The sequence below is a fragment of the Hoplias malabaricus genome, chromosome X2, assembly GCF_029633855.1.
Source record: "Hoplias malabaricus isolate fHopMal1 chromosome X2, fHopMal1.hap1, whole genome shotgun sequence".
NCBI classification, from domain to species: Eukaryota; Metazoa; Chordata; class Actinopteri; order Characiformes; family Erythrinidae; genus Hoplias; species Hoplias malabaricus.
Genome location: NC_089819.1, coordinates 38,242,252 through 38,530,609, shown reverse-complemented (window position 1 = coordinate 38,530,609; position 288,358 = coordinate 38,242,252). Strand labels below are relative to the sequence as shown.

Sequence of the window (288,358 nt, the reverse complement as noted above, 5' to 3'; positions counted from 1 at the left end):
CTTCATCACTCCAGAGTCCCACAGTCCACAGCTAAGGCGGTTTATATCCTTCAAGCAAATGTTTGGGATTGGGTAATTTAAATTTAATCTTATGTGCAGCTGTTCAGGAGTGTCCCATATAGTTAAGGTAGGCTTTATAAGTTCTGTGTTTAAAATATGCACACATAAACACGTAAAATAACATACTTCACATATTATAAGTGTTGTCTACAAACATTTTGGAAAGATTGGCAAAATGAATTATTAGCCACAAATTTTATGTACAGTATAACTAGTTTTGTATGACTAGTTGTGTTTTAAAGACATTTTTAAATTTCTTTTGTCTAGGAACATAAAATAATCCGTATATATTACCTGTAAGTAGTAGTACTCAGTTCAAATTGTTCACAAGAATCGTAGGAAAGAAAATGAGACCTTTTGCACAGTCCTGCATTATTTATGGACAAAGAACAGGGAAATTCCTGCTAATAGCTACATGTTCGTACCAGTATGCTGTACCACAGCTGCAGCCTTAGATTAATATTAAGCCTGAATTACCTCATTATTGGTGAATGTGAATCCTGGAGACAAACATTAACTCCTTTTTCATATTCAGTAGCTAGAGAACCTTTTTACAGAACAGCTATAGCCTCATTCTGCTAAAGCTAACATTTAAACTAGCCTTGGGTTCTAGACGCTCTATTCTCAGGTTCTAGAATCTTGAACTAAGCTATAGTTAAAGAAAAAGTGTAGAAAGATAAAAATATAAATAATAAATAAAATTAAAATAGATAACATAAACAATAATAGGAAACAGAAATGTAAATAAATTGAACTGAAACAGAAATTAAATTATTTTGAAAATTGACCTCATATTAATGAACCTGCTGATTAAGTGGTTTGGTATTAATATAAGTATGCCCCTCATCATAAATGCAAATATATTAGCCATAGGAGGTTTTTAACTGCAACACTTCTGCTGCCTCTCAGCAAACAGTTGGGCAGGCGGCCAGTCCCAAAGATATGAGATATCAGACAGGATACGCTCGTGCCAAATCAAGCTGAACGGGCGTGTCTTTGTCAGAAAAGCGAGATTTTGCTCTGGCTTGAGACTAATCCTGGATTATAAAGTGCATATCTCCAAATATGTTTGAAATATGACCTTCATGTCGCCACAACTTGCCAAGAAATGAAATGAAAAGAGAGAGATAAAAGACACTGGTTTGTCCTTAAACCCCTAAAGCCCAGCTCAAGGCAACTGCTCCTACAGTGAAGCTCATCAAAGACCTGTAGCCTTAAATCAAAGCAGTTTCTAAGTTGGACCACGTATCTCCAGGATTCAGACAGCTTTGCTGTCACGTGTCATAAATTTGTCGGTTATGAGATTCTTAAGATTGCAGTCCACAACAATAGTTACCAATATTGCTGCACATGTTAAATGATTTGTGATACTTACATTAACTAGCTGCTATATGAGAAACTGCATACCACCACACAATGGCCACTTTATTAGAATCCCCTGAATATCTGCTGACTTGCCTCTATCTGTAGCTAATTGGAGAAACTAGAGAGGTGTTTCTAGCAGTAAGGGTCCATAATTAAACTTCATTATTGTGTTGCTGCCACCTCCAGGGTGGGCACCCAATGATTCCGGGTAGACTCTGGACCCACTGCGACCCTGAACTGGATAAGCGGTTACAGATTATGAATGAAGGAATAAATATTGTGGTGCTATTATTGCCATTTATATCAGCTGACCTTTTTCATTGCGGTCAAATTAGGATGACCATGTCCCTACAGAAACAGGAGCTGAAAGAGTGTGTGTAACAGTGGAAAAAGACATTACTTTGCTATTTCAGTATCTCCAGATAATGAAGTCTGTTTTTTTTTTTTAAACACTACGTAAATATTTGAGAGTGGAAATGACTGTGGTGCATGGCATTGTTCCTGTATGTAGACATATGACTGTGTGTATGTGTGTGGAAATATCATCAGTGATTCCACTTTATTAGCATGTAAGTGACTAATAGTGTCATTTAGACACTATATTCTTTTTTTATTTGGGGGGTCAATTTCCAAAATAATGTGATCAAGACATCAAAGCTGTATTTTATGTCCTTTTCAAAACATTAGTCAGTGGGAATCTGTTAGCTGATGTGATAGACTAGTTTGTGTTCTCCAGGTGTGTTGAGCAGTTTAGTGATGTGAGCATATATTTAAAACAGTCTTTGGAGCTTCCACAACTATGTTTTAGTTCTTCACCCCCTAAACAGCACAATATCCACAAAGGAAGTTGTGTGCATGATATGGTTTGTGAACACCTCATCTCAAAATTATTGGATGTTGCAAGTTGTGTGTCCAAAATGCAAACCTCCTAAAAAAGCTGAAGTCACATATAAGCTGACAGGATGTGTGCAATACTTTACTATTTCAGTATCTCAGTAATGAAATCCATTTTTTAAGCATTACATAATTATTTGAGAGTGGAAATGACAATGGTGCAGTGTTATTCCTGTATGTAGATGTATGAAGGTATGTGTGTGAGTGTGGAAATATCATCAGAGATTCCACTTAATAAGTATGTATGTGACAAATAATGTAGAGGAGTGTAATAGATGAGGGGAGGTTTGTTGTAATAACCACAAAGATGTAATAATCTAATTTTTCTTCATCCAGACTATACCACAAAGTGTTTTGTTTCATCAGTCCACAGAACAGAATCTCAAAACATGGTTTTGAGCATATTGGAGTCGACTTCTCTCACACATTTGGGTCAGCAGAAGTGTGCAGTTTAGAGTTTGGGGTAATTTAATAATTCAATAATTCTGAGATTGCAGTGAAGAAATAAAAGTGACATTTTGTGTTGAACTTGGAGAAATAGCTCATTATATTAGTGTTGTTGAGCTATTAAATTGCTTGTTTGATTAGTTTATTGCCATTAGCTCAAATTTTCAAAATGTTTGCAATAGAGGTTGAATAATTATATTTGCAACTGTAGCAGTTGTTTTCATTTCATTTACATTTATGCATTTGGCATACGCTTTTATCCAAAGCGACTTACAAAAGAGGATCTAACATTCAAACTACAGCACAAATTATACAAAATACCTTACATTAAGTGCAATATTCCAGGAAGTAATAAGTGCATTAAAGAAAGACATTCAGTGCAAAAGTTACTCTCGGAAGAGCTGGGTTTTCAAGGATTTCTTGAATGCGAAATATGATAGCTTGATTCCTTTTTTTATTCTACAGCTCCTGAAGACCACTAGCAATCCGCTTGTTAAGTCGTGACGTTTCGACGTTGTGAAACGTCACATCCGGGTCCAAACTGCTCCTCAGTATGGCGAAGTTGGTGATTTTGCAGCTAGATTTACCACCAAATCTATTGAGTTTCGGTACTAATCTTCTTATAGTAGATTATCGCCAGTAGCATGACTCGCTACAAAACAACTGTTCTGACCGTGAGGGGGAGAAACGGCTCTCTCCGCGGCTCCTGTGCTCCCAGAGACGGAGCAGCGCAGTCAATCCTCATGGTAGCTCAAACACGAGAATGAGCTGTTAATGTATAAATTGTGCAGCGAAAGACACACATTTGCTTCTGTTTACCTTTAATTTAGGCCTTTTTCTGAAGTCCTGAACAGAGATTTCAGAATTGATTGAGACATTCAACACACACTCAAAGAGTAAACCCACATCTTGTGAATGTATGATACGGGACCTTGTGAGCGATTGGACCCGGAAACGGCGAAACGTCACGCGTGGCGTCACATTCAAGAAGCAGATAGAAGAGCTTGCTTGGCTGTCTGGATACCACAGAAACCTGATTGGCCAAGTTTCCATTCAGTGTTCCAAGATACTAACTCTTATTCCTTGTTAAACTGTAGCAGTGATGGTTTGCTACTATTGAATTTTCATCATCATCATTTTCTTCTCCGCTTCTCCATTTCAGGGTCGCGGTTATTGAATTTTTACTTAAGAAAATGTTTAACTAGTTTAGCAATTTTTAGTCAATTAATATACCTCCCAAGTACTAAACCAAGTAACTGATCTGTCCTGTGTTGTTTCTGGCAGATCACCACAGCCTTTATTTGGTTCTGGGTGCATGCTGAGACGGAAACTTAACTTAACTTAAGTCCAGCATCAACACCATTTAAAGACATAATGCTACTAAAAGGAAGAGGAAAAAAAATCATCAATACAATTTCCTGTTTTCCTCTCGAATGGGTTGATGGTTCCCTTAAGACCTGATAACACACACACACTAACTCAAACAATCTCTCACGCAGCTGGAAACATTAGGCTTAGGAGGAAGTAACAGCAATGTTAACACTAATAAAGTAAACATGCTAATATACCTCAAGTGTACAAACCCCTTATCTGTGTCATCTGTCTTCTCACCTCTGGTTCATCCATCCATCCAGTCATCCCTCCATCATATCATACATTAACAACTATTCATATCCGCTAACACTGTCTGGTGTTGTGTTTTAGTTACTGAGTCCACGCAAGCAGCTGCTACACTCTAGCACAATGTGCTGCTTGTATATTTAGCCACTGTGTTCATTTCCTCTTCTGTTGACTTGGGAAAATACAAACAATGCAATCCAACAACCCACCCTCCACAACAGCACCACCTTCAGCACTAACCGCCCTAACAGACCCCCCCTCCCCACACACACACCCTGACCTCATCCCACCAGAGCCTGTGCCTCCCGTCCACCTCCTAAGGTTTTGCTTTGAGAATGAAAGCTAAGGCTGATTCACAGAGTCTGCCACTTTTCCATTGTTTTCCCTAGCCAGAAAATTCCCAACCAGCTCCTGTACCTACTCCCTTGTTCAATGTCATTAGACATAATCATTGCTCCCTTGAAATCTCCCCAAAAAAGCAACCTGGCATCACACCAAAAACGCTTCTAAAGTATATAGAACAGTTTACCCAAGTAAAACATCATTAATCTCAAATATTCTACTTGATCTCCTACTGTTTCCATAAGAATTATTGTGATCTCCGATAAGTTAACTTGCTAGGATTTGCTAGAAATGCTGGGAATGCTTAAAGATTACTGTTCATTTTAATGATGGTAAAGAACTTCATTATTTCTTTTTGCCAGGCCTACGAAAATAAATTCAGTGTAATATAGGAGATGAATGCTAATACATTTTTTGGAAACCTTTTAATTCACAATATTTGTTAGCCAAACATTAACTCTTTATCAGTGATCATAGCTTCACGTTTGGACAAATGCTCTATAGGGGATATAGCAATGTATATGTGTAAATTACTTGATATTCCATGTAAGAAATTATATATTCAAATATACAGCAACATTATAAAAACTCCCTTTGTCAAACAGCATTTACTGAGTACATAGACACCAAAGAAATTAGTGATGGAGGCTGGAGCAATGAACTACTGCCTCAGAGACCAGACCTTAACATCTCTGAATGTGTTTAGGATTATTTGGATTGTAAGAATCAATATATGCAATGTGGTCAAAATATCCATGAAAAAACTTTTTGAAATTGAGAAGCTATAATCAAGGCAAGGTGCTGACATTGTACTAAGAAATGTGATTTCTTTCTGCTTTGGTTCTTTAGCTTAAGTATTGATGGCTTGTAGTTTCTGGCTGTATTGAATTGAAACTATATAAATTGTGGTCTCTGAATTTTGCAGATAATTGTAGGATTGATACTGTTACATGCACTCTGTTTTCAAAGTATAATATAATATCATCATTTATAACACTACATTAATCATACATAAACTTGTTATAGGTTTTAAGCCTACATAAGCATCTGTAAAGTTTTATTCCAGCACTTCAGTTCTTAAAGTCTTTACAGTGAAACTGGCTGAAACAAGCTTTACAGATTGTGCCAGGTGTCACTGAAAGCAAATGAAAGCAGTAATTTTTAAAATTTTACCAGTAAGGGTGTCAAATGAATGTTTTAATTCCCAAATTATTCCCAGACCTTTCAGTCAACCACAGCATGTTTTTCCCTGCCCGAGGTTTACTGAAAAATTCCATGAGAAATTCAGATTCCTCCACTCACCTCAAGACACTGGAAGGGAGGAGGGAGGAGAGAGCAAGGGATGAGAACTTCAGACAGATGAGCAGAGAGAGAGATGAGCCTTATAAGTAAGGAGGAATTTTGGCAGGCTGGTGGGACGAGGGTGGAGGATGAGGAGAGTTGTGGGTAATTGTCTTTATCAATCCAATCAGACAGCCAGACAGTCTTTAATTTACACCAGTAGCTCAAGACACATGATCTCCTCTGTCTCTCTTTCTGTTTCTCTTCAAATTGTTAGCTGTGGATGTCCTTCTTCTTTCTGTCTCAGTGCCTTTCAAATCATCAGGGATTGGTCAGCCAGCAGTTGCAAAGACTGGGACTACGAGCAGTTTCATGAAAACGATATATTCATTCATTCATTCATTCATCCTCCATAGCTGCTTTATGCTGTTCGGGGTTGTGGTGGGTCCGAAGCCCATCCAGAATAACTGGGCACAAGGCAGGAATACATCCTAGACAGCCCATCCCAGTGCACCTGTGGACACTTCTTCATGGCCAATCCATCATTTTTGTTTGTTTGATTTTTGTTTAGGAAGAACACACTAAACGTATCACAAACAGTCATTCAGTGTGGGGTTCAAACCCAAGAACCCTCTTAAATTTCAAAGTCCATGCAAAAAGTTTTAATTCCAAGTAATTTTGGAGCATTTACTATTGGTTCGTTCATCATGAAATGTTCACATAGTATAAAGGACAGTTGCTGTGTTCAAATGTTGTAGTAAACAAAAAAAATGGAGATACATAATTTTTTTGGACAGCAATGTTATACACAACACATTACAAAAACATTCACTGCGTAGGTTGGAAATATTATGTGAATGTCTAGTGCCATCTGGAATCAAGTGGAGATAAGAACTAAAGAAAAAAAAACATTTCTAGAAAACACAAAGAATAACTATAATTTGTTAATTCAACAGACATTTATTTTACAGACAATAAGAAAAATAAAAATGTTTCATTATTTTCAGTGACAAACAAATTCTGTTTGTCAAACATACACAAATTTATAACCTGATGCCTGCAACACACTTAAAAAAAGAAAAAAAAAAAAAAGAAAAAAGTAACTAAGACTGAAAATAAATGGCCAATGGTGGAAAACCCCACTGATTGTGTAATACCATCAAGCCTTTAGGTGGGATTTTTTGAGAGACCTTCATGATGGACATAGCCACATGGGCTCCGGAGTACACTGAACAATCACTATCACTTAGCACAGTTCGCAGCTGCATCAAGAAATGCATCTTGAAACGTGTTATGCAAAGAAGAAGCCGTATATTAATTTTGTGCAGAAATGCTGGAGAGTTCTCTGGGCCTGACAATGGAAATGTGTTCTGTGGTGAGATGTGTCCATGCATACAATTAGTATTTTCTGTTACTATTAACTATTAAAAACTATAATTAAATTGGTGATATGATCTAAAGATAAACATGCCCCTGTCCTAGCATTCACAAAATATATCTATGAAACTAATGCTCACTGGTATTAAAAAGCACATCACTGGAAACTGCATACAACCATGAAACACTTTTCTGATCTACAGGTTAATCAAGGTATTCTCCTGGTTATAATATATGGCTGATCTGAAGCAGTTTTGTTACAAAGAAAGTTCCAAATTTCCTCTTAGATCTTGTGCAGGCCTGAGTCTGTTACTGGAAGTACTTGCTTGAGGTTATTGCTGCCAAAGGTTTGAACACATTAAATTGTTCACTTATTTATAGCACTGATGTTTCATTAGTGTGAAAAACGAAGACAAAACATTAGGTGATTTAAACAAAGTTTATTTTATGTTCTAGCTTACATACTGTTTATTTTTGTGTGTTTTTGTCTTTCATTCTCTCTCTCTCTCTCTCTCTCTCTCTCTCTCTCTCCTCTCTCCCTCTCTCTCACACACACACAAACACACACACAAGCACAAGCACAAGCACACAGTCTCTCACAAGCAACTGGCAGCTTAGACACTAACAGAAATGCATTTAGACTGAACGCACTTCAGACATTACCAGCCGCCACCTCAACTGCGTACACACAGCCACACACACATGCAAATTCAAATACATAAGGTCAGGGGTCTGGTGCATTTTTTGATTACATCTTTACATCTCTGTACATGTTGAAACACAGTTAAACTGTTAACTTTGTGTAGCTAGGTGTGGAGCTAGAGCTAATAACAGAAATCATGATCTAACTGTGTTGGCTGAATTAATGTAGGAGATAATTACAGTTTTATTCCATTGCGTATAAAAAAAAGAACTATGCACACTTGAAGTTCATGTATCAACAACATGACTCTAAACTGCTAAGCTTCAAGCACAATTCCATTTATTTTCACTGAAATATCACAAGAAATCACAGTACAAATCTCTAAAAACACACTGCTTTATTTAGGAATCTTTGGTCACCTGGAAACACTGGCCTTCAAAAATCAACTTCCTGATTCCCAATTAGTCTCACTCATGTTGCAACTGTATAAATTCAACTGAGAGAAGACTCATTTGTAGGAGTATAAAAGAGGCAGAATGTAATCTGTTTCATGCATTTTGCAATAAATACATTTCTTTTGTGACCTTTTTGTATCCGCCCTTTTTTTTCTTGTGGTGTTTCTCATTGTTTTGCTACATACTACTTAAAATGCGTCACATTTGTGTTACATATACAGGTAGTATTGTAAATGCTGTTTTGGGACAAAGAACCCTATACTTCATCAAAATGAGACAACAATAGATTTTCCACACAGTCATATGCATTTGAATATGTATCATGGCCTCATTAAGCAAATCATACATATAGACGTTTGATGGTAGTGTTATGAATGTCTCATATCAGTGTATATTTGATGCTCTGTAAGAGTTAATAACTTTGGCTGACTCATGGCATTGGACATGGTAACCTTAAGTTCATGTGCAAATACTAATTTTGTTTCAGAGTTTTCTATGGATATTGAACAAGTGAGCATGGGTGCCCAAAATGTGTGCAGCTTACAGTAACTAAATTCAGTGATTATAAGAGGTGTCTAAAAACATTTGGACATATGTAATATTATATATGCACATGGGTGAAGATGGTGCCAATGAGGCAGTTTGCAATAATACAGTAATACACTATTAAAGGGAATGTCTACGATTGTGGTGATACACAGTTCACTCTGTTTGTTTACATCCAGAAGCTCTGCATCTTTTAAGGTATGTGTAAAGGGGGAAAATGACTTTTGTTAGTACAGTTTTTATCATTGTGTGAATTATCAATAAGCATGGATTTGCTTGAAACAATGTCACCTAGAAATAAGTCTCAGCCATAGACCTTTGGCCCAGAAGTTGTCAGAGTTTGACACTGTCAGTGCCTGAAGTTGTCCTCACTGTCAGGATTTTGCCAGTTGCATTCAGATTGGCTCTTTGCCTCATTCTACACATCATGCCAAAATAGCAGACTTGTGATATGTCCTTTTGCATGTCAGCCAAATTTCTTTTCCTGCAGTAGTAGACAGTTCATGGCCAAGTAAAATGATGAAAGGTACCAGAATCTCCCCAGAGAGTCTGGCAATGCAAGACAATGCATAAACACATTAGGCTGGTTTCAGGCATGCATACAGAATGGAGAGCAGCAAATGGTACGGAAACATCTTCTGAATTTTATAAAATGTGAATTTTATCACACTTGTTAATGTTGCCTTTAAGGCATTATATTACAGTATTTCTGCAGTACAGTACAGCTGCAGGTGATCATTCTCGGGTTAAGGTCACGCCCGTCTTTCACAACAACGTCTGTCATGTCAATCATTCATCGCATGCGGATATGAAAGGTCAGCAGCTTCATAAATAGCCCCCCGGAGACACTCAAATGCCCATGTCACATCCTGCTTCCAGAAAAGTGTGTGTATGAAATGTGTGTGTGTGTGTATGTGTTGCAACTACTGCCGCCTAATGACCCCTGACCTCCGGTGGAACATGTGATGTGTGATCCCTCGGAAAGGCAAGTGTGCGCCCTTAAACCTGATACAGAAGCAGAGAGAGAACCAAGGCAGAATACTAAAACAACTGCAGCTTTCTTGCTGAGTACATGGAATTTAGGGCCATTCAGAAAAAGTGAAATGCCATATGTTTAGATTTATATTGAATAAATGTAGTACTGTCCAATACTGAAAATTCTTCATGATTTTAATCAAAAAATGCATGTAAAAATTCTGAATATGTTTCCTCACAATTGGCAAGCTCTCCAGTCTGTTTGGACACTCAAAATCAGTTTATTGTGTTTACGAATCCCTAGTGTCCATAAACGAATATAAAAACAAAGGGGCTCAGGCCGATATGCTATGCTTTCTCTCTGTCTGCTCATGGCAGAGAAATAGCAAAGAGCCCTCCAAACTTTGATAATCATGAAAAGGTATGAGGATATTGCTTATTCCTGCTCCATAAGTGGTTAATATTGATTTATTTTTGATGTAGATGGAACTGACACTAAATTTGGAAAAGCAAGTTATTTGTAATTTGAGTTACAAATAAGTTTCTTTGATAATTCAAACAATGCATAAAACTTACAGACAAGTTAAACTTAAACAGGTACAAATCAGTTGTTTTTCTTTACAAACACACCATTCCACATTTAAACATGCGGAGCTTCTGAACATAACCAAACCAGAGATAACTACAGTTCCCAGGAATTGTAGACATTGCCTTTAAGTGTAATATATGTAAAAGATTGGAAAGAAAAAAGCACTACCCTATTAAGTGAAAACAACAAGATGATAAACCAATAAGTATGTACATGATCAGAGATACAGAGATATTTTTTATAACACAATCCTGACAGATCATGTGACACTTGATTGCACACAGATGGATTTTATTTCACTAAGCTTCTGAAGGTAATTGGTTACACCAGAACTTTTTAGGGGCTTAATAGCAAAGGAGGTGAATACATATGCACATGTACGGAAGCAAATCTGTCTCATCAGACTTTGAAATATTACCACCTTTGAATTATGTATCTGAATTTTTTTTGCACTGAAATTATGCATCTGAATATAATTGCTCTTGAATAGAACTCGTGAATTTTCAAGAACACATTTTCACTGTTATTATTCAAGTTAATAAATTCAGATGAAAAAATTCAAGCTCAAAAAAATTCAAACAATATATTTCGAAGTTGCTCAAATTCGGTAGACGAAATTCAGATACCGAAATACGAGTTACAAAAAATTCAAAGTACACATCCGGGACACCAAGGATAAGCAATCAATTCATTAGGATTTTCTTTTTCACCTTAAATGCTGCACTCGTTGCATTCTGTCGCCGCTAGATGGCGAAACACAACTTCCATACCGTGGAAATACTACATGTTTAGCTTCCTTCAGTAGATATTATCTCTTTATTTTCAAAGTGTCTCAAAAATCTGAAAGGCTCACTGAAGACACAATATAACAGACTATTGATATTCTTAAGATGAAGAAATTTTACTGTGGAAATTTTTGTAATGGCCCTGCGCTTGTTGTTGTAATGACACAAACTCGCTAACCATGCTGAAACAGGTTAAACTGCCATGTATCTGTCTTTAGATCAGATCAATTAAATGAACTATATTATATAAGACATATTAAAATACATACATGATAACATTTTCTGACCAGATAAATATCAGAGAAATTAAGTCCAAGCATCCAGTCAGGTTCAGAGAAATATTTTGAGCTCCAGTACGTCATGCGGTGCCAGAAATAACACTGGAGTGTATCACAAGTGACTTAAGAGCGTTATGTAATTTGAGTTGTTTTTAAGTGTGTGTGTGAGGATATAGGCATGCAGTTAGCATGTTGCTAATTGGTAGGGTCCTAGTTTCTCTTGTGTGTTAGCCAAAACAGACCTGTATCTACAGTGTCTACCTCACAAAACAAACACGTTTTAATGACTTTCCGCATTCAGGAAAAATGGTTATAAGCAGATTTTACAGCCATATAATATCAGCTTGCCAACATGACATGGAGACATATGGAGGACAACTCTTAACAGAAAAGAAAAAAAAATTGAAAAAGGGGTAAAACAAACAAAAAAAAAAATCAGCAAATATAGCAAACCCCAGAGCTCCTACGCAACGAGATCAGATGGGAAAAACAAAAGAGACTTTAGCATAAATCTTCTGCTGCTCATATGTGTCTCTTGAGATAAAGATCTCAGGTATCTCCTCTTGAGTTTTAGTGGAGATCTCAGAAAAAGTCACAAACTCTGCTCAGATTTGCCAAATGAACTAAACCCTACTCTGTCTTTTATCTATGTTTCTCTCTTGTGTCTCATGTCTTTATGTCTACAAAGCAACATAAGTGCAATAAATTTTTGCTCTGGGACACTTTCACAGATCCTCAGTCTCTATCCAGCACTCATGTATTTAGTGCTGTTTGCCTCATGTCTTGTTCTTTCACTACTTGCATCTGTACTTAACACTATTCCCTAAACAATACAGTATTTGTTATACAAAGTATTTATGCAGCATTTACACTGTATATTGTCGGTGTCCAATTAAAACATGTATCTCCCAAAATAGTAACTTTACAGTAGAAAGAAAAAGCCTTAACTTTCAATGAAAGTCAATTTAAAAAGATTTAATTTCGGAGTGTTTTTATTGGTCCATTTAATATGAAATTTTCACAGTATGAAGAACAGCTGCTGTGTTCAAATGATGTAGAAAACTATAAATCCACAAAAATGGAGATACATGTTTTTAATTGGACAGTGACAATATGTTATTATAGATAATGTAGAAATAAAAGGTATATGAGTAGGTTACACGCATTTACTACACCAATTTATAGAAGAGACTTTATCATCTGCAGATCTTGATGTCCATGGGGCTCCTGGAAAAAGTCTTCTGTGGATACGGAGGGAGAAGTTAATTGTCTGTGCAAAAAACAAACATATTATTACATTTCATATTATCATGACATAATATTATTATGAGAGAGCAGTATAGGGGTGGCACGGCGGCGCAGCAGGTAGTGTTGCAGTCACACAGCTCCAGGGGCCTGGAGGTTGTGGGTTCGATTCCCGCTCCGGGTGACTGTCTGTGAGGAGTTGGTGTGTTCTCCCCGTGTCCGCATGGGTTTCTTCCGGGTGCTCCGATTTCCTCCCACAGTCCAGGTGGATTGGCGACTCAAAAGTGTCCGTAGGTGTGAGTGAATGTGTGTGTGTGTTTGTGTTGCCCTGTGAAGGACTGGCGCCCCCTCCAGGGTGTGATTCCAGGTAGGCTCTGGACCCACCGTAACCCTGAATTGGATAAGCGGTTACAGATAATGAATGAATGAGAGTAGTATAGTAGTATAATTATGAGAACTTAAGTCATAAATAAGTGGAATTATGTTAATAGCTGCACAGTAAAATAATATTTAAAAAATGTTTTTGACTTATGTACAGACACTAGGCCAAAACAATACCCTGTCACCGAATGATACCTCATCTCCATGGTTTCTGGGGACAAGACATTCATTTAGACGTACACCTAGGCTAACCCTAAACTTTAATCTTCCTCTACATTTTCCCTAAACTTATCCTAATGTTACACTTGCACTGCACTTACACTAGACTTCAAATCTTATTACTGTATTTAAGTTTTGGGGACATGATATCCCCCCCCCCCCTTATTTAGTCCCCACAAGACAAGACAAGTCCTATGTGAGTGTGTAAACAGAACTTGGTCTCCACAGTATGTTCTGGATCTGGATCTGGATCTCCCTCAAACACACTCACACACACACTCCCTTCTTAAGAATAATTGTCCTAATATGGAAACCATTGCCCAACCTCGAAGGGGCGGGAAGAGAAAGAGAGAGAGATAGGAACAGAGAGAGAGAGAGAGAGAGAGAGAGAGAGAGATTTGGTAGTGTCTCCTGTCAGTACTGACAGAGAACATTTCTCTCAGAGAAAGACAGAGAGGGAGACTAAAGCACATGAACTTGGAGCTGCTAAAGGATCACATTATTGTTTCTAATATTTTTGTTGTCAGTATTAACATTGATATTCGTCGTTCTCAGAGGAGGAGGACTGTTGTTTGGACCTGTGGATAAAGCTTGTTTCATTGGGGAACCACGCGGTTATGCTGCGTGCAGGGGTGCAGCGTGGATGTGGCGTTGGCCCCGCGTGAATGTGAAGCGGAGGAGCCTCGCGTCTCTGGAGTAAAGTTTGTGGTCGTGTGTTGTCCTTTCCTCTCGCGGACGCCGCTGAAGAGAGCAAGACACTCAGCGGGCGCGCCCTCAATGCGCAGCCGCTCGCGTCATCTCGAGGCCGGGCGGCAACATGAGCACTCGCGCGGCGTGTGCGAGCTCGCGGTGGGGTTTGCTGCTGCTTCTGCTGCTGCTCGCGACGTGTCTGCGGTTCGGAGGGGCAGAGGTAAGGAGCACTTCACACCAGCACGTGCTGTTCGTATCTCTCTCTTTTTGTCATTATCATTATCACTCTCTCTCTCTACCCATTCTTTCTGGTTGTTTTCTCACATATTTATATTTCTTTAGGTTTATGTTTACCTATGCTGTCTGCTTCTCTCCATCTTTGCTGTTTCTCTTCTCTCACAGTTCTCTCCTAGCACGTGAAGTTTTCCTTTTCCTCTTTATGTCTTATTTCTCTTTGTCTTTTATCTCATACTCTGCAAGTCTTATTCTTTTCTAATTTCTGATTTCATTGTGATATCTGGTGTTTCTAACTTTTTTTTAGTCTGATTTGTATTTCTCTATTCTTCAGCTGCTTATTTCCCTTTTTTCATCTCATTCCTATTTCCACGTCTGTTTTTTTATCATTGTATAACTGTTTCCCTTGCTCGGTTACTTTTTGTCATTTATTTATTTGTCATTTCTCTTTTTGTCTCTATTTTTATTGCCTTTTTATCTTTCTTTTAGTCCTCTCTCACTCTGATTTTTTTCTCTTTTTCATAACCTAATATCTTTCACACTACCCTGTTTCCCTTACTTTCCCCTTTCGTCATCACTCTCATCTCTTTATGTCTCACCTTCATTCATCTTCTCTCTGTTCTTTCTCCTATACTCTTCTCTCCTTCTTCTCCCTCTTCACACTCTCTCTCACCTGAGCTTGGGTGATGGTCAAATTGAGCAGTGGCCACTGTACAGTCGTTAAGATCACAGCACTGATCTCTCCGCTGTAGCATCTGTGAGAATAGAAAGAAGACAGTGTGTGTGTGTGACGTCTGCCTCTAAAAGCTCTGCACAGAAAATCATGACATTAAAGGGTTGCATACTTTATGTATTGCATACATATGTATGGCGGAGGGATACATACAGGGTGATATATGCCAAAAATAGTCCCCCCCCCAAAAAAAACGCATGCTTTCAGATTTCTCCTATTTTTCCCATTAATATCATCATTTCTTATAACATTCTTTTGAAATTCACTGGTGGTTGTGGAGAGTAAATAAAATGAAACATTTGTGTTGTGGACATGGAGTTGTCCGGTTACCATCACTATCACTGTAAAGGTATTTAAAAAAAAACTTGTGGAATCACCCTTTAAAACCTTCTGGCCTTATATGACGGATCTCTGATACATACATGAGATGAAGGCACACACACACACACACATTAACATCTATGCAGATGCATACCCCCACACCTATGCCCACATGTACACTACATATCCAAATGTTTGTGGACACTTGTTCACCTAAGGTTTCTTATTTAATTTAATTTTCTACTTCCACTTTGCTGAAGTAAGAGCCTTTGCTCTTTTAGAAAGGTTTCACTAGATAGTTAAACATTGCTGTGAGTACTTGATTGCAACCATGAAAGTATTCATGAGGTCCAGTACTGATGTCGGGTGACTAGCTCTCGATCGCATATGATCTCAAATAGAACCATCTCTCCATAGAACATAGTTACACATCCACACAGCCCAAAACTGGGGGGCGTTGGGGGCATGCTTATTTTCACTCTAGCCCATGCTTAGCATTGAGCATGTTGATCTCAGGCTCATGTGCAGCTGCATATAAGGGTATATGAGGTATATTATGAATTTGGAATGGTGTTTTTGATTGTGATGTATGTAATTTAAATCTGTGTTGTTTGTATAGGTGGTGTGTAAGGTATTGTACTTGTAATAGAGCCATTGTGGGATGCAAGACAAATTTCAGAGAATTCTGACAATAAAAGTGTATTGTATTGTATATCATTATAGAACTGAACATCTGAATACTCTATCCACTTTGAATACACTTTCATTTAGCTGTGTTGGGTGATCATATGACAACAAACTGTGGGACATATAGCGTAGATACAGTCACATGCACAAAAATACAGACACACACACATGCACACACAGAGTATGTGCACATACTCTACTAAGAACTAAATCCCTCACTGATGGTTTTCTTTTAATCCTTCTGCTTCACATTCACCATTACGTCACCGCTGCACAGGCAGAGTACCAATTCTACTGCTATTCTTACTTTGTATTCCCAATATTTTTCCCCATTCTGAGCCTAAAAAGGCTATCAGACAGAGTGCTGGGAGAATGCTTTGTAATGCTCGAGTGCAACAGAAGGCCTCAGTTAGCGTTATATAAGGGAAAAGATAATCTCCACGCGATTTGAAAGATGTACGGACAGCGGCTCAATCGCATAAGATGATTTGGATTTCATTCTCTCCGAGGTTTTGCGTGTGTCACAGCTTGCCGGCACCAAATGAGTGAATCATGAAGCGGGGAAGCCAATCAGAGCGGGCCTGCAGGGGTCAAAGGGTCAGATTGAGCTCAAAGCACTCAAAACCTTAACTTGGGCACTGACCGACTTATACTATTTCCGCTTACCTCAAGTGTACACTGTATGGCCAAATGTATTTGGATAACTGCTCATCCAATATTTCTTCTCATGTGAAGTGTGTTAATATGCATTTTGTCTCCCCTTTGCCTGTAGTCTGGGCTACAAGTCAACAGACTATATTGTAAGGATTTTATGTTGAATTTGATGATGAATTAATGCTGAGCGATATGACTACAAATCAATATCACAATAAATTGAACATTTTACCTCAATTGAATAACCATTTTTTGTTTTTGGCCCTCATAGTTCACAGACAATACTGTGCTGTAAAAATACTCAAATATTAAGGCTGGTTCCTGAAACTATTTATTTATTTATTTATTGGCAGTAATTATATTTGACTTTTTATGTTATTTTTTGGCTTCACCAAAGTCAAAACATGTCCAAGCAAGGAAACTGCATTTTATTTGGTAGAAGCTGCTCAAGTTGCTTGGTTGGTTGTGGTGTTTATGTTCTCTTCCATGTTGCTCCGTGTGGCAGAATCACGTGACTAAATGTGGGTGGTATAATTTTAAGGAGACAGGTCATGAACACACAGTGGGGGGCATAGTAACAGAATTAACAAAAAAGTTTGAACAGAATTAAAAGACAAATAAATATAGTTTATATAGGCAAGATTATGTAGATTAGAAGTTGGTAATTGCCAAGCCCTTATGTTGAATGTAACACCTGCTTGTTCAACTCACCTCAAGCTCCATTACTCTGGAGAACACAGTTCCACTGCTTCACAGCTCGAATATGGGTAGTGGTGTGACAGATCACAAAACCCATAGTTCAGATTGATTCACAGGTTTGGATCACCAAAAAAGAAGAAAAGGGAATAAATATAAAACTGTAGTTTTATTTAAACAGAGGTTTATAAAAACACTTGCATATCCCCATGGTAAATATTGTTTTAGATCATTAGTGTACCAGTTTGGTTTATTTATCCTTTTTGTCTGTGCTAATATTAAAAGGTACTGGTATGAACAGGTGCAATGTTACTTAGCACCGCAAGGTTTTGAGTTTAAACCTCATCATTCAGCAGATAATTCAGCTCAACTGACCTGCAGTTTTAATATCTGTGTCCTTCCAATGGGTTTTGTAATTGCACCCCCAGTCTTCTTATTTAATCTCTCTCTCTCTCTCTCTCTCTCTCTCTCTCTCTCTCTCTCTCTCTCTCTCTCTCTCTCTTTAAAATGAAATGTAGATTGAGTGGATTGTGAAACTTTAAGAAACATTAAGCACTACATGGACCAAGAACCTTAATTTCCCACCGTATTTCAATGGTAATAATCAACCAAGGCACTTTGCACTGCAGCAACTATGCTAATATGAGTAAAGGAAGCTAACACAGATATTAATTTAAAACCATCCTCAAAATGTGTCAGCTTCAAACTTGCTTATGAAAGTTACGATAATTATGTCAAATTGTTAAGTAATTGGATTTTGAATATGGATGTTATGATACTCCATAATACACCTTTATCTACAAAAGTGGCCTAATGTACCTAATATTGTGAAAAAAGCAGCTGAAATATACAGTGTAGCACATTTGTAGAATTTGCAAAAATCACCTTTTGTCAGCATCAGAAAGATCAAATATGATATGAATTTACAAAATAACTATTATAACTAATAACATATTTACTCTAGTACATGCTTAGGTAAACATGGAAAGATTTGCATTTTTAGTACTTCAGCATTTTTTTCTTCTACTCGGTTAAATTAGTGAGTAAAGTCATGTGTTTCAGTCATTTCCACTTTAGTATACTGTATTAATTCACTCATTCATTCATTCATTCATTCATTCATATTCTCCAAATTGGGACTTGCCAGACAAACCTTCTAGATTCTTACTGATGGCTTCAGTGATATCTGAGAAGGGAAAATTGCTGGATCGATCCCCATGACTGAAAATTATGGGGTGGAGGGAGTGAAGGAACAGTGCTGTCCTCCTCTCTCAATCAGGCATCTAACCCATGACTGCTCCCTGGGCAGCAGCACTAGATATGTGTCCCATATTGACATGTACGGTCACAGACGAATTAAATGCAGAAGACGCATATTGTTGTACATTGTATAATGATAAAAAAACTAAAAAGTATTTATCTTATGTTTCATAAACTCACCTGACATGACCCAAAAAGCTCCCACCAAACCTGTCCCTACCGTTCTGACTGCTGAATTTTAACAAACAAACCTTACATAAAGCAGCTTCAAAGCAAACCCAACCTATTTCTCAACTCCCTTTATTTAGTTACATCAATCTATCCATCATCCACCTGCCTATTTATGTGACATGGCAACTATACATGTGTGTGTCTGTGTCACCTGTATTCATCTGTGCCAAGATTTGGATACAGTATTTCTTTATGTCTGTGCTCAGCACTCTGGCACTGTGCCAAGGTGGGTCAAATATGTGTGTGCGTGTGCAGTAATTCAGGTCCATAATTATAGCCCGCACTCGCTCACCTCTCTTTCTCTGCACACTGTTAGCATTCCTGTGGCAGCTCTATCCCAAATTTCAGTTGGGCATTAGGGCAAGGCCTATGGGGGCTGTTCTAATCCAATACTTCGGGTGAGACACCCACCTAACCAAAATTTCTTCTTGACATTTTGATATACTGGATGATTGTGTGTGTGTGTGTACACAATGGTGCCAGTTTTATCACTTTTCACTACTGCATCCATTAGGGCTGTGCCATATTGTATCGTGTGCAATAATATCGCTAAATTCTTTTCAAATGATAAAAAAATCAATATCATGATTATCGTGATATTCTGACCTGTTTACGGAATTACACCATGCAGTTACACGTTACACAGCGTACATTTATTACTTGAGTCATTTCGGCACAGCGACAGGTATGGTGGAAATTTGCTCTGCTTTCAAATATTTGCTCTAAAATAAGAATGACTTCAGTGGTGTTTAGAGGGTTTGGATATATCAATATTATATAAAATTTTTATACAATGTCAAAATTTTAGTCAGAATCAGAATATTTGAAATTGTTACATTTGTCCTAAAATAAAATGTTATTAAATATAATTTGAATATTAAATATTATTAATTGAATATAACTGAATATCAATAGTGTGTTCTTGCAATTAATACAATTATTATTATTATTATTTTTATTGTTATTGCCAAAATACCTTGAAATATCATGATTTTATTTTAGGGCCAAATCACCCACCCCTAGCATCCATCATAAATATTTTAAACATGACCTCACTTGCCTCTCTTTGAATATTTACACCTGGCTATTATTAATCTGAACTCACTCATCAGTGAACACTAGTCCTAGCTCTAGTTCTACATTAGCAGTAGTTCAAAACATGCAAATTGCTAAATATCTATTTTCCTGTCATCAGAATTTTATAGATACATTATAATCTCATTATCATGTTTCTATATATGCAGTGGCAAAAAGATTACAACAAAATGTATTGCTGTTCATTTACAAAGACTTGTTTCCAGTTGTTGTAAAATCTCAAATACATTCAGTGATGTAGAGTTCTGGGCAGGAGTGCTTTTCTTTTGTGTCTTATTGCTTTTTTCAGTTAGGGTTTACACATGCTTTCAGATCCATAGCACTGTGTCCTTTTTTTCATTTCTAAAATGAGAATGAAGCTTAAGCTTTAAGAAAGATGCAAGTGCTGTTTATCTGTTCCAATATCTGTTTTTGTCATTTTGGACAGTCTCCAGGTCTTTAGTGATAGCTAGGAATCCCACTTTTTTTATCTTAACTCTAGTATATTTAATCTGTCATTGATCAGTTATTGTCTTTAAATGTCCACTTTGTTTATGCAGGATGAATTAGTCATTCATTCATTGTTTGTAATTGCTTATCCAGTTCAGGGTTGCAGTGGGTGCCTAGCCTTCCTGTAATTATATGGATTACCCTATAGCTAAATTTAATGGCTACACAGTACTTGTTGTGCATATGCACATGCAAAGAAGCATTGTATACAAAGAGAAATAATAATAAATAAATAATACTGATCTGGTTCAGCCCTTTTTAGTGTGCATATGTCTCAGAGTGCATGAATGGCTAAAGGCTTTTTACCCTCCCAATGACTGATTATGTGTTGACCAGACAGTGTAAATACATTAAACGGCAATAAAGAATTGTGTTGAGTCACTAAGTAGGTTCATAATAGTGTGCATTAATGGACTGAATGTGGTTTCATATATATATATATATATATATATATATATATATATATATATATATATATATATATATATATATATATATACATATATACATACATATATATATGTATATATGTATGTATGTGTGTGTGTAGAGAGAGAGAGAGAGGTGACTGGGTGACTCAGAGAGTGAGCGCTGTTTAACTGGGTCACACACTGTAAAAGTTCAAACAGGTGTGTGCACAGTGGCACTGACCACACACACACACACACAAACACACGCGCACATACTTTGTATGCACATGCTCACTCTGAGGCACATGTGTATGCCCATGCACGTACACACACATACACACAAACAAAAATAAGTTCAGTATTTAAGAGGAACCCATTTTGAAATTTAGATTTTGTTTTTTTAATTGGGTATTATGTCAAACGGTCAGCAAAGTTTAAATAAAAATACACAAATATGATAACTCTCTCCTCAAACATTAACAAAACATGATCCTCAGAGTTCTCTGAGAACGGTGTGGGCGTGGTCCAATTCTAATGACTGTGCATGACTGACAGCTCTCTATCACTGGAGAACAGAATTCTGTTTACATTACCATGGCAACACACAGCCTTGAGACAGAGCAGTTGCAGGTTTTTTTCTGGGTCTTTACTCTGAACTGCAGCTGGCGTTTTACAAAAGATACACAATAAAATGGCCATTATACAGCCATTCATGTACAATGAATGTACTACGAACATCTTTTGTCTTTTATGTGTCTTTGGTGTGGTTTCACGTGATTATTTTATTAAAATAAATTTACGACCAGGATGCCTTCTAGAGTGTCTCCGAATTAGTGCTTCCCCCTGCTGCTACTGTGCTGTATTGCCAACCAAGTGGATTTGCCTTCCCCACTGCTACTCTGCTCTACACACCGGTCCAGTGCAGATGCATCTCCAATGCTACTCTTTATACACGCAGATGGAGTGTTGCTGCTGTCTCTGCTGTATTCAGATTTCAGCTCGTTCTGTATTGTCTTGTGTTCTGTTTGCTCTGTGTAGGTCTTTCATTCCTCCCCATAGCTGGATAACTAGCTCATTCATTAATGGCTCCTAAGCTTTAGTCACCAGTCCCTTTGACTGAGAGAGGAGGCTGTGGTAGCCTTGTGATTGGTCAGGGTAATAGTGACATAAGCATTACCCAATTTTAGTACTGCCCATTCAACATCGAGAGGAGAGCGGTACTGGTCATCAGTAGGATAGATTTATCATATTTCTGTTGTGTGTTTTTTATTCAAACTTTGCTGAACATTTCACATAACACCCAAGTTTAGCATTACACAGAAAATAATAATAATAATAATTTTTAAAATTAGTTCATCGGGGGCTTTAAGAATCTTAACCAGTCACATACATGCCATTTTTGGACCTGAGCCAAACAGGTTCAACCGATATTGTTTGAAACTAGAAAAACGAACATGTTAGGGCTACATGAACATTTTATATAATTTCAATTAAGGCGCAGCAGGTAGTGTCGCAGTTTGATTCCCGCTCTGGGTGACTGTGAGGAGTTTGGTGTGTTCTCCCCGTGTCCGTGTGGGTTTCCTCCCACAGTCCAAAAACACACATTGGTAGGTGGATTGGCGACTCAAAAAGTGTCCGTAGGTTTGGGCTTTGGGCTTTGCGCCCAATGATTCCAGGTAGGCTCTGGACTCACCGTGACCCTGAATTGGTTAAGCGGTTACAGATAATGAATGAATGAATTTATGGCTTTTGTCTAATTCCACAAATGCCCCCGTAAAATGTAGTAAAACACCTTTGTAAAGGACAACAACCGTGGCAGTAATATTTAGTCTTCTATTTGTTGTGTGTTCCCATGTTTTATTATTATTATTATTTTTTTTTATGTCACATCAGTAGATTTTTTTTTTTTTTACGTATAATGATGAATGTCCAGCTCTTGCTGAAGTTTTTTGTCAGGCATCAATCCAATGAGCAATTGAACCTCAAAAGAATATGCCATAATTTTACAAGCAGCCTTGCGTCAGATAAAAACCAATTGATCTCTGCTGTAGCTTGGAAAGTTTACAGAGTTTATCCTGGAGGTCTGTATTTCATGGTGACTGACAAGTTTCTTTGACCAATCAGTACTCTGCAAGGTTCATTCATCACATTTAGTCCCTAACCTGCTCGCTTGGAACAGCTAGCAAGCAAAACCTAAAAATAAATACCAATTTCATGCACCAGGTAACAGATTTGCTGAGGGAAAAATCTCCATTTTTGACCATTTTAAGTTTGCTACATCATTTGAATACAGCAGCTGTCTTTCACATTGTGTGTAAATTTCATCATGAATGGACCAAAATTACAAAAAAATGTTTTGTTTTTTTTTATTGACGTTTATTGAAAGTTAAGGTTTTTTTCTTCTCCTATAAAGTTATTTTTTGGAGATGCATATTTTTCTTCAGACAGCAGTGATATGTTTTTACAGCGTATTTACATTTTCTTAAAATTAAGTAGAGTATGTGTGTATTACAAAACTTGTTAGTGACTCTGTGTATGTGTGTGTGTGGATTTGTTCAAGTAGAAAGGCAGATGGGAGAGTCTTTATTTATCCTTCTGGTTGATTCCCTTCTTTAATAAGCCACATTACTCACTATCACTGTGTAGTTTTGAGATAATAAACCAAGTGTGTGTGCATGCCCACCAGGTATATATCTCATAATGAGGACTGAAAGTTACATTAACATCGTGGGGATATCTTTTTTTTTTTTTTTTTTTGGGATCATTAAACCCACAGTGTAAATTTAAGGTGAAGATGTGTAGGGTAGGGTTAGGGTTACCCCAACTAAACTTACCCCAACATAAAGTGTTATCAAAATCCTATGTGTCATTATAAGTAGTATTGTGGTTATTAGGATAAGGAATACGGTAAGTGTTCAAAAATTTATTTGGAGTCCTGACAATTATATAAAAACCAGATTTTGTGTGTGCGGTACTTTAATATTTGTCCACATGGCCTGGTCACCATCATGTGATGAGCTCACATGCTTAGCAACTGCCCAAACAAGCAATACAAACACACAGAGTCTATATCAGTGCAGGAATAAAATAGTGCAATTCTGTGCATCAATATACAGGCCAAATTATTTTTGGCAATTATTAAATTTCTTCTGAAATGAAAGGTGTTATTCAGGAGTCTTTTACTCTCTGCTACAACAACAGCTTCTGCATTTCTGGGAAAGTTTTACTGTGAGGATTTGATGGCATTCAGCTATGGGAATGTTACTGAGGTCAGATACTGACTGGATATTGGCTGAGTAGTTCTGGGTCACATATACCTTTCTAACTAAAGATACTGGATGGGTCACCATCGCTCCAGAGTTCCAAAACACCATAGCCCAATGTTTGGGGGCACACTTTGTTTTGAACATGATGACTATAAATACATAGCAACTAATTCAGGATTATAAGAGGCTTACAGAACTTTTATCAAGGACAAATGACAAAGTGAATGGGATACATGTCTGGATAATAAATTACACAAAGCGAATCCCATTATTGGAAGAAAACCGCAGACCTACCTTGAAAACCACTGGGACCAAGCATGATGCCGTATTGGACACGGCAGATTAACTTGTATGTATCTAGTAAAGTTAGAAGCAGCCCCATATTGTGCAACATGCCAAACTCGGCTTACAATAAAAACATTTAATGTTGGACTGTGTTGATTTTGGCCACGATCCTAACTGCAAAGTCCATAACAGAATTATTCAACAATACGAAAGCATCGGCGCTCCTAACATTTCCGTCAGTGACGAAACTTAAGCATTAAATATGACGAACTTAAATTCATGGCAGCCTCAATGACCCTAAAATAAAACTGTATTATTAAAACCAATTACATCTTGCTACCTTTCTTGCCATGAACGTGGCTCTAACTAACTAATTAACAGGCTTACAGACAACTTATGTTCAGTAAACTGTTAGAAGTATGCTGAATCTCACACACACTGTCAGAGAGCCACCTGTTTCTTTCTCTCTGCTCTTCAATAGGCCCATGTTTGTTAATGCTGAAAACAGGTTGATGATACAGCAGCTCAAATACACAGGTGTATCTCAGTTCAAAAAGAACATTTAAAACATTTACACCCCCTGAGGTTATTTCCTTCCATTGTCCTATTTATTTATCGCTCTCTGTCTCTCATTATTTTCTCACTCATCGTTTTCTCATTTTTTTTCTTTCTCTCTTCATCTCTCACTTTCCTTCTCTTTCCTCTCTGTTTTCTCTTTCATTTTCCCCATGTCTTACATTTTCTCCCTTTGAGTTCTCTACTTACCCCTTGTGGTCTCTTCATTCTCTTTTCACTCTCATTTTTCTTTAATGTTTTTGCCCTTTTTCCTTAATCTCTCTCTCTCTCCCCTTTACTTTCTCACTGTTTCCTTAGTTCTTTGCTCTGTCTGTTCATTCGTTCCCTTTTTATGCTCCTTCTTCAGTCTACTTCTCCCCAATTGCTGTCTCTCTACATTTATATTTGTCTTGTGATTTCAGTTAGTTACGTGTAATTGATTTGAACATATTTTGTCATATATGGGATATATTCATATGGGTGTAATTCACTTTAACAAAAAAACAAAAACTCACTCTCTCTCTTTCACTCTCAGGACGAGGCTCTCCCTCTGTCTCTGGTTGACCTGGTGATGAATAGTCCCATCTCCTCGATGCAGGACCTACAGAGGCTGCTGGACGTTGATTCCGTAGGTAAAGCTGATCCCTTAAAGCACTTCATGTATATGCAATGCATGCTGGGTATTGTAGTAAGAGAACAAACATTGTGTCTCAGTTCCCAGTGAGCTGACAGTATAGGCAGTGTTTATGTCAATACATTGTTACAAATGTAATTTAATAATTATTTTGGTAAAATCTGGTTTTTATAGTTTTTTTCTAGACCAAGGCTCTTTATGGATTAGCATGCTATCTAGCACCAGTTCTTCTTCACTTTATGAAATAGCCATTAGACTGGCACATAGTGGCCTGGTTATATCAGTGCTTCAAAACTCAACCTATTTTAAAGATGGCCACCCTTCATGTGCGGGTCCCACTCAGAGGAGCTTAACTAGTTCTTTCAGGGACTATAAAGCAGTTTGATTCTCCATCTGATGTCAGGTGCACTTGGGAAATTAATCATTGTCATGTATGTTGGTTTCTACTACTTGGTGGTGAATATAATTTACTGTAGCTAGACATTATTAGTTTTCCATTTGGAAACCCTGCCGACCTACACAGCATGGTATAGACAGCCAGACAAATCACCAGGTATTAAGACACAGTGAATGATTAAAAAGCCCCTTTGGCTGAAAGTATTTATAAAAGTGAAGACCACTGATTAAACACCATAATGGTGGGAGACAGAGAATTGAGGAGGGAGTGGGTGTGACAAGGAATGGCTTTGTGCTTGGTATGCTCTTTGTGTGTGTGTGAGAGTGTGAGTGGGGGGGGGTGGTAATATTTACATGGAAAGCCGATGTGTAGCTACAGACTTGGACAATGGTGCTGACCTTGAGCCTACTCCTGCTTTTGGTTTACTGAAGGGACTCGCGCTTATACACACACAAGGCCATGCTATTGTTTTCCAGCTGCAGGAGAGAGAGAGAGAGAGAGAGAGACCTGCCTCTCTTCTATACAACAATGATTGTTGTAACCATATTTATCGGAGGATGTAGGGAGTCTCCTCTTTTGTGGCCACATACTCATGACATCAGTGTAGTTGAACAATTTTGAGTGAATTAGCTAAATATGGGGCAAAACACTTAATTTATCCATTTTCCAGTCAAAACAACCATTAAGTACAAGATATTTCAGAGGAGGTTAAAATATAAGATAATCCACTTACGTAAGGAAGGGTGAAAGGAAAATGAATAGAAGAGAAAATGGGACTCTTAACAGCAATGCAAAACCAGGTATCATTTATAAAGGAACACTAAGGTCTTCACTGACCTGTAATAGGAAGTATAAAGCCTCTGTTATGGGTTCAATACTGCAGAAACTTCACTATGTAACTTTTGCAGGATGGCAGGAAACCATCCCTCTCCCTCCCCCCACCGCCTTATTTTCACGCGCAACTGTAGGGGGAGCCCAGGAATACCAAATCTTCCTTTAAACAGCACTCAGATCTCAAAGAGAGGAGAAGTCAGCTCCTAATCTCGCTTCAGATATGAACAGCTGTTGGTGTCCTTACTTCCACTGTGAGAAAAACTATTCAAAACTATGGGCTGAAAGAATGTGAAACTAGAGAGAATCCCAAACTAGATAAAAATGAAGAGGCAAAGAAGCTGCTGGTGTATTAGAACAATGTACTGGCCTCCCCAGAGCCCAGACCTCAGCAGTCCTGAATGTGTTTAGCCCCTTTCACCTATGCACACTAACTCAGAAATGTTCCCAAGAAGAGCTGTATGTGTGAATGCAAACACCCGCAACATTCTTCATGGACTTTATCCCGCCAGCCACCTAGTAAAGACTTGGTGTAATGTCTGAGTCAGTGCATATGAGCATGGAGCTACTAATTCTCCTACACACTCTGCACAGGTAGACTGCAGATTTGGAAGAGTTGACAGTCAAAACAAAAAAAGGAAGCCTTTGTAAGGGTAAAGAATTATACTATATTATTTAGGCTTCTGTTACATCTTCCCTACTGTGAGAAATGAATAACTAAATGGCCCCTTTAACTGGAAATGTGATAAATAAAATGAGGTGTTTTGGACAGAACTGTATATATGCAGCCACTCCCCTTTGGAACATTAACACAGATGACTCATGACCTCAGTGTCTAGACTGATGTCAAATATCTCATCTGGGCTCTCTCTCACACACACATACACATAAGCACATGCCTATAGACTTATTTTATTGTCATATCTCAGTCTTTGTTTGTATCGCCGGCTGTCTGGAGACTTATGCCCCCGACAAAATAGCAGCAATTGTAAGAACAACACAGTTTCCTTTGTGTGCTGTTGAACAATGAGCCTAAAAAAAGCCTGAGACCCAGCAGGCCCATGTTCACGCTGTTAAACTCCTACATCACTACAGTTCTGAAACCATTCAAAAGATTATTAGTTCATGTTAAGTGATCCAGACTATTTTATTCAAGGAGCAGATAATTGGGTTCACATTAATTGATAGTGATAATTCATTCATTTTTTTACAACTGCTTCATCCTGATGTAAGTCGCAGTAGGTCCAGAGCTGACCTATAATCTTTGGGTGTAACGTAGGAACACACCCTGCTTGGGGCGCCACTCAATTCAAAACACCAAGTTCACATTAAGTGATCCAGATAATTAAGTTCAAATTAAATTGTCCAGATAACTCCACTAACATTATGTTGTCCAGATGATTCCATTAAAGAGATCCAGATGATTCAGTTCTTATGATTCATAAGTCCAAAGTTAGCGATCAAATGATGATTCAGTTGATATGATCTAGATGATTCTTCTTGAATGAAATGATGCTAGTAATACTGCTTATGCTTTTGAAATTTATTCAGATGATTCATTGCAAATGATTCAGATGTTTCAGTTGAAATAAAAAGATCCACAAGATTCTGATCCAAATCATGATTCAGTTCTCTTCTAAATTTCTGTGCAAACTCTAAGATCCTGTAAAAAGCAGTGATCTCTTTGAAAGTTAATCCTTAGCCTGTAAGAGTATACTGTTCACTCAGGTGGTTGGGTAGAAGCAGCCATGCTATTGGTCAATATGAAGGCTATTTAGAGCTGGGAGAATCCTTCGCATAGCTGAGTATAATAGTCACTTCAGTGCCAAATAGGATTGTCAAACATGAGTTCAAAATTTGATTACAATGTAATATTTTCTGTGTAACAGGTGTCTAAATATATATTTTTATCGTTTTACAGAAGAGGAGGAAGAAGAGGTCCATTCTAATGGAACACACAAACGCCTTCCCCGAAGCCTTGGTGAGTGCACATGCACACACAAACACACATGGTCTTCTCTCTTTTTCTCTCTCCCTTATCTGTTTCTTATTAGCTCTTTCAGTCTCTTTCTCTCTCGCCTTTTCTCATTCTCCCTCTCCATTCTATCCTTCTGTCCAATTTTCTCTCTCTCTCTCTCTCTGTGTAGGACTGTCTGCTGGTGTGTCTGGTGTGTTAAGTTTTGTCTGCTGCTTCTGTGTCTCTGTGGCAGTATCCAGTCTAGACATTTGTCCTTACAACACCTCCTCAACTCCTTAACATACCCACACACACCCATTTGAACCTCTCGGCACATCCACTTTACTCCCTCTCACACACACTCCATGCCCTCTTGTGTACACATACTCTGATAGAGTGGAGTGCGTGTCTGTCCAGTCTGTCTCTGACCTCCAGCTCTAACTCAGAGCAGTGAGACTGTACAGTAAACAAATGTCTGGACAGAGACACAAAGAATATGTGATTCTCTGTGTTTCTGACATTTTTGTTTGCCTATTTTATATAATGTGATATTATATATATATATATATATATATATATATATATATATATATATATATATATATATATATAAAGGCAGTCTACTAGATTTTGGAACAAACACAGACACGGTGTGTGTGTGTTCCTCCACCTATTTCTGAATTTGTCTGTATATGAATATGTAGCATCACCAACCAATCATCATGCCCCTCCCTCTCTCTCTCTCTTTTCAGCTGGTGTGCAGGTAGCTCAGCAGGCGATGTGTAAAGTTCGGACAGAAGTGATGGAGGTGACCCGTGCTATGCTTGACCGACGCAATGCCAACTTCCTGCTGTGGCCACTGTGCGTGGAGGTGCAGCGTTGTTCTGGCTGCTGCAACACACGTACGCTGCAGTGTGTCCCCGTCGCTGTGAAAACACGTCACTTACAGGTACACACAGGCTACATTTTAGAAACATCTACCTTGTTCTTTTACTCAATGGCCACTTTATTAAATATTGACTGTGTTTTCTCAATCACTTCCAGATGACTAAGATACAGTTTATCAACAGACAGCCTGTCTATGAGAAGGTGATCATTCCTGTGGAAGATCATGTCAGCTGCAGCTGTCAATCACATGCCTCGGCCCATGTCCCCCAGGCCAAGGCCACACCCCCTCCCCCTCCACCCAGACTTCCCCCCAAATCCGTGCCACCAAAGACCCAATCGAAAGAGGAGCTACATCGCCATGATGACCTCAAGCAGAACCAGAGGTTCCACCTGGATGAGCCAGAGACTCAGGAAGCACAGTGGCAATCCAAATACACACTCTCACATAAACAGGGAGCACCCGCACGCACACTCACACATACACAGGGTTACAGACCCAGCCCAGTGCAACACACGCTCACACACACTCCGGCTGGGCCGTCGTATGTGAGTGTGGAGGACGTTATCACGAGGAAAACTACACTGGGAGTCTCTCACCTGTTGAGTGATACAACTCAACACTTTACACTCCAAGAGGAGGTCAAAGACCCCCACACTCAGCAGGATGGTGTAAAAGACCACCACACATTGCCTGAGGAGCTTCCAGAACACCGCATACATCTGGGCAGTGGTGATGATCAAGTAAAAGTTCAGCATCAACCAACGGAACATCACCGTCATCATCATCATCATCATCATCATCAGCTTCATGACAAGGCAACATCACCTCAACCACGTCACAAGCCCATTCACGATTCCAGCCAATCAGAAGTTACTCTTCACCACAGCAGCCAACTGGAAGCTCCCATTCTCAGCTACAGTCATGTGGAGGTTATTGGTCAATCTAGTGGACAAACAGAGCTGCCTGATCATCATTCTGGCCAATCAGCAACACCCAGCTTTCACCGAAGCCAATCAGAGACACCTAATCAGAGACATCACCACAGCCAATCAGATCGCTCAGAACATCATCTGGATGGGATGGAAAGGGAAATATATCATCATCATCATCAACATCATATTCCTCACCTTCATGTAACACAAGCAACCACTCTGCATCAGAGCAGCACAGCAAAAGCAGGTAAATGGGGCATTGCAGTCTCTGGGTTTGTAGAGTAGTTAGTTTTCTCCTCCTAGTGTGTTGGGCTCCAATGCCATTGTGTTGGCAGCAGTTTAAAAAGAAGGGGTGGAGCTCAGATTTTGAATGAAACCTGTGCTGCTGTCACACTCCCAGCTGTGTAGCACTGTGTGATTTGGAGCAGGGGGAGCAATTGCCTGTTGCTTTAAAAAACATTTTTCTCTTGTAACAAATCTATTTGATTGGAAGAGAAAACTGGCTGAAAATCAGGAGTTAAAATTAGCTCTGGTTTTGAGTAAGAAACAAGTAAGTTTGTTCTTATTATTTTATAAGTAGTGTAACATCTGCGTCCTGTTTCCCATATCACCAGCAGCATATAAATTAACAGGTCAAGGATTGGATATTTATTTAGACCATTGCTTTAATAATTTGTTCAATCTCTCTCTCTCTCTCTCTCTCTCTCTCTCTGCGCTTTTCTCATTAGTGATGGATGCACCCCCAGCCACTGTTCCTGTGCCTCAGACTCCCCCTCCAACTGTTCTCCAGCGGAGACGACGAAGGAAGCACCGACGGAGAATGAGCAAATCGGCCATGAGAGCCATGATCATGTAAGAGAAACAATAGTCTAGCTCCATCACAGTTAGTGTAGATATATGCATTGTGGTTATGACATCACAACCATGCATCATCATCATCTATATGACTTCCCATTCAGCTTAAAGCAGTTCACCTGCACACGCTTCCAAGTAGTCATCATGGTTGTGATTTACTAACCTTGAACACATTCATATACTACCATCCTTTTGAGACAGCAATTAGGCCTTCCTGTTTTTGTTGAAGTTATGGGGGGTGTTGTTCCTGCAGAGAGTCTGTAGCAGAGTTGAAGATGTTTAGTCTTACGTTGTAGCTAATTACAATTTATTTTTAGTAATTCTGGCATATGTAAAGCATTTATTCTGGCACTATATGAAGCATTTAAGTTATCAATATATTTTCATTGCAGCTTTATTTGTTTTAAGGGAGAATATTTAGTGATCAGCTTTGTAACAACTTGTTCTGCTTTCCTCTGTCCTCCAGGGTAATGTCCTAAAAGAACCAGCTGCTTACCTTAGCAGAGCAGAAAGCCAGAGAGGCCGGACACAGGGTGGACAGGACATCAGCCCAACACACTGGAAATATCTTTCACAATAACTGGAAACGTCTTTGATCTTTGCCAAATAAGCATGGACTGACTACATTTCCCAGCTGCCTGTTCGGCCGATTGCCCAAGAGAACTGTGGTGGCTGGAAGATTTCTTGAGAGCTTAGTGGACATGAAAGGAACTCTTGGGACAGTCCACCAAATAATCAGACAAGAGAGCTAAATAATAAGACCTAACTATAATCCCAATGGGCATAGAATCCTATCCCATCAGACAACTGCCAAACAGTGAGCAATACTGACTTTAGCTGCTGGTGTGCCATCCGGTCCTTACTCTCTCAGCTGTTTAGGGGAATTAACAAAGTCCAGATCGGACTATAAGCTGCCAAACAAGCCAGATGCACATGGACATTATAGAGAAATGGAAATGTTTGCATTTGGAATACGAATCATGGATGCTACTGGAAGATGATAAGGACTCACTGAGTGAAAAAAAAAACAGTGGCTTTTCCTGGGAATGTCAAATATTACAGGCTCATCTCAAACCCAACACAACATTCTGCCAAGTAGCACTTCACGGAAAGTGGCATCTTCCTTGGACCACTTCCGAGGCTGCAGTCAAGTTCTTGGAGAAAATGAATATGCAGCCTTAACTCTGTTGCGGTGTCTCAATGTGTAACAGTTCTGTAACACTGGAATACTGTTAATGTAAGTTAAGAAAAAAAAGGCGAATGCTGCTAACAGTGAGCGAAAAAGATAGCATCACTTGTAGTAACATAAATCACAAGGGAGGTAATAGATCACTTATTAAAAAAAATTAATGTGGAAATTTAAAAAAATTGTGTCTTCAATGAAAAGAAACAATAAATTAATTGTTTATCAATGCATGCAACTGGGGGCATGCAAGCTGCAAAAAAGGATTTCCCCACTGATTTCAAATATGCTTTTTCAAACATCAATGTGGTTTAGTTATGGGTTCATAATCCTTTCCCCAGTCATAGTGATAGGAGCCTGATCCTGTATGAGTAGAAGTGGACAGACCTTTTTAAGGACCTTGGTAGTACCAATGGTGCTAACCAGTAACAGTTCACTTCCTTTTGTTGTTAGCAGTGTTAGCATGTTTTATTGTGCCATGTGCTTCCAGTATACAATTAGCAACTCAACTAATGCCAAACATAGCATAAAAGGAAAATACTGCATGCCGGAAATACCATATCCATCAAAAAAGGACCCAAACCCAAAAGATACACAAATGTGTATAAATATGTTATCGCAGATTATTTATGGAGAATGTAAAAAACTGTGCAAAGTCACAATAAATGGCTTAAACTACTGATGCTACATTTGCTAGCAAGAAATTCTGTATTTAAACTACTGTCTGAATTGCTATGTAACACAATGTTTTACACTGTAAATGTTACAATTTTTTATTTTTATCTGCTATTTTTTTCTTAACTTATTTATAAAATGGTAGATAAACATCTGCTTTAAAGAGAAATTAAATGTTATTTCTTTTTGATGATAATTATTGTAATAATGTAATAATGCTATTTTAATATAAATATAAGAAGTAAGAGTCATGTCTCATTGGTTGATTTCAGTGAGAAATGTGTGTGTAGGACGTTTGGTCTGACCCACCCCCATACTTTCCTTTCACTTCCACTGTAAGGGTTTAGTGAATGTTGCATGGTTTTAAGGAGAGGAAACCAAGGAACCAAAACAGGATCTGAGTCGTCTAAACAACTTTGACGAAGTTAATTCAAGTCTTAATTCAGCTTTCATGTGTCTAGACCAACTCATCCTCTATAACTGTGGTTTGCAAGTTAATGCACTCGTTTTAGAGCCCTTAACAAACCTTTGTGATTCCTTTGGAATTTGTTAAAATTTTTATATTTAATTTTCAGTATAAATGTAAATGGAATATATTAATGATTAAAAACTTATTTGACCAGGTTCAGGCTTTCACCCTGTAAAAATATCAGACCACTATTCTAAAAGTGTGTGGGTGTGTGTGTGTGTGTGGTGTCCGGTGCTCTGTCCAGTTTGCTTGCCATGGGCCATCACCACGGTAACATCGCTGGACACGTACACAGTGGGAGATCAGGTGGTGAAACAGACACCAGAGAGATGGTCTGATAAAAAGACTGATGGAAAGAGAAAAAAAAGTGAAATATATAGAGAGCAGGCATGAGGTGAGTACAAGTAAACAGCAGAAAGGGTGGAAAGGATTAAAAATGAGGATAAGGAAAGACTGGGGATGAAGGTAACTAAAAGTAGAGAGTGAGTGGGAGGGCGAGAGGTGGAGATTGCTGAGTAGGGTGTAACATGTAGGGAGTGAGAGTGTGAAAGATTTAAGTGCAGGGTGACAAGTGGGGGGCTTGTAAGGGGGTCTCAGTCTTGAGTCTTCTTCAAAGGAGAATCCTTTAAGAAAAAAAAAAGCTCTCACCTAAAAGCTGACACAGAAAATATAAAACCATTTTAAATACCATACATAGCAGCTGTCTTTCTGACCAGTGATAAATGAGGTAATGGGGTAGTCAAGTCTGTAACTGTACACTTATATAATACAGTACTCTGCAAAATTCAGGGACCACTGGTTGGTTTTTTAATTTCCTGTCAAAACTGCCATTAAATGTGACAGTCATGATTTAATTAAAGAAAAACAAACAATTTTTATAAAATTCTGAGGAATGGTGTTTCCTCACTATTTGCTAGTCTACACACTGGAAACCGGTCTGTGTTAACGACACCCCAGTGTCTGTAAATGGCTAAAATAGTGTCTCGGTCTGGTATGCTAGGCTTTCTCTCTCTGCTTATGGGGAAGATATGCTCTATTCCATAGGTGGTTAATACTGACTTATTTTTACCGTTTTGGATTACATAAGTTGGAAATGACTCCAAAATGGGGAGACCGCCAACTGCATGGTAAAAACGGACCAAAAGTGTTACAAAACTAAAAAACCCAAGTTGCAAATGACAAGTTAAACCTCGGCCACATTTTATTTTTCCCCCCTTAAACACATTTTTCCACCTTAAAAGAACTTCTGAACAATCCCCACAATTGTAGCAAGTACAAGTCTTAGGTGATATTTCTGAGGAGATTATATCTAAGACATACTTATACAAAGAAGGGGAAAGTCGAAGTGAAACTGGAATTCCCCCAGAACCTGGAAGAGAATATGCAACTCTTAACAACTACAACCCTAATTCTAATGAAGTTGGGATGTTGTGTTAAACATTAATAAAAACAGAATACAATGATTTGCAAATCCATTTCAACCTATGTTCAATTGAATACACTACAAAGACAAGATATTTAATGTTCAAACGGTTAAACTTTATTGTTTTTTTTGCAAATATTCACTCATTTTGAATTTGAGGCCTGCAACACATTCCAAAACAGTTGGGGCAAAGGTAACAAAAGACTGGGAAAGTTGAGGAATGCCCAAAAATCATCTGTTTGGAACATTCCCCAGGTGAACAGTTTCATTGAAAACAAGTGAGTGTCATGATTCTGTATAAAGAGAGCCACCCAGAAGGGCTCAGTCGTTCTCAAGCAAGGATGGGGCGTAAGTGGTAAGCGGTAAGGCCGAAAACCAACATTGAATGCCCATGACTTTCGATCCCTCAGGCAGCACTGCATTAAAAACCAACATAATTCTGTAACAGATATTACCACATGGGCTCAGGAACACTTCAGAAATCATTGTCAGTGAACACAGTTCGTCCATACCATATATCAACAACACCCAGAAACGCCGCTGGCTTCTCTGGGCCCAAGTTCATCTGCGTTGGACTGATGCAAAGTGGAAAAGTGTCCTGTGGTCTGACAAGTCCACATTTCAGATTGTTTTTGGAAATCATGGACATCGTGTTCTCTGAGCCAAAGAAGAAAAGGACTGTCCAGATTGTTATTAAGTTCAAAAGCCAGCATCTCTGATGGTATGTGGGTGTGTGAGTGCCCATGGCATGGGTAACTTGCACATCTCTGAAGGCACCATTAATGCTGAAATGTACATACAGGTTTTGGAGCAACATATGCTGCCATCCAAGCAATGTCTTTTTCAGGGAAGTCACTGCTTATACATTTTATTCATTAAATTAAAAATGCTTGGGAACATGAGTTATATATGGCCTTTACAGATTTTTGGTGGGACAAAGTTATTCGCAAAGTGTGTTTAAGTATGTCATGTGCAAGATTTCACCTTATACAATTTAACGTATTAAATAGAGTCCATCAATCCAAAACTCAATTATCCAAATTATATCCTAATGTGGCTAAGTATAAATGTGACAAGTGTGGTACCTCAGCGTGTAATTTAAGCCACATGTATTTTTTCTGTCCTGCTTTACCAAAGTTTTGGTCTGACTATTTAGAGACCATGACAAAAGGTTTTAGATTTGGATATTAAAATGACTCCCTCTGTGGCAACATTTGGCTTTTCCACTGATTTACTGCTCACTGGCTCTCAATTGGATATTGGCATTCACATATATAAGAAAACTTAAATATATAAAACTTGAGGAAGCTTGATAATTGTTATTAATTGTTATCCATAATGCCGGACAGACCTGGCAGGCCCAAACGTGTGCTGAGGGTTTGCTGGGAACGTTTGGCAGAGGAACCTGTCAGAAAGATCTTGAACTCCCACATCCGGCAGAGCTTTGACTGCATCCCGGGGGAGGCTGGTGACATTGAGTCCGAGTGGGCCATGTTCTGGACCTCCATTGTTGAGGCGGCTGAGCGGAGCTGTGGCTGCAAGGTTGTCGGTGCCTGTCGGGGTGGCAATCCCCGCACTCGGTGGTGGACACCCCGGGTGAGGGGGGCTGTCAAGCTGAATAAAGAGTCCTATCAAGCCTGGTTGGCTCAGGGGACTCCGGAGGCAGCCGACAGGTACCGAGGAGCCAAGCGGCTTGCGGCCTCGACAGTCGCTGAGGCAAAAACTCGGGTGTGGGAGGAGCTCGGTGAAAACATGGAAAACGACTTTCGGTCGGCTCCAAGAAGTTTCTGGCAAACCGTCAGGCGACTCAGGAGCGGAAAGCAGTTTTCCACCAACACTGTATATGGTGGGGGTGGGGAAATGTTGACCTCGACTGGGGACGTCACCAGACGGTGGAAGGAATACTTCGAGGATCTTCTCAATCCCACCAGCACATCTTCCGCAGAGGAAGCAGAGCTTTGGAACCCGGGGGGTGGGGGGGTGGCTTGTCTATCACTGGGGCTGAAGTGGCCAAGGTGGTAGGGAAACTCCTTGGCGGTAGGGCCCCGGGGGTGGATGAGGTTCACCCCGGGTTCCTCAAGGCTCTGGATGTTGTGGGGCTGTCCTGGTTGACACGTCTTTGTAACATCGCGTGGACATTGGGGGCAGTGCCTCTGGACTGGCAGACTGGGATGGTGGTTCCCCTTTTTAAAAAGGGGGATCGGAGGGTGTGTTCCAGCTATAGGGGGATCACACTCCTCAGCCTCCCCGGTAAGGTCTATGCGGGGGTAATGGAGAAGAGAGTCCGATTGATAGTTGAACCTCGGATCTAGGAGGAACAATGCGGATTACGCCCTGGTCGTGGAACACAGGACCAGCTCTTTACCCTCGCTAGGATCCTGGAGGGTGCATGGGAGTTTGCTCAACCAGTCTACATGTGTTTTGTGGATCTGGAGAAGGCATTCGACCGTGTCCCTCGGGGTATTCTGTGGGGGGTGCTCAGGGAGTATGGGGTACTGGGCTCTTTGTTACGAGCTATCCAGTCCCTGTACAAACAGAGCAGGAGTCTGGTTCGTATGGCTGGCAGTAAGTTGGACTCCGTCAGGGCTGCCCGTTGTCACCGGTTCTGTTCGCAATTTTTATGGACAGAATTTCTCGGCGTAGCCGAGTGGTGGAGGGTGTCCGGTTTGGTGGTCTCAGGATTCCATGTCTGCTTTTTGCAGATGATGTGGTCTTGTTGGCTTCATCGAGCCGGGACCTCCAGCTCTTGCTGGACCAGTTTGCAGCCGAGTGTGAAGCGGTAGGGATGAGGATCAGCACCTCCAAGTCCGAGTCCATGGTACTCAGCCGGAAAAAGGTGGAGTGCTCTCTCCAGGTTGGAAGTGAGATCCTGCCTCAAGTGGAGGAGTTTAAATACCTCGGGGTCTTGTTACCACGAGTAAGGGAAAGATGGAGCGTGAGATTGACAGGCAGATCGGTGCAGCGTCAGCAGTAATGCGGGCTCTGTACCGGTCCGTTGTGGTGAAGAGAGAGCTGAGCAAAAAAGCAAAGCTCTCGATTTACCGTTCAATCTACGTCCCTACCCTCACCTATGGTCACGAGCTTTGGGTAGTGACTGAAAGAACGAGATCGCGGGTACAAGCGGCTGAAATGAGTTTTCTCCGCAGGATGTCTGGACTCTCCCTTAGAGACAGGGTTAGGAGCTCGGACATCCGGGAGAGACTCGGAGTGGAGCCGCTGCTCCTCCACGTCGAGAAGAGCCAGTTGAGGTGGTTCAGGCATCTGGTTCGGATGCCTCCTGGACGCCTTCCTGGAGAGGTGTTCCGGGCATGTCCAACGGGGAGGAGGCCCCGGGGCAGACCAAGAACACGCTGGAGAGACTATATGTCTCGACTGGCCTGGGAACGCCTTGGTATACCCCCGGAGGAGCTAGAGTCGGTGGCTGGGGAGAGGGAGGTCTGGGTTTCTTTGCTCCGACTGCTTCCCCCGCGACCCGGACCCGGATAAGTGGTGGATAATGGATGGATGGATGGATGTTATCCATAATATTTGTGTATATTAATTTGTCTTGTTTTATTTTAGCTTGCTGTTTTTGTTTTTGTCTTCTCAGTTAAAAAAAGTAAACACAGACTGAGAAACTAAAAAAAACAACACATGTTTTAAACATGTTTTTGTGATAACTCAAATAGTGAATAAAAACTTACAGACAACTTAAACCTCAGGCAGCAGCAGTTCCCTCAGTGACCCTGAACTGTACAAGTGGTAACAAACAATGAATGAATGAATAAAAAACAAAGGCTGGCACAATGGCGCAGCAGGTTGTGTTGCTGTCACACAGCTCCAGGTTCGCACCCTGCTCCAGGTGACTGTGAGGAGTTTCGGTGTGTTCTCCCCGGATTTCCTCTGGGTGCTCCGGTTTCCGTGGTCCAAAAACATACATTGGGAGGTGAATTAGCAACTCAAAAATTGTCCATAGGTGTGAGTCTGTGTCGCCTTGTGGGGGACTGAGACCCACCAAGATCCTGAACTGGATAAGTGGTTACAGACTGAAACCCAATGAATGAATGAATAAAAAATGAAAGAAGCTTCAAAAACAGGGGAAATAGACAATGAATGATAAACATTGTCTGCTTGAAGGAAATTCAACTGGAAGTTAATTAAATGAAGAGTGGCTACTCTATCTCTCCCCTATTTATGAGTTTTTGTGATGTAACTGTTAGAGGTGAACGGCTGGTTCCATGTACTATCACTGAACAATTCAGTTCCTCCAAAAGTGAGCATAGTCTACCAATCCTGCTCTCAATGGGTCTATTTACAATTTAATCTGTTAATTATATAGAATGTGGATTAATGAGTGGAGCTGTCCTTTAATACAATATTTCTGCAGTACTCTATTAACTGTATTACAGTACACTGTGTGACATTGTGGTTTGTTACTGCAGTGTTGGTGCGGCCCCCTCCAGCTGACCGCTGGAACACCCTCCAGCTGATCCTTTCACACCTGAGCTACAGCTGGCCCTCTGCAGTCTGCTGACCCGGGCACACACACACACATACACATCAGATGCTGTTATTAACAGAGGGAAAGTGCAAGAGAAAGAATGACAGAGAGAGAGAGAGAGAGAGAAACACAAGGTGACAGTGAGAAAAATTGAGATGACAGTTTGACGCTTGTTAAATGATTGAACACGAGGTGTGTGCGAGAGTCGTTGTATGTTTAGGCTTAGAGATGAGTTATAGATTGACAAAGACGACATGGCCCTTTTCGTTATCCCCTTCCATTCACGCTGGTCTGGTAAATCTAAACACAGTCCTGCGCCAAATTTAGCATCCCAATGCAAAGACACCTACTTAAAGAGGCAGTGCCAGTAACATTGTCTTGAGAATTATGGAAAATGTTGTGTGAGGGATCTCTGTGAATGTGTATATAGGCACCACAAGTCAAAAATTCTGAAGTAAAGGTGAACATTTTTAAGATATAAAATACAAAATCTTAAATTTAATCTTTTTTTATTTTGCCATGGTTTACATTTACATGTTTCCTGAATCAGATCATCCATAAATCAGTTTTACATGGTGATTTTTCAAGCTTCCTTTAGGCCTCAGAACTATGCAGGCTGGTTTGTTATTGTGCCTTTAAAATTCTTGTTTATGATTTTAATCCAATACACTATTTTATAGAATTCTGAGAATATTTCCTCACCGTTTACTAACTGTTTGACCTGTTTGCATGCTGGAAAAAGGTCCAGTGTTTGTACACAGCCCTGGTACTGTAAATGAGACCAATGTCTGTTTCTCAGATATGGCTGAGAAACCGAATCTGGAGGGTTTTAGACAATTAATAGAACTCCAAATGTTAAAACAACCAAAAAATGAGGATATTACTCTATTGCTCCATACGTGGGTTATACTTTTTGCTGTTTATGGATTACTTGTCTCCAAATGCAGGAGATGGCTAACTTCATGAAAATAAACACAGACCGGAGGTGCTACAAAATTAACAGATGAATTACAGATGAGATAGTGACACAGTCTAGGATGGGGCTGAAACAAACTTTGTAACTTCAGCTTGTTTGTTAGGGGCCCAGTAATGTTGATTGCGTATGTAAGCCAAAAATATCAGAATAAAAGTGGTCAGAAAATGACCATTGAGGGACTAGAGGTGTAAAAATGAAATGGCTTGAACATTGTCCTGCTGTAACTCCAGATCATTCTATGGCAACAGAAACAACCCAAATAAACAAAGTCTGCTGATGAGGTTGCTCTTTCACAACAGCATTTCAAAACACTTCCAGAAAGTCCAGGCCCTTTATTTAGAGCCCAGGGATCTGTTCCTCTTTTCTCCAGCCTGCTTCATGTCAGCCTTTAGCGGAGAAAGAACCATTCCTCGCATGGCGCTTGCTCCTCCTCTCCTTCCTCGGAAGAATGGAGGAAAGGGAGAAGCAGAGGAGAAGCTGTCCGAGCTCTTTTCACTTCTGCAAAGCTTCTTAGACCGAGAGGAAACACACATCCTTTGCATTCTGCCAACACAGTGAACAGGATACGTTTCAAACTCTCCCACTCCTCAGAGACAAATCAACCATCTTCTTGAACCTCATATTGTCCAGAGTGTTCAGCTCAGGTCTAGTCTGTTCAAACACACATCTTGGCAGATGTTCATCAGTTCATTTATTCATTCATCCATTCATTCATTGCCTGTAAACACATCTAGTTCAGAGTCGTGGTAGGTTCAGAGCATACCTGGAATCATTTGGCACAAGGCCGAAACACACCTTGGATAGGGCTCCAGGCCATTCACAGTTGTGGACACCTTTGAATAGATAATGCATGTGTGTTTTTGGAGTGTGGGAGGAAACCAGGCACGCAGAGGAAACACATGCAGACTCAGGGATGCATGCAGCCCCCACCTACCCAAAAAAAACACAAACTTTTTTTTTTTTAAACATGCATTGAATTTGATGCCAGAAACAAGTCTATTATAATCTATGCAGAATGTGGACAGGCTTTGTCTTACTTAAATAAACAAGGCCTTGCCTCAAAAAGACATCTAGATGGCAGCATGTTGCTCCAAAACCTGTATGTATCATTTAGCATTAACTGTGCCTTTACAAATGTGAAAGTCACCCATGCCATGTGCACAGATGGCTTTTGAGCCGTGTGCTTACAATAAGCCAAGGCTGTGTTTCCGTATATACGGTTTCTTCATTGAATCGTAGACTTACATTTGTGTATGCAGCAACAAACTGTTCACAGACAATCATTTTCTGATGTGTTCCTGATCCCATGCAATGATTTCCACAGCAGAAACCTGCCTGTTTTTAATTTCATTCCACTTTAGGCCTAAATATCAAAATCAGCCAGTGTTGGTTTTGGGCATTGTCCCTTACATATAGAGAGTTCCCTGGATTATTGCAGTTACTGAATGCTAGGTTGTAGGCTTATATTTGAAAGTGACAGCACAGGTTTTACACAAACAAGTAGAACCTTGAGGTGTCATTTATGAATGAATCACTCAATTTAGACTTTTTAGGAATTAATAATTTGGTTTTGATGGATATTAGCCAGGTTTGGGGTTGAATAAAAAAAAAATCTAGGCAGCACTGGATTCTGAGGACTTGCCTTCGTATTTGTACACATGCAAATGTAAAAACATTTGTTGAAAGTAATGGTTTCAGTAGACAGCAGTTCAGTTGGCTTTGTGTCACATTTCAAATTAGGGCTGCATAAATAAATGTTTTTTCCCAAGCAAGTACAAGCATGTGTATTTTTGTACTTGCCGATACCAATATTAACCTAGAATTAAGCAGTCAGGCGCATTGCCTACTAGTGTAGTTATTAATTAAAACGTTTTTGTTAAATTAAACACTTTATTGTTTATGGACACTGGAATTCTCATTTTTTTATTTAGCATTTTCCCACATTACACCACCAATAATATGAATTTCCCACTGGGATCAATAAAGTATCTGTCTATAAATTAGAAACATGAGCAACAAGCCCTGGATATGCATTTGTAGTTCTTCTATCTTAAGAGAGTTTCCGTTATACGGTAATGGCTGGGAATTTCATACTTGGGCTCTAACACAAAAAGGCGCCAAAGACCCTGGTTGTTGATGACCGTAAACTTTCGATCACAAGAACAATATACTGGGTAAGAGATAGAGCTGGGCGATATGGCCACAAATGTTATCACAATAAGTTTTTCTATATTTATTAATCTCAATATTTATCACAATATTAAAATGTTGCACATTATTCTAAAACTATAGACTGAATAAACCAAATGTTCACTATTATAAAATATAAAAAATTTTATTATCCAGACATAACCTATATAACCTATAGATATTATGCACTCAAATTCGCATGGTTGTGTTAACCGGAAACAATAATGAAGGTTTACTGAACGTGTGAAATAATTCCAGATTGCTGATATTTTGAGTTGTCTGCTTATTAGCGCAGCAACGTGCACTAGGCACAAGGTATCAGATGTTGATATAGGAGTCTTATTTGCGATTATGAGTATGAGTAAATGAACATGGTATCGGCACACATACATCTCTATTTCTAATTATATCAGCTGTTTATGTCTCGATACGGTCCCATTTTCACAGGACAGTAGCATTTGTTTATTTCAGTTGGGTTCCTGAGGTTGAACTTAGGATTTGGTTTAATGCCAAACTTTTGCTTGTGGTTGTGGTCAGAGTAAGGGTCAGGTTAAAGGTCACTTGTCTTGGTTGGAATTTGGGCAACTTTGGGTTTGAGTTAAAGTTTCTGCAAAGTTTCCTTTAAGACTCTGAAGTGTTCATGTAATACTAAAACAAAGAGTGAGAGTGGGATTGAGGGGAATATGAAAGTGTGACTGAGAGTGTGAACAATGTAAATGGTTTGGAATCCAGCATCTAAAGAGTGTGTGTGTGTGTATGAGAGAGAGAGTTTTAAGTTTGTTTTGTCTTTTGAAGTTATGCGCCACCATGCTTTCCTTAAAGCCATTAGAATGCTTTAGCGTATGTTAAATTGTTTAAAGAGTATGTTGTTTATTTGTTTGTTTGTGTGTGTGTGTGTGTGTGTGTGTGAGAGAGAGAGAGAGAAAGCGGAAGGACAATCCCAGTCAAACACGCACATGCATGTCAACAGACAGTTACTGGGAAGCGTGAGTGCTGTGTGGAGAAAGCATGAGAAAATGAGAAGTGTGAGATATATATGAAAGCATTATGAGGCCTGAGGGAGATCTGCTGAGATAGCAGGTGGACCTGTTTGTGTGTGTGTGAGTCAACAGTATTCAAATTTTGAATACTGTTGAGTATTCAACAGTATGAAATTTTTTTTTGCAACCCTCCCAACCCTAAATCAAAAACAAACATAAAAATCTCTGGTATGCAAGCCCTGTCAAGTAGAATGAACTGATAAAATAATATTACATTCGGAATACAAATATATATATATATATATATTTTTATTTTTTTTTACATCATTTGGACACTGCTCTTTACACTGAACATTTCATAATGGGTTAAACAATAGAAATGCTCCAAAGGTACTTGGGCCAAATACCTCTTTCACATAAAATTTTGTAGAAAGAGGTTTCTGCACAACAGTATGCTATGCTAATCAATTAATATACACAATATACATTTCCCACTTATTCGGCCCCAGAAAACAACAGTTCAAAGATTTTTTGCAGGCACAAAATTACAACGACATTCGTGTCCATGTTCTGTGTATGTAAACTTTCCGCTACATCTGTAAACACAGGGGCAAAAGTGCACAACTTGATTGTTGACAAGTCTGTGGGGTTGAAAATGCCAAAGCTACAGACACAAAGGATCAAACACAGAGTCTAAACCCGCAAACAAGACAAAACACATACTCTCATACACTCTCACACTCCCTGACCACAGAGCTGAGAGTCAGAAACGCATCCAGATAAAACTGGACAGATTCCACTGGGCTGGTGTTGAAGAAAATCTCAGAAAACGAACAGAGACAGACAGATAATATTTACCCTAAAGGACATTGTGTGCGAGAAAGAGAGAGTGAGAGAGAGAGAATGAGTGTGACTGAAAGAGAGAGAATTGTGAGAGTGGGTTAGAGTCTCCATTTACAAGTGCAAGTGTATTTGTGTGTGTGTGTGCATGTGTGTGTCTGTGTGAAAGTGCAGGTGGAGGATGCTGGTGTTACATCATGTGACTCAAAAAATTGAAATCTCCTATAAGTGAGTAGTTTAATAGTGGTGCAAGGCGGGAATAAACCCTGGAGGGGGCGCCAGTCCTTCACAGGGCAACACACACACTCACACATTCACTCACACCCTCACACCTACGGACACTTTTGAGTCGCCAATCCATCTAGCAACGTGGGTTTTTGGACTGTGGGAGGAAACTGGAGCACCCGGAGGAAACACACATGGACACGGGGAGAACACACCAACTCCTCACAGAAGAGTATTGTACATAATGTATTGCCACTGACCAATTACAAACATATATCCATCTTTGTAGATTTTTAGTTTACTACATTATTTAAACACAGCAGCTGTTCTTCAGGTTGCGTGAAAATTGCCTGATGAATAAACCAATAGAAATGCTCCAAAATTACTTGGAATAAAATCTTTTTACTCTGACTTCCATTGAAAGTTAAGTTTTTACCTCTATTGTAAAGTTACTATTTTGGAACATGATTTTCAATGGTCAATGATGCTATATTAGTTTAGGTGTAATGTTAAAAAAAAAAAAAAATTGGGCCACATAGACAGGTTTCAGAGTTTCAGAAAGAAAACAGTCCTGTCTCAGATCTCGTACAACATTAGGCGAAACTTACTACCTAAAACATCAGTTTAAGGCTGTTTTCACTTAGTATGTACAGGAAGTGATTTTTAGTGTCAGACACATTCACACAGCTGGAAATGTTGCATGTGCTGTAGGCGTGGGGTGGCGCCTGTGTTGTGGTGCCCGTGGGGCAAGGCATGGTGTTCTTTGGAACATTATTGAATGATTTACTGAATGTGTTTTACTTTGACAAAGAAGTATAGGCAGTGTTTTCTGCCATTGTCCAAAACAAAACATGCATCTCCATTTTTTTCAGACCTTAGAACAGAAGTATTAGCCTGTAATTCACTGGACTGTCGTATCTCTCTCTCCCTATATTCTCAGCATGTCTGAGAAACAGTATTGTTTTTTTTTTGTGAGTGTTTGTGGAGTTATAGTTTAACACACATGTTGCTAAGGTATGTTTGTGCTATCTAGTCAACTCTGGAGTTGTTTAGAATCTACACAACCGTGGCCGTGGGCCATTAGGTACCGGGCCGCACAGAACGAGTGATTTTTTCTTTTTTTTTAAATTGATTATCAGTCTAAATGTTGATGTTTTATTTTGAAAAGTGACTTCTGTGCGGAATGACGCACAGACGCATACATGCGTAACCCACGGACGGCGAAAGTATGGATCCGCAACCCATTTGTAAACAAACCTGGTGAATGGAGCCTGTCCGTGCTAGAAGAGGATCAACTGCTGGACATTGCAAATGACGGTGGCCTTAAAAGTATGTTTCAAACAACTACTGCGCCAGTGTTCTGGGTTAAAATCGAGGCAGAATAATCCTGAGATCGCCCAAAACGCATTGAAAGCCCTGCCTCCATTTCCAACCACCTATCTTTGTGAAGCAGGATTTTCTGCAGTGACCGCAACCAAAACGAAACTACGGAACAGACTGAATGTACGGAACACACTTTTTTCATTACCCCGAGATGGGACCGGATCGTTGCAGAGAAACAAGCTCAGGGCTCTCTCCAATTGACATTATTTTTATTTGATTGACGTGTTCACCCTTTTATAGAGAAATGACCAGTATTGTCACTTGAATCGAGTTTAGTTTTTTATTATAATTATTTCTTATTAGAAAGGATTTTCGTTCAAAAATAAATATTTTCGTTTACAGAGATGTTGTTGATTATTAATGTATGAACAAAAGGTTGTTTATTGTGTGTTGATGTTTGCATTTGACATAAAACAACTGCGGATGATTTATTATTAGATTAAGTCATTAACGATTATCATGTAGGCCTGAGCATATGAAGGCTGGTCCGTGAAAATATTGTCTTAGATGAAACCGGTCCGTGGTGCAAAAAAGGTTGGGGACCGCTGGTTTAGATGACACCTCCACACATTGAAAAGCATGAACCATGATGAGGATATGGCTTTATACCTGCTCCATAGGTAGATGAAATTGACTCTAAATTTGGGAGAGTGCTAACTGCATGAAAGTAAAAACACTGTAAGTGCTACAAAACATGTATTGATTGCCATTCTATCCTCAAAGCAAAGACGTATGATTAATAGCCATACATTTAGCAGAAATATTCGACAGACTGGTGTCCTGAAACTCCTGGTTTGGTCCTATAAGAGAGGCCCTGACATTAACAGTGGGAAAACAGTGCACATCAGCGCTGCCACGGAAACAATGACAACATGAGGAGAGATCGCTCATAGCAAAGTTACGCAAGAGCTCAGGTGCTACTGTTTAACAGTCTTATTTAACAATCTCACACACAGTAACAAAAACAGACACAGAATTTTGTATTTGTGAATTGTGGGGACATTCATTTTGTGGAGAAGTACCCTTAGCCTTCACAAAATATTGCTGTTCAATTAAAAAACAAATGCCTCTCCATTTTTGTGGATTTTTAGTTTACTACATCATCTGAACACAGCAGATGCCCATCACATTGTGGTAAAACACAGGATCCGGGAACCAGTGAAAGGGAAAAAGCAAATAAGTAAAAACAAGTAAAAAAAAAAAAAAAGGTAAATACTCACCAGTGAAGCCAGAATAAGATGTGCCAGGCATATCTGTTAATGGTTATATGGTAGGGAATAATATCTTCTTGTAAGTAACTTTGTTACCCCTTTGCCAGAATTGGGTTAGTCCAATTAAGAGAGGGGTGGGGCTAAGTTACTAAAAAGAAGGGGATTTTGCTGAGGTAGCCAGTGAATGTAGATGGGACCGTGGTATGGACAACTTGGGTCTGTCCTAACTTGCTGTTTTTAATTATTTTCTTTTCTTTCTTGGTACCGCTGTTATCTTGAGGTTTTCACATGTATCTTTTTTTAATTAAATTATCACGGAATAAGTTATTTTGAGTCCTGCCTGCTCCTTGCTGAGTGAACCCTCACTTCTTCAGCCGTGCCCTCCACACTTCAATCCAAACATCCTTCCACAAAGGATTTGTATATGAGAATAATGTCAGATTAAATGATGTATTATAAAGACTGTTCATGAGAACAGTGTGAACATTGTAAACGGTGTAAAAAACACCACAAGGATCAAGTACCACAGCAACTTTCTTGAGCCCCCCCCCCTCCCCCCATGTCACAGAGTATTCCATTTTGGCCATTTAACTCAGTTGTCTTATTTGTTCACTCTCATGTTTGCTCTGTTCTCTCACTGCTCTGGTTTTTGCCAGGTTCTTGTTCTCCATTCTCATTATGGTTGGCCTTGAGTTCTCTACTCCTTTTTGTCCAGTTCTGTCATTCCTCAGCTCTTGCCCGTCTGTCTCATTTTGTTTAGTTCTCTTATTTCTCCACACTTATAATGCATGTCTAATGCAGTTTAACCCCATCTTTGTATGTTCACATAAACCCGCATCAAGAGCCATGAGATATTCGTATGAGGGATAGGTAGAATTCTAGTCTTCTTCTTTTTCCTAGTAATTCCCTTTATTAGATATTAATTGGAGCAAAATCAAAGTGGCTATATTTTCTGACTGAGGTATCTGGTTTCACAGTTTGTGGGGTGGTTGCCTCTTCAGTGACACAAATGAATGTGCAAATGCACTATAAACATAATTTTTTCATAACATAACCCCATTTGTGTATCTGTGGATTTTGGAGAAGACAGATCATAGAGGAAAAGCAATGGAAAAAACATCAATGAGTCACTCACTGACTGCCAAGGAGAGATACATGGACCAAGTATACACAAATGTGTGTGTGTGTACTCTGATATTCTCAGAATGGGCCTAGTGTTTTCGACCCCTTGGAACAGGAAGTGGTACCTAGCGACTAGATGAAAACACAGGAAGCCCAAACTGCGTTCCTCACATTCCAGCATTGTCTTGATGCACGCACACACACACACTTCAGGAGACGGGTCGCCGCACACTCAAAAACACACAAGACAATAGTTGACACACACATTATAAAACATCACAAAATGTGAGTATCCACAGAAGTGTGTCCAGCACTAGCCCCAGAATCGTTTCACATTTAAAATGCCTACAAAGAGAAAATATTCAGGCCTGAAACACTAAATTAAACTAGATCCAGTTGAAGCCAAAGTGACCATGTAAAAATAATATATTTGAAATATATTTTGAAATATAACAACAACTCACTTGATCACAGGAATTCATTGAGACAACCCTGAAGTTCGTGTGAACTGAACAATTAAAATGTATTACTGTAGTTGTATTAACAGCTGGTTTTAATTTGCATTGACAAAGGTTTTGGTCAGGTCTACTAAAAAGAGTTTGGTCTGTTAACATGTCACGGTATTGATCTGATTGCCTTAAAACTATTAGTTGTACTAACTCAAAGCTTTTAGTTAACATCAAATACAGTCATTATTCTAAACAAGTTGAGCTGAAATGTACATAAGTGTCAAGTAAAAAAACACTGGCATGTACATTTATTTAAATGCAAAACAGCAGTCTGGAACATTTAAACATTAATGTGTGTCACGCCTTCGTCCTGTCAGTTTGTTGTCCCCGCCATGTGCTTTATTTGCACATGGCTCCGTTTTGTTTATGTTCGAGTCTCCGCCTTTGTTCCGCCTCCTCGTCCGTGTCATGTGTTACCCGTCCTCGTTATCTGTCCAGGTGTGTCTCGTTTGTCTCTGTATTTAAGCCCTATTGTGTCACGTCCTGTTTGTCGTACATTTTGATTCACATTCTCGTTTGTCATGTTTAGTCAGTCGTGTTTTCAAGTCTGTCCGTCTGTCTCCACAGTTTCTCCTTTCTCGTTTGTTTTGTCGTGTTCTCCGTGAGGTCCTGTCGTTTAGTGTTATTCTCCTTTTCGTTATATTCCAGTTCTCTGTCTTGTTGTTTAGCTTAATATGTCTAGGTTCATCTCTGTTTGTCTTGTTGCCGCTGTTTAATTAAAAGAACCCGTGTTTTAGCGAATGCGTCCGCCTTCCTCAATCCGCCCCTCGCTCCTGACAGAATGTACGACCCCCAGGACGCAGCTAACACAGCCGAAATATTGGACGAAATCCTTAAACAAGGGGAGAAATTACTGGCCAGAACGGTGGGTGATCAACCCGCTGTTTTACAGTCTGTTATGGGAGTTCCTGCCGAATTCGAAGGCGGTCCCAAGTGTGATGGATTTATTTTGCAGTGCAAACTTTATTTTCAGTTTTTAACCTGTCCTGCTCCTCCCGACCTGATCCAGGTCATGTTCCTTAAATCCCTCCTTAGAGGAGAAGCGTTGAAGTGGGCAGAGGAACTACTAAAAGAAAAAGCCTCAACCCTTACTGTTGACTCATTTTGTGAACTTCTAAAAAGACGATTCTCACAACCAGCTCCCGAGGACGTCTCTGCAGGAACCCCTGCTCCCGAGGACTACCCCCTCAGGTCCGGGGAAATTTTTGGGGGGGGGTTAAGGGCTGGTACTGTTGGCCTCGTCCCTCAAGACAAAGGAGATGAGGCTAACAGGGGCGCCTTCAGAAAGCCCCACAAGTGTGCGCCCACCAGACCTCCTAACCCTTCCACAGCTCCAGTCCTCGAGAGCGCGGCACCTCCAGCCGCGCCTATCTTCGTGAGCGCGGCGCCTCCAGCCGCGCCTGTCTTCGTGAACGCGGGGCCTCCTGCCGCGCCTGTCTTCGTGAGCGCGGCGCGCGCCTCTCCTGCCTCCGAGGACGACGTCGCTGCAGGTTCCCCTGCCTCCGAGGACGACGTCGCTGCAGGTTCCCCTGCCTCCGAGGACGACGTCGCTGCAGGTTCCCCTGCCTCCGAGGACGACGTCGCTGCAGGTTCCCCTGCCTCCGAGGACGACGTCGCTGCAGGTTCCCCTGCCTCCGAGGACGACGTCGCTGCAGGTTCCCCTGCCTCCGAGGACGACGTCGCTGCAGGTTCCCCTGCCTCCGAGGACGACGTCGCTGCAGGTTCCCCTGCCTCCGAGGACGACGTCGCTGCAGGTTCCCCTGCCTCCGAGGACGACGTCGCTGCAGGTTCCCCTGCCTCCGAGGACGACGTCGCTGCAGGTTCCCCTGCCTCCGAGGACGACGTCGCTGCAGGTTCCCCTGCCTCCGAGGACGACGTCGCTGCAGGTTCCCCTGCCTCCGAGGACGACGTCGCTGCAGGTTCCCCTGCCTCCGAGGACGACGTCGCTGCAGGTTCCCCTGCCTCCGAGGACGACGTCGCTGCAGGTTCCCCTGCCTCCGAGGACGACGTCGCTGCAGGTTCCCCTGTCTCGGTGATGGCGGCACCCGCCGCTCCAGTGTCTGTGATGGCGGCTCCCGCCGCTCCTGTCCCCGTGACTATGGCGGCTCCCGCCGCTCCTGTCCCCGTGACTATGGCGGCTCCCGCCGCTCCTGTCCCCGTGACTATGGCGGCTCCCGCCGCTCCTGTCCCCGTGACTATGGTGGCTACGGCCTCTCCTGTCCCCGTGACTGTGGCTACGGCCTCTCCTGTCCCCGTGACTGTGGCTACGGCCTCTCCTGTCCCCGTGACTGTGGCTACGGCCTCTCCTGTCCCCGTGACTGTGGCTACGGCCTCTCCTGTCCCCGTGACTGTGGCTACGGCCTCTCCTGTACCCGTGACTGTGGCTACGGCCTCTCCTGTACCCGTGACTGTGGCTACGGCCTCTCCTGTACCCGTGACTGTGGCTACGGCCGCTCCTGTCCCCGTGACTGTGGCTACGGCCTCCCCTGTCCATGTCCGTAGGTCGGCCCGAAGGACTTCAGGGCCGATCCCCAGAACTGTGCCCAGGCTGGTTCCTCAGACTGCCACACAGACATTAGCCAGTCCTGGGCACCCCCCTGTTACTTTGGTTCCATTGTCTGTCCCTGTCCTGGTTCCCGTCTCTGTCCTTGTCCCTGTACCCGTTTCTGCCTTTGTGTCTGTCCCGGTCCCTGTCACTGTGTTTGTGTCTGTCCCCCTGAATGTCTTGGTCCCTGTTCCCCTACCTAGTCCAGTCCAGTTTCCTGTGAGTCCTGTCCAGTTCCCTGTCAGCCCTGTCCAGTCTATGTTTCAACCCCCTGTCCAGTCTCAAGTCTCGTCTCCATTCCAGTCCCCTGTCCTGTCTCCTGCCCATGTCCAGTCTTTGGTCCCCAAACATGTCCAGTCCCCTGTTAGTCCTGTCCAGGCCCCATTTCAACCCTATGTCCCGTCTCCTGTCCAGTCCTTGTTTCAACCCTCTGTCTCGTCTCCTGTCCAGTCCACTGTCCCCAAACATGTCAAGTCACGGTATCCTTCCCGCGTTCAGTCACCTGTCCCGTCTCCTGTCCAGTCTCATGTCCAGTCCCCTGTTAGTCCTGTCCAGTCTCTGTTTCAGACCCCTGTCCAGTCTCATGTCCAGTCCCCTATTAGTCCTGTCCAGTCCCCGTTTCAACCCTCTGTCCTGTCTCATGTCCAGTCTCCGTATCCGTCTAGTGTCATGTCACCTGTCCTGTCTTCTGTCCAGTCACATACCCCTGTCCAGTCTAATGTTCCTATCCTGTCCAGTGTCTTGTCACCAGTCTCTGCTCCCGTCCAGTCCCAGCACCCGGTCCTGTCATCAGTCCCGTCTCCATTCCAGTCCCCTGTTCATGTCCAGTCTTCTGTCCCCAAATGTGTCCAGTTTCCGTATCCGTCCCACGTTCAGTCCCCTGTCTTGTCTCCAGTCCAGTCTCCCGTCAATTCCCATGTGTCCACTCCTGTCCTGTCCAGTCCGTTCTCGTCTCTTGTGGCCCCCCTTTGTCAGTCTCCTGTCATGTCCCATGTCCCGTCTAGTATATTCGGTCCTGTCGTGTCCCCAGCTCCTGTGTCTGTTCCCGTCCTGTCCTGAGTCCTGTCACCCGTTGGTTTGTTGTCCTGTCTTGTTTTCCGTGCCCTCTCCTGTGCCAGCTCCTGGGGGGTTTAGGAGTACGCGCCCAGGAGTTGCGCGTTCTTGGGGGGGGCATCTGTCACGCCTTCGTCCTGTCAGTTTGTTGTCCCCGCCATGTGCTTTATTTGCACATGGCTCCGTTTTGTTTATGTTCGAGTCTCCGCCTTTGTTCCGCCTCCTCGTCCGTGTCATGTGTTACCCGTCCTCGTTATCTGTCCAGGTGTGTCTCGTTTGTCTCTGTATTTAAGCCCTATTGTGTCACGTCCTGTTTGTCGTACATTTTGATTCACATTCTCGTTTGTCATGTTTAGTCAGTCGTGTTTTCAAGTCTGTCCGTCTGTCTCCACAGTTTCTCCTTTCTCGTTTGTTTTGTCGTGTTCTCCGTGAGGTCCTGTCGTTTAGTGTTATTCTCCTTTTCGTTATATTCCAGTTCTCTGTCTTGTTGTTTAGCTTAATATGTCTAGGTTCATCTCTGTTTGTCTTGTTGCCGCTGTTTAATTAAAAGAACCCGTGTTTTAGCGAATGCGTCCGCCTTCCTCAATCCGCCCCTCGCTCCTGACAATGTGCTTGTGCAAAAAACACCAAATTATTAGCATCATGTCCTCAAGTATATCCAAATGGTGTTAAAATATAGATAATCTCTTACGATACAGTACATAGACCAGATAAATTACATTTTAGCTGCAAAATACAAAATTAAAATGTATGCAAAATTTCAAATGTTAATAAAAAAAAAGATGCACACATGCTATTTTATACACCACTTGTACACCCATCTAATTTGTGTTCTGTTAGAATCTATTCATGTCAGAACTGTCAAGCTCTGTATTTGCACTGGAAATACACAGTTTGGTGCTTAGCAATGTTCAAACAGTTTCCATAGCAGTTTATTACTAGATTCGTGCATGTTACCCATCCAGAGCATGTGTCCCCACCAACATTCATTATCACCGCTTGGATGACCATAAATGTATACCTTAACTCCTCGAGAAAACTGATGTTCAAGGCTGAGATACATAAGCAGAGAAAATGCATGGGGGACATCTTTCAGGTCCTGAGGAATAATGTGCTCCTCCAAAATTAACGCTACATCAATCTTCTCCCTGAGAAGAAGGCTGGTAGATCTCCCTTCTGTTCCACCAGTCGATCCTTTTGATAATGTCCCTGTCATCTGTCAGCTAGGCAAAGAAGAGAGGCAATAATATTTTTCAAATTGAGTAGTACTACTTTGTTTTTGGCAATCATTCCCATATTGATACCAACTAATTGTAAAAAAAATGTAGAAGTTTAAAGATGTTTCTGTTTAATAGCATTTTGGGACATCTTTTCAGTTTTTAATAATGTTTTTTAAAAAAATCAATGAATATCAGATATTCCACCGGTGCAAAAGAGAAAAAAGCAAAACAGCATTCGGAAAGGAGTTAATCAAAAAGTCAAGTAAACAGATATCTCACAGATCTTGAATAATGAACAGGGCTTTGGTCAGAGAAAGTAAGGAAGGCCAAGAAGGATAAAAACAAACAAACAAACAAACAAATAACTTTGATTAGCTAGTTACAAAAAACTACTTTCAGAACACACAGGATTATAAACCAAGTAACCAGATTCCAAAATGAGAGAAGGACAACAAAAGCTTACACTGACATCAAGAGGCTGCAGGAATGTGTTGAGTGCCATGGTCTCTTGCATGATACAACCATCTGGGACCTCATTTATTAAGGGTGTGTACACACAAAAACAGGACTGAATGTGCGTAACATCTCACACAGAAACTGTGATTTATAAAGAAATACCCTGCGTAAAAATGAACATATATTTCAGCAAGGTTTGACCTATGCGTATGCATGAAACTTTACGAAGAGAGCACAAATTGGTGACATCATATGGTAAAACAGAATTGCAAGGATTGAACCAGCCTGTCTCCAGACCAGCTATTTTCCCCAGGACCACACCGGAGAGCATATAGCTGAAGCCATGTTGACTTAAATTGAGAAAAAAATGCTATGATGGATGGATGGGTGCTGGTAAGTAAAAAGGTTGTAGAATCACTTACTGACCACAAGATAATCTATCTAATAATCAATCTATCTAAGAGATAGCTGGCTTATTCATCTACCAACTGAAACGTAGTTAGATAAACTGTCAGCCTTATTAGAGTGTCTGTGCTTGTATTAGGCTGAGAGTGACAATAAGAGGACACCAGCTGAAAAAAAAACATGCATTTTAAACACATAAGTGTCTATGAAGTGTCTAATTGAAAAAATCTACAAATATAAATATCTATTTCACTCATTTGCTGGTGATTTTACCCAGGTAGTTTAACTAAAACAATTTTAGGTTATGTTACACAATACAGTTTACAAATGTAGTTAAATCGTATACATCCCTACTAAACAGATTAATGTAAATTTGCCTTTGCATGATTTTGTATAAAAATGAAAGTGGAAATGATTGTTATAAAAGGTTTTTATCTTGTGCGTTACAGGACATGGCATGGACGATGCCCGCATCACCAGGGCCATTTCTGTGTGCAAGAAAGTTGTCAGCAGCTTCTCCTACAGCTGGGGGAAGAGAAGAGAACTGGCTGAAGTGCAAATGCAGCTGAGCCTTCCAAGTCACCAGCACATCACAGAGACAACCACTCACTGGGGATCAAGGCTGCTAATGATAGAGAGGGTTCTGGAGCAGGAAAGAGCACTTTCTAAAGTCCTGTGTGTTGATGTAAAAAAAACAGGCCTCTTGTCCTTACCTGGCAGAACATAGAGGTGCTGGAGGCTGTTCATAAAGCTCTGAAGCCCCTTCAGGACTTCACTGATGCTATTTCAGGAGAAGAGTATGTGACCCTGTCCTATGTCAGATCTGTGCTACACTTGTTTAACACTAGTCTCCTGGCACCTGTAGAAGAGGATACTGAGCTGTGTAAATCCACCAAGACCAGCATCCACCAGTGACTTGTTGGACATCTCTTCTTTTGTGGATCCACGGTTCAAGGCTAAATACATCCTGAATGAAAGAATGGATTCACTAAAACACAGTCTTCTTGGAGGTGGAGTCTCTGCTCAGCTATCAGGGCAGATGTTTGTCTGAGCTGCCTGACCCAGCTGCGCTGGAGTCTGCAGACTGAGAAGAAGCAGTAGTGGTGCACACAGCTAAAAAGAAGAGATAACTGGCAAGCTTCTTCCAGCACAGCACAGCCACCAGCACCACTTTTACACAGAGGGGGGCAACAGAAAATGAACTTTCTAGCTATCTGTTGTCAGTTGGTGTGGAGAGTGATGCTGATTCTCTCAAATGGTGGAAGGAACATGAAGTTGCCTATCCAGCACTGAGCTGCCTGGCCAAGAAATATATTTGCGTGCCAGCCACCAGCTCCCCTTCTGAAAGAATTTTCAGTTGCAGTGGGAACATTGTCACCTGCCACAGGGCATCCTTGAAACCTGAGAGTTGACAGACTAGTTAGTTGCACAAAATCAAGATGTATAGTAGTTGGCCTGGCCTGTTTTTGTGTTCTCATTATACATTTATTGTTATTTGAGATTTGCCAAAGGATGTACTGACTGAAGGATGGGAAATTTTTTGTTTGTGAACATGTTTTGTTATTTGCACAAAGTACTAGATGTACAGGAGTACACACCAAATTTTGGTGAAGTACAACACAGTTGTACTCTAATGAATTATTCTCAAATTTGAAACGTACAGGTGTAGTGATTGGAAACTCTACAGTGCAGAATACCAAGAGTTTTGTACCATGTATTGACTGAAGTGCTGAATGAACTGCTGAGAGACATAAAACTGCAAAAAAATATATGCCTACTGTGTATGGTTCTTGAGGATTGTTCCTCAGACAAGTGCTTGCAAAAAAATGTACACAAAATGTGTCAAGAACTGAAAATTTTGTTCAAAGTATGTAATTAAAACCAGTTATGCTGTCTGTTGTCTACAGACTACATTGGGCATGGGAAAAGGGAACATTTGGGGTTCTACACTGAAGCACATGGCTTCTGCAGCCCATTCTTCAGACAAGTTTATGAAGATCTGTTTGTGGTAATAAATTACTGAGTGGATACATATACATTAGTAAGACTTGAAAAAAAAAATTTTCTTGTCTTCATTTGTACAAACTTTACAAATGTGACCAAACCACATTTTAAGTGTGCTGTTCTACATGACAGTAAGGAAATTCTATTAGATTTATTTGATATCCTTTGTGAATAATTGTCATCTGTATTTGGAATCTTTTTGGAAGAGATTTAAATACATATGCAAGTAGTATTAGTTAGCTTTTTTATATTTTATTATGATATTTAATAATTCATTGCGGTGGCACATTGGTGCAGCATTTTGGCATCTGAATTTGGCCTATCAAATTTGAGCAACTTCGAAATATGTTGGTTGAATTTTTTAAGCTTGATTTTTTTTAATCTGAATTCATTAACCTTGAACAATAACAGTGAAAACATGTTCTTGAAAATTCACGAGTTCAATTCAAGAGCAATTATATTCAGATGCATGATTGCAAAGCAAAATATTCAGAGGTGGAAATCTGAAGAATTCAGATGCATATTTTCAGTGCAAAAAAATTCAGTGCTACAAATTCAAAGGTGGTAATATTTCAAAATCTGATGAGACAGATTTGCTTCCATACTATAATTAATGCATCCTTTTAATTGCAAAATACTTTATAAAAATGAAATTTTTATAGAAATGAATAGAAATAGAAATGAATTCCCTCAAACATGTTTTGCGTTGTTGTTTTCCTGAAAGATTTATGGTTTAATTACATTGTACATATATGATGCACTAAGCTTTGTTTTCACATTGCCATTTCGCGAGCGCACTGAAGACATTTTACATTATTACCAGCAGCACCACCAGACTTATTCAAATTCACCAAATGAACATCCTCATCATCCGTTATATCAACACCGATAGATAAGAAGGCAAAAACGATGAGATTAAATAACATAAAAAATATACATAATACATTTTTAAACTTTTGTTAATATTATAAATACAATACAAGTTTAATATTTCTCCTCCTCTCCCCATGTTCTGCTGTGGCTCTTTTTTCCTTCTCTTCAGTTTATTTTAATCTTGTACTGTTTAATGAGTGGTGTGTCTCAATTTCCTGAAAGTCTGAACCATCCATTAAGTGTTTTTACACTACACACGACACGGACCGGTTCAGTTTAATCTAGACCAGGACAGCCTCTTTCGATCAGAGCAAACTTTTGTCCTTTGGTCCAGACCGTAGTCTGAATCACTTTTTACACCATGTTCGGACCAAACCTAAAATCCAAAAGCCCAGACAAATCAATACAGGTGTGAAAGAACCCCGAAAAGTTCATAAGTCTATGCATCAAACATTTATGATGGATCCGGATCTTCAGGTGTGTTGGCCTTTAAATAAACTGTGTGAAAAAAAACACGAAAGAAAACCTGTCCATACTGGCAAGGAAGGGCAGTGTGCAAATTCAGTGGGTGCACCACTTACAAGCTTCTAGTAGCTGAAAAGCCTCAAAAGAACTACAGTGAAATATTGGTAAAAGTGGAAGTGACAGGAAATATTCTCTACTCTCAAGAAGAATCCCATCGGAGGCACTACAAAAACTGGGCCAGGGAAACGTTAAAATCACAAGTTGGTGAATTTACACCCATGCATTTGCACACCAAGAAAATTGCACATGCTGATGAAGACAACATGACAGACATCCCATCACTTCAAACTCTTCAAAAGATTTCAAGTGAGGAAAAACTGGAAAAATCAACTCTTCCAGTTGCAGAGATCAGAGCACTCCTACAATCCAGCACTGGCTAGCCTGTTTGAGCAGAGATTTTTTCAACAGATTTAAGATAAAGTTGCAACCACAAAAAATGGAAATTGATTTCAGCTGGGCCATGATGCATGCTGTTACAAAGGTTTTTAACAGATGTAACATTCGAGACTACTTGAGAAGATGCTTCTTAGTTTGCCAGCAGAAAGAACAGTGCAATTTCACATTGATCCATATATACTCTGCTCACATGATGGAACTCTGTGAAGATTGCCAAAGTAAAGGCAAAAAAAAAAAAAAACAACTAAGGATCTGTTTCTCTACTCCTTTGGTCTTCTTTTAAATACAGCATCATTGACCAAAATCAAGTCTCTTTTGAGAAGCATTGTGTGTGTTTTTAGGGCAAAAAGGGAGACAAATACTTGCAAGAAGAGTTTTGTTGCTCTGAAGAAAGCCATTGACATCCAGTCAACACATTTGCTGTGTACTCATGAGGTGGACACTTGCTCAGATGGAGAATTGCATAAAGAATTTGAATTGGGGTAAAGAAAAGCTCGCCTTTTACTGATTTACTGGACAGCACATTTAATGATGCATGTGATGGCGATGACAAAACATGTTCTGAAAATTCTAATTTGTGCCCGGAACTGGTGGATTTGTTGGAACATTACATAAGCACCGTACGTCTTTGGTCAGGAGTGATGTTAAATGTGTTTCACAGAACACAGGATACAAATGCTCCAGTAGAAAATTGGTTCAGAACAACAAAATGAATTGTTCTAAGAAACCAGCTACACAGCAGACCAGGAAATTTTTTACAGGTAATGCACAAGTTTGTTGCAGGTAGAGTATGGGGGATGACACTGAGGAGTCATTGAAGAAGAAAAATGGAGGAAGAGATTGCAAAGTAAAAAGCTAAAACACTTCACTGCTCCACTGTCAAAAGCTGCAACGGAGACAAATAAAACTTGTTCTCCTTGGTCAGGGAAAGGCAAATTTGAGAATAAGACAATTCAGTTAACCAATACATGTACTGTGGACAACCTTTTATATGCCATCCAGTTGTCATTGAAAAAAAGTTCCCCAAATTGTAGAGGAATTTGACTCTGTAAAGAATGAAAGCAACTGGATTGACTGCCTACTTAAAGCCCAATGCTATTTCACAAACAAGCAGTGGACAGAAGGGAAGACTTTGTGGCTGAGTAACTTTTCAGGATTTCAAGGAAGGAAATACTGGGAGCTCCCTTCAGTTAAGGGGTGAAAACCTGCCTCAAGTGAAGGAGTTCAAGTATCTCAGGTTCTTGTTCACGAGTGATGGGAAGAGGGATAGTGTGATTGACCATAGGTTAATCTCACTGTTGTGGTGAAGAGAGAGCTGAGCTATAAAGCAAAGCTCTCAATTTACCGGTCAGTCTACATACCCACTCTCACTTATGGTCATGCGCTCTGGGTAATGACCAAAAGAACGAGATCACGGATACAAGTGGCCGAAATGAGCTTTCTCTGACAGGTTGCTGGGCGTACTCTCCGTGATCGGGTGAGGATCTCGGACTAGAGTCGCTGCTCCTTCGCGTTGAGAGGAGTCAGTTGAGGTGGTTCGGGCATCTGATGAGCATTCCTCCTGGACACCTGCCACTGGAGGTATACCAGGCATGTCCAACTGGAAGGAGGCCCCGGGGCAGACCCAGGACACGCTGGAGGGATAATATCTCCCAGCTGGCCTGGGAACGCCTTGGGATCCCCCAGGAGGAACTGGTGGATGTTGCGATGGACAGAGACGTCTGGGCTTCTTTGCTCACCCTGTTGCCACTGCGACCCTCAAGTGGAGAAGCGGAAAAGAAGATGATGATGATGATGATGATGAAATACTGGGATTGTTTTTTGTCAGAGGAGGATTTCATATCATGCCGTTTTGATTATCCTGCTCCTTTCAGATCTGTCCATTTCCATCACTGAGAAGAACATCAAATGTTCTTGAAGTTTCGTGAGTGCATTATACTCTGTATTTAAATTCTGCACTGCATTTTATTAATTAATTAAATGTATTTTAACTACAATAAATCTCTTTAAAATGCAATCGTTGTGACACAAAAAGTATGTGCAATTCTTTACCATAGGACATTCATTCATTAATTATCTGTAACCGCTTATCCAGTTCAGGGTCGTGGTGGGTCCAGAGCCTACCTGGAATCATTGGGCGCAAGGCAGGAATACACCCTTAACAGACACACTTTCACACTTATGGACAATTTTGAGTCGCCAATCCACCTATCAACGTGTGTTTTTGGACCGTGGGAGGAAACCGGCGCACCCGGAGGAAACCCACACGGACATGGGGGGAACACACCAACTCCTCACAGACAGTCACCCGGAGTGGGAATCGAACCCACAACCTCCAGATCCCTGGAGCTGTGTGACTGCGACACTACCTGCTGCACCACCGTGCTGCCAGTGCCATAGGACAACAATGTTTAAATTCTTCCTACATTACTCAGATTAAGTTAATATATTATATTCTTTATCCATAGGTATAATGATTTCACAGCACTGCAGAGTTCATTTGATTCCTGGGCAGAAGAGTCCCAAAGAGTGTGTGTGTGTGTGTTTTTTTTGTTTTGTTTTTTTGTTTTTGTATAATCATGCTGTAACAATAAATTAGTCAAATGTTTTTTTTTTTATTTTAGCAGCAGCTCTAATATATTTGTCATTGACTTCAAGAATTTTATCCCAGTGATTACTAAGTTATTACAAATCTGCTGAACTATTGAACAGAATGAACAGTGTAAGGGTGTGAGAACAACACATTGTAGGCGTTTCCCTCATGGCTTGCCATGTTTAATGGTTATCTCCATGGCAACAACTACATCAGGACCTTTGCCATCTGTGCTGAGTCCACTGTTTTTGCCATCATCATTAACAGTCTTAGAGAGAGGTCAGCTTTATTTTCTTTTACAATTGTGAAGATGATTTTGGTTTTAATTTAGAAAGGTATCAGCCTGCAGCAATTACATACTACCTCAGCAATAAGAGTCATTTCATTGGCTTTCATTTGCTTCATCAAGACGATTTGTGGTATTTTTATAACGGCACTGAAGAGTTGAAAGGACCTGGCCATGGCGAACAGAAAGCAACAACTTCAGTGGTGCAAGGAAAATTCTCCAATACCAGACAATTAAGCCATCTTTTAGTTTAAGTGTAATATTATAAGAGTTTTTTTTAATAAACCTTTACTTAAGTAAATCTGCAAATAATTAAAAATATGCAATTCCACAAAATATTGTTTCCTGCTGTACCCTGCATCATGCAGTGTGGTCTGATTAGTCCCAATTGTTTTGGGCTGATGAAAGGGTTTGTGTGCAGGGGTTATGATCTTGCAGTAATTTTCTGAGCAAAGTATGAACTGTTGTGCTAAACTGTGTATTTCTGCAGAAGCCTGTGGGAAGGCTTTGGTAAAGGTAAACTTTAAACTAAAGAATGCTTGTTTTCTGTCAGATTCAACAGGCTGATATGGAGAATCTGAAGACAACTGATGCAAACAAGGCCTTGTGTCAAGACCCAAACATGATATCATTTTTGTGTCTCTGTTTTGTAATTATTACTTTGTGATTTTTTGTGAAATTATGTCACCAAATTTCTAAGGGAACATATTTCTAAAGGTGCTATTGACATGAAATTCTCACCACAGATACATAAATTAAGTTATGTGTGGAGAAACTAGCCGTATGCATTGTTCAGGTGTGAATTTGGCCCATTCTTCCACACAAATACTCGAATCCTGGTGGTTCTGTGGGCTCCTTCTGTGAACTCTGAGCTTCAGTTAATTCGGTAGCTTTTCAGTTGGATTTAAGTCAGGTGAATGGCTGGGCTATTTTAGCTGCTTTATTTTCTTTCTCTGAAACCAATTGAGAGTTTCCTTGGCTATGTGTTTGGGATCATTGTCTTGCTGAATTTTCCACCTTCACCTGAATTCATCTTCATCATCCTGGTAGATGACATTTGTCAATTCATCCTTCCTTGAGTTATATGAAGCATGTCAATGCCATATGCTGGAAAACAGCCCTACGTCATAATGTTCCCAACTCCAAACTTCACTGTTGGTATGGTGATTTTGGGGTGATATGCAGTGACCTTTGACCTCCTAAAATGGTGTGTATTATGGCATCCAAAAATCTGACCAGACTATATTCTCACAGTATTTCACAGACTTGTCTAAATGTTGCTGAGCAAATTTTAAATGTGTTTCCACGTGATTTTTCAGCAATGGAGTCTTGTGAGATGAGCATGATACAGGCCATGGCGTCTGAGTACATTACTCACTGAATATCTTTGAAACAATAGTACCTGCTGATTCCAAGTTTTCTGTAGCTCTCCACAAGTGGTCCTTGGCTCTTCGACAATTCTTCTCATAATTCTTTTCACTCCTCTGTCTGAAATTTTGTGGGAAGCACCTGGTCGTGGCTGGTTTATAGTGAAATTATGTTCTTTCCACTTCCAGATTATGGCCCCAACAGTGCTCACTGGAACATTTAATAATTTAGAAATTCTTCTGTAACCAATGCCATCAGTATGTTTTGCAATAATAAGGTTACAGAGATCTTCAGAGAGCTTGTTGGTTTTTCCCATCATGAGATGTTTCTTCTGTGGCACCTTGGTAATGAGACACATTTGTATAGACCATCACTTGAACCAGCTGATTTTAATTTGCACTAAGTGGCAGGATTGCTTTCTAATTACTGATAGATTTCAGCTGGTGTCACTTTCCACACCTTTATGTGTTCAATACTTTTTCCCTATGTCATTTCTCATTATTCCACATAACTTAATTCATGGACATTTATGGTTTGATTTCTTTGCATGTGTGGACTGAACGTGTTGTTACCGATATCTAGTGAGAATTTCATGTCAATAGGATATTTAGGAATATGTTTACTTAGAAAATTAGTGTCCTTATTTCACCCGCTGTACTTCTGTGTTGGAGTGAATCCATAAAGATCCTAAAAGATAATATAATCAGTTTCAAATATACAACCCCAATTACAGAAAAGTTGACACTGTGCAAAATCTCAATACAAAAAAAAAAAAAAAATGCAATATGTGCAAAAAATTTATTTGCATTTCAATATGTAACTATTTCTTTCTCACTCCAGAACGTCAGCATTTATGAACCGATTTAAAAGGCAAAGAAGTGGTGCACTGAAAAGAAATCCCATTTCAAGGGAGAAGTTGCACCACGTCCATTGCTTAGTATGATCAGTGATGATGCAAAAGAAGCCCTACACAAATTTCAGTCACTGCCTGACGTAATAAGTGAAGAGGAAAAGGCTGAAAGGCGTGGGAACATTTTTTTTGAGAAATGAAGGATATGCATTTCTTCCTGGAACATGTAAGAAACAAAATGAATCTTAGAGTTTGTTGTAAACAAATTTAGATTACTACACCCAGACTCATTCTTGTTGTTTTGTGCACAATTGTTCAATATGCTATTTTCCAGTTAAAATTAAAGTGTTTTATTAAATTAAAGTCCATAAATCCATGTTTTCCTTACAGTGGGAGACTAGACCTGTGTTTTAGGATGTGTATTTTTGCTGACCCAAAGTGATTAAGGACCTAAAATTCCCTCCAGAATCTCAGCCTCACATTCAGTACAGTGCAGTAGATACTAATAGAATTGTCCGAGACCACAAATGTCGGGGAGATGATTGGTGTCGGATCTGCTCAGAGAGGCAGCTGCTTGCCTCAGTGAAATGGAGCAATGTATGATGCCACATCATTTCATGGGTCCAATCGCTTCTTTGGTGCTGTGTCATACATTCAGGCATACATCAATGTTATACATTCATAGACATGTGTTTACTGTTTGAATAAACCCGAATGTCTTAATTAATTTTGTGATCTCATTTCAGGAATTTAGAAAAAAATGAATAAATTAAACATAAGAGGAAGCAAATGTGTCTTTGGCAGCACATTTTACACATTCACAGCTCATTTTGATTTGTTTGAGCTGCCTTGCGGCTTGTGCTGCTCCATCTCTAGGAGCCGAAGTGCCCCACAGAGGAAGCTGTGTCTCCTTCTGCTCCATCTCTGGGAGCAGAGAATCCGTGTAGTGAGAGTAGTGTCTCCCTCAGCTCCATTTCTGGGATCAGAATAACCGCGGAGAGGGAGCTGTCTCTTTTGCACATGGTCAGTCCCAGTGTTCCATCAAGTTATGCTACGGGTATATTAAGGCCTCCATTACTATACTGCTGATGGAGCAAGACATGTACAGTTAATCTATGTCATTGGGCATCGAGTAACCAATAAGAATGTTTAGACTCTGTGACGCCATTGATGGACAGCCACCTTATTTTCATATAAGGGCAAAGAAAAATAGAAATAAATAAATCAGGAAATAAGTGAATGCAAAAAAAAAAAAGTTATAGATATAAATAAATAAATAAATAAATAAATAAAAGAACTAATACATAAAACAAAAACAAAAAATAAATGACAAAAAAGAATAATAATTAGGAAAGTAAACTAAATACACATGCAGGTAAACATTCATTCATTCATTGTCTGAAACCGCTTATCCAGTTCACTCGTGACTTTTTTCCACTGTATTAAGTTGCATATTCAGATGCAAACTATGCACTTTAACTCCCATCAGTAAGTTTACACACGGCTGACTTTTTATACTCTTTATATTTTGCACAGTTTTATGTTTAGTTTAGTATTTTTTTTTGACAATGTCTTTATATTTTATTGTATTTAATTTTATGTTATTCTATTCCTATTCATATTTCCTTTACTTCTGTATATGTTTTACATGTGCAGACAGTCATCAAAGCATTTCACTGCAAATTGTACTGTGTATAACTATGTATGTGACAAATAAAATTTAATTTGATTTGACATTGGTAAATCTAAATTGACCTGACAAAAGTAATTAAAATATTTTTTTATTTGTAAGATTTCTGAAAAGAAACTGCACTGGTAATTTATGACAGGATAAAATATTTCTACACAGATTTGTTTCTCAATCTCTTTTCAACTTTTTTTTTCAACATTTTCTGACTTGGTGTTGTATTTTTAATAAACAAATCTGTCCAAATCTGTCCAAATCTGGAGTTTTTTTAAACTTGTATTTTTAAAAACATCTGAATATTTTGAATATTATGAATGGCTGAATATTTGTCATATTTAATTGCATATATTATTGAATTAAACATATGTGAATGAAACAAATAAACAAACATTTTTTCTGTGAATATCTCATTTCAGTCTATATGACATCAAGTATACAAACTACTGAATCTTCATTCATTCATTCATTCATTATCTGTAACCGCTTATCCAGTTCAGGCTAAGGGTCCAGAGCCTACCTGGAATAATTGGGCGCAAGGCGGGAATACACCCTGGAGGGGGCGCCAGTCTTTCACAGGGCAACACACACACTCACACATTCACTCACACACACAGACACTTTTGAGTTGCCAATCCAACTACCAATGTGTGTTTTTGGATTGTGGGAGGAAACCGGAGCACCCAGAGGAAACCCATGCGGACACAGGGAGAACACACCAGTCACCCGGAGCGGGAAACCCACAACCTCCAGGCCCCTGGAGCTGTGTGACTGCAATACTACCTGCTGCGCCACCGTGCCGCCCACTACTGAATCTTTAAATCTCCTGTTTTGAAACCATGTATTTCCACATATTTCGAGAATATACTGTGATATAAATAGATTTAGATATGGTTGTTAATATATTACCATATATTTGACATTTTCTGTACTGTCAATATATATTTTTTTCCTATGAAGCGCACCTCAGAATTGGCTATTACTATTACTATTACTTTCTTAACCCCAATTAACATTGTGCTATTTAGTGAGACACTATTTAGTTCACCAAGTAGCACAAAGACACTTCCATTGTCTGTTGCTTAGTAACGTAGGAATGTGCAATGTATTTTCCCAGACAGTGTGCATATATTGTTCAACTGGCATAAAAAGTTTGGCACACCACTGGCTGTAGACCACTGCTGGTCCACCATGGGACCACTTAGATTCCTGTCCTGTACAGGATATAACTAAATTTTAATCTCCTAAAACAGATTTTAAATTCACAGAGATTTTATTCTGTAAAACAAACTAATACAAATATTACCAACAACTACGCGAGGTATAATAATGAGTATGCCTGATATAAAATGACTATTTTGAAAATGTTGACACTGTGCTGGATTATATAAAGAATAACAAAAGCCTAACAAAACCTAATGAATAAAAAAATCATAAATTGGACTGTTATTGGAAAAGTGCTAAAATGTGGCATTTTGTCTAAATTTAATCGTCAGTGGTCCACCCCGAAAACACTGTACAAAATGCCAGTGGACCTCCAACTTTGCCCTCAGTGGACAAACTGTGGTCCACCATCTCCTAGCTATTTGAGAAGCGTTTCGTTCACAAACTAGTCCCGCCCTCCCCTACTCAGTTTGGTTTGCTTGAGTGAGAAGGGGGAGTGGTGAAGTAGCCTAAAATCTTCGAATTGGACGGTCTGACTGTAGAGTTACCGTTATCTGTCGATAACCTTCTCTGTAAACATTTAATTGGTCAGTCTGCACATCAGTAGTCGTCCACTACCCTGCCCCCTGGAGAAGTGTCCTCTTTTTCACCATCTCAGATCTGGTCACCCTAAATTACATGCGCAAAGAGGGAGATTGCAAAGCCCTCAAAATCTCAAAATCACACTTGAAATCAACTTTTCAATACACTGAGAAAAATGGCCAGAGTGCATAAAAATGCCTTAAAATATAACAAGGATGAATTAAATCCAGTGGTGGACAGTAACAAAGTAAACGTAATTTGTGACTACACTGAAGTACTTTTTTGTGTATCTGTACTTTACTGAAGTATTTCCATTTTGTGTGACCTTTAACTTTGACTCCACTACATTTCAGAGTCAAATATCTTAATTTATACTCCACTACATTATGAAAATCTGGCTTTCCTTTTGGTTTATGCATGAAAAAATTGTAACGTGAATAAATCTCCCTGTGCCACACAAATCTCCATGTGACACACAGGCACCATTGCTAAGACACGAATGAACACAGTTGACACCCTAAATAGCTCAAATTATACTCTTATATATACTATATTCTATAGACAGCTTAAAGGAATACTATGCAGCATTTTTACCTTGAAATTACAGCTTCAAAATCATTGTGATATCTCACTGATCTGTAATAGGGAGAAAAGAGTTACTGTCTTTGCTGCTCTTGGCTCAGCAAAGCAGAAACTGCACTATGTATCTTTTGGAGGAGTGTAGCAACCCACCTCTTCCTTCCCCTTCCCGACCAATTTCAGTACAGTGCTGTAAAAGTTAATTGCACTAGGGGGAGCCCCAGGGGCAAAAAAAAAAAAAAAAAAAAAGCAAAACCTAGTGTTCCTAAATGTTTGAAAAAAAAAAAACTGTTCTGGTACAGAGAACACACTAAAGGCCAATTTATGCTTTTGCATTGACACAATGCTGAGCCTATGCTATAGTCTTTACAAGTGTCCTATACCATTGTGAAGGTTTATACTTGTCTGAATTTTATGGCATCTGTTTCACTCTGCACTCACTCTACACAACCAACCAATCTTCTTCAACCCTATGTAGTACACAATGTAGTGGTGTAGCGGTATTAGTTTTATGTTTAGATGTTTAAATGTTTAAAGTGCACTATTTAGGTAGTGTAGTGTTGAAGGGGTTAATGTTTCTGGACTTCTTGACTTGAGCAACTTGAACTTTCAGTTGTTTTGGTCTGCATATGTCTCTTTCTAGAGAAGTGCAACAGGCTGCACTGCCTACAGTATAGGAAGCATAAATTAGGCTTAATACACAGGAGACAATGACCTCTGTTGGTTTGGAGGGGCAAAACCTTGGTGTATGTGATAGCTGATATAACATCATTCATTGTATTTAATCTTTGGCCATTTTTGCTGTGTTCAGTGTCAGACTAATTAATGAGTTTCTATTAAAAGACTGGGGACCAAGAGTGACACTAGAGTCTTTTCACTTACAACGTGTTAAACATGAGTTTTGTTACAAAAATTATAATAGGACATTAGAGCCATAATACGTCATGGTACTTTTACTTTTGATATCTTCCAACCAGTAACTTGCAATAAAGTAAAGTAAATTGCAATAAACAGAACTGTGTCCTAAAAAATGCTGCACCAAACAGTACATTGCCCAAACTAGTAATAATTTATACTGGTCCAAATGAGTTAAACACAAAAAAAGAAGTGCCACAAGTAAAGTCATGGCCTAAAGTGTGATGGCACCACTAGTACAAGAAATCTTTGAACAGTAGAAAAGGTATTCATATGTAGAATATTTAAACATTTAGTTATTAAATTGTTGAACTTGCCCTTTGATGGACAGCTCCTGTACACGGTGTGTGTCTGCCTTGCGCCCAGTGATTCTGTGTAGGTTCTGGAACCAATACAACCCTGAGCAACACATGATAAAGCAGTTTCAGAAAAAAAAAATTATGAATGAATGAGCTCTTGAATTGTTTGAACAGTAAAAAGTTATATATTTCTAGAAACTAAATAAAATTAATAATTGACTAATCAAAACCCTCACCTGGACAAAAAAAAAACAAAAAACACAACACACAAAATACAACATAACTCTCAAACTAAAAACTGTCCTGATCATAACCCATTGTTCGAGGAATACTAGCCAAAACAGAACATTGGCCCATTCAAATGGTGGACCAGAATATCAGATCACAAAGTTCTACAGCTTATGACCACCACCACTTCAATAAGCAGCTCATACTAAAGCCCAGCAGGCTGCATGTATTGTGAAAGCAATAAAAGGTCAATACCACAGGGATGAGATAATGCATTGAGTTAATAACGAACATCCTCATTTAGTTCTCACTTTGCTGTCATTTCCCTCTTTCTGATGAAAACCACAGTGACTATGTACAGGTTTATTTTTAGGGGGTAAGGCACTTTTGTACTGTTTGCGTTGTTGTGAACAGCCCTCGATTGTGAATAACCCCTGACAAAATGTACAAACAAAAGCTGCAGATTCTCAGATTGTAAAAGATGAAAATTATAGTCTAATGCTGTTTTTCTCTTGTGGCGTACTTAGTGTTTCTTTGTCTCTTGCCTTATCTCTCTCATTCTCTTTACTCTCAGGTCATTTGGCTGATGTTATTATCTTAGAAAGTGTCTACTGTGGCATCTGCACAGTCAGCTGTGCTCCGTTATATGACCCACACCCCTCCCCTTCTGTCCTCTCTCTATTGCTCTCCCTCTCCCCCTAACTCTCCTTTCTCAGAGCTCAGTGCGCAATATTAAAATATAAACATGTTAGAATATCAATATACACTACATATGCTAAGGTTTGTAGACACTCCTTACAATAAACAAATTACTTACTCTTAAGTGCAGCTTGTATAATCGTACAAACATAGAAATATAATGGAATGCATTGGAAGAACTGCCCAAGAGCTAGAGGTCACCATGCTCAAAGCCAAGTGTTGAACCCTCAGTAATACCAACATCAGTACAAAAAACTCACTTATTCTTATGGGGCTGCTATCAAATCCTCACAGCAATGTTCCAGTATCTACTGTAATGCCTTCCCAGAAGAGTAGAAGCTGCAGCAAAGAGGATTAAAGTATTGGATAATGCCCTTGATTTCAGAACAACTGTTGAATGAGGAGGTGCCCACAAACCTGTGGTCGGATAATATTCTAATCTCCACCTAAATTCAGCAAATTCCATTACTTTTTCTCTTTACTCTTTACTTCTACCAGAGTACCCTTTATGACCTTAGAAAATTTGCTCTCCCTTTCTCGCTCCCTTCCCTCCCTTTCTCTCGCTCTCTAATTTACTGTGATAGCTCCATTAGAAGTGATGAAGTGATCATTAGCGCTGCGTCTAATCGCCTCTCTCCTGGACATAATGAATGTGTCTGGCTCTTTCTCTCTCACACACACACACACACAGACACACACACACACACACACACACACAAAATGGTCCCCATCCGTCTCTTTGTGGCTATATAAAGAGCCCTACTCTATCAACATATCCGCCAGAGAGTGAGTGAGAGAGAGCAGGGAAGAAAGAAAGAGGAAGAGAGATATTAATACTACATACACACACACTAACTTTAGCTCTGAGTGCTCAGGCCCTGACACTTTTTAAATAAAACTCCCCTATGGTCTTACAATGATCGTTATACTGGGGCTATACTCCACTGTCCGACACTTGGCACTGAGCATGGTCCAAAACTTAGATTTTCACATCTTCATTTTTAAAGAAATACTCATCCAAACTAAAAAAAAAAACGGCTGTATTATAATACAATATTATCATGCTGTCTTTACATCAAGTGTCAAGTGACATCAAAACACTACAAAGCATGAAAGTACTGAATTTAGATCTTAATAGTGCATTATGTATTTCCAGTACAACATTAGATATATTTATTTATATTTATTCGTATGTGGGAAACCAAAATCTGGTAGCTGCATGTTCATTGTAGTTTAATTACTTATGTAGTTCACTATATAGGGAGTGAGAAAGTATTTTAATCTCAGCCAGAGACTGGCATGCTGTGTGGCATCAGTGTTTTAGAAAACCTCAGTTTTTTTTTGCCCACACGAGAACAGTGATAACAGCATTTTCAAAAATCTCCAGCTTGGACAGTGTTTCCGGAAACCTCAGTCTTCAGTGACCTTATATGCCATTTTCATGTGGCCAAGAGGCCAAAAGACAGACAAAAAACAGTAATGTATATAATAATATAATGTAACAAAATGTATATGTTTGCTGTAGTTACAGAATACAGAAAGAGAGAGAGAGAGAGAGAGAGAGAGAGAGAGAGAGAGAGAGAGAGAGTGAGAAAGTGAGAGAGAGAAAGAGAAAAAAGCAATCTTGTTTCTGTCTACTCCATACTCTTCTTCCAAACCCTGATTATCAATACAGCCCATTGTGTGTGTTTGAGAGAGAGCGAGAAAGAGAGAGAGAGGGTATGTGAGCCAGAAAGGGAGAGAAAGAGCAGTACTGTGAAGCATGGAGTCAAGTGCTATGGCCTGTGCTCAAGAACGAGAAGATGAAAAGTGAGAAGAAAAGAATAGAAGTGGAAAAGATGAGGAAATGGTACTGTTTTGTGCACCCCTAGTTAAAAGGGTTAAAATAATTTACTAATTTTTGGATGACCAAACATTTGCACACAGCTTTATATGACATAAGTGTAAAGACATGTGGGGGATAGAGAAAAGGAAGAAAGATCGTTCCAAAATTAAGAGCACTGAGATGATAAATTATGAAAGAATAGATACATAGATGGAGTGTGTTGAGTGGCACACAGATGAAATGGAATGAGGTTTGGAAAAAGAAAGCGAGAGGGACACAGAGAGAGGAAGGTGAGGAGAGAAAGGTAATAAATCCTTGGAGTTTCACCATACACATCTGTTCCACAACACATCAGATGTGACAAGTGAAAAAAAAAGAGAGAGAGAGAGACATGTAAAAACATGTAATGTCCATGTGTTTGGATATTTCAAGTAACTTAAGAGTTTTGTGTATAGTAGAGTTGAGCAATGTGATAATTATAGTTTCATGATTAATTATATGATTATACACTTTTCTCAGAATATAATGGACATGGTCAGCACTTAAAGAACACAGACCAATCTATGCGTCTTATAACACTTTTGCACTCTTTGCATTGGGGGCCATAAAGTATCCCAAAGTGTAGCAGAATGAGGAGAAAAATAATGTAACATCACAGTAGAAAGAAAATCCTTCTCAAGTTTAATGGAATTCAATGTAAAAAGTTTAAAAATGTAAAATAAATAAATAAATAAATAAAATTTAAAATTCAATTATTTGATTCCAAGTAATTTTGGAGCATTTCTATTGGTTCATGAAAATTTCGCACAGTGTGAAGCACAGCTGCAGCATTCAAATGATGTAGTAAACTAAAAATGGAGATTCATGTTTTTAATTGGACAGCGATGATAATTTTCAGCTTCTGAAAAAAGGTCTGATATAATTCAGTGCTGGTCCTATCCCGAGAGAGCACCGGTTTGATCCCAGGTGATGCCTCAGCTGTCACAGCTGGCCTTGCTCCTAACCCACGACAGTCACCCAGACTGGGGTTCAAACATAAAAAAAAAACACCTCCTGCTAAACCACACTGATTTGGACAGTATGCACTGGTGTTGTCATGGAGATTAATAACACATATGTATGAGGCTTGGCGCAGGATCCAGCTCCAGGTGCGCAACAAGCAGAAAAAAAAATCTAGAGCATTGGGGTTTAACTCCCTGACGTGACACAGCTTATGCACACTACCCTGTGTATGTGAGTGTGTGTGTGTGTGTAGCACTTACAAATGCTGTAGCCTGAAAGGGAATCTGTCTCTTATCACTCTTTAGAGTGATAGAGACATATCTCTCTCTCACCATTTTGCTCTCGCATCTCTCAGATTCTCTCTTTCTCTCTCTCACTCTTTCTTATACCTCACTCTCTCTTTCTGAGGTTAAACGATGGCTCTAGTTGCTTCTTCACTTAATGAGTGAAGGAATACAATCCCACCCCCCCACCCCACAACACACACACACAGACACACACACACACACACACACACACACATTAGAGATGCTCTCAATATATTTTCTGTCATTCGAGTCATTTAAAGGCGAGACTCAAAAGTCTAAAGTCACTTTTTGAGTGACTTAAGTGCTACTCAAGTCCTTTGGTGTACAAACATAGGCACAGATACACAGAAATATATGCAGGTAAAACAGCTGTTCCTGTATATATATATATTCCCTTCAGAAAAGTTGTTACACTTTCTACAAATTCAATTAAAACTGAAATCTGAAATTTGTTAATTCACTTTCCAGGGATGCAGTACGGTGGCGCAGCAGGTAGTGTTGCAGTCACACAACTCCATGGACCTGGAGGGGTTCAAGTCCTGCTCTGGGTGACTGTCTGTGAGGAGTTGTGTTCTCCCCATGTCTGTGTGGGTTTCTTCCCACGGTCCTTAAAAACACATTGGTAGGTGGATTGGCAACTGAAAAATTGTCCATAGACATATTTACTTCTGGGTCACATCACCTTATCTTATTTATTTTAACCATTTGGGAACTGAAGATACTAATTGTTGTAGTTTTGAGAGAGGCATTTTTCCCCGTTCTTGCTGTATACAAGGCTTGAGCTGTTCCACATGTTCTGGTCACCGTTATCTGATTCTCCTCTTCATGATGCAACATATATTTTCAATAGGAGATGGGTCTGGACTGCAGACATGCACTCCTTGTCTACAATGCCATGCTGCTGCACAATGAGGCCTGACATCTTCCTGCTAATACAGACCTGGAGTTCCTGCAAAAAACATATCTTGACAGTAGAATAGGTCTCTCCAAAATGACAACATAATTCTTTGATCAGTGGTATCTTATACATATATGGATCACCCAGGCTGTGAGCACCTCATCTCAGATGCTAGTATGTCTCTGGATGATCTTTATCACTTTTGGCACATATAATCCAACATCTGTTATTCCCAGGAATAAACTGAAACGTGGACTTGTCTGACCATAGAACACATTTCCACTGTACACATTTCCACAGTAAATTAGAGAGCAAGAGAGAAAGGGAGGGAAGGGAGCGAGAAAGGAAGGGCAAATTTTCTAAGGTCATAAAGGGTACTCTGGTAGAAGTAAAGAGAAAAGGTAATGACTTTGCTGAATTTGGGTGGAGTCCATCTCAGATGAATCAGGGCCCATATATATTGAAACACAGAGAGAGAGAGAATACTATTCTCTCTCTCTCTCTCTCTCTCTCTCTCTATATATATATATATATATATATATATATATATATATATATATATATATATATATATATATATATATATATATATTTACATTTAGAGTAATTAGGCAAACACTTACTTATAGCATTATTATTTATATTTTACACTAATAACGTCAGCCCCCATTTTAAAGCTTAGTTTTGAGTAATATAATGTTGCACTGCCATCTAGTGAAGAACAGCAGGACTGCGACAAATTAGGGACTGGAACGGAATTGATACTTAAACAAGACATTTTAAATATATATATATATATATATATATATATAAATCCAGAAATATTGTATCTAATATGTATTTGGGGGAAATTTTATCAAAAAGCATACATTTTTATTTATATTTTTGGACGTGTTAAATATACAGTAAATATGTACTAAAATGAGTAGAATGTGCTTTTTGTAGAAGATATTGTTACTTATTGTCACTTAAAATCAATATAACAGGTCATTTGATCAGGGGTGTCTAAATTTTGCATATGACTGTGTACAAACAAGTCAACTGAAGAATTTAGAAAGCCGGGTTACAGTGTGCTCCCCCAAGTATTTACACCACTTTATTTTTTTTTTATTATTATTTTTATTTTATTTTTTAATTTCACAAAAGCCAGAAATGATCAAATAATTTCATTTTGGGCAGTCCATGTATCCACCACTCATTTCTACATCTTCCAGGCAAATGTCCAGCAAGTTGTCTTGAGGTGTATCGCCATTCGACCCAGGACTTTGCTGATACCCCTCAGAGCAAGGCTGAAGTACATCACGTGAGTCAGGGCTGAGGTGCATACATCTGCCATCACGAACTTGCGTAAGTCCATGGTGTACAGACAAACATGATGGAAACGTAGGGTAAGGGCCACTGTCTTTTTCCTGGTTCACTTCAATTAAATGGGGCAGTTCAGTTACACTGGCCTCCTCCTGAGACTCTTGCCAGTGTGGTGAAGGGCCGTCGGCAGTGGAGGGCGCTGTAACATCTTCATATTCACCCTCACTACAAGGTAATAGAAAAAAAGAAGTCACATTAAAGTAACATGTCCCCAACCGACAGTTAGTTCCCTACACTGTAAATAACTATCTACAGAACTGAAGATTTGAGGTTTGCTATTTAATTCATACAAAGAGTAAATTAAATAGAGAAAATTGAAGCTGCACAAAATTCAGGTTTAATGTAAATGGATACTGGATAAGCACAACTATTAGCTATGAAATGTGTTTGATGACTAAACTTATAAAAATAAAAAATACAGACATTAGATACCAAACCATGTCTTGGCTGATTGACCATATATACTGTATTTCAATATGGGCAGGTATGGCACCATGCCTCCAAAAGCTGTGGGGCAAAATTAATGCTCCTGAAATCTGGAATTATGTCCTTACAGCATGAGTAAGTAGTTTGAAACAATTTACTAGTAGATGCATGGTTTTGGACAGTAAATAAAATGGCTGTATTTATGCTGATTCCTATCATGACCACTGTGAAGAGATTAGAGTCTCAATGAACAATTGATTCTCAGTGACTGAATTCTGCAAGAATTTTGAAAAATCATTAGCATTGCCCTAAAATTATATAAGCCATTCAGATTTCAACCTGTAAACGGTTTCCTAGCAGCAGAAAGAAATGCTCCAGATCAGATATTTATTATTATTATTATTATTATTATATTATTATATACAAATATACCCTGCCCTAACATAAATCATGACATTAATTAGTGCTTCACATTTACAACATTTACCAGATTCAAGATAAGTGTGAGCTGCATCCAATGATCTGCACCTTAAAATTAAATCAAAATGTAACTGATTATGCCTCTGAGTCAGACTCGGCCGAGTCACATCTCTAGGTCAGTCCTGAGGGTGGCTCTGGAGCAGTTTGTCTTATCCTAATGACTTGATCCTAATGGGGTGACCACTTATCCCAAAAAGTGGTCACCCCATTACTTCTAAAAGTTATGGGTCAAATGCCTGCACGCACCTGTGGTTCCTGCAGAGCTGTGTAAATGGATACATTTTATTAAATTAAATGATTAAATTATAACACAAGCCTTTAGACTTCTAGCAACTCACAGTGTGTAAAGATTTAGCTGCTTAATGTCCCCCAGCACGCACACTTCACTCATGCAGGGATTGTCCACCTCTATGTGGGACGGCAGCCGTGAGCCATGAGCCTGCTGAGACAGAGCAAAGCCTTTAAAACTTACACAGGGTTGATCCTACTGATTTAATTAACACATTTTTAAACCTATTGTTTTATCCTGTCTTTTACCACATATTTACTCATTGCCAGTTCCACCCATTAGTTTGTTTTCCCACAAAAACATAATGCTTCCCACAAATACATAATACCCAAAATGGGTGAAGTGCACCACATTTCTTTAGACATACATGAAGCACCGCTGCTAAACTATGTCATTGCAGCTCCACACGCTTTCAGGAGAACACTAACTGCCGATCAGTTCTGTCAAGAGACAACAGTATTTGCTAGCATTGTGCTGAGTGATGGTGGGAGAACCATCTGTAGAGAGAGAGAGATGACCACCAAGAATTTATTTCAGCACTGTGTTTTAGAGTGGGGTTTGAGGGGGTTGGGTGCTTGAAAATATGCTTATTTGCAAAAGGTGGGGGCACTGTAGAAAATGGAGCCACTTGCTTAGACAGCCCCACACCCTCTAATTTTCAAGAAGAATGTGTGAAAGGTTTTGATTCAAATTCTCATGTTTTCTACAGTACTGAAAAGCCCAAGGCACCCCATGATTATAGACTTACATAATATTATTATATACAGTAACCCTGCATATAAATAACCACTCTAGGTTTTGTAAGCGTGTAGAAGTGTGAAAAAAGAAATGAGAGAAACTGACCTGGCAGACTGCCTTCAGCGCTTTACTCTGAAAAGGAGAGGGGAGAGAAACCTCCCACACTTTCACCTTCCTGAGAGAGAGAGGGAGAATAATTTACACTTCTCAGAGAAAAGCTATACTATATAACAGTAGGTCATGTTTAAAAAAATGAAACAACTTTAATTACCATGTCTTTGAAAACTAAAACACTTTCTTCACTTTACCCCCCAAAAAACCCCCCACACCCACAACTTATCACTTTAACAAACTCAAAGGGTTAAGCAACCATGTGCGTGTGGCTTGTGTGTGTGTAAATAGGTTTCAGTCCCCACAATATGATATAATCCTTGTACGTGCGATATATTTTCATCATGTTGTGAGTAATGTGATCTATTTATACACTCACATTTTTGTGACTTGTTTTCTTTATGGGGACAAAAAATCTTAATGTAAAATGTGTTAATGTTAGGGTTACACATAGGGATAATATGATTAGATTCATTCTCCACAAAATAAATGGAGGTTTATGTAATGTCCCTTGATACCATGGAAACATGGTATGTGTGTGTGTGTATTTGAGTGTTCCCATGTTCACCTGTGGAAGGTCAGAAGAGTGAAATATGTCAGAATCACTGTAATGGAAACACTCGCAGCCAGGAGGAAATACACACGGGATGCACCTGATGCAGGAGCTGCAAACACAGACACAAAACAAAACTTTATGGCTCTGGTTGGGTGAATTGTTGAATTGTATAGTTAATTGTATGGCTGTTTGAATTGTTTCCATCTTCCTTCTGTAAGTGTATGTAATTATAATCATACACAAGATAAGATGTAAACTATTCTATTTCAATCCATTAGAGCTTCACATAGGGCCCACCACACGCTCTTCCTGCCTGCAGCCACCAAAATTCCTGTTGAATCCAACACCCCAACACTAAGGTTGCTGTGGGCATTTATGGTCCAATCAGCAACCAGCTATCCTTAACAACTACGGTCACTCATTGAGCCCATGCCAGGAGTACCCAGCCAGCCACTGTATCACTAGCTCTTCACAGGGGGCATTAGGCAGGCACCTCCTCTCTATGGTGTTTCACTGAATTAAGCATACAACACCTCCAGAAGGCTCAACAGTGAAGTTTGGTGTCCAAGACCCACACCCCTCCAAGCCAGATTTACACTCCTACTTTACCCTTTACCATCAACAACCGTAAATCCACACTGACCTCCCTTGCCTAGCCCCACTGGCACCATTAATGCATACTCAGTGCCATCAGTTCCATTTCAACTTTACATGCTACATCACTAAAAATCCCAGTAGCACCTCTACAGTGCATTTCCATCTTCCATCTTTACTAGCGGATAGAATATGCTGCAGCGTGCCAACCCCTGTACATAATCCATAACTAGGGTCTTCACCTACCCACTGTCCAAGATTTTGCAGTCTTGCCAGGAAATCTTCCACTTCTCTAGATTCTCCCATCGAAGCCACTGGTCTTGTTTTGCCTGTGATGCCTCTGTTGCACGCCTTGCCTCCTCATCCTGCTCCCGAATAAAACTAGTCATCATTTGCCTTCTCTCTGGTGATGTGGCCTTACTAAAAGCTTTCCACAAATCACGTATTGTACTTGGCCAATCACATCTCTTAGTTCTAATGAGCCCCTGGCTACCTGCACGGCCACTTTCGAATTCCACTACTTTCTGGTTTTTGTGATTGGCATTGCTGCTTTTATCACTGCATCTTTTGATCCTGACAAAATCATCTCACGACTCAACTTTGCACATTTAAGTTCCTCAACTAAACTTGTGAGTGGTAACTCCAGTACCCCTCTCCCACACCATGCTACTTAAACACTGAGGCACCCTATCTATTAATGCTAATAACAGCCCTCATCAGTTCAACATTTAGTCCCACAATTTGTTCTGTATCGTTTAGCGCTGCACTATACCATCTACCTAGACTCTTCACTGGTCTCTCCAGTAGTGTAGGGATCATTCCTCCTTCCATCTGTCACATCCTGGCACTTTCTTGTTTGTTTTCCCCTTCCTTGTGGCTCTTTCTGTCTATCATTGTTCATATCTCCGCCCTTGTTCCACCCTAGCTCCACCTTGGTTCCGCCTCCTTGTCTTTGTCCTTCGTTATCTGTGTCAGGTGTTTCTTGTTAGTTCTTGTATTTAAGTCCTCTTCACTCACTTCCTGTTATCGGTCATTTGTGTTGTTATACTCGTTCGTATTGTATTGTTTCCTTCCTTCTCCCTGTAAAGTCGTGCCGTAGTCATTCCTACTCGTTTGTATTGTATTGTCATTGTAGTGTGCGTTTCTCTAGCCCGTTTCTCGTTTCTCGTTACTTGTTCGGTCTCCTGCCTGTTTCATGCCCCAGTCTTGTAGTGTTGTTGCCTGCTCTTTCCTAGGTTTCTATGTAATGTTATTTCGTGTTTCTCATCAAGTTCGTTTGTCTGTTTGATCTTTATTAAACTATCTGTGTTGTAGCGAGTGTGTCCGTCTCCGTAAGTCTACTCTTTACGTCCCCGTGACACCATCAAAAAAAATTCTTGTACATGTTTTCCTTTGACAATCGACATACTTCTAGACATTCTTGGTTTAACTTTCAGTCTAGACAACCTTAGATTATCATTTAACTCCCTTTCTTGCAATCAACAACCATCACCCTCCACAAAAACTCCATAAATATGCTGAGGTCCACCTATCCCTGAGCCTAAACCTAACTTTACATGTGAAAAAGTATGCAGAGCAACAGGTGAACTACAGTCTGTAATTTTAGAACTGCAAATTGCATCTGTATGGTGAGTCAATCTGAGGGCATGAGTGCAGAATTAAGAAGGTGGTTGATCTGTGTAATTAATATGTATTATATCTGTAGTAAATATATACACTGTATGATCATTGCATTAGGAACACCTACCTTGTATGTACACTTATTGTCCATACTGACCATACAGTAGAACTTTGTACTTCTACAATTAGAGTCTACAGAGAGTCTGTTGCTCTGCAAATGTTCTTATCCCAGTTTCACCTTGTTCTTAAGTGGTCAGGAACCCCAAAGGACCACCATAGAGCATGTATGATTTGGGTGGTGGATCATTTTTAGTGCCACAGTGACACTGACCTGGTGGTGTTGTGATGGTGTGCTTAGTGTTGGTATGAGTGGATCAGACACACCAGTGCTGCTAGAGTTTTTAAAGCCTTCGGTGTCTGAAGAAATAGTCCACCAAACAAAATATCCAGCAAACAGTGTCCTGTAGGCAGCATCCTGTGTCAATTGATGAAGGACGAAAATACAACCAACACCAACAGTGCAACATCTGATAAGCTACTCTCTCTGACTTTACATCTACAAGTTGGACAGACAGAGCAGGTGTGCCTAACAAAGAGGGCACCGTATTTAAAAACTCTAACAGCCCTGCTGTGTCTGATCTGTGAAATGGGGATAAGAAAGTATGCAGAGAAAAATGTGGACTACAGTTTGTGATTGTATAACTACAAAGTGCTATTTGTGTAGTTGTGTATTGTGTATTTTCAGGTTTTTGTGGATTTCAGCATGAAAAATGCTGAAAAAAATGGTTATGATTATCAAAAGTTTGCAAAACAATAGCGTACATATTTTTCCCCTGAATGTCACTGGATCTACTGAATCATAAGGTCAATATGGAATAGAATGACGTGGATATTAGTGTATGGCATTGAGTGGGATGATCTTGCTCTCACCAGTACGTGTTGTCCACTGAACAGGTTCAGACCAGTCTGAGGGATATCCAGTGTATCGAGCACCTCGACCTGAACGGGATGTTACGCTGCAGCGAACATGAGCCAAATAATGTGCTGGACAGAGCAGAGAACTCTCTGCCAGGACAAACAGACTAACTCCAGTCAGCAGATGCACAGTCTGTATATCCCCCTACAGTGAGAGAGAGAGAGAGAGAGAGAGAGAGAGAGAGAAAGCATAAAGACATACAGATAACTTTTCAGAAAGCTGAAATTAATGAAATAATGTGTGCAAACTTGAAAAACAAAATAAGTCACTGGAAGAAAAGTAACTAGTAAAAGTAAAGTAACTAGTGTAAAGTCTTCTCAAAACATTAAAGGCTGGTAGTGCAGAAAAGAATGAAAAACCCACTAATAATACCATTCATTTCAGAATAAATATTGAGAAGTTATTCACAAATTTGACAATAACATGTTTTGATTGGAATTTAACTTATTTGTCCATCAAATTTGTCAGAATCTTTCACAAACACCATGGAGACTGACACGTCCAGGCTATTACTCACAGGTGAGTCTGTGCTCCAGTATCGGAGTTCAGAGGTGATGGGTACAGTTCTATATTTGGGGAGAGTCCAGTTAAGAACCCAGTCCTGTCCAATTACTTCAACAGTTAAACCAACTGGAGCTACAGGCTCAACTAAAACATAGAGAGAGAGAGAGAGAGAGAGTGAATGACTACAAACAACATTAGTACTTATAATGATGACATGAATTAAAGGCAATGTCTGGGGGAAGTGCTGTTCTCTCTGGTTTGTTTATATTCAGAAGCTCTGTGTCTTTTAAGGTGGACCAGTATGTTTTTGTACGAGGCTGAAGTTTCACGTGTCTGTAAGATTTTATTCACTACTTGAATTACCACAGAAACTCATTTGTAACTTCAGTTGTTTCGTTTTGTAGTACTTTCAGTCTATGTTTACTTTCCTTTTTTACCATTAATTTTAAAAAACTTTTTCGCCTTATGTTAGGTTTGGAATAGTATTATTCATTCATTCATTCATTCATTACTGTAACCACTTATCCAGTTCAGGGTTGTGGTGGGTCCAGAGCCTACCTGGAAGCATTGGGCGTAAGGCAGGAATACACCCTGGAGGGGGCGTCAGTCCTTCACAGGGCAGAATAGTATTAAAATATTTGTAAATACAACCCCAATTCCAATGAAGTTGGGACGTTGTGTAAAACATAAATAAAATAGAGAATACAATGATTTGCAAATTCTTTTCAGCCAATATTCAACTGAATAAACTACAAAGGCAAGATATTTAATGTTCAGATGGATAAACATTATAGTTTTTTTGCAAATATTCACTCATTTTGAATTTGTAGCCTGCAACACATTCCTAAAGAGTTGGGACAGGGGTAACAAAAGACTGGGAAAGGTGAGGAATGCTCAAAAAACACCGGTTTTGAACATTCCACAGGTGAACAGGTTAATTGGAAACAGGTGAGAGTCATGAATGAGTGTAAAGGAAGATTTCCAAATTGTTTTTGGAAATAATGGACATTGTGTCCTCAGGGCCAAAGAGGAAAAGGACTGTCCGGATTGTTGTCAGCGTAAAGTTCATAAACCAGCATCTCTGATGGTACGGGCATGTGTGCCTACAGCATTGGTAACTTGCACATCTGTGAAGGCACCATTAATGCTGAAATGTACATACAGGTTCTGGAGCAGCATATGCTGCCATCTAAGCAACATCTTTTTCAGGGACGTCCCTGCTTGTTTCAACAAGACAATGCCAAGCCACATTCTGCATGTTACAACAGCTTGGCTTCGTAGTAAAAGAGTGCAAGTACTAAACTGGGCTGCCTGCAGTCATACCTGTCTCCCATTGAAAATGTGTGGCGCATTATGTTAAGTTGTACATCAAGCAAGAATGGATAAGAATTCCACCTAGAAGGCTTCAACAGTTAGTGTCCTCAGTTCCCAAACACTTACAGAGTGTTGTTAAAAGGAAAGGTGATGTAACACAGTGGTAACCATGCCGCTGTCCCAGCTCTTTTGGAACGTGTTGCAGGCCTCAAATTCCAAATGAGGGAATATTTGCCAAAAAACAATAAAGTTTATCAGTTTGAAGATTAAATATCTTGTCTTTGTAGTGTATTCAGTTGAATACAGGTTGAAAATTAGCAAATCATTGTATTCTGTTTTTATCTATGTTTTACACAATGTCCCAACTTCATTGGAATTGGGTTGTGCACCAAGTGCCCAATTTTTTGTAGACACCTCCTCATCCAAAAATATTTCCGCCTTGTTGTTGCATTAACAGGTTCTACTCTATTAGTGAGCCCAGGTACTGATAATGGACTATTTGTTCTGGAACCCAGAGTTACTAGATGGAGCTCTACAGTGTTCCACTACTTTGTAGCCCAATGCCAAGTGGCCTAATACCCATCTAGTCTAAGTGTAGCACTGGACGTTGTGCAGGCTCATGTGCAGCTGCTTGAGGATGGCCCATTTCATTTCATGATCTATTTATAGAGATTATACAAGCTGGCTGTTTACAAATGTACACCTGTGTCGAGCTTAAAGCAGCTGAATTCACTAATACTGGGTATCTGCAAATTGAATCGATAAAAACAAGTTGATACTCACTGTGTTTGTAAGACTGGACAACCTTGGTTCGTGGCTGAGGTTTGAGATCGAGTAGAAGGAGGTCAGCTTCAGATACGGAGAATAGACAAGAAAATTTTACAACATAATCATCTTCACTGGGATCATCATAATCATTGCCATCATCATCTCCTTTATTGTCATTACTACCGTCCTCTGATTCTGCACAGCACCACTCTGATCTGAGAGTGAGAGAGAGACAGACAAAGCAGAAAGACAATGGAAAAACACAATATCTGTGAAGAAAATCATGAGAAATCAGAAAAATTACCCTGTCATCTAGAGATTGCAGGGTTGAATTATAATTAATAATTCTGGAGAATATTCTGCAAAAACATGGGGATACAAATAACAACTTAGACAAATAAAATTCATTATAATTAACTACAGTAAAATATAACCGCAATTCATAATTGTAATGGTTTGGCAGCTCTAAATACATGTATATATTTCAGTGTGATGTGTTGATTAAACTTATATAAGTTATAAAGACACAAAAATGGAAAGAGAAAGAGAGAGAGCAATGAAAGATAATATGATAAAATGAGAAAATAAAGAATAAATAAAGGAATCTGACACTGGAACATGCACACTCACAGGGTATCAGGGTGCATGCGGTAGCTCAGGTTGTAGAGGATGACCTGTGTCAGTTCTCTCTTCATTTCCCAGCTGCATTTCACTTTCCACTCTCCATCATACACACACTGCAGGTTAAAGGGACCTGGGAGGCTGTCTAACATACACACACACACACACACACACACACACACACAGGGATTTACCCTGTTCTGTTGCACCATACACCAAGCCCAAATTGATTCTCGTTCCCTTGCTTCATCTGCGAGGTAATGGCTCAGTCTCACTACTCCACCTCTGGTGATGTCACATTAATTGAAAAAGGTTCCTCAGTTACAAACGTATTTCAAAACAATATGCAAACACAACTTAAGCCAAGACGCAAGAATCAGGGATTACCAACAAACATAAATATTAGTATGCCTAGTATCCTATGCTTAAAGCGTTATCGCTTGAGTTTTGGCCTGTAGTGAACATTTTCTCTCACCTGTGTCCGTCTTCCTGAACAGTACAGGAATCCATCCACTGGACTCATAATCAGCCCCAGAACTCTCGAACTGATCCACTGTCCCCTCCTCCCTCAATCTGTTCTCCTTTCTTTCGTTCTTTGTCATCAGCCCCCTCGCCCTAACTTCCTCACTCCATTCAGATCTCTCCTCTTCAAGTGACTGAAAAAAAACAGGTAAGAATATCAGATTAGCAAAGTAAAAACCTTTATTTACCACATATGAACCAATAAATAAAAAGGAAATATGAACCAGAATGAAAATAAACAGCCAATGAAATTGTTACATTATGAAATTTCATAATGTAAATTATGAAAATCTAATGTCAATTACATGTACAATAAAAACTCTTTAACACTAATTATGTCATTAGTGGATAAAAATAAAGGATCCAATTTGGTAAAAAAAATATAAATGTTGAATATAAGTCTTTTTGATGTTCCTATAGAAAAAAAAGGCCCAGGTCAAGGCCTCAGTGGGTACTCACATTCCCATTGCTGTTAGGATGTTTAGAGCTTGGTGGATAGGGGAGACGGAGATCTGAGGGATCAGGAATCAGAGTTGAATTCCTGGGTTCAGGTGTCAGAGATACCCAGGTGGGTTTAGGGTCAAACCAACAACGTGTCTGGCCATCACCAGTGATGTCATGGGGACAATTCCTTCTAGCTACATAATTACAGCAGTGTTAACAGAAGAAGACAAACTAGACTTTTCATTAAATGCATACACAAGGGCTACAATCACACAGCAGGTAAAAGTGGCCCAAACCATTTTTTTTTATTCTGCTGTTCACACTGTATATATAATATGACCTATATCTGACATCAGTCTGAACAGATCACACACCTAAACTAACCCACAGGGCAAATGTACGATACTTCTTGTTCCAGAAGGAAATGTCTGTCTGTTTCATCCAAAGCACTTAAGTTTTAAAATGAAAGAATGAAGCCGGACTGGTATTTTACTGCAGCTCTGCATCACTCCTTTTCTTTATTCCACATGACTATGAGTAAAATATGTAAAAGCAAAATGCTTTGGACCATTCTCAGTGGCCAGATTGAGTCCATTCTCAATGGCCAGATTGATGTCAAATCACATGATTTCTGATCTGGCCATCTAGACAGTCACATTGCCACTGATCAGATATAGATTTCTGATCTAAAAAAGTCTGAATCTATGAGATTTGTGCTGTGTGAACGCAGCTTAAAACCTCTTGGAGAGTTTTTGTCAGTTGGTTTCTAAACTGTGAACTTTGGGTCCATTACAGGCACCTGTCTTGAAGCCAGATATATTCTGGACACCTTTTCATCCAACATTTCTGAACTCAATTTTATCAATAAAGAGTTTGTTCCCTTTATTGCTGATGGATTCCTATCAAGATTACAGTTCACTAATTATAAAGAGTGTCCACACAGTATATAATCAAACACCAAAGCAGCGGTCCAATAGCGATGAAAACAGGGTGGTCTTACTGCTCAAGAATCCACCTAAGACTTTAAATCTAGAGAAAGTGTAAGTTAGTGTTGAAATATTACTGACCATGTTGCTTGAGGTTAAAGGCTCTGGAGAGACCAGGAGAGTGTGGAGTGTGGAAGAAAAACACATCATCAAATCCAATAGCGAACAAGGAGGTATTGTACTGACACTGAACTTGCAGCCACCCTAAAGCATTCTGGACCAGCAGAGGACCACGGACACAGGGCGACACACTGTTTTCAACACAAACATTAAAATAGTATCAACTTAGGGCTACATAGTGTTTAGTTTATTAACTGTCTTCACAATAGAAGGTCCAAATTAGCCATAATGTTATGGTTGGACACAATCTTATATTATGTTATACATATTCAATGGGTCTACATATTTAATACATAATAGTTTATGGTTTTAACTCCTCTGTGATTATAGCTCTAGATTCCCAGCACACACATACACACACAGGTTTTCAAGCTGAACTTTGAAAGTGGAACATTAACATGCACAGAATGCACAGGCCACATTTCTGTGGATTTTTCCCACAAGAACATAACCTAAAATTGTAGTGCTCTAGCCAATCAGCTGTTTTAAATGAATACTTTATATTTAACAAAAACATATTATAATTTAAAAGCTTTTTTTGTATGTTTAACACTATACAGCCTGTGCAATAGTCATATAATCTACTCCCTTATTGTCATACAGAAGGAATGCAGAGTAAAAATTAAATTGATTACTGTTACAACCTGTTTACTCTGCATATGACACTAGAACATTTTATCTTTACAGTTACAGTTATCTAAAAAGCTGTATTTGAGGGCCGCACTCTTCTACTAAAACAAAACCGAACAAATCAAAAAACATTCAAGCATCCAAGCTTGCGTAATTAAAACTACAAATGTTTTTATTTGTAGTTCTAAAGATAGTACAATATGTACAGTATATGCAATAGGCAGCATGCAGTCCTTTGGAATATATGCTAATATATAAGCAAAAAAATAAACATCAAAATAATTATAAAAATCTAATGAAATACGTATTGCTAGCTAGCATCAAAATAACTTCAATTTGCATATTGCATACTGGAAGGTATTCTCAAAATTCTGAGAAAACTCAGAAAATGTGTTTTCTTACGTGTGGTCATCTGGGTCCATGTGAAAGAGAGAAAGAGGAAAGTCCAAGACTTCTGTCCAGCTGCAGTGGATGTTGGTAGAATAGTCATTACGGCACTCCAAAGACTCCAAAGCAGGCGATGCTGGGAAAGAGCAAAACATAAACAGTGAGATATTCAGTACTGATCCAATGAAAATTATACATATTGTCACAAAAGCCTTTTAGCATTTCTGACATTTTGAATAAAAAGTCAAACAAAAAAACAAACTGCTGCCATCGACATTCTGTAAACAATTCTGAAATGAATGGTCCAAAATTACTTTACCCTCTAGTGAAAAGATGGTTTTACGTGTCCTTCTGAAGACACAAGTTTTTTGTCCAGTGCATTTCATTTTTTTAAATAAACACTCAGCTAAATAAACATTTGAAACTATTAAACCCAGTAAAGTGGATATGGAGCAGGTAAGTGATTTTAACAATCCTAATTAATTATTCTGCCATTTCTCCGCTTAAAGTGAGAAATATATCCATATCTCTTATTCTGGATAGTACAAACAAAACCTGAAGCAGTGGTTCCTAAAGTGTGTAGGAATTGGAGTGGGGCATAGCATGTCAGAGCACTGTGTGTTGGAGAGTGGGGCTCAAAAAATGTTAGGGAATCACTGACCTACACTATCAAGACCATGTGTTCCCTTCTGAGCTCTGTGTCATAGACACCAGTTTTAACAAACTAATTAGAACAAAGACAAAATCAAAATGTCTTTAGACTGCTTGCAACTCCCGTGTTAATATTGAGCCATTAAATATACAATCTCTTCCACCTAACGCATTTATTTTCAATAAAATTATTACAGACACTTTAATACTCTGTCTGTGTGAAGCATGGTCTAAACCTAGTGAATACATTGCTGTGAACGATGCCCTGTTCAAATGACATTAGAGAATAATTAGCGCTCATTTGTTGTAAGGTAATCTACTGAGAAAACCTAACAAAAATTGGCCTGTGCAAACTTTTACAAACATTTTAATGTTAAATAAATTTAAACGGTATAGCAGAAAATTGTTTCCCTTTAGAGAATGCATTCACATATTTTCACTAACAAATTTTAGCCAGAGGTTTTTAAAACTCATTTGACTTGGATGTCTCTTGTAAAGTAGTACTTCTATGGCAGCTAAACCTCATTTCAATTCACCTCTATATTCCCCTGCTTTGCTGCTGTAGCCTGCAGCCAGCCAAAGCTCCTCTTTACAAGCTATTTAAAACTGTCACAGTTTGGAAGAGATTGCATTTGGATGTGAATAACTTTACCAGGGGCAAACAGGATGGGATGTGGACATGTTGGAGTTGCAGGTCCTGATGGGAAAGAGGGACTTGGACACAAAACCCAGACGAGAAGTGTAGTCCTCAGGGACCAAATGTGGGTTCCCATTCCCTTGAGATGACCAAATTAACCAGGTAAGACACTAATAAAAGAAACAGAGGTGGAGTAACATTTGATTATTATTGCAGCTATTTAAATTGACCTGAGGTTTATCCATAGTGAGTCCTTCCCACCTTACAGTAACAGCTTCTGCTAATCGGAGAAGGATTTACATTATACAATGGAATTGTGTGACCAGGTACTAAAACTGGATGGTCAGTTCTACCACACCAACATTTCTCAAAAGGTACTGGAGCTGCATCACTCTCAAGAACGCTGTTACATTTTGCACTATGCTCTATTAAATAAAGTGATTTCAAATGTTCCCAAATGGTCACCAATGTTCAACATTTTATCAGAAAACATCAGAATAGTTTGAAAAAATAATTAAAAAGATACAACAATTTCAGTTAATAGTAATGCTTCAGTTTCTAAACTCACCCAATATCAGACAAAGTGGAAAACTGCAGCAGTCTATTCTCAACCTAAAGAGGTAATACAGTCATGCATATGTTTAAATACAAAGTGGTATATTATTATAAGTTATAATAGAAGAGCAATAACTTTGAGCAAATGAAGTGACTTTGAGGAAACGGTACATTTAACTATTCATGAAATGTAATGGAAAAAAAAGCTATTTTAAATTATAGAAGTACATTTAAAAACTACTCAGACTCAAAGACAAAAAATATACATCGCTCCTATTGAAATTTACAATCACAAACTGTTAATGAAGTAAGCAAATGTTTGTTCAAGTAACACATAAATATGCCATTTATCTGTTACATACTGGGGGTGAGAAATCAGTATGAAATGTGTATAAAGTGTGAAGTGGGCATCCTCATCAGGCAACATCCTGGTGTTTGCTGTAGGCTTGGAATCAATTAAATTTAACTTTAACTTTAAAAATGTGTTGTGTTTATAAGATATTTAACAAAATATAGTGAAATAAATGGTGAATATCTGCAAGGCGTCTCAGAACAAAGTATATTAGTAGTACAGCAGACAATAACAGAATATTTAATAGCATGAATAAAAAAAATTAAAAATCCTCTCCCACACATAACCACTTACCTTTAGTTCTGAGTTTCTAAATACATCAAACCACGGGGTTCTTCTTTAGGATCATTGTTGAGTTCCTGATTTATAAATTACCACCACACACCCACTCGCACTCTCACACACACTCCAGTATGCCTACACATGGGTCTTGTTGACCCAGAAACTTTCAATTTTGCAGACTCATAAATAAATTTGCTTACTTTCAACATGAGTTTCGTAACTGCTTCCCCTCAAAAAATCCTTCTCCAATCTCTACTATTATAACAGCATAATCAGGCAAACATGTATCTCCAAGTGTCTCCATGGTGACTCTAAAAGCCAATGACTTTCTTGACTTTTAATGCAGGTTAATGTAAAGAGATTACTTTTCCAATTAATTTTGGAGCTTTTCTATTGGCTCATCAACCAAGTATGGAGAGCAGCTAATGTGTCCAAATGAGAAAAATGAAAATCAGTGGGGATATATATATATAGAGCTCTTTGGGAAAGATTAAATGTGATGAATATATGATCAGGGTTCTCACTATCTGCAGTAGAGAGAGAATGCCTCCGACCTTAGCAATAAATTGAAGATGCAAGTAAGCGAGTAGCCATAATGTGTGACTTAAAGCTGAGCTGATTATAAAAATAACGCCTAACTCCTTAGAACATTATTTGGCCTTCAGATGCATGTTTATTAAAAACAAGAAATCAATACTCTTACTTGGATGGTACTAAGTCTTACATTTAACTGCAGTTGTGTTTGGACAATGTGTTTATATTTTCCATTTTAAAATTGAAATTAATTTAAATCGCATGCAGCTTTTTCTTCAAAATTTTATTCTTATTATGACAGAGCACTTTACTGTTAATTATTCAACATTTAATTGATTGGTGTACCCAGAAACTCATCTTTAGCCAGTGGTTTCTGTACGTTTGCATATTTAGAAAAACAATATAAAAACAAAATAAATAAAAAACTGAGATCTTGACATACAATATCAGGTTTTACCCAATATAATTAATAAGAACATGTTCTCCTGAGAGATGGGGGGAGGGGGGTTTATACATTCCATGTTAAATACTGAAGCTGACATGTATGTATGTGTGTATATGCAAAAAGTAATAAAAAGTTGTTCACAAATAAATAAATATATACATTTTAAAAATGACATGTTCTCCACATGACCGTTTGAAAAATGATATAACTGGTGAAATCCAACAAGGATCGTATTATTGGCCAGCATGGAAACGCACATTATGTCAAGGGCTAGAGATGTGTTCCAGACTGCATGCACAAATTTTCTTCATGCAAACTTGAAATACATAAAAAGTTTAGGTTTTGCCTTTGGCTTTGTAAAGGAATTATTTTTAATCAGAATTCAAATCCAAGCTGTTTAAATCATTATTGCTTGGTCAATATGAACTTATAATATATTTTTAAAGAAAACAATTGATTATTAATAATGATAATAAATAATAATTACTATGTATGCCAGAATTTACATAGGATTATTTTATTAAGGATACAACAGACACAAAAATGGCATTGTTGCACTGATAAATTACTAAGTAATATTAGACACTAGCAACATTAATAATTATGTGGTGATTATTATACAATCAGAGAATGTAATATACATGGTGTAATTTTGTAAAATTCCCATAAGTTACTTCAGCTGACTAGAGCTGAATTTTAATCATAATATAACTGCATTAATTATGAATATGATAAACATATGTGTTAACTTACATCATTGCCCAAGCTAGACAATCAAAAACTAGACTAAAATTCTATGACAGCAGTTGTAATACAGGCAAAAATAAATAAAAATACAATAAATTCTGTAATAGGTTTAAATTATATTAAAACATCTGAAATTGTCTATGCTATTAACATCTAGAACTGTACAATGGCAAATAAATGTAAACTACAAGTTACAGTTTAACTTGTTCCCTAGTTCCTGTGTGATGGGTGGGATACCAGCAATCTGGAGTGAAACTGGAATGACTTGTGACTTGTGAGAAATTGTGATTTTTTTTAAAATATATTTTAAAAATAATAGATCTTCAGGAGTAACAAAATACATATGTATAAAGTAATTGATCCTGAATGACTACTTTAGTTTTTAACTTTCACAAGTGAAATCATTCATGCTGTTTTGTTTAACTATGTCAATATAATCACATGAATATACAATTAACTACGAAGTCTGTAATTAATTATATTCATATTCATCCAATACAAATCATAATAACAACCAAAATCTCTTCAGCTTACAAACACAAACGTGCTATGGACTAAAAGTTTAAATAGGCAAGTGTTTATCTCAACCAAAAGTACTCAAGCATCATCAAGATAAAAAAAGTACAATCAAGTTTTAAGAAATGTTGAATTAAAATTAAAAGACATAAAGATTAGATTAAATTAAAATAACATTAAGATCATAATTCATTTATTTATTTTTAATTAAAATAGATAATGATTGTTAATATATTATGATTAAAACAGATAGTTATTCTTCACATTATATAAAAATTAAAAAGACATGGAAATCCTGGTATCCACAGTAATCTAATATGTATTAACAAATTTAAATATTTCACATTTTTTTCATTAAAAATTTACTTTAAGAATAACATTTATTTTCATTATAGCAAATGTGGGAGAGATAGAAAGAGAGAGTGAGTGTGAGAGAGAGTGTGTGTGTGTTTACATGTTCTGTGCCACAGAAAACAAAGCGCTGATGGAAAGCATTTCTGCTGGGCAAATATTCTGCAGAAAGGAACTGAAAGAGAGAAGTTGGCAAAATGGGCACAGGTTCGCAAACACACACACAATTAAACTCTTAGAACTCACAGTTAATCAGCAGTGACAAAAAAAGCAAGGTGCAATTTCATAAAAATTATTTCTCATTTCTCATTCATTAAGACAAGAGCAGGAATCCTGTTGAAAGTGCACGTTTTAAACCTTCAGATGCTTCAATCCATTTCATGTCTGTAAGTTAAGAGGTGAAGTGTTTTGTGGAAAGAACATCCTGTACATTCAACTGGGTGATATCCAGTGCAAATGAAATGTAAGTGTGCCATTGTATTTAAAAATACAATGTATTGTAAGTAGAATATTAAAATCAAGACTAACATTCTTTACATTCTTACATTCTTTAGATGTTGAAACATCAGTCAAAGTATTTGGAAATAGGTAAATATGATCTTTTGGGCCAAAACTAAGGGCACTCACTACTGGGATGTCTGGATTTTTAAACCTCTCAACTAACCTCCACTGAGAAATGTACCACCAATAAATAGAAAGAGCATAGACTTTGTTCTTCTACCATAAATACTGAGAAGTTTATACCTTATGGGGGTAGCATCAGTGAACCCATTAATTTAGTGAACAAAATCCATATGGAATATGAACATTTCAGGGCATACACTTGCTAGCACAATACACCAACACCATGCTTTAGAACTCTGTGTTGTACACAGAGAGATCACTGGAAAGTGTAACATGCAGTTCCCATGGGTACTGATTGACAGGTCTCTTGATCTTTGACCCCAGGCTTCTATTCTCTCTAATCATCAAAGCTACATCCTCATCGTCCAAGATCCTCACCAGATCTCCTTCAGCATCACGGTAGTTAAGAGCAATATCCTCTACCTGAAAGACGTCCCTGGAAGGAGGAGGGGGAAAAAAAGAGAGAGAGAGCAAAATTAGAAGTATACAAAATGGTATAGGGTAAAATCTATAAAATGGTAGTGTTGATGTACCATTCATTTTTTATTAACTTAAGTCTTTATTGCCAGCTTAAGCCTTGAGTAAACTACACCACTTTTAAAGCTGATTATAAACAGACTGGTTATCTCACACTACATAAATGTTTAATGCTGAGTTTTAAGGAGACTGGAAAAATGTCAGACTCATACGAGACAACAGGGAATAATTAACATGGCTGAAAATTTCTGCTCAAATGAACAAAACACATCCCAACAAACATGACTCACTTTACCTAGGAAAAGACCTAGCAGACTCCACAATAAAGTTGCATCATTTTGGGTGGGACCAAAAGTTTAAATAAAGTCTGTATAAAAGCTTTAATAACTTATGTGGGCACAGTGTTGTTTCTAGTAAAGATAATATTGGTTATTTAGGTACATGTGCATCTAGCACCATGTAATGTCATGTAGTTTTCCATATTTTGACTATAGTTGGATAAAGTTGATTTTCTGTATCAACTTCTTGTGTTTACTTTTTTATGCTTTGATTTCATTGGCTGTTGATGGAACTTCAGAGTTGAGTCCGCAAACAGTTTACGCTTTGAAACTATGTGCAAAGTAGTGTCAAACCACTGGTCTGAAAAGGGATCTGAAGACATAAAATCTGATTCTGAGCCTCTGATTCTAAGCCTACAACACAGACACAACCAGGCTGAAAATCTGGGTTACAATTGGGCTAATAGTTGCACAGTGTAAGCCTGGCTTTATTTAAGGACTCCAGCTAAGTTCAAATCACTATCACAAGATTTACTGTGCTATTGCTATTTTTTAAATTCAATAACAGCATTTTATTACTACTTTTAAGTTTCATCTTTGGTCACTGCATTTTAATATTTTATATAATCTGTACATCTTTTTTTAATGCTAATTGTAAGGTTCTATATAAATAAAATTGCCTTGCCTTGTTTATATTATAATAAACTTGCTTATATTGGTAATTCAAGGTTTTGTTCCAAATAAATCAAATGTTAGAAGATGATTGGTTCATGAGTTTCTCACTGAGTAAGATATTCTGGAGAATTCCATAGTACTATAGTTGCAGCAATAAGAACAACTTCCAAATGTTGAAATTCTTTTGAAGGACAGAAAGAATTTTCAGACCAATGTTCTTGGAAATTATAGTCAACAGTCAAAGCCAAAAAGAAACGTGAGGTTGACTTCCAAGAAGAGTGTGTTTGTGTGTGTTTTCTACAGAAATGCTTATGGAGCTTAGCCAAGGGGACTCAAAACTTCCTCTTTGGATGCTCTATCTGCTTGACCTTTTCACTTCTCTCTCTCTTTCTGTAATTCAAAAAGAAAATATGGGTCTGAATGATAACAAGAAACATCCCCATTACAGCGCTCTCCACACAGCACCAGAGAGATGAAATAATACGGATGATGACAAAGCCTGAGAAATAAATGAGCAGATGACATATTGGTATAACAGAGTAATGAACAACTGCAAATTAAATGAAGGGGAGTGAAATGGAAAAATAAATTGAATTTAAAATGAAAAGTGAAGAACCATCAGACTTGACCAACTGGCTCATTATTTTTAGAGGAGAGTCAGTATTTTTGTGTCTTACCTCATGCGTGCAAGGAGATCAGAGTATGATGGCTGGATAGTGAGATCTTCCTGAACGCACACATCCCTGAAAATTACACACACACAAACTTGTAATGTTGATTTTATCTAACTATTTATATAGTGCAAACCCTCAACCTCTCACAGATACCATTTACACACACAACATTTTTGCTCCAAACACTGGCTTTTCAGTGCCAATAGTTTCAGTAGTCCTTAGGAGTTTTGGCTATTTTTGTATACTTATGACTTTCTGACCTTCTTATGCCATATTAAACAATGTTTACCAAGCATGAGTTTCGTATCCTTTTTTTCAGCCTTTGCATACACTCTCTCTCTACTGTCTCTCTTTCTTTCAGCAAGCTCAACCCTCTCCTGCCCCCTTAGAGTATTTAGCTTGTAGTAATGAGTTAGTAGGTTCCGAAATGTTTTTACCATGTTTCTTTACAGGACAAAAAAATGACAAAGATATTTAAATAACTGCAGAAATTGTCCCACCCCATTTTGCAAGCTCACGTGGAAGGAGGGTTTTTTAAAATCAGATTTCAATAATGATATCTCCATTTGTACTTGGTGTATCCACATAAAACACAAATAAATACAGAGCACAAAGCTTGTACTTTTGACAGAAACCGGTGGCAATGCTCAGCGTGTTTAAAAAACAGTCACAAGGTTTGATTACCCCAGCAAATGTGTAAACTCAATATATTGTCCATCAGGTGTAAAGCTGTCCCATAAAATAAAGGCTGTTAATGCAGCAAAGGTAGAACAAAGTACATGTTGACTCATTTGGTTTCAGAAATAATGTTGGATATGAAAATGCCTGCAAACTCAGTTTGTGAGACTAACAGACCAACTAGAAGGTCTCATTATTTGTTGCCAACATTACAGTCAGATCTACACACAGTCAGGTCACTACACTAATAAAAATATTCACATACACTTTTTTATGCACTTAAAACAAACTAATTCATTTTTTTTTACTGTTGAAAAGGCAGCCAATTGATGGAAGATTTTCTGCTGGGTTCTCCTGTGGCCCACACCAGACCAGCTGCTCACCTCCATCTACTGTTGCCAGCCTCTGACCTCTCACCATTACCCACCACCATCAATTACACTGAAGTAGAAATGGACTCGGTTTTAGTAATATTCTAACTGATGCTTCCAGCACTATAATTGTTGCTCCAGATCTGTGCCAATCACTTAATATTATTATGGTTTTCAATATTTTTTATAATTATTATTATTATTGCCTTAATTCCCATTACTTCACTTTTACATCTATACTCTACTATCTACACTGTAGCATAATGACAGACTTAACTAGTGATACTGCACATTTCTATCAGTAGTTTGATCAGAGGAGGATCTTCCCAAGGTTTCTTCCTCCAGCCTTGAGGGAGTTTTTCTTTGCCACTGTCTCCTTTGGCTTGCTCACATGAGGTTTTCTGATCCATATTATCTGTTCTGATTACAACTCTGTAAAGCTGCTTTGTGACAACATAAGTTGGAAAAAGCATTATATAAATAAATTTGGATTGATTGACTGAAATCTAATATTTCATTTAACAAACTGATACCTACTCTAAACCTGACAGGGCCCAACTAAATATACGGTTCCACCATATTTGGGAGGAAACAATTGTATATTTGACTTGTGATCGAATTAACTGGTAAAAAAAAACAAAAAATGCTAACAATTTCACCCAGTTAACACCATGATGCTTAATCAGGGTTAGTAATAATATGAATACATTTAGAGGATCACTAATATTATGGAATCACCATACGGCTTTGTTTACATTCCTGACCTGGTGTCAATGCCTTCTGGCTTCAGCAGGTAGCATCGCAAGCAGCTGTAGGAGCCCTGAGCACCATTCTTCTTAGAAGCTCCACCTTCTTCATCTGAGCCACTCTCAGAAAGAGGTTTGATGATCTTTACAAATGATTCCGGGAATATCCCTATCCTTTCTTTAACAGTACCCTGAAAGAGGGAGAGAGAAAATACATATAGAATAGCATGCTCTTACACTATAAACTAGACAAACAGCAAACAGTCGTTTGCTATGTTAACTTCTTGGGTATTTGATTTTGATATTTGTTTTAGTTTTTTTTTTTTTTTTTTTTTTTAGTCCATTGCTGTTAGTGATTGTTGTATGTGATGTCTTTAAGCTACTGAGACCTTGAATTTCCCCTGGGGATCAATAAAGTATCTATCTATCTATCTAGTTCTAGATCCCACAAATCCTTAAGGTACTGGACGATGCCACTGCAATACACTGACATCTACTGGTGATGTACTGTTATTGCAAGCCTCTTCTCTCTCACTTCATCTCTGGTCTCCCTTGCTGTTTTCCATCTTATTCCCTCTTTTAGTCCTTCAAACCCTCTCTTATCTCACTGTGTTCGTGCTCTCTTTGTAGTGCTGGGCAATATGAGCGCAAATCAATATCACGATTAACTGAACATATTACCACAATTGCGATTAATGAACAATTATTTAGTTTTTTGGCCCTCAGACTAAGGGGATTAACATGGTTTCTCAGTGTTTACATTTGTCTTCTTTATGATCAGTGTTGTCTTCACTAAAGTCAAAACACCTTCAAAGCACAGATGCTATGTTTTCCTTTGGTATGAGCTGCTCGAATCGCTCGGTTGGCCTTGAAGTTTTAGTTCTCCTCCATGTTGCTTCCATGTGGCAAATAGTGGCAGAATCACATGACTACAGCATGGTAGAGTGGTTTTAAAGGGACAGTACATGAACACACACACATAACAGAATAATAATATAAAAAAGTAAAAAAAAAAAAAAAAAAAAAAAAAAAAAATATATATATATATATATATATATATATATATATATATATATATATATATATATATATATATATATATATATATAAATCGATACAGACAAGATTATGTAAATTAAAAGTTCTGACTGTCGATTCTGATAAATTTTTGATTAACTGCTCAGCCCTATTTATTTGTTCTCTCTGTTGAGACTATACACACGATGAGTCAGCACATTAAACATTTAAGCCCCACAGTAGCACTTAAAAACTGCCAGACTCCAGTTATAGCAGACTGACCATTAAATATACATTGGATTACAATAGCAGCTTTATGACAATATGCTACATTTGATACTGTAATCTAGCTTTCTCCCAACATGCCAAAAATTAATAACTTGTTTCTCATCAGGATGACTTCCATTCCAATATCGCACAGTATTTGCATGTCTCTAGTGGCAGCGAAGGCAGAAGGGAAGATTTTGAAGGATTAGTTGTGATTTAAGGAGGTATTGGTGAGGTATTAGAAGAGATTCTATGGAGGCATTAGACAGGATTTTGGAGGGCATTAGAACACATTTTCAGGGAGTTAGGGGAGGTACTGTTGAAGTTTTAAGAGAAATTTTAAGGAGGTTTTGGGACATGTTGGGAGCTATAAGGAAAGGAGGTCAGAAGAAAGACGCTGCAGGGAAATTTACTGTATGTTGTACTTTGTCTCTGTGCAGGGGCCAGTACTGTAAGACACGTGTATTTCACTACATGAGGAGTAGAGAGACATGTGGGATGAAGCTGGAACCAGAGAAACTAATGTTGCTTTCAGTATGTTTAAATTCTTTATACAGGCATACATATACTATACATAAATATATGAACAAATGCCACATAAGTGACTGCAAATGCAAAAAGTAGGAACAAAGGACATAAAAAGATTCTTTTAAATGTAATTGATGGATTAAAAAAAATGTTATTTGCAGAAATATTTATTGTCTTAAACTTGTAGTTCACCGCAACCCTGAAATGGATTAAGTGGCAAAGAAGATGATGATGATGGTGGTGATATAGTGAAGGTTTTGGATTTGGGTATTTGTGTTGGTGTAATATCCTGTCCTGCCTGGTTCTGTAATTGTTCTTCTGCAATGTATTTTTACCCATTTTCTATGTGTGTGGCCATGTATTCTGTAATGATAATGCAGGAAAGGATACAGGAATCAAGCACAAGCTGATTTTATTTACAGGCCTGCATTATGCAAAACACAAACAGAGCAAAGGTAACCAAGAAAACTAAAAAGAACACAAAACTAAAATTACTGAAAAAATTGGGGTCTAGGCACCCCAATGTCATTTACCATCAATTGCATCCATCTACACTGCTCTGTCACTCCCCACCCCACCCCATTTACTAAGTCTTTCTTTCCCTCTCGGATTCCATTTTAATTTTTGACCTCTTTCATTTTCATTTTGACTATCTGCTGTTTAAATAAAAAATAAATTACTATGAGTGGGTCTCCCATAGCTCTGAGTATCAAAGAGTGTGTAGCAGATATGCCCACTTCAGACCTTTCATTCCTCTACAAACTCCCACACTAAACACCTGCATGTGTCCTCCTCCTCCCTCCCTTTCTCTCCACATTCCTCCATCAGCTGCCCTGATCTCCTTATCTTTCTTTTTATCTCATAATTTTTTTTCCTTTATTTCAGGTGGATAATCTAACCTGCTGTGTTTCACTTGTCTTACCTATTATACATCTATCATACCTTTATCTTGTTTCTTTTGCTCAACAGCTTGGTGTCTCTTATTTTTCTTTTCATAATATACCTAAAGTTTTAAATGCTTTACAGGTCTGGACTACAGACAGGCCAGTATAGCCCTCATACCATCAGAGATTGTAACTGTGTGCTTACACCTGTCAAGGCTGAAGAGAGGACTGAGGTGGATGTACATACAAGGAATAGTTTTATTTAACACAAACAGAAGTAAATACAACAAACAATGAAAGCAAACATGAGCTGGACTAAACAGAACTAAACAAACATGAATGGATGTAGACGAGTACAAACACAAGACCAGACAAGGGAGCAATGAAACCAAAGGGGTATATATACAAGGAGCACAGACAATGGCAGCACTAACAAGAGGGCAGGGCAACAAAGTAGCCACAGGTGGGAATACTGATAACAAGGTTGGGCTAAGGCAGGGCTAAGGTGGAGACAAAGAGGAGGAGCACATATATATATATATATATATATATGTGTGTGTGTGTGTGTGGATGCCGTGAAGTACTGCGTATACAAACAAACAGTGCAAGAATGGGGGGGTGATGAGCTCTCGCCCCTCGTTGTATGCTTAGCTGAACCTATGTGTGCTTTTAGGTCCTTTACACCTTTATTTGCAACACAAAACATGGGAATTTCTTTTTTAATTCATCCAAGAACTTACATTTATGTTTCGGCATAGCTGCTCGACATGAGTGTAGTGCAGAATGACCAATTAAATGTTTACAGAGAAGGTTATCAAACAATAATGGTAGCTGTACAGTCAGACCGTCCAATCCGAAGATATTAGGCTACTTCACCACTCCCCCTTCTCACTCAAGCAAACAGAGTAGGGGACCAAACAGAGTAGGGGAGGGCGGGACTACTTTTGTGAACAAAACGCTTCTCGAAATTCTATGTAAGCTCTAGAAAAACAAAATCCCGGACGCTTGTGAAATTCCACCAGGACATTTTTTTAAGTCTAAAAGAGGACATGTCCGGGTAAAAGAGGACGCCTGGTCACCCTAGCCAACCGAGAGCGTGAAGATCTTAGAGTGGTGGTCTTTCACAGAGTGGTAAACCCCTCCCCACTTTTACTTCTCCAGTGTACATCTTGAAGAATGTACCAATTACTTTGGAAATGGAGTTATAGAACAAACCTTCATAACTGAAAAACTACATTCAGTTATACTATACATTTTTTTAAATGCTTGAAAAGGCCTTTGCCCTGTGAAGGACTGGCCCCCCTCCAGGGTGTATTCCCACCTTGCGCCCAATGATTTCCAGGTAAGTTCTGGACCCACCACGACCCTGAACTGGATAAACGGTTACAGATAATGAATGAATGAATGAAAAAGCCTTTTCACACCAAGTCCATTTTTTTACAAAGGAAAAAAAATGCATGTCAAGTGTTGTAAACCAACAGACGTATTTTAACATTGTGATCACACCACATCAGAATCTGATGGAACCTATTCTATTTTCTGCGTTTTACGGATGTGTTAAAATCAGCCCGACCAATCAGAGCACCATTGTCATGGTTACAGACCAAACAAATGAGCAGGAAGACGACGGAGAAACAATGCACAAATACTTAAAGAACAAGCAACACACTGACTATAAAACTGAGGAGGTTAAAGACAATATAATATTTTTAATGAGAGGAGCAACACATAGAATTGAAGCCTCAAAACCCTTAGTGACTTTCGGAAATACTGCGGAGCTCCCTGTGTTGATCTGGAGACTGGGGGGAATTCAGTGTATGTTGTTTAGTTGCAGTGCTTAGAGTAAAATTATAACTTAATCATGGGGCCTACTTAATGAACCAAAGTCTTCTACGTCTTTCAGTGTCTTCCAGCGATTTCAGATTGCTGAGACAAAAACGCGCCGGACTTGGTGTGAAGGTTCCACTGCGTTAAATCATGTGAAATAACCTTTAGTCTGTAGCTTTTGCGTGTTATATATTAGCTTGTCTCAGGCACACGCTAGGCGGTGAGTCTGATACTTTCAGTGCGTTAAATTGGTCTCACTGTTAGGATTTTTCCAGTTGCATTCTGATCGGCACTCTGCCTCTTTCTGCATGTCATGCCAAAATAGCAGAATTTAATGGGTCAGTCAAATTTCTATCCCAGTGTTGCACCGAATCCTGTGACCAGTGCAACTTCATAGCCTTGCCATGGAAGGTCACAATTTTTGACAGCTGTCGTCAGAATTTGTGAACCCCACTGAATCTCCATATAAACCTTATAAACACTCATGTTTAAGTACATTTTTGTAATTAATATTCAGTGGGGTCACAAATTCTGATGATAGCTAACAGAAATTGTGACCCCTATGCTGGACATGAAACCGTGCCCTCCAGGGTCACAGAACTCGACGATCACAGAATTCGGTGTAACAGGTAGTAGGTAGTTCTTTGTCACATTATAGGTGCTGTATAAGATCATGGAAGATGATTTATTTTTTTTTTAACTCAACAGCAAAACAAACACAGCCCTCCATTCAGTGCTCCTTCATAAGCTCTCCCCCCTCATCAAATTTCAGGTATTTCACACGTATTGCCAAAGTAATGACACTGGACTTGTAGGCTGTACAAGGTACACAGTGTCCCACCCCTTCCCTGTCCTGTGCACAAACATGCCCGCTGTGGATGATTGGCTGGAACACTGTTGTTTCTTACTGTAAGCCCTTTGTTGTTTCCCCACTTACAGAGCCAGGGCTGTTTATGACCATGATTTTTTTTTCCAGCAGGCAAACAGACTGGACAAGAGACAAAACATGAGTAAAAACATCCACTAGATTTTTCAAGAAGTGTATTGGATTGAAAACACATACAGCACCTTTAATTATAGCCTCATTTCTTATTGTTGGATTCAGACTTTGGTTTACTTTTATACAAAAGAAACTTTTTGCAATAGATTGTATTCATTTGTTCACATACCTACTTACACTATTCAAGTACACTAATATATAATTATATTACAAAAGTATATTAGAATATTAGTACATTAGAGTATTTACATTCTAATTTACACATTTACATATCTAACATCTTGCACACTTTTCCAAAAACCTCTTTTCCTCCCTCTCTATGTCCTTCTCTTTCTCTCAATCTCCCCCTCCCTCACCCTCTCTCTTTCTCTCTCAACCCCATCTTTCCATCACTCTCTCTCCTTCAGCTCACCTCTAGCCAGTCTGCATTCACTCTCCGCAGAAGGAAGATCACGTCTCCAGTTTTCAGACTCAGCTCCAGCTTCCCGCTCCCACTGAAGTCGAACACAGCCTGGAACAGACACACACACACACACACACACATACTTAAACACTCTGATTAACACACTCGCAAGGACGGGAAGAGAGCAGCATTCATCCAGAGTGTGAAAGCGTGCAAGGTAGGAAGTAGAGGGTTTTTTTTCTTTTTGATGAATAAATGATAGCATAAATGATAAATGATGTGAGAAAGTAAAAGTGAAAGAGAGAAAAGAATGGGCAAATGAGAATTAAATCTATAGATTGAGAGAATGAATAAAAATGAGATCAAGACAGGATGAAGCAAGTAATGAAAGAGAGAGACTCTAATAGTATCGAATCCAAAAATCTCGCTCTGTCTTGAGTGAACTCCTGCATCCAACTTGCAACACACTCTCTGTATGCTTTTAAAAATAGCAGTTCTGTTCTGTCAAAGCCAATAGTAAAATAAAGGGGAAAACACTAGTAAATATAAGAGGAATAGAGAGAGAAAACATTCAACTATGAGAAGAAAATAGAGAAAATAATATGGAAGAGAAAATTGTTCCTGCATGTCATATGTGATACAGAGTGAAGTGTGTGTCTTCTAATGTTCACTAACATAATCATGCGATGAAATCTGAACTAGCATTACAGCAGAGGAAACAGAACAGTGTGAACATCTCTGAGGCAAGAAGTGGGTGAGTGAATATGTGCAGGGAGGAATAAGTGTATGAGTGAATTTAATGAAAGTGTTTGAAGGAGGAAATAAATGGGAGTAAGAGAGAGGGGTGATTGTGAGGGAATCTGTGAATGACGGTGTGAATGAGTGAATAATGAAGGAGTGTGAGGGAACAAGCGACAAGTTAATGGACTGCATTAATGAATGAGTATTTTATGGGAAGATTGTGAGGCACGTGAGATGCCGAGGATTACAGAAGTAAATGAGACACGAAATGAGCAAGTGAATGAGTGAGGAATTGGCAGAGTGAGTCAAAAACTATAAACGAGAGGCTAAGACAGTAAGTGGGTCAGGAAATAAAAAAGTGAAGGAGAGAGTGAATAAGTAAGAGAGCAAGTAATTAAAGTAGTTAATGTATGAGTGAGTGAATGATTGAGTGAGCAAGTAGGGAAACTTAATGAACGAGTGAGAAATAGTGAAAGCGAGCAAGTGATGAAAAGAATGAGTGATGGAGCTAGTGTGTAAAAAAGGTCAGTGAATGTTTGAGACTATGAGTGATCGAGTGATTAAAGTCCCCCACTGGACATCAAAATGATATACTTAGAAGTTATTTCCAAGGACAGAACCCCCATAAGGTTTTATTCGTGTTTGAGATGTAACTCTTCGCCTTCACACCCCTCCGTACACACAGAACTATCACAAGCAATTAGTCTCTATTTCCATTTGTCTCCCCATTACTCACCTACAAGTTGACCGGATTGGTTCCTTAGATTTATGACAGGAAAAATCTGAATTTGTCAGTTTGAGATGGTCTTTGGAACAGTGCAAGTGCAAAGCTGAAATACTTAGCCATGGCCTTTTACCATCACTAAAAACTTGATTTGGAGAGGTTCTTTCGGTGAGTGAATGAGTGAGACTTTAAGAGGAACAGCAAGGATGTCAGCAAGTCAGGTGGTGAATAAACAACTGAGGGAGTGAGTAAAAATGCAGATAAGTGACTGGAACATGAATGAATGAATGATTGATTGATTAAATAAGGGTGAATAAGTAAGTAAGGAAGTGAATATGATAAAGGTAGAGTATTAGGGTTGAGCAAAAGCAGTAAACCACAATGAAACAAAAAAAGGGGAGAGAGAGAGAGAGAGAGAGAGTATAAGAACAGTTTTTAAGTAAAGAAGCTCTATTGTGGTTGTATTTTGCGGAGTGGGAGTGAGTAGGTGAGATGCTGTTAGATGCTATCAGATAATTATGCGTTGGCAATAATTATAGTGTGTTTGTGTTGGGGCCTGTAGGCAGTTTTTGTAAAGACACTCAGTGACAGTGTTGTTAAAAGATTGTGCTGCGTTTATTAAGGTGAAGGCCCACAATACATGCGTCCACTCTAAATGACACTGATGCATTAGCCTTTCTATGCAGCAAGATAAACTCCATTTCTGCCTCTGCTTCCAATAAAATCCCTTTCACACTATGTAGTGTTTGCCAGGATTTCATTTTCCTTATGAGCTCCCCAGTGTCCTAAAGAGATCTCAGCAATATCAGTGGAGGCGTTGGGATATTTTAAAAGAGCCATATCTCACCAGTGTTGCTCAGACCACAAAGTGTGAAAGGCATCATGGGTCAGTGAAAAAATATTCTGTGCTATATAGACTGTCTGATCTTTTATGCTCAAGGACCTCAAAAACAAGGCTGCCAAGTAAAGTATTCTAAGGTGCACTGGTTTGCACTGAAGTGATAGTGTGGCCAAATAAATTCATCTTATGTTCAAAACTATTCATTAGCAAATGTTTCTTCTTTGGTTTTGCACTGGAGTTATATGGCAAACCGTTATGTAACAGTAGTGTAATGCCAATAGTTAGCTTCATGCAAACTTTTACAGAATCAGAAACCATATTAATGAGCCGAGAGCCCCTTTCACACATGCATGGTAACCTAGAAATTTTCCAGGCTTTACCCAAAGGAGCTGTGTTTGCTAACGCATATGACATGTGTATCAGACCTTACCCGGACTTAATCCTGCTGGGCACCCTACTGCACAAAAAGCCAGTGCTGTTCAGATTTGCACTGTATCTAATGCATGCCCTAAATAGACACTGCCCGATGCCTAAAGGCCAGAGAATCACTTAGCGGACGAACATGAATGAACATAAACAAACACATGTGTTCGGTTGGTGTACCACGACTGTTTGTGTTTGTTGAAGTCCAGGCAGTTGGCCGTGTCTTAGATCTGACTTTTCCATGAATAGCTGTGTGTCAGCTAAATCTCAGTTTGCAGATCCACGGTTACCATAGACACAAACTAACAGATTCTGTAGTTTAACTAGTTTTTCCAATGCATAATGTTTGATAATGCCGTCATTTTGAATGATGGAGAAAGGGAGGACTTTTTGGAAGATATCAAGGAAGAAAAACAGGAGCTTTTTGATGTTTGATATGAGCAATTCTCAGATCGAAACCACCAAATGATGGCTATTGAAAAACCGGGGACTACTTATAATAACATTAGCCTCTATCAATCTGTTAATCACATAGATTTCAATCTGCACTATAGTGCATGATCAAAATGTTGTTATCTTTGATTAAGTGCTCTGGCCTTAGAGCATGTGGAACATTTCCAGCTTCTGGAAGGCGTCCGACACAAAAAAAAGCTGGTCACTACATGTGTGTAAAAGGCAACTCCTGAAAATGTCCAGACCCAATTCTCCTGACTTTTTGATTCCAAAATGAATAGTTAAGACAGTCTGCACAGTGCTACAATATAGTTTATAATCTCATAGCTACACTGGAAACCTAAAGAACTTGACTTGGCTGGTCAATTATCTGTTTGCTGTTTATATATCAGGGTTTGAAATTCAGAGACCACTGTTTCTGTATTTGTAGAAGAATAGGAGAATTTGTTCATTACAAATTATACTGTTATTCAAGGAATAACAAATTATTAAAACGTATTGGGTTTTGTGACACTCGAGTGTCACACTATACCTTATTGTTCCAGTTAAATAAAAATCAGGTTCGTTGTCACCCTTGGTGCGGTTTAATTGGGCAGGTGTAAAAGAAATCGCCCTCCCGTAGCCATTAATGCTTTGTGTATTGCACGCAGCAGAGCAGGAAAATAGAGAAGTACCTAAAGTTTAGCCATTAATCTCAATTCTTGGCCTAACCTTTAAGATCTTCCTGGAAGGGAACATTTCCATGACGTTGGATGATGTTGTGGAAGGTTGAGCAAAAGGATCTTGAGGGTTCAAGTATTCAAGGGATAAGAAAGTTGAGAGCAGAATGGGACACACATGCTCCCTTCAGTTGTGAACATAAAAATACACACAAATTTTGATAACATAGCTAACTCACGCCTGTAGTAAAATGAAACTTAATGTAGGAAACATCTACAAAAGGTGAAAATACCTCAATTACCCATGGACAGTGGCACACACACAGCACAATGTGGCAAAGCAATTTCCTCTTTAGCTTATAATATATGTGCTAATGAAGTAGGAGCAGTTAAAACAACAGTATTTAAATTGTGAGAATGTAAATTCATATTTATGAGCATACCCTCAGGGACTGGTCTGTGGGGGTTTGAATGTCTAGAAGACAGGGTTAAAGGTGTGAACCAAAAAGCATTAGGTTTCAATACTGTGAGTTTATCCTTGTATTCTTCAGTCAAATATTAGAAATAAAATCTTGAGTACTACTAGTACTTCTGAGCTTCTGCTACCACGTGCTGCTTTTTCTATCTGGACTTGTGCTGGTCGATGAGACTGCAAATCAATATCATAGGGAAAAAAGGGCACAAACTCCTCCTGTTGCTGAATGGCTGTAAATTTGTTTCCCATTTACAGAGCCACGGCTGAGTATGAATTTTTTCATCTGAGTTTTTTCCAAAACACAAACAGACTGCAGCTCTAGCAATCGATGAGGAAACATTTTCTGAATTTACTGGACTGTAATTGTATACATTGCCTTTAAGCCAAATTAGCCTCTTTTCATCTTTTCGCTCACAATATATAAATGAATCAACTTCAGTGACGATTAAGCATCATGTTTAACATTCATGAGATCTAAGATTACAACTCAGTTCTGTCAAATTACCAACAATGTTTAAGTGCATATCATAGATCTGACTGGCTGAGCCAGTTTAAATAATGCAAATATCGAATTGATGTTAAGAGTTGGGTATAAGTTCCTTGTTAGCTACATTAACCCCATGGTTCCATTACAAAACTGAAGACTACATTTGAGGTAAGGACAAAAATGTGTAAAATAAAATTTTCATGCATCTATTCTTTCAAATGCTATTGAAACTTTCAGTTGCCTAGCTGACGGTTTCAGGGCCAGCATGTTCTGGACTCAAGACCAGAAAGAACACACCTAACTTTAGGCACTTTTATAAAGACACCAATTCCAATTAAGGAGTCGGTGACCTGCTAAACGAACTCGTTAGCACACACTAGCCCACCAGGGAGGAAGGAGATGAGTCTCTATGCTTAAATGAGTGGCACAATTTTGGTTTAGGGGGTCCTGGGAGAATGCAAGGTACTATAAAGAGATGACTCATGGCCCCAGGGTGCTCAAATACAGCTTTAATTTGTATCCCTGTAGAGGGAAGGATATTAATGTGTAATTACAACCTTTATAATCTCGTTTACGACACATTTGTCATGCAGCTGGTGAAGACATTTGCGCTACTTAAGAAAAGTAGCAAGTCATACAAAACTTCTCAAATCCATCACTCTTGATTGTACAGGTAATTATGATCATCTCATATGTCATCTAATTTTTAGTAAGGCCAAAGTTGTTTCCAAAAAAAAAAAAAACTTAAAACAAATTACATTTAAATGGCAGGATCTACTTTATAGAATCCAATGAAAACACTTTTGATATCAGTAACACTATTTTCTCAGTGGATGAATCTATATGTAAATTCATAGTTAGTTATTCATGGTTAGTTCACGGTGGTGCAGCAGGTAGTGTCGCTGTCACACAGATCCAGGGACCTGGGGTTTTGGGTTCGAGGCCCACACCGGGTGACTGTCTGTGAGGAGTTTGGTATGTTCTCCCCCTGTCTGTGTGGGTTTCCTCCAGGTGCTCCCCCCATACACAAAAAAAATAAGTTGGTAGGTAGATTGGCTACTCAAAAATGTATTCATAGGTGTGAGAGTGTGAGTGAATGTGTGAGTATGTGTCACCCTGCAAAGGACAGGCACCTCCTCCAGAGTGTGTTCCTGCTTTGGGCCCAGTGATTCCGGGTAGGCTCCAGACACACCGCAACCCTGAACTGGATAACAGTTACAGACAATGAATGAATGAACCAATCAATCAAAAATAAAATCCCTTCATGGGCAGGTGTCCACACTTCTGACTGCTGCACCACAGTGTAAAAAGTATACTGTCATTTCCAGCCTCTGTCATATAAACCCTCACTGCAACATTTGTGGCTGAAATGACTCCAGCGTCTGCACCATTCCCCAAACCATGTCGAAAGAAGTCTGCTGCCCCTAGGAGCCCAACTGTGACTGGTTTCAGACAACTCATTGAAATGCAGCTAGCACAACAGCAAAATTTCATGCACTACTTACCAGAGGAACCGTTCAGCCTACTGAGATAAGAGACTGACGCGTCCGTCTGAGTCTGAAAAGAAGTGGAGTATCAGTGTGCAATACGCTGTGTCTACACCGCTCCACTCACTCACTAAATATCAACACTTGATTGTATCATGTATCACATTGATTGTGTAAATGGTCAAAGTAAAAGCAAAGCTAGGGATCAAGCTCCCTTTTTCATTTTTGTTGAACACAGCACAATTAGACTGATATTCACTTTTCCTGAAAAAATGTTACCAAATGCCATAAAAATGCCAACTACATAGTGGAACGAAAACCTACACTCTACACTGTGAGGAAAAAAGTTAATGTATATGTATAGTGTTGTTAATTATTGTTACAGACAGCACACGTCTCTTCAAAAGATACAACTGTGGTCTTGTGTCCAGCTTTGCTCCCAAAATATACATCACATTCTCTTTTCAAGTAGGAAAGGTAAATATTAGTAATTTTGTTTAGTAAAATTGTTTTAAATAGAAAACCACAATGAACATCCTGGAGTTAAAATGAGATTTATGAAATAAATGCAACTTAAAAACCTACAAATAATAGAAAAAAAAAATGTCATATTGTATGTTGTTTGCAAACTAAAGGTACATAAGATGTACCCTTGAGGGTAGCACTTTAGTGACATCAAAAGGTACCAATACAGTGACTGTTTTTCTGAGAGTGTATAGCCACCTGTTATACAGCATTTCTTATAAAATTAAAAGGTAAAAAATATATAGTTTCCCCTCATTGGCCACGGTTACAGCCTCTACTGCTGTAAGAATGTGATGCTCACAGAGCATACTAGAGCATTAGTGTCCTCAGGTACTGATGTTGGTTGATTAGTTTTAGATGATAAGCAACATTCTAGCTCATCCCAAGTTAAATAGCTCAATTTCTCCAGAGAATGCAGCTCCACAACCCAATGTGAGGGTGCAGCACTGCTTTATCTGATCATACTAGCACAACACAACACCACCAAGTCAATGACACTGCAGTGCTGAGAATGGTCCACCACCCAGATCATACCTGCTCTGCGGTGCTTCTATGTGGGTCCTTACCAGTGAAGAATAGGGTGTAATGCAGGGTGCAATGCACAATACTAATGCTATTAGCAGCATACCTTACTTGCTAAAAGCAGGGTTGCTGTTTGATTGAACGCATTTTGGGAAAGAAGATAAAACTTTATCAATAGAATATTTGACTATCTAGTCCTATAAGGATCTAAACAACACTCCCTTTTCTATAAGTGTGTTCAAAAGTCCAGAGGATTAAATAACATCCTATAATGGGATCAGATCAATCTAGAGAATCTAATCTATCTGTAATGTTCTTCCTGAAGGTTAGGGTGCTTTCATCTCTGTAACTCAGGCAAGCCCAATAACCACGTATCTCTCTTCCATATATATCTATCAGAGGCAGAGAAGAAGCCATCCCATCTGCATGAATAGCAAATGCTTTGTTACTTAATGTTTTATCAAGATTTAAAGGGAAAGCATAACACTGTGCAGCTCTAAGCACCTTTTAAGGTGGAACAATATATTTGACAGAAATAACAACTGTTGTTTGTATATGGCTGAATTTGAACTTGTCTGTAAATTTTTATTCACTGCTTGAAATACCACAGAAACTCATTTGTAACTTGAGTTGTTAAGTTTTGTAACACTTTCAGTAATGCAGTTAGCCATCTCTTCAGTTTGGAAACCTTTCCACCTTAAGTGAGCCAAAACAGCAAAAAGAAGTAAATTTTACCCACATATGGATCAGTAATAGAGCAATATCCTATTTTTTGTTTGAGCTTTTCAATGTTCTCAACTTCAGGTGCCTCTGCCACGAGCAAAGAGAGAGAGAAAGTCTAGTATACCGGGCCGAGGCAGTATGTTTTTTTTTCATTCATTTACAGACACTGGGGCTTCATAAACACATTGGACCGGTTCTGAGCATGTATATAGATTGGAGAGCTAGCAAATGTTGTGGAAACATCTCAGTTTTATAAAAAGTGTTTTTGTTTACACTCATGAACTACGCCTTTAACTGGTGGTATTCATTTTAGTGCTGGGATCAATATTTCTTTATTCACTTTTGTCTTCCATGGTTCAATATATTTCCTGAAACTCTACTCCTGGTTTTACATTTACACAAGAAGCAGTGAGTGAGTAATGCCATGAGAAATAGTTTGAATATTCTTATAGTTAGAATGTTACAATGCATTTTTTACAAGGCATTGATTTTTATTTCCAAAAACCAGGATTAAATTTTTAACACTCCAATTAAGGGCTAGGCAATTAATTGAAAATCTATCTAACTTCATATCAATCAATATTCAGAAATCCTAATCCATGTAAACTTGCCTCTAAACAAAATTAGAGGCACTAAACAAATTGTGAATAAAAACTGAATGCAATAATGTGGAGATAGCAAATGTCAATATTTTATTCGTAATAGAACATAGCTGACAGATCAAAAATTCAATCTGATTAAATGTAACATTTTAAAGGAAAAATATGTTGTTTTAAAATTTCAGTGTCAACAAATCCCCAAAAAATCTGGGACAAGTAGAAATAAGTGGCTGGAAAAAGAAAATTGAGCATATAACGAACAGCTGGAAGACCGATTAACACTAATTAGGTCAATTGACAACATGATTGGGTATAAAAAGAGCTTCTCAGAGTGTCAGTGTCTCTCTGAAGCCAAGATGGTAAGAGGATCACCAATTCCACCATTGTTGCGCAGAAAGATAGTGCAGCAATAACAGAATGGTGTTACCCAGCGTAGAATAGCAAAGACTTTTAAGTTATCATCATCAACCGTGCATAACATCATCAAAAGATACAGAGAATATGGAACAATTGCTGTGCTTAAGGGTAAAGGCCATAAAACTCTACTGGATGCTTGTGATCTCCGGGCCCTAAAACGTCACTGCACCTCAAACAGGAATGCCACTGTCAAGGAATTAACAGAATGAGCTCAGGAATACTTCCAGAAAGCATTGTCAGTGAACACAATCCACTGTACCATCCGCCGTTGCCAGCTGAAACTCTACAGTGCAAAGAGGAAGCCATTTCTAAGCAAGCTCCACAAGCTCAGACGTTTGCACTGGGCCAGGGGTTTTTTAAAATGGAGTGTGGCAAAATGAAAGACTGTTCTGTGGTCAGATGAGTCACGATTTGAAGCTCTTTATGGAACACTGGGATGCCATGTCATCCGAACCAGAGAGGACAAGGATAACCCAAGTTGTTATCAACGCTCCGTTCAGAAGCCTGCATCACTGATGGTATGGGGTTGCATGAGTGCTTGTGGCATGGGCAGCTTGCATGTCTGGAAAGGCACCATTAATGCAGAGAACTACGTTCAGGTTCTAGAACAACATATGCTCTCATCTAGATGTCATCTCTTTCAGGGAAGACCCTGCATTTTTCAACAAGATAATGCCAGACCACATTCTGCAGCAATCACAACATCATGGCTACGTAGGAGAAGGATCCAAGTACTGAAATGGCCAGCCTGCAGTCCAGATCTTTCACCTATATAGAACATTTGGCGCATAATAAAGAGGAAGGTGCGACAAAGAAGGCCCAAGACGATTGAACAGTTAGAGGCCCGTATTAGACATGAATGGGAGAGCATTCCTATTACTAAACTTGAGAAACTGGTCTCCTCTGTCCCCAGACGTCTGTTGAGTGTTGTAAGAAGAAGGGGGGATGCCACACAGTGGTAAAAAATGGCCTTGTCCCAACTTTTTTGGGATTTGTTGACGCCATGAAATTTTGAAATATTTTTCCCTTAAAATGATACATTCTCTCAGTTTAAACTTTTGATCTGTGATTTGTGTTCTATTCTGAATATAATATTAGATGTTGGCACCTCCACATCATTGCATTCAGTTTTTATTCACAATTTGTTTAGTTTCCCTTTAGAAACTTTAGAAAAACTGTATTTTTCCTGAGCATAAAGATTTCAAATGTAAACACTGAAATATATATATATATATATATATAAAGGGCGGCACAGTGGCGCAGCAGGTAGTGTCGCAGTCACACAGCTCCAGGGACCAGAGACTGTCGGTGAGGAGTTGGTGTGTTCTCCTCGTGTCCATGTGGATTTCCTCCCACAGTCCAAAAACACACGTTGGTAGGTGGATTGGCAACTCAAAAGTGTCAGTAGGTGTGAGTGTGTGAGTGAATGTGTAAGTGTGTGTCACGGATCACAGGGCGGACTGACAGAGGCAGACGCACTTGCTAAAACACGGTGAGATTTAATTTAACAAAAGATATACCAAAACAAAGACAGACAACAGAGGAAACAACAATACTAGAAATTTAAACTAAATGACAGGACTTGGAATGGAGAGAAACAACAGGACATGAACAGGAACAAACAAAGGTGAAACAACACGACTGGGAAACTAAACAAAACGACATGACTCGACTAGACTTTAACTTGGACAGAGGAAAACAGCAAGACTCGGTACATAGCAAAAGACACGACATGACTATGGAACCAACAGTACAAATGAACGACAACAGAAAGTGATGGAAGGGGACTTAAATACACAACATAGACGAGGCGCACCTGGACAGATAACGAGGAGGACGGGTTAACACATGACACAGATGAGGAGGCGGAACAAAGGCGGGACAAGGGTGGAGACAAGGACAATAACAGACAAAGCCATGTGCAAATAAAGCACATGGCAGGGACAACAAACCTGACAGGACGAGGGCGTGACAGATGCCCCCCCCTGAACGCGCAACTCCCGGGGCGCGTACACCTAAACCCCCCAGGAGCTGGCACAGGAGAGGGCACGGAAAACAAGACAGACTAGGACAAGACAAGGAACCATTAGGAGACAGGACTCAGGACAAGACGGGAACAGACACAGGAAATGGAGCTGGGAACCTGACACGACTGGATCTATGAGATGGGACTGGGGACATGACATGAGACTGACAAAGGGGGGCAACAAGAGACTGGAAAGGACTAGACTGGACGGGAGTGGACACACGAGACATTAGACATGACACTGGATGGGAACAGGGACTGGAAAGAAGACGGGACAGGTGACAGGACTTGAGACAGGACAGAGGGTTGAAAGGGGAGACTGGACTTTAGACAAGACAGGGGGTTGAAATGGAGACTGGACCGGAGACGGGACTTGAGACAAGACGGAGGGTTGAAAGGGGGCCTGGACAGGACTAACAGGGGACTGGAAGGGACTAGGCAGGGGAACAGGGACCAAGACGTTTACGGGGACAGACATGAATACAGTAAGAGGGACAGGGACAGAGACAAAGACAGACACGGGTACATGGACAAGGACAGAGACAGGAATCAGGACAGGGACAGACAGGGGAACCAATATAACAGGGGGGTGCCCAGGACTGGCAGAGGGGAATGTCTGAGGGGAAGTCTGAGAAGCCAGCCCGGGCACAACTCTAGGGATCAGCCCCGAAGTCCTACGGGCATGACCAGGAGCGGCTGAAGCCACAGTCACAGGAGCAGAAACGGCCGTAGCCACAGTCACAGGGGCAGAAACAGCCGTAGCCACAGTCACGGGTGCAGAAACGGCCGTAGCCACAGTCACAGGGGCAGAAGCGGTCTTGGAAGCCTCCTTCACTGGGACAGAAGCGGCTGAGGATGCCGCCTTCACGGAAACAGGAGGCCCTGCAGCGACGTCCACTGAGGCAGGGGAGCCTGCGATGACGTCCACGGAGGCAGGGGAGCCTGCGATGACGTCCACGGAGGCAGGGGAGCCTGCGACGACGTCCACAGAGGCAGGGGAGCCTGCGACGACGTCCACAGAGGCAGGGGAGCCTGCGACGACGTCCACGGAGGCTGGGGGACCTGCGACGATGTCCACTGAGGCAGGGGAGCCTGCGACGATGTCCACTGAGGCAGGGGGACCTGCGACGATGTCCACTGAGGCAGGGGGACCTGCGACGATGTCCACTGAGGCAGGGGGACCTGCGACGATGTCCACTGAGGCAGGGGGACCTGCGACGACGTCCATGGAGGCAGGAGCGGCTGGAAGCGCCGCGCTCACGGAGACAGGAGAGGCGGGCGCCGCGCTCAAGGAGACAGGAGAGGCGGGCACACCCCTTGAAATAATAGTCCGGGCTAACTGCATCCATGTAGTGGTTCGTGTTAGCTGCGTCCATGTATGGGTCGTTCAATCTGTCACGGATCACGGGGCGGACTGACAGAGGCGGACGCACTTGCTAAAACACGGTGAGATTTAATTTAACAAAAGATATACCAAAACAAAGACAGACAACAGAGGAAACAACAATACTAGAAATTTAAACTAAACGACAAGACTTGGAAGGGAGAGAAACAACAGGACATGAACAGGAACAAACAAAGGTGAAACAACACGACTGGGAAACTAAACAAAACGACATGACTCGACTAGACTTTAACTTGGACAGAGGAAAACAACAAGACTGGGTACATAGCAAAAGACACGACATGACTAGGGAACCAACAGTACAAATGAACGACAACAGAAAGTGATGGAGGGTGACTTAAATACACAACATAGACGAGACGCACCTGGACAGATAACGAGGAGGACGGGTTAACACATGACACAGACGAGGAGGCGGAACAAAGGCGGGATAAGGGCGGAGACAAGGACAATAACAGAGAAAGCCATGTGCAAATAAAGCACATGGCTGGGACAACAAACCTGACAGGACGAGGGCGTGACAGTGTGTGTGTTGCCCTGTGAAGGACTGGTGCCCAAAATAAGGAATCTGAGGCCAAAATAAGAGCAATATTTCATCACACATTCATTTCTCACCCTCCCAACATGCACAGATGAAGCAGCGTTTTTTATATGTTATCTTTATAGTGGGCACTGGTGTAAGAGTGGTTTGAATCATGCTGTCCTGTTCTCCCTCAGTAAGACTAATGTCCTCAGCTAGCATTCATTCATCCTCTACACAGCCCCTTTAACTCAATCTCACACACACACTTACTTCAATACCCACACCTTTCCTGTGTCCTCAGGCTACATCTGTGTGCCTGTTTATGTGAGTTTTGTGTTTTAGTATGTCAACGTCAGTGTATACAAATTAATGCTAATGCCAGAGCAATGCACCTTATTCATATTCTGTCACATACATCCACTTTCTCTCACTCCCACATATATTTGAATAGTCATTGGTTTAAAAATTGGGTTCAGTGGAGGAACATCACTTTCTCCTTCCTGAACATCCACACCTGAACTGCCCTTGAGGAATAAACCTAACCTCAGCTGATCAGTGTGTGTGTGTGTGTGTGTGTGTGTGTCTTTCCTTTTCACTACCAAGAAAAAACCTGTAAAAATATCATTGGGCTGTGTATGGGAAAACATGATCAGCACAGTCTCTACTCACTGCAGAGGGAGCTGGAGATAAGCAGAATAGCACACAATCGAGGCTAGGTTCCAACTTACATAGTTTAGAAACATTAGAGGTAGCAGTGGTGAGCTCCACAGTGCTGTGTCATTTCATGTGGAATAGAAAACTAGAATAGATGTTCTGTGGCACACTGGGTTTTTTCTCTTATGCGTAATACTCTGTATTTGGGTACATGTGCATCCTCCACTGTACACACTGTTTACTTTCTGTCCTCTGTTCTCATTGGTTGTTGATGGGACTCATTCAGACTTGAGTTGGTAAAGAGTTTACACCATGTGATAATATCCAAAGCCGGGTCAAATACATTTTTTTAAATCCAACATATTTGATGTGCTACGACTGCACCAGAGTCTTCCTGATTGGAAATCATGGTTAAAATCAGGCTAAAATTTGTCTAGTGTAAAAGCCCTTTTCATGTATGAACTCTAGTGAATCAGGAGATGTCCTGGATTGGTATTTTCACACATGTAGCACATAGCGAAAGATCTGTGTCAGACACCTTCTTGCAGCAGGAAATTCTCTGCATGTTTTAAGCATGGGGCAGCATCTGTGCCATGAGTGCACGTGCTGCCAATGACTAACTGGGAATTTAACTATGGCGACAGGAGGATAAAACCTGCTTAAAGTTTGGGACCAACGTTGTGGGTGTTCACAATCACACATACAGCTCAGCCAGGTAAACTCCAGAAGATGTTTTGGTTACTCTGCATGGTTGAAAGGACCTTTCACACTGTATTTTTTTTAAGTTTGTACTGCTGTATTGGGCTTGGGTAATACCGTGATAACAATAAAATGTTTACAATCTTGATAAGGTACATTTAAGACATTTCTTGGCACCTTGGCAGTAAAATCATCATATAATGATTGTCATCATATGGTCAGCTGATATGCATTTGCTACTTTTACTCTCCTCTAAGACACTTTCAACACCACAAATCTGCATAACTAAAGAGATACGCAAGAAAAAAAAGAGTGAGAGATGGGCAGAAAGGGAAGAGAGACAAAGAGGAACAAGACATTAAGAGAAATGTATGTGATATAGAGAGATGAAAACATTGATTGGGGGGGCAAAGGAAGGAGAGAGAAAGGGAGGGACAAAGATGAATAAAGAAATTATTAAAGGAAGTAGAGCAGGGCAGGATCTAATGATAGTGTGACCTTGTGACCCAGAAAGCTGGGGTTTGGAGAAAAGTGTGACACTCCTCCAAAATAGAAAACGAGAAAGACACTGTGTGTGTGAGATGGGGTCGACGACAATGACAGAAAGATTACATCACCAGCCCACTGATTATATTGTTACATATTGCACTTACGGTACCAAATGCCTTATGTTTGGAAATGCATAGATCATCGTAAACCATTGTTTTTAGTCTGCTGTTGGCATCATCACCATAGAAAAAAAAGGGCCCAAGCTGCTTTTCTCGATGAGAAAACTTAATGCTGCTACAACTGTTTAAAAACTTGTGACATTTTGCCACAAATATGAATACTCCTGCTAGGGATGAAAACAAAAACATATAACGCTGCATTATGCAGAATAGACATTCTATGAATTATGCCATATAAAGAAGTAGGTGGTTTGCAGATGATGTCAGGTCAGTGTGTGAACTGCAGATGAAGGAAGTGATTTTATACACTGGGCGCTCTACGAGACACTCTAATAAAGCCTGTAATTTGCAATGTCTAAGGTCTCTCATTTTATCTGATAAACCACATGGACTCATGGAAGTTTTTGTTAATGAGACTATGAGCTGCTGTCTCTACTTGTTTGAATTTAGTGTTTGTCTTTTAGGTGCTATTTTAAATCTACCACCAGCGCACAGCCACAGCACCTTTTAAACACAACACTTCTCAACCAGGGGCGGCACGGTGGCGCAGCAGGTAGTGTCGCAGTCACACAGCTCCAGGGGCCTGGAGGTTGTGGGTTCGATTCCCGCTCCGGGTGACTGTCTGTGAGGAGTTGGTGTGTTCTCCCCGTGTCCGCGTGGGTTTCCTCCGGGTGCTCCGGTTTCCTCCCACAGTCCAAAAACACACGTTGCAGGTGGATTGGCGACTCGAAAGTGTCCGTAGGTGTGAGTGTGTGAGTGAATGTGAATGTGTGTGTGTGTCTGTGTTGCCCTGTGAAGGACTGGCGTCCCCTCCAGGGGGTATTCCTGCCTTGCGCCCGATGATTCCAGGTAGGCTCTGGACCCCCCGCGACCCTAAATTGGATAAGCGGTTACAGATAATGGATGGATGGATGGACTTCTCAACCAAATGGGTCTGAAGTCAGCTTTTAATTTGCTACTGACCACATGTTTTACATAATTCCAAAACCTTTATATTTGTTATTGTTAACTTATACTTTTAAAGGCAAATGTAGAATTAAGAGTTAAGACTTCTACCCAAGGACTCCCAATCAAACATGTCCACTAAGAAGAACATACACATTGGCTTTCAGCAGGTTAACAGCTTGCAAAGAAGTCATCGTTCATCCTATAAGGCACTCCAACTCCTCCTTGTTTGTGTGTGGTAGTGTGTGTGTAACACAGAGAGAGAGAATTTGTGTGGGAGTGCCCCTGTACTTTTTTCCATGAAGTTAAGTGTAGGTTTGTGTGTCGTAACCCTTCAATCTCATGCTGGAGCTTAGAAATCACGAGCTGGAGCTGATCTGCTGCAGAGTCAGATTCATATATGAATATATTTGTGTGTGTGTGTGTGTGTGTGTGTGTGGGAGCTTGGCTGTTCTACTTTTGCTCTACGATTGCACCTACTTCCAGAAAAAGTGTAGGTTTGTGTGTCGTAACCCTCCGACCACATGTTGGAGCTGTTTTGAGAGTTTTGGCATAAACGCGTGTGTGTGGGGGCTCAAAGAGAAAGGGTTACCAAGGAAACAATTACTGTACCTCCGCTCTGGGGGATGAGAGAAGGTCCGTTTTGGGCTTCTCTGTTTTTCTGGAAAGTGAGAGAGAAACACAGAGAGAGAGAAGTAAGTGAGAGTTGGAAAGCAGTAATACAGTGCAAGACAGAGTAAGACAAAAAGAGAAGGTAACAGAGAGAGAGAGAGAAAGTATATGTAACCTAAATTAAGTACATACAGAGAACACAATGATAGTGTATTTTGTGTTGGTGTGGGGGTTTGATTATGTAAATCTGTCTGACTCTCTCCTACAGACACTTTAATGCTTTGACTTGGACACACTGCCCACTGCCTTTTTAGCTGTAAGTCCTGTTTTCTGATTTATGAAATCATATTTTATTGCCATATATTACCAGTTCTATTATGTACAAAAGTAGTGTTGCACCAGTATTGGCACTGATACAGGCATCTTAACACAGTATCGGTATCGGCTCCGATAGGCATCTAAACACAGTATCGGTATTGGCTACAGAGAGCACTGATACCATATATGTGTTTGAAATGGCCCACTACTCACTATTCCCTACATGTAGTACACAGGGCACTTTTTGGTACACACCCCATGAAGCAGGTACTGAAGCGCAAGCATGGCGCTAGATGAAACTCGAATAGCCAAAGAACAGTGACTTGATTCAAGCAACCACAAAGAAGCATGCTAACACAGGTCATCAGCAGTCCTTAAAGTGCATTTCACAGTCGTGACAAATATCCTCATATCAGTTTAAAAAGCTATTCAATCAGGCTAGACTATGTCTTACTATTTGTACTTGTACTTGTTACATTGTTACATTGTGGAAATAATTCTTTTTTCATGGCTCTGAAACTTTAAAATTTTTAATGTGCAGTTAATAAAAAGTAAATGCTGTTCATTAATGCTTATTATATCTTATGAGTGATACAGAACACTGCTTTAACAAAATAAAATTTGTAAGTAGAGCAATACAAATATCTGGATTTATAGGCACCTATCTGGTAATTAAGAGTTGGTATCAGTACTCAGTATCAGCAGATACTTGAACATGAAATATTGGTATCGGAAGGGAAAAAGTGGTATTGGTGCATCCTTATACAAAAGTCCTTATTAATTAATTATTGAACATTTGGTTTGCTGAGCAGCTGTGACTAGTTAGTAAATAGTTTTAAGCAGCGGCCATATAAAGTGGTCCTTTCTCTGATGTGCTTACACCTTATTGACCAGTTAATTAACCTACAAACGTGCGATTTTAGATTGTGGGAAGAAACTGAGACTCCTGGAAGAAACCCATACAAACACAGGGAGAACACACCAAACTCCACAGACGGTGACCTGAGGTGGGACTCAAAACCACAACAGCAGAACATTGTCACTACTGGTAGCATCACTGTGCCACCCTTCTCTGATGTATGTTAATTTTAAATTTGAACACACCTGCAATGGACTGGCATTTAATAAATAAATATATAAATAAATAATGCATTTCCATGTAACATATAAGCACCTTCAGATTATGAGGGCTGAAACAAAATTAAGCTCAACTTAGAGACTTAAAAAGCATGTGTGGGTGCCGAATTGAACAATATGTTTGGCGAGGGGTGGGATTGTGGGATTTACAAATATTGCTTAAGTTTAACTTGTCTGTAAGTTTTCATACACTGTTTGAATTACCTTGTTACTTAAGTTGATTCGTTTTGTAACTCTTTTTGGTAGTTAGCAGTCTCCTGAATGTGGTGACTTTCCACATTAAATAATCCGAAACAGCAAAAATAAGCCAGAGTTACCCACCTCCTGGAGCAGGAATAGGACAATAAACTCATCTTGGTTTGTGCTTTTCATCTTTTGGAGTTCTCACCGTTGTCTAAATGAACTACACCTTCTTGTTTCTACACTACACTGAATACACAGATGCCCTGCTTACTTTGTTTGACTCCTTTCTGTCTGTTCTTCTAAAGGTCAGAATTTCAAAAGGACCCCAACAAAGCAGATATGATTTGGGTGGTGGATCATTCCTTCCGCTGCAATGACACTGACATGGTGGTTGTGGAATATTTAATAGCCAAACTGTGAAATAAGATAACCCAGTATTCTGTGGGGTGTCTAAGTCATAAAAAAACCAGAATAAAACAAGTCATTCAGATTTTGTTCTGCTTTTTAGTAAGCATACAGAAACTTATGACAGCACTAGATCCATATTTTGTAAAAGCTCATAGACAAGGTTAAATAGAGCAAAACAAGCAATAAGTAGAGGAAAAAAATAACAGTACACATTAAATATGGTTAAAACAAGAGTGAAAATTACTAAAAACCAAAGCTTCGGTGCCTTGCAGCTCACTCCTGGGATCTCATACTAATATCAACTGTGGCTCATTCTCAGAACAGGTGCTGAAACCGGTCATTCTGAATAGGACTGTTTACAGAGGCAGAGAAAGGTGTCTTTGATCCTATTATTGTTTTGACTAAAATCCCAGGGAACTTAATTAACTTGTAAAAAAGGGGTTACATAAGGTGTTACACTAGAACAGATGGAAAAGACTCTGATAATAAAAGTCTGACTCCCTCTCACATCATGAGTTTTTAGTCATAGGATATGATTTTGCAAAAACTGGGGGCCTAAGAGGTCACTATTTGCATGAGTCAAGGCCTAAGATCTATGATATTACATAGTTTCCTGAAAATCAAAACAACAACAAAAAACTGACTTAAGGTGGTCTTGACCACTTTACACCAAATGGTCAAGATGACAGGAACAGGCTAAAATTGAAATAATTTGAAAATTTCTTTGATGTAAAGCCAGCATTATGTATAGTAAACTTAACTAAAATGAAAGAACAGTTGACATAACTAATTTGAGAAAAAAAGAAAAAAAAAAGCTATCCAAAATGTTAACTTAAAATTCGAAGTTGGTCTGACTTAATATTTATAGAGCTGTAAAGTTTTAGATCTGGACTTTTTACAGTTAGGGCTAATCACTGATTATCATCAATTAAAACAAATTGCCAATTTTTGCATTCCTAATAGGGATGCATAAATACCATTTTTTCCAACTGAGTATGAGTACAAGTATGTGTATTTTTGTAATAGCTGAAACAGATGCAGATACTTACTTAGAATTAAGCAATCAGGGGCATTGTGTAATATTAACATTAAACGTTATTGTTCATTTCAGTTATATCATTTTCCCACATTACACCACCAATAATTTGAATTTCCCTCTAGATCAATAAAGTATATATATATATATATATTAGTAACAAGCTCTTGATATGTTTTGGAAAGTGTTGCGCATCTATGGTAAGACAGTTTCCGATATAAGATAATGGCTGGGAAGTTCTGCATTTGGGAGTGTTTATATAAAAGCAGCAGCCTGGCATTGGATCCAATTCAAAATTAGCGAGTGGAGAAAATAATTTCGTTTGAGGAAAAAACATGTCAGGCAACGAACAGTGCTGTCAAAAAAGGGAAAACATTTCCTGGGAGGAAATTACACTTTCAGTGAAGAAAAATCCACCTTGTTTGAGGACAGTCAAAACAGTGCAGCATACCCACTGCTCTTGGGTTCTCTCTTTAGTCCGCTTTGCTTGGGTTGCCATCACAGACTGCGAGGTAATTAGAGGACGCCATCATTTTGAGTTGTCTGCTCATTAGCGCAGCAATGTGTACTAGGCACAAAGTATCTGATGTTGGTATTGGAGCGTCGTTTGCGATTACAAGTACGAGTAAATTAACACGGTATCGGTATTCATGCATCTCTAATTCCTAGTATCTACTGGTGATGGGTGGGACAGTTTTTACAGAATGTTGACAAAAATCCCATTCAATGTAGCTTATGGTACAAACTAATGTTAACTTGGCTGGCTAAAAATGTTTCTGTAAATGTCTGTTTAGCAAAAGCAGAAAATGAAAACAGAAAATGTGTGGAGTAATGTTCTTACATTCTCCGTGTGGGGGGCCGGAGACGCCGGAGGGCTTTGGGCACCTGCAAGCTGTCAGATTCCGTCTGATAAAAAAACATCCGGATCAAATCATCCAGCAGCACCCAGGTAGGCAAACACAGCAACTTCTAATAAAAGGAGAAATAAAACCAAACAGACAGTGTGGGGAAGGCTTGTACAATATGATGACTTAATTGCCCCTACACAAAGTGGGATTGTCAGAATATCCAGTTAAGTAGCCTCCTGATTATATTCTAAATTATGTTTCAGTGTGTTCAAAGAACGTTTGAGGCATACTTGGTTTAGGCAATGCAAGCCGAGTTAGAGAACGCAGTTACAGTGAAAACTCCACATGATGTGGCTGTGGCCAACAGCTCAAATACATAAAATCAGATTTCTCAGGTTTTAGTACACAGAATTGAAAAATGAACTTGGGAGCACAGCTAAAGAGATTAGGAGCTGGTTACATCACTGGATAACTTGTATGAATAACAGGGCCACAGCTACTTCCCTCCAGCCTCATCCACATGTCAGGGTATCTATGAAAGAAGCTGTTTTTCCTCTTAAAAAACACAACTAAATATGTTAGAAGCAGGGAGCCACCATTAATGTCTGACACAACAGCACCACTCCATGGATTTATGTTAGATTTTTTATATGTTAGAGTTTTATATGTTCTGGGTGATAAAATATTTTATGGCTATTTATTTAATTAATAAATCATGTTTTGGGGAAATCAATAATACACAAGGCAAGTATGAAGGGTAAGTATAACTAAACGTACATCTGAATGCATTTGTGGTCAATATAATCAATACAATTGCTTCTTATCTTGATGAGTCTCACTGAGCTCACTGAATGAATACTCTGAAATGAGCCCAGATGTGTGGGAGAGAGTGAGTGAGTAAAAATCTGACAAAGGAGAAGTGAGTCTGGAAAAAGAGGAACTGTGGGGTTTTTGGCTGTTAAACGCAATATTGCTGGTAAATGTGAATGCAAATTTAGTTATGTCACTAAAACAGTCACTAAAGAGTCCAAAAGGCATTCCATGCACATGGGATTGTGCACGTAACCTGTTGTACATCATCAAAGAACCAGCATATGTTATAATAAAATCTTTTTTGTTTGTGAGCTTTTTTGTTTACAGCTGTATCATATACATTACTAACATACAAATTCAATCAAAGACACATCTATTTATTATTCTTTATCTTTAATATGTGTCACATTTGTTTTGAGTTTAAACCTATATACTAAAATGTGAGAAAAATACTAAAAGAACAGATAATAAAAATACTTCTGCATACCACTGTATCTTTCAAATGTCATATAAGGCTTCTTAGGAAATTTACCAAAAAATGGTCCAATGACTGTTCTCCAGCCTAAAAATGATTCAACAAAATTCACCTTCATATACGTGTTGAGCTCTGGGATTCTGTTCTCTGCAATTTCCTGCTTGTTGCCCATAAACACTTTCCCTAAAGGACAAACAAACATGAACAAAATAATTACAAAAGTGATGAGAAATTAAATGCTGTATTAAATAGAAAAAAACAATTAAATCTTTTCCTGTGGCTTGGATAATAACTTTTGTGTCTGAATGAATTTGCACACCAGGATTTGCAGTAAATTGTAATACAGTTGATGTGTTTACCTAAACCTGTTTGAATAACCATTTGAAGGGTGCCAAATTTCCTACAACATATTTGAAAAATGCTTGCGGAGCTCTGAAAAAGTGACCATTGAATGCTCATAAGGTCAATCATTCAGACCTAGATTCAGCTTCATGTTAACGAATCTGCCATCATCTCAATCTGTCTCTCTTTCTCACTTGCTTTTTGCTAATGGACTTGGCTGATGGGCTCCATAAACCTAATTATGCTCCAGGGTTCTATATTTAACACCAGAGAGGTTTAAAGGAGAATGAGAGAGAGAGATGGTGTAGGACAGATGTAGGGCCATTAACTTGTTTCAACATTACTCTGCTCAGATCAAACAATCTTCACCCGCTTCGTCAATTATGCCACTAATGTGCTCCATTCTAATTATACTACATATTGTATTCTCTCAGTGTAGAACATTATCTATTATCATTCAGGGTGTTGCAATCAGTCTTTTGGTGCTAATTTGCAAGCTAGATATCTGGACTCATAATCACACTGCCGAACACAGGTCACAGGGCTCCATGTTCAATTCAGTTGAATTAATGCTGCATTTACATGGCCAACAGTGACACGCACTGCAAAGCATTGCCACTAACAGTGAGTGAATTTTTCATCATAGCCGCAATGAAACCATTAAACTTGCCTTTCAATGTCTTCCTTCAGTATATAAAAGCAGCATTACATGAAGTATCCATGGGTTGCAGCTGGTGTCACTGTATAGTAGCAGCCACATTGAGTACCTACTCTCTACTCTAACACACAACGCAAATAAAAACTGATGTCTAAATAGTTTTATTGTTTCTCTCAACAAGTGCCACAGTCACACAGCTCCAGGGACCGGACCAAGAGGTTGTGGGTTCAAGTCCTGCTCCGGTTGACTGTCTGTGGGGAGTTTGAGGTGTTCTCCCTGTGTTCGCGTGGGTTTCCTCCGGGTGCTCAGATTTCCTCCCGCAGTCCAAAAACACACGCTGGTAGGTGAATTGGCGACTCAAAAGTGCCCATAGATGTAAGTGTGTGAGTAAATGTGTGAGTGTGTGTCACCCTGCGAGGGACTGGCTCCCCCACAGCGACCCTGAACTGGTTAAGTGGTTTCAGACAATGAATGAATGAATGTCAACGTTTTTAGTTTTTTCCACATCACGTTTGTTTATCCACGTGACACGTTTGTTAACAGCTCTGTTCATCTGTGTCAGTTAGTACAGAGGAGCACAGATGTGTTCCAAAAAGTGCCATACTCCCTACGTAGTGCTCATCACAGTTAATAAAACTAATAATATTGCACCCAGACTGTAATTAGATGCAAATTCGACAGAGAAATTATGCCATAGAAGAACCACTTGTGGTTCCTTAAAGGAATCAATTGGTTACAACTGGCATTTTTTTTCTTCTGAGCACCCCCTACCTGCTACTGTGTGTAATTCACGTTAACAGTACTGTTGTGAAATCAAGCCTCTCACACATCTCTCTTGCCCTCGCTTGCTCACTCACTCACTTAAACATGACTGGCTCACTCACAAACAGAACTAGCACAGGCTCTACCTGTCTCTCTCTCACAGACAAACACACACATCTCTCACTCTCTCTTTTACTTACTCACACACTCATTGAGTGATGTTTACAAAAGTAGCGAACAGCTCTGGGGCTCTGGCTGATTTTGAGCTGGGGGAAGGTGTGTAATTGATTAAAATAAAGTTGCCTACATAATAAAACCCATATATCTCCATTAATACACACTGGACCGTGTTATTATAACCATAAAGTGGTGGTACACTAGCCATTATAACCACAGCAACCGACAGTAAAGCACATATTACCAGAATCAATGTCCAATGCTAAAAACTAAGCTAATTGATAACATTCTTCATCCATCCACCAGTGAGCTTTGTGCCGTTAAGCGTTACCCTACACCCCATGATTCGCACGTCTTTTAAACAAATGTGGTACTTTATGGAACCAAAAGTGATTCTTCTATGGCATCACTTAAAAAACCATTTGTAGCACCTTTATTTTTAAGAGTGTATGGTCAGTGTATGAATAATTCACTCAGATTCAATCATGAACAGAGAAACGCATTGGAGTCTAACATGCTCTGCTATGGCAAGGGGCATAAAGAATCCCACTGTGTTGCATAATTTAGAGAATAAGACCGTTATATTCTGTTAGTCACATTAGCATTTTTATTATCCTTTATGCCCCTTATGCAAAGAGGCAGGAGCTGTGAATAAAATAAAGATCTCTCGCTTCTGTTTACCTCAGTGATGCACTCTGAAACTACACAATCAAACCACAATATCGCTTCCATGGAAATAAATAAATAAATAAATAAATAAATAAATAAATAATAATCTTATGACTGCAACCCATGGATAGTTGCATGCTGGTTTGTTTTCAAGAACGTTTGGTATATCAGATATTTAATGATCTACAATTTCTCTGCAAAAATGAAAACAGCTGTATTCGGTCCGCGGAGAGAAAAAAATATAATTTTTCTTAAACATTTATTTTGAATGTGCACCACAGAGGTTAAGGAGCCTGTTCAAATATTAGTGATCTTCGATACGACAATTTTTCCGATCTGATACTGAGTAAAATTCAGGCTGTTATCAGAGATACCAATCCAATACTGATAATTTGTGCAAATACAACTAAGGTGTCTGGTAAATCTAAAATTAGTGTATTTAATGATCAGTTTTTTAGGAAACCTTATCTGAAAAAAATATAGGCTTTTTGCCTCTGTGAGATTATCTCGGTTGTACAAATAGTACTCCAAGTCGAACTTATGCAGCTATTTTTTGAAGAATAGCTTTATTTCATTACTTATTTCCTAAGCACATGCTCCGTTTACACTCTGCCATTGCATCTGTCTACAGACTGAGTGACTGAGTAGCATGCCGCTGCTCTTACACATTACGCACTTACCCAGGCGAAAGAAAAAGTAGTTCCCACCAACCATGTATCATTTAGACAAGCTCTCAATAATTTAGTTACTTTCCACTGTGTTCCTGATACACATTACCCCAAAAGATGAATTATTGATATTTTGATAAGATAATTGATTTCAGAGAATAAAGATCTGGTATCAGAGGTATCGATATTTCAGTACCGATCTGCATATTACAATCAAATATAAAGTTGCTCCAATCATAAGCTTCACTGGCCTTTGATTCACTGTCAGAGTCTGGTTTATAAAGTTAGTTTTTAGCAGCTCTGGGCTAGAGATCACAAGAACACAATAAAAAATGAGGGCTAATTAAAGTTATAAAATTGGCTTGTATAATGTCTTGTTAGGGAAAAACACGAGGTGTTAGTGAACGTTAATATAGCTGTATTCAGTAATCACTCTAAACAAGTTAACGTTAGTCTCTGGCTGTGTCCCAAACTGCTGCACTGAATCATGGAATTGTATATACATATCACCCTTAACAGTGCTTTCTGTACTGTAGTATGTAAAGTTCCATGGTTGGACACATGTTTGTCTAACTTGGTAATTCTGTCAAGCTCAAACTATGTCCATGTTAAGAAATTGTTTTGTAATCTGATTTCAGCATAATGCCAAAAAAAAAAAAAAAAAAAACAAACCACAGGACACAACTTTAGTTGCGTTAGTGTTAGTGAAAACAGGCTTTACACACAAGGATAAGATCACATCATAATCAGTCTTTAACCCTAGCCTAGTTTGACATTATTTTAAATATCATGTATTGTATTATTAGGAGAATGCTGGTGCAGACAGAAGAGTGGCAGATGAAGGAGTGATAGAGAAAGGGAGTGAGGTGAGGTCCAAAATGGATTAGTGATGGAAAAGTTGTCCAGTACTGCTTTGTCTGAAATATCAGATATTTTATCAGAAGAACCCTAATGCAGAATTAGAAGAGACAGGAGAAGAAGCAGCAGGGTGTGAGGTGAGGTTTTAAAATTGACTCATGAATGTAATGGAATAAACCCAGATCAATAAACAGAAATAATGCAGTATGCTTAGTTTCTTATGAGCTTCTTGTGTCTTTTTGCAGAGTTGTTTTCAAGTGGATATAAAGTTCTGCGACCTTAGTGGCAGGGAACATATCTCTGATTTCTCACTCACTAAATGTGAAAATAAATGTATTGCTTACAGACTCTTTGCATTCATCAGTTGCAAATGCTGGAATCTGATGTGGTGAACATGAGAATCTTTTATCCCTTAGTTTTAAATAACTATCATAAAGTAGAAATTCCTCACAGCAGTCATATTGCACTTTAGGAGCAGGAATGCAGTATTTTACTTCTGTATCTACATAGGAATCTGCGTATAGCTAGCTAATGTTTTGGGTATGGGGTGGGCTTTTACTCTGCAAATATGTTCCGCCCAATATCAAACTCACTCCTAAGCCCTTGGCAACAGTTACACTTGTGCATTCATAATTTGCCAGCTTTATGAAAGCTAGATATTAACATGGACACACATTGTGTAGGAAAAATAATTGGTGAAAAATGTTTATCTTACATTTCAGTTTATTTAATCTGGAGATGTGAATTTAATTAGAACTGGAAATACAAGACTAAATGTTTCAGGATTCTGAGAGCTTCTTCATCACTTCATCTAAATTAGCTTATAGCTAAACAAATTTTAAAAACCTGAGACTCGATTTATAATATTGGTCACAAAAGTAGAACCACATAATCTCTACCCTTTGTAAGGTAGAGATTCACTTTAGCCCAAACTCTTTTACAAGAGACTTTAGTCACATGAACATAGTCAGTACTCTTAGATTACTGTGTATTCAGTGGTGTGACAGTACAGGACATCAGGCAAAGATGAATTGATGTTGGCAAACAGAAAGACCTTCACTATCCAATGCAGAACACTCAGATAGCACATTATAAATGACCCCTGTATCCTGACAGATTCAATTGGACATTCTGCTTGGCACAGAAAGGCAGAATGTAATGGATGAGGAAAGCATTAAATGTTTATTTTAGAGCTTCAGAGACTAAACCCAATAAAACACAGGAGTTTTTTTGTATGCAGATGTAAAATGTAGTAGATATTAGCCTATTTTTAATCAGTGAATTCAGATAATTTGTCACGAATCACGGGGCGCACGCACTTGCTAAAACACAGTGATTTTAATATATCAAAACAAAGAAACAAAACAAACAAACGGACTTAAGGGCAAACAACAAGAGTAGGAATTTAAACAAAACGACTTGACACGGAGAAGGAAGAAAACAACACGACATGACTAGGAAAAAGGAAGAAACAACACGACATGACTAGGAAAAAGGAAGAAACGAAACGACTTGACTAGACTAGGAAAGAGCAAAACAACAAATGACCAATAACAGGAAGAGATACAAGGGGACTTAAATACTAAACACAGACACGATACACCTGGACAGCTAACGAGGGGGCAGGTTAACAAATGACACAGACGAGGCAGCGGAACAAAGGCGGGACAAGGGCGGAGACAAGGACAATAACAGACAAAGCCATGTGCAGATAAAGCACATGGCGGGGAAAACAGACCTGACAGGATGAGGGCGTGACATAATTGTTGCAAAAGCATTATATAAAGTTACATGAACCTTACACCACTATGTTTAGTACTATTTGTAGGTTAGAGCTAGTGCTGGGTGATATGAGCGCAAATCAATATCACAATTATTTGTAAATTTTACCATGATTACGATTATTGAATGGTTATTTTGTTTTTGTATATTTTTGACCCTTATATTTCAGTAGCAAGGCTTGTATTGTAAATATATCCCCAATATTAAATATGGGATACTTTTGTAATGTTGCTGGGAGCTTGTTCTTTTCTTGTTTTTTGAGCACTGTCATTTTAATTATAGTCAAAACACATCACATCCAAACCACAGACGCTGAATTTTTCTTTGGTATGAGCTGCTTGAGTCGCTTGATTGGCCTCGCCATTTATGTTGTTTCCATGTGGCAGATAGGGGCAGAATAACTACAGCTTGGTAGCATGGTAGTGTGGTTTTAAAGGGACAGTACATGAACACACAGCGAACAGACAGATAAAGAGTAAAGGGGCTGCAGACTTTTGTAGGACGGAGAGATGTCAGGTTCATTCATTCATACTGTCTTCCTGCAGGTTTCAGCTCTAATTTTAATCTGATTCAGTCTGATTCAAGCCTTTCTGGAATTACGAATAATAATTGAAAAAAAGAGCCAAGAGATACTGACCAGGCAGTGTGGGCAGGATGCAGGTGTAGGAGCCTGACTGAGTTTCAGACAAGAACTTCTGCTCCAAGCTCTGATGCAGAGCAAAGAACTGTCTGTATCTGCGGTAGATCAGATACTTACTGCCTCCTTTTGTCTTCACTTCGATCACAAACCTCTATGAGAGAAAGAGAGCAATAGATAGAGAGAATGAAAGAGACAGACAGATGATTCAAGGACACAGAAAAAGTTTTCTTCTTTAGTTCTGCACTAAAGCTACAAGCCTACCAAGTAAAGGGAAGTTTAGTGGTTAATATTTGGGAAACTGCATGGCTCCACACATGTCTCAAATCATGTTGAGTAGTTAAGAAATCTCAAAAAGACTTGCTTAAGATGTTGCCTCACGATAACTCAGCCAGCATTGATAAACTAGAGACATTCAAAGATGCTTAATATTGGGCCATTAGGCCTAATTAAAATAAAAAAAAGTGGATGGTCCAGTTTACATCAAATACGTATCTTCTGCAACAATTAAAGGGGAATTTCCATGTTTTTAGAAAAGACCAATTAAAAACTCCCCTTGCCAAAGCTTATTATATCCAATAGACATCCCCAAAGTTTGCCATTTCACTTTTTATGCTTTTGTGTTCACAGGGACATACAGTTACCTGTGGACAAAAAAGGACCATAGATAAAATAACAACAAAATAAATTCCCCTGACTAATACTACTTTGTAACCCTTATTGGTAAAATGTAAACATTCTAAAAGTTCATTTTTAGAGGATTGAAAATGTATCTGATACAACAAGGTATACTGAGTGAATTAACCTATATTAAGATGCACCCATTACTGACAAGTGATCAGCGTTGCACACAGCTTGTATAAACTCAGGATTGGGAGGGGAAGTATCTGGAGTAGTGAAGCATCAGCCAATACCTTTGAAATGAGGGCCAGAACCATAATTAATGATCCAACATCAGTACCTGAAATCGCTAATTCTCTTGTCAGTGCCTTTAAAATCTCACAATGTTACAGTAAATAATATCAAACTTTACTAGATAATTAGAGATTATTTATAATTAGAGATAATTATTTCAGAATAAATATTGGGCAAGCAGTTGTCTACAATCGTTTGGTTACACTGTAACCTAAACGAGACCGTTAAAGGTGAACTGCAGGTTAATTCAATTTTTGTATGCGTTAATTTCGCAGTGTTACAGTTCATTTCAAAGTGTAGACGTTTAGTATTAGAACCAGGTTTAGGCTTAGGAACTGAGTTAGGGGTTTAGTCCGGATTAGGTGTTTCTCCATATAAAATAAAAAGCTTTTGTTTTAAAGAAGAAATAGCCTTTCTCTCTCAAACAAATGCTGTATTGTTTAACTTGGACTCACATAGTAAACGTTAAATCCTCTTCTCTCCTCGATGTCTGCGATGGTGGCACTGATTGGAACATTATCCGGCAGCTGCTCAAAATCACTGAGAAAAAGCAGCAAATGTCAATCAAAGCAGTCAGAAAGCAAAATAAATAAATAAATAAATATACTGGCTTAAGTGTCCTGTCCACACGTTTCGGGAGTAGAATAACGACAGTTTAGGGAAAAAATGGCTAAGAGAAACGACATTTCCGCAGGTACTCAATTAAAAACGTCGAAGGATAAGCGTTAGTGTTTTGATTCAAACTGAGGGACGACCCTGAAACTTAACGTTAAATTTTACGCAAACAAACTAAAAATATATATAGCTATATACAATTATACTTATTTTTCCTCACCTCTCCTCTCTCAGCTGTCTTGGGAGCGCCATGGCGAACACAGTAATCTCTTAAATGGAAAGTAAAAGACTAAAAAATCGAGTCTCCTTGGTCCGGTGGTATCAGCTTTTCTCTTTTGCGAAACAAAATATTTGGGGAAGCGAAAGTTAAGTTACTTTTCACGCCCGTATTCCGTCAAGTCCCACCCCTCGCATTCTGATTGGCTAAGACTGGACTGCCCCGCGCTTGCATTTCCATTGTTTAGTACTCAGTGACGTATATCTGCCAATCCCAGCGCAAGAAGGGGGGGGGGGGGGGCTTGTCGGAAAACGGGCGGGCAAATGAAAAGCTGCCTGTATCAGAATAAAATAATTCTTAGACCTGGATCAGGGGATTTGTGAGCTCTGATTTGTGAGCAGATTATCCCTCTTGGACAATCTGCACTAGCTTCAAATGCACTGATGCCCAATTTCTTAAAAGGTTCTTAAATGGTTTCAGGTCTGAAGAGGATGCGTTTCTAGTCAATGGCTTCATAGTCATGATTCCTTATATTACTCACTATACAGTGCACAGGGAACTTGTACATAGGTTGTACACTATTTTTTTGCAGTGCACTGTGGGATTTTTTGAGTTGCATTGAACATTAGCTGGGCAGCATGGTGGCACAGCAGGTGGTGTCGCAGTCACACAGCTCCAGGCTCCAGAGTCCCACTCCAGGTGACTGTCTGTGAAGAGTTGGTGTGTTCTACCCGTGTCCACGTGGGTTTCCTTTCACGGTCAAAAAACACACGTTGGTAGGTGGATTGGCGACTCAAAAATGTCCGTAGGTGTGAGTGTGAGAGTAAATGTGTGAGAGAGTGTGTTGCTCTGTGAAGGACTGGCGCCCACTCCAGGGTCTGTTCCTGCCTTGCGCCCAATGATTCCAAGTAGGCTCTGGACCCACTGCGACCCTGAACTGGATAAGCACTTACAGATAATGAATGAATGAACATTATCTGTGTCACTAAAGGCCACCACTGTTTGCTCCTGAGGCTCCTGGAATTTTTTTTTTTTTTTTTTCACAATTTACAGCTGGAGATAGTGGATTTCACTGAAAATCCAGTAGGAAATTCACTGATATCAAATAAACATATTTAGATTTTTTGACTGTTTACCGTTAACATCTTTGTGTCTCTATATTCTTACTTTGCTCTGCTTTCAGATAGAATTAATGTTAGCACAGTGTCCTGGAGAAACTACATTTCATTCTCCCTCAACATATCACAGATGAATTTTTGAATCAAAGTAATTTTTTATACATAAATATCACATTAGATAATTTCACAAAGATTAACAATAACATTTAACAAACTATTATTAAAGTATAAGACATATATGAGTCCTATATAAGCAATTAATACTATATCATTTTGACTGGATGTATGAAAATGTAATGAAGACGAGACTGTCTTTTAGTTCATAGTAAATCAGTACTTTAAAATTGTTCATTAATTACAATAAACTCTGAAGTAAAATAATCTTATTAATTAAACATATAAGTATACAATCTCATGAATTGAATCAGATCAGCACAAACGAACTATAAGCGTGAAAACTTCCTAAAACCAATAAGATTCTTTCACTTCAGATCCTATTGTAAAATATATTGGGTTAAATGTAATGTTGGTGGCATGGTGGCACAGCAGGTTAGTGTCGCAGTCACACAGCTCCAGGGACCTGGAGGTTGTGGGTTTGATTCCTGCTCTGGGTGACTGTCTGTGAGGAGTTTGGTGTGTTCTCCCCGTGTCCGTGTGGGTTTCCTCTGGGTGCTCCGGTTTCCTCCCACAGTCCAAAAACACACGTTGGTAGGTGGATTGGTGACACAAAAATGTCCGTAGGTGTGAATGTGTGAGTGTGTGTGTGTCTGTGTGTTGCTCTGTGAAGGACTGGCGCGTACACTGGAGAGTGCAAACATGTATTCCTGCCTTGCGTCCAATGATTCCAGGTAGGCTCTGGACCCACCGTGACCCTGAACTGGATAAGGGTTACAGATAATGAATGAATAAATGTAATGTGTTTCATTAATAATATGTATATATAATAAGCCAAACAGTATACATTTTGCCGAAGCAACAGTTTATTACTTATTTAAATTACTAATATACAGAACAAGTACAATGGAGCTAAGAGTGTCCTCTGTAGCGATATATACCCTTATGTTCTAAAGTACAGCATAAATTGCACATTATAAACAACCTGTAAAGAAGAAAATGTAAACAATATGAATAGCATTTGTATTGTAGGTCATATACCTGCTGAGACACAAAAGCATAACCAACATGGCAGGCCTGCATATAAAGGCTATTAAAAGATAATTACAGGTTTTCTAATCTAAATTGCTGTTTGTTTCTGTGTTTGAGATGTTAACAAAGTGGTTCTATTCAACACCATAATAACAATTCTGATAAGAAAAATTAAGTGTCTCAGGGGACAAAGCATTTCATGTCAAACCTCTTTGCATGACATCTTAACCACCTGTGCTGCTGACACTGGTTTCTGTTTGCCCCAATTCTCCATGACAACCTTTAAACATAGGCTGATGAGCTTTTAACGCCCCTGCATTCCTGCAGATGTTTGAATGTTATAATAAGCAGTAGTGAAAGTAGCGATTGTACACACACACTTCCTTTAAAGAAAATGGGTGATACATTTAAGAGAATCTTCACAAGGATTAAAAGCTCGTTTTATGCTGTGGACTTTACAGCATACAGGCGCTAGGGGGCAGAACTGCAGCAGATGCATGGAGCAATACACTGCATATATATATATCACAATGACAAAACAGGCTGAAGGATCCATGTGCTGAAAGATCAAATTATCTAGCATCCAAGAGTGAACATATGTAAACAGACCATTTTTATGTTCTTAAACTGAGATTAATTACTTTTTGTCTCTTAGGTGGTGGCATAAAGTCACCGTTAGCTCAGTTAAAAATTATGGTTTTTCAAGAGTTGTTTAGCAAAGCAAATGGCTCTATATACCTTTTACACGATTAAAGGGTTCTTTAAATCATAAAAGGCAAAATGTGCTAAAGATGGTTCTGTATAGCACGTTTTAGAGAATGGTTCTATATGGCATCAAAAATGGTTGTTCTATTGTGACGATATGAAGCTGACAATAAAAAGAAACCATTTTTGGTGCCATACAGAACCCTTCTCTAAAACGTGCTATACAGAACCATCATTCTCTATCAGTCTGAAGAAGCTCTTCATGATGCCTAGAGAAGCATTTATTCACACAAAAAGGTTCTTCGAGTGTTCAGGGCTCTATATAGAACCATTTCCTTTACTAAAGAGCCATTTTCTTTGCTAAAGAGCCCTTTAAGGCCCATGTTTTTTAAGTGTGTAGGAAAATGGAACGATGTGTTTGGGGGTGAAAAAAATAATGACATTTGTATGTGGATGAAGTTTAACTTGTCTGTAAGTTTTATTCACTGTCTGACTTACCACAGAAACTCATTTGTAGCTCCAGTCACTTTTGGTAATACAGTTAACAGTCTCCTGAGTTTGAAGTCATTTCCATCTTAAACAAAACAGCAAATATAAGTCAATATTACTATGTCACTATGCTACAGGAATAGAGAAATCCTCATTTTGGTTTGTGCATTTTAATGTTTGAAGTTCACTAGCAGTAAAAATGAAAACTCCATATGCCTCATGAGCAGAGAGTGAGAGAGTGAGAGAGAGAGAGAGAGAGAGAGAGAGAGAGAGAGAGAGAGAGAGAGAGAGTCACCTTCACCTTTAGTAACCCAAGTGTTAGCAGTGGGGTGGTATCACCTTAAATGTAAATTTGGAAAGAGTCCTCGTGAACACATTCACCATACTTTTTATTATTCAGAACGAACAGATCAGCAAAATTCTCCTAGCAAGTTATTTTTAAAAATCTCAAGTATCACCAAATCTAGCAACATTTTGTACAAACATAAGCTACTTCACATAGAAGAGAATAGCACAACTTGTGAAAACAGCTGTAAAGCATGACATATCTGCAAATTCTGCAATGTGCACAATAACAATATAACGTCACCTTAAATGATCCTCAGCTCAGTATAAAGCCCATTAATTGGGGGGATACCTTTGGGGGATACCATTGCTTCACAGACACACACACACTTGCTATGGTGTGTATCATTCCAGCTGTTCTAGGCATCACCCGGCAGCCTCTAAAGCATTGGTCTCACACTGTGCCAACCACTGCAAGCCTCTGAATAATGTCCAGCAGCTAAATATAACCCCAGAAGCTTCAGTCTTTCCAGATTAAGATGAGAGACCTAGGGGGTCTCAAACTGGAAGTAAACTGGAAGGTAGAGACACCCAGAGCTAGGATTAATGTCATGTTTATACCTATTGTGCACTATAGCAGGAGTTATACCATATGGCCAAATACATGTTGACACATGGCCATCACACATGCAAGATGTGGACATCCAATCAATCCTCAACAAAGCTGCAAAGCATTTTATTCAAAGGTTAGTAATGAAGTAACATCTTCAGTGTCAAGAAAAATGTTTGTCTAGTTTTCACAAGCCCCCCCACCTCCTTCTCTTTCTCTCTCACTAACTCACTCATATTTGTCGTGTCCTCTAGCTGTCCCTCTCATTTCATCTCCTTATTTATTAGTTGGACATTTGCTCGTGCAGAGATCCCTTTCTGTCTATTTCTGTCTCTCTACTCTTTCTCTCTATTTCTCCTCACCGCTATCCAACACAGCCCTCTGTGTGTATTTGGGTAAAAGTGCTGATGTAGTGTAATGCAATAACGGCAAGAGAAATAGCACTCTGTTAACCACAAAGAACAGAGGGTCAAGGAAAAAGAAAGAGAGAGAGATGGACTGAGACACTATAGGTTTTCCCCAGTGCAAGCAAGCACTGGGCTGTGGAGTAATATGACTGTGTTCTTTACAGAAAGATGAAGCACCATCCAACAGCTTTGGGATGAGCTGGAGGGCCAGGGCCATTCATCTAATATCAGTAACTGACCACAGTAATTGTTTTTGAGCCACTATTGTGCATAAGGATTTTGCACAGCTCTGTATGTGTCCACTTGTCTGTATATGAATGACCATAAATAAAGCTGGAGAATCCTTAGTGATTATCAAACTACCATCATGGTCTCTAGCTGTGACCTGAAAGCACATTAAATAGAGAAGCTGTTACTGTGAAATGGCCCACAGGGATTGGAGGTAATTTAAAAGTGCTCAAAGGTTTATCAAATTTTCTCTCTCTCTCTCTACTCACCTCTAAGATCTGATCTGCTCAGCAGGAGCCAGTGTATGAATCATGGGGAAAAGATTCCTCATCTTCCTTACAATTTTCAGTGCTGACAGATGCCTCAGTCTGGTAATTGTAAGACAGTGGTAAATGACCAGTGCACAAATGTGCGGTTGCTACACTAGCATTTATGTAAAAAGTAGCATTACACTCCAGAATTAATTTTGTATACATTTTATATCAGTGGCATGTTTTCACGACAACTCCCAGCATTCATTCATTCATTCATTATCTGTAACCCTTATCCAGTTCAGGGTCACGGTGGGTCCAGAGCCTACCTGGAATCATTGGGCGCAAGGCGGGAATACACCCTGGAGGGGGTGCCAGTCCTTCACAGGGCACTCCCAGCATGCAATAATTAAAAAATATTTTATACAGGTGCTGGTCATAAAATTAGAATATCATGAAAAAGTTGATTTAGTTCAGTAATTCCATTCAAAAAGTGAAACTTGTATATTATACTCACTCATTACACACAGAGTCATATATTTCAAGTGTTTCAAAGTTTATTTCTTTTAATTTGATGATTATAACTGACAACTAATGAAAACATTAGAATATAATATAATATTAGAATATTACTTAAGGCCAATACAAAAAAAAAGGGTTTTTAGAAACGCTGGCCAACTGAAAAGTATGAACATGAAAAGTATGAGCATGCACAGCACTCAATACTTAGTTGGGGCTCCTTTTGCCTGAATTACCTCAGCAAAGCATCGTGGCATGGAGTCAATCAGTCTGTGGCACTGCTCAGGTGTTATGAGAGCCCAGGATATGGGCCTTCAGCTCTTCTGCATTGTTGGGTCTGGCGTATTGCACATTCCTCTTCACAATACCCCATAGTTTTTATTAAGGTTAGGTGAGTTTGCTGGCCAATTAAGAACAGGAATTCCATGGTCCTTAAACCAGGTACTGGTAGCTTTGGCACTGTGTGCAAGTGCCAAGCCCTGTTGGAAAAATAAATCTGCATCTCCATAAAGTTGGTCAGCAGCAGGAAGCATGAAGTGCTTTAAAACTTCCTGGTAGATGGCTGCTTTGACCTTGGACCTCAGAAAACACAGTGGACCAACACCAGCAGATGACATGGCACCTTAAACCATCACTGACTGTAGAAACTACACTGGACCTCAAGCAACGTGGATTCTGTGCCTCTCCTTCCTTCCTCCAGACTCTGGGACCTTGATTTCCAAAGGAAATGCAAAATTTACTTTCGTCAGAGAACATAACTTTGGACCACTCAGCAGCAGTCCAGTCCTTTGTGGAAATAAGATGCTTCTGACACTGTCTTTTGTTCAAGAGTGGCTTGACACAAGGAATGCGATCAAATCAAATCAAATCAAATTTATTTATATAGCGCTTTTCACAACTGATGTTGTCACAAAGCAGTTTCACAGAATTCCAGTAGGACAAAGATTTGACATGAAATGTAAAAACAAATGTAAAACGCTCAAGTGAGCAAGCCAGGGGCGACAGTGGCAAGGAAAAACTCTCCCAGCTGAGGAAGAAACCTTGGGAGGAACCAAGGCTCACAAGGGGTGACCCATCCGCCTCTGGTCAATCTACTGGTGATGATAGTTAGTAGTCCATGAGAACTTCAGTGTAGGGACACCTTCAAAGCACTTGGTGGTTGCTGGAGCGTGGGCAGCTGGTCTGAAGCGTGGAGGAGGGTCTCGACAGTCATCCATCAGTGTCCAGACAGACAGGTGGGCAGTTGTTTACTCGGAAAGATGTAAAGGGATGGAATTAGTTTTGAACTGTTTTGTGTTTGTAAAGTAGAAAATATGAAAATTTCCAGAGTGTGGCTAATGACTCTGACTATGACAGCTTTAACTAAAAGGAGAGAACCAGGAGGACACACAGACACGGGAGCATCCTGAAACACTGGCATCCCTCCACTCCACCGTCAACAAACCTGAGTGATCGCGAGAAGCGGCGGGACGACAGCACCAGCGTCTCAGTATACTATAATTCCCTGTGTCCATGGACCCCCCCGGATCTGCCGCCTTTATCTATGGGGGAGTATTAGCTACCAAAAGATAAACTAAACAAATGTGTTTTTAGCCTAGATTTGAAGATTGCGACTGTGTCTGAGTCCCGAACATTTTCTGGAAGATCATTCCAGAGTTGAGGGGCTTTATAAGAAAAGGCTCTTCCCCCAGCTGAGGCCTTCTGAATTCTGGGAACAATTAAAAATCCAGTATTCTGTGATCTGAGTGAACGTGGAGGCTCATAATAGGAAATTGTATCTTGAAGATATTCAGGAGCAAGCCCATGTAGAGCTTTATATGTTAATAACAAAATTTTGTAGTCAATGCGGAATTTAACAGGCAGCCAATGAAGTGATGATAAAACTGGGCTGATATGTTAAAATTTTCTAGTTTTAGTGAGGACCCTAGCTGCAGCATTTTGAACTATGCTAAAACCCATGTCTTGCATACGTCTGTGCGTGGTGGTTTTTGAAGCACTGACTCCAGCTGCAGTCCAGTCTTTGTGAATCTCCCCCACATTTTTTTAATGGGTTTTGTTTCACAATCCTCTCCAGGGTGTGGTTATCCCTATTGCTTGTACACTTTTTGTACCACATTTTTTCCTTCCTTTCACCTCTCTGTTAATGTGCTTGGACACAGAGCTCTGTAAACAGCGAGCCTCTGTAGCAATGACCTTTTGTGCCTTGCCCTGCTTGTGTAAGGTGTCAATGGTCGTCTTTTGGACAACTGTCAAGTCAGGAGTCTTCCCCATGATGGTGTAGCTTACAGAACTAGACAATTAGACAGACAGAGAGACAATTTAAAGGCATTTGCAGGTTTTGAGATAATTAGCTGATTAGAGAGAGGCAAAGGGTGTCTTCAATATTGAACCTTTTCACAATATTCTAATTTTCTAAGATACTGAATTTGGGGTTTTCATTATTTGTCAGTTATAATCATCAAATTAAAAGCAATAAACACTTGAAATATATCAGTCTGTGTGTAATGAATGAGTATAATATACAAGTTTCACTTTTTGAATGAAATTACTGAAATAAATCAACTTTTTCATTATATTCTAATTTTATGACCAGCACCTGTATACTTGTCCTGGTGTGACTGACTGAGTATGTGAATGAATGTCCATATGTGTGTGAGTGAATGCATGTGTGCCCAGATATGGATTGGCGCTTTATCATGGGTGAAACCATAGTGCCCGAAGCAGTCCTCCAGGTGGACGGTCGTTCCTGGTTGAAAGTACACTGTGCGCGTTTGACTGCTGCTTCTCGCCAATGTGTGTGTGGATTGTATATTGAGTGTTGATTGTAAAGCGTCCTTATATATAGAAAGGCACTATATATAAGTGTAACTTTAATAAATAAAATAAATAAAATAAAAATACATCTATGATCCTAGTTAGCATCAATGTTTCACTGTTAACTTCTTTGTTAATGAGTGAAATCTGTATAATGAGTGAAAGCTACAGTGCAGCACAGTACTGAAGAGCAGTAGAACTGTAATGCACATTTGCCTTTTAAAACTGTAATACATGAAAAACTGTAAAACTACAGGTATATAAGATCACTCACTCACACACATACACACACACACACACACACACAGCTCAGACAGTAATAGGTATAAATTTGGCTTTTGGTCTTTGCTGGCACTCGGAAGAAGTAGAGTGATGCTGTATATTTACTTCACTAAAAATGAGTAGAGGAGGATAGAAGAATGAAAATGAGAGAGAGGCGCTCAACTGCACTATTAGCTTTTACACACTTATCCACATATTAAAGCTGCCCAGCACACTTCACAGAATACTCAAAAATGCCAATAGTATCATGAATCAACATCATTTTTCATCACATAACTCATAACTTAAGTTTAGAGGAGATGAAAGGGAACAAATTAAGCCAAGATCGAGATTATTAGGAGGCTAGAAGTGGCTAAAGTGGCACATTTTGTCAGTACACAGTGTCCCTACACTTTTTAAAAAAATGCGCAAGGTCATTTTATGGTCTCAGTGTTATGATCTCCAAAAGATGGTGTTATTTTTTCAGTAGTTTCCCCATCAAGGCATTCAAGTATTAGGATCCACATAGACAGCAATGTCCAGGAGCTACCCATGCTTACCTTGGAGGTCTCCCATCCAAGGACAGGCCAGGCACAAACATCACAGACCTGTCTACATCCAGGAGATTTGGATATGCCATTGGCTAAGTATCTCACAAATAAGTTCAGAAGAAAAGTTAACCACTATTACATGTAACCACAAAAAGGCATATTGAAATCTGTGTTAAATATAATTGGATAGGGATTCTCTCTCTCTCTCTCTCCCTCTCTCTTATATATATATATATATATATATATATATATATATATATATATATATATATATATATATATATATATATATATACACACACACACACATATACACTCATGAGTTTTCTCAGTATGACTTTAGGGTGTTCTCAGGCTGTCAACAGGAGTCTTAATTAGCTTAATGACAGAGTGAGAGAGAGAGCAGGAGAGATGTGATATAGTGTTAGGGTCACCCTCCCACTGCATATATCAACACCTACAGTTTAGCATCCGATTCACATTTCCACCAAAGAAACATTGACGCAACTTAGCTGGAGTTCTCAGCTAGCAAACCAGCCGTCAGAAGACAGAACACGGTTCATATTCTGGACTGTGTGCCAATCAAATTCAAATTCCAAAGAAAGCATTTGTAGTACAAAAAGACTTTTAACTTTCCAAGAATTTTAACCAAGCATTCTGTGCCACATTACACAATAGTCCCTTTGGCCACAAAATATCCACCTAGTGACAAAACCACTCCACAATTAAACTCATTCCCTACTAAGTCAGATTTGTTCTAAATGAAAAGGGGGGCTGCGCTCAGATGGGTTTCTCTCAGTCATTTGACATTTGAGTTAACGCAGTTTTGGTTAGCCTAAGCAAAAAACATTTCAGATACTTTAACATAAGGTGGTAGGCTTGCTATTTAGATGGTAGCACTGAATACTAAATATAACCCCAACACAGAGATTTACTATATTAAAAATTGTGGAGGGAACTCAGTAGGTAAACAGAGGGTGAATTTTTTGATGAGCTAATGAGCTAACACTACAAAGACAAGAATGGTAAGAATACACAGTGTTCATTTGCCTCAGTGGACAATGTATTATGAAGTTAGCTAAAAATATATATTTTACTGTAAACTAGAGAATGAAATACAGGATAATAAAAATATATATTCTAACTAGCATCAGGAAATTTCAGGAGTTCTTGTCTCTGATATTGTAGTGTAAACAAATAGTGCCAGGTTCCAATAAATTAGAATCAATCTGTAAGCGTGTTAGTCTTGAGAATTTCCAGAGTGCATTTTTCCAAACAGATTTTCTCCAGCTCACAATGCACATACGCTAATGCCTTTGCTATAATATCTATCCTTAATATTTTACAGTCCTTTTCAAGTTAGAATATGAAATAAAATTATGGGACATCCCACCTAAGTTTGAATGGATGTAAGGGTTGCCTTAACGAGTTCCACGCTACAGATTTATACACAGTCTCCCAGCTACTGGACATTTAGATCTGTGGACAGTGACCAAGACAGCTCATCAAGACCACGCCCAGGGGAGGCCTGCTTCCTCTCAGTCCCTCTTTCAGTACCTAATTTGGGACAGAATCAGCTGGTGTTGGGATGGAGCAAGGGTGAAGGAGGTCTTACTTGGTAGGAAAAACAGTACTGCTGTCAAAAGCTGTAAAGAGGAAGAGTGGGAGCATGAAAAAAACATATATTATCCCATTCCCTCCTAGTCAATGCTGGTCCCTCCTATGTCAATTTCTGACTTAACTTATCAAAACTGAGATTTTATAGGTAATTAACTTGCCATTCATTTCCTGAAAATTGATCTAATATATCAAAAAATATCTTATTGTCTTATGAGATTGATTACATTTCCCAAAATAATAGCTTCTTTCCATAAATTATTGACCTAGCATTCCAAAGTAGAGAGAAAGAGAGAGGGCAAGATAGAAAGAGAGCCAGAGACATAAAGCAGTGGTTGATTATTAATAGTGGTATTAGTTAGTGACTCTGAGAAATTGATCCTCTGCCTTGCACCATTCCTCTGTGTCCTCTGTTATGAGCGAGTCTCTCCTGAAATAGACCACAGAGCTGACCAGTGTATAAAAGCCTGGACGCTTGACCAACCTCTCCTACCTCTGTCTCCCTCTCTTCCTCTCTCACACTCCCTTCATCTTCCTCTCTTTCTCCCTCTTTCTTGGAGTCTTTCTTCATCCTACCTCTTCCCCTCTCTCTCACAGGTAAGTCTTGACTAATACGGAAGATGCTTTAAGGGAAACTCCACCAACTTTTCAAAACTGCTCCAAAATTAAAGGTTTAGGATGCAAACAATGTGATTGAGAGTCTGTTTGTTTTGGTGTGAAATGCTCCATTCTGGAGAGTCAGGATTGGACTGGAACCAGATGTTTGGAATGTGTAATATCTCTAAACACAAAGCCATTAAATGTAGATGGTTACATATACCATGCCAATAAGTCTTATCTAATGATTGTGTTACAACATTTTGGAGGATTTTTGCCTGTTTTTAAAAATCTAGTGGTGGAATTGATATTAACTGAGGGTTCTTCACTTCTGATAGCATTCAGGAAGTCGGGTACTGATGGTGGGTGATTAGTTTCATCTCTCCATCACTCTAGATAACATAGTTCCACTAATGCCCAGCCCAGGGGGTGGAGGGCTTTATACCCTTCTAGCCAACATTTGGCAAAATTGTGCAGTATGCAAGCTGCGTGCACAGAAAGGTTTGTGTCAGCCATAAGGGTTATCTATAAAATGTTTGGGCACATATGGTATAATAATAAAGGGGGATTGTATTTTGCAAAGTACTAAAAATGGGTCTAATGGTTTTGGGGTTATTACAGAGATGTATAATCACATTCCCCATCTGCCAGATAAAATGCTTGGAATTTTCAGGATACCCAGAATGTCCCAAGTTAGCAAGTTAGAAAAAAAATGATAGCCCTGAATTGTAATAAATAATATAGTTATTAAAATTAATAACTGAACCACAATTTAGGTTGGATGTCTGGGAAATTCCTAACATTTCTAGATGTTTGATTTAAAATTTTAAGGAACCACACCCAGGTGGACAACTGATCATGCAAAATCTCCTGAAATTAGGGGTATTAATAAGCAGTTTGTCCATCTTGATGCAAAACCGGGCTTTGGAACATTATTGTGAGTTTTTGATGGCCACCACAATGCTAATCTTGACCACTCCATCTAAGAAATGATCATTTATCCCTAAGGAATTAGATGGAGTTCCTTCGCTCCAGAGAAAACCCCACATTTCTAGCACATTTCCACATTTACTCAGCCCAGTGCTGAGCTCCTCTAGCTCACACTTGCCATTGGGCATTGCGCTAATGTGCAGCTGTTCCATAGTGTTCCATTGTACTGGATTAAATTGTGGTTGAATATATGACCCATTAGTAATGAAGGTCTAGACATTTCCTGGTGGAATTTACACATTCTGGGGTTTATTTTTTTTTAAAACGTCATGCCACACTTTATCAAATTCTTTTTGACAACACATGCACAGCTGCAAAAATACATGGACTGTGACCCGTGTAATTGTCAACACCTCCAGCTGAGAGAAACCAATCATTTAAATGATACGACTCCTTTCACCACAGAATGCAGTTTGGCGTTTTGATTGAGTCCCACTACTGCGTGTTACTGGAACATGATACTCACTTCAAAAAGACCAAGAGACTGACTGCAGATTGTGTTCTCCACTCCCACCATGAGGGAGAAATACTGCATTTAGATGAAGTGATTACTAACCGGAAAAAAAAAAATCACATGAAGTGATTCAGATACAAAAAATTATGAATTTGAATATGAAAAATTAATGTATATAAAGTGATTCAGATTTGAAAAGAAAGATTTACTGTGTACAGAGTAATTAAGGTTTGAATCAGCAGACTCTTTATACACACTGAAAAGTGTATAACTCAAGTACAAGGCAGAGTATATTACATTTCAAAAAATGAACAAACATCTAGGCATAAAGTTGGCACGAACTACGGAAAGACAACATATGCTGGAGGTTATAGCACATTACATCTTTACATCTTACACGTGAGTTCAGCATAGAGCTTGGTGCACAGTACATTCATGTTTTGCTTTTAGGGACTTTCTGGAATTACTTTTGGAATGTTTTTGCAATAGGCCTTTTAATGTTCTTATGTGACACATTACTTACAGATGCTTTAAACAAAGAAGCTTTAAAACATTACTAAATAACATCAAACGTACGTATCATGTAAGAATGTTTTACTACACTGTATTTTTGCAGTTATTGAGCACAATCAAAATGATTATAAAAAGTCTTTTCAGGTTTGCAAGTTAATTAATATGTGGTTTAAAAAAATATATTGAGTTTAATATATTTCTTGTATATTTAAAAAGTGATTCAGATTTGAAAAAATAAAAATTCTTCCTTGTGTGATGAATAAACAATGTTCATGCACTGTGTACACTACATATGTACTATGGTATCAAATTAAGCTGGCAAGAGTGTTAGGAATGTGTGTGTGTGTGTGTGTGTGTGTGTGTGTTTGTGCAGTAGAGAGTTCTCTGAAGAATATGTCTGCACCCTTGAGAAACTCTAGATGGCTGTAATCTTAGTGGTGCATATGTGTGAGATCACTGCCTATAAAACGAAGTGACATTTCAAGTACTGGTGCAAACATTTTGATACTCTCCCAGGGATCTTGGTGCTTGATCTCAACAAACATTTCAAAAAGAAACCTACACAACCATTAAAACCCCTCCAAATCCCCCCTAAACCTTCGCCCTCCCCCAACTGTCAGCCTGGACATCTATAGTTACATCTATAGTCTATAGTCTGCAGTTAAATCTATAGGTGTGTAAACACCTGAGGTTTTCAGTGGAGTCTAATAAGCACAAGCTTCTCTCTTTCTCACATACTTTGTCTTTCTCAGTTCCTGTGAATAAATGATCTCATTTGGTGAGTTCTCTCTGAGATGATATGGATAGATCAGGTATCTAGCCCTCGACAGTGACTGACCAGTCTTAAACATGCGTTTCATAAAAATTAGCAATAGACAGCTGGGCTTAACAATGCCAATCGTAGCATAAACTCCATGAAAAAAAAAAAAATAAAAATAAAAAATAAAATAAAACAAAAAAAACATTTCTCTGTGAAAAGTTTAAAAGATGTCAGTTCTAATATGTGAATTAAAAATAAAAATAGTAATACTTAATATGTATGTGTAAGTGTGTGTGTGTATTTATTATACTTTTGGTTGAACACACACATAGATTTTTTTCAGGTATCCCGGTGTAACAACAAATTTTAAACCTGTGTGTATATGTGTATTTCAGTTCCTGTTCCTTCATCTGATAGGGTCCTACACCACAGCCATTTTTAGAGCAAACACCCGGTGCTCCTATAGGTTTATAAACAGACCCTGTTATGTGTTAATAATGAGGTGGTGACTGTGGTTTTTCTTGGCAGTAGATTATGTTCTTACAGGCGTAATCCAGCTATAAAACCACAGTTTGACGCGATTCTGATCTGACGGTTCCGCACAACATTAACTGCAAATCCGCTGTGACGTTTGTCCAAATGAGCGTGGTTAAATGATTATGAAGCAAAGCATATGTGCTGCTTTAGTGTGACCCTTGTGAATAGTTTTTAGCATGCTAATTTTTATTTATATGCAATGTATAGTCCTGTAGCATGAATGGAATATTTGAATATTTTGATGTTGTGCATTGGTTGTAGGTGTGTTTTGTTGTTTGCACAATGCTAATTACTGTAGATGAAAAAAAAAGTTTCCATTATTTTTAGCTACATTAACCTTGGTAGTTTTAAAAATATAAATGTTGCTACAAATGTAGCCTTATGATAGAACTTCCTCTGTTAAATGGTACTCATAACTTATCCCAATCCAAACTTCACTTCAACATGAAAAATATTTAGTTCTGTGTTTTTTTTCTTCCCAGCTGCCAAGATGGCGATGCAAGAGTTACTGAAAGCTGAGGACATCAAGAAGGCTCTGGATGCATTCCAAGGTTTCCTCTTAATAAATATTTTAAAAAGTACTTTATGACTATGTTTAAAGAGCGAGTCAATTACAAATATTTTTTGTAGTTGCGAGTTTAAAGAGCGAGTCAAATACAATATTCTGTAAATAATATTTATTAGCTAATAATTACTCACATTTGTTAAAATGGACAAAATAACACGTATCCCAGTTTAAGAGACCAATATAACCAGAAGTCCAGATGAATATTACTGCCCTCTCTCTTTGGGAGAGTAAAATGGCCCTCCTTCTCCCCATCAACATGATGATATAACATGGGTGTCTGTTAGATGACATACCATAACTGGGCAGTTGGTGTTCTCGTTGAAGCATGTTGTAACTGAAGGGTCATATAGGCTGCATTCACATAACCAGGCTCCATGGACTCAAGGTAAGACTGGGTATTTTTGCTCTTGGGCTCCCCCTACTGTTGCAGACTATAATCCCCCAAGTGTTATGTAGTGCAGTTTCTGCAGTGCTACCCAGAGTAGCAATGACAGAGGCGCTGTTCTCCCTGTTACAGGTCAGTGAAACACTGGAATGATTCTGAAGCTGTAATTTTAAGGCAATAACATTAACTAGTTCAGGGGCTGTGTGGTCATTTCAAATCTGATCAAGGCAGCCATCGGCAGTGACATGCAGAGTGTGTCTGAAATGGCACAGTGCTGCCTACATAGATGATGCACTTCACAGATGATGAACATACAGTTTCTGCACCAAAGTAACGCACTGAATGTCAGAAAAGAAGCCGTGCTTCTGATAGTTTAATATCAATGGATTTGTGTTAGAAATAATGTGCAGGTATTGGGTGTAGAACCTGTTATTTTAGGACCTACATTGTGCAATACACAGGGCTTAGGGACCCACTTTGGACAGAGCTGCATAAACCAGTCAATGTGTGAATGCCTATAGGGGACAGAATTGTTCACATTACATACAATTACAGGTCAGTTACAATTGTGAAAATCAAGGTATATATTAAAAAAAACACTTCATGTGAATGTAGCAATGTAGCCTTAGTATCAGAACTGATCGCTGATTACAATATGCATTTAAGGACTTGAAGATTTAATATATGCAGGGTCTTAACAGAAAAAAAATAAACAGTTATGGAAATGACAGTACTGATTCCAAATCAGTATTATTGCTTTAATCTGTGTGCGTGTGTGTGTGTGTGTGTGTGTGTGTGTGTGTGTGTGTATAGCTGCTGATTCATTTGACCATAAGAAGTTCTTTGAGATAGTGGGCTTGAAGGCCATGTCTGCAGATAATGTTAAAAAGGTCTTTAAAGTCCTGGACGTGGACGCCAGCGGCTTCATCGAGGAAGAGGAGCTCAAGTGAGACACACATACACCCACACCCACACATTCTCACACTGTGCAGGTGTCTGGATTGTATCTTGCTGCACTGACGGTTGGCTAATTTTTTGAGCTGCTGTCTCATTCCTCCTTCTTTATTATGTTACTGCCTCTTGGCAGCTACTCCACACACACATACTTGAGCAAAATCAAAGGAGAAAAGGGAGCGGGTGTTTATCCCACATTATTCTTCATCACAGCTTTCAGACTCTGACCACGGCAAGGGGTTGCCAGATTGGTAAAAAAGATCTGACAGTTACCAACCAACCAACCAACCAATAAATAAATAATCACACAGAGTCAAATGGTCATCAAAAGTTTGGGGACCCCATTTTCCTCCTTGAAATTTTATATTGCATGACCTCTAATATTATCAGAATTTGCATATGCTTATAAATTTACACACATTTATAGAAATCCAAATGAAGAGAGTAATTTGCAAAATGCTATATATTATTTTGTCATAATAGATATGAAAAGAATTAACAATGCTCCCAAGGGCCACAACTGCTTGAGCTAACTAAAATCTCTCTTTGGGTGGACAGAATTGCCCTAAACCTCTTCCATTTCTCCAGCCATTACTACCCAATGCAGGTATCCATTAACATAAAAACATATATGAAGAGAGTGTTTTCCCCAAACGTGCTGAGCTCCAATGACTGCCCTCACCCAACCAGGTTGATAGCAACATGTGATTTGGGGAGTCCTAGAAAACAGGTGGAACTGGCAATTAATAAAATGGCCAAAAACAGGGATAACCCAAAATGCTTTCCTGTGTTTGCCAGGTTTGTGCTGAAAGGGTTTTCCAAAGAAGGCAGGGATCTGACTGATAAGGAAACCAAAGCATTCTTGTCTGCTGCCGACAAGGATGGTGATGGAAAGATCGGCATAGATGGTGAGAGACATGGACACAGACACAGAAACAAACACACAAATAAGTAGGCAGAGACTGTTCTTTAATGTTGTTGGTATAACTGAAGTTTAGTTCATAGATTTTGTGTGGTTATTTTGGTGTAAATATATACAGTTTGTATGGTGTATGTAGTAATCCACCGTCCTTGTACATCTCACCCTTCTTTGTTTCTATGTGCTTTTAAATTATTCTCAATAAAAATTCACATTGTAATTAATGAATTATAAATTTAAAAATGGTACATTTATGTTAAATTAATAACTGACAAAGAAGTTGGCAGTTTTTTGTGCAGTTAATTTTCAAACCATGTTATTCATAGCTACAGACGACTTTAGCCTGCTGTATGCAGTGCCCCAAAGCCTAGCATTGCCATTAACGTTATTATGATGGACTCATTTAATTAGCGAAATTAACTTTAAATAACTTACACGTTTCTTGAAAAATAGCTCCTTATGTACACCTTCTTCTTTTTTGCTGCCTTCCTCACTCGCTTGTTGCACCTGAGTCTTGCACAGTAAGTCTTGCATATGACTGGAAAAGTTTTACTTCATTTAAAGAGACAGACATAACAGAGTGGACAGTAACTTGAGGAACATTGGAAAAACCCTTATAATCTTTGATCAATAAAAACTTAATGAGGAAGAAATATATAGTTTAAAGAGGACTTAAGCAAAACAATATTAAAAATACTGAAAGATTTTAATGATTATACCTTATATTTCCATCACAAAACCACCAGGGACCTGGGAAAACCCCTATTGTCTGATGAATAAAAACCGTGTAAAATGTTTTTAAATTATTTTATATTTTTTACAATAAATACAGTGATCAGTACTGGGGACGCAAAAGGCACCGGAAAACGGGAATGACGTGGATATTCTTTTCTTTATTAAGGCTGTTTGTATCGTCATTCCCAGTATAACAAATGACACTAAGGCGATGTTCACGATTTTCATCAAAAAACACTTTATAAATTTCTGAGGATATTTTCTCACCATCTGCTGTTCACCAGTCTGTTTGCACATCTGAAACTGGTCTAATGTGTTTATGATGCCCAAGTGTCAGTAAATGGGTAAAAATACAAATGGTCTCAGTCAGGCTAGGCTAGGCTTTTCTCTCTCTGCTCACAGCAGAGAAACAGCATATGGAGGTTTTGAAGACAAATAATAGACCTCCAAACTAGAAAAGCACAAAACGAGATGAGGATATTGCTCTATTCCTGCCCCATAGGTGGGTAATACTGAGTTATTTTTGCTGTAGAGGGAACTGACTCTACATTCGGGAACATTAACAGCATGAAAGTACACATGTACCAAAAGTACTACAAAACTGAATAACTTGAGTCACAGATGAGTTTCTGTGGTCATTTAAACAGTGAATAAAAACATTCAAACAAGTTCAACTTCACCACATACAAAAACAGTCGTTTTTTCCCCCTCAAACATACATTCCACCTTAGAAGATGAAGAGCTTCTGAACATAAACAAATGACAGCCTTTCCTCACAATTGTAGACATTGTCTTTAATGTGTTTATAACGCTGATAGATGCCATGCTGAACTTACTTCCCCTTAACAACAAAAACTGCACCAACTTTGGCATTACTATGTCTCTATTTATTCAGGTTTTTCTAACTCTGTGATTATGTCTTTTTCTCTTAGAGTTCGAAGCTATCGTCCATGAGTAAAAAGGAACAAACCTGGCAACCTGACACTTCTCCTCTCTCCTCTGTACACACCTGCAGACTGATACAGTGCTGCATGCCTCTCCACACACTCCCAAGCTCCCCCTCCTCTCAAAACCCACCCCTCACACATAAGCCACGGGCATCAGCACCTCTATTTATTTACTTTTTTTTAATACAAACTCTTTGCACCCGACCAGTTTTATCTGAGCAGCTGACTCATGTCTCAGACATGACCCAAGATGGACCCACATCAAAATACAAATTATAATATATTGTGTTGTCAGTGTATTCAAACATGTAAAAATAATACACTGTTAAGTTGTCAATATATTATTTTTTGGTATTAGATTATCCTTAACTAATCTGAATACATCCAACCTTCTCTCCTTTGTCAGTCACTCTATTTCACACTCTCTCTCTCTCTCTCTCTCTCTCTCTCTCTCTCTCTCTCCCTTTCATAACACATCCCACCTTCTCCTTTCATTCTTCTTCCTCCTTCTCTTGCTCCAGATAGAGCTGGCAATGCAAAAAACAGATGAAAAGTATGAAGTTGAGCTGTGAAACAATGAGAGAAAATAAAGAGAGAAATAAAGTGAAGTCATGCCTTGAGTACAAAGCCTGCCGCATTTATTTATTTAACTTCTGTGTCCACTCACTGGTCAATTTATTTGAAACAAATACGTTATTTGTTAACACACTGGGCACTTTATTGGATAGACCTACCTACTATTTGTACTCGTTGGCCACTTTATTAGAAATACGTGGCACCTTTGTCCATGTACTGGCCATTTTGTTCAAAACCTCTACTATCTCCTGCCAGCCATTGGTCACTTTATTGGAAGCAGTTACTTCCACACAATTCAAAACCAAGAGGCAGTTTCTTATAAAGTGCCATGGCAGTGTATTTTTAAGCTTTAATCAGAAACATCAGGATAAAGGTAAATTTCATTTATTATTGTTTTCTGTGTTTTTGAGTCAGACACAAAAGCAATGTATATATTGTATACGAATATATTATATATGTATATATAATGTGTGTGTGTTTCTTATTGGAAGGGACCTTTTTTCTACCACATTGTACACAATCAGTGTACATGGATCAGTGCACAATCTTGTATCTGAATTTTGGGGACATTGCATAGAGGTCCATTCATTTTGTAGAGATGTACTATTCATTTTTCCATAAGTATAACTAGCTTGACTCTAACCTTAACACAACCTTAAAACAATTCCCCACAATGTTGGTGTGTAAACAGGTTTTGGTCCCCACAAATAAATGTGTTTCAACTTTTTCATAGGAAAAATTGAATAGCCATAGGAAAGAGATTAGGATTAATTCTGAGTTAATTATATAAAACCAGAAGTTTCAAGGTGTTCCCAAACTTTTTGACCAGCAGTGGACACAATGCATACTCTGATTCATTGACTGATTGCAAATGATGTGTCAGCTCAGACAAAACACACACACACACACACACACACACACACACACACACACACACACAAAGAGAGTTCACGGCTGTAACTGAGCAGCTTTCACAGTTGGACAGTCTTTCTACACTGATCAAACAAAATGCCAACAAACCTGCTCCGATCCAAAGTGGGCAGATGGGCTTCCAAATGTCCAGAAAAAGAGCTGTACACACACAAACCAAGTCTAAATTGGACAAAAACACATTTCTGAGACCTTGAATGCCATATGTTGACATTCTTTCTCGTGTGAGATTTAGCATGTAGGGAATTCTAACCAAGGCACTAACAAACTGAAGCCACATGTAATGAGCTTTAATTGCTCTGTCTTGTTCAAGACTACTTGTACACATACTGTCCAGGAGCAAAGACATGGTAATGGTCAGTGGATTCTCGGGGCTGATCTGTCATTGGTCACTGTGGGCCGGAGCTTCACTGTTGCAAAAGGATTGGAACCTCTGTAAAAGGGCAGGAGAAAAAAGTAATATATATATATAGTATGGGAATGTAAAAGTATGATATCTATGGATATCTGTGTGCTGTCTAAAACTAAACAGCAGTGCCTTAAAGTGGCTGAATTCGCACACTATATTAAGGGTTTCCACAAACAGATGTAAAGAAAACTTGTTTATATAGTTTACCTGGGAAAGAGAGGGTGCTCTACGGCCTGCCCATGGGGATTTGTTCTCTGAAGAAAAAAGGATGAAAGTGTTCCAACATAATTACAATGATCAAAATATTATTTTTTATCAATTTAAATTATGCTTCAGCAAGCATTTCCGAACAACGGATCCACATTGATCAACTGCATATACAGACATGCTTGCTATAATATGTATATATAGGTATCCCTATGAAGGACCACACAATGACATACACAAATAAATATCCTAATCTATTTCTATATGGTCATACATCAAATTTAATTTGGGCTACTTGTGCATAATAATAAATTAATATAATTAAAATCACCGCGACCCTGAAATGGAAAAGCGGAAAAGAAGATGTATGTATGTATGTATGTATAATTAAAATATAATGTATTAATGATGTATGACAATAAAGAAATAGATTTGAGGCATTTATTTATGTCAATTTTCACAACAAAAATATATTTATTTATTTATTAAATCACTTATTTGTACATTTATGCCATTTTTGGTCCTCCATAGCTTCCTTTAACCAAAGCCAGTGCTTCTCAATAATACCACAGTTCCAAAATAATTTGTGCATATTCACCTCAGAACTAGACTCCACCTGTTTCTCAGGAAGAGGGGAGACTGGACGAATATCTGCAGGCTTGGGAAGTGGTGGAGCAGGGGGTGGGATCTGAGAGTAATTCTTGTGCTCAACTTTGCTCTCAAAATGAGACTCTGCCCTCCTATCAACAAGAGGTGAGACAGGTCTGAAGTCACTCGAGGCTCTTCGAATGGAAGGAGCCGGTGGAGGGATCTCACTGTAGCTCTTCTTAATGGTCTTGGCCTCATATGAAGATTCAACCTTTCTATCTGGAAGAGGAGAAATTGGGTGAAGGTCAGCTGAGGCTCTCCGGATTGGTGGAGCTGGAAGTGGGATTTCATGGCTACTCTTGATATCCATAGACACTTCATGGCCTTTGGGCTCCAGGAGGTTGTTCATGCTGTGGCTCCGGAGAGATACCCCACTTTGAAATGTAAGAAGGTCAGAAAGAAAAGTTGAAAGGTCAGTTTTAACTTGATACATTCAGTGAAATGTAATGCTAGTGTGAGTAGCACAAGAAAGTATTTGTTATGCAACCACAGGCATTTTGAAAAGCATTAACAGTTTCCCACCTTGCGCTCAAAGATTGAAAATCCTCCAAAGGAGCAACATAAGCTGCAGGAAACCAGCCCTGTCTGCAAACCAGATATATCAAACCAGTTAGAAAAAAGAGCAGAGAACATAACTAATGCATTCAGTACTTTTGCTATCATGTGTTCATTTTTAACTCACCAAAATATGGCAAAGTATATTTTTTAAATATTAATTAATTATTATTATATTTTTCCTTTTATGTGCAACTCATTAGAGGAAGAATCAAACTGCTTTATAGTCCCCGAATTAACTAGTTTACACATCATAGAGGTGGTCAGCGTATAATTTAGGCTTAAGCTGGTGTCAGTTTGTACAAACATTTCTCAATGTTTACAAAAATGTTTTAAAGCTTTTTGTGTAATATATAATTGTAATAAAAAAGTCAAACACTATTTGATAAGTTTTGCCTTTTTGTTTTATTAAAAAAACATATTTTTGAAAATGACAAGATTGAGAAAAATTCAATGAAGGAAAATACTCAGCATAATCATGTGCATTGATTTGTTCTGTTCTTGGGGATAACGTTGTATCCATGTGTGAGTTTTGGTTTAGATTATTTGAAGAAGGTGATTTTGATGCTAATAGTCATTAATGTAACATATTAATACTTGATTTTTATGTTATTCTTTTTTTATTAAAATGACAATTATGTAATTCCTAAAATGACAAAAAGTGCGGGAGCTTGAAATATAAATTATAATTATAGTTTGCCCTAAAATGCTTTAAAAATTATTTGTATGCCTAATACATCCAGGACGCTAAGTGTTAGTATATTGCTCGTTTCATAATGTGAAGTTGAATCAACTGAGAAAATGACTGCTGCTTTAATTACAATATTTTTATTACTATTATGAGAAGGGGCAATTTTTTGTTTGGGTCTCACCTCAGACTGTTGTCGTGGCGACCATAAAGCCAGCCATTTCGAGCTTCTGGTATGAGCACAGTGAGTGTCTCACCGCTGGAAAATGGCAGCAACACTGGGTTGGAGGTGGCAGGGTGAGTGACAAGTGCCCTCACTGGTCGACCACCACCAAGGCCAAGAGACTCGCCCACGGAGCTGGAGCGAGAACGACTCGGCAGGGGAGAGGGTGCTGAAAAAAAGGGGTGGGGGTGGGTGAAGCAGTGGTTGATTATTAATAGTGGGATTTGTTATTAAATCTATAAATCACAGTTCATAAGCTGGACAAGCATTGGAGAACACTATCAAAAATGCCATTGAACATCAAATAGAAAGCATAGCACCACTCAGATTCTGTCATTGCTGACCATTTTGTCAATGCTGAATCCTATATAATCCTTCTCCAACTATTCTATAAAGCTTGTCTAACCATTTTGTAAAGCTTGTCTAACTGCTGTGGTTACACTGCATGTTAGCTGCTCTACTTGACAAGAGTCGCATTTTGGGAGCTGGTACCCAATTTGTTTTTCAATACAAACGCTTGCCATGAACATGGAGCCAGTGTGCTAGCGGCAAATTTTAAGTACTGTTTATCATTGTGTTTTTTCGTGTTGTTTTGATGAAAAATACTCCACACTACTGTTTTTATCTGACCCACAATGGCTCACAAACATTAGCAGTATACATTTTTCATCCCTTGTTACACCATCCAGCTACCACTGGAATCCTTCCTTTGCTACAAAGCCAAAAAAAATCTGAACGTATTTAAAAGCTGGCACTGTGAGTCGAATAAATACAACATGATAGTAGTGTGTCGTATATTTTGTATATATATAGTGTGCTCATATGTATGCTTGTAGTGGAGATGAATAGGTTTTATTCATTTTAATAAAAGACTATCTTTAGTAGTATAAGGAATAATTATACTTTTTGAGACTTAATATGCCGAACGTTATCTTAATATGCAGAAAGACCTTTCTCCACTCTCTGTCTCTCTTCTCAGCCACACCAAGCCTAGATCGGAATTTGAGATAAGCGTTCCAGCAAGCACTGGCCCCTTGTGCTTTTTTTGTGCCTGAAGGTCTGTGTCAGAGAGTCATAAAACTGACACTACAGGCCCTTTTAAGGACAGTTTATGGCACAGGGTCTTGGAGGGTCAGGCACCTTTTTTCCATGACCTCTTACACATTTGAAAGAAAAGAAACACACATTCCTTAATTCCTAAGTTTACCTGGAAAAAAAAGTCACTTTTTTAAATGAACTTATGTAGGAACCAAGGTAGCTAGATACTCTATGTGTTATTTGGTTAAGAATGATGTAAAACATGGTTTGTCTGAATGATATTACTTTGTGTTAACATATAATCTCTTATATTGAAATTATATGATTCAGAATTCTGGGATATTCATTCAACAGGGACCATCTTTAAGTCTTTGTCTTGTCAGGTGTCATAAATTTTATGTGATGTCACTACCAAGGTACAGGAAACAGGAGCAAGAGATGCTCCAATCCTCAAACCATAAGGACCAATCAGGTATTCAAGGCGGTTTTTCTATATTCTGGTTAAAAACCCAGTGGCGCGAAATGACTCTAGGCTTTTTCGGGAGAGGGAGAATATGCACTCTAACTCACACTCCAGCTCCTAGAACAGAACTCAGAACAGGAGAAGAACAGAAAGAGAATATAGGAAGAAATTCTCTCTCTTGATTCCAGCAGACAATGCTTCTCAGATAGGGTAGTCAGTTAAGGGACAGCCCTGGCTCTCTCTAAAGCTCTCCAGCTCTCTGCAGGCGTCAGACTCTCTTATGGCTTATGGTCAATGAGCATAATTCATTAATAATAATTAATTCTAGCCAATTCTACTATATAATATGTAAAGTCATCTAACATGATGACCTACATGTCCAAGCTAAAATTGGACAGGTAAAGACACTACATTTTATGTAATGGTTCCCAAACATGGAGCTTAACAAAATTAATTAAATAATTAATTATTAATAAAAAAATAATGAATTATCATTGACTCCGCTATGTAGTATTTATGCCGCCGCAATGTGGAGCATAATTATTCCACTACATGCTCTTATGTAAGGCATACTTATAAACACTTTTAATGGTCTCTTTTTAAAACTTGTCCAACTGTTTTGTAAAGCTTGACTTATGGATCATCCATCCATTATCTGTAACCGCTTATCCAATTTAGGGTCACGGGGGGTCCAGAGCCTACCTGGAATCATCGGGCGCAAGGCGGGAATACGCCAGTCCTTCACAGGGCAACACAGACACACACACATTCACACCTACGGACACTTTCGAGTCGCCAATCCACCTGCAACGTGTGTTTTTGGACTGTGGGAGGAAACTGGAGCACCCGGAGGAAACCCACGCGGACACGGGGAGAACACACCAACTCCTCACAGACAGTCACCCGGAGCTGGAATTGAACCCACAACCTCCAGGCCCCTGGAGCTGTGTGACTGCGACACTACCTGCTGCGCCACCGTGCCGCCCACTTATGGATCAGTGAAACTTATTCAATAATGTTGTAAAGGTTTTCTTACTGTTTTACATTTATATATAATTTTTTTTTTTCTAAACTTTTTTTGGTAAAGTTTATCCAACCTAGCAACAGCAGCTGTGCAAGGACACACTTGGACAGCTATAGAACTGGATAGCTTTATAACTACAAGTGAAAGATAAAAAGCTAAAAGCATTAAGGGTTTTGTTAATCCTTAGAGTGTAATTTGTTGTGTCCATGTCATGTGTTTGCTAAAGAGTGTCCAAAGTTAGTTGATCCTGCTATGTAACCCAGTACCTGTTATACAAACAAGGACAATTCATTATCTGGCAAGGAGAAGAGCTCATTAGTGTAGTTGGCTGGTAATGTGTAGATAAATGGTGGACACCAGTGTTCTTGGTGGATCAGGTCTCTTTTAGAGTTTAGACCATTTTCTAACCTCTAGAGGGAACTCTGCCCAGCAGTTGGTGATCTTTCCCAGTCCACATATCCATACTCTCTCCGGTATGTAGGAGAGCGCTTCCAGACATCCTCAGCTTATAGAAAGAGAGAATATATTATATAACTTGTATACTCTATTATAAGAGCACTGGCTAACATAATTAGGCTGTGAAAGAGTGCAATTATGTTCTGTGGAGCTCAATCCAATGCCCCTCATCCAACATCAGTACATGACCTCATTAATTATGGTTATTAATACACTAATCAACCATAACACATAACCACAACCATAACCACAACACCCCCCATGCCCCCCCCCCCCCCCCCCCCCACACACCCCCTTGTTACTACACTCATTGTTCATTCTCTCTGCTCCATGCTCCACTTTTTAGTTCTACAATTACAAACAACAATGTAGGAGTGTTTAATAGAGTGAAAAGTGAGTGGACACAACGTTTAAAAATTCGAGCAGCACTGCTGTGTCTGATCCACTCGTATCAGCACAACACATTAACACTCCGCCACCATGTCAGTGTCACTGCAGTACTGAGAATGATCTTCCACTCAAATCAGACCTACTCTGTGGTGGTCTATGGGGGTCCTGACTAACAGGATGAAAGGGGGGAAAATAAAGTATACAGAGCAACAAATGTATTATGGTCTGTAATTATAAAACCAAGTCCTCCTGTGGTCAGTGGAACTCAGGGAATGTACAGTGAGTGTAGAAACAAGAACGTTGTCATAATGTTATGGTTGATCAGTGTAGATAACTGTATGTTGCAGAAATTATATAAAATATATGGTTGTTTTTATCTAGTAATTTGACATAGTTAAAGTGTATAATTGATGGGACAAGTAACGTGTGTGATGTTAACATGCGTATTTCACCAGTGCATCATGTTCTAGAGGGGTAGGGGTCCGAGGTCTGGAGCTCCGGCTCTCATTCACTTTCTCTTTCCATCCTTCAGATTTCTGCTGGAGTGAGACACCTGTCTGTACACACACACACACACACACACACAAGTTAATTGACACACTTAATTGCCCAAAGCACTAAGAAAATGTTTTCATTGACCAAATTGATTGTGTTTGAAAATATGTAAACATTTTTTACTTGCTCCCTGGAGCATCACTCCAAAAAAGTTGGGAAAGGGTCAAAATAAAAGTGAAAATATTATAGAAAATAAAGGTCACACTCTTCTGAAATATTACATTATAAACTGGTCCATTTGCAGCAGGTGGTGTCACACAGCTCCAGGGACCTGGAGGCTGTGGGTTCAAGTCCCGCTCCAGGTGACTGTCTGTGAGGGGTTTGATGTGTTCTCCCTGTGTCCATGTGGGTTTCCTCCTGGTGCTCCTTTCCTCCCACGGTCCAAAAACAGTGTAAGTGTCCATAGGTGTAAGCATGGGAGAGAATGTGTGAGTGTGTGTCACCCTGTGAAGGACTGGCGCCCCTTCCGGGGTGTGTTCTTGCCTTGCACCTAGTGATTCCGGTTAGGCTCCGGACCCACCTTGACCCTGAACTGGATAAACGGTTTCAGACAACGAATGAATGAACTTTCAAGTCTTCAGATGGCACTGAATTTGAAACTGTCATGTTACATTGATAAATATAGTCTCATAGGCTTGGGAGTACCTACAAAACTGTTGTCGCTGAATTCACAAATGCAACCGGAAACTCTATTATGCATTATGCTCAGAGAAAGCTCATTTCTAACAACATCATCAAACATAATTGTTGCAAGGTCAGATGTTTACAGTCGTGTTATGTACCTTGTTGACAAGAAACAGGAGAGTGTGTGTTAATCCGCAGTGTTTTTCAGCCAGGAAGCGGTACCTTCGCTCTTCCTCTCTCAGAATTTCCTGTTGGCTCTGCCTTAGATACTGCATATACTCACTGCCCTCCTGTACACACAATCATACAAACACACACATACACACAAGAAAATTACTGTATATATCTGCATATTTATTGCCATTTTTACATCAATAAACCTAACAATTTGTTAGGCTTGCAAATAACACACACACACACACATATACATACACACACAAACACATATGGCGGCATACCATGCATTCCGCTGGGCAGTAATGTGATTGGGCAATAATGTTGCTAACACCTTGGGAAAAAATTTTATTCTCTCTGAAAAATGATTACACTTCCTAATAAAGGTTGCAGTATATGGCAAATAAAATGAAACATTTTTTTTTCTTGCTCAGCTTTTCCTTTTTCACTTGAGCCCTTGAGGAGATTTTCTTTGAACAGTCCTGTTATATAGTTCCTTTCTAGGACTGAATTCTACAGAATAATACACCTCACAGAAAAAAAAAACACTCACGAAGAGCTCTTAAACACTTTAAATCTACAACACACACCACCTACACACACACACGTTGCTCTCACCAGAGAGTCTCTGTAAGCGCCTCTTCTCAACTGCCTCTCCAAAGCTGCAGCTTGATTCCTGACCTCCAGCTCATACACTCTTCTGCTGCCCTACACACAAACACAAAAAGAGAGAGAGAGAGAGAGAGAGAGAGAGAGAGAGAGAGAGAGAGATACAGCAACCCTTATTTAGGGTATAGGCAAAAATGACCAAGTTGTATACACTGCTCAACACACTTGGATATAAGTCCGTTATGTTAAACAGCACACACTCGTGTATGTTTGTGAATGAAGTGTGATTGTACTTACATCTATATACTCCTCGTCCAGCTTTACATTCTTATCCAGTGCCTGCAACACCTCCACATGGAACCAACAAAACTATGGAGATGACAGATCAAGCCTGTTAAAAAACTAAGAAACTGAACTACTGAACACTAGAAAAATGCAACTTCATGTATCCATGTCCCCTGTTTCTTCCTCCTTTGTTTCTGGTATAGCTCACCCTACGAGTGCAGAGAATAAGCAAAATGAGGGTGGGGGGATGATGAAAGTTACACTCACCAATCCATCCACCTCTGCTGTGAGCTTCCGCTGGGTCTCTGAGATCTGGATCAACACATCACCTGTGAATTAATCAATAAGCAAGAATACGCTTTACACCTACTGATCAGGACAGAGCTTAGAAACGTAAACCAGTCAGTCATTTGTCAAAATACAAAGATATGTTTAACACATGTTAAATCAATCAGTGAAACACTGTATCTGCAGCCACATCACTTGACGAAACCGAATTGGCACTTAGTGTTCTCCTCCAAGCATGGTTTGCTGCCCAGTAGCTATCTGTAGTTTAAACAGTGGCTAGTGATGGGCAGCATGCCCTGTTTTCATACCGTCTCAAATTATTAAGATGGTATAGGGCACAAGAGGTGCACACTAGATGTACAGTGAATGGGGTCTTTTTGGGGGTGTTTGCTCTAAGGCGAGCAGGTTATCTTAGAACAGGCTGAAAGTGCACACCCAGTCAGGTGTTGATAAAAACTCACGTCTGAGAGAACGAATTTCAATGACTGGTGCTTGGAGAACACACAAGTTTGAAAATGTGCAAAATAAGATTTTTAGACAAGTTAGCTAAATATGTAACAACTATAGCACAGGCCCTGTTTAAAAAATACATAAAAAAACATAAAACCTCATATCTGTAAGCACAAATTTGGTGTCTTCTGAGTGATTTGTCTCTTCCTTCCTTGCTCCCAGTGGGCTACTGGGATTTGTATTTCCTCTATTCATTTTCAGAGCATGTCATCACCAGCCAGTGAGCTCCCACTGTGCCCCCTCCCTGTGAGTTTCTTAAATGCACATGAATGCACAGGATTACTAATCGGACACAGAACATAAATTGGACACAGCAGACATGTCATAATTTGGAAATAAAGTCCACATTTTTAAGTAACATGGTTTACTCTGTTACTGTTATACCGCCCAACCCTAACCACCACTTCACTATCCAAGCTTTATAACACTGTGTGATGGGGTGATATAGCCTGTAATGGGGTGAGCTACTATGAGGATGATCCGGATCTTCTTCAACTAATGTCTGCACAGAATCCTCCATGATCTGTTGCCACAAACCACTGTCATTTTCGGACCAATAAGCAGAAACAGCGTCATGTAGATCCCTTCATGAGAAAGCCTAGAATATTGATCTTGACGTAGATGTTAAAATTGCAGCTCAAGGTTGAAGAAAACTGGTGGTCACAGAAAAAACCATTGGTCACCAACCATCTTCCTGGAGACTTTTTTTCATTCATTCATTGTCTGTAACCACTTATCTAATTCAGGATTGCAGTGGGTCCGGAGCTTACCAGAATCACTGGGCACAAGGCTGGAACACACTCTGGAGGGGGCGCCAGTCCTTCACAGGGCAACACATTCACTCACACATATAGACACTTTTGAGTGTCCACTACCAGTTTTTATTGTTGGACCATGGGAGGAAACCAGAAACAGGTTCCTTGTCTGGATTTTAAATTGGCAGGCAAGTATGACACTATAGCTACAACTAGTAATCTACCAGACTCACCAGGTATAGTCATAGCAGCAAGCCATTTTAAAATACTGGCCTGCCATCTGAATCCATGGTCCTGATTCGGAGACCTCTGATCTAAAGTGTTCAATCTGTTTTAAATTATATTATACTATTGTTTTAAATGTATTTAAAATACACTCATTACCCTGTGGTGTCATACAGGAGTCTGTAAGATAAGTACTAGTGCTAGTGTCCAAGTACTAGTGAGGGAGTAGATGACCCTTTACTTCAATTATTTAGCTAAATGCTCAGTGTCACCTGATCCTTCTCTCTTTCCACTGCTCCCTCTATCTCTCTCTCACACACATACACAGTCATGATTCTATTGCTGTTTCCCCTTCATTATCCACATTATACACAGGCTATAATCATGGTTCGTTATCTGTAACATAAACCAGCTCTAACACATGAACACAGCCTGCATGAATAGTACTGTAGATCAACAGAAGCAAAGCCAAATGCAGTGAAAATCAGCTTTCAGATCAATTTCAAAACAGCCCAAATCACATTTATTTTTGTCACTACATATAAACTGACACTAAGTTGTTTTGGGTCAGTTTCAAACAGAATTTTGTCATACTCATTCAAACTTGGTTAAGTGGTTTGAGTCAGGATCAGGTTTGGTTCAAGTTTGGACACAAAATTCGACGCTTGGGTTTCATTTGGAATGGACACAGGTTCAATTAAAACTGGTACATGGTGTTAAAGGAGAAATATTTATATTGGAAGAATCAAATCTCTTCATAGTCTCATAACCCCATTTATGCTCCAAAGGGCGGGTGGTCCTCATGGGGATGGCCTTATTTAAATAGGTGTAGTGTAGGATCTCTGGTACATCCAGGTCACTAGGTTTCGGTATACTGACTGTTTCATAATGTCAACAATTTAAACACTACAGCTGGAAAATGAATGTATTAGAAAAAGTTATGGTCAGTGTTACAGTGGCTACTGTTTGAAGATATATGTTTGTCCACTGGAATTAGACACAGCTGGGTGAAGCCACTTTGTTGATGTATTGTTTAAAGGACAAGCAATGCAGTTCCAGAAGGACAAAAGATGTGGGATGTGTTGCTGAGCAGCCAGAACCGTGGCTTCATTTAGAGGCATGTATATACACATTTTCCGCTTCTTACCCAGCACACGAGATGAGAGTGTTTTGAGGGCCTGTTCTCCCATCTTGGCCAGGGCACTGAAATAGGCCTCACTCGTCAATGCCAAGGCTGCAACACACACACAGAAGATAAGCATTTGGAACAGAAATAGCTCAGGGCCTTGGCATCATGTTGCTACTGTTGTGACTGATGGTGTTTACATGGGGAGAGTAGACAGCAAATATACATCAGTACACTCACGCACATTTAGGTACAGCACACATACAGAATGTGTGTATCAGTTTTTGTGTGTGTGTCAGATTGTGTGTGAGGGGGTCTTCTGTCACTACGCAGGGGGAAGTACACTCACCTTGAAATGCCTTGACATAGTTGTTTCCTAAAGTAACCAGCTTATGGAGGCTGGGATTGAATTGTTCCATCAAATTCTTAAACACAATCAGACACACAAAAATAAAAACTCATTAATAATAGTACACTCATCAAACATAATTTTAAAATACTTTAAAACATTTGGAAGGTTCTGTGAAAAGTATAGGAATTATTTTCTAACAAATTACAATTTTCCTTGCCTGATATTTCCAAACATCAGTAGTTCCAGGGTAAAGCCCTGTTGCTCACACTGTTGCTATATGACATTTCATGATTGTAGATAGTAGTTTAAACACATTTAATAGGCTTTGAAAGTTATACATTTACCAATGGTGAATGTCAATGGACAGACCTCCCACATTATGTTAGCCTTTATAAAAATTCTCAGTTATTTCTACTCTGAAAAATTGATTGACTACTTTATTGTTGATTGAAATAAATATTTTATACGTTTTTGTTGTCTATATTAGTAATGTAAATGCAGATGTTTGGAGCAAAAATCACATGCCCTCTCAAAAGAGGATACATTTAGTGGCAGGGTGTCAAATTCAGGATCATTTCTGGTGTGAGCACCCCCTCCAATACACCATTTTATAAATGCATAGTTTCAGTAAATGCTGTAATACTGAGGAGTTTTCACGTTCGTTTGTCTTCTACCTTAAATGCAATGTCTGTGACTGTGGGGAAATGCAGTTCTCTCACTTGTTTATGTTCAAAAGCTACATGTCGTTTAAGGTGGAACCGTATGTTTGAGGAGGTAAAATCTTCGTCGTTTGTACGTGGCTGATGTTTAACTTGTCTGTAAGTTTTTATTTTCTGTTTTAATTACAATTTAGTTGCTTAATTTTGTATGACTTTCAGTCTACGTTTACTTTCATGCTGTTGGCTCTCTTCCAAATTTAGAGTCAGTGCCAAAATGTAAGCAAAAATAAGACAATATTATCAAACTAGATAGCAAGAACAGAGCAATATCTTAGTTCATGTTTTTTTTTTTTTTAACATTTGGAGGTCTATACTTTGGCTAAAAAAATCCAAATGCTGTTTCTCTGCTGTAGGCAAAGAAAGAAAACCTAACTGTCTAAACACTCTGTGAAACAAAAGGTATGACAGAATTACATTATTGGTCACTAAAGCTGCATACAGTGTAAATGTACCTTTAAAAGGTACAACAGAGGTTTTAATGTCCAGTTTTGTTCCCTAAGGTTACATTAAAACATTTACAATTATGCAACTATATTCCCTAGCTAAAGGTACATATTATGTACTTATGAGGGTACTATCACAGTTACAGTTTTTCTGACTGTGTTTTGGAATACAGACTTGAGTTCAGACTTGAGCAATGGTGAAGAAACATCCTCAGAATTTTATAAAAAGTGTTTTTTGATTAGAAATCAGTGTTCAGAATGTCCATTTTGAAAACACAATACAGTAAATAAGATAAAATGTGATAAATGAAAGCTAATGAAAATAACAACAATTTAAATATTTTAATATTTACCCTTATAGTATGTATATTTTTTAATTTGTTGGTAGAATTTTTCTATTAGTTCTATTTTCAGTTCCAAGTTTCCAAAACATACAAGCACACACACACATACACACAAAAGTAGGACTCACTGAATAGATGGCCAACGTGGACCTGTGCAACTGGTCACTGTTCGCTCCAGACATCATAACTCTATCAGTAAATAAATACACAATTTATTCACAAAAACAAAACATTTCTGACTGGAAAATGGACTTATTCAAGCTTAAAAGTACCTTTGATGGTGAAAGTCTTGTGCAGCAATTATTCCGCTTTGTGGTCTCAGCGACTAATACACCTCACACAGTGACAGATTATGTATAAGGGTGTGTGTGTGTACGCTTGTTTGAGCGACAATGCACTCACCCTATCTCTGTAATTGGTCATTGCAACTCTCTGTTATCACCTAGTATCATAGTGGAGAGAGAGAGCTAGAGAGAGAGAGAGAGACAGAGAGTATTCGATACACCCTCAGACTGGTGAATTATTAAGATGCGGGCTGGCAGTAAGCTTGCTCCACCTGAGACTTGCCATCACACCTGGGCAAGTGCAACTATACCTGATAATAACACTGACGCACTCAACCACAAGCCCCACACATACACACATTCACATACACACACTCTAGAAGCTGCTTTGCATACTTCATTGCAGACAGTGACTTGTGATGAGGTCACAGGTCAGTTTTCTTTCTGATGATACTTCCTTGCAGATCTTGTTCGTGCAAGTGAGACAACAGTGCACCATCACTCTTGTGTTAGATACACTTGCCTTTTTTTTACTGAAATACAAGCAGTTCTATCCAAGATTTCTCTTGATCTTCCAGGTCATTCTTAAATAAAGTTCATTTTTCTTGGTTTTCCAGGTCTTGCCTCGACTTTCAAAGTTCCTATAAAAGCTGCCACAGCTTAATTTTAGCATATTTTAAACACACATACACTTTATTTTTTTGTTTACAACAAAATAAATATTTTTATCATTTATTTCTGTCCTGTTTCTATTATTATATTAAATTTATTTTATTATTATAAGTCAGGAGTGGACAGTCCCATTGTAATGCAGTGTTCACAGGGTAATTATCAAATCCTTCACAAACCCAAAGTTGAAGAAGCAAATGAACCACCTCAGACCAAATTAGATTGTCAGTTTAAATTAGAGAAATTTTCATAGAATGAATTAGGCCATCGATTTAAATTACAGATCTTCCCATTATACTCATTATATCCTGGATAAGATTTGATCTTGGTCTGGCCCAAAATCAGAAACAATTATTTATTTAAAGCTTTAGACAGTTTTTTTTTTTTTGGTTTTCTGAGGTTGCCTCTAATCATGGAAACGGTGTTAAAATGTTTGCCAGTTCTTGTATACAGGTGGTCCTTTGGTCCCATTTTCATTGACCGAATAGTTTGAACTACATTATATGCTCAAAAGTTGTGGACACCCACTCATAATTAGTGAATTCATCTACTGGAAAGGGGACATATAAACAACACAACCCCATTCTCCCCCTGTTTAAACAACCCTTTTCAGAACCACTAGTTTCAGTGCTATTTCCTTTAACTGAGAATGAGCCACGGCCCAGTTCAGCACAAGGCAGCCAGGAGTGAGGAGCAAGGAGCAGAAGCTCTGATTTCATTTATTTTCACTCAGTTCTCTGTTCTCTTTTGTGCTGTTTCCACTCAGTACTCTCATTTCTTCATGCCTTTGTGTTTGTTTCACTCTTAACCTCATCTTTGTGGCCTCACAAAAGAGCTGTGAGAAATTCAGAAGAGGAGGCATAACAATTCTAAAGTGTTTGCACTTTATATAAGATACAGAACAACATCAGAATGACACATTTTATCCCATAGTTTTCTAGGCAGACAAACAATAGTAATAATAATATAAAAAATAATAATAATAATAAAAAAATAAACAATCCTTGACAAATTTTGGGTTCGTAAGAGCTCCAGATCCCCAAAATAATGTGCAAATGCCCTATAATGTGAAGCTGGCCAAATTTTCCCTGGATTGATGGAAATCCACTCTCAATTTCAGAGAAATGATGGATGAGCAGGTATCTAAAATCATTTGTTATACATTCTTAAAGCTCAGATGTAGTCATCTCTGACCAAAACACACAGACTGAAACTGAATAAATGAAACCTTTTAATGAAGAGATTTACATTTCATAGAAATTAGATTTAATGAATAGATTTGTATTCAGTGCAGTTTTAATAGATGAGTATAAAACACAGTCACTCGGATAGTATAGTCAGTCTGGACTCACATTCATCAACGATACACGAAGCTAACATAACCCACAATGTCAGGAAACAGAGGTAAATTCAAAAATAAACACACAAACAAAGAAGCTGGATAATAATATCAGAGGCAGCATGAGTGTCGTCATTCAAGGGAACTTTTCTTGTAAAATTACTACTTGTTAGGTACAGATTTTTTCATGAAGCCTAAACCTGAAGCATTTCCATTTGTAATAACACTCAGATTTGCTACAAAGATTACTTTGGTGAATCTTGTTTAAGTTTAACATTAAAACATACTGGCTTGTTTAAAAATATGCCCACAGTCAGCTATTTCCAACCCACAAACAGATACTTGTTAAATGGAAAAGGGAGTGTTCACTGGCTTTAAAAAGAAAAAAAAAAGAATGAAAATGCCCTTCAGTAAAAACAGCCAATCTGCTTTCTGATAAACCAGGAAGCAGAAAAAGCCTTCCTTCTTTATGATAAAATAAACATGAACAGTAGCCACGTCTTCATCCAAGACATGTGAAGCCAGCTCACACTCGTTTTTGAACTGCTGTTAATGTAACTCCATTGGAGCTCAACATGTTTGGAGGACAACACCACTTGCTCATTTCTATTATGTGCTGAGTGAAAGGTGGCTATACTAATGCAACGTAAACATTTGTTTTGCCATCAAGTACATGAAATTAGATCTGAATGTAACAGAACATACAAAAATACAAGTTTTTTATAATATGTGGTTAAAACAGAGTTGTACATTTTGAAGAGGGTCCATTACAGGTAGGTCAGTTTACTTCTATAAATCTAAGGCATCAGAATTTTGATTTTAGAATTGAATATTAGCTAGGAAAACAAATAATAAAAATAAAAAAGTTGTGTGTGACCTTCCTATGGTTTATGCGATGGTGCTGACACACACACACAAAAAGGCTATTGGTCATGCTAGTTGTTCTCCAAAATCAAGCCAGTCATCAAGCCGGTTCTTTTGGCGAACCACATTAAAAAGCCAGTTATGTTAGCTAAAGGACACCAATGTTGGCTAGCATCATGCTATGTAATGGACTATCGATCCACCAGTTGTTCTCTCTAACTCTAATGCATCTGGTACTGACTCAAATCAAAGATATATTACCAGTTAGTGACAAGTCATACAGGCCATCTACCAACACAGGAATAGGACTTCACCTCTATTCCTGGCTGAATCACACTAGATAATAAACAACCTTTCATATTTATGGGCACCTAGGGCAAATTCTTCAAATGAATAAATAATCTATTTTTGAACTAAAGTTAAATGGTTCCTGAATTAGTCTTAATCATTTTAATAATTTTTTCAGCATCATGTGTGATGAAGGGCAATTTACATAGAAAAAAATATATATATGTATGTATATAAAGATACAGATAAATATGAATATGAAACAATGAACTGTATCTGGATAGCTTTTTCTATAATGAATGCATGGATTACATGTTGACATTGACATCAGCAAATATATTGATCATGTGTGTCTGGTTGCTATGGTGAAAGTGTGTTTTGGTCATGTGCAGGGCAATGGTATTAGCCAACATTTGAATAAAAATGTAATTTTGTAGAAATCTGAATTTGTTGTACATGACTTAGTACAACTACATGGTATTTGGACACTTGTTTCTGAAGAAATAAATATCTTAACAACAACTCTTGACCCTGACCTTGGCTTAGCTGACAACTATGGCAAGGTCCATTGGAACTCCACTGAAAAAATACGATATTTGGTTTGCTGTCCGTCTACTGAGAACATATAAACACAGCATAGAACACACATTGCTTGCCAATTTTATAGCTAACTGGCCATTTAAAATCCCAGTTTAGATATTTATAAACAAACTACCAAGCACAGTGCTGTCAGCAAAACCATGCTAAAATAAAAAGGCTGCTTTCTGTTCACATTATGATTTTGATCGAAGGGGGATTACAATCATTAATCCATTCTCCATTACAGATGTCTTGAAATGCCCATCTAACATTTGATCTTAGTGTTCAAAGCAAAAAAATATACTTGTAGACAACTGAACTTGTGTTGACATTCACAAGTCATGTAGTTCTTATAAAAGGAATTCCAGGTCTAAGCTAAATTACACTTTGAGAGAAATGAATAGCAATATCAACAACAAGACTGCTACTATGCCTTGAGGTAAACAAAACGGTTTAAAACCCAACATGTCTTGTCCTAATGGCTTTATTCAGAGGATTTTACCTTTAGAAGAAAAAGGTCTTTATGACAAAACAAACCATTTGTTTTACCACAGGGTATGAAAGCAGTCATTTTCAAAAATCCCATTTATTTCTATCATAGAGAAATCAAACTTGGATTTAGATTTCATGTCATATCAAGACATGTCTGCGGAATGGTCTAAATTTTCAACTGCACCTATAACCAAAATAATAGCATACAAATGCTTTGATAGAAAAACCATAATGCCAAAAACACTAAGAACACCAAGGTGTTAAACCACAACCACAAGAAAAGAGCGCTGTGATCTGTGTAGCTCCAGTGCTGAATCTGTTTTCATCCTCTCCGAGCAAACAGCCTCTTGTTAATCACCCTTTAATTGAAACTGCATTGTGGCCCTTTTGAGATTACTTAATTGCAAAAGGCTGAAATGGAAGTACTCCTCTCAGGTATGCTGTGTCCAATCAAGAGTTTCTAATAATAAACCGTGCTGCTCAGAAAATGCACTCTAATTAAGAAGAGAAATTCTTACTTTGTACTGACTATCACAGTTTGTCATGAATTTCAATGAAAATATAGATAATTTATAGACATTTTGTAAGTAATTTTTGTTTCTGTAATTTAAAGAAAAAGGGATAATCCTAGCTATTGTGTCAGAGTAGCACTGGGCTTCTCTATGTTAATGTGCAAAAAATTGCATAGACCTAATCAAATTGCTGAATAGCTGACATTCTAAGTAAAAATAAGTACAACACATTTTAATGCACAATTGCTAGTTATTAGCCATATTTAACATATTATGCCCACGGCATTTTCTTTTTTATTTTCTCCGCAATATACCATAAGGTTTATATGTAAAAACATATTAAATTGGTCAACTTTTGCATTTGAGTGTACTATTATTCTGTTTGCTCTTTGTAACTCTCTATAACAACCTCACATTCTCTTTTAGGGCTGCAGTAGCTGCTGGGAGATCATCTGGATGATATCTCTACTCTCATACAAGTACATCTGAGTCTCCCACAGCATGTCCACCAAAACTGCGTCATTCACTTCATCCAACATGACCTCACTGGAGAGCTGAGGACTCAACCTGAGAGAGAGAGAGAGAGAGAGAGAGAGAGCGAGAGAGAACGAGAGAGAGAGAAAATGAGTTTGGAGCCTAAAGTTGGAAGGTACCTTTGTGTTGCATTCGATCTTGCAAACCAAAAATAAAACTAACTTTCAGTGTATTGCCTGATGCCAACAGACAAAGCATATTTCATTACCTGTGGTAGTTCATGTCAGCCATCTCACACCAGGCTCTAGCTCTGTCTACAGCACAGCCATCTGAGTCAGTGCACTGCAAAACAACAACATTTTGTTCTAGTTACATGGTGTTTGGCAGAAATTATTTGCCATGGCAAAATTACATTTTTATTCATGTTACAATGTAGTGTAAGCATTCTTGCCCGAGCTGGGAATCGAACCCTGCTGTAAAAAATGCATTGATGACAACATTTTTTATTCTACAGATTTATTATTCAGTTATGGGCCTCATAGCCAAATATTATTTGATACAACTACTGTAAATTGAGAATGAATACCTGAAGTGTGGGTTTAAAAGTGCCTTTTGCTTGTTTGTTTGTGTGTGTGCTTACACAGTCCACCAGCATCTTTCCCAGTTCTTTAACACCCACAAAGCTCTTAGCCAGCTCCAAAGGGTTGGTGGGTCGGAACACGTCCACCGAGTTGACCATCACCTGTGGAGGTTTCCCTGTTCCTAGAGAGACCACAATACCCAGCTTGCACACTTCATCCCCCCGACCCTGAAATGCGCACACACACACACACACACTAGGTGAGGTGAATTAGTCATTATTAGCTGTGTAAATTTACAACACAAAAAGTGTTTGACAAGCTCAGCTCCAATGAAGATCCAAACATGAACATTCATTCATTCATTCATTATCTGTAACCGCTTATCCAGTTCAGGGTCGCGGTGGGTCCAGAGCCTACCTGGAATCATTGGGCGCAAAATAAAAAAAAAATTGCAAAAAAAAAAAAAAAAAAAATCTAGTGAGCTGCCCATACAGAGACTGACGAAGTAGGCAGCTGTTTAAGGGGGCAGCATTCTATTGGACATCTGTCCTCATAAGGCAGAATATAGGGACGCTCTAGTTAGAGCTTGTTCCCCCCTACTGTGCATGACCAGTGTCTACTCACCTCAGCAGCTAGAGTCGCCTCAGCGTGTCAATGTGATGGATTCTTCATTCTTTGCTGACTTAAAATTTAGTTTAAGGCCAGTTTAAGGCAGCACATTTATGGTATCTAAGAACTGGGACAGCCTACGTGTCGGCAACTCGCTGACTGTGACATAAAATGATCTCTATGTAGAAAGCTCACTAGTTTTTGGGACAGAACCATTATGTTTTTTAAAAAGAAATTAAAGACTGAAGATATTTCATTTCACAGAAATTATTAGGCGTCTTCTGAAGATCTAGGTTTCCGTAATGCTAGCAGCTGATGTGAACAGTACAATGTGTCTGTTTTTGATTATCACTGTCTGTTATCTGAATGAATAATAAAGACTTAAAAAAAAAAAAATAAATCAATCAATCAATTTTGGTTTCCCTTTATCACAAATTATCATTAGCGCTCATCAGCCTCATTAAGAGGTCACCAATTTGAATTGTGGTTGTGCCGTGACAGAAACAAAAAAGACATTATCTGTGATTTTATCAGTCGAATCCAATAATTCTGCATGTCCTACGACCTATATACTGGTCAAGACCTAATTTTCTCACCAGACCTGTTACAACGGCCATCCATATGGTGTTCTGAGGATAAAGTAATACCTGAGCATTAAGAGCTTTGTTGTACTGGTGGACTTCTGTCATGGCATCCAGTGTTGGGTTATTGGCCAGCAGCCCTCCGTCTAGGAAGCGCCCCATTGGCCGAAAGTATGTGGGGGCAGCTCCACTTGAGCGGGCAGCACGCCACACTATCTGTTCTGAGAAAGTAAGAAAGAAAGAGAGAGAGAGAGAGAGAGAGAGAGAGAGAGAGAGAGAGAGAGAGAGAGAGAGAGAGAGAGAGAGATTTAGATGAAATGATGATGATAAATATAAATGGATAACCCAATACCTATTCCTTGAAGAAAGAATGTAATTAGGCTTCCAGGTGCAGTGACAACTAGATTCACCAAGTGTGTTTTTTCTCTCTCTCTCTGTGACCCTCCTCTTTCCTACTCTCTAGCTCTCTCACTCACACAAATACACACACCTTCCTCTGTCACCTTTCTACGTTTCCTCAAAGGTTCCTGAGTGTATCCTACTATCAACACATCCTCATCTTCCCAGCCTGCAACAACAACAACACTGAGAGGCTACACACACACACACATACACAAAATATCTTTGCTGCTGGAAAAGAAAAAAAATACATTTTCAGGAGGAGGAATTATACCTTGGTTACAAATATATACTATATATTAATCTCTGTTTTTCATGTGGAGTATAATATATCACCAATTCTACTCCAGGGGCCTCGTGTATGTGTGCATGCAAATAAAAAAGTGTCTGAAAAATATACATTAAAAACTCCTGAGCAGAAATTGAGACATATAATACAATTCTTAACAGGAACTCAGAATAATATTTATGAATGTTGCTTGTCTGTGAAATGCCTTGGTCTGAATACCAGGATAAAACAACACAGCTCCATTTTTAACCTATCTAAATATCCTTATTAAAAACAGGTTTCAGTTCCTGTTCCTTTAAATGAGAATATACCTCTGTTTACTACAAATGTAAGGCTCTCAGGAATGAGGTGTGAGTGAACAGAAGCTTTGCTTTTTAGACATTTTTACTTGGTTCACTTTTTCTGTACTAATTTTCACCATATTTAATTAGAACAAATTGCTTTGCTCTGTTTAACCTTGTTTTCACACTCTCACATAAATGTGGTCCAGTACTGTAATGGGAGAGACTCCGAAAAGGAGGAGGGACAACACTGCAGCGAGTGCCTGCTATCTGTTTAAGACACAGCACAAAACAAAAACTAATTTTATCCCATGTTTACAGACTGACTTTTGTTTTATTTCAAAGATTGTGGGTTGGAACGAGCTCCCCCAAATTAACGTATTAATGCACTCATACAGCATTTGTAATAAACAAATAATGACTAGCTGGATTAAATATTTCATTCATATCTTAATGTAAATGGATTTACCTAGTCCCCTCCCTGAATCACCACCTTAAAGTGGTGGAGGGGTTTTTGAGTGCCTATGACTACGAGGGTTACCAGGGGCCCATCCTGGAGCCAGGCCTGAGGGAGGAGCTCCTCGGCGAGTGCCTGGTCGCTGGTCCATTTTCCCATAGGCCTCCCACCTGTGGGAGAGGTAGTAATCTGGGTCTGGTGCAATGTGGATCAGGTGTCAGCTGAAGGTGGGGACCCTGGGGTTCTGATCCTGGGTTACTTCTCTACTCTCTCTGGTAGGAATGTAACCTCTCTGGTAGGAAAGGAGCCTGAGCTGGTGCATGAAGTTGAGAGGTACTGGCTAGATATAGTTGGGCTCACCTCGACATACAATATGGGCTCTGGAACAAATCTCCTCGAGGGAGGCGGGATGAAAATTTGACTCTGGTGTAGGGCAGGAGTGTGCTTACTCATAGCCCCTCAGCTCAGAGCCTGTAAGTTGGGGTTTACCCCAGTGGACGATAGGGTAATTTTCCTGCATCTTCGGGTTGGAGAACGGGTTCTGACAGTTCTGAGAACAGCAGTTCTGAGTACTTGGCCTTTTGGGGATCCTAGAAGGGATGCTGGAAAATACTTTTTCTGGGGATTCAACTGTTTTGCTGGGGGACTTGGTGGGGAGGCATGATTGGGAGGAACAGCCCTCCTGATCTGAATCAGAGTGGTGTTCAGTTATTGGATTCCTGTGCCCGTCACAGTTTATCCATAACTGGATAAACGGAGCTGTGGCTGCAAGGTTGTTGGTGCCTGTTGTGGTGGTAATCCCCACACTTGATGGTGTCCAAATCCAAATATCAAAATATTAAGCCATGATTTATATTTCATTTCAAATGATTATGTGATTTATTTATTTATTAAAAAAAAAAATCACATTCCACTGCTTTCACAGAAAAGAGTAAACATCAGAAACACGTGTACGTGTACAAAATGAACATAAAAATATATAACTGGAAAAAAACAATACCTGGATTCCATGCAGCATAGTATTTGAAAAGCTGAACAGAATTATAATGGGTGTTTTTAACCGTTAAATTACTAGTCAATTGTGTCAAAATGTTGTGAAACTTATCATGTATGCTTAAAAAAATATTTGATGTTATACTTTGGCCATGTTGCCCAACCCTATCTGGAAAGCTTGTGGTGTGTGTATATTACCCTCTGGTATGGTGAGTGGTTTAAAGGTGGCACTAGAAACATATGGAGGGTTTCTGGGCAGGGGAGGAGGTTCATAGTTTCTGAAGATATGCAGCTCCCCTGGGTGCCTGTCTGCTAAAACACTGGTCACCATCACCCTGCGAGAGAGAAACAAAGAGAGTAGGACAGAGAAGAGGGCTATAGATATTTCCAAAGTGGCCAAATTTCTGATTTATTTAACAGGTTTCTAACCATGTACAAACATTCCTATATAGTTTGTCTCCCCCAGGTTGGGTAGTAGATAACATATAATTTGTTAAGATGAATAACATACAGAGCACTTATTGACACTTATTCATCTAAGTTGCACAAATTTGAGTCAAATTTCACTGCAAAAAGAGTATTCAAATTCAAATATTTTTTATATTCATCAATATATTCCTCAGCCATTCTATACCATCAAAAAAGTGTGCATATTAATCTGCACATAAGAGTTTCACAATTACCCAGAGGAGCTGTATGTTTGAACACAAACACCCACAACATTACTCAGACTTTATCCTCCTAGCACCCTAGTAAAAACTCTGGGCAAAATCAGAAACAGTGCATGTGAGAACGAAGCAAGAAATGTTCTGGAGTTTTTCCTGCACACACTGCTCACGTGGTGGCCCATGCCTAAATCATGCGTTTCATTTCCTGCGGCAAGAGGGCACCTGACGCAAAAAAGTTGTTTCTCTACAAATTCTGTGCTTTTCATGTGTGAAAGAGACAATTTACTTGGGGTGTTTAACATCAGTCATCTTGGTGTTCTCTCCAAACTCTTTCTGCAGAAATTCCTCTAGAGGGCCAGACTCGTAGGGTCTTGACCCCTTAAACACCTGCTCCTTCATCCGGAAGTACAGACAGCGCAGATACTCCATCGATTTCCCTACACACACATACACACAAAGCGTTATACAAAACAGTTATACACAAAGTAAGTATAACTTACACTTTAGCTTCAGCCAAACACTCAGGTCTAACAGGCTTTTTAAGTTTAAGTTAAAAGAGAAAACATTGATTGAAAAACATATATCGGCACCATATAAGGTGGAAATGTAAAATTGATAAAAAAGGAGTTAAGGCACCAGAATACAACTGGTTACCATTCTCTTGTCTGGATCCTTTTTGGCACTCTCCAGCAAGCATTGACACTGGTGTTTGTAAAACCACACACACAGATTAGGATGACTGATATGTTAAGAATGATACACAACTAAATCTGGACAACAATGGTCCTGTGGCCAGAGACTGTCCAATTATGAATTGTGCTGCATCAGATTAGCAAGAGTTTGTGCCTATAAACATACAAAGTTCATATATGTGGTTTCTGATAAAAATGACCAATTAAAGTACAAGGTCAGCATACAAACACAGTGTGTATTCAACTGTTTAAAAAGAACAGCCATTATAATATTGCCAGTACATGTGTGCACAAGGGCACACACACACACACACACACATTTCCAAACACCAGATGCAGCAGACACATAAACAATTACACACCTGTTTGTTTACATAATTCCCACAAATACATTTAATTTTCACAGATGGTTTAAACAAAAACAAACTATCTCTGTCTCTCTCTCTCTTTTATACACAAACACACACACACACACACACACACCATGGACTATAGCCAGGGCCAGAATGCCTCCTGTGCTGGTTCCAGCAACCCAGTCAAATAGTTCTCTGATTGGCCTGCCTGATGCCTTCTCTAATGCAATCAACATCTGGATCAGCACCAAGCCTTTAATGCCTCCTCCATCCAAACAGAGCAACCTGTCCATCCTTTAGACAGAGAGTGACACACACACAGAGACAGAGAGAGAGAGAGAGAGAGAGAGAGAGAGATGCACAGATTAAGGCTGCTCAATAATTCATAAACCGTTACAAAATATTATTTCTGCAATTTTCATCATTAAAAAACATAAATAAGTCCTTTGTAAACATGCATCTACAGTGAAAAAACTCCCTTCACTTAAACTAGCTTGTAAATACCAAGTACAAATCATTTAGACATGATTTATATTGTCACTCTCAGAGTTCTGAGAGCAATAGCTACTGTCACAACAAATATGCATCGACATAAGGAGCTTTTTGAAGTGTTAGATATTTAGTATGTTATTGTTTTCACGTGTCTGTAGTAAAGAAAAATGATTATAACTGACATAATGTACATCCTTCATCCAATTCATCCTAAATACAGTCAAGATGGGTCCAGCTGGAATCATTGGGACACACCTTGGACAGGACCTCTTGATATGTGTCTTTGTAAAAACTGAAGGACCCAGAAAAAATATATATAATGAAAAATATATAATACTAATAATAATATTATATATATATAGCCCCAGCCATTATTTTCAATTTCTTAAAACAGATGTTAGATTTCTTATTAATTTCATTATATATAAATTATAAGTATAAATTAAGTATAAATCAATTACAATAATTATTAGTTTACCTCTGGCATCCTGTTTTGAAGCCATCTATTTCCATGCGACCTTGACTCATGGCAGAGAGGGCAGCTGCTGTGTAAATTACATCATCGAACCCTACCAGGGAAGCACAGGCAAGATCTTAGGTTAGCTGACATATTTCTAATTGTTGTCTCAGGCCAAACTCATGACAACGACGGACTTGTGCAACTGAGAAATTGTTGCACAAAATGGATGGTCATGTTAAGCTACAACTTGGCTACTGTGGACATCTACAAACTCTTAAAGCTTATATACGGGAATTGAAGAGTTGTATAGGCTTTAGCAATGGACTGGTAACACTAATGGATCAAAGTTAAGATTGCACAATATCTTAACTAAATGTACTTTCCAGGCATGTTCTGTATTTTCTGATGTCCTAAATATATTAAAATTTAAAAAACAATCTGCTTTTAATGAATCTCGGCCATGATAATAGCAGTCAGACATGATTGATTTTTGCAATATTCAGTGGGAATAAGCAGTTCCAGTCAACAGATTTTATAGAAACATCTCAGTAGCCACTTGATCATAGAGATGCAGCTTCTATTAAGACAATACCTCTCTGTTTCTGTATACACTATATGGCCAAATATTTTTAGATCAGTGCTTTAAATTCCTCTGGACAACATTTAGCATTGAGCATGACCAACAGGTGACTTTTGCTTACACCTTAAAGTAGCAGAATGGACTAATTATGCAGAGTGTGTACATAGGTTTGGACATATAGTGTATTAAGCATGGTGCAGACTGCCAAAGCTTTACCTATGAGAGAGGAGTGAGGCAGAAAGAATCCAGAACTGTTTAAACATTAGTTTTTGGGGGTGTTACCTATGGTGGAAGGTTGAGCTCTCCTGGTGTTGGGGAGCAGGATATCAGGGGATGGAGGATGACAGCGCTCAACCCCAACACTACACAGCATCTTTAACAACACCTTACGATTTGGGCCTTTAAACAAAGCCACGGGTTAATGAGTCCAACACATGCACATACATTCAGAGAGAGAGAGAGAGAGAGAGAGAGAGAGAGAGAGAGAGAGAGAGAGAGAGAGAGAGAGAGAGAGAGAGACAGAGAGACAGAGGAATATACAAGAAGAAAGGAGAGAGAAAGAGTAAAAGGAGAGAGTAGATGAACAAATGAATTGAGTACGTGAGAACACAAATCAAAACCATGCATATAAATATTAAAATATAGAGTTTTCACGCATGTCCTTTGTGTTTGGTTTTGCACTGGACCTCTGCGACTAATGCTAACAATATTCTATCAGCACAATGTCAAAGGAAAACCTCACTCAATACCCTGCGTTATCTAGGACTCCACTAATCACACAGTGCCAGCAACCTCTGAGGACATGAAGCAAATGCTTCCATGCAAAATAAATTCCGAACTTACTTAAGACCTGGTAATGTTTAAGTTGGAGCTTCTGAGAAAGACATAACCACATCAGTATCAAAGCTCCAGTGCACAACTGAAGGCAAACATACTTTAACTAAACCCCATTACCAGAAATGTTGGGACATTTGTAAAAAAGAAAGATTAATAAATAAAATTATTAAAAATAAATGAATTCAATGCTTTTTTCTTGTTTTCAGTAAACAACTTGTTTGTATTTTGGACTTGTTTGTAACTTGGACAATAGGCTGCTATGTTTATCAGTGAGGCATAACAATTTTTTATGCAGTGCCATCTGGAGGCATGGGGATCACGCTCAACCAACACGTGTCCAGCCTTACTCTACATGGACTAGTAGTTCTGAATCGTTTTACAAAAACAAGCATGGTAGAATATAAAAGACCTAAATTCTTTACAAAAAATGAAGCTTCACTTAAAGTGATGAGCAATGACCAATATTTGCTCTTGTTCATTTTATATGCACTGGCTTATAGTGAGATGTTTAAATCCAGAGCGACCTATGTTTCCTATAATCTATTCACTGATATTTTGCCCCTGTCCCACATTTGTGGGAGTGCAAAGCAGGCATTTTACCAAAAATGGCCCAACTTTTCTGGAAATAGGTTTTTTGAATAAGTATTTGAAAAAATATTTAATAAATTTGATGCAAATTGAAAAGTGTGTATATTATATTTTATTTTTGCCAAATTATTGCTTTAAAGCTCACTGAGAAAATGTCTGTAAAAAACAACCCTTCAAACACTTTTTAATTTAAAAAAAAAAAGGACAAGTATGCTTGGAAACCCCATGAACTGATAATTTTATAGCCTTTCAAAACACTGTAATGTAGCACAACATAGCTCACGCTGTACCATGGAATACATTAATCAGGTAATGAAAGTTAATACAATATTTACAACTGAATATAAATACTGTATTTTCAGCAAAACATTAGCTTGCTATTTACATTTTCACATGCCTCATAATGTCATGCGCAAGACCATTATGAACATTCATAACTGATGCTGACTCACTTTTCAACATTCACATGTATACAGTCTCAATCTCTCTCCTTCCTCTCCCTCAACTCTTTCACCTGTGTCTCTCTTCCAAAACGTTCTCATATTGGTCTCCCTCTCCCATCTCTCACTTATTTTTTTTTCTCTCCTTTCCCCATCTCTCTCACTTTTCCTTCCTCCTTACTTCTCATATATCTTTATTTCTTTCTCGTCTGTCTCTTTCTTATTTCTTTTTTCTCATCTTTCTTTTCCCCCTCCCTCATTCTCATAGCTTTCCCCTCTCTCTCCAATCCTACTTTCATTTACTCCCCTTGCCTCCCTCTTTCTCACTCTCCTCTCCCTCACCTCTTACTCATTTCTCACAGATATTGCTCTTTCTCTCATGTCTCTCTCTTCCTCATACAATTATCTTTCTGACTCTCTCTTTGTCTAATTCCCTACCTCCCTCTTCCTCCTTACTTCCTTTTGCTCCCAATTCCTCCTTTCCCTTTCTCTCCGTCTCTCACCTTTGCTGGTCCGGGCTGCTATAAGTCCTGGTGTCTCTCCAAGGTCATTGTGCACTTCCACGTCAGCTCCAAACACAATCAGAGCTTTAATCAGATCCATGTTATCCAACTACAGCAGAAAAACAAGCACACAAACAAAGTGAGGTCATTAAAAGGACAGAATAAATTTTCCCTTTACATTAAATGTAGCTCATCAGCCAAGACATGTTTCTTGTTTGAAATCTGGGCTGGACAAATCTCAAGCTTTGAGGCACCTGGGTTTAGATGTTCTATGTGTCTATTACGTATTTTAAGGGAATGTCTACAATTGTGGTGAAACAGCCCTAAGCTCTGCGTCTTTTAAGGTGGAATGATATGTTTGGGGGACAACAATGACTATTGTTTTTACATGGCTGAAATTTAACTTGCCTGTAAGTTTTTATTATTGAATTACCACAGAAACTCATTTGTTACTTGAGTTGTTTAGTTTTGTAGCACTTATACAGTTAGCTATCTCCCAAGTTTGGAACCATTTCTACCTTAAGTGATCTCCATCCATCCATTATCTGTAACTGCTTATCCAGTTCAGGATCGTGGTGGGTCCAGAGCCTACCTGGAATCATTGGGCGCAAGGCAGGTATACACCCTGGAGGGGGCGCCAGTCCTTCATAGGGCAACACAGACACACACGCACTCACACATTCACTCACATTCTCACACCTACGGACAATTTTGAGTTGGCAATCTACCCACCAACGTGTGTTTTTGGACTGTGGGAGGAAACCGGAGCACCTGCAGGAAACCCCACACGGACACATGGAGAACACACCAACTCCTCACAGACAGTCACCTGGAGCTATGTGACTGCAACACTACCTGCTGCAACAAGGTGCCACCCCCTTAAGTGATCTGAAACAGCAAATATGAGCCAATAACATAGCAAGAGGCGATTTACAGGTTCCTCGCAGTCTTTGAGTAAATTTTGCTTACTTTTGCAAGTATGAGGCTTTATATGCCATTGCAATGTTAATGGGTATTTTCATATATGCTGCATTTCTGAGTGTGATCTCTCTGTGGACCTCTCAGTCACTGTGTTTTGAGATGCAGAGTGTGGAGCAGAATAAGTTGGGGGTTATTGTGAGTGTGAGCTCTGTGGGCCTCTCAGTCTGTGTGTGGGGAGAAGAGTGGAGTGTGCAAAGTAGAGGAGCTTACATTTGTAAGTATCAGGCCTTACATGCCATTGCAGTGATGTTGGATAGTGTGTGTGCGCCACACCTTTAGGACCACCACCTTGTTTCTACAATCTATTCTCTGATTTTTACAGACATTCAGACAATTTGTTGCTCTGTATACTCTTTTTCCCCTCTTTCATGCTGTTCTTCAATGGTCAGGACCTCAACTGGACCCCTACTTAGCAGGTATGAGTTAAGTGGTGGATCATTCTCAGTGCAGCACTGCCATCTGGTGGTAGTGTGTTAGTGTGTGTTGTGCTGATAGAAGTGGATCAGATACAGCAATGCGGCAGGAGTTTTAAATCAATGTGTTTAAATCAATTTGTTAAACACACACACACCTTGTTGGTCCACCTTGTAGATGTAATGTCAGAGACAGTAAATCATCTGATGTTGCAGTGTGTGTTGGTCATCCTCTGGTCCTTCATCAGTGGACGGCTGGATGTTCTTGGTTGTTGGACTACTCTCAATCCAGCACTGACACAGAGATTTAAAAACTCCAACACTTAATCATACATGCTCTTTGGGGGTCCTGACCATTGATGAATAGGGCAAAAGGGAACAAACAAGGTATGCAGAGCTAGAAGTAGACTCCAGTCTGTAACTATTGAACTACAAATTGGTCCTATGGTCAGTGGAGCTGAGTTAATGGACAGAGAATGTAGAAACAAGGAGGTGTTCATAATGTTATGGTTGATTAGTATATTGGTAGCATTGGAAGGTGTATGATCTATGATCCTTTTTATTGGTCAGTGTAGAGAGAGAGAGCGAGCACAAGATAAAATGAGAGAGAGCGTCAGAGACCCACAGCAGAGACGGATCCTGACTGACTCAGTGACCACAGCTTGGTCATAGAGAAGGGCAGGTATAAACAGTCCTGGCTGCCCAGAGAGACGAGAATGTGTGGTCACTGTGAGAGCGGAGAGGTAGAGATAGAGATGCAGTTCCTATATATATATATTCGTTATATCTTTTTGTAAACATTGTCAAAATCTTTATTCACTACTTTTGTCCCTTATTTGGTAACTATTTGCTGCTTTTATTTTACCTTTGTATTCTCTGTTCTGTTCTTGCTGTAATGCTTTGGCGATATTGTTCTAATAACAGTCATGCCAATAAAGCTGTTTGAATCTGAATCAGAGAGAGAGAGGCAGAGAGGGGAGTGGTGATACTGGGCCTCAAAAATGCTTTTGTCATATGTTATGAAAATGCACAAGTTTTTTCATATGGGCTTCAGAAAAGATCTATACATTTTGTTGTTACTGTTGAATCCTTAGGTGTTGCTATAATACATTACAAAATTATTTTAAGTTATTGTCCTATTGTAGCGCCCCCTGTATGTGCATGTTGATCATATTTGGCACACTTCTTCAGAGTGATATTTGGGTGTTTTTTAAATGTTGGGCTTTTTCTATTCAGGTTTTTGTAATTTGCATATTTTTGTAAATTTTTATTTGAAAGGAAAACATATGGCATCTTTCTGCAGTAATGAGGACGTAAAAAATAAATAGCTTACATACAATTTATCCTCTCTCATGCACTCAATAAACCTATTGAGTTTTTGTTTAGCGCAGCTTAAATTGAGGAAAGGCTGTCTCTGGGGCTGTGTGAGAGCGACACTACCTGTTTCACCACAGTGCTGTCCATATATAAATAGAAATTTCTAATTAATTGATGAATGAGCTAGTAATTAAAGAGTGGATAATTATAAAGTGTATATTGTTTGGCTTTAATATTCACATAAAAGAACATACAAGTCATATTCATGCAGATACACTAGCTGTGAGTGTGGCCTGAGCAATATAATATACTCGGCCGGATCAACTGTCCCAGTCTGGTCCTGCTGGGACTTCCCAAACACAATAGACAGGTTTTGAGCACACAAACAGACTTGAGAACTAGTGAATTGTGAGGAAACATCTTCTGAATTTTATATAAAGTGTTTTTTGTTGACAATCAGTAACTACATCTTTAAGTCTTATTTATCAAGCTGCTCATATACATACAGCGGGTGAAATAAGTATACGACACATGACTAATTAACGACACTTAGACTGCAAACAGGTGGACTACATTTCACTAAGCATGTGACTTCTAAAGGCAATTGGTTGCACCAGAACTTTTTAGTGGCTTCATAGCAAAGGGGATGAATACATATGCACATGCCAATTTTCAGTTTTTTATTTCCAATTTATTTTCATATATTTTTCTCATTACACTTCGCCAACTTAGATTAAATTACAATTACAATTAAGTTAAAAAAAAAAACAAAAAAAAAAACAAACATGCCGCGACCCTGAACTGGATAAGCGAGTAATGAATGAACTAATTAAAAAAACATTTAAATACAGGTTGTAATGTAACAAAATAGATAAAAAGCCAGTGGAAGTGAACGGTTTATAGAGATGCAACTGACCAAACAGATGTCAGTAACAACCCATCCAATCCACATACACAAAGACATCAAACCACAGATGTCCATAAATTAAGTTTTGTAATGACGAGAAATGACACAGGGAAAAAGTAATGACCGCATGAAGAAAGAGAAAACAATAAGAAATGCACTCAACTGCCATGACCTGTACGCATGGCCTCACCACGCAAGTCTCCATTGCTGAAGAATAAGCATGTTGAAGTGCGTTTAAAGTTTGCACAAAACATTTAGACAAGCTTGGAGAATATAGTCTGGTCAGATGAGACCAAAATTAAATTATTTGGATGCCATAATACACACCATGTTAGGAAGTCAAAAGGCACTGCATGTCACCCCAAAAACACCATACCAACACTGAAATTTGGAGGTGGTAACATCATGGTGTTGGGCTGTTTTTCAGCATATGGCACTGGCATGCTGCATATAATTGAAGGAAGGATGAATGGACAAATGTACCAAGACATTCTTGATAAAAATCTGCTGCCATTTACCACGATGATGAAGATGTATTAAATATATTTCAGTAAGTGTGTTCAATACTTTTTTGTGTCATTTCTCATTAATACAAATACTGTTACTGTAGTGGTACCCTCAAGGGTACATATACTCTACAATAAATAAATAAATAAATGTAGATTTTAAAATTGTGTGGATTTCATACGCCCAATTTAATCTCCATTATATTAATTATATTAATTTATTTTACATTCTATAATGAAATCTTACAAAATATTCACCTCTCTTTCTGGACTGGATTTTAAAAACTTTAAAGCTATATTTACTCTGAATTCCTTCACTATAAGCTGTCGTCAAACAAAATCTCATATCTCCATTTTTGCCATAAATGTGTTATATTGAATTTTATTCAACATTTTCGTTCTCCTTATGATGTGTTTTTTTTTTCCTGAGAGTGATAGTACTGTATGTTTGTGTTTACTTCACACTCAGAAAAAAGGTGAAAATAAGAAATGTATTTTATTTTTTTTTTAGTTAAAGACAATTATATTATAAAAATGTACAATTATTACCCTTTTATTCTGGATATGGCCATACAGACCCATTAAGGCTTACAATTGGACAACTGATTGTTCCTTTAATAAATAAAAGTAGACCCCTAGATTGTCTGACTTTCTGACAGTGTAAGGACAAATCACACGTACCTTCATGGCCAGGTGCAGCGCCGTGTTTCCATGCTCTCCTTTAATGTTGGGGTTAGCTCCGTGGGTGAGCAGCGTCATGGCGGCCTCAAAGCGCCCCCTCTTGGTCAGGATGTGTAATGGACTCTCGCCTGTTTTGCTGAGGTAGTTCACGTTGCAGTCATGATCCAGCAACAGACGGCTCATCTACGGACCAGAGGAATGTTAATATACACCTTCAAAGACGTAAGTCACAGGTGAAAATTTGGGCGCACCTGGCTTTGTTATAATTACACTTTCTGCCACTGACATGTTTATTTTATAGTATAAGGCAGTGGTTCCCAAAGTGGGGGGGCACTTGCAGGGTAGTGCAGCAAGGCAAATGCTTACATACATTAAAAGTATATCACTTATAATTCCATTGTAGTGGCTTATCACTTTATGTTTTGTTAAATAAGAAGTTGCTATTTTGTATGAATTACAGTTAGAAATTTATTCCAGAGGTGTTTGGAAGCAAAAAGTACACATGTATGAGAGTGAAGGTCTCAAAAATATTCCTATCTATAAAAGGGGACACGGCAAAAAAAAAATTGGGAACCACTGGTTTAAGTCATGTTGCTGTAAGAGCTAGTGCTCTATGACCATAACTTTGTAGTTCTAGAATTACTGATTAAATCCAATTGATGCTGTGCATAACTTGTTTGCTCCCTTTTACTTTGTCCTTTTGCGGTCATGACCTCAAATGGAGTATCACAGAGAATTAATCTGCAAGAGGTGGGGGGAGGGGGCTGTTAATATACAGTCCTGATCACCATTATTGGCATCCCTCCTTTTTTTGCGTAACCTGTACTATCTTAGGAAATAAATTGAAAATATCACATTTATATCATAAGGATTTTTTAATTGGAGGTTCAAAGTAATGTAAGAATGAACAATGTTTTTCAGGCATCACGCTGGCGCCCCCTCCAGGGTGTGATCCTATTTTGCGCTCAATGATTCCGGTTAGGATCCGGACCCACTGCAACCCTGAACTGGATAAGCAGTTACAGACAACGAATGAATGAATGAACAATGTTTTCCAGCTTACATGTTTTAATTGCAAAGACGAAACAGGAAGAAAAAAAAAACATGGCATGGGCAGTAATAAAGACACCCCTGCTTAGTATTTAGTTTCACACCCTTTGGCAGTGATGACAGCCTCCAAACATTTTTGTAACCATCTATAAGCTTATTTAACTTCTTCTGAGATTTCACGACTGCACTGTAAACATGGATTTCACTTTGCAGCAGGTAGGGAGAGCTCAGGAGCCAAAAAGCCGATTCTTACACTGTATTCCTTTAACTGTAGGTAGGGTGTCCTTTTCCTGATACGCTTCTGATGGGTCTAATTGATTTAAAATATATAATGTCCTTTAAAAACTAATCATAGAACTGTATTATCCTTTAAAGGAACTGACATATGTCTAAAAGTTTAAAAGGATCTCTAGGCCCAAATAAAGAGTGGAAAAATATCAGGTGTTGGTCAAGAGATTATCAAAGGCTGTGAAAAACAAAGACATAATTAATGAGAAGAAAAGGGAGTATGGGAAAGAGTAAAATGGCCCCGAGGATAGGATAAGAAACTTTTTTATAATAAAAAGGACACAAACTTTGAACCTAACAGTGACTAATAAACAACGTCTGAAGAGCTAACCGGAAGCAGAAGCCATGTGTACATGGGGAATAAGGTACTTTCTAGATGTAATGGGATCCAACTCAGCTTGTGAAATGTATAAAAAAAAGGGTGGGGTGATATTTGTATCACCCCGAATACTGTATAAAAATGAGAGCTTCATGAATGCTTTTTGTATGTCTTCCTAGACCTATGCAGGTAAATGTGCCTATATCTTAACCTGCTTAAATAAAAAAAAAAAATGGGACCTGTTCTCATTTTCCCTGAAACCTGTGTCTGTGAAATCTTTGAAAGAAGTTTTATTGTTTTTAATTAAGCAGATAAGTCAGTTGTTTAAGGCAGAAGGCCTTTTCCGACACTTCATTGTGCCGTCTGTAAACTGTTGGTGTGCATTGCTAAAAAGCTCTATTTTTGTTTCATCTGTCCACAGAACATTTTCCTAGAAGGATTGTGTCTTTTCTTCAGCAAAGTTTCTTCCTTGGTCTTCGCCCATAAAGATCTGCTTGGTTAGGTATGCAGCGTATGGTACTTGTTGAAACCATGACCCCAGACTCTTCCAGGTGGGCCTTCAGCTCTGTGGTTGTTTCACATGTTTTTTCCACCATTCGCACCAACCACCTTTTCCTCTTCCCTCCACAAGGGAGGTTACTGAGAGTTTCTTGTTTGGCAAACTTCTTAATAACATTGCGCACTGTTGAAACAGGTATACCAAGGTCTTTGGAGATGGCCTTATACACTTTGGCGGTCTTGTGCTTGCTAATAATAGCAGTTCTGATGCCCTCGCACAGCTCCTTTGTCTTCACCATTGTGACGAAGGAACAAGGTATAACATGTGGCTTTTTAAAACACTGTAGTCATCATTCATTTGGTAATTCATATCACATGGGCACTGGCAATTTATCACAGGTGATTCTTATTTGTGATTTATCACAGATTAATCAAAATATGTTTCCATACTGGGGCAGCACGGTGGTGCAGCAGGTAGTGTCGCAGTCACACAGCTCCAGGGACCTGGAGGTTGTGGGTTCGATTCCCACTCCGGGTGACTGTCTGTGAGGAGTGTGGTGTGTTCTCCGTGTCTGCGTGGGTTTCCTCCCACAGTCCAAAAACACACGTTGGTAGGTGGATTGGCGAACTCAAAAGTGTCCGTAGGTGTGAGTGAATGTGTGTGTGTGTGACTGTGTTGCCCTATGAAGGACTGGCGCCCCCTCCAGGGTGTATTCCTGTTTTGCGCCCAATGATTCCAGGTAGGCTCTGGACCCACCACGACCCTGAACTGGATAAGCGGTTACAGATAATGAATGAATGTTTCCATACTGAATTTACAGTAAAGGGTGCCAATACCAGTGCCGCATTAATCTTTAGGTTTTTCTTTTGTTTCCCCTTTTCATTTTATTTGTTTACGTTGTTTATCATTTGCTCTTTTGTATCAAACATGAGTTCTCAATAGAAAAAAGCTATTACACTTGATAAATTTTCCACATTATTTACTTAAACTTCATGCGTGCCAATAATGGTGAGCAGGACTGTACTTCTAGTCCTGTGCTGTACGTACAAACGTGTCCATGTTGCCCTGTAATGGACTGGTGGCCCATCCAGGTTGTGTTCCTGACTTGCGCCCAGTGATTCCAGACCTACTGTGATCCTGAACTGGATAAACACTTACAGGGCATGAATGAATGAATTAATTAATTAATTAATGAATGAATATTCAAGTACTTTATCAGTTGTCTCAGATTGGCCTTTGACAGGGCATCTTTGGTTTGGACAAGAACAGTCCACCAGTTAAACAGAGGTCAGTGTGCTGCTTAAAAAACTCAACCACAAAAAACAACACCACACCATCATGTCAATATCACTGCAGTGCTAAGAATGATTCACCAACCAAAAAATACCTGCTTTGTGGTGGTATATGGGGGATCCTGACCATTAAAGAACAAAGTAAAAGAGGGTTAACAAAATATGCAGAGTAATAGTACTACATAGTACACTCATGTGGTACGTGTATAGGAACAGTGAAATCATTTTAATGCTTTGGCTGCTCTGTTTATAAGCTATATTAAAAATTGTAGCTATTGTGATTGGGAAATTGTGATTCTGATTTAAAACTATAAAGTTATTATATGTTACACATACTACTTTATAATGCTGGGCATAAACAAAGATACAGTTGCTTAAAACACTTAAACAGTATATGAGTTTGTAATGTAAAGTTTCATACTGCATTATGACATTGTTTGACAACAGAAATGCAAACCTTAAAACGTTCTGGTCTTTCCAGTGTTATTATGAACAAATAGTAATGCATGGAGGAGCCATATACACTTTCTTAAGCTAGTAGAACTGCATGAGAGCAATTATACAAAAGGATACCAAAAAGTGTAAGGTATTATTAACCAATATATTATAGATAATTAATATTACATAGCAATCATTATAAGGGGTTTTAATGGGGAGTATTCCTGACCTCAGCAGTTTTGGCCCAGTGTAGAGGGGTTCCCCCATAAACAGGATCCTCTGCATGTAGCTGAGCTGGATTAGCAGCTAGAATTGCCTCAGCACAGCTGGGGAGAGAGAGGGGGAGAAAGAGAGAGTGTATGTGAGAGAGAGGTGCAACAATTATACCCTTTGTTTTAGCCACAGCTTTTTTCATCTGCAAGCTGAGACTTCAGAATAAACAAATAACATAGATTAAAAAAAAAAAAAACATGTTCTCACCACAGTGTTACACAAGTATACTCACAGCTATGTTCATGGACATGTGTGAGAAAACCTAGCACAAAATATCTATATCTCAAGGTGTATTTTCTTGTCTGGAATAGAGTACCACCTCTGTAGAATATTTGATGGAAAAGGACTTTATTTATTTTATTAACTCGCTCTTCATCACTGTACTTACATTTTCATAATGACAAAAATGTGTTCTGACAGATCTGGCCCAGTGTGTGAATAACTGTGTTATGTATATCAAGTAGATAAAGTTGCCCCTTCCTCACCCCCTCTCGCTGTACTTTATGGCTGTGTGGATGGGGTATCCCGCACCCCCGATGATGTCACAGCAAGCTCCGCCCCTCATCAGAGCCTTGGCAGTCTCCACCTTCCCAAGACGACAAGCTATGTGCAGTGGCGTTTCCCCAGCAACATTCACCTCATTAATCCCCATACACATTTGAGAGCAGAGCACCTGTAATAAAGAAATATATTCCATCGTCAAACCACAGCTAAATTAATGCACATTTAAAAGGGACATATGAAAATACAATTTCATGACTGCATTAACACATTAACTGGGCAATATGGTGCATCAACCAATCCACAAATTTTCAAATAAAACAACACATTTAGATTTTTGTGCTCTGCTTAAGTTTGAATATAAGGGAAAAAATAAGTCGTTCTGAATTTGTGTGCATCTTATGTAGCTAGCAGATACTTTAGAATTGTTCCGCTGGAGTTTCCGAGTTTCTCCAATCACAGACCTGAACTGAGTTTATGTGAGAGCACAAAGATAAAGTTAAACGGAACCAAATTGATCACTGGGGTATTTTGAAGAGAGCATGTCACAGACCCCAGTGAAATGTGTTAACATGTGGGAAAAAAGGTTATAGGTCCCTTTTAAAGGCTTCTTATTGCTCACTGCTTATTGACAAATACATGTGGCCACCCAACTCATCCAACATTATGTCAGTGAGGTCAGACACTAATGTAGGATGAACAGTTCTGGCCACTCCAGCTTATACAAGTGGTACTAGATTGAATTCCTCCATCCAGATAACCAATGTAACTGCTTCACCACTAAACACTGGCCAGCTTATGAGAAACACCCACCTTCATAGGCCTCTTTATTAGAAACAAATACCTTGTACATAGACCTGTCAGGAGGGTCATCTTTGTGGTCCTTATGTAGTCCCAGAAATAATTGGGATAATTTATAATATTGCCATTTTAAGGTGATTTTATGGCACTGGTAAAATGATAATTTAATAGCAAAAAAATGCAATTACACCCCTTTAAAAAGCAATTAATTTTTAAGAAAAAAATTAAGAATATTTAGACATTGACACATAATGACACAAACTATGTTTAAAGTAATTTAATAAATAAAACATAAATAAAATAAAACCACAGTTTTTAAATACATTCAAATAAAGGCTCCAGAACAGAGAGACCAGAGAAAACCATAGAAGAGAACAGAGTGAGTGGCTAAAATACAGATTACGTTCATTCGTATGTAAACAAATAAGTAGTAAACACTATGGATTATACTGATTTTAGATAAGTCGATAATGTAGTGAAAGGCTTACCTGTACATCTACACACAGGCCACCTAATTAGATACACATTCTGCTTCCACTCACTGGCCAAAATACATGAAGCCCCATCCTTGTCCAGTACAGAAACACTAGTTTGTGCAGTCATTCCTGGTGTAAGTCTCACCTCTACAATAGATGCTGAGTTCTGTTTGGCTGCACAGTGCATGGGTGTGTCTCCGTTCTTGTCCTTGATGTCAGTTCGAGCCTGACACTCCTCCAAGAGCTCCCGCACGCAGCTGATCTCTCCCCGCTCACATGCGATGTGAAGAGGTGTCTGGCCATGAGTGTTCCGCACATTCATTTGACTGCAACAGATAGAAGACAATAGCATTTTAGCATTTTTAAATAATAGCTAATAACAGTAGTGTGTGTCTCAGTCACCTTACAACTAACAGGTAGCAAACAATATTTTCATTGTATGGACAAATGTGTTGGGACCCATCACCTAATCAATGAATTCAAGTGTTTCATTCAGCTCCAATACCACAGGTGTATGAAATCAAACACAGAGCCATGCACTCTGCCTTCACACACATGGATCATTCTACATGACTCACTAAATTTCAGAGCATTACTGTAATAGACTGTCACCATTGCAACAAGTCAGTTCATGAAGTTTCTTCCCTCCTACACATTCCATGATCAACTGTGAGGGGTATTACTAAAAAGAGGAAATGTGTAGGAACCACAGCAACTCAGCTACAAAATGGCAGACCACATAAATGTGTGGTGGACAAGTGCTGAGTTGCAAAGGGCGTAATATTCGCCAGTACCCTACTGACTTGATAACTGCAAAGTTCCAAACCTCATCTGGCATTAACATTGGTAGAAGAACTGTACCAAGAGCATCATGGCATGGGTTTCCATGGCTGAGCATCTGCATGCAAGCTTTACATTACCAAAGACCATGCCAAGCATTGAGTGGAGTGGTATAAAGTATGCTGGCACTGGACCCTAGAGCAGTAAAAACATGTTATATGCAGTGTTGATTCATGCTTCTCTATCTGGCAGTCTGATAGATGAGTCTAGGTTTGCAGAATGCCTGGAGATTGTTTCCTGCCTGACTGAACTATGCCAGCTATAAGGTTTGATGGAAGAGGAATGCTATGGGTTTTTTTCCCCAGAAGTTGGACTAGGCCCCTTAGTTCCAGTGAAGGAAATGCTTGAAATGCTCTTGCTTGAGCATGCCAGAAAATTTTGGACACCAGTATCTTTCCAAGTTTGTGGGAACAGTTTGGGGAAGACCCTTTTCTGTTTCAGCATGACTGTGTCCCAGTGCACAGATTTGTTTCTGATCCCACAAATGCTCTTTCATTACAAATGGGCAGTAATTCCCACAGAAACATTCCAAAATCTTGTATGAAGCCTTCACAGAAGAGGAGGAGCTATTATAACTGCGGAAGTGGGACCAACGCCCCATGGAATTATGGAATGTTATAAAATCTACTGTCTGTGTCATGTGTATGTGTCCCAATACTTTTGTCAACATAGTGCATGTCATTATTAAGTCATTATTCATTGTTTTTACATTCTTTTTCTGAAAAGTACAAATCACATGAGAACAACCAAACTGTTTTGAAGTTCATAAAAAAATTGTGTTCAAAAGTTTTAGAACACTTCCAAATTTCCCTCTTTTCCAAAGGAAAACACATTTTCATGCAATTCACAAACAATTTTGTCCATTACACAATTCATTTAAATGTATTGGATAATTTTTAAAGAATGAAAATATTTGTATTAAGACCTTTTATATATTTTGCATATAGTCCTATTATCAGGCATTCTCAGTCCTCTGCCTCAATCTATTGGTATAGCTGCCAGTTCAAGATAAGAATGTTATTAGGCTAATTGATTGTCACGATTTGTCAAAGCCATGTCATACGCTGTGGACACTGCTTGATTGGGGCCAATTCTGCAGGTCCCCTAGATAGGTGCAGCCATATTTATGATATATTTAGTGAAATATCTCTGACATATCCAGGCCACTAGATTTTATGTAACAGCTGTTTCACAACATGAAGGATCATCTTTAGAAAAAAATAACTGCTCCTTTAAAATTATAGTGTGTTGAGAAAAATTTCCCAAAATCCTAAAGGTTGCCAACAAGTAAAATCTGTTAAGTGTTACATAGCCGGGCTTGTTTTGTTCTGGAGACTTGAGCCACCATATGTGGTTTCTGAATTCAGCTACTTTAAGGTGCAACCACTGTGGACAGTCATGGACTGAATAATCTCCTTAGAAAAGCATAGCATGAACAAAATTTTAACATGCTCAGTACGAAATGTGAGCTAGAGAGGTATAAAGTGCTCCAGCACTGAGCTGTGGAGCAGCTGATTCGGATTTTCTGGAGTGATGGAGCTCCACCCAATACCTTTTGGATTAGTCAGAGTGATGTTTGTGATCCAGAACTATTCACAATCAATACATGACCTCACTATTTTTCTTGTGGGTCTCTATCATCAAATTCACCTAGCACTATTTAAGTATCTATTGTAAACTATTGTTTAGAGTAGAATTTATTACAGCAGTAAAGTAGGAGCAAACTCCCTATTAGCAGCCTTCTCCTAGTAAATTCTGCAAAACACATTTTAAAGTATTGTAAAATATATAAGTCATCAATATATCTAATTTAAATGGTAAATTCAGCCCTCATTATTAATTTGGCCTTAACCACTCACCTTAAAACATAGTTGTGCTTGAGGCACTCATGAAGACCCGTATCCACCGCAATATGGGCAGAGCTCCAGTCTGGATGGTTCCTTAGGCAGTCTACAATTGGCTGGAACATCTCTGGTTTGAGCGGAGGGCGGAGCGTCTCATAAAATGGGCGGAGCTTAAGGCTGTACTGAGCAAACCAGTTCATAGCATCTTCCTCTGAGCCAACCTGGAACAACCTAGAGAGAAAGAGCAAGTGACTTTGATCTTATAATGGTTTTCATGCTAGAAACCTCAATATCTGATAACTCATCAAAACTGCTTATTAGATAATTCCATTGCAATATCCATCCATCCATCCATTTTCCACCGCTTATCCGGGTCCGGGTCGTGGGGGAAGCAGTCCGAGTAAAGAAATACAATCCATTGCAATACTAAAGACAAAATAAAGAATCTTTAGTCGCTTATCTGTGAAATGATGATAGAGACTGAAATTCCAATTCCAAGTCCAACAAGATAAATATATAATATATACCTATATAAATACTCACATTTTCTGTAATCATTTTATCCTGATCATGGTCATGGTGGGTATAGGGCCTACCCAAACATCACAGGGCTCCAGTGTATCACAGGGCATCACATGCTCACATGGTCACTCACACCAGTGGACAATTTCACACAGTCAATCCAGCTAGCAACACCAAAGACTTCTCAAAGAGACAGTGATTGTGTGTATGGCAGTGACACTAAGTGTGATTAGAAATATTAAAATAAGAAATACTAACATGTTTTTAACCTTTTTTCAAACTATGTATATTATATAATACTATGCTGTAGGAAAAACGGGATGTCTCTCAGAAATTGATAAAAAATAGAAAATTTTTATTACAGCAAGAAGTAGCAAAATACAATGATGTACCATGGATTCAGCGGAACGGGACTGAACACTGAATAATAGAAAAACATTCATTTATTCATTGTCTGTAATCACTTATCCAGTTTAGGGATGCAGCGGGTCCAGAGCCTACCCGGAATCACTGGGCGCAAGGCTGGAACACACCCTGGAGGGGGGCACCAGTACTTCACAGGGCGACATACACTCACACAGTCACTAATAGAAAAACACTGAGTTTATCCATTTAAAATACCGCCTGTGAAAAATGTGATGTCAGTTGTGTATTAATGCAGTCCGTATGCAAATACCACTCCAGAGAGAGAGAGAGAGAGAGAGAGAGAGAGAGAAATAAAGCAGAAAATATATATAATAATAATAAATAAATAAATCACCATTTTATCAAATAGTCTAACCCAAACTCACAAGTACTTTTAGATACAATATTATCCCAATAACAGAACAAATTGATGCACATGCTCTTGTAGTGCTTTTTCCTTGATGAAACTCCTCTTTCTTGCCATTTACAAAAACACAATTATAAGGGTTTTTTGTGCAATAAAATGATCATTTTAATGATAATTTAAGTTAAATGATAATTTATAATTTATAAATAAAATTTGTATTTATGGTGGCACGGTGGCGCAGTCACAAAGCTCCAGGGGCCTGGTGGTTGTGGGTTCGATTTCCGCTCCGGGTGACTGTCTGTGAGGAGTGTGGTGTGTTCTCCCTGTGTCTGCGCGGGTTTCCTCCGGGTGCTCCGGTTTCCTCCCACTGTCCAAAAACACACGTTGGTAGGTGGATTGGTGACTCCAAAGTATCCGTAGGTGTGAGTGTGTGAGTGAATGTGTGTGTGTGTGTGTGTGTGTGTGTCTGTGTTGCCCTGTGAAGGACTGGCGCCCAAACCAGGATGTATTCCCGCCTTGCGCCCAATGATTCCAGGTAGGCTCTGGACCCACCGCGACCCTGAACTGGATAAGCGGTTACAGATAATGAATGAATGAAATGAAATAATTTGTATTTAATGGCTGTTATGACTAGGAAAAAAAAACAAATGAAGGTTTGTCTCTGATGTTTGTGCTTGTGCTGAACTGTGGACAAATGAGTGAGAACCTCCACAGTCCATCAGTGTTGATGGAACAAGGGTTTTTTGTAAGAGTTTTGTGATAAGCCAAATAACTAGAGCACAGCATTCTTGTGACTGCCCTAGGAACTTGGAGGATGACAAAGCTTAATGGCCACTCAGTCCAATGTAGTGTGTCAAAATCTCAGTCTATCAGCTCTAATGTTATCTAAGTAATGTCACACAGTCAGCAGAACCAGCCCTTATCCATCCACCATATCAGAGCCAACAACTAACAAGTCTGTATTTTCATGTATGTTCACCAGTATTTGCAACAATATAAAATTGCAAATTAGATTTATTAGCAATATTTACAAAGTTTCAGCTGTAAACCTGTCAAATCAGAATTTAAATATCACAAATAATAAAACATTTACATTTATGCATTTGGCAGACGCTTTTATCCAAAGCGACTTACAAAAGAGGATCTAACATTCAAACTACAGCACAATTTATACAAAATACCTTACACTGAGTGCAATATGCCAGGAAGTAATAAGTGCATTAAAGAAAGACTTTCAGTGCAAGAGATACTCTCGGAAGAGTTGGGTTTTCAAGGATTTCTTGAATGCGGAGAGGGTTTCTGTTGCTCTAATAGTGCTTGGAAGCTCGTTCCACCGGCGTGGTACCAGAGATGAGAATAGCCACAACTGACCTGTACGGGGGGTTGGTCGTGTTAGTTGGCGCTCCTTTGAGGAACGGAGAGGGCAGGTGCTAACGTATGGTTTTAGGAGTCTATTGAGGTAGATGGGAGCAGAACCAGTGAATACTCTGAAGGCCATCATTAGTGATTTAAATTTGATGCGAACAGCTAAGGGTAGCCAATGCAGCTCAACTAATAGGGGTGTGACATGTGCTCTTTTAGGCTGGTTGAAAACCAGGTGTGCTGCAGCATTCTGGATCATCTGTAGCGGTCTCACAGCACAGGCCGGAAGACCTGTCAGGAGGGCGTTGGAATAGTCAAGACGGGAGATTACTAACGTCTGAACTACAGCGGTAACGTGATCTGCGAAGGTCAGCTGGTCATCAACCATGACACCCAGGTTTCTTACAACCTTGGTGGGAGCCACTGATAGACTCTAGCTTGATGCTGATGTTGTGGAGAATAGCTTGCTTGGCTGGGAGGACCAGCGGTTCAAGCGGTTTCTCCAAATTCAACACAATGCCACTTCTAATGACTTCTAGTTCTGTTATGTTAGCTAATAGCCACTCACCTTAGAGCCATGGACGAGTTTTCAGGTAAGAGCAGCACACAGTCCCAGGACTGTTTGGTGTTGATCCTGTATAGTAGCATTCTCCCCTCCTGCTGGAGCCTCACTTTCCCATTATACTCAGACAACTGGACATCCCGTACTTTGTATGGGTTACTGAATAGGTTGGACACGGAAGACACAGTATCCAAAATGCGACCAAAGAATTGCATTCTGACCTGGTTTGAAAAAAAGAAACATCGGAGGAAAGTGAATGACCAGTACTCTGACTGTTGTAGATAAAGTGACATTGGTGGTGCGAGGTTATTTACTGACAATGTACTTGAAATCTCAAATGTTCTTAAAGATGTGACATTCCTAATTGTACTGGATATTGTCTGCATTAGCCAGCCAGGAGGGAAATGAAAAAAATACACCTTTTTAACAATCAGTCTTCAACACATAGCCTAAAATGCTTGTAACATTAGTTTTTCCAAAGGCTCATTCCACATTTAGACATAAGGCATGTTTACAAAACATATGCAAAAATAAATAATGTTATATATATATATATATTGTGTGTGTGTGTGTGTGTGTGTGTGTGTGTGTGTGTGAATATCGAAACGATGTGCTTTGGTAGGTGCTTATAGGCACTTTCTTGACTTTGCTAATGCATACAGGTGTAAAACATTGACAAAAAAACAAACAAATACATTAAACATTAGGAGCACTACAGGTCTTTAACGCTGCTTTACCTTTGACAGCGGGTGTCTGAAGACAGCCTTAACAACCGAAAGTAAGTTAACCTTGCCTACGTGGTCAAACAAAAAAAAATAAATAAATAAAACATTTAAGCCACATAAACGCAATACAATACAAAACTAAACATTTATAAGAATGAGCGTTGCTATCTGTGCTGCCCCCAGTAAACACGTTGATTCGTGTAGAGCTAATTCATGACAGTCAAAAAATACACCTCTACAAATATTATCCAAATCCTCCTAAATGTCTTCTTCGTTACGAAACACGATCATGGATCTATTAACACGTCATGGTGTCACTTTCAAATATATTTACCTTAATCCTGTCTCCAGTTTAAACCGCTGAACCTCTGACTTTTTGACTGGACATCAACCACCATGATCAACCTGAGCAGGCTCAAGATTTGATTGACGTGCCTCTGAGCCAGTGAGCTGCCGAGAGCGCTCTCGTCGATGCCGTTCTACCAATCAGCAACGCTCATCTGGCGTAGATGGCGGGACCAAAATAGAGCATATAGACCCCGCTCCACCTTATTGTGTATGGAGCCCCAGAGGAGGCAAAAACAATTAAAATCAGTTTTGAATTAACAATTTGTATTTTCATTTGTTCCCAACATTCACAAGCCGTTCTGTCATTTATTTAAACCATGCATTATTTGTATAAAAATCTCATGTCATTCTTCTCTTATAAGATGAGTGCCACCTTATTAAAAATAGCAACAAATATTATTAAATAATTATAGATTAGCATCAATAATTCCACATTACAGTTTTACACAAACAGAAGATAATTTAATATTATTTTTATCTGATTACCATATTATAATTTGACATTTGTTCATTCCACGGGCTGAACAAAACCCTGCACCACGTGATTCTAGTTCCAGTTCTCGTGAATGTTCCATTCGATTGACTGAAACGATTCCCATTAAACTGATTAATCGAACAACCGACTCAAAGATTCATTGACCCCCACATGTTAGAACCGGAATAATGTGCTATAATTATGTGGAATTGTATGATTTCTCAGGCTTAAACTGTGAATAACATATATAGTTGAATGTTTAAAAATTGGCTTTATATTCAATAAGGTGTATGCAGACATTTTCTACACTATAATGTAAACTGGGGGCGGAGGGGGGTATTTATTATTATTATAGTATATTTATTATTATTATATGTTATTGTATGACGTTATATTTATTAATCCTAATAAAATTAATCTTTGACGATGTGTTGTGCCCTTGGCTTTTTATAAATTAAGAAGGTACATACATTCAGCGTTCTATCATTTTAACTCTGAAATCATTGTTTTCGGATTTCATAAGAAGCGGTCAAATTGAATATGAACATTAGCATATACAAAGAATCGGTTCAATTGATTCATTTCTGGGAGTCGGTTCACATGAGCGAGCGGCAGTGCGGACTGGTTGGCTGCCGCGGACTTGTTTTCGGTCACTGGCGGCGGAGAGGCGGGTGGTTGCGGCGGTGTTGGTGCTGGTGGACGCGGATGAAGAAATGGAGCTCTCGGCGATGGGAGAGCGCGTGTTCGCTGCCGAAGCCATCCTGAAACGGCGCGTGCGGAAAGTGAGGAGCGAGGGCGGGTGGCGGGTGGCGGGACTCATTAGCATTCAATTCCACCTTAAATTCTGCACGATTTAAGGTGGATGGACAACATCCTCTACCTTAAGCGAGTTAGCGAGACTGAACTTAGCTTTCTCATTCACTCGTTTTTTTCTTTGTATTTTTCCTGTCCACTTTAAATGTACGAGGCTTCCGTTCAAGCTTTCTACTCGAATTTTCTGTTGCCCATTTAAGGTGGAACGGTGCATTCGAATGAGGAGCGGATGAATAAGAAGCCTATTTTATCGCATCCTCGTTAATGAAGTCACCATTTAAAGTGGAACGGAAAAAATAGAGGCGTACTTCATCTTCGTAAAGGCAGACACTTAAGGTGGAATGGAAAATTTGAACACGAACTGACAAAAACGCTGAGGATGGCGGGGGTAAAGAGGGAGGAAGAAGGAGGCCTACTCGCAGCTCGGTCACTAGCCGTACCTTATTACGCTGTGCAAACCGTATCAATATATTACACAAAGTGCACAGTTCTGAAGCACTATTCCGTTTCATTATTTTCTGTACAATGCATAACTGACTGCAGTAGAGCATATCTAAAAAAAACAAAAAAAAAAGAAACCAATCTTGTCAGCTCGTGTGGGGCTTATTTGCTCTGCAGACCAGGAGCAGAGGTGCAAGTTGATAAAATATGGGGATTACTTGCATATTCATAGATCTGTGCGTACTAAACCAAGGCAAATGTGTAGAGTTAGCCTATATTTCATACAATATTAAGGCATAAGGGGACATGATTTTCCTAATAAATAAGTTATAAAGGTGTCATTTTCCATGAGCAGAGAAGTTTTTACATGATGACAATAAGAGGACAAAATAAGCTACTTTTAAGCATGATGTATGGATTATAAGGCTTAATTCCTTCTCTTTTCTGCAGGGTCAAATTGAATATCTGGTGAAATGGAAAGGATGGGCACTGAAGTAAGTGTGCGACTTTACACTATATGTCCTCATAGTGTAGTTTGAGTGTTATAAAAGCAAACAGATGTAGTTCTTTGTACACATTTAATATTTTTATTATCCTGATTGTACTTTTGATTGTTTTCATAATCCTGATGGTATTTTATTTCTTTGCAGGCACAGCACGTGGGAGCCAGAAGAAAACATCCTGGATGCTCGACTCATCACAGCTTTTGAGCAGAAGTAGGTTCGGATCACTTTAACAGACCTCATTTGAATTTGTATGAAGTGTCTTAAAATAACTTAAGACTGCTTGGGATCAACCTTGTCTTCTCATATAAATAGTTTTATCAGGAGGCAAAAGGCAAAACTGTTCCCAGAGCTGGCTTTCCATTCTTATTACTGGGATTTCTGCTCATGTTTTTTTTTATTTATATATATATATATATATATATATACACCTAATCATTTTTCTTCTGTTGTTTGAACCAAATTTTGGTAAATGTTTTCATTACATATAACTAATGATATCCGATGTGTTTTTGAAACATTATTGAATGTGTCTGGCCTATTTGAATAGATAGTTGCCAGTCAATACTATAAGGCTTCTGTAAATATTTTGCTGGAGTGCTGGTTTAAAATAGTGGTGCTCAGTCCTATGCCTATACTCTGCTTGTTGTAGGTTTCTCCTCACTCTATCACACCCGCTTCAACGTCAAAAGGGATTGTTAATAAACTAATTTCTTGTATCATGTGTGTTGGGAGCAGAGGAACCTCTAAACAGTGACCCACCAGGACCAGGATTGAGAACTTGTAAATTATACATAAATGGGCATGTTTTACACTCATATTTTTGCCATGCTTTTTGTAAGTAGTAATGGAAATGTAATCCATCCAATAATCCGTCTTTACTATCAATCCCTCTTCAAATACTTCTTTCCTTTGCACTATTTTCTAAGCCCAGTCTATCTGATTTTTCTGCTGGTGCTTGCGGTGCTACACAGTGACATCATGCTGTGTTTCTAATGAAGCGTTTCCCTCTCTTCACAGGGAGCGAGAGCAAGAGCTCTATGGTCCAAAGAAGCGGGGACCTAAACCAAAAAACTTCATCCTCAAGGTTTGAGCTTCTCTTTATTGTTTGTTGTACGTTTAGCTGCTCTTCCCTGTCTGCATTTACAAATAATTATTATTGTAATGTGTTCATATGAGTTTTACACTTATCCGGCTTGGTGCTGAAGCAGGAGTGAGGCGTGCCCTGGGAATGCTGCGTGTTGTGTACATATTACATCAGCAGTGGTTTGTCTTAAATACACTATATGGCCGTAAGTTTATGGAGAAATGCTTATCCAGCGATAAATGAATATGGTACTTCAACATCATATTTCTCCACATTCCCACAGTAAAAGACAAGAATGTCACCCCATTAGTGAATACAAACATTTTCATTATTTTACTGACTACACTGTAGATAACTGAATGTCTTAAATTTCTTAATAACAGAAAAGGTATATATTTCCAACTTTATTTAGGCTTTTGCAGGTTTAAATAAATACTTTATTTCAGGTATACTTCAGCAAGTTATCATTAGTTATAATGTTCCCAATTTTTTCATGTTCAACATATGCACTAACTAGCAGCTTCCCCCACTTTGCATTTTCACAAGCAGGCTCCTGTAATAAACCATGTAGACAAGCACAGATTTTTTGAAGAACACGAACTGACCAAGACTCTGTTTGACGCAACACCAAGATGGGGCCAAAAAAAAGCACAGAAAAATATAGCATAAAGGGAAATATTTGCATAAATGCAAAAATTGAAAACAAAGGTGGAGAAAATGTGTAAAGAAAAAAAATTGTACATTAAAAAGATAAGCGTTTTTGTTTGCAGTATTATATTTTTACAAATATTAAAGAACCCAAGTGACTCCATAGACACAGGTTTCTTTACTGGGGAACCAGGAGTCATAATTTATGAGTCATAAGGAAAATGTATTACTCAAAACAACCGTTAAAGCTAATCGTCTTTTGAGTTATGAATATAATGCTAAAATATGTATTCTCTGGTAACTGGTTTGTTTTACAATGCCTTGCATGTGCTTCTCTACTCTGATTTTAAGGAATATGTATAGGTCCAGAATCCTGCCTCAAAATTACCATCAATCAACCTCTTAAGCATCATGCAGCAGTTTTGTATAACTTCAGTTTTTAAATGTAACATTTAATGTAATTACATAGGAGCTTTTGGAGACTGTTATTTAGACTTTTAGTTTCATGCACCACTGTGGACAGTTCAGACGTTTTTCTAAAAGTAGCCTTTCATTGCCAAGGACCGCCTACTACTGCATAAAAAGAAACAGACCAATCACAATTCTGTTGTTGATACACGGATGTGGGTATATGCGGATGTGCAGATACCCAATTTAGAATGCAACTGGCAGAATTCTGACAGTGAGGCCAGCTTAACACACTGAAGGTATCAGCCTCTCCATCTACCTGTTGTGCTAATTCTCAACTCAACAGTATCATTATATTTGCTGCAACAGGACACATTTTATTTTTTCCTTTACAATATATATATAGTGTCATTGTAGTCTGCCTCAATTACATGAAAATATTGGTTGCCCCTCATTTATTTTAATATTCATCAGTAAAATAATAAAAGTGCAAAATATGCTGAAACCAAAATATCTGAAATGTGCTTGGATGTTCTCACATTATAATTTATAGTTACTGTTATTTGATAATATTACTGATATATTTAAAACAAATCCCATATTAAAATAAAATTCTTTAAATTTTAGGTTGAAATACTCAATGCAAAACGACATGTATGTAATGTTTTATTTGGTTTGCAGTCCTTTTTAACATTTATCCCTCTCCTAGGCGAGAGCTCAAACAGGTGAAACATTGTCCAGAGGCACCAATGCTCGTCACGCTCCTCCTTGCTCTTCCTCTCCGAATGTTGTCCCTCCCAGTGCTCCATCTTCCTCATCCACATCCTCCCTGGCACCGACACCCAGACTACACTCCTTGGCTGCATCCCACAAGCTGAAGAAGGACATCCATCGCTGCCATCGCATGTCCCGCCGTCCCCTGCCCCGGTACGACCAGGACGGCGCTTTCTCAATGCGGCCGCCTGTCTCTCCGTTTTCTGAGACCGTGCGCATCCTCAACCGCAGGGTCAAGCCCAGAGAGGTCAAGAGGGGTCGTATTATCCTCAATCTGAAGGTCATTGACAAGTGCAGTGGAGCAAGCAGCAGCAGGCCAGCTCAGTCACATCAAGGACGGGCTCAGATTCCTTCCCGGAATCGCATTATCGGCAAGAGGCAGGGGGACATGCCCTACAGGCCCTTCCAGCCTCCCATGAAAATGCTTGGCTTCCCAATGTATGGCCAGCCTTTCGGGCTTCAGCCTTGCCTGCCACTTGCAGCTCAGACTAGCAGGAGATCAGGGTCTATCCCTGCAGCTAAAGGCAGAGGCCCAGGCCGCCCTTCATCAAAGCCCAGATTTCCATACCAATCACCACCTTCTCCCTCTAGCTCCAGTGGGTCTGAAAGCGACACGCCCTCTCCTCCTGAAATCCAGCCCGGACCCCAGCAGGCAGCTCCCAAAAACACCCGGTCTTCCCCACCAGTTCTGAGCCCTGAAATGCCATCATGCGGTTCTGACACCCCTCAGAATCGTAGTGGTGGCAATAAGCCTGGATCTGCATCCACTCCCACTTTTCTGCCCTCTTCGCCGTCCCTTTCTTCTTCCTCTTCTTCATTGTCCTCACCTGAAGATGATGATGAGAGGGCACCAAAAGGTGGAAGAAGGCGGCCGGGACGAAGAATTAGAGCACCCGCAGGTACCCGTTCTCGTCCAGCAACCGAGAAGAAGGCTTCAAAAAGGGGTGATCCTGACTGGCGAGCACCTAGTTGTGCCAACGTGGTCGTCACAGATGTGGCCACCAACCACCTCACTGTCACAATTAAGGAGTTCTGCAAACATGGATCTGCTTCATCCGGTTCTGCTCCCGCATCCCCATCCCAAGACGAGAACCCCAGCTCTTCCACTCCTCCTGCGACCTAGGCCTCTCCAGCTAATGGACACTTCAGAGTAACCCCAAACAGAACTTGCCATAAAGATATTCAGCATCCCAAAAAAGAGAGTTGCCATCAATGAAATTGAAACATATTTTTAATAATGGTAAATGTATATGGAAAGAATATGATGCAGAGGTGAGTTTTAGACTCACTTTTAGACATTTCTTTTAATTTTTGTTTTCTTTCAGCAAATTCAATTCAAATGCACATTGACCCACACAAGATGCTAGTGTTTTTGTTTTTTTAGGATGACCCTGTGTACTTTATGCCAGCTAGCCTTGTGCCCTCATATCTGTAAGCAAGAATAAGCTCATTACAAAATTCCATAAGTAATGACTGTGTTCTCAGTGTTGTCATATCATCAGTTTACCCTTAGGCTTAAGGAGTTCCTTTCGTCTTATTTCAAAGCAAAGGGCACTGTCTTAATGTCTCATATTAAGGAATATTTATGCCTTAAAAATTAGCTTAATGTTTAGGGATGCACGGATCCGACTTTTTCAATTCCGATACCGATATATATACTTTGCGTATTGTCGATACCTGATTCCGATCCGATTAATAAACCACCTCGTGGGAGAGACTTAAGGCATAAGGATTGACTTAAACTTTACCTACAAAAATATTAACAAAATATAACAAATCAACACACATACTGAAATGCTATTTGTCACTGAAATTAACAGTTGTGACCTTGGTCAAATACAATCAGTAATCAAACATTGTAAGCATGCAAATGATGATTAATAATAATAATAATACATGTATATAGTGCTTTTCAAAATCTCAAAGGGCTTACACTATGATACACAGTACAAAGAATATTGAAAAACATAGCAACACAAAGTGTACACAACAAAACAAACAAAAAAATAAATAAAACAAAATGAATATCGTCAAGTGTGCAGCACCGAGCCACAAGGTTTAATTGTGTCCCAAGATTGAATGTCACAGACAACACAGCTGCAGAGTCTCTACGTCTATAGGCGCAGTCAGTGGATATACAGGATATACAGAGGCAGAAAACCATCCCACAACCAAGCACTGGCTCTGAATCAGCAGAAGCTATGTCCGGAATTAGCAAATCGCGAAATCGCAAAGCTGCAGCAAAATATGACAAACTCCCTCAGTTAACATCAGCCACAGCTAACAACAGTGAGAGCAGAACATGAACCGCAGACAAGAAAAACGGCAAACATGGGCAGAAAGTTGCCAAAGAGTAGTGATGGGCTTGGACTCCTCTGGTCAGCAGGCCAGCCATTAGCATCAGAGATAGCAATGGAGAAACCAGTCCACTGAGGTCCCCACACAGACAGACAGCCATAAATTAAAAACAGCAACTGAACAACAAACAAAACACATGTGAGACACGGGCAGAAGCAGCAGTCACCAGAGAGATTCCAGCGTGCTCTGATGCTGCACTGACGTCATAAAAAGACTTTTAGTGTAAATCAAAATATCGGTTGGATCTGCCTTTTTACCAATACCTGATCCAGCCAATTTTGTTAATATTGGGGCCGATATCCAAACCTAATATCGGATAGGTGCATCCATACTAATGTTATGTCACTGTGATAGTTGTGACAATAGATGGATTTTACTTATTCATCAAGTCTTATATTTAAGAATGTGATTATGTTTAGAATGATATTTTTCTTCCATTTTGTAAGCGAATATGTCACAAGCCCAAGGAAATGATTGGGACTCTGCTCATTCTATTCTATTTTGGCTATCATCACAGGCTCAGCCTTTTTGTATAAAAGAATGCGGGGTCATCGTGTTAACACATTTAAATTTCTGCTTCATTTGATGTCCACAAATATCCATAGAGATTGTGCTTTAGCACCTGCACTTGTTTGGCAGCAGCTAAAACAATGTATTATAAATAACCCAGACTTTCAGCCCAGAAGATTTTGAAATCCCTTCCCTCCACAAGGTGTTCAATAGACATTACTTTATATGCATGCACAAAGCAAAAGCTGCATAGACAATTCAGTTCTGACTTTGTGCTTCGCCCCTCTTGTTCCCCCACTCTCCGTTATCAAAGGACTAGGTCCACCAAGACTCTAAACTGCCGGTGATTTAAAACATTTTTTTTTCTGTGAATACGCCAAGGACTGCGTCTCAAGATTGCTACTGTAATTCTGTTCCTGTTCCTTCCGTATAATGCACTCTTTCCTCTGAAGTCCCTTTTTGCCTTCCAAACAAACACTTTGTATTTAGTGTAATTTTTTTTTTTTTTGGTTTGGGATGGAGAGGGGTGTTCATCTGACATTGATATTTTGCAGAATTGGATTAAGAAGTGTGAAAAGTGTTTTTTATTCAGTGACGTTCAACCAGTTCTACCAAAAAAAAAAAAAAAAAACTGCTTCCTGCCTTGGCTGTTGAAACCTTTCAGCACTTGTTATATTCAGCAGCCAACTACAACTGATGGCGCTTTTTAAACTGGTTCTGCGAAATAACTGTTGGTCAGACCGGGTGCTAGCATGGGCAGATCAGACCTGGGATAAAGACCCTTTTTTGTGTGCGTGTTAGACATTATACAAACTGGTTCTCTCAACCTCTAACTTGCATGGTAAACCACATTTGCTGAAATACCGTACAGTGTGGGTCATAGGACCACCCTTTGTTTAATTTTCCATTAAAATAGTCATTAAGTTTAATGGGGTGACCTGTTTATTGTTCTGGGAATGTCAGCATATAACATTGATTTGCCTGTTTTATTAAGGACTGTTTAAGCTTAAACTTGTTTATATTTTGAGTACTGTTTACCTGCTGGTGACCATTTAATGGTCTGCCAGGACTCCTATTGCTATTAGGCAAGGCAGGTTCAAGAAATGAATAACTTAATGGCTGTTTTTGACTGGAAATTAATGCGGTTAAGTGTGGTCTGGGACATTTTTTTTTTTTTTTGCATAGTACCGTAAATAGGTTGTTTTACCTGAGAGAGTTTCATTTTTAAATTTTGTGCAAAAGGGCTCCTGTGAATGTAAATTGAGGGATCTGTGATTTTGGGTTTTGGGGGCTTGTATGTGCTGTTGCTCACATTTGTTAATAGCCAACAATGGGCCTGTCCAAGAGAATACCACATAACTGTAAAACAGATCAGCCCTGTTTTTTAAGGTTGATTAATACACAATATTTTCCCATGTTCAATGAGAGCAACGCACATATTACTGGCCTGGAGCCTTACAATCGTTGTTCAGTAGGGAGGGCTGCGTCCTAGAGGCGGTACAAGACGTTTGGCATTGAAAGTTTACATGGCAGCTAACTCAACTATGGTGAAGGATAACACAATGTCAGACACTACCGTAGGACATGGGAGGTGGGGGTGTCCTTTTATTTGATTATAGAACTCATTCAATTAAGCAGTGTGTGGCCATAGAATCCCTGCTAATCTTAATTACTGTGCCTTTGGGAACTTTGAGGAAAGGACGCGAAGGAGCACTTTCCACTATACAATGGCATACAGTGCCTTGTGAAAAGTATTCACCCCCTTGGTATTTATTGAGTTTTGCTACCTCACAAACTGGAAAAATTGATTATTTGAGGGTTTGCGTCATTTCATTTACAGAACATGCGTACAACTTTAAACATTTCATTTTCTTTTTATTGTGAAGCAAACAACAAATAGGACAATATAATTACAGTGTGCATAACTATTCACCCTCCCTAAACTTAGTAATTTTCTATTTTCCTTGGTGGCCGAAAAGTTCAATTTTGGTCTCATCTGACCAGAGCACCTTCCTCCATACATTTGAGGAGTCTCCCAAATGCCTTTTGGCAAACTGAAAACAAGCCTTCCTATTTTTGTCTGTAAGTAAAAGCTTTTTTTCTGGCCACTCTTGTCTTGGCAGTAGGCACTCTCTTTGCAGTTTTTTTATTTTTTTATTTTTTATTTTTTGGTGGTACCATCTTCTTACCATCTGATGATAATGGATTTTATGGTGCTCTGGGGAACCATCAGTGATTTTGGTATTTTTTTTTTTATAACCCAACCCTGATTGCACTTCTCAACAACTTTGTCCCCGACTTTGTCCCCAGAAAATGTGTGTATTTACTGACAGATCATGTGACACTTAGATTGCGCACAGGTGGACTTCATTTCACTATGACTTCTGAAGGTAATTGGTTGTGCCAGAACTTTATAGGGGCTTCTTAGCAAAGTGGGTGAATACATATGCACATGCCAGTTTTCAATTTTTTATTTTTATAGGTATTTTTCTTATTTCACTTCAACAACTTTTGTGCAGATGCATCACATACAATTCAGATAAAACATTTAAATACAAGTTGTAATGAAATAAAATAGATAAAATGCAAAGAGGGAGAATACTTTTGCAAGACACTGTGGATACGACAATACACAATTTTGTTTTCCTTGTCTATAGATATCTTTCTCCTCTGGGCAATAGACTGACCTTTCCTGCCTAGTACTTTGTGTCCAAACAAATAAGCTCTTGCTTGCTGTTTCTGCACTAGTTCTATTTCTTGTTATCTAGCAACCAAATGCCAAATGTACTCTGTGAACTGCTCTTTAAATTTGAGTAAATTGTTTTGTTGAATTATGTTGTCTCTTTAAGCTCCATGGGTGCAGTTTATCCCAGGTCTGGGAGATTCAGATTCACTGACCCTCCCTTCTCTGGTGCTGCCCCTTCTGTAGGGCATCTCATGCGGTGCATCTGTACTAAAATCCGGTATAACCAAGCATGTGTTGCCTTCCACTGCTGTGTTTTGAACGTCTCAATTGAGTGATTCTCCTCCCTCCACTTAAGAACTGTTCCACGATGCTGACAGTTGAGGCTCTGTTTACCTGTGTGTACTGTAACGCTAGCGAATAACCGTAGGAATTACTATGGTGTGAAAACAGCTTTTTGCGATGGCGGCTTGTCATCAAGAGGTAGCACAGCACTAAGTTATCAAGTGGCCTACTATTTAAATTTTTTTTAATTTTATTTATTTTTGTTTTTTAATAAATAATGTAATAGGGCTCCAAGTTCTTTTGGATGTAGCCACCAGGGCCGGGAGTGGCACCTATGAAGAAAATAAAGAGATTATTGTTGAAAAAAAAAAAAAGCAAAAAAAAAAAAAAGGATGAAGAAAACACCTTCAGCTTTTCTGGAGCGTTTTTTCGAGGGCTTCTTGACATTTATTTTCATTTTTGTACTGTAGAAGTGAGTAAGTGCTGCCTTTCTTTTATAGCCATGGTTCTATTTTAATAGTCCAATTTGGGTTTGAGAGAATGAAGAACCCAATGAAGCGAACTAAGTGTGATTATGAAATGTGTCTGTGCGGTTTCATGTATAAGGTAAATGCTATTGATGAAGTTGATGATGATGATGATGATAACATTGTAATGTATCTGATGCATGTTTTGCAAACCCTAATTGTACAGGTCATTTAAATGTCAATTATTGATGTTGCTTTGTGTGTTTCTCTTGTAAGATGCTTTTAATAAAAATCACCCCAAAGACATGTTATTAGTTGCTCATAAAAGTTTTTCCCCCTCTTATTTTCACAAGCACACACAGGGATTTTTAATGGGATGTTACCAATAAGCCAGTGTATATAACGTATTTTTCACTGTTCTAAACTAAACATGGAACTTTGAAGCTTGTAAAACACATTTAATGATGTGTCCAGATGTTACAAAAAACTTTTTTTTCCCTTACAAACTATATATTAACACGAGATCATATTTTAGGGCCATCATTCAAGCTTCTGAAAGCCTAACTAAATTCAGGGAATGCATGTAGGTGAATCCAGATTTCATTGAGGAGCATGCGTGAACTGCCCTGAAGAAAACATCAGTGTTCTATGTTGCTAGCACAGCATTACTTTTAGATGACAGGAGTGTAAAAAGTTCAATAAATCCTGACCACTCATCATTTATTCCATGCTATCATATATTTCTACACAGTTCCAACGCAAATAGTTTATGCTTTTGTCAGAAATTTAAATTTGGATTAGCACCAACCATAATTTTCACAATTGAATTTTTTATCCTTCATTGTTCACCTTTCAACATTCACCAGGCGCTCACAGAATAAATCTATTGATTGTAGTAAAGGTCTACAGCTGGAAGTGGATTAAGGAGGGCTGAGTTAAAGTAATAGAGACTGCCTGGGTCCCACCATAAGTTGCTCTACATAGTAGACAGCCTTTATGTTGCTTGGTATTAGGGTTGGGCGGTATACTGACATATTAAAAGAAATCGAAATAGAACAACAGGGGATATGGAGTGAGGCTATATCGTTTATATCGATATTTTGAGTTTTTTAATTGCACTAAGTCTAAATCGTACAGAGCCATTCTGTTCTCTCACTGAGTCTGTGATCTGCCCCGCCCCCACCTGCGTTCTCTCTCTCTCTCTCTCTCTCTCTCTCTCTCTCTCCACATTCTCAGCGGTTCGGATGGAAATGGTTTGGATTTTACCGGTCAGATGAGGAGCAGAAACGAACTATTTGCAGGAAATGCCGAAAGGAGGTAGCAAAATGCGCTAGTACTACCAGCCTATTTCACCACTTACAACAGCAGCACAAACTTCTGTGTGAAGCTGTTAAACTCCGAGGTGCTGCTGCTACTGTTCTGAAGCATTAACGTCCCAGTACAGTTCACCTAAACCAGTTCAGGCAGCATTGCAAGGTTCCTTAGCTAACGCTGTGCCTTGCGAAATAAAAGTACGAAGTGGCATGGTATTACTAAGGCGGTAGTTTACTACATAGCTCCCCGTCTCAACAGTAGAGCAAAATGGCTCTTAAAGACTGATTAAAACTGAAAAAACAAAACCAAAACAAAAACATCTACTCCATTATTAATTCTGAGGTATCTTTGCCTGTGTTGCATAGAAGCAGAAGGCTTTATTTTATGAAGTGATGAATATGCTGTGCCCCCTCCATCCAATGATTCCAGGCAGGATCCATGCCCACAGCCACTCTGAACAGTATAAGTGGTAATTGAGAATGAATGAATGAATGAAAATACTGTGCTATGCTTGTGCTTTTGAAAAAAACTTGATCCCACCTGTTTTTAGTACAACAGTGTATTTAAGTTAAACTCAGATCCATAACAATATTGCACCAGCAGATTTTAACTGTCACACTCTCCATGCCACAGGGGTCAGTTGTCCTTTCCACCCAATTACCAAATGGCCAAAACTGCACCTGCACACCATGGTGCTATGAGTGTTTACTGCCAGAGCACAGCCATGATAATGGAGCACAAAGACAAATTCAAATGTGCCTTGAATGGCTGATAATTATCTACCTTTGGTTTATCACTATATAGCAGTTCTTGACAAGTATTTAAAAAATAAAAATGAGACCCTCTGAACTCAGGATTTGGAGCCCTTGTTAGAAACAAATGAACATTGTTTCTTTCTTCATATCCTAGAGCACACACTGCCCCAATTACTGCAGCTTAGTCTCAGGCTCAGTTGGAGGATTATTTCACTGCAATGCACCACTGAGTGGAGAACGCCACAGGAATGCAGTCTCTGGTGCCCTACAAGTAAGTGTCCTCGAACTTACAATGTATATGTTATTATATGGTATGACTTAATATTTAGTGTAATTTGGTTAGCAAAGGCCCAGAGTGATGCTTTGAAAGTTTTCTAATGCTGCAGATGGAAAAAAACAATAAGGAGCTTTGTAAAACTCTTAAGGGTCTTGTTAAACAGCCTTTGAGACCCCGTATAAATAGCTTTTATAGAAAATAAACAAAAAAAGGATTGCTAAATGGGGAGGAGTCCACAAACTTTTGGCCATATACTGTACAGTGGTACAGTATTTGGTGCACTACTGTATATAATGATGTTTATGTTTTTTGCCTGTCTACAGACACTTCATAAGTTTTTCAAGCAAATATGGTTTGAAGCTCCTGGGACTCTATAAAGCAGCCAGTGGTCTTGATGTGGGACAAAAATGCCAGAGGAGAGCGAGTACCATCCCCATGGGAGATGGATGGTGGAGCAGAGAGAAGAGACCAACAGCAGATGACCTTCGTATTCATCCTTTTAAGATTGAAACCTCAGTTGAGGAGACACAAGTAAGGTGGTATGGCAACTGAGATTAGAAAGATCTTTACAAGGAAAGGATGTAGAAATTATCATATACACACAATGAGTAACTTATAAATAAGCTCTTAAAACAGCACTACAATCAAGCTATTTGACCTACTAATGGAGTTCAGTCCCTAGATGTTCCGCAGCCACCCGTAACTGGAATTCTGTCTACTTTCTCCCCAGGACCTCCACACTAGACTGGACAAAGCCAGATTGCCTCTTCCTCTTGAGGACTCCTGCTTCTACAATGGCTTCAACCTCTCATACCTCAGAAAAGTCATCTACTACTGGAGGAACCAGTTTGACTGGCAAAAGCAAGTTAACGTCCTGAACTGCTACCCACACTTCAAAACCAATATTGAAGGTTAGCGTGATTCTGAGCAGAGATTACACACAAGATTGCTCAACTGATGACTATAGATTTGACAGAAAGTCCGTAGTGCAATAATCTTGGCTCACTGTGTGAGTAATGGGGTCCTCCCTCTCGCCCATCCCACAGCACAAATCTACCCATTACTGGTGTCTGCGGGCTGACATAACAGAATTAGCAGTTTTTGTCATCCTCTAAGTGTACTGATACTTAGAAAAAGTATACTTAAATTTCATTTTATTATGTAAACTTATAGGCAATGTTCATTTATTTTAATACACATATGAAAACTTCTGAGGAGGTTTCCTCACCATTTGCTAGCTCTCTAATCTGCATATCTCTCTCTCTCTCTCTCTCTCTCTCTCTCGCTCTCTCTCTCACTCACTCACTCACTTTCACTCTCTCTCTCTTTGCTCATGGCAGAGAAAAGGCATCTAGAGTTTTAGACAATGGACAAACCAAGATGAGTATATTGTTCTATTCGTGCTCCATAGGTGGAAATTAAACATTTTTTTTGCCTTTCTGATTATTTAAGTTGGTGCTGTCTCCAAATTCAAGGGATGGTTAACCGCATTACTGCAAATGCTACAAAACAAAACAACTCGAGTTACAAATGAGCTTGTGTGGTAGTTCAGTGAAAAAAAAACCTTAAAGATGAATTAAGTTTCAGCCACATACAAACATTGGCCATTTTTTCCTCAAACATAACATTTCACCTTAAAAGACACAGAGCTTCTGAATGTAAACAAACCAGGGAGAACAGCATTTCTCTGCAATTGTAGACATTCCCTTTAAGCAAATTTAATGTATATTTCCCAAGTATAAATAGTAAGTATACTAATATCATTGTACTAATAGTATTCTTGTAAGTGAACTATTTCAGTATTTCTTGGAACTAAATTTGACCACTTCTTAGTTTATAAAATGATACTTTAAGTATATTTTAGGTATAAGACTGGTACTTTGAGTATGTTATCGATTTACATCTAAGTTTTATTTTGCACTGCAACTATACTCAAAATAAACTGGTATATAGGTATACTTTAATAGATACATAAATCATATACTTCTTCCCACTTATAACTGTAAAGTATTATAATACATGTATTATATTATAATACAATATAAGTATTATAATACAATACTCTGCAAGCCAACCTGGTATCACAAAATGGCCATTCATAAACTGTGTAGGAAGAAACATGTATATGTGGCAACCCTGAGTGAAAAAAGCCTAACCCTAACCCTGACCCTAAACTTAACCCTAAAAGTGCAAGCTGTAATACTGACACTAAGTGTTTAAAATGGGAACTACAAAGCAGATTCAACAGTAGAGAGGGCTGTCTACCCGAACATACACAAAGACAAATTTATGTAATACCTACAGAGAATGTGCCATAATCCACATATTTTCATACACAAGTGTTCATAATTTCACTAAAATATGTACTTACACTGGAGAAAGGCAAAAAAGTGAATGAGTGGTCACAGTTTTCCTTGCATTTACAAGTATTTACTGTCTAAATCCACATTAAATATTTTGAGTAGGCAAGGCTGGTGTTACTTATCACCTTTCCCTTCCAGCATAAATGTCATTGTAGGAGGCAGATCTTTGCTTCTTATTCACAATTTTCTATTCAAACATTTACTTCAACCTTGAGTCCAAATGAGTCCATTTATTGGCATTATTGAAAAGCTTCTTACTTAACTACTTTGTTCCACATTAAGACCTGAATATAGAGCTAACGTTGAAACTATTTTTGAAGCAAATATTATTCCATTTTATCCATTTAAAACAAACAAAACAAAAAAAAACAATTGTACATTTAAACATCTACCTACTTAAATGAAAGAAAAAATGTGAAATAGCTGGCACAGTTTCATGCATTTACAAGCCATTCTGTCTAAATCCAGCTTAAATGTTTAGAATAGACAAGGCAGGGTTTTTTGTTTTATCAATTTTTCTTTCAAAAAATTAAATTTTAGGAGTCATATCAATGTTTTTATTAACAATTAACCTGTTTAACAAGTCTGTTACCAAGTCAGTTACAAGTTTCTTACTTGAATACTCCGTTCCACCTTAAATAGATGTGAAGCTAAATATAGCACTAGGTTTTATAAAAACAAAATTCTTTTTATAAGAATTCTTATTTCCCACATATCCATTTAAAACACACAACCAAACATCATGTCACTAAAACATCTACCCTTGTGAACCACATTATTTGCCAGCTTGAATTGTCTGGTCCACATTAAATAGGCAAAAATGCAAGGCTTTTCAAACAAACTCATTCATTCATTATCTGTAACCGCTTATCCAGTTCAGGGTCGCGGTGGGTCCAGAGCCTACCTGGAAACATTGGGCACAAGGCAGGAGCACACCCTGGAGGGGGCGCCAGTCCTTCACAGGGCCAGACACACACACACACACACACACACACACACTCACACATATGGACACTTTTGAGTCACCAATCCACCTAACAGAGTGTGTTTTTGGACCGTGGGCAGAAACCAGATCACCTGGCGGAAACCCTCAGACATACAGTGAGAACACACCAAACTCCAGACAGTCACATGGAGCAGGACTCGAACTAACAGCCTCCATGACCCTAGAGCTGTGTGACAGCGACACTACCTACTGCGCCACCGTGCTGCTCAAACAAACTTTTACTCCTCGATTTTTTTACACAAACACACACAAAAAAAAATATTAGACCATTCAGGCATGTTGGTGTACACTTTCTTCATATAAAATACACCTTACACATTTCAGTCATTGCTATGCCTCACTTTTTTATACAAATCACACCTTTTACAAATTACACCTTTAATATATACATAGATGTCTGTACTTCTTTTTTTTTTGGTAATTACTTGCTTTCAGGGATGCCAGTGCTTCAATTTAGCCGGTTTCCTTTTATGATTTATGAATTAAGATTGAGTACAGTAAATATATTACAGATTGCTTCTTTAACCTGAAAATTTGAATAGCACTGTTTTGGATAATTAACAGAGAACTCTGTCTTCATAGCCCTTTTTTAGGTAAATTATAGAGACTTTGAGCTGATGCAGAGAAACAGCACCATAGTGGATGGGGATTCACTTAGTGAATGTACAATAACTACAAGTTATGAAGAAGCAAAATGAATGTCCTTAACATCCAAATGTTAGTGTTTTAGTAGATATGGCCTTTTAGTAGGTTTTTAGTAGCATTTTTGCTTTAGATGTGAAATCATGTTGCACGAACCTTGTCAATAATATCAACAAAATATTTGTTGCTGTGTTAATTGGTGAACACTGTGTACAGTCCCACCCATGTACAAAGCCAAATATTCATTCATTCATTCATTCATTGTCTGTAACCACTTGTCCAGTTCAGGGTATCTGCAGTAAATTAAAAAAGTACAAGTATACTCCAAATAAACTTAGATTTTGTGTATTTTCATGTGTCTTAGAGGAAGTTAATTTTGCCTGTATCCTCACAACTTTGCGAGTATAGGGTCCATAAAAATTAACCTGTTCCTTTCCAGGCTATTGATATGTGCATGCAACCAAAGTAATCTTTGTTTTTGTCCATTTTCATTGTCCTGTGCAGGTCTCAATGTTCATTTCATTTACTGTAAGCCCTATGGTGCCTCTGCTGGTCAGCGTGGGAAGCCATTAATGCTATTGCATGGCTGGCCTGGGTCTTTTTACGAATTTTACTGGATACTGCCACTCCTTCTTACCAGTCAGGATGACCTGGTCTTTGAAGTTATCTGCCCCTCCATTCCTGGCTATGGCTACTCTGATGCCCCACAACTTGAAGGTATTGAAATTAATGTACTAATAATTTATTCATTCATTATCTGTAACCGCTGATCCAGTTCAGGGTTGCGATGGGTCTGGAGCCTCCCTGGAATCATTGGGCGCAAGGCAGGAATACACCCTGGATGGGGCGCCAATCCTTCACAGGGCGACAGCCACACATTCACTCACACTCACACCTACGGACACTTTTTTTTTTTGAGTCACCGATCCATCTACCAACGTGTGTTTTTGGACTGTGGGAGTAAATTGGAGCACCCGGAGGAAACCCATGCAGACACACCAGACTCGTCACAGACAGTCACCCGGAGTAGGACTTCCGGAGTAGGACCCACAACTTCCAGGTCCCTGGAGCTGTCGCCTTGTACTAATAACTGATCTTTTTTATTCATGTTCACACAGACTTCCTGAAACCATGCCCAAAGCTCACTGTCAAATCCAATAACATTCTGTCTCTGTCTCAAGGCTTCAACACTCTGGCAGCAGCTCGAATCTTTCTGAAGCTGATGGAGCGTTTGGGTTTTTCCCAGTTCTACTTGCAGGGTGGTGACTGGGGCTCTATCATCGCTACCAACATGGCTCAGATCAAACCGGAGTAAGAGTTGCTGAAGTAAAGGGGAATTCAGATTTGACCAATACACTGAAATGTGTTCCTATAGTGACAAAACTCTATGAAATATCTTTGAGATGTTTGGGAAAATGTTTCATTATTTATAAATTGTAATAATAATAATAATAATAAATTATATGATATTTTATTCTAAAATACATGTTTTCCTTTATGGTATTTAACCCCAAAGCAGTGTGAAGGGTCTCCATCTGAACATGATTCCTGTTACTACTGTTAATCCCATCATCCTGCTGTCTCTGCTGTTGGGGTCCCGCTTTCCCACTCTGGTGGGCTTCAATGAGAAAGATGTTAAACGTCTGTATCCCTATATACAGAAAAATGTCTTCTCCATGCTCAGAGAGACTGGTTATCTTCACATCCAGGCCACAAAACCAGACACAGCAGGTCAGCCAACTCCACTGTACAATGCATTTCTTTAGTAAATGTAGTGCCTTTCACAAATATTGCCACACCATGAAAACACATTTTATATTGTTCATAATTTTGATTTTCCCATTCAAACTATTAACAGCATGTAGCTATATTATTGTGGCTATTTTCTTATTTAGACAGCTCAACAACTGCTGTTGCACATTACTGCCTTATTCTCAGGGAATGTTTTACTTTATGCAACAAAGATTAATGAGTGTGAAACAGAAAATAGAAAATATGAATGAGAATTTACTTCAATTCAACAACAATTGAAGCACATTTATTAAAATTTCTAAAATAATTGAATGTATATACATACATACACACAGACTCACTCACAGACACAGTGCCTCCAGGTAGTATTCAACCCCTTACAAGTTTTGGAGTAGATTACTGTAGATGGGCCTGGACATGTGAAATTTCTCTATTTATAAATATTTAAAAGTTTTGCACAAATTTTTAGTTTACCAAAGGGTCAATTATCATTCAACCCATCAAACCACCAGAATTCTGTTAGGCCAAATAAAAACAAGGCCTGGTTTAAAGGGGAAAATATGAAGGTGTTGCAGTGACCTAGTCAGTATCCTGACCTTAACCCAATTAAAAGCTTTTAGAAGGATCTCAAGATCAAAGTCCACAAGAGATGCCCAAAGGACCTAGACAACCTGGAGAAGATGTGCATGAAGGAGTGGGCCAAGATTACTCCAGAGACATGTGCCAGCCTGATCAGGTTTTATAAAAAACAATTAATAGCTATAACTGCAAACAGGTGTTAATCCACTAAATATTAAACCTAGAAGTTGAATAATAATTGACCCTAATTTTTATGTTTAAAATGTATTACAATTTAATTGAGCAACTTGTTGCTCTGTTATTAACATATTTAGGCATCTGTTAATAAACGCTACTCTTGTTCAACGTTTGAAGCCTCCAACTTATTTGCAACTTGTTAAATTTGTAAAATCTGCAGGGTGTTGAACACTACTTGGAAGCACTGTATATATACAATTTTACTTTAAGGGTTTTCTTTGATAGTATAAGCAATGAATGATTGTTTATTTTTACAGCACACCCTTGTTTACCAAGGGTATATGTAAATATGTAGTAAACTGAATCTGTGGAGCCTATTCATTTGAAGAAAGTGTGTAGGAGCTTTTGGTAAATATATTTATAAGATTGGTGTGCTTTATGTGACCCTGTCTGTTAACCTGTATGTCCTGTTTTTAAAAGACTGAACCATTGAAGGTTTAGAGCTGGATTTGCAACATCACCGCACCCAGCAAATTTTTTTCTGTGAACAGAGAGGAGTTTTAAAGGAACAGTTTGTAGTATTTTTACTGCTGAAAGTGTACTTTTAAATTTTTGGAGGAGGGTAAGAAAACAACCCTCTCCCTCCCCATGACTTCAGGGCATTGCTGTAAAAATTACACTAGGGGGAGCTGAACAACTGTAAGGGAGCTAAGAAGTAAAATGACCACATCATATCTAGTGTTCCTTTAAAAATAAATGAGATCAAACATGCCACATTTACACACTTTCTTATTTAAAAGTCAAATATATGTACATTTTTGTAGAGTATATTCAACATATATTTAAATGTACCACTTAAGACATGCCCGTATATACACAGGTAGTGGTGACAATTTTAATATTTAGACTTAAATGAGCAATCTCCTTTATGATTTTTACTGTACGTAGTCATAAAATATCCAGGGAGTGTGATCATAGATTAAGGAAACGGTCTAAGCTAAAACACGGCTGCCTCTCACAGCATTGCTAAAGCAGTATATTCTCCTTGAGAAGTGCCCAGTCCAGAGCGGAGCTCCAATGATCCAGCCCTCCGAGGTCCTGCCTGTGTCCCGCCATCTGTCGCATATTCACCTATTTAAGGTGGAACGGAGAAATCAATCTCGGTAGTACACAGCAAATATAAGCATTTCACTTGTGGGTAGATGTTGTAGTGACGTGATGTATACTTGGTCGTGTGTTGTAAATGGATAAAATGGGAAATAAGAAGTGTTTGAATACGAGTTTTGTTTAGGGTGACCAGACGTCCTCTTTTACCCGGACATGTCCTCTTTTTTAGATTTAAAAAAACGTCCGGGATTTTGTTTTTCTAGAGCTTACATAGAATTTCGAGAAGTGTCGTTCACAAACTAGTCCCGCCCTCCCCTACTCCGTTTGGTTCGCTTGAGTGAGAAGGGGGCGTGGTGAAGTAGCCTAAAATCTTGTGATTGGACGGTCTGACTGTAGCGCTACCGTTATTGGTCGATAACATTCTCTGTAAACATTTAATTGGTCAGTCTACACGTCAGTAGTCCTTGTTTACGTCAGGCACCCCCCGTCTCAGATCTGGTCACCCTAGTTGTTTTTTTTTATATATATAAATCCTAGCGCTAACTTTAGCTTCTCATAGCTGTTTAAGGTGGAAATGAGTATTATATAGATCCATTATAGATGGAACTAAATGCTTGAATTCGAAAATGGTAAACAACTGGTTAAATAGTCTAATTTGTCTGTGTGATTTAAATGGATAATTGGAATAAGAGTTGCTTCAAAAATATTCTGCTTTAGCTCTTAAAGCGGAACAGCGAATTCAACAACGTGGTGTATAGCGCTAAGACGACTCGTAAACGGACATATGTAGATAAGGTGGAACGAAATGTTTGACTAAGAAAATTGTGGATAAGAGCTGCCTCCTAAACGACATTTATGGTGGAAGGGAAAGTCAATAAATAACACCAGCCTTGTCTAGTCGAAATATTTCAGGTGGATTTGGACAGTAAGAGCTTGTAAATGCAGGGAAATTGCGGGTGCATGTAGATAGATGTAGTGAAATCATGGAACACTTTTCTGTGTAAATATGTTTATTATGGCACATTCTTCTTAGCTATTAAGGTCCAAGTTCTTAAAATCGTCCCTTGCTTCTTCGTTCAGTTTTCCTCAAACTGGCTCTGTCAGCTCTCTCCAGTTTTGAAACTGTGTTATGGTTATTTTAAACGCTTGGTGTCAATATTACACATTGCTTCTTTAAAACAATTCAATTTATATTGATAGTGCATATTTTTTAAAAGGTCATTTGCATATGGGATTTACAAAGGCTTGAATCACTTATTACAACAGAGACGTTGTTGTTTTTTGATCTTCTAAATGAAAGTTAGCAAACACTCTATTAGAGAACTGCTGATTTTACTGTGATCTTCCTTGATTTGCTGAATTTTTGCAGCATTTTTCCCAAATATGTTAAACTCAGAAGATAAACTTTAAAGGTGTATTAAAATGAACAGGAGTGTGTTTTCTGTAAAGGGCATGTTCAGTTATTGTCACTCAGCTGCGTTTTTGCGTTTTTGACCACGGATGTCCGAGTATTTGCACTCGTATTTGCTGTTGGGTGACAAATTATTCTAAGTGTTATTGCGTCCCCTACAGGCTGTGGGTTGAATGACTCTCCTGTTGGTCTTGCTGCTTATATCCTGGAGAAATTTTCCAGCTGGACTGACCCTCAAAATATCCATCTACATGATGGAGGGCTAGAGAGGTAAAGTAAATACAATACCGGTCTTTGTTGATTTCAGTCTTTAAGTGTTTCTTAATTTTTCAGTTTAATGATTTGTCAGTGTATACTCTGTCCATTCTTTGCCTTATTTCCAGCATCCATTCTTTCCAGAACATTTTGATTTTCTTAAGGATATCTGTAAACACTTTTCCAAAGTTCAGTCTTAGTAGTTTTTTTTTCTGCCAGTAATCTTAAACACATTCTGTGATGTTGATGTCCTGGCTCTGAGGGCAAGGCCAGTCCATTGCTCGGAGAGAACCAGCAACTTCTTTGTATGATTTGTAAATATTCTCTTTCTATATCTAATTCATTTTCTTATGTAGTCCCTGTACATTGAAAAGAGGGGGCTTACTAAAGCCTCGTCCATGGCCTTGCCCTGCCTCCCTAGAGGCGAAGCTCAAACTAAGCCCAGAGCCACACAGATTGTGGCAGAGCTGCTTCCACATGAATCTTCTTGTTTTGTTTCTGCCCTGAATACCTATTGGCATGAGAACAAAGTGAAACACCATGAAAGCATGAAGCGATAGTTATAAAAGGCTGGGGAGAGGTGAGGAGAGGGAGGAATTTTTAGAAACTTGTGTTCTGTTACTCTTTCAGCAAAATGCTGGTTGATTTCGTTTTTATAATTGTGTGTATGAAAAATTGGCAATATGGCAAAACTGCTTCTGCCTCCAGCATCCAGGGAAGTGTAACAGTTTTCCAGAGGCTCCTTGACAGGGTTTGTATTCTCACAATGCAAGGATGGACTCAAACAGCTGTGAATTTGTTCAGATCTAAACCAAGACAGCAGCCTTTGACCGTTTGGGTGTGACACCAGGATTTGTGCTATTTTTAGATGTTAAAAAACTAACACTAGTTTTGGAAGCAAACCCTAACCCTTTGACTTCCCACCCCTTTGTCTTAAATCTAATCTCCTCCTTTGAAATATCTCCTGAAAAATACATAACTGGTCTGTCATTTAACCCATCATCTGTGGTTTTCTTTTGTGTTTTGACACATAACACCCATAATGCTGTGAATTCTGTATCATTTCAGGCAATTCAGTCTTGATGACCTCCTCACTAACGTCATGATCTACTGGACAACAAGCTCTATAGTGTCATCTATGCGTTTTTATAAAGAGAACTTCCAGGGGAACCTATGGAAAAGAGAGCACACCAGGTAAAGTGCTTTTACACCAAAAGGCACTGGTGCATTTGTTAGCTGTTTTCTGTCCCAATAAACTGTGTCATATGAATTACAGTCATTTTTTAAGTTAGATTTTCCCTAAACATCAATGATATTCACAATATTGGCAACATTATTTGCCCGGTTCCTTTGCATGCATATGAACTTGAGTGACATCCCATTCTTAATCCACAGGGTTTAATATGATGTCGGTCCACCCTTTGGTTTAGGAGTGTATTCATGGGAATTTTTGATCATTCCTCCAGTGCATTTGTTAGGTCATACACTAATATTATATAATCGCCACTCTAATTCATCCCAAAGGTGTTCTACTGGGTGGAGATCAGGACTCTGTGTAGGCCAGTCAAGTTCTTCCGACACCAACTTGCTCATGCATGTCTTTATGGATATTGCTTTGTGCACAGGTGCGCTGAGAAGGGCCATCCCTACAAAGGTGTAAACATGAAATTGTACAAAATCTCTTGTTGTGCTGAAGCACTAAGAGTTCCTTTCACTGGAATTAAGGGGCCGAGCCCAACTCCTGAAAAGCAACCCCACACCATAATCACCCTCTAACAAACTTTACATTTGGCACAATGCAGTCAGACAAGTACTGTTTTCCTGGCAACCACCAAACCCAGATTCGTCCATCAGGGTCCAGTGATGTCGTGCTTTACACCACTGCATCTTACAGTTTGCATTGCGCTTGGTGATGTAAGGCTTGGATGCAACAGCTCGGCAATGGAAATCCATTTCATTAAGCTCTTTCAGCACTGTTCTTGAGTTAAACTGAAGGCCACATGATGTTTGGAGGTCTGTAGTATTTGGCTCTGCAGAAAGTTGGTGACCCCTGTGCACTACGCACCTCAGCATATGCTGACTTTGTGCTGTCATTTTACGTGGCCTACCATTTTGTAGCTGAGTTGCTGTTGTTTCCAATCACTTACACTTAGTTATAATTCCACTGACAGTTGACTGTGGAATATATAGTAGCCAAGAAATTTTATGACTGGACTTGTTGCATAGGTGGCATCCTATCACGGTACATTGCTGGAATGCATAGAGCTCCTGAGAGTGACGCATTCTTTCACAAATGTTTGTAGAAGCATTCTGCATGCCTAGGAGCTTGGATTTATACGCCTGTGGTCATGAAAGTGAGTGGAACACCTAAATTCAATTATTTGGATGGGTGAACAAATACCTTTGCAATATAGTGTATGCCTTTTCCACATGTATGACATACAGATAGCGAGAAACGAGGTGCAGAAACCCTTGTTTTAGTCATTTTTCACCTGGTTCTTTGTTTTCTCAGAACAACTTTTTTTGTTTATAATTTTCAGACTGGGGCAGATCACAAAAACTCGTCGTTTTATTTCACAGTTTGGATGTTGGTCCAAATCCCCAAATTAATATGCAAAGGCACTTTATGTGAATTTTCACAAAAAGTGGCTCTGATCCTATGCTCTGGGGCTCCACTATACCACAGGTCAGAGGGACATTATGTCTAAATAGAAAAGGCTGTAACAAAGATAAATCTTCCAAGGAATATCTGGCCTCCTCTGAGTGTACAATCATATGGCATTATGTAAAGCTGCTTTGTGACAACATCAGTTGTAAAAGCACTGTAAAAATACATTTTGATTTGATTTGATTATGGTGTCTTCAGATTTATCAGCTTTGGTTTAATTAAAGCAAACCCTTGTGCGATTTATGTTAGTGTGGATTGTTAGAGTAAGTGTGAATGCTCCCTTTTTAAACTCTGGTCTGCACCGAATAAGTGGGCCGAGGCCGCATGAGCAGGTGGGTCAGTTTCTAAATGAAATCTGGTGCGGTTCATTTCAAGTGTGAGTGCAACATGAACTCTCTGTAGCGGAGCAGCTCTGGTTTGTGCAGTGGAGGAATTTCAGGTGTTGCTTTGACTTCTCTTTTCCATTTTACCACCTCTGCTGAGTTTCAAGTTGGTAAAACAACCTTCAGGTAAACACACACAACCCCGCATAAGGCCCAGCTGACTACTCTGACGACGTCTTTGCAAAATAAAATCATATGCATCACTTTTTTTTTTTTTTTACTTACTTGGGTTTCATTATACATGTGTCAGTGTGAACTCAAACCAAACCAGGAATAAAATGTAACAATTATTTTCTTGTTTGGTCCGGACCAAGAGAACCGAAGTACAAATCTGAACCTTGTCTCTGTTCCTTCAGGACTGGTGTATATGTACCCACTGGACTAGCTGCCTTCCCAGAAGACCTGCTACACTGCCCGCCTCTGTGGGCCTGGCAGAAATACAAGAATGTTGTGTCCTACTCGTACATGCCCAGTGGAGGACATTTCGCTGCCCTGCAGGAACCACAGCTCCTGGCCAGTGATATTAGGCAGTTTGTGACCAAAGTGGAGGCTCTGAAGAAATAATTCTTTGACATCACATATTAAATGCTTGCTGTAAGTATTTACATAGTAAATACTTGCTGTGACCCCTGTTACAAAACATAGAGAATGTGTAATTTACAAAGCATCCTTCTGAAACCTGTCATTAGCTTAGACTTAGCTAGCCCTGATTTATACCTTTCACAATTGATGAGAGACTGATGTATTTTTTTTTTAATTGATGATACTTATAAAAACATCAGAGGTCAGTTTCCTGACCATTTTTAATGTGTTGTCCATTGCAAACTGAGGATCGAACCCTAGTGTTGTGTCTGAAAATGCAATCGCATTGTTCATGTCAAACAAAGACCTTTCCCTATACAATAAACTATCATTTCTAAACCAGCGTCATGCAGTGTTTATTATTTCTATTTTTGCCAAGTACTGTGCAAAGCGGGCTGTTATTATTTTAGAATATTTGCACTTTCTAAGTAAATTTGTATCTGTATTTTGCTGTAAGCTGTACATTTGATAATCTTCCACACAGGCTTTATTAACTACATTGGTTATTCTCTCACAGTTATTCTCAGATTTATTAACACTCTCAGAAAAAAAAAATCCCTAAGGTGGTATCCTCTAATTAGGAAACATAATTGTACCATATTTTCTAATTGTAGATTTTATATGTGTGCTGATGTCATACGCCCCATTTGATTTTCAGGACGTATTTTATTTTAGATGAAAGCTTACAATTGTTCACCTCGTCTTCTGGAAAGAAGAATGTAATGTAATTTTAGTGAACAAAACAGGACTATAAAACCACCTTTTCTGTTTTATTTTCTTTTAACATCACTCACTGACACCAAATGCCCCACACATTGTGTGTGATGCACTTTACAGGCAAATCTTGTAGTAGATCAGGCAATGTTTAAAATGCTCTGCAGTCAGTCCCTAAAGATGGATGCTCCAAACCAAAGAAGGAATAAACGACTTATCACAAACACAATATACAAGACTTCTCTGTGCCTAACCTCCAGTGAGTTATGGCAGTTATGGCATCCCTGCACTTCATTCAGAAAATGCACTTCTCACACTATTCACGTTGTTATTTATTTTGTTTCCCCCCACAAAAACCTGGGGGAAAAGGGTCTAATTAGATCTTATTCGACACACAAAACCAGAAATGGTTCTCTAGCTCTGCCGAGTCTTATTGGGTTTTTTGGTTTTGAGCAAAGTGTAGTGATGCCTCCTGACCTACAGGGAGCGCTTGAGGCTCTGGAAAAAAATAGAAAGGGGATTTTAAAACGGAAAAGCTTAAGTGAAATGTGCGGAGAAAGGTTGGAACGGTTCTCAAAGAAACCACACTTGCGCGCGCGTGCGTGTGTGTGTTGCTCTTCTCCCAAGCAAAATGATAATTTTGATCTGGTTACTTTAGACTGCTTCGTTGCTATTTTCAAATGAAATGTGGCTGAAACATCCCTGATTCAGTCATTCAGCAAAACATTAACATTTGTTTGTGTTTGACACTGTTTTGATTTGTTGTTGTCTGGGCTTGTCTGTGAAAATGCTGGTATAAACATTAGGAAGAATTTCAACTGGTGTACTACAGGCCACTCCTCCAGACACAAAAGCTATTCATTTTAAAGTTGGTATATGGACTTTCTCACATGTGAAACATGTAGATTCTTGACTTATGTACATTTTTGTTTGACACTCTCCTAAGACAAATGGGTGCATTATGTATATATATAGTTAATCCCAAGTGGGATGTGTGTGTGGGTGTGTGAGAGATTCTCATAAAGACAGTAAAGGCAAGTGTGTAATGTTTATGGTTGTGTGATTTTCTCAGGCCCTCTTGGGGCTCTGTTTATTACCCATATCTCCATTGTGTAGTCGACACACTGGGCTGTTTATGCTGCGTGTAACATTATGGGAACATGTTGATTTATGTAAAGAGACATGGACAGGATCATCAACAGACCTCAGAGTCCATTCATAGCTTATGGAGTTGGGACGACTTATAATGCACTGGAATCTTCAGGTAAAGCCTTATACAACTGAAAAATTATTAATATAATTATATCACCAATGAAGTTGCATCAGACCAAATTATTTTGAAATTTAGCTATTGTGCCATCTACTGCCAACTTATCATGTAATAAAACTGCCAAATGTGTGTAATCTGGTGGTTGAGCTGCTCTTTTGAACCCTTGTAGGAGCAGCAGATTGTAGAATTTTTATTTATAAAATGACGCACATTTTTACTGGACAGAGTAGCACACGCACATTAAATAAGTTAAGGAGAGATTCATTCATTCATTATCTCTTATCCAGGTCAGGGTCACGGTGGGTCCGGAGCCTACCCAGAATTACTGGGCGCAAGGCAGGAATACACCCTGGAAGGGGAACCAGTCCTTCACAGGGTGACACACACTCACACATTCATTCACACACAGGGACACTTTTTAGTCGAAAACACACCAAACTCCTCACAGACAGTCACCCGGAGCAGGACTTGAACCCACCTGCTGCACCACTGTGCTGCCCAAGGAGAGATTTTATTGTTTAAAATTAATAGGAAATAAATGGGAAACTTTTTATAATAAACATGTTAGATATTCATGGGGAAGTCTCAACTTTGTCATCAGTGACTAGTTATAAAATCCCACTGTTGCTGTGAAGAAATTTGCATGTGCTGTAAAGTAAACAAGCTGAAAATAGTTTTCTTGCATAATTTGACCATTATTGTGGCCTTAATTTTAGGTTTATACATTTTTCTTCATTCAAAGTGAGACAAGCTTGGATTTTTATGAGAGGAAATAACTACTCTTCTGTGTTCCTGAGAAGGCTACCAAGTGGACAGATTTTAACAGACCTTGGTTAGGTCTAAAGCACTTGTGTTGCTCTTCAATATATTATTTAACCATTTGTATATTTTAATGAATCTGAAGTAAAGAAGAAATGCATATAAATCTGATGTTACATCTTAAGATGCTTTCATGAATCTGGCTTTTTGTTCAGCTCATAAAGAGACTGATAAAATGTATTACAAAAGAGATGAAGGCAGGTACTATGAACATTCAAATACGATCAAGATTGAGAACTCATCCAGACATTCAAACCTCCTGGGGGAAAACACAAAGGAGTTTAAAAGGTATCAATTTTCAGTAAGAGTCACACAGTTTATAAACCCCATTTCCATTTAAGATGGGACATTTGGTGAAGTGCCATAAACAAGTATCTGTGATTTTTTTTTAAAATTCTCTTTAACCTTTATTTAACAGAAAAAATCTGAAAGATTTCCAAAGTTTTCTCAACCAACTAATTTAGAACCTCATGCTCGCAACACACTCCAAAAATGTTAGAACAGGGTTTAAATACAAATGAAAAGTTTATACAAAATACATATCATTCTGTATTGAAGTATTAGACTATATACGGGTGAATGTAAAAGGTATAAAAACCATTTATACTTTATGCTAAACATCACAAGAGAATTGTCACGTACAGTGCCTTGTGAAATTATTCACCCCCTCTGCTTTTTACTTATTTTTTTTTACATCACAACCTGTATTTAAATGTTGTTGTTTTTTTTTTATCTGAATTGTATGTGATGAATCTTCACAAAAGAGTCTAAGTTGTTGAAGCGACTTTCCATTATCATTAAACATGGTACCACAAAAAAAAAAAAAAAAAAAAAACTGCCCAGAGAGGGCCGCCTACTAAAACTCTCAGACCGGGTAAGGAGGGTATTAATCTGAGAGGCAGTGACCAAAGGTAACTTTATTCTAGAGACTGGAGTATCTGTCTATATGACAATCAAAAAGTCGCACAATCCATAGAGCTGGGCAGTATGAAAGCGTCAGAAAAAAAATAGGAAGGCTCGTTTTCAGTTTGCCAAAAGGCATGTGGGCTATGTCTGGCGCAAAACCAACTTATATCATCACCCCAAGAACCCCAAAACACAAGATGTATTTCAGCAGCAGGGAATGGGAAACTGGTCCGAATCGAGGGGAAGATGGATGGTGCTAAATACAGGGATATTACTAAGCAAAACCTGTTTCGGTCCGTCAGTGATTTGAGACTGGGACAGAGGTTCACCTTCCAACAGGACAATGACGCAAAGCATACTGCTAAAGCGACACTAGAGCGGTTTAAGGGGAAATGCGTAAATGTATTGGAATGGCCTAGTAAAAGCCCAGATTTTAATCCAATTTAGAATCCGAGGTCAGACTTGAGGATTGCTGTTCACCAGCAGAAACCATCTTGTTTGAAGGAGCAGGAGCATTGAGGATTGGCCAAAAATCACAGTGGCAAGCTCATAGAGACTTATCTAAAGCGACAGCTGTAACTCCCGCAAAGGTGGCTCTATAAAGTACTGACTTTAGGGGGTAAATAGTTATGCACACTAAAGTTTTCTTTTATTCTGTTCTATTTGTTGTTTGCTTCACAATAAAAAAAAAATCAAATATTCAAAGTTGTAATCATGTTCTGTAAATTAAATTATGCAGACCCTCAAATAATCCGTTTTAATTCCAGGTTGTGAGATAGCAAAACACGAACAATGCCGGGTGGGCAACATTTTTAAACGTAAGATTGTAATGGATTTAGGCCTTTTATCATCTACTAAACTTAATATTGTGAAATGATTAAAGAAGTCTGGAGGAATACCAGACCCTGTAAGATAAAGCGGGACACCAAAGGGTAACCTTTGTATGACTTTTGATCCCATGGGTGGCACTACATAAGAAAGTGTCATATATATATAGCCACATGGGCTTGGGAGTACTTAAAAAGTTGTCACTTAACAGAGTCTGCCACTGCATCAAGACGGATATCAGTAATAGAACTAAAAGTCATCATCGCTAATAGTTTTGTGGGGGTGGGGGTCCATCAATGACCACAGCATGGGTGACTTGCACATGAAGATTGTAGACAGTGTGTGTGTGTGTGCTTGACTACCCTGCCTGTAGTCCATGTCTGTCTCCTATGGAGCATCATGAAGAGGAGACCCAGGAAACAGCAACGATTGACTGTTAAGCAGCTAAGTCTTGTATGAAACAAGAATGGGCAAAAAATCCATTTGCAAAATTAAACACAAGTTGTATCCTCATTTTTCAATTGATTAGTGATTTGTGAAAGGCTTTCTTGGGGTAATCTATTTATCACAATTTCTGTCATGATGACTTTCTTACTATGTGTGTGCGCCCATGTGTTTTTCAGGACTCTGAGAGTGAACTGTATTGGTAGGTGGAGCTGAGAATCCTCAGTAATTGGGGTCATCTAGAGTACACCTGTGTCCGTGGCTTCAGAGTCTACGGAAGAAACTGGACCAATTAAGAGAGCTGAGGAGTGAAGAAGAGAGAGAGAGAGAGAGAGAGAGAGTAAAACATTAAATGAATATGAAAAAAAACCTTAAATGTTAATGGATATAATGAAGATATTGTTTGAATTTCAATTTATTAACTGAATTTGAATTAGAGGCATGGACGTCAATGAAGCACTTGTGCGGAATCTAAAATACTGAATTTCAACAAGTGCGTCATATCCAGATGGCTTTATTAAACAACCATCAGGCTTGTAAGATATGAACATGCCAAAACAATATATATTCATACATATTTACAGGTCTGGAAATGTATTAACTAAATGCCCTGTTTACTACAAACTGTAAATGAGCCTGTTTAATATTTTTCATTTTATGCATCACTGTGTAGCATTTTATAAAGTATACACCATACTAACTCTCCCCTCATTTCACCGTTCAGTGATACAGACACGTTAACAGAACATTCTGTTAACAATTAACAGAATGGGGCATTTAGAGTTCTCCTCTGTTGAATTCCAGTAGCACTGTGCTCCCTTGCTCCTAAGAGAGTATCTGGATTGTGTTACCAGAGTGTACACTCTGCTGGACTAGGAAGTTTATCACTGATGCATAGTTTTTCTGACAAGAGCTTAGCATCTAATTCAGGTTACTGACTACCTGAACATTTGTACTTTATGAGACAGAATAAAAAAAAAAAAAAACATTATAAAAGATACATCATTTGAGATACAGGTTTTTGTAATACATCAGTGATGTGTTAATCATAAAGTTCTTTGCAACACAATGATACTTCATAATATCCAAATTTACTAAAACATGAATTTGGCTAACTACAGCATTTACACAAACAGTATTTTGAATAAATATACTATTAATATAGTGCAACAGTTACAGTCTGGTGTCTGGTCCACCTTAAATAGTTAATCACCTTATGCAGGTGCGTTCTGGTGCCTTCATTCGATCCTTCTTTCACTTACTGTAGATAATGGATATACATTCTGGTGCTATTACTGAAATTTCCATTCCATCTTAAATTGTTTCAGTCATATTAAAGTCATTTAGATAATAAGAGGGAATTAGATTAAAAAGCTTACGAATGGAACTTAAGCTTTGTTCAATTTTGCACGTTTGCCATTTGTAAAATACTTTTGTCATTATGAAAAAGGAAGTTGGTATAGGATTGGTGTAAATGTATGAAGTTTTAAGGTGGCAAGTTGGGTGTTCATTCATTGTTTGTAACCACTTATCCAGTTCAGGGCTTTTGTGGGTCCGTGGCCTACCTGGAATCACTGGGCGCAAGGCAGGAACACACCCTGGAGGGGGAACCAGTCTTACACGGGGCAATACACACTCACACCAGTCGCCAATCCACCTACCAACGTGTGTTTTTGGACCATGGAAGGAAACTGGAGCACCCAGAGGAAAACCACACGGATAGAACACTAAGACACTCACAGTGGGGCTTGAACCTACAACCCAAGGACCCTTGAACTGTGTGAAAGTGACACTACCTGTTGTGCCACCGTGCTACCCTAATTCCTAAAATAAATAAGCATTATAATATGAAAAATAAGTAAAAAAGAAAATAAATGGTGATAAAATTCTCTCATATGAAACTTTATTTGAAGTACTTGAAGAAATGTTCTATCTTGTGTAGATTGATATTATTTGAGTGTTTTTTCTTTGTATTTGTAATTGTTAATTCATTATTTGGTTGTTTTGAAGCAGATATATTTGGTATGAACAGTTTATATATTAACAGACGAAAAGACAATTCTGAGACTAAAAAAGTGCAATACTCATTTAATGCTCTAAGGGGCAGTTTGCTCACATCACAAGTGAACATTTCATGATTACTACAATATGCGCTTAAAGTGTTTTTTACCCTTTGCTTAACAATACATCCTCAAATACTTCTTGGACATCTCAATTTATCTCCATAATCTTATAATAACTGAAATAATGTCCATAGGCTACTGACACCTATTTATCCAACATTTCTTTCCTGCCTTTACAGTCTGCTATTCTTGGAAGGCTTTCACTTAATGTTGGAAAATTTCTGTGAGGATTTTTCATGCCAGCCACGTAAACTGTAGTAAGTTCATGTACTGTTGCTGGACGATTAGTTCTAGAGCCCACTACAACTCTCCATCACTCCAGGGAGCACAGCTTCATCACTCTACAACCGAATGCTTGGGGATTTATACAAATCTAACCAACACATGGTAATGGATATGGTGATCTTAAAGTGCAACTGGTCCTGGGCATCCAGTTCCATGTCCATAAGGACCAAATCACACCAATATTTACGTTCCACATAAATCAACTGTAAACTGTCACCCTACAAAGAAGTTGCTGAAAGTGTCCAAAGCTCTTAACATGGTTTGAAGAGATGAAGTGAATAATTGGTCACTCAGAAAGTTGAAATACTGAATAGCTGAGGTAACTGAGTACCTCAGCTGAGCCTGTGGGAGTGAAGCTGAGGTGATTATGGTGAGTACGCTTGTAAAATTATTTCTCTGACCAAGCAGTGATAAAGTTCTGTCCTTAATACAGAGAACACTCATTCATTTATTAAATATCATTGAGTTCAAGTTCATTTTTTAAAAACAATGTAGATTTGGATAACACTAAATTCCAGCCCACTAATAACTGGGTAAGTACAGAGTATGTACCTGTTAAGTAAGCCATAAGATGAAATAAGTACTGAGTAAGTGAAGGGTATGATACTAGAATTATGTGGTTATTACTGGGTATCTTACAAACACTTTACAAATAAGGCACGTAACTCTCAGCATAATTATAGATGACAGTTTATGAAAGTTACTATTACTATACTTCCTACTGTACTTATGCATACTTACCCAGTAATTAGCAGGCTGTAATTTAAAGTGTTACCTAGATTTTAAAAAGAAAACTACACTGCTTGGCAGCACGGTGGTGCAGCAGGTAGTGTCGCAGTCACACAGCTCCAGGGACCTGGAGGTTGTGGGTTCAATTCCCGCTCCGGGTGACTGTCTGTGAGGAGTTGGTGTGTTGTCTGTGTGGGTTTCCGCTGGGTGCTCTGGTTTCCTCCCACAGTCCAAAAACACATGTTGGTAGGTGGATTGGCGACTCAACGGTTTCTGTTAATATTCTCCTACATTCTTTATCAATAGCTCTCAGTGATGTTTATAATTTCTGCCTGTATATAAAGCTGGATTTGATGACGGGACACATTATGAACAGAATTCTCAGAGATGTTTGTACTTTGAATCTATTTGTGCTGGTGAAGATATATTGTCTGCCGCATGGGTTTCCTCCGGGTGCTCCGGTTTCCTCCCACAGTACAAAAACACACGTTGGTAGGTGGATTGGCGACTCAAAAGTGTCCATAGGTGTGAGTGAGTGAATGTGTGTGTATCCCTGTGAAGGACTGGTGCTCCCTCCAGGGTGTATTCCCGCCTTGCGCCCAATGATTCCAGGTAGGCTCTGGACCCACCGCGACCCTGAACTGGATAAGCGGTTACAGACAATGAATGAATGAATGAATGAACGAATGAATGAATGAAGAAAAAAGGAACATGCAGATTGTTACTGACATATTTCAAAAAGGTTTTGAAATTTAAAAAGCTAGCATCTGTCACATTATGTGGGCGTATTTGTGCCCATGGAATGGGAAAGTTGCACATCTATGCAACTGCCTTTTTATGCCTTTATCAGAATACTTTTAAAAAGCAGAATTCTTTTTAACTCTTTTTCTTATTCTAATTTAATGTATCTGTACACTGCCTATATATTTGTTTACACCTTTTTTTAAATTGCAGACCTAATGGCATGTTTTCCCCACATTTTCCCTTTAGCATTCACTCTCTCCACTCTCCTCTCTCTTTCACCCCCCACCTTTCCCCATCGTAGTCCATCCTCTCTTGTTCCATTTTTCTCTATTTATATCTTTTACTCTCATGCTATTTCCCCATCCTATTTTCCCTTAATCTCACAAATTTATTCTATCCCTTTATATACCCCTTTGTCTTTAATGTTTGTCTGCCACCACTTATACTTCTGTTACTCTACTCTCTCTCTCAGCAGTAGTGGAATGAAGTGTCTACTTCAGGTTCCATCACCTTCGGACGCATTCCAGGAAAACATAACTAGAGCCTTAAACACTAATGGGCCGACATCATCACATACAGGTGTATCAGTGACCCCTGAATCCAATGAACTCTCTCTTTCACAAACACACACTAAACAAACATCTATACAAGCGTTTATGCTTTCCATAGAAAACCATTATCTAGTTTCGCTCTTCAGTTACCCAAGCATGCACTTCGTATCTGACGTGCATTACCATGACGACTAACATGATGAGGGTGGGCAAACGCGCCCGCGCACACACACACGCACGCACGCACACACACACACACACACAAAAAAAAAACTGGTGCATTGGTGACTTTTACTCAGTAGCACCTACATTTTGTCTCAAACACTCAGATGAATTCACACACACATATGCACTCTCTACATGTTAGCATACAGTCATTACACAAGCTTAATGTTGGCTGTATACTATTAGTATGTGTACATTCTGTACAGCCCCATTACCCAATCCACTCAAACTGTGGACACAGCATGTTCTCAGTCCAGAAGAACACTACACATATTATGGCCACTTTATTAGAAAACAAGCCACTGTTTATCATTGTAATATCCCAGGTTCATATCCATATTTGCTGGCCCTCCCTTTCGCCTCAGCACAAAGCTATAAGGCTAGTGCCGCTAATGAAGCTAACATAAGGTAATATAACATTTTATTGATCCCAAGAGGAAACTGAACAACAGCACTGGAAAATTAGTATTATTCTCTTTCAAGGGTGTTAAGCTGCAATAAAATCTTGGAAATAGTTTTCAAAAGAAGACTTGGCTGGCTTCCCATGTGTTAGAGAAGCTAATGCTAGCCTGCCAGTGTGAATGTGGAGACCTAGGGCATATTTGTACATAATGATGTCAAGTGTTTGTAACAAAGTGGCCAATGAGTCAAAGTACAGCTCTAACCTTACCCCTTTCTGTAAAAAGTAAACTTCCTGTATATAACCACAACCACTTTACAACATACACACATTGAATTATTTATCATGCTTATTTGCAGTGAACGAAAACCAATCTGTCTCTCATTTAATAAGTGCTGAATTTTAATCTGAGCATGTGCATGCTCCCATGAGTGTGTGTGTGTGAGTGAGTAAACTGAACATATTGTACCCTCATTGTTTGTTCAGTAAAGCCTTTCCACACAGGAAGCCTAGAGTGTGTGGCAGCAGAAGGCGACTTTTAGTGCAAATCTCCATCAGGATTATTTCTGTCATCCAAAGATGGTGAGCAGTTTTGGGTAATCCACTCAAATGTCACACGTATAGTTCTTTGCCTAATTTATACCTTTTGAATGATTTCTGCCGAGGCCCCATTTATTTATGGCTCCATTTGAGCTGTGTGAAAATATTAGTGGGTTAAATGCTACTTTAAATTACAAAGACAGAATTGAATGACAATCCAATAGATCAGTAAAGTCATGGCCATCTAAAGAAATCCAGGCGAGAAATTAATTGTATACTGCACAGTGTATTAAATAAAACAATACATTTTTCATTCAATCATTCATTGTCTTATCAGCCAACAGGTGGGTATGAATGTGATTGGTTAAGATGCATTGGATTTTCAAATACAGCACCATAAATCGTATATGTAGACTTTTGTTGTTTGCCTGCTCTGTCTTCCATATATGACTTTGGAAGAAATTAATGTGCAATATAATGTACGCTTAGCGGGCGACACATTGGTACAGCAGGTAGTGTCGCAGTCACACAGCTCCAGGGACCTGGAGGTTGTGGGTTCAAGTCCCGCTCCGGGTGACTGCCTGTGAGGAGTATGGTGTGTTCTCCCCATGTCCGTGTGGGTTTCCTCTGGGTGCTCTGGTTTCCTCCCACAGTCCAAAAACACATGTTGGTAGGTGGATTGGTGACTCAACAGTTTCTGTAGGTGTGCCTGAATGTGTGTGTAGCCCTGTGAACGACTGGCACCCCCTCCAGGGTGTATTCCTGCCTAGCGCCCAATGATTCCAGGTAGGCTCTGGACCCACCATGACCCTGCACTGGATAAGCGGTTACAGATAATGAATGAATGAATAGTTCTGCTTAATAATTTGTTAGAAATTTTGCACAAATTTCAGCATTTTGAATTGCTTAAATTAAGAATAGAGCTGTGCCTCTCAGGAAGCTGCAGAATGCTCTGAAATGCTTTCCTGCACATTTGTTTTATGACTGCTGCCTCAGAGGAAGCTGCAGGATATTATACAAAAATACATCAGCTGTTTATGAGGCAGGTTCTAACTAAGTGCATTTTGCACACTTTAATTACGATTACTGCCTCTGAAGAACCTGCAGAATTACATAAAATAATGCACAGGAATATACTTCTTCAAAGTCAGCAGAACATTACAACATTCTGTAGCTTCCTCTGAGGCAGCGAGATACTTAATCATACATACATACATATATATATATATATATATATATATATATATATATATATATATATATATATATATATATATATATATATAAAATACATTTTGGTAGAACTTCCAACAAATTATGAAACAGAATGTTACAAAATAAAGTAACAAAATAGAAAATTACAATGCACATTTATTCTGGCAGTCAGAGCAAGCAAACATCTCCGCCCAATCCATTTTAACCCCAACCCAACCCACACATTGACTGGTAACCAATTCTCCTGCTTCGAAGGCAGGTGCTGCATTCAGAACATTTCTGAGTAGTTATTTTTACACACATGCTACTTAGATGTCACTCATGTGAGTTTTGGATGTAGCAACATAAATTTCTGAACCTTGTAATTCTGAACCTTGTAATTCAATTATTATTTTCAATTATTTAATTATTTTTTTGACATTCTGAGGAAAGACTTCAGAGGTCAACAATTACAGACCTGGAGCTGCCCTCTGATGGACACTGAACAGCAGTGCTCTGATAATAAACATGAGGGTAAAGCAGAGTGGGGGGCTAGGAAATTGATTTCTCTGTTTGGCAGGCCTGGCTACTTGTCTAATTGCCTTTATCAAAATCACGAGCCACTAAATGATGGACCCTTTTGTCACACATCCGCTCTCCAGCAGCCTGTGACATTTAGTCTGATTCATTAAAGCACACACTCACAGAGAGAGGGAGAGGGAAAGAAGTGTGAGAGACAGGGAAAGGAAGTATTCAGAGAGAAAGAGGACAAAAGAACATTCTCACAATCTGCCGAATTCACAGTTTTTGTTGTATTTAATGTCGACCTTTTGTTTTTATTAGCACCACAAAACATATATTTAAATATTTATTGTGTAAAACAAAAACATTTGTTGCAGTTTTCCTCCAAGATAGCACTTACTCTTGATTTGGGCAGATTTTGCAAAATGGTTTAAGATAAGAAGAGTTAGCTACTCTGCTAAACGTGTCCTTACTGTGGAAAACAGTTCAATTACTCCGGAGTTAATTTGTTACTGTACATGTGCTACCAACTATTTCAATTTCATTTTTGTTTTCATAGAGAAAAACTTATACCTGCTCTTAGTTCTAGTCCTTTAATTTTTTCTCACCCTGCCTGTAATTTGCTAAGAATTGTAGCTAGGAATGTAGATTTTAAAAATTGAAAATTCCCTCACCCCTCACCAAAATTATTCATAAAATTAAAAAACAAACAAAAAAGCAGTAGGATATTAGCAAAGCGTTTAGACTATGCGTTATGCTTGAATGCTCTTTGTATGAAAAATGAAGCGTTTTTAGCGGGTGTGCCGCCTAAATGATTGCCCCCCGTCCCCACCACAACCCCCTTTTTTCTTTTTAAAGGAAATGTCTGGTCAATAGCCACGTAATGTTTTCAGCGGCGCTATAAAACATCGCCAGGGACGGCACAAACCCTGTCATTACCTGTTTGTCTGATGCTGCGGGTCAGAGGAGAAGTGTGTGGCCTGGCGCTCAGCACTGGATGAGTGCTCACCGGAGGAGCTTGTGCACGTCGCGGATCAGATCGGGGCAGAACTCTCACAAAAACTCAAATACATGCCCGTCAGATATCAAAACACTTTTTGGGGTATTCGATGACAGAGATGGTAACTTTTAATTTTAAATACTGATGAATGAAGAAAAAAGGGGCTCCAGCAGACAGGGCACTTTTCTCATCCAGGGCAAAAGGGCAGGTCCTTGAGCACCACTAGAAGTCTATCTGTGTATGTGCCTACCACTGCCAATTATGGAGTATGGCATTTTTGTTGCCTTAGTATTCTGACAAAATTTTAAAATCAATTTCAAAATGGCAATTTATAATTTTAGCTGTTTTGTATACTCTTTTGCTTGGGCAAACATAGTAGCTGCATAGTAGCTTCCACTGAGGTCGACTAAGGATAGACCTGTGGCTCTTTTCCAGAATTGGATCGCAGTGCTAAAGTTCCTTACAAGCTAATTATTTTATTTTTACATTTTTAAAAACTGTGTTTTTGTGTCAGCTATTTTTATCATTCTTTAAATAAAGTTACAATCAGATTGATTTATTCTCAAAAATGTAGTTAAAAAAACAACCAAACAAACAACATTGTACTGCTCTCGTTTCAACACAGACCCTTGATTTAACAACCCCTTCAACTTATACATGTTTATTACATACCCCAAGTGGTGCGTGTAAAATCAATAGATATTTATTGAAGTTTTATTGGTATTAAAAACGCTCCAGGCTAAAAACATTGGATCATTCCCTACACCTCACTGTACCACTAGCACAAGCAACGATGCATTAAATTTTTATTTGCAAAAGTCAGCAGTCCAACTTTTTTTCATAAAGGGCATAGAGCGATTTAGAGTGTAAATTCATAAGTCGAGGTCTTTTGGACATTATATGGCCAAAATTTGTGGACACCTGCTTATCCAGCATTTCTTCTGAGACTAAGGTTCCCCTTCTGAGTGTTCTCGAGATTTCTTTCGATTTCTTGTGCTCTGAGGGAGTTTTTACTTGGCGGGTTTGCAACAACTTGCCTTTAGCAAGCATCAAATTCTGTAAAGCTTTCTTGGAACAAAAACACTCTCTTTAAAAAAAAAAAGCTCTCTTTAAATAAAACAGTACTGAAATGAAAGTGAAGGTTATCAAGCAGTCGTTTGTTCCATTTATTTACTCTCCTCACAAAACTTTTCATTAGATGTTAGAAAAAGCCCTAGGGTATGCCATTTCATTTCATGCTTTTTCTTGTAAATTACACTGTGGTGTTTCCAGGAGCAGAAGAAAACACAGTAAGAAAGTGCTCTTTTATTGAACATCCTGGGAACAGGCCACAAGATCACTCTACTCTGCACTGTTAAACACCATAACTGAGGGGTGAGGAGTTCTTTGGAAAGAAAGTTTGAGGAAAGTGAACAAAACAACACAATAAATTTGCAGATAACACACCACACTAGAATAAAGTCTCTCTAATGAGACATGATACATGATAGGAACTGCTTTGCATGTCCATGCTGCATCACAGTAATATAAAACAAATAAAAAATATAAAGTAGTAGGTGTGAGTGAGTTTGAAGAACAATGTTATGTTCAGATTCTCCTTGATTGCATGAATTTGTTAAATCAAAAGCACACAATATTTCAAATCATTATTTATTAACCATTAAAACTAGGTATTGGATGATAACCTCAAATAATACGGACTCCACGAGGAGAGATTTGGAAAAAGTTAAACCAACACATTCACACACAGAATGTCACACTTACTGGAATAATGTTATTTGGTTTTATTCTAATGTTGTGTGTTATTTGTTGTTTGTTTGTTTTTTAGCCACTTACTGCTCAGATAAATCACTTTTTAAATCTCATTTTAAAAAACAAAATTGAGGAACAAGAGGGAGAAAAAGATTGAGAGGGAAGGAAAAGAGGGAGAGAGAAGTCAAAGAAAAGTGAGGGGTGAGGGAGATAAAAAAAAGTGAGAGGGAGTGAGACAGAAAGAAGCATAAGAGGTGAGAAGAGTGAGGAGTCAGAAGGAAAAGAGTGAGGGAATAGATTGAGAGAAGAGTTGTGAGGGAAATGGAGAAGTGAGGGAGAGAAGTGTGAGGAGTGATAGAGAGAGAAAGGACAGAGGAATGCAGTTTGAACTGTGTATTTTATGCAGTTCGGGCTGTATTCTATGGCAGAAAATGGAGAAGAATAATAAGACATAAGACGAGGAATAGGTGGCACAGCAGGTAGTGTCGCAGTCACACAGCTCCAGGGCCTTGGAAGTTGTGGGTTTGATTCCCACTCTGGGTGACTGTCTGTGAGGAGTGGGTGTGTTCTCCCTGTGTCCGAGTGGGTTTCCTCCCACAGTCCAAAAACACACATTGGTAGGTGGATTGGTGACTCAACAGTTTCTGTAGGTGTGCCTGAATGTGTGTGTAGCCCTGTGAACGACTGGCACCCCCTCCAGGGTGTATTCCTGCCTAGCGCCCAATGATTCCAGGTAGGCTCTGGACCCACCATGACCCTGCACTGGATAAGCGGTTACAGATAATGAATGAATGAATAGTGTGTGTGTGTTGCCCTGTGGGGGGCTGGCGCCCCCTCTAGGGTGTATCCCAATGATTCCAGGTAGGCTCTGGACCCTAAACTGGATAAGTGGTTACAGACAATGAATGAAAGAATACAAATACATAGTTTTTCAAGCACTTTAACTTCAATTTTGTGTACATAATGTTCTTGGAGATGTAATAACTGTATACACCTATTCTGCACTTCCATTCTCCCTTTTCCACGGTCAGAAACTTTACGCTGAGAGCATTTCATAATCTGTTTGCTGTTACGCTGAATGCTTTTTTTTCAATTCTCGCTTATTCCTTTGAAGCACTTTTAAAAATATATTTATTTATTTTGTGTCCATGCTTGTTTGTATGTCAAGTGCTCTCTCAAAAAATGAGGAAACACATACACATTACTTTTCCCTTATCTGTAGCACACTCTTTCTGAAGAGGAAAATGAATGAAATTTCTAATGAGTGTGAACTTAATGACAATGACTCTGATAAAATCTGAATAAAATCTGATTGTAAATTTAGTGCATGCAAAATACAAACAACAAACAAACAAACAAAAAAAAACAAAAACCAATATAACATTGTACTGTTATGTTAAAAGTGCACTAAAATCTAAAATTGTACACATTTATATAGCATCAAACGACCCATTTCAATGTAAATGTGTAGTGGATTTAAAGCATCCAGAGAAGAGAAAAAAGCCACACACTCCTCTTTTTGTTCTTCTGCAAAAACAACCACTAACACCAAGAATGAGACAAGCCAAGAATCTGACTTTTTCAATATGGAGAACAATAAGTCTTTTTGAATGGCTCCAAACAGGACTCTGAACTCATGGTTATTCTCCTAGAAGCACTCAGGCACTGGAAGTGCACAAAGTAAATATGATTTTTAAAACTATTATAATGTTCCATGTCTGTTTTCTTGAGTGACTGGCATGGTAACCTTGGCTGTTACAGATATTATGAATTTGTTGTGAATGTTACAAGCACGAATTGAGTGAGTCAATGTGTGTTTTGTGCTCTGCAACAAGAAGTTAAAGAAGACTGGAGGTGGGCTGAAGTAAGAAAGAGGGTGTCGCTGAATAACAGTTTGTTTGGGTCTGAGATGCTAGTGCGACCTCTGTTGGTAAAACCTCAAATAATACACCTTTAAAGTGGATACAATATTTAGTTGATTTCATGTTTTAATATTTGCAGTAGTTATTTTAATATAATGAAGCTTTTTAAGCTCTGGCCATTAGAGGGAGCCCTGCACTCATTGCTTGACCCAAAAATTTTGAAGGCAACCATTGGCTCAGGAGCTGTTTAAAAGTACACTAGTTTTACTAGTACACTAATTTTTTGCTCCTGGGGCTTTTTCTAGTTTAATTAATTTTTTATACCTCTGTACTGAATGGAGAGAGGAAGAGAGGGGAAGTGGTTTCCCACCCTCCTCCAAAATTTTCATAGTGAACTTTCTGCAGTGCTGAGCCCAGAGCAGCAACAACAGAAAGTCTGTTCTCCCTATAAAAGATCAATGGAGCATCACAATGATTTTGAAGCTGTAAGGTCAAAATATTTCATAGTGTTCCTCTAAGGCTTTTGTGTGTGTGAAAATGTGTGCATAAATTAAGGTGTGTTCAAGTAAATATGTCTATATAAAGGACTCAGGTGTTTCCTGTTCAAATAAATTACTCATGGGCGGGACTTGTTTTTTCACTGAATTCTCCACTAATCAACTCTCCACTCGTACACCCTGCAAAAAAATTATTTCTTTATTTCCTTCAATCTTGTTTCTACACAACTGATGAATAAGGTAAATTGTGAGTGTAATTATTGAATTACATTAAGAAAATATTGCAGTGGTCCAACTTTGTTTATATCATCAGCAGCCCTAGAGTACACAGGCTCACATTTACTGGGTAGATAGGACAGCCCTCATTTTCTCAACTCTCAAGTACAAATGGTTGCTTGTGCAGGCGTCCATTAGCTGCAAGAACATTTATGGGAAATTAGCATTCTTCTCCTCCAAGTGTGTTGAAATGTGCAGCAGCATTGTGTTAGCAGCAGTCTGGAAATAAGTGGTAACTGGCATCATGTCTTCAATATGTGCTCCTCACCTTCCCCCATATGGGGAGAAAATTGAGTATACTAATTTACTTTCAAATGTATTTAATTGTATGGGCGTTATGGTGGCGCAGCAGGTAGTGTCACAGTCACACAGCTCCAGGGACCTGGAGATTGTGGGTTTGATTCCCGCTCCGGGTGACAGTCTGTGAGGAGTTGGTGTGTTCTCCCCGTGTCCGCGTGGGTTTCCTCCGGGTGCTCCGGTTTCCTCCCACAGTCCAAAAACAGACGTTAGTAGGTGGATTGGCGACTCAAAAGTGTCCGTAGGTGTGAGTGAATGTGTGTGTGTGTGTGTCTGTGTTGCCCTGTGAAGGACTGGCGCCCCCTCCAGGGTGTATTCCCGCCTTGCGCCCAATGATTCCAGGTAGGCTCTGGACCCACCGTGACCCTGAATTGGATAAGTGGTTACAGATAATGAATGAATGTATTTAATTGTACATGCAGTCTGTTTTTCTCAGCTGTTTTGAGGCCTGTAGAAAGATCTTGTTAGACACAATAACACCTGCCTTAATTTCATATCTGGTTCACTCACACACTCACTATTCTCTTACTATTTCTCTCATTCTCTGCATCACCATTTCTTGATAAATTTACTAGCTCTGTTACACAGTTCCACCCTTGCCTTGTGAAGGACTGGTGCCCTGTCTAGGTTATTTTTCTGTCTTGCGCCCAGTGATTGGTAGACTCCTGTTATGATGAATCCTCTATAGGAAATAAATTTATTCATTAAATATCCTCAAACCATTCCCTCTCTCTCTCTCTCTCTCATTTACACACACATTCAATTTTCCTTACATTTATCTTATTCTTTTTATATTCACTCATTCAGTCATCCCTTACTTCTTCAGTACTTACTTTACTACCTCCCTGACTAGTTCCTTCACTTAATGCCATGTTCATTCATTCCTCTACCTCTTTTTCCCACATTCACTTATTATTGTCTCATTCATTAGCAGTTAATCTTCAGCCATTCACTGAATATTTTCCTAACTTGTCCACTACCTTCCTCACACCTTCACTTACTTCACTATACTGCACAAAAACTCCCATACTCATTCCCCTATTCACACTGCATCCTGCACACTGTCAATCACTCACTCATTATTTCACTACTTCACTTATTACTTTATTCATACAGTTGACTCACTTTTTGCCTCCCTCACTTAATTAGCTAATTCACCTGCCCCTTATTCACACATTCATTCTCCCCCAGTGTCACTCACTCTCTCACGCCTCACTCACTATCTTATTAACACTGTTGGATCACTCATTGCCTCCATCACTCCCTCTGCTATTAACATGCTTGCTGTTTATACTGTTTACTCATTCACTTCCGTTTTCATTTCTTTCATTTTTCATTTTGATACACTCCTCCTTTTACTATATTGCAAAAAAAATCCTCATATTTTCACACCTTGGCAATATTCTGTGTGTAGAAACAGCACGAGAGAGGGAAAGGTTGTGGGTGTGTGGACATAAACACACAGGAATGGAGACAAAGCAGAGAGACAATAAGACCCCTCTGCTGTTTATTTGTTGCTTCCTGGAGCTTCTGTGTATCATAATGGCAGCCATTTTCAGGTGATGTAAAATATCCAACTGTCCAAATTCAGAAACAGCAGAAATTCATAGTGAAATATTGAAATATAATGCCCTTGATTTGAGAAACTGCATGATAACAGGGTCAATTCAGGTATTATCTTTTATTTCAAGTTATGGATATTTTACTGGGATGTTCACGGTTAACAGCCCTGACCTTAAAGGCAATGTTGAAAAAAAAAGAGAAGGAAAAAAAAACCTCGTGTTTTCATGCAGCCCTGGCTCTCATCATCATCATCATCATTTTCTTCTCCGCTTCTCCATTTCAGGGTCGCGGTGGCAACAGGGCGAGCAAAGAAGCCCAGACGTCTCTGTCCCTTGCAACATCCACCAATTCCTCCTGGGGGATCCCAAGGCGTTCCCAGGACAGCCGGGAGATATAATCCCTCCAGCGTGTCCTGGGTCTACCCCGGGGCCTCCTTCCAGTTGGACGTGCCTGGTAAACCTCCAGTGGGAGGCGTCCAGGAGGCATCCTGATCAAATGCCCAAACCACCTCAACTGACTTCTCTCAATGCGAAGGAGCAGCGACTCTACTCCGAGCTCCTCCCTAGTCACTGAGCTCCTCACCCGATCACGGAGAGTACGCCCAGCAACCCGTCGGAGAAAGCTCATTTCGGCCGCTTGTATCCGCGATCTTGTTCTTTCGGTCATTACCCAGAGCTCATGACCATAGGTGAGAGTGGGAACGTGACCTGACCGGTAAATTGAGAGCTTTGCTTTATGGCTCAGCTCTCTCTTCACCACAATGGTGCGGTACAGTGACCGCATTACTGCAGACGCTGCACCTATTCTACGGTCAATCTCACCATCCCTCTTCCCATCACTCGTGAACAAGAACCCGAGATACTTGAACTCCTTCACTCGGAGTCCACCCCTTACCTGAAGGGAGCATGCCATCTGTTTCCGGGAGATAACCATGGCCTCAGACTTGGAGGTGCTGATCCGCATACCGACCGCTTCACACTCGGCTGTAAACTGCTCAAGTGAACGCTGGAGGCCTTTGTGTGAAGAAGCCAGAAGAACAACATCTTCCGCAAAAAGCATAGATGCCACCTCCTGAGCTCTTCGACGGAAGCCCTCCTGCCCCAGGCTACGCCGCGCCACCCTGTCCATGAATATCAGGAACAGGAGTGGAGATAAGGCACAGCCCTGACGGAGTCCAATGCCCACACCGAACAAGCCTGACTTACTACCAAGGATGCGAACACAACTCAAACTCTGAGAGTACAAGGACCGTACGGCTCGCCGGAGCGACCCTGGCACCCCATACTCCTGGAGCACCTCCCACAGAATCTCTCGGGGAACACGGTCATATGCCTTCTCCAAATCCACAAAGCATGTGTAGAGTGGAGTAGCAAATTCCCACGCCCCCTCAATCATCTGTGCAAAAGTAAAGAGTTGGTCCATAGTTCCACGGCCAGGACGAAATCCGCATTGTTCCTCCAAAATCCTAGGTTCGACTATCGGACGGATTCTCCTTTCCAGCACCTTGGCATAGACTTTCCCCGGGAGGCTGAGAAGTGTAAAGCCACGATAATTGGCACACTTTCTCCGGTCCCCTTTTTTGAAAATAGGAACCACCACCAATCCAAAGGCACCGTTCCCGAGGTCCATGCGATATTGTATAGGCGTGTCATCCAAGACAGCCCCACAGTATCGAGTGCCTTCAGTAACTCTGGGCGAATCTCATCCACTCCTGGAGCTTTGCCACTGCGAAGCTTTTTCACCACCTCAGTGACTTCAGCCAAGGAAATGGAATCTGACCCCCCAGACACTTCTGGCCCTACCTCCTGTACAGGAGGCATGTCTCTCGGGTTAAGGAGTTCCTCAAAGTGCTCCTTCCAACGCCCAACAATACGCTCAGTCGAGTTCAGAGTTTCACCATCCTTGCTGAGCACAGCTTGGACAGTGTCCCCCCTCCCCCTTCTGAGCTGTCGGAGTGTTTTCCAGAACCTCTTTGAGGCCGCCCGGAAGTCATTCTCCATGGCCTCTCTAAACTCCTCCCATGCTCTGGATTTTGCTTCAGCAACTGCCACAGCTGCAGCCTTTTTCGCCTGCCGGTACCCATACGCAGAATCGGAAGTTCCCCGAGCTAGCCAATCTCGAAAAGCCTCCTTCTTCCGCTTGACAGCTTCCCTCACCCCTGGTGTCCACCAACGGGTTCTTGGGTTGCCGCCATAACAGGCACCGACAAGCTTTTGACCACAGCTACATGCAGCCGCTTCCTCGATGGAGGTCCGGAACAGTGTCCATTCAGACTCCATTCCCCCTACCTCCTCCGGAACATGTGAGAAGTTCTCTCGGAGGTGAGAGTTGAAATCCATCCGGACAGAGTAACCCTGCCAGCTTTTCCCAGCACACCCTCACAATACGTTTGGGTTTACCAGGTCTGTCCGGCAGCTTTCCCCGCCATCGGATCCAACTCACCACCAGATGGTGATCGGTTGACAGCTCAGCCCCTCTCTTTACCCGAGTGTCCAAAACATACGGCCTCAGGTCAGAAGACACAACCACAAAGTCGATCATTGACCTTTGGCCCAGAGTGCTCTGGTACCAAGTACACTTATGAGCAATCTTATGTTCGAACATGGTGTTCGTTATGGACAAACCATGGCTAGCACAGAAGTCCAACACCACTCGGGTTTAGATCAGGCAGTCCGTTCCTCCCAATCACTCCTCTCCAGGTTTCCCAGTCATTGCCAACGTGAGCATTGAAGTCCCCCAGTAAAACAACAGAGTCATTGCATGGAATCCCCTCTAGAACTCCAGTCACTGCCTCCAAGAAGGCAGAATACTCTGAGCTGCTGTTCGGTGCATACGCACACACAACAGTCAAAGTTTTCCTCTCTGCAAGCCGGGGACAAACTCCTTCCTCTCGTTTACTGGGACAAACTCCAGCTGTACAGGCGCCAGCCGGGGACTTGTGAGTATCCCCACACCCGCCCGGCGCCTCTCACCCTGTGCAACTCCTGAGTAGGAGAGAGACCAACCCCTATCGAGGAGTTTGGTTCCAGAGCCTACACTGTGTGTAGAGGTGAGCCCAACTATATCTAGCTGGTATCTCTCAACCTCACGCACCAGCTCTGGTTCTTTCCCCCCCAGTGAGGTTATGTTCCACGTACCAAGAACCAGTTTCTGCTGACAAGTTCCTCGACGCCAGGGGCCCCCTTGCCCCCGCTCTGTGCCCGATGGGCATTGCACCGCACCCCTACTCTGGATCTTGCGGGTGGTGAGCCTTCATGATCCTCCCACGTTGCCATTTCGGGCTGAGCCCGGCCGGGTTACGTGGGCTGCCCAGCCACCAGGTGCTCGCTGTCGGACACTACCCCCAGGCCTGGCTCCAGGGGTAGGTCCCGGTAACCCTTTCCCGGGCAGGGTACACTGAATTTTAATGTGTGTACTCATAGGAATGCTTTTGGATCATGTTTGTCTGGATCTTCACTCCAGACCTGTTCACCATGGGAGACCCTACTGGGAGCTAACAGCTCCCGACGACATAGCCCTGGAGGTCATGAGACCACACAAGCCCTTCCGCCACGACAAGGCCCTGATCCAGGAAGGGCCCTGGCTCTGTATATGGTAAATTGTGAATGCAACTCTGTATATGCAACCCTGGCTCTGTATATAGAGGAGAAAGAATTCTCGGCTCAAAATGGCTCAGGCTTTCTCTCTATATATATCACTGGCTGAACCGCGAGAAATCGCATCTGGAAGCATTTGGATTGTGGACCTCTAAATGTTGAAAAGCATGAAAAAAGGAGAGGGTGTTGTTATATTCATTCTCCGTAGGTAGGTAATATTGTATTTATTTTGTTGTTTCAGATTACTTAATTTGTACTCCAGATTGAGGAGACTACTTACCGCATGAGAATAAAAATAAAATAAAAAGTGCTACAAAACTAAACAGCTAATTTAAAAAGTGAATAATAATAACTCATATACAAGTTAAACTTCAGCCACACACAAAAATACAAATTTTTCCCCTCAAACACACCTTTCCAAGTTAAAAATGCAGAGCTTCTAAGTTAAAACATACGAGAGGAGGGTTGTTTTTCTGTGAGAACAGTAGTTCGCCAGAATCATCTACATTGCCTTTAACTGTCAGAAATACACAAAGTAAGAGGTACTTTACTGGTGCATTTTATTTACTAAAAGTATAAACCAAGTTTTGCCCTATAGATTCACAACATGCTTTCTTCCAAAAGGAAATAAAAAATTGTTATATGTATACATTTTATAAAAATAAATCCTTTTTCTCCTTACCATTTTGTCTCACCTATTACAAATATTATTGGGTCATTTTTCTGTCACCTTTCTGTCATTTTCAGCCTTTAGTACAGTTTCTGAAGTCTTATTCTATAGATGCTCACTTGGCTACAAAAGATATTGGTTTTGATTTTACTCCCTGAATTTTCCATAATGAATATTTTTTCTACCACCCTTTTTTGGATTCTAGTTGTATGTTAGCACTATGCTAAATGATGTTTTAGATTTCTGTTAGGGTGAAATACTTGCTTTCATCTTCATCAAATGCTTCATCCAAAGTAAATTCAAAGGGCACAAGTACACTAATCTCCAATTAAAGCTATGGTTACAGATTTCCATAAAACAGCCACAAGAGCAGTGCTCTTCGTGATATTTGTGACATACGTCAGAACAAGCAGTCCCTCAGGATCCTGGCCTAAACAGCCTCAGGCACACAACAAAGCAGAGATTTCCCCCCACAGACTCCATTCCCAGCAAGAAACACACTAAACTCATTACAGAGTGCTACAGCTCAACATATCTGGCCTGTGTGCACATGAACACTTGGGAAATATCAACATTAACACAATAATTTTGTCATCCATAACACTGGCACACACAGCTGTGTTCTGAAAACCTCTGGCCAAATGGCCTGCTCTGTTGATTTAAGTGACAATATATTAACTAAGCTGCTAAAGGGAATGTATATATAGCAATTATTATGTGCCCTGTATCCAGTTATTTGATTTAATATGTTGGCCATTGAACATCAAATATATAAAGGGATCATAACTTTTGCACAGGCCACATTTTATGTTTTAAAATATTTCCAATACATTCAGGAAATAAAGAAAAACTGTGATTGTTATAGTGATCAGGATTCAATCAGGAGTCATTGGGCAAGACTCCTAATAATACATTTCAAAGTAATTGTTCAGAAACTTACCCATTCACTCACATGTTCACTCCTATGGACACGTGTGTACACCCAATCCACTTACCAACATGCGTTGCTGGATTGTGGGAGGAAGGTGAAGCGCACACATGAAACTCAAGCAGACACAGGAGAACACATCAAACCAGGCAGGGTTTTGTAAATAACCATACAGAAATCAAATATCTAGCCATAGTGAATCCTGAGTGGACTTGTGAGGGTCAGTCCTGGTGTGCTGCGGATTGTATCGTCTCTAGACTGCTGCTATTGCTCTCTTCAATAACACACTTAAGCCTTAAGTTGCTCCAAATGTACAGCAGCCAGGGGCTGAAAGCCAATGCAGTTAATCATCTGGAGCAATAGTAAGATCTATTTTTGCTGCAGTATCATCATTCCCAGTGGGTCAAGATTCTTTCACAGTGGACAGCCAGGATCTCTGTGTGGAAGAGACCAATCTGAAGTCCTCTGTTTATAGTTCGGAGAAAAGCAGTGTGTGGACATCCTGACATGACACATCAGTGAAATGGGACAAAGCACATAAGAAATTATGAGAGAGAGAGAGAGAGAACATAGAGGGTACAAATATTTGTACTTAATGTAGACCACCTTAACTAGAATGTTAGACAGTAATAACAGATACTATAGTTTGTTTTTTTTGACCACTCACAGGTGACACAAACATTCAGTATGTCATAATATCACATCACACCTTGTATTAATAATAATAATAATAATAATACATTACATATATTGTGAGAGGTGAGACAGGATTGAACAATTACAAAGGTCAGGAGGAAGAAAGTTCCAGAGGAAAGCAACTTATTAATACCCTTGATTTCAGGAGATAGGCAGCAGGTGTCCACAAGTTTTTGGTCAAATAGACTAGCTAGCTGACAACCATTTTTAGTGGATGGAACTGAAAATGATATAAAAATGTGATGTCAGGTGAAAAAGGCTTTCTCACAGACACAGGTTTCAGGTTAAAAGAGAACAGTTCCTTCCATTCCTTATTTAAACAGGTTAAGGTATAACTACACCAACTCGGGTAAGTAGAAAAGCATATTATTAATACTCAAGGCCATTTAACTCTTTCCCATACTCCTTTATCTTCCAATTAATTGTTTCTTTTTCTTTACATCCTCACAGACTCGACAATCTCTTGACTAACACCTGGCTTACTTATCTTCTTTTTCCATCTCCACTCTTCCTGTTTTCATTCTCCTCTTCCATTAATTTTTTTTCCTCTCATCCTTCTATTTACTTCATCATCCCATCATTCCCCTCATTTCAAGCCCTCCCCTCTCACAGCCGCACTGCTCCCAGCCTATAAACTTGCAACCCATGCTCTCTTTGCAGGTGCCACTGTAGACCAGCCTCCTGCCAGCTGTCATGACTGCAGGGACCGTGGAGGCGGACGTAAACGCAAGGAACACTTTATTAAACAGAACGGAAGCAAAATACAAACAAAACAAATGGGTAAAAACAGGGAATACAGACAGGACTAAACAAAGACAGACAGACAGGGAAGAGCCATGAACCAGGATAGACACGTGTAAACAGACTGAGAAAACACATATCTATGCACACAACACCAGACAAAGGAGCACTGAAATCAAAGGGGTATATATAAGGAGCACAGACAAGAAACACCTGGGAAGGATAACAAGAGGGCAGGACCACAAAGGAGGCACAGGTGGGAACACTAACGACAGGGCAGGGTTAAAGCAGAGCTAACGCAGAGACTAGGGACAAAACAAAAACAGAGCAAAAAAGAAAACGGAAACAGAGCAAACAGGAAACAAGGCAAAAGTGTGACACCAGATACCTCTCCTCTCTGGAGTCTGCCTTCTGCCTTTGAGTTTTTCTGCGTTATTTGAATTCTGTCTTTTTCAGGCTTTGCTCCCATGTGAAGAGCTGGACTGAATTACAGTAGTTCTCTTATTCTTGCTGTTCCTGCTGTGTCAGCTCCTCTTTGGGTCTTCTCAATTTTAGCTATGAATGTCATCCCTCTGGGTCACTCTTCTATTTCTCACCTCCTTTCCTTGCTTTTTCCTCATATGCAACTGGAACATCATTTTTTTTATGACATATTGCACACAGAGGACCTCTCGCTCTTCATTAATGCTGCTCTCTTTGTAGATTCGGCGGCTTTTATAGCAGCCACTGCTCAACTACCCAATGGCCTGATGAACTCAATGGTATCGCAGTCAACCATGGTGATTTAACATAATTAATAAGACAGTTAGTTTACTCAATAACTAAATTAACCACTTTCTGCTCACCTACTCAGGATCCAGGATACCAACCAAATGCTGTGTGATGGGGGGGGCAAAGTGCCTCAACACATTTGTAGAACACAACAAATTTTTTTCATTAGATAAAAAAAATCCCATGTTGGCAATCAACAGTGATGGAGGAGAGAGTGGGCCAAATTTCCTAAGAGACATGGCACAACACCATTAGAACTCAATAAGCTTGGAGGAGAACAGTAAAGGCCAGTTCTGTTACATGTTGCCTATCATTACACAGAGTGATGGAAAGAGGGAGGGCCATTGTTCCTGCCCAGAGAGAGGATGATCATGCCCTGCTGGAGCAGAGTTACACAGCTCATTTAAGTTATTTAAGTCCAAAATCCACTTAAGGTGTTTTTATCTCAGTGAGCACAATCTTCTGGAGGCTCTGGATTCACACTGGAGTTTCATCATCTTTACACTTGTCAAATGGCATGAATTCTCATCTGATCAAAGTACATCATTGCCTTTAACTCTGCTTTCAGCTAAAACAGGATGTCTCTGTGATGGCCAATGGAGCAGATGACTAATTAGCAGAGGTTTGTGGACATTGTTTTTCCTCTGGCATCACTTTAACTTACAATCTCCTAATAGGCAAAAAAGAAGTATAACCCATCAGCATGTGTCTACAGCTTTCTCTACCAAGGTTCCACAGCAGCATGGTGACCCTTGCATACGGACCCCTCATTAACCATTCTTTACTCTAACACGTGTACACACTTGAAAACACCCATGAGAATACAAACACACTGTGTTTATAGATGATTAATGGTTTCAAATTCAACAAAAATTTAAAAATATCTCTATTTGTTTACATCTCTTTAATCGCTCTTGACACTCTTCTTTTTCTCCCTGTAACTTTTATTGCTGTCTTTCTCTCTTTGTTTTTCTGCCTCTCTGTATATCTGTGCCCATTCCTCACTCTCTCTCACTACCTCACATAAATATAAATTTAGTACTAATTCCTGTGGAAGAATCACTATTAAATTCCTTGTTTTGCTCAGTATAAATGTAAAAAGAACACAGAATATATATGTGAATTATGATCTTTTTCTTTTCAGACTAAAATACTGGGATGTCCTGTAGAACAGAGTCTTCTCTGATGTCTCTAATATCCTTATAAGCACAAAGAAAATAGAATCCGTATTTGTTCATTCATTTTTGTAACCAGTGGTACAATGGTGCAAGAGCTAGTGTCGCTGTCACACAGCCTCATGATCCTGGGATGGTGGGTTCAAATACCACCTTGGATCACTGTCTCTAAGGAGTCTGGTGTGGTTTCTCCCTGTCTGCGCAGATTTCCTATGGATGCTCTGTTTTTTCTTCTGAAGTCCAAAAACACAGCTAGTATAGAGAGGAATTAGTGGCAAATTAAAAAGCAATCACTGCAGTAGAACAATGTGAAATGCAACAGTGCTTAGTGCCATTTTAAGCTCCACATTTTCTCCCTCTGTACATTTAGAATAGGATAGTGTCTGCCTGCAGATGTCTGTCTTGCCCTAGCAGCACTGTGCTCTCCTCTTCTGTCTGCCTCATCACAAATGCCTCGTATTCTGTGTTGTGGTTTAACCTGAGGTGTTTCACATTTGTTGTGTAGCCACAACATCACAAACTGTGTCTTGGCTGTTTGTGGAGCTGAAAAAGCTCCATACATTACTTTTTTTACACTCTGCCATTGTGTCTGTCTATAGACTGTGTGACTGACTGACTGAGCAGCCTGCCACTGCGCTTATGCATTGCGCACTTACCGAGGCTGAAGAACAAGTAGTTCCCACCAACCAAGTATAATTTAGAAAAAATCTCAATAGTTTAGTTACTTTCCACTGTGTTCCTGTTAATGATACACATTACCCCAAATGACTGAAGTATCAGTAGTATCGATATTTTGATATGAGAATCGATTTCAGAGCATAGAGTTCTTGTATCGGAGGTATCGATATTTCAGTATCGATCCCAACTTAACTAGCCTGTATTTGTGAGTTTGAATGAATGTATGAGTGAGTGATGCGCTGTGATGTACTGACACTTCTTCTATGTGCTCAGTAATACCAGGTAGGCTCTAGATCCACTTCAACACTAAACAAGATGAAGTGGTTCCCGAATATGAATGAATAAATTAATCTTCTGTAACTGCTTCGGGTTATCAGTGTCTTAGCTTGTGTGGAGCCTACCTAAGAACTGGCCACAAGGTAGGAACACACACCAAATAACATAAAACTCTATTGCAGGGAATCACACGCTCCCCCTGTGTGACGCCTAAAATGGAGGGCATAGCCAAACCCAGCCAAAAGATACTGGATGTAGATCCATCACTATAACACAGTTCCCATGCTCCACAACAAAGTGCAAGGTGGTTTTTACATTTTAAAAGTACAATTTAAAAAAGCATAATTTACTAGTTAGGATTGTCTACAAACATTTGTTAGAAATGCACAAAAAAGTAATAGCACAAGCAGAAATAAAAGAATCTTATACTAGGCATGCTAATAAGCAGCATTCACAATCTCACTTTGCCACAGAGCACAGAAATCTTCCCTAATACGTCTCTGAAGGTAAACAAATCAAATAAGAGAAGTATCAAGTCTCCTTTCTTCCTCTCCTTTCCTTACTCCACAGGGCAGGAAGGGACCGTCTCCCTGACAACACTGCCTTTAATCACTAAATTAAGTGAAGCAATACCAAAGGAAAATTCCACCAAAAATCTGTAAGATATGTGTTACCATAGAATATATGTTATGGTAATTATATATATGTATATGTTTATATTGTAAAACAGTTTAAAACATCACAATATAAAAAATTTCATTACACTATGAGCCCAAAATTTTGGGAATTCAGCGACTTTAAAAGGTGCACCCACTCTAGACACCTGTGTTCATTTGTGCACACACAACTTGTTTTATCACAAGCAAAATGCATATGATAAAGTGAGACACTCTTGAGCAGCTGCATATGAACCTGTGCCGAGTGTAAGGTAGAGTGGTAGAAAGCCACTGGGCTGTGGTGCAGATCCTGTTCTCCAGAATAATGGAGCTCGATCCAACACCTCTGGGATGAGTTGGAGTGGTGTTTGCGAGCCAGAACTAATCCTTATGTGACCTCACTAAACCTGTTTTGACTTGATGCCATCAAACCCTCGCAGGAATTTTCCACCTCCTAATCTAAAGCCTTCACAAAAGTGTAGAGCCTAATACTGCAGCAAACTAGAGGCAAAATCCTTTTTAATATCTTTGATTTAAAAAAAAAAACATTTGGCAATAGCTACACAGTGCCTCACCTAAATTTGTGGTTTTTAATACTAACCAAAAAATGAGTAACTGGTATATTAGCACTCCTAATATGTAATTGCCACATCATTCTTATAGCCACATTGTACAATTTGAAGCTTTCTTAAATTCATGGTCCTATATGCTTTATACTGTCATACATTGCTTTGTTGAACGTTCCTGGGCCTTTTTCTCCTCAGAGGAGAGTACTGCACTAGATTAATATAAATCCTGGGGATGCTGATTGTTAACAATAAAATTAATGTACACACTGACCAGCAGAATACTTGTACCGTCTGAGGGAAAAAATCCAGGTCCTCAACAGTCAATAGGCAATGTGCACGTACCTGCCTTGTTGTTTCACAAGACACAAGACAAAGCCTGTAATTTCTGCAACCTTTATGTTAACCACAGCACCAATTTTTAATTCTCATTTATAAAAGAGATTTCTAAAATCTCATTGGCTGAGCCAATGTAAAATACACAATATACACACACACCTATGACCGCCTCACAACATCTGATTTTCATATAAATGCGCCACTGTCTTAAACCTTAATTTAATTAATATTATGTTACACTGGACAGTCTCTTCACACCATTCATCCACTGTTCAGATTAATATAATAATAATTCAATTCCAGATTAATATAAACAGAAGTCCTAACCATTAATGGGTGTTTCGATTAGTGACTTTTCATGTTAAACTGCTTAGCTACCAGAGTTTACATTAGTGACAGAATGGATATAACACATCACATATGTGATTTAAGAATTGAACACGGACGTTCACAATCACCATGTCGCTAATCTTACTTAGCCAGTTCCTTGAGCTAAAGGCTAAAAACACAGCCCAGGGATAGCTCTATATGTACTGTAGCTTCACCTTACATTTCTGGAGAGGAGTGCATTAGGCTACGGTGTATGGTCCGTGTTGACGGGTTGCTTATGAAGTAGGGTCAATGCAGAAATATAAATTTCGTTTTATAAAAGCAATAATGAAGGGCCTCTTGTGGCTTAGAAGCAGGTATTAAAAAATAATGGTAATAAAATAAATAAATAATGATAATATTTTTAAAAACATAATATGGGGGGAAAAGTATCTGCAAAGATATCGAGACTGATCCTTTAATGTCATTTGATGTAGGTAATGGAGCCTGCTGTAGCTGGAGAATCTTGCTTTACTCATTCTCCGAGGGTTGGGGGAAGGGACATGGTAACAAAAACAAGAAAGTGCAACACAAATGGACAAAGAAACAATAAAGAGAGAGAAAGACAGTGAATAAGAGAGAGCGTGAGATGCACAGTAACTAAATCAAGTAGAAGCAGCAAACATAAGCACAGAAAGAGAGAGAGAGAGAAAGCACAGAAAGAGAGAGAAAGAGAGAATGGCACTGCCCAAAGGCTAATAGCAGCTAAAACCACATTAGCGGCATCCTGTGCTGCCCTTCGCAGAGCTCCACAGGACGAGATGATATTAAACACTCACAACAGGTGAGACACACACACACAGAGAGAGAGAGAGAGAGAGAGAGAGAGAGAGAGAGAGAGAATGGGTCAATGAAAATATGAATGTTACAGTCACATGCTCCTAATTACATACACCTCCAGATAATAAGAAAGACATATTTCACCCCTCATTGAACAGAACACTAGAGGCAGGAGTAGCTCTTTCTGCATTAAAGCAGATAACTTAATGTATATTGCTGTTAAATTAACAAACAGTAATATAGGAGAAAGTCTTCATTGTTTTGGTTCTGGTGTGAAAGTATGCACACACACACACGGTATTCTTTCCATGAATCTTAACTAGCAGTTAACAGTACTGACACACCATAGACTTCCAACTAGCATTTTTGCATTTTCATTTGGAGTAGTGCATTGGAAAACTCTGCTAGTTGTCTGGTATCAACATTTAATACTCCAAATACATTTACAGTGTAGTTAGTAGTGTTAAAAACAGCATGTTCTTAAAGGGAATGTTTAAGATTCTGGAGAAATGCTTTTCTCTCATTTGTTTACATTCAAAGAGTCTGTCTTTTAATATACAACGATACGTTTCAGGAAAAACTTGTCTGTGAGATTTATTCACTATTTTAACTACCACAGAGACTCATATATAACTCAAGTTGTTTGGTTTTGTAGCACTTTCTGTCTTGCATTTACTTTGATGCAATTAGTATTTTCCACCTTAAGAAAAATGAAGAATTAAAAAAAGCCAATATTACCCATCTATGGAGCAGGATTAGAGAAATAACCTCATCTCTGTGTTTTTCAACATGAGTATGCAGTGGTATCAGTGTTGGTTCCTATTATCAGGAGATACCTGGAGTCCATCCAAGAGATCAGCCACATTTTCTCTGGATGGCTAGGATAGCCATCCTTCTTGCCTTACCATGAGCACAATGCTAGCACTGTGTGGGTTTCTGTCAGCAGGCATAACTGGCAGTTAGTCTTCATATCAAAGTGTGTTAAGTTACAGTGGGTTTGTGTTAGCTGTAGTTTATGGGGGGAAAACAAAAAAAAGGTACTTGTCTTCACGTGTCTGATAGGAAAGTTGCTTAAACCTCCCTGGTTGGTGGAAATATGTTTAACAGGGAGAGTCCTAGCTCACTGGGGAATTGAGAATTAAACCAAAAAAAAAAAAAAACAGGAAATGGCCACTCTTTCCTGGTGGTTATTAGCACCATGCTTGAAGATATCATTTTACCCCCAAATTGGTGAAAGATATATTGAGCCTGGCTGTTAGTCATGTGAGTTTAAATTGAAGGCTGCTGGTGGCACTTACTTTTTTCCATTTTCTTTTTCGTTTCTCTATTCTTCAGAAGCCTCTGGAAGAAGCTTCACACAAGCATAAGTCTCTGAGAATGAGAACACTGTTTTTGCTATGTATTCTGTTATTATGTTTTTCTCCCTCCCTCTCTCATCTTCCACTCACTCACTTTATTGCATTATTATCATCATTCTCTCTCGTTCTCTCTGCTCTCATCCCTCTTTCACCTATTCACTTTACTCCACCCTGTTTTGTGTCTGTTACAGAACATCCCAACCCAAAGCACCTGTACTTAATGTAATAGTTCAGTCAAAAATATCCTCCTAGAAAGGTTAGAAAACATGGTTGGAATTGCAGGGACAGGTTCAAATCTCACCTTACTGAACATTATCAGTTCGTAAAGATAAATGATTTATCTTCCAACTATACAAAAGTAACATGGAATTCTGCAAGGCTCTATTTGGGACCATTATTATTTACATTACACATGTTATTGCTAGGCACAGTTATTAGTAAACATGGCATTAGCTTCCACTGTTATGCAGACGATATGCAGTTGTACATGTCAATCCTGATGACAGACACAGATTAAATACATCTAAGGACTGTGTAAAAGATGTGTAAAAACTGGATGTCACTGGATCACGGTGCCTCGCACGAAACTGTGGAACAATCAAGGAAAGTATAGAGAGAGATTAGTCTCAAAATACTTTACAAATGCGTAAATGTTAATCCACAAATTAAACACAACTCACAAATATGTTTCACTGTTCACAAATGAACACATCCCAATCTGTGTCTCACAGTCTGCAATTTGTACAAATACAGTTACATTCATAAATACATGTTTTTGGTTTTTATAGATATTTCACAATTTTATGCAAAAATATGCGAATTAAAAAAATGCGAATTAAAAATTTATTTGTAAAATGTAGAATCTGCATTTGTGGATCAAGTCACTCACGTGTTTTCCGTGACGTGCATTTGTTAATTTCCTCTCGCGGGTTTTTGAGACTTTCCTTTCGCATTTCACCAGATCCAAATGCAAATGCAGCCTGATCCACAAATGTGGCCAGCAGGCGAACAAGCCGCCGCTAGGTGGCACTGTTTCCCACCCTGTATCCCGCCCAGCAAAACAACCCCCTGTAGGCGGGGCTATGACTTCATTGGCTGCCGCAGTAAATAATAGATAGCCAACTCTGGCTGCTGATTGGCTAATTAAAAGTAATGACCAATGATAAGCGCATATCCTATTTAGGAGCCATCTGCCCCTCCCTCCAGCTGAGGGAGAGCATCTGTCTGTCGGAAACAAATCATCAGGGTCCTGGGGTTGTGGATTTGAGCCCTGCTCCAAGTGACTGACTGTGAGGAGTTTGGTGTGTTCTACCTGTGTCTGCATGGTTTTCTTTTTCCTTCCATAATTCAAGAACACACGTTGGTAGGTGGATTGGCTGCTCAGAAAGCGTCCATTGGTTTGCGTGAGTGAGTGAATGTGTGAGTGTATGTTGCCATGCGAATGGTGCCCCTTCCAGGGTGTGTTCCTGCCTTATGCTCAGTTATTCTGGGTAGGCTGCAGAACCCACTGCGACCACAAAGTGGATAAGTGGTTACAGACAATTAATGAATGAATTCATTTTAAGCCTGGCTGACTTTGCTATTATACCTGGTTCAGCAGCAAAAAACCTTAGTGTCATAATTTTGGATTTTGGGAGGAAACTGGAGCACCCAGAGGAAACCCACGCTAGTAATGTTCAATACCATGATTTCTGTTCTGATCCGATACTAAGTGAAATTTAGGCTGGTATTGCCGATATGGATCCAATACAGATTCTTCACCTAATGTCTCATACAGCGAGCAAATATCAGTCATATCTAGTCACTGGCATAAAAAGGTTTGTATGCCACTGACTGTGGAATACTGCTGGTGCTCCACCATTGGACTACTCAGATTAATGTTCTATGTACAGGATATAAAATGTAATCCCCTCAAACATACTTTAAATTCAGAGTCTTTTATTCACTGCTCCATCTGTGAGGAGTTTGGTGTGTTCCACCCCGTGTCCATGTGGGTTTCCTCCGGGTGCTCCGGTTTACTCCCACAGTCCAAAAACACACGGTGGTAGATGGATTGGTGACTCAAAAGTGTCCATAGGTGTGAGTGAATGTGTGAGTGTGTGTGTCACCCTGTGAAGGACTGGTTTGTTCTGAATGTAAACAAACTAGAGAGAACAGCTCTTTAAGCACTTTTGTGTTAAAGAAATGAAAAGAACACAACATTAATGGGAAAAATAAAAGAATTTATGTGTGTGTTGTTTCTGTTTTATATATATATATATAAAACCACAACCCTGAAATGGAAAAACGGAAAAGATGATGATGATGATATATATATATACACCAAATTATTATATTGTGCCAGACTCCATATAATCATAATAATGGACCACTGGTTTGAGGTGAGTGTTGAGGCTTTAGGCATAAGCTGTAAAGTATAGAGATTACATTTTTGCTAAAAATATTCTAAATTACCAGGATGTTCTACACCATAGCAAGAGTCATCATATAACTAACACATCTGTGCTACTGAATCACATTTAGAGGCAGCCATATGGTGTAAACACAGTGATTCCCGAGAAGTCCAGAGGACAAGGTGCACTGGTTGATGCCTAGCTACCAGCAATGAGACAAATACACACACGTGGCTAAAGGGATGGACAGAGCTTAATCCCTTCTATTGGTCACCTCTTCTAGTTGAGCTGAAGCTCAGACATTTCAGCTATAACTGATCTTAATGAAACAATGCTGTATTTGAATCATTAAATGGTTAATAATTATAAATTAAGCATATCTCACTTAACCACAACCCTGAAATGGAAAAGTGGAAAAGAAGATGATGATGATGATGATGATATCTCACTTATATCTTAGCAAAACGTTTGAGAACATTGAGGATTTCATACTGTCAGTAATGACAAACAGACAGTTAAGGTGATCACTTTGTTTCTACATTCTTTGTTTCTACACTTCTACATTCATTGTGTATACCTAGGGTGACCAGATCTCAGATGGTGAAAAAGAGGATACACGTCTCAGGCTGGGTCTGATGAGCTCTCGCCCCTCGCTGCCGTTGTATGCTTAGCTGAACCTATGTGTGCTTTTAGGTCCTTTACACCTTTATTTGCTACACATGGGTTTTCCCACATTTGCTAAACATGGGAACTTACATTTATGTTTCGGCATAGTTACTCCTGATGAGGGTAGGTACACGAGCTTTGCCTGACGTAAACAAGGACAGTAGTGCAGACTGACCAATTAAATGTTTACAGAGAAGGTTATCGACCAATAACGGTAGCTCTACAGTCAGACCGTGCAATCCAAAGATTTTAGGCTACTTCACCACTCCCCCTTCTCACTCAAGCGAACCAAACGGAGTAGGGGAGGGCGGGACTAGTTTGTGAACAAAATGCTTCTCGAAATTCTACGTAAACTCTAGAAAAACAAAATCCTAAAAAGTCTAAAAAAGAGGACATGTCCGGGTAAAAAAGGACATCTGGTCACCCTAATATACCATATAGGTGCATTTTGTAGTTCTATAACTGCAAGACCATCTGTTGCTCTGCATAATTCTTCAAAGTCAGGTCCCCATAGGACCAACACAGGGCAGGTATTATTTGAATGTTGTGCCATTTTTGGTGCTACAGTGACACTGTAGAAAAACAGTGAGAAAATCATCAACTCATCAAATTGTACAACTTGCACACTTGATGCAATACCAACAAAACTATTTAAAGAAGTATTACCAGTCATAATCAATACCATTTTAACAATCATAAATTCGTCCCTTAGACTGGGTCACATACCCAAAGCATTTAAACTAGCAGTTATTAAACCCCTGATCAAAAAACCGAATCTTGATCCTAGTGTACTATCCAATTACAGACCCATCTCTAACCTTCCCTTCATATCTAAGATCTTAGAAAAAGTTGTGGCCCAACAACTTAGGTCATACTTGCATAAGAATAACATATATGAAAAATTTCAATCTGGTTTTAGGCCACACCATAGCACCGAAACAGCTTTAGTTAAGATAACAAACGACCTTCTTCCCGCCTCTGATCGATGCTGCGTATCCATGCTAGTTCTACTAGACCTCAGTGCAGCTTTCGATACAATTGATCATACTATTCTGCTAGAAAGATTAAAAAACATGGTTGGAATAACAGGAACAGCCCTATCATGGTTTAAGTCTTACCTCACAGATCGCTATCAATTTGTAAACGTAAATAATGTTTCTTCTACTCATACAAAAATGAGATTTGGAGTTCCCCAAGGCTCCATTTTAGGACCTTTACTATTCATATTATACATGCTGCCACTGGGCAGAGTTATTAGCAGGCATGGCATTACCTTCCACAGTTACGCAGATGACACACAGTTATACATATCAGCCAAACCAGATGACAAACCTACACTAAAGAAAATGGAGGACTGTGTTAAAGAAGTGAAGCATTGGATGTCATACAATTTCCTTCTGCTAAATAGCGACAAAACCGAGGTTCTCCTTCTAGGTCCAAAACCTGCTATAAATAAGGTATCAGACTTAATACATAATTTTGACTTCCCTGTTCTCCCAAGCTCATCAGCTGAAAATCTGGTTGTTATAATTGATTCAGATCTATCATTTGATCAGCATATATGTAACATTACAAAAACAGCTTTCCTACGTCTTCGGAACCTTGCTAAGTTAAGAAATTCCTTATCCCTCCCAGATGCGGAAAAACTAGTTCACGCTTTTATTACATCAAGATTAGATTATTGCAATGCACTTTTATCAGGATGCTCCAGCATAAACTTGAGTAAACTCCAGTTAATTCAAAATGCTGCAGCCAGGGTCCTCACTAAAACTAGAAAATTTGATCATATCAGCCCAGTCTTATCGGCCCTTCACTGACTTCCAGTAAATTCTGTATTGATTACAAAATTCTTTTACTCACGTATAAATCCTTACATGGTCTCGCCCCTGAATACTTGCAAGACCTCATCACACACTATGAACCACCAAGATTACTCAGATCTCAGGGCGCCGGCCTCTTACTAGTACCCAGAATTCATAAGACTTCAATGGGGAGGAAAGCCTTCTCCTACAAAGCCCCTCAGCTCTGGAACAATCTTCCAGCTAGTGTTCGGGACGCAGACACAGTCACTATGTTTAAGTCTAGGCTCAAAACACACTTGTTCAGTTTAGCCTTTGGCAACTAACCTCTGTCTAGTTTAAGGTTATCGTTTCAGGAACTCATGGACATGGAGAATCAGGGTAAACCTGTGCTCACAATTTCTCTTGCTTGGAGCGAAAGAATGGCCTGGTTTCCCTACTCCCAGTCTGTTACAGTCAGATCCGTCACTACACTAAAGAAAATATTCACATGCTCTTATTCTCTGCTGCACTCAACTAAACTAACTGCTTCCCTTTACTGTTTTACTGTTTTCTGAGAGAATGGTGGCCCACTGATGGAAAATTGTTTGCTGGATTCTCCTGCAGACCAGCTGCTCACCTTATTATTATTATTATTATGTAGTATAATGACATTTCATTAGTGATCATTTAAAATTCAATCTATAGTTTGATCAGAGGAGGATGGGTCCCCTTTGTGAGTCTTGGTTCCTCCAAAGGTTTCTTCCTCCAGCCTCGAGGGAGTTTTTCCTTGCCACTGTCGCCTTCGGCTTGCTTACATTGGGCTTTGATTTAAATGTTCTGTTTTGAAACTGTGAAGCTGCTTTGTGACAACGTCAGTTGTAAAAGGCGCTATACAAATAAATTTGATTTGATTTGATTTGATTTGACTTACATGGTGGTGGCATGTTATGCTGGGATCAGACTATACAAATTTGGCACAATTTTGCCATATCCGTTATCTCGTCGAGGGCGAGTAACAGTCAAGTAGCATGACTTAATCAAAGATTGGCGATGTGGCGCCTGGGACGCCCCACGACACCATGATGAAAAGTCTAGCATGCTAGAATTTTTTGGACCTTTTCGCCTAGTCTGACATTTCCCACGGCACCTTCCTTGACGATGACCAATAGGAGGACAGACCACTGTCTGGAGCACATATGTAAACACAGAGAAGAGAAAGAGGGAGGCTAGCTGCAGCTGTCAGGTGGAATGAGGGAATGCTCTTGACATGTTAACACTTTACCTCTAATTCTCTTTGCAGGACAGACAGTCTATTCTCTTCTCCTCAAAAAACACAGGAATGGGTTCACAATTTTTGTTTTCTTCTTCCTTTTGGAACACAAACTGCCAGCAGCACAAACAGCTCTTCTGTAGCCATGATTGACAGTTTCTTGACCCGCCTCCCTGAGAAACTCTGAAATCACGTAATGACACGAATAAACAATGGTCCGTGTCAAACGTGCAGTGTTGCCAGTCTCCTGACCAAGACACGTCATGAATTTATAGAACTAATCTGACATAGTGAACGTTGTGAAAGACAAAAATGTTGTGTTGTCTGATCCAGGCATTAGTGTGTGCTGTGTTTTTACAAGTGGATCAGACACATTACTGCTGCTGGAGCTTTTAAACACTTTGCCCAATCACTGAGCACTGTATTAGACATAGTTACCAGTTTGTATGGAAGCATTTTCAGAGACAGCAGACTCATATGATGCTTCACAGTTTATGTATATTTTTTATTGATTATTCTCAAGTCCCCACACCTTCAAGACCTCATTTTCTATTATGAACCATGCTGGCTTTGTACTAGTCTCAAGAATTCAGAGTGCTTCAGAAAGGGGAAGGTGTATTTTCATATACAGCTCCCTAACATTGGAATAATCTACCATTTAATGTTCAAGATTCAGACACCCAGTCTTAACCTTCAAGTCTACACTGAAAACATGTTTAGTGTAGCTTGTAGTGATTAACGTCCAATTAAATGAAAGTTGTATATCCAGAGGTTCTTGACATAAGTGACTGTGGTAAGAGTCAAGGCCTTTTCACGCCATTTTTTTTGGAACCTTCACACCAAGTTCGACATGTTTTCTGTCTCAGTGATCTGAAACCAAAGGAAGATGCCGGAAGAGGAAGAATAAATGGATTCTTTGAGTAGCAACAATGACGAATTAGTCATTTTACTGTAAACACTGAAACTAAACGACACACGCTGAACACAGTTGTTCAGCAGTGATTCCGAAGGTCACTGGGGGTGTTTGAGGGTATTATTTTTTCTTTAACTTCTGCATTTTAGTACTCAATATGTTGGTAATGTTTTAACATATTGTGTTCTGCTACGAACAAGACAAGTTGTTCAGCTGCCTCATTTGTTTGGTCTGTAACCATGACAACACCGCTCTGATTGGTCAGCCTGATTTTTAACGCATCCTTCAACACAGAAAATAGAACAGGTTCTATTTCAAAATCTGATGCAGCAGCGGCACGAATGTTTCCCAATTCAGCTCTCAACTCTCTGACCCCTTGAACACTTAAACCCTCACGCCTTCTGCTCAACTTTCCACAACGTCATCAAAGTTAACATTTTAATTAGGGATTTAGCGCTTATGACGCTTATGGGACAGGAGAAAGCCTGCAGACAGTAAAATCCCAGACATTTTTGGCTATTTAGAAACAGCCCATCAGTTTCAGACTGTGTGAAGGACACCGTTAATACACATGTGTTTGTTTTCAAAACTTCATGTGTGTTTTTTTCATGTGTAAAAATTGGACTCAGTGTGAAAAGGCCTTTATCTGCCCTCAAACCCAGGCATCCCCTACACTCCACACCTCCACTGCAATCCACATATTTTCAAATGACTATCTGTAATCCTGGTTAGGGCTGCAACATTCACAACGTCGTTATAATTTGTCAACTCCAAATTTCGTTTGTGGTGGAGAAAATAAGTACAAGTATTAAGAATTGAAATCTAACATAGCATTTGCAATCAGAAAGTAGTTTATTAACCTTAAGGTGGTCAACACACAATAGCACAGAGTACTATGTGAAGGTGGACCAAGAAGATGCTTTCACAGAGAGTTTATATAGGTAGTTTATACGTCATAAGCATAAGATAATCACTCTAAGTTTCTGCATACTTAGAGACATCCCAGTCTGATAAACAAGATGAAGAACAAAATGTTTTGTTCTGATAAAGCACTAACCTTGAAACTGACCTGACATACACTTTTTCTGAGTTGTGTTGATGGTTAGAAATGAATGTGTGGAATAATGTTGACTACATGATAAAACCCATATATAGCTCATAATACACACAGGACCATGTTAATACAACCATAAAGTGGATCCTTGGTGGTACACTAGCCGTTATAAGCACAGCAACGACAGTAAAGCACTTCTGTCATGCCCCCCCCCATTTTTTTTTTGTATAGGCCTGAATTGTTTTTGACCACTCGTTTGGATTATTAAACCTGCACTTGAATACCATTTTCTGTGGAAGTGATCATTGTGAAAACTTCCTTCCAGAATCGATGTCAAATGCTAAAAACTGAGCTAATCCGGCTAAAGTAAGCAGGCGCTAAACCATTTGTATAGACATGTTTGGATGTTTGCTGTATTACAAAGCTGAGGTCCAGATCAAGAACTGTTGGTTAGATATTTTTCATAACTCTCTGTTCTGTCAATTATTTCCTATCCCCCAGGGCCAAACACACCAAACACCCCCTTACCATAATTGTAACATCACCATGTTTCACTGCTACATGCAATGTTAGCAGTAGTTTTCACTTTGTTTTACTCAGTATTTTCATTGAATTAAAATCAGCATAATCCAGCTGAATACAAATCAGCATAAAGCTGGGCCAGTATTGGAAAATATATATATATATATATATATTAAAATGTGGTGTTTCTTACATATACTTTAACATTTATTTAATTTCAGATATTTCATGTTCTTTATCTTGTCAACTTCATTTAATTTGTTAATATATGTTCATTCCTGTTTTGCAGACCTGAAAGTTCCTACTTCTCTACTTTATTTTACCCCTATTTTTTTCTGATTTTGTGTTGTAGAGACATGGACATTATCTATTTTTTGTGGCTTCCTGAATGATTCGTCACACTGCTCTTGGAGTAATCTTAGAATGCCAGGCATTTCTGGAGAAAATTTGCCATGGTTACAAATTTTCTCCATTTGTAGATAATGGTTCTCACTGAAGCTCCTTCATTTCTATTTGGAAATGGCTTTGTAATCCTTTCCAGACATATTTCAGTATCCTCCTTTCTCATCTTTTTTTGCAATTACTTTTGATTGTGGCAAAGTGCATAGTGTGTGGCATGCTGTAACCTAGTTCACATTTTTGGAAAGTTTCCATTTAAATCATGTGATGTCAAACCTGGGAGTATCAGTTTTATCTGCTTAATTGATTGTTTGACTAAGGAGCAGATAACTTTGTCACAACATGTTGATGTTGGATAACCTTTTTAAATCTAAAAAAGAACTACATTTTGCTTTTAGTCAGGTTATATTTGTCACCAGAAATATAAAAAATCAGGAGAGGAAGCAATTGTTTTACAGCACTGTGTTAAATGTTAACGTGTATGGTTTTACTCTATGCTATAACGTGCTCTTAAATTTTCACCATTATAAAGCAATTAAATGAACTTGATAAAATACTTTATTAACTTTGGGAACATTAAATTTGGGAACATCTGCATGACTTAATGTCTGATAATATTGATAGTTTTTTTTTGTGATGGCTGCATATACATAATTAAGATAAGACTATAATAAACACTAAAAGTAACTGTCCAGTTCATGTTGGTGAATGTCTAGTTATGTTTACAGCAAAATGAAAAAGTCTGCCTCTAAACCCAAGGAGAGTTGTATAGGTTAGCAGACGATTTTCAAGGCAATCAGTGCTACATGGTACATTGCGTTAACACACGCAGCCTTGCCAAATGGAGCTGAAAAAGGTACAAGCCATTTAGTGCATGCAAAAGTGAACATTGGCCCTGTTTCAGGCATAATGACGTTGCCTGGGATGCGTGAATGAAAGCTGTGTGAAATTACAGACTTGTAGGGGGGGAGTGTTAGGGGGGAGGTAGAATTGCAGATTCTCTTTCACAAAACTCTGTGCAGCAATGCACGTACAATGCCTGGAATAAATTTACTACCAACTAAGCCTAGTCCAACACTAGTCCAGAACACAATGTCCTGGCAAATTAGCAACCTTCGACTCTGGCAAAGTCAATAGCACATATATCCCTTTCTCAGCCAACAAGCAGTTCCTAGTTAGTGTGTTGTAATTTTTTTTTTTTTTTTAAATAACTGGAAAAATTTAAATATTGGTTGTATGAGGTTGGTAGCATCTCTGCTCAAACACAGCTCATTGAAACATGTAATTTAACATGTGACACTTCTTTATGATCATGTATTTCTTTATTGATTTCATGACAAAGCTGTGCATCAAAGGTCTTCATTAAATGGGTCTCATAGAGCATCAAATCACCAAACTGTGCTGGACACTTGCCTTTTAGACAAATATTGATGAACTCTGCTTGACATGCTGGTAGTATATTATTCAATCATTCATGCATTATCTGTAACCACTTGTCCAGTTCAGGGTCGGGGTGGGTCTGGAGCCTACCCGGAATCACTAGGCGCAAGGCAGGAACACACCCGGGAGGGTGTGACAGTTCTTCACAGGGCAACACACACACACTTTCACTCATACCTACAAACAGTTTTGAGTCGCCAATCCACCTACCGACATGTGTTTTTGGACCATGGGAGGAAACCCACGCGGACACAGGGAGAACACACCAAACTCTGTGTGACTGCAACACTACCTGCTGCACCATCATCCCACCCCTGGTAGTATATTAGTGGTGCTTATATTTTAACCATCAAGCATTGATCGAATATTAGTTGTGATTGCTAGTGCAATACATGTATTTGTTCATTTATTCATTCATTCATCTTCTGTAATGGCTTCTTTCTGAGCAGAGTCTGGTAGCCTTCCCTGAATCATTGGACAAAGGCAGTCACTCACACCCTCACAGCCTATCCACTTACCAACATGTGTTTTTAGATTATGGGTGGAATAGGAGCAAATGGAGGAAACCCACGCAGACATGCAGACTCCTCACAGACTGTGACCAGAGACCCTGGAACTGTTAGGCAGTGCCGATACCTGTTGCAGTAGCATACTGCCATCATACTCTACTCTACAGTTTGTGCATTGTAGTTAAGCTCATTTAAAAATCAAGAAAAATCTAGCAATGAATTTCCTGTTATTTTCAGTAATGGTCAAAAGTGAGAAGCGATGTAAAATGTATTATTATTGTTATTACTGATCTTGTTATAGTGTGTGTGTGTGTTAATTACTTTCTCAGATGTTGACTAACTCTCTCTATTACACAATGTTACTGAACTCAGAAGATGAGTTAGAAGACTAACTTGATTCCAAACTTATCTGTATGAACTTCCCGTAAAAGTGGAACTTAATATTCTTGGAGGAGATCACTACTTGGTAATTCTGTTAAATCAGCGTTAAAGGTGCCTGTGCTTACCGTATTTTCCGCACTATAAGGCGCACCGGATTATAAGGCGCACCTTCATTGAATGACCTATTTTAAAACTTTGTCCATATATAAGGCGCACCGGATTATAAGGCGCATACAATAGACGCTACAGTAGAGGCTGGGGGTTACGTTATGCATCAATTAGATGGAGCTGCGCTAAAGGGAATGTCAACAAAACAGTCAGATAGGTCAGTTCAACTTTATTAATAGATTACAACCCAGCGTAGTTTAAGGTAAAACATGTAGTGCAATGTTAATATACCCCACATCGTGGGGGGGGGGACTTTTCCTCGATTCAATAATAATAATAATCACAATATAGTAACACTCGAAATAGTGCAAAGCGATAACAATATATCAATAACTCAACGTTGCTCAAACGTTAAAATCACACAACACACAAAATAAACGCGTAAAGCTCACTTTACTAAGTTATTCCTCTATTCCCGTGTTCTTCTGCGTGACTGATCGCCTTGAGTTTAAACTCTGCGTCATATGCGTGTCTCTTAATAGGAGCCATTTTGGGGTCTTTACATAAAAAACAAATGGAAATGAAATATATATACCGGTATATATCCAGCATGCACCGCGCGCGGAAGAAAATGAAGTAGGCGGCTGCTTACCGTAGTTGCGAGACCTGGCTCAATATTGGTCCATATATAAGGCGCACTGGATTATAAGGCGCACTGTCGGCTTTTGAGATATTTTGAGTTTTTTAGGTGCGCCTTATAGTGCGGAAAATACGGTACTAACGTCATGCTGAGTAATTGGTAAGTAGAAGATAAAGAGGGTGTCTGAGAAATTTATAATTCTGTGACTTACAATAAACTTAGGCTGGCCTTTGGTATTGAACTCTGCTCAGAACAAGTGGTCTTTTACGCTTAGCCAAAAAGACAAACAAAAAAACATTAATGATAATAATAATAACATTCAAAATCTACATTTACATTTATGACATTTAGCAGATTATTTTACCCAGAATGGCATGCGCTTTTGCGTTCCGGAGTTTATTTTCCTAAATACCCTTCAGCTCAGACACTGCCAGAGCAGGGCCAGTGCTGACACCTGGAAAGAAAAATAGAGAATTAAAAACAGCATAAGTGCAATAACAAACAATATCTATGTGTTTTCACCTAGAAAAAAAGTTAAATACAAGTAAAGTACAGAATCAGTGCGAATACAATGCTTTTTAACAATTACTTTGTGCTCACTTAAGTAGTTTAGAAAGGGAAATTGTTAAGTGCCAGATCGATTAAACATTTACATGGTTTATAATCCCTCACTCCATATGGCAGGGCCTCTTATGTTATTTAAAACTTTTATTTTAGGTCCATTGTTAACCAAACTGAAAAAGATGGACTAATATAATAATTAGCATTTTGTCAAAATTGGCCCAATATGTTTGTAATCCAATCTATTGACTTGAGCCCTTCCACCAAAAAAATAAAAATAAAAATAAAAATAAAAAAAATACATAAACCAGCCGCTTCTGTTTTTTAGAAACACTACTTGTTTTAAAAATCTTAATAGGGAAGAATAACACAAGCATGTATTTAAACATAAATTAAAACCAAATAAATATAAAAAATGCTTTAGTGACTGCTGTATTTTAAATAGTGTATACTAAATTGTGTAAACTAAAAAAAAATCTTAATAGCAAGAATTATCAAAAAAAAGAAATCAGACTGACACAATCATACTTTTTATGTGCTTGCTGATAAGAGGCTTAGAATCTTCAAAATGTAGATGTTGCACCATTTAAGGTGTAATGGAGGCCCATTTGATTGATGTGGGTTTGATTCCTGCTCCGGGTGACTGTCTGTGAGGAGTTGGTGTGTTCTCCCCGTGTCTGCGTGGGTTTCCTCCGGGTGCTCTGGTTTCCTCCCACAGTCCAAAAACACACGTTGGTAGGTGGATTGGCGACTCAAAAGTGTCCGTAGGTGTGAGTGAATATGTGTGTGTGTGTCTGTGCTGCCCTGTAAGAAAAAGTTGAGTAATTCTTAATGCCATGCCCCAGTATTGTGTGGCTGGCTGTTGACAGCAGTGCAGAAGACTGTCTTATCAATAAAACAACACCATCTGTGGTAAAGTCAGAGAGCAGGTGTTGGATTTAGCCTGATGCTCTCCCATTTCTCTGGGCTTTGTCTCTGATTAGTAACATTTGGGCACCATATCGAGGCTGGAGAACCATCCTGCTTCTGTCTGAAGAGTTCATAACTTAATTGGATTTTTCCTTAAGATCTACTTATAACCATAATATTGTCATATATTTCTTCAAGTATACATATTAATATATTCTTGATTGTGAGATGTTAATGCCACTGAACTGACACAACGACCCATAGTTTTGCCAGAGTAGATGTACGTTTTTTTTTTTTAACTGTTGAAAAATTTTGTGCAGCAGTAAAAACCAAATCCAAAATATTTAAGAGAATTTTTGTATTGAAGATGTACTTGCAGATTGTGTATAGAGTCATAAAGGCTGGTGGAGACCGTTGCTGAGTTTTTAGATTTGAGTTATTGTCCCAGTTACAGCTTAACAGCTGCATTAAAGCTAGAGTGACTCATGAGAAGAGTTGGAAAGCGAGTGTTTTACGCCTCTCATGTCATTAACCGTTTGTACCTGTTAGCAGGTAAGGGCTGACCGCAGATATATCTGCAGTGTGCTTTAAAACACGTCCACACTGGCATGCTGGTTAAAATTCATATGACTTTTGAATACTAATGCTAGTTAAGGCATCAGTTTTTCATTGTGGAATTCAGCAGGAGTCTGTATGCAGTGTATTTTACATATTCACTATTTCAACAGAGTACAACCACAAATGCATGATATATTGTGGTTAATGGTCAACAAAAAGGTCTGCAATTCATAAATCAGCACAAAATAAATGATTTCAAATATATATAACTAAGAAGAAGGTTATGAAATAAATCAAAGCAATTCTATCTTGCCTTTTTTTACTGTCCAAAAAATGATAATTAAGAGGAACAGTTAAAGTCAAGACATCATCTAAAAGAAATCACATAAAAGATCTTATGCTTGCAAATATGTTTTACAACCCCAATTCTGAAAATGATGGGATGCTATGAAAAGTGTAAATATATGTAAATTAAAAAAACATTTGATTTGAAAATAGTATAGACCCATAATATATTCAATATAGAATATAGAACACATATCAGATGACATTTTACAATTTCATGAAGGATATTAACTCATCAAGATATACTTGATGGCAGCAACATATCTAAAAAAAGGTTGGGAAAATTAAAAGTAAAAATCTAAATCTAAAATATTTATTATGCAGGTGTTCATAACTTCCAATATGTATAGGTAGTATACTACCTTTTGGAAGATTTGTCTTATTCACAATATGTAGAAATACAACCAGAGCAACAGTGTTTTTTCCATGTTGTTCCAGCATACCAACATTATTGATTCATTCATTGTTTGTATAACCGCTTTCCCAATTCAGGGATCACTGGGCCCAAGGCGGGAACACACCCTGGAAGGGACGCCAGTCCTTTGCAGGGCAACACACACACACATTTGGACACTTTAGAGTAGCCATTCCACCAACCAACATGTGTTTTTGGACTCCTCACAGACAGTCACCTGGAGCAGGGCTTGAACCCAGAACCCCAGGACCCTGGAGCTGTGTGACAGCAACACTATTTGCAGCGCTACTGTGCTGCATCCAATAACATTTATTATTATTATTGTTATTAATATTATTATAATTATTTTAAATATTAAAAGCACAGAACTGTAGAATGGCAACAATGGAACGATTCTATTTGATTGAATAACTGGCTTAATTTACTTTGTGTGGGTTCAGCAAAGCCAGGTTGATACCCCTGAGGCTGTTTTGCAAACTAGCATCCGGCTCCATGTGACGTGAAAGTTCAGCAAAAGTAAACAAACATACAAACAAATGGGCTGACGGACTATTGAGATAAAGAATGTGTTGTGGCCCCATGCTGGAGAGAACACTGGAGCAGAATCAGCATAATGGAGGTCAGATGCTGGGCATCTCAATTCCACAACACTCGGGCGAAAAGGCGGTAGGGGGCAAACCTGACAGAGACATAATTACGACCGACTGCCGATTTCTCTCGGAAAAGCTCAGGGTAATGGAGGCTGGCACACCATCTATTATCAGACGCATGCATTTCTGTCATTGTTTTCTCTCTTATATATGATCTCACTGTTGCTGATTCACGAGGTATGTTCCACACTACCCTCACACAGTTAGTTCTAGAACTATCCCTGCTGGTATATGACCATTGTATGATATGAGCTATTGAGTTTTTTAGAGTGTAGGAATCACTGAATTATGAAGTTGAGCATGTAAAGGTTCAGGGATGGGAAGTATGCTCAATTATATCCATCCATCCATCCATCCATCATCCACCGCTTATCCGGGCCCGGGTCGCGGGGGAAGCAGTCGGAGCAAAGAAACCCAGACCTCCCTCTCCCCAGCCACCGACTCCAGCTCCTCCGGGGGTATACCGAGGCGTTCCCAGGCCAGTCGAGACATATAGTCTCTCCAGCGTGTTCTTGGTCTGCCCCGGGGCCTCCTCCCCGTTGGACATGCCCGGAACACATCTCCAGGAAGGCGTCCAGGAGGCATCCGAACCACCTCAACTGGCTCCTCTCGACGTGGAGGAGCAGCGGCTCCACTCCGAGTCTCTCCCGGATGTCCCAGCTCCTATCCCTATCTCTAAGGGAGAGTCCAGACATCCTGCGGAGAAAACTCATTTCAGCCGCTTGTACCCGCGATCTCGTTCCTTCGATCACTACCCAAAGCTCGTGACCATAGGTGAGGGTTGGGACGTAGATTGAACGGTAAATCGAGAGCTTTGCTTTTCTGTTCAGCTCTCTCTTCACCACAACGGACCGGTACAGAGCCCGCATTACTGCTGACGCTGCACCGATCCGCCTGTCAATCTCACGCTCCATCTTTCCCTCACTCGTGAACAAGACCCCGAGGTATTTAAACTCCTCCACTTGAGGCAGGATCTCACTTCCAACCTGGAGAGAGCACTCCACCCTTTTCCGACTGAGTACCATGGACTCAGACTTGGAGGTGCTGATCCTCATCCCTACCGCTTCACACTCGGCTGCAAACTGGCCCAGCAAGAGCTGGAGGTCCCGGCCCGATGAAGCCAACAAGACCACATCATTTGCAAAAAGCAGACATGGGATCCTGAGACCACCAAACCGGACACCCTCCGCCACTTGACTACGCCGAGAAATTCTGTCCATAAAAATTGTGAACAGAACCGGTGACAACGGGCAGCCAGTCGGACTTACTGCCAGCCATACAAACCAGACTCCTGCTCTGTTTGTACAGGGACTGGATAGCTCGTAACAAAGAGCCCAGTGCCCCATACTCCCTGAGCACCCCCCACAGAATAACCCGAGGGACACGGTCGAATGCCTTCTCCAGATCCACAAAACACATGTAGACTGGTTGAGCAAACTCCCATGCACCCTCCAGGATCCTAGCGAGGGTAAAGAGCTGGTCCTGTGTTCCACGACCAGCTGAATTGCCACCCCGACAGGCATCAACAACCTTGCAGCCACAGCTCCGTTCAGCCGCCTCAACAATGGAGGTCCGGAACATGGCTCACTCGGACTCAATGTCACCAGCCTCCCCCGGGATGCAGTCGAAGCTCTGCCAGATGTGGGAGTTGAAGATCTTTCTGACAGGTTCCTCTGCCAAACGTTCCCAGCAAACCCTCAGCACACGTTTAGGCCTGCCAGGTCTGTCCGGCATCCTCCCCCGCCATCTGATCCAACTCACCATAAGGTGGTGATCAGTTGACAGCTCAGCGCCTCTCTTCACCCGAGTGTCCAGAACATATGGCCGCAGGTCAGATGATACGACTATAAAGTCGATCATCGAAATGCGGCCTAGGGTATCCTGATGCCAGGTGTACTTGTGGACACCCTTGTGTTCGAACATGGTGTTCGTAATGGACAAACTGTGACGAGCACCGAAATCCAATAACTGAACACCACTCGGGTTCAGATCAGCGGGACCGTTCCTCCCAATCACGCCCCTCCAGGTCTCACTGTCATTACCCACGTGAGCGTTGAAGTCCCCCAGCAGAACAATGGAGTCCCCAGAATGAGTGTTCTCCAGCACTCCCTCTAGGGTCCCCAAGAAGGCATGGTACTCTGAACTGCTGTTCGGTGCATAAGCACAAACAACAGTCAGAGCCCTTTCCCCAACCCGAAGGCGCAGGGAAATTACCCTCTCATCCACTGGGGTAAACCCCAACGTACAGGCGCTAAGCCGGGGGGCTATGAGTAAGCCCACACCTGCCTTACACCGCTCACCCTGGGCAACTCCAGAGTGAAAGAGCATCCAGCCCCTCTCAAGGAGATTGGTTCCAGAGCCCATACTGTGTGTCGAGGTGAGCCCAACTATATCTAGCCGGTACCTCTCAACCTCGCGCACCAGCTCAGGCTCTTTTCCCACCAGAGAGGTTACGTTCCATGTTCCAAAAGCCAGTTTCAGTAACCGAGGATCAGAACGCCAGGGCCCCCGACCCCGACCGCCACCCCATCCACAATGCACCAGACCCGGATTACTACCTCTCCCACAGGTGGTGGGCCCATGGGAGAGTGGACCCATGTATCTCCTTCGGGCTAAGCCCGGCCGGACCCCATAGGTGAAAGTCCGGCCACCAGGCGCTCGCCAAGGAGCCCCTCCCCCAGGCCTGGCTCCAGGGTGAGGCCCCGGTAACCCTGCTCCGGGCAAGGGAGGCTGTGTCCATGTTATTAACTTTTTCATCCGTGTCTTTATGGATCACTCTTTGTCTGGCCCATCACCTAGGACAAATTTGCTCAATTATATACATTTATATAAATTATCATGCATATTTTCTCTTTGCATATTGCAAAACAATGGCAGCAAATTGGTGTAACAGGTAATTTTGCTGTCACACAGCTCCAGGGGCCTGGGGTTGTGGGTTCAAGCCCCACCTTGGTTAACTGTCTGTGAGGAGTTTGGTGTGTTTTCTTTGTATCTGTGTGGTGTTCCTCCAGGCACTCCGGTTTCCTCCCTTAGTCCAAATATATATGTTAATAGGTGAAGTAGGGGTGTTAATCACAACAACATTCTGTGATTAATGATGATAATCACAAGCTAAAATGCTAGTATTATAAATGTTTTTTTTTATTATTTTGGAAGGGAGATAAAAACAAATGTGTAGAGAGGTATGCACAAAAAACTGGTTAAAGAAAACCACCCATTTTACTTTTTTAACTGGATTCTCTTAATTTGTTTAGTAAATGATTCAGGGAGAGGGTTAACATAAAACACAAGGAAGCTTGGACACAAGCATTAATTTTGAACATTGCAGTGCACAGCTCAGACCAAAACATATTCAACATTTAAGACATTAAAGAGATAAATGTGTAAATTATACAAAGCACCAGGAAAAAAGTGGCAAACTTCTCACTGCAGCAGCTGTGTGTGCACTGAAGTAATTGCACTACACTCGTATATACATTGTGAGACAGAGAGTGTGTGAGACAGAGAGTGTGTGTGAGACAGAGAGAGACAGTCAGTGGTGAGTGTGTAATTCAGTGCACCCGAAAGTTATATCAGTGTAACTGGAAGGTAGTTTCAGAAGAAAATTTGTTAAAATTGTGAAATTTGTAATTTTTTTTAGAAACAAATATTTGCACCAATTGGGTTTTTATTGGTCTTTGTGGGATAATAGTGCAGTTGTTGAAACAGTGATCTAAACTTGAAAACAGGAGACCCAGTCAATTTCACAGTAGTGCTGCAGCAGAGCTCAAATGACTGAACTGTGATTGCAGCACTGCTGTGAAGTTTACTGGGCCTTTGTCCTGTATTTGTGGTGGTTGAGGGAGGACGAGAAGGCAGGCGTACATGCAAGGAATACTTTTATTGCAATAAACAAAAGCACAAACAGAAAATAAACACAAGCAGGACACTTGAACACAAACAAGAAAATACTAAACCAAAGACTAAAGTGCAACACAAAACAACCATGAATTGGTGTGGATGCACGCAATCACTCAAACACTAAAATAAACATCTACATACAGAGCTAGGACTAAACGCACAACTACGAAGCTAAACGCAGAACATATACAAAGACCTGGGAACTGGGACAGGAGCATCAAGAGCAGACCAAAGAAAGACCAACAGAAAACACACTGAGAACACATGGAACAAATAGAAGAACAACACATGGCCAACAGCCAGGGAACACAGACACAAGAATTATATAGACTACTCAGCCAAGAAACACTTGAAATGTAATCAATACACACGACAGGAATACGAGAGAAGGGTGATCACATGACAGGGGAAAGACGTGTCCTCCAGGGTCATGTTGGTTAGACCGTAAGGGCTGCACTGGATTCTTATCTTTTCAGATTAACCACAATTTTAATTAGGAAATTGACTCAGTCACTCGTGTTTTGTTTTATAATGGGTGGGACCAATTTTTGACAAAACTTTACAGTCATGTCAGGTTCAAACCACACAATTGTGGTCCTGATTTTCCAACTGTTCTTGGACATTACTGACAAATTGTCCGATTTTGGCACTGGTTAAATCGCTTTGTGTGAACCACCAAATGACGGAATTCAAAGGCTCACCAAGTGATTGCAAATGCCTCACAAACACCCTACAAATATGTGGCAGGTGTAATAACTGGACCTGTCTGTTTTTCTTTTCATTTTGTACATTTATATAAGGCCTTGAGCGTGAACAACTATAATGTTTCTATCAGAATACATATCCATTGTCAGAAATAAAAGCAGGTAGTTACTTTTTTATTGCAAAAATATTTTAATTATTGCCTGAATCCAGGTGGGACTGGGACTCATGAGAGAGCTCCCAGCCTGCACATTGTTGTCCCCTGTTTATTGTTTTGGGGTAATTTTGGGACATTACGTTCTTGTTCAGGGTTACTGGTAGTGGGAAAAGCAATATTTGTGTTTCTGGGTGTTCATATAAGTGTTTGGGCTTGGTGTGTAGTGTTATTTGTTGGGGACTCACTCTCAAGATGAAGGTAGCATAGATTACCCCTGGTTCTTACTGCAAAGCCAAGCACAACTACTTATTTTTCTGATACTGATAATCATGATACTGTCACAAAATGCACTCTCTCATTTACATGACTATAGCACAAATAGGTGTGAGAAATAGTTGTTGGAAGTTACACTAGTTATGTAGTGTGAACATGGCATAACCTGACCCACATGATTCCATTCCATATACAATACTAGTTACATGAATCAACCATAACATCTTGTTTCTACACTCACTGTCCATTTTCTCAGCTCCAACCATTAAAGAGCACTTTGTAGTTCTACAATTACAGACGGGAGTCTTTTGGTTAGTTTCCTTGCTTTCACCATGTTTTTCAATGTTCAGGACCCACATAGGACCACCATAGAGCAGGTATGATTTGGGTGGTGGATCATTTTCATTGCTGTAATGACACTGACACGGTGGTGGTGTGTTACTGTGTGTTTTGCTGGTATAAATGGATCAAAAGCAGCAGAGCTGCAGGAGTATTTAAACCCCTGCTGGACTAAGAATAATCCACCAACCAAAACTATCCAGCCAACAGCATCCTGTGGCCACCGATGAAGAACTAGAGGATGACCAACACAAACTGTGGAGCAAGAGATAAGCTACTGTCTCTGACTTTACATCTACATGGTGGACCAACAAGGTCCGATGTTCCGAGTGAACAGTGAGTGGACACAGTGTTTAAAAACTCCAGCAGCCCTCATCCACTACCCAAATCATACCTGCTCTGTGTGGGTTCTGACCTTTGAAGAACATGGTCAAAGTGGGGAAATGCTCTTCTATGGACAGTGGAACTCAGAGGATGGACAATGAAGTTAGAAACAAAGGAGGTGTTCATAATGTTATGGCTGTTTGGTGCCCACATAAGAACAGAAATTACCATTAGTGAAAAGATGTTTTTTGGCTTATTTGTTTTTTACTTAAGGACTGAAAATAATAGTGATACTTTGCCACTAACCAAAGCTTATGTTACATATTAAAATGTAGTCATTATTAATTTGTGCAGAATTCTCTCCTAAGATGACCATCCCAGCAGTTAAGAAGGAGCTAAGCTCCTAGCTGGAGCAGTAGCTGGAGCTAAGTTCCTAGCATGAATGCTAATAGAGCAAAATGACTTTTACATTCCAATAAAAACTAAATAAGCTTATATTGTATCAATATAAAACGTTTTCTTATAGATTTTTGGGGTGGAATTAGAATCACATTAATCCTGTTAGGAACTGGAATTGGAAATGCATTGGGCAATTTTCTCTGATGAACTGGCGCGCTGTCCACCCTTGTGCCCAGTGATTCCAGGTAGGCTCCAGACCCACTGCCACCCTGAACAGAGAATGAGAGAATGAAAAAATGAATGAATGATTATATAGTTCTAAGAAACTCATTGAACTAATCAAGTACATAGTGGTGGTTCATATGTTTGTGCCTGTAAACAAATCTAGTAACAAATTCTAACTTAAACAAGAATGGTAATTAAATGATTTGCTTTCACTTAATTTGGCACAAAATATTTGGTCTGACATTAATCATTCTGGACAGGAGTTGCACTGTATTAGTGAGTATGTTTCAGTTTACAGAAGCTGATAAACACCCTACAAAATGATATTTAATCAGGATACAGTGCAGGATATCATGCTAGTTTTGTAATTGCGCTGCGTTCAGATAAAGGCCAGCACAAAGGAAATAGGCCTCATGGACAGCCAAGCTTGGAGATCCGGTTAGGACAAGTTAGCGTCATTTCTTATACACGATGCTGCCAGCTGCTATGAGAAATAACACAATAAAATAGATAGAGAGAATTTTGCGTCATTGCTCCAAAATAAACATAACACCGTACGTAGCTAGTGGTAAAAAACATGTGCAGTGGTGGCCCCAACCAGACAAACTTATGATTCCAGCTCAGTGAAACTTATTTTACACTAGACCTGTTCATTCACCTAAATGATTCATTCAGCAAATTGATTCACTGCATATATGAAAAATGGAGACAACCTCCTCTAAGTAGTGAGTGTAGTAATTTGTAAATTTGGTAATTAAAGTAAAACAGTGGGATGTTGAAAATGATTCTAAAGTCATCATGTCCAATGCCAAGTGCTGGCTGAAGTTACATAAAGCCCCACTAGAATCTTGTTGAGGAGCAGAGAGACAATCAATCACTGGATTGATGAAGCACCATCCAGTAAAAAAAAAATAGTTTGATGAAACGGACTTTGTGATCTAGTATTAATTCTCCTACATCAGTACCTGAGCTCATTTATGCTCTCATGGCTGAATGCTGTCATATCTGTACAGCAGTATAACATCATGTAGTGTAAGCCTTCCCAGGAAAATAGCTGTTACTGCAGCACATCACACTTTAACATTGGAATAAAAATTTGGATGACCAAAAATCAATAAATGTTTAGACATAAACAGAGCAGGGGCTTCACTGGCCATATTTCAGTGTTTCACATGTGAACAAAGTTATTATGAGGGTTTTGCCATGAAATAATCAATCATGGTCTTTTTTTTTTTTTATTTACCCAAGTGGTGAATGGAACCAGGCATCTCCATGTCTACAAAACAAGTATAGGTTTTTATTTTTTGTAGTAACTATTCTTTCCTGAAGACATCAAACTATGCTGATTGGATTACTTTACATTTAACTGTTAAACTATCCAGACATTTTGAAAAATTAGTGGAAATCTAAAGTTAGCAAGGCAGTCACCTTGCTAATTAGAACTGTTAGCTGGTTTTACTCTCGTTTTTTGGGAGCTGAAGAGCTAAAACACTTTTGGTGTAAGTTAGTACTTGTAATAAAATAGATGGCAAATTATTAAGTCAGAAGTAGAGGTCCGTGAGGGAAAAATTTTTTAACTAGCGCACCTGCTAGAGTTTGTCCCGTTACAGTCAAGGATTCGGAACATCTGTCTCAACCACACCCGCAGCTTAGACATTAGCGGCTTGTGTGTGTTCAAAAAAATCTTCTTCTTAAATAGTATAGTACAACTCCCCTAAAGGGATTGTCTGAAGGGAGTGAAAAGATAGCACAGACTTTGAATTCCCTTGCAAATGTGACATGGATATACCAGCATATCAGCATGGGCATGCACTTTCTCTCTCTCTCTCTCTCACTCTCTCTCGCTCACACACACACACACTCACACGAGAGGTTTTCTGACTATCTACAGGCACCGCAATTTCTGCAGCAAAGTAATGCACAATTCATGTGGGGTCCATGTGATTTGTTGGTTTGCAAATATTAAGAATTAATTTAATTCATTATTGATTATTTAGCTATTTTCTTTTATGTTGAATTGCATGGTAATTATTGCACAATTATTATAATCCTTTTAGACAATAATAGTGTGTTTCTTCATTTGCGAATTTCTTCTGCATGTTTATCTTGTCCTGCTCTCATGGTCACTGCACTGGTTAAAAACCCGCTACCATAAATGACAATAAAATTTATGCTAGTTACCTTGATAGTATATACTCGATCAGTAGTTTGAAATCAGTTGGCAAAGCAGAGATTCCTAATGTTTGTGTGATGTATTTACATGATGCATGTTTGTTATTGTTGTAAGACAACATTAATGAGTTAAGGTAAATGGAAGATATAATAGCAGCAATTAGCATTGCATGTTTAAATCATCACACACCTGCCTCTGTTCATCTCAAATAGAGTTATGTTGTTTCTGACACTTTAATTCAGTTTTTTCCACAAAAATGGACTGTAAGAAAATTAGAAAAATGGGACTAACTCCAGTTTCTATCTAAAACACCAAATCTATCTAAAAGTCCACTGCGCTGCTTCAAAAGAAAGTTCCATAATGTAAACACTGTCATTCAGCACTTACACATGCATTACACAAGAGAGCCATTGTGCCTTTAATGGCTTATCAAGTGTGTATTTAGAGCAAGTAACTGCCAGGATTTAATTGACAAAATAGCTCTTAGTTGAGGAGCTTTCTTTTTTTTTTTTTTTTTCAAGTTCAGTTATAATGTGTTTAAGAGCTACTCTATCAAGCAGCAGCGCTGGCCCAGAGTGCTCTCTGTTTTTTTGCTGCTCATCTCTGTCACTATGATGGCATTTCAGGGACACCTTTAAAAATGTATATTAGAAGTTGTAATATTTTGAGAATAAATGCAATTATTTTAAAGAAATTAGTTGCAATGAAGTGATGAAAATCTGAGTATGAGTAAATAATAAATGATAAAATCATAGGCATTTGCCAATTTAGGCTCCAAAGAGCAGGACCCTCTCAGAGATTGGGCCATGTTTTCATTCATTCATTCATTTATTCATTCATTCATTGTCTGTAATCGTTTATCCAGTTCAGGATCGTTGTGGGTCCAGGGCCTACCTGGAATCATTGGGCGCAAGGCAGGAATACACCCTGGAGTCCTTCATAGGGGGACACACTCTCACACATTCACTCACAAATTCACACCTATGTGACACACTTTGAGTCACTAATCCATCTACCAACCTGTGTTTTTGGACTGTAGGAGGAAACTGTAGCACGGAAACCCACACAGACATGGGGAGAATACACCAAACTCCTCACAAACAGTCATTCAGAGCGAGACTAGAAACCACAACCCCAAGTCCCTGGAGATTTGTGACAGCAACACTACCTGCTGCACCACCTTGCCGTCATCAAGTTTAAACCTGAACCACTCTGTCAATGTAATACAGCTGTTCCATAACTTGAAGAAGTGTCTTTGATAGAAATGAGTGTTGTGCCTTTTAAGGAATACTAGGCAGTATTTTTACCTGAAAATACATAATACATCCGATGTCGTTGCTGCTCCGGACTCAACATTGTAGAAATTGCACTTTTGGAGGATGTTAGAAGAACACCACCCTGCCACAAACACACACACACAAACACAAAGACACCTTGATGCAACTGTAGGGGAAACCAGGACCATAAATACCACATTTTAACAAGTGTTCTTTTAATTCTTCCAAAAAATTTGGTTTACAAAATGTAATATTTAAATTTTGTATCAGAATCCTTAAAAGAGTTCTTGGCAAAGCGTTGACACTTGCAATCTGATATTTGTAAGCTTTTGATATTTACAATTTGTACAGTTATTAGTTTGTTTTTGCCATCCCAGGAAAATTATGGGATGTATAACATTCTGCAGAATTGAAGTGGTAGGAAACAAAATAATAAGAAACAAAGAAAATAAAGAGAAAAACAAAGAAAGAAATTAATTAGCAAAATGGATAATACTCTCTGTCTCTCACAGAGCACAGTGCAATTAATGTATGTGTGTGTGAGGAGAGAGGGGGGAGGGGGGGTCTCAGTTGTTAATAATTAGGCCAACCTAGGTTTTAAACTGAGAGATCATTGGATCAGGGGATGAATCACCACACTGTGGGTAATAACTTAGCTGCTTTCCAATTGGACTGAGCAGAGAAGCATCACAACACTCACTGATACACTCATTTTAGGACACCCTGTACTTTCCCTATTCACACAGACCCTTAATAAGCTCCTTATTAGCCACTCAGTCTGGCCCATGGATCTCCCTAAAGTTTAGGTTCTAAAAGTAGTTTCAGGAAATCTCGTTTCTCCATTTATGCAAATGTAGTTGGTTTACCTTTTTTCTCTATTTGTTCAAATGAACTTAAGTATCGAAATTAAAAGTACTGTGATTTATTATGGGGTGGCACAGTGGCGCAGCAGGTAGTGTCGTGAGTGTGTTGACTCATTATGCAAGTGCCTTGAACACATCACTAACTGGATGGAACACATCCAGTTGAATAAAGATAAAACAGAGATTATACTATTTGGGAACAGCAGTGAGAGACAAAGATTGGTTACGTATCTGGACTCAAGAGCCCTCAAATCTAAAGAATGTGCCCGCAACCTTGGTGTATTAATGGACACAGATCTCAGTTTTAGTAGTCATATTAAAGCAGTTACTAGATCACCATTTAACCATTTTAAGAATATCAGTAAGATTAGTGATTTTCTGACTAAACCAGACCTGGAGAAACTTATCCATGCTTTTATTTCTACTGTAATGGTCTCTTAACTGGACTTCCAGAAAAGACCATTAAACAGCTTCAGCAGATTCAAAATGCAGCAGCCAGAGTTCTCACTAGGAACAAAAGAAGAGATCACATCATCCCCCATCCTCAAATCCTTACACTGGATACCACTCTGTTACAGAATAGACTTTAAGATGTTTTTACTGGTCTATAAATGTCTTATTGGGGTAGGACCAGTATTTATATTTTTTTATATTTTTTATATTTTTTTTATATTATATTTATATGTATTATATTTGTATTTATATATATTTTTATTTGTATTTATCAGATCCACTACAGAGATATGAGCCAAGCAGAGATCTCAGATCTTTAGGAACTAGTCAGTTAGTCCTGCCTCAGGTGGAATCTAAACATGGAGAAGCAGCGTTTAGCTACTATGCCACTCTTAAATGTAACCAGCTGACTGAGAATATTAGAAGAGCTCAGACTTTATACACTTTTAAATCAAGACTTGAAACATTTCTGTTTGAACAGGCATGCTTTTCTGTAAAGCACTTTGAATTGCTCTTATACGAAAGGTGCTCTACGAATAAACTTGCCTTGCCGTGACTTGACTTGCCTGTTATCGTTTTTGTAACAAGACTCATGTTTAATCAACTCATTGTAGGTGAAAAGACTCTAGAGCCACTACTAGTTCACCGGTCTTTAAATAGAATGTCATTAATTAGTCTGACACTGATGAACACAACAGAAATGGCCAAAGATATATCAGCTGTCACATACACCCAATGTTTTTCCCCTCCAAACCCCTCCAAAGTATTAAGCACAATTTATGATTCTGCGTTGAACCTACAGCATCGAGCACACATCAGACTGAACCATACACAGTAGCCTGACTCACACGCAGACTGCAATGACCATGATTGGTCTGCAGTCAGACAAACATGGATCAAGTTGAACCATATTCTAATATATGAACTCCTCCACACTACAGAGACTGCAGACAGCAGCAAATTCACTGCCAGAGATTTCCTCAGACATTGGTTTGTATGTCACAGAATGAATAAAATGGTTCAACAAAGGAAAAATAGAGAAGTCTCAGAAAATAAAAATAAAAGCTCGCAACAAGGAGCGGGAACACGCGAGAAAAATGTGCCTACCATCCCCCAAAAATGTTCTCCCTATTCTCCCTATTACAGCTCAGTGAAGCATCACAATCATTTTGAAGCTGTAATTTCAAGGTAAAAAAAAAATATTACATGTTCCTTTAAGCTCTCTGTTTTGTCTTCATAGTCGCAAAATAGGCCTATTGTTTGAGCTATTTCTGCCATCTGTTTCTTAAATATGTTTTTTGTTTTTCTGACTTTTTGCCTGATACTTTTTGTTCTTCGAACAAACGCTGTACTGATTTTCAGGTTTTGGAATATTTCTGGTTTTGATCTGGCTTCAAGTATTGTGTTATTTTACACTGTAAATTGTTAAACATGGTTAAACACCTGCATCTGATTCTCACCCTCGGTTTGGAGTGATTAATGACATCAACAGGTCAGTAAACCATGTTATATGAATGAAAATAGTCACTGTTGACTCTAACTAAATGGTCAAAATCATTTTGTTAATTCATAACAGTTCTAAGAACTGACAGAAGTGATCACTTACAGTCTCTAATATGCACAACAGTTAAAATAAAATTTTATCCTTTCTTATTACTCAGTTTTAGGTGGAGAAACTTGAGGTTAGCTTGTTTTAGCACTGTATCTGTCCATCTCCTGGCAAAGGTGCCGTGTGGAGACCTGTGCGAAACCAAGAATTTTGTTCAGATAAATCACA

At 39.2% G+C, this 288,358-nt stretch overlaps 8 protein-coding genes across 13 annotated transcripts; 4 read left to right on the top strand and 4 right to left on the bottom strand.

Annotated features, from left to right (window-relative positions):
* Nucleotides 1-13,964: 13,964 nt before the first annotated feature.
* LOC136677028 (involucrin-like) lies at nt 13,965-33,568 on the top strand. The gene is made up of 7 exons (XM_066654378.1): nt 13,965-14,412; nt 25,644-25,740; nt 28,892-28,951; nt 29,680-29,876; nt 29,972-30,995; nt 31,477-31,600; nt 32,070-33,568. Exons 1-7 carry the CDS (start codon nt 14,320-14,322, stop codon nt 32,080-32,082), a joined length of 1,608 nt encoding a protein of 535 aa, XP_066510475.1. The 5' UTR covers nt 13,965-14,319; the 3' UTR covers nt 32,083-33,568.
* Nucleotides 33,569-75,192: 41,624 nt separating this feature from the next.
* Nucleotides 75,193-89,379, bottom strand: LOC136677384 (cytokine receptor common subunit beta-like). The gene is made up of 14 exons (XM_066654905.1): nt 89,334-89,379; nt 88,781-88,935; nt 87,493-87,613; nt 86,422-86,591; nt 85,370-85,548; nt 84,864-85,044; nt 84,398-84,533; nt 83,783-83,982; nt 81,699-81,829; nt 81,136-81,325; nt 78,004-78,100; nt 77,430-77,499; nt 76,636-76,736; nt 75,193-75,556 (listed from the first exon to the last, which is right to left on the bottom strand). Exons 2-14 carry the CDS (start codon nt 88,899-88,901, stop codon nt 75,193-75,195), a joined length of 2,061 nt encoding a protein of 686 aa, XP_066511002.1. The 5' UTR covers nt 88,902-88,935; nt 89,334-89,379.
* A 2,090-nt stretch (nt 89,380-91,469) lies between these two features.
* On the bottom strand, nt 91,470-133,299 carry LOC136676409 (neutrophil cytosol factor 4-like). Its single transcript, XM_066653406.1, has 10 exons — nt 133,126-133,299; nt 132,746-132,830; nt 131,376-131,529; nt 124,935-125,005; nt 123,528-123,655; nt 119,605-119,653; nt 103,006-103,104; nt 97,089-97,261; nt 95,279-95,344; nt 91,470-93,607 (listed from the first exon to the last, which is right to left on the bottom strand). Exons 1-10 carry the CDS (start codon nt 133,155-133,157, stop codon nt 93,400-93,402), a joined length of 1,065 nt encoding a protein of 354 aa, XP_066509503.1. The 5' UTR covers nt 133,158-133,299; the 3' UTR covers nt 91,470-93,399.
* LOC136676410 (parvalbumin-7) lies at nt 103,077-153,091 on the top strand. The gene is made up of 5 exons (XM_066653407.1): nt 103,077-103,213; nt 148,457-148,525; nt 149,741-149,873; nt 150,680-150,789; nt 152,468-153,091. Exons 2-5 carry the CDS (start codon nt 148,465-148,467, stop codon nt 152,491-152,493), a joined length of 330 nt encoding a protein of 109 aa, XP_066509504.1. The 5' UTR covers nt 103,077-103,213; nt 148,457-148,464; the 3' UTR covers nt 152,494-153,091.
* Nucleotides 153,092-154,345: 1,254 nt separating this feature from the next.
* LOC136676190 (BAR/IMD domain-containing adapter protein 2-like 2) lies at nt 154,346-167,280 on the bottom strand. Its single transcript, XM_066653030.1, has 14 exons — nt 167,227-167,280; nt 165,590-165,665; nt 165,262-165,348; nt 162,604-162,665; nt 162,349-162,420; nt 162,061-162,150; nt 161,427-161,558; nt 160,542-160,646; nt 159,652-159,748; nt 156,680-156,887; nt 155,775-155,837; nt 155,304-155,626; nt 154,605-154,668; nt 154,346-154,421 (listed from the first exon to the last, which is right to left on the bottom strand). The coding sequence occupies exons 1-14, from the start codon at nt 167,278-167,280 to the stop codon at nt 154,346-154,348; spliced, it is 1,509 nt and encodes a 502-aa protein (XP_066509127.1).
* Nucleotides 167,281-169,175: 1,895 nt separating this feature from the next.
* LOC136677219 (85/88 kDa calcium-independent phospholipase A2-like) lies at nt 169,176-200,196 on the bottom strand. Of its 4 annotated transcripts, XM_066654687.1 has the most exons (19): nt 200,106-200,191; nt 199,784-199,839; nt 199,053-199,267; nt 195,844-196,059; nt 193,290-193,470; nt 191,852-192,039; nt 191,323-191,419; nt 187,208-187,390; nt 182,403-182,511; nt 180,317-180,433; nt 179,473-179,563; nt 178,633-178,796; nt 177,744-177,894; nt 176,988-177,124; nt 174,861-174,938; nt 174,437-174,591; nt 173,240-173,407; nt 172,868-172,941; nt 169,176-172,692 (listed from the first exon to the last, which is right to left on the bottom strand). In XM_066654687.1, the coding sequence occupies exons 3-19, from the start codon at nt 199,259-199,261 to the stop codon at nt 172,548-172,550; spliced, it is 2,463 nt and encodes an 820-aa protein (XP_066510784.1). In that variant the 5' UTR covers nt 199,262-199,267; nt 199,784-199,839; nt 200,106-200,191; the 3' UTR covers nt 169,176-172,547. The 4 variants fall into 4 exon arrangements, 3 of the variants coding, with proteins under 3 accessions (XP_066510784.1, XP_066510785.1, XP_066510786.1); XM_066654688.1 differs by lacking the exon at nt 199,784-199,839 and having other exon boundaries at nt 200,106-200,196; XM_066654689.1 differs by lacking the exon at nt 174,861-174,938.
* A 984-nt stretch (nt 200,197-201,180) lies between these two features.
* LOC136676429 (chromobox protein homolog 6-like) lies at nt 201,181-211,979 on the top strand. Its single transcript, XM_066653437.1, has 5 exons — nt 201,181-201,376; nt 202,299-202,342; nt 202,499-202,564; nt 203,372-203,438; nt 205,204-211,979. The coding sequence occupies exons 1-5, from the start codon at nt 201,308-201,310 to the stop codon at nt 206,389-206,391; spliced, it is 1,434 nt and encodes a 477-aa protein (XP_066509534.1). The 5' UTR covers nt 201,181-201,307; the 3' UTR covers nt 206,392-211,979.
* An 891-nt stretch (nt 211,980-212,870) lies between these two features.
* LOC136676430 (epoxide hydrolase 1-like) lies at nt 212,871-227,162 on the top strand. 3 transcript variants are annotated; one of them, XM_066653439.1, is made up of 10 exons: nt 212,871-212,888; nt 213,795-213,911; nt 214,241-214,448; nt 214,648-214,828; nt 218,433-218,645; nt 219,110-219,239; nt 219,448-219,659; nt 223,116-223,224; nt 224,278-224,403; nt 226,617-227,162. In XM_066653439.1, exons 2-10 carry the CDS (start codon nt 213,889-213,891, stop codon nt 226,822-226,824), a joined length of 1,410 nt encoding a protein of 469 aa, XP_066509536.1. In that variant the 5' UTR covers nt 212,871-212,888; nt 213,795-213,888; the 3' UTR covers nt 226,825-227,162. The 3 variants fall into 3 exon arrangements, with proteins under 3 accessions (XP_066509536.1, XP_066509535.1, XP_066509537.1); XM_066653438.1 differs by having other exon boundaries at nt 219,445-219,659; XM_066653440.1 differs by lacking the exon at nt 218,433-218,645 and having other exon boundaries at nt 219,445-219,659.
* The last annotated feature ends 61,196 nt before the right edge of the window (nt 227,163-288,358 follow it).

What these genes read in the sequence shown, in the direction of transcription:
- LOC136676410 (XM_066653407.1), top strand. Translation starts at nt 148,465, where the DNA reads ATGGCGATGCAAGAGTTACTGAAAGCTGAGGACATCAAGAAGGCTCTG. An exon ending in ATCGAGGAAGAGGAGCTCAA is followed by an intron (nt 149,874 to 150,679) that starts GTGAGACACACA and finishes TGTGTTTGCCAG; the next exon opens with GTTTGTGCTGAAAGGGTTTT. An exon ending in TGGAAAGATCGGCATAGATG is followed by an intron (nt 150,790 to 152,467) that starts GTGAGAGACATG and finishes TTTTTCTCTTAG; the next exon opens with AGTTCGAAGCTATCGTCCAT.
- LOC136676430 (XM_066653438.1), top strand. Translation starts at nt 213,889, where the DNA reads ATGCAGTCTCTGGTGCCCTACAA. An exon ending in CACAAAACCAGACACAGCAG is followed by an intron (nt 219,660 to 223,115) that starts GTCAGCCAACTC and finishes CGTCCCCTACAG; the next exon opens with GCTGTGGGTTGAATGACTCT. An exon ending in TGGAAAAGAGAGCACACCAG is followed by an intron (nt 224,404 to 226,616) that starts GTAAAGTGCTTT and finishes CTGTTCCTTCAG; the next exon opens with GACTGGTGTATATGTACCCA.
- LOC136677219 (XM_066654688.1), bottom strand. Translation starts at nt 199,261, where the DNA reads ATGCAATTCTTTGGTCGCATTTTGGATACTGTGTCTTCCGTGTCCAAC. An exon ending in AACTCGTCCATGGCTCTAAG is followed by an intron (nt 196,060 to 199,052) that starts GTGAGTGGCTAT and finishes CTTTCTCTCTAG; the next exon opens with GTTGTTCCAGGTTGGCTCAG. An exon ending in ATAAAGTACAGCGAGAGGGG is followed by an intron (nt 191,420 to 191,851) that starts GTGAGGAAGGGG and finishes CTCTCTCCCCAG; the next exon opens with CTGTGCTGAGGCAATTCTAG.
- LOC136676429 (XM_066653437.1), top strand. Translation starts at nt 201,308, where the DNA reads ATGGAGCTCTCGGCGATGGGAGAGCGCGTGTTCGCTGCCGAAGCCATC. An exon ending in TGGAAAGGATGGGCACTGAA is followed by an intron (nt 202,343 to 202,498) that starts GTAAGTGTGCGA and finishes ATTTCTTTGCAG; the next exon opens with GCACAGCACGTGGGAGCCAG. An exon ending in ATCACAGCTTTTGAGCAGAA is followed by an intron (nt 202,565 to 203,371) that starts GTAGGTTCGGAT and finishes CTCTCTTCACAG; the next exon opens with GGAGCGAGAGCAAGAGCTCT.
- LOC136677384 (XM_066654905.1), bottom strand. Translation starts at nt 88,901, where the DNA reads ATGGGAACCCACATTTGGTCCCTGAGGACTACACTTCTCGTCTGGGTT. An exon ending in ATCCTAACAGCAATGGGAAT is followed by an intron (nt 85,045 to 85,369) that starts GTGAGTACCCAC and finishes GTTTTTTTTCAG; the next exon opens with TCACTTGAAGAGGAGAGATC. An exon ending in ACTGGAGCACAGACTCACCT is followed by an intron (nt 81,326 to 81,698) that starts GTGAGTAATAGC and finishes CTCTCACTGTAG; the next exon opens with GGGGATATACAGACTGTGCA.
- LOC136676409 (XM_066653406.1), bottom strand. Translation starts at nt 133,157, where the DNA reads ATGGCGCTCCCAAGACAGCTGAGAGAGGAGAG. An exon ending in TGAATGCAGACTGGCTAGAG is followed by an intron (nt 97,262 to 103,005) that starts GTGAGCTGAAGG and finishes TCCCTCTTTCAG; the next exon opens with GGTACTGTTAAAGAAAGGAT. An exon ending in GATCTCCTTGCACGCATGAG is followed by an intron (nt 93,608 to 95,278) that starts GTAAGACACAAA and finishes TCCTCCTTCCAG; the next exon opens with GGACGTCTTTCAGGTAGAGG.
- LOC136676190 (XM_066653030.1), bottom strand. Translation starts at nt 167,280, where the DNA reads ATGTCTGGAGCGAACAGTGACCAGTTGCACAGGTCCACGTTGGCCATC. An exon ending in CGCCACGACAACAGTCTGAG is followed by an intron (nt 155,838 to 156,679) that starts GTGAGACCCAAA and finishes TCTGGTTTGCAG; the next exon opens with ACAGGGCTGGTTTCCTGCAG. An exon ending in GAGCACCCTCTCTTTCCCAG is followed by an intron (nt 154,422 to 154,604) that starts GTAAACTATATA and finishes GCCCTTTTACAG; the next exon opens with AGGTTCCAATCCTTTTGCAA.
- LOC136677028 (XM_066654378.1), top strand. Translation starts at nt 14,320, where the DNA reads ATGAGCACTCGCGCGGCGTGTGCGAGCTCGCGGTGGGGTTTGCTGCTG. An exon ending in GCTGGACGTTGATTCCGTAG is followed by an intron (nt 25,741 to 28,891) that starts GTAAAGCTGATC and finishes ATCGTTTTACAG; the next exon opens with AAGAGGAGGAAGAAGAGGTC. An exon ending in TGAAAACACGTCACTTACAG is followed by an intron (nt 29,877 to 29,971) that starts GTACACACAGGC and finishes AATCACTTCCAG; the next exon opens with ATGACTAAGATACAGTTTAT.